At 42.9% G+C, this 288,358-nt stretch overlaps 1 protein-coding gene across 2 annotated transcripts; it reads left to right on the plus strand.

Annotated features, from left to right (window-relative positions):
- Positions 1-74,979: 74,979 nt before the first annotated feature.
- Positions 74,980-196,303, plus strand: LOC126161289 (uncharacterized). 2 transcript variants are annotated; one of them, XM_049917031.1, is made up of 7 exons: positions 74,980-75,036; positions 123,577-123,798; positions 143,782-143,868; positions 158,673-158,850; positions 176,734-176,894; positions 191,337-191,537; positions 195,152-196,303. In XM_049917031.1, the coding sequence occupies exons 1-7, from the start codon at positions 74,998-75,000 to the stop codon at positions 195,419-195,421; spliced, it is 1,158 nt and encodes a 385-aa protein (XP_049772988.1). In that variant the 5' UTR covers positions 74,980-74,997; the 3' UTR covers positions 195,422-196,303. The 2 variants fall into 2 exon arrangements, with proteins under 2 accessions (XP_049772988.1, XP_049772997.1); XM_049917040.1 differs by lacking the exon at positions 74,980-75,036 and adding an exon at positions 75,050-75,161.
- The last annotated feature ends 92,055 nt before the right edge of the window (positions 196,304-288,358 follow it).

Raw genomic sequence — 288,358 nt, forward strand, 5'->3', positions numbered from 1 at the left:
GGATAGCCCAAAGCAATCACACGATCATCGAAATATTCATTCAGGAAATTAAAGACGTCGGCCGTGTGATGTGGCCGGGCACCATCTTGCATAAACCACGAGGTGTTCGCAGTGTCGTCTAAGGCAGTTTGTACCGCCACAAATTCACGAAGAATGTCCAGATAGCGTGATGCAGTAATCGTTTCGTATCTGAAAAATGGGCCAATGATTCCTTTGGAAGAAATGGCGGCCCAGACCAGTACTTTTTGAGGATGCAGGGACGACGGGACAGCAAAACATGGGGCTTTTCGGTTCCCCATATGCGCCAGTTCTGTTTATTGACGAAGCCGTCCAGGTAAAAGTAAGCTTCGTCAGTAAACCAAATGCTGCCCACATGCATATCGCCGTCATCAATCCTGTGCACTATATCGTTAGCGAATGTCTCTCGTGCAGCAATGGTAGCGGCGCTGAGGGGTTGCCGCGTTTGAATTTTGAATGGATAGAGGTGTAAACTCTGGCGCATGAGACGATACGTGGACGTTGGCGTCATTTGGACCGCAGCTGCAACACGGCGAACGGAAACCCGAGGCCGCTGTTGGATCACCTGCTGCACTAGCTGCGCGTTGCCCTCTGTGGTTGCCGTACGCGGTCGCCCTACCTTTCCAGCACGTTCATCCGTCACGTTCCCAGTCCGTTGAAATTTTTCAAACAGATCCTTTATTGTATCGCTTTTCGGTCCTTTGGTTACATTAAACCTCCGTTGAAAACTTCGTCTTGTTGCAACAACACTGTGTTCTAGGCGGTGGAATTCCAACACCAGAAAAATCCTCTGTTCTAAGGAACAAAACCATGTTGTCTACAGCACACTTGCACGTTGTGAACAGCACACGCTTACAGCAGAAAGACGACGTACAGAATGGCGCACCCACAGACTGCGTTGTCTTCTATATCTTTCACATAACTTGCAGCGCCATCTGTTGTTGAAAATTGTAACTACTGTAATTTCGAAAGTTTGTCCGCCTGAAAATGTACTGTTGTCTCAAGCATATTGCAACAAACGGTGTATTGCTATCGCTGCTCGTTTAGTTTTTATTGCCGTTTCAAATATAACAGTCATTTTTGAAACACCCTGTAGAATGCAACGCTGATGAGGGCAACAGCCGGTGGTGAGGGTGATCACAATGTAGCGGATGCGTGTGCGGGCCTCCGCGTTTGACGATCCCACGGCCCACGGTGGGGCGCGGACACGCGCGGACAGGTGCGGCCGGGCTCGGCTGCGGCTGCGGCTGCGGCCGCGGCAGATTGCGAGCCGCGCTCCAGTTTCAGCTGCTTCCCGCGCCAGCATCCGCTTCCGCCGCGCGCCGCGCGACACGTCACCATTTTTAACGGGCTTCCGCCGCCCGCAGCAGGTGGACTGCCGGAGCGCGCCATCTGCGGCGCTGGCCGCGGGGCGCCGCGAGCCGCCCTCAGGGGTCCACACACGGTCCACCCAGTAATTCGCGTGCTCTGACGAGGAATGCATTGCACAAGGTGCAGCTCGTAGTAAAGTGCTGTGAGTCGGACCCAATCAGAAACACAGATTAAGGTATAATTAGCAACAGTGTGTTGTAGAAATAATTACAAGGAAGCATTTCGAATTTTTTCTACACGAATTTAAATAAGGTCAGTTTGTTTAGAACTGTGCCATTTTTCAAACAGCTAATAGCCAAGGGCGGAAATGAAGCTGTGAGGACGGTTCGTGAGTCGTACTTGCGTAGCTCCAGCAGAGAGAGGGAAAAAAAAGGTTCAAATGGCTCTGAGCACTATGGGACTTAACTTCCGAGGCCATCAGTCCCCTAGAACTTAAAACTACTTAAACCTAACTGACCTAAGGACATCACACACAACCATGCCCGAGGCAGGATTCGAACCTGCGACCGTAGCGGTCACGCGGTTCCAGACTGAAGCGCCTAGAACCGCACGGCCACACCAGCCCCCCCGCCCCCCCCAACCTGTACAGGGGTGTCGCGTTACCGTGATAATCTCAGGGACTGTCACAACATAATTCTTGAGAAAAGACAGGGACACAGCAAATATAAATGCCTTACGAATGAAGTAAATAGGAAGTACATGGCAGGCAGGCGAACTCGCTACAGCAAAAATGTGAAGAAATCGAAAAACAAATGATACTCGGGAGGTCTCACTTGGCATATAGCAATGTAAAAACAATTTTCGGTGAAATAAAAAGCAGGGTGGTAACCTTAAGAGTGCAGTTTTGGACTTGACCAGTAACGTGACGGAAGAATAAGTAGGAGTCGACATGGATAACTTAGGCGATCCAGAATTAGAGACAAAATTTGAAAGAAATCTGGAAGAATTGAAGCAACGCGGAAGGAATAAATAACGTTCCATCGGAATTTCTAAAATCATTGTGGTGACTAGGAGCCGAACGACTATTCACATTTGTGTTAGAATCTATGAAGCTGCCGACGTACGATCAGGCTTTGGGGAAAATGTCATCCACACAATTTCGAAAATAGCAAGGGCGGAGAAGTGCGTAAACCATCGCACAATCAGCTTAACAGCTAATGCATCCAGGTTGCAAACAAGAATAATCTACAGTACAGTAAAAAAGAAAATTTAGGTTCTGTTGGCCCGCATCTCGTGGTCGTGCGGTAGCGTTCTCGCTTCCCACGCCCGGGTTCCCGGGTTCGATTCCCGGCGGGGTCAGGGATTTTCTCTGCCTCGTGATGGCTGGGTGTTGTGTGCTGTCCTTAGGTTAGTTAGGTTTAAGTAGTTCTAAGTTCTAGGGGACTAATAACCACAGCAGTTGAGTCCCATAGTGCTCAGAGCCATTTTTTGACGTTCTGTTAGACGACGATCCGCTTGGCTTTAGGGAAGGTAAAGGCACCAGAGAGACAGTTCTCATGCTGCGCTTGATATTGGAAGCAGGCTGAAGAAAATGAAGTCACGTTCACAGGATCTATCGACCTACAAAAAAAATTCGATATCGTAAAATGGTACATGGCGTTCGAAATTCTGAGAAGAGGAGAAGTAAGCTGTAGGGAAAGACGGGTAATACTCAAGACCAAAAACGAAGTGTACCGATTAGAAAGTGTGTGAGACAGAGATGCAGTCTTTCGTTCTACAGTTCAATCTACACATCGAAGAAACAATGACGAAAATAACAGGAATGTGCAGAGCGAAAAGATGTCAATGATAATATTCGATAATGACATTGCTATTCTCAGTGAAAGTGAAGAAGAATTACAGGATCTGCTGCGTAGAACGAACAGTCTAATGAATACAGAGTATCGACTAAGAAGAAACCAAAGAAAGACGAAAGTAATGAAAAGTCGCAGAAATGAGAACAGCGAAAAACTTAACATCAGAATTGGGGTTCACCAAATAGAGGCAGTTAAATATCTTGCTTTCTAGACAGAAAAATAACCCATGATGGACGGGGCAAAGACACTTGTTAATGTGCAGCATTGAAATCTGCAGCAATTTGCGGAAGGATTGCACTTCTGTTACGCTGAACGATTTTCTTCAGTCATCATTGGTGCCGTTCTTGTAGGCTCTTTTTCCGGCTGCAGCGATGTCGGAGATCTGATTTTTTTACCAGATTCCTGGTATTCACGGTATACTCGTGAAACGGTCGTACGGGAAAATCCCCACATCATCGCTACATCGGAAATGCTGAGTGCCACCGCTCGTGCACCGGCTACAACACCACGTTGAAACTCACTTAAATCTTGATAACCTGCAATTGTAGCAGCAGTTACCGATCTAACAACTGCGCTAGACCCTTGTCGTCTTATATAGGCGTTGCCGATCACAGCGCCGTCTTCTGCCTGTTTACATATCTCTGAATTTGAATACGTATGACTATACCAGTTTCTTTGGTGATTCAGTGTACTAGCGGTGTGAATTTTCGAGTCCAGTGGCTAACATCGGAAAGCTTTCGAAAGCAGACTGGCACATAGCAGTAATTACTGATTTTGTAGTATTAAAGCAGTATCCGAAGATTGTTCTGAATACCACAGGTCATTACTAGCAAGGCCCTGTTGGAGGTGGTATGCCGTCCCCTTCCTCTGACTTACCCAGCAAGTTATAGGAGATCCTACAGTTTAACGTGGATTCCGAAGCACGATGTAACTCGGTGTTTTTACATCAACTAACACTGCGAGAAGTAAAAGAAGTGATAAGTGACAGGTAACAATCCTTTGAATAACCATGGATCGAACCCGAGACGTTAGGATTTGTAGCTGCTTTCTCCTTATTTTTCGTCTATCCACCGAGTTATAGTTGTGACAACTTCAGCACTATGTCGACGGTAAAAATGAAGCTGGCGACTCTTAGACAAATTTTTAATAGAGTAACATTGCGAGGAATCAATCAAGGTTCGTCCATAGCTTTCCAATCGGTATTTCACAGATACTTCTCCAGTTCTTGAATTCCGTGTTCATTTATTACCTCTGTAGTTTTCGAGTTGTTTTCATTTGTCATGCACACTCATATTAAACGTCAGGACCATGACCTGAGAGTTAACTACAGCATTTGCACTACGATTACGCACTCTCGATGAATCTATAAAAATATTATCAGCAGCAGTGCATCTTCCCAAAACTCGTGTTTGCAGATTGTATGAGGGCAGTTAGATTACATGAAATGGCAAGGGGCTCAAGTACAGCTCTAGGATGGGTGTACTATAGATAAAGTAAATTAAAATCTTCACTTAGTGTTAACTCGATTTTGTTTGGAAGCTAAAATGTTTAACAGTGCATCAAGTTGTTTTATGAATAAGTAATAATTGCCACTTGAACCCTATATATTCCAATTTGAATAACTTCTTACAAAGTTCCCCGCCCATCTCGCAGCCGTATTAATCAAAATGACGAGCGATTTTACCAATCCGTTCTGGATATGTAAATAAGTAACGAGGGAATAGAGCGTTAATGTACGATTTTCATGTCCAGCGTACGCAACGCGATGGTGCAAAATCTGCTATTGTACTATTACTTGGGATCAAATAAAAGCACCAGTTGCTCTTATGTTTCTATTTTTGATTACCAAGACCGATTAGGGCCACTAAATCCGTTTTCCAGTGGTTTTAGGTCTATCATCGCGGCATTACACAGACGTGGCCTTATGGCCAAAACCGGTCTTGGTAATCAAAAAGGTAATGTAAGTGCAAATTTTTATGTCATCTTATCCCAAAAACTTTCTCAGATTGCTGTTGTTAGACAATGGAATGGACACCTACACTATTTGTAAGTTCCCGTTCCTTATGTTTGTCACTAGATGTGTACAACTGAATGAAATATTATGAGGTGATGTACACTCCTGGAAATTGAAATAAGAACACCGTGAATTCATTGTCCCAGGAAGGGGAAACTTTATTGACACATTCCTGGGGTCAGATACATCACATGATCACACTGACAGAACCACAGGCACATAGACACAGGCAACAGAGCATGCACAATGTCGGCACTAGTACAGTGTATATCCACCTTTCGCAGCAATGCAGGCTGCTATTCTCCCATGGAGACTATCGTAGAGATGCTGGATGTAGTCCTGTGGAACGGCTTGCCATGCCATTTCCACCTGGCGCCTCAGTTGGACCAGCGTTCGTACTGGACGTGCAGACCGCGTGAGACGACGCTTCATCCAGTCCCAAACATGCTCAATGGGGGACAGATCCGGAGATCTTGCTGGCCAGGATAGTTGACTTACACCTTCTGGAGCACGTTGGGTGGCACGGGATACATGCGGACGTGCATTGTCCTGTTGGAACAGCAAGTTCCCTTGCCGGTCTAGGAATGGTAGAACGATGGGTTCGATGACGGTTTGGATGTACCGTGCACTATTCAGTGTCCCCTCGACGATCACCAGTGGTGTACGGCCAGTGTAGGAGATCGCTCCCCACACCATGATGCCGGGTGTTGGCCCTGTGTGCCTCGGTCGTATGCAGTTCTGATTGTGGCGCTCACCTGCACGGCGCCAAACACGCATACGACCATCATTGGCACCAAGGCAGAAGCGACTCTCATCGCTGAAGACGACACGTCTCCATTCGTCCCTCCATTCACGCCTGTCGCGACACCACTGGAGGCGGGCTGCACGATGTTGGGGCATGAGCGGAAGATGGCCTAACGGTGTGCGGGACCGTACCCCAGCTTCATGGAGACGGTTGCGAATGGTCCTCGCCGATACCCCAGGAGCAACAGTGTCCCTAATTTGCTGGGAAGTGGCGGTGCGGTCCCCTACGGCACTGCGTAGGATCCTACGGTCTTGGCGTGCATCCGTGCATCGCTGCGGTCCGGTCCCAGGTCGACGGGCACGTGCACCTTCCGCCACAACATCGATCTACTGTGGAGACCTCACGCCCCACGTGTTGAGCAATTCGGTGGTACGTCCACCCGGCCTCCCGCATGCCCACTATACGCCCTCGCTCAAAGTCCGTCAACTGCACATACGGTTCACGTCCACGCTGTCGCGGCATGCTACCAGTGTTAAAGACTGCGATGGAGCTCCGTATGCCACGGCAAACTGGCTGACACTGACGGCGGCGGTGCACAAATGCTGCGCAGCTAGCGCCATTAGACGGCCAACACCGCGGTTCCTGGTGTGTCCGCTGTGCCGTGCGTGTGATCATTGCTTGTACAGCCCTCTCGCAGTGTCCGGAGCAAGTATGGTGGGTCTGACACACCGGTGTCAATGTGTTCTTTTTTCCATTTCTAGGAGTGTAGATCTCAATATATATTTTCCTTCAAATTATCAGCCTCTTTAATACAATGGTTCCGTAGAGTAATGCAATGGTTACAGAATAGATAAATCTCAATTTCACCGCATGTAGCCTCGATTGAAAACACGACGACATTCTGTGGTCGCGATAAATATTCGTCTCATGCTGTCACGTTGCCGTCTTACACCGATGTACCATAACACTACGACCACCTGATTAATGGCTTGTTTTGCGTCTTTGGAACGAAAAATATCACTGATTCTTTGTATAGGCGATCCAACTGCTTGTTAGTGGATTTGTGGAGGTATGTGGCATAAGATGTCTACGCCCAAGGCATGTAATACAGGTACGTAACTAGCCACTGATTTGCATAAGCAGTGATGGTGCGCGATAGCGCCCCAGACGGGTTCCACAGAATTTACATCAGGTAAATTTGTTCACCGAGACATCAACGTGAGTTCACCACAATGCTCCTCAAACCACTGTAGCGTGCTTCTGGCTCCGAGATACGGACAATTATACTGCTGAAAGATGACATAAAGTGAGGGGATGCAGGTGATTCAGATATCGGAGTGTTTTCAATTATTACCAAAGGTCCCGTGCAAGCGCAGAAGAATGTTTCCCCTAGCATAGTGCTGCTCCCACCAGCCTGCGTCAGTGGCGCGCTGCACATTTCGAGCCGCCGTTCACTTCGATGACTGCGTTTGTGGAGACGGCGAAAATGGGTCTTCGCCCGAAGAGCCGATACGTTTCCGTTTATCGATTGTCCAGTCACGATCGTCCCGTGTCTACTGCAGTCGTAACTGACAACATGTCAACACATAGGGATCGTCTACTGCGGACCACCATGTTCAACTATGCACTCCATGCATTGTGCTCCGAAACACTCGTGTGTGCACCTGCATTATGCTCTTTCGGAAGAGACGCCACAGGTCATCATCTATCCTACTTTACAGATCAGACAAGCCTCCGACCCCTATGTTCCGTGAAGAGTAGTGGACGTCTAACCATTTAGCACCTATTGGTAGTTTCACTGCCCTCCTACCTCTTTCCGTAGATGCTCAGGACAGTAGCACGTGAACATTCGACCAGCTTCGCCGTTTTCGAGATGCAAGTTCACAGGCTCTACATAACAATAATCTGACTTTAGCCAAAGTCGCTTATCTCGGTGGATTTCCCCATTTGCAACCCATATCTTCGCCAGGTGATTCACCCATCCGTGTCTGCTCCACTTACATACTTTGTTCTCGCATTACTTGCCGCAGCACTACCAGGCGGCATCCAACGTCGCAATGGGCAGTGGCCATTTTTGTTCTGACTGGTCCGTTCATGTCTGTATTAACATTGTTTTCTGTATTGCATGTCCGCAGCTCGTCGTCGTGCGGTAGCGTTCTCGCTTCCCACGCCCGGGTTCCCGGGTTCGATTCCCGGCGGGGCCAGGGCTTTTCTCTGCCTCGTGATGACTGGGTGTTGTGTGCTGTCCTTAGGTTAGTTAGGTTTAAGTAGATCTAAGTTCTAGGGGACTGATGACCATAGATGTTAAGTCCCATAGTTCTCAGAGATATTTGAACCATCCATGTATTGCCCTCCAAAGACGCCTGCAAATGGTTGATTTACGTTTTGACAGTGGCTGGCCGTTGCCTGCCCGAACGGCCTGTTACGTAATCACTTTACGCGTTTCTTTATATTATTTCCTTTTCGACGCCGCCCAAGCTTTCGTTTTACTCGGCATTGGACTTCTTTTGCTTTTTTTATTGCTCTCAACGAGAGCTTTCATGTGAATTTAGATTTCTATAATTCGGAGCACACTTCCGACTCATATGAGACGACAACTTTGATTTTTTGGTAATTTTCAGTTTAATAGCTATTTTCATATCTATTTGGGAAATATTTTAACCATCTCTTTTAGGGTCCTAGTAGAGCTCCGTACGTTCTTCACAGTGAGACGCGGACAAATGTCCTAAGTGCGTGTCCATGCTACACCGGTACGCATGAGACTAAACGTGTACGATGCCGTCGCAGGAAAAACAAATACTGTGCGGCAAACACATACAGACATGATCTGTCCATTGTGGGATCAAGCACTGTTTACGCATTGTCTGCTTCACTGTTAAGTGGTATTCAAAACTGACATTGCCGGCCGGAGTGGCCGAGCGGTTCTTGGCGCTACAGTCTGATACTGCGTACCGCTACGGTCGCAGGTTCGAATCCTGCCTCGGGCATGGATGTGTGTGATGTTCTTAGGTTAGCTAGGTTTAAGTAGTTCTAAGTTCTAGGGGACTGATGACCTCAGAAGTCCCATAGCGCTCAGAGACATTTTTTGTAAACTGACATTATTTTGTCACACAAGGAAGTTCGACCGATTACCACAGTAACTGGCGAATAGAAGTTTTAATGTCAAGAACAAAACAGAATATACAAGAAGCATGTGTTTCGAATTTTTCGGTAGACTGGTGCGATGTACGGGGTTCTGCGTGTTGGTGAGTTGCGTGTATAGGGTTCCGGTGCACATGCCGCCAGGCCCCGCCTCCATGCCCGGAACTGTGACGGCGGCATCGGACGCAGCAGGTGAGCTGCCGTGGGACGCTGTAGGGTGGTGGGTGCCCAGAGCCTCGGACGCTGTTCCCACGGCGACCGCCATGCGGGCACTCGCTGCAGTTTCCGGACAGGCTGCACTTGCCGGGGATCGGTGTGCAGCCAGCGAATCCGCCGTGCGTTGCTGCCCCAATCGTTCCGCACTTCTGCTCTACCTGCAGCTGAAACCGTCTCGCCGTGGCCATTAGACTGGGCCACTGAAACACGACAGTGCTAAACTCAACGAGGTCTCTTTTGTTTCCTGTTACCAACACACCGGATCTAATTGATAGTCTGCAACAGCTACTCTTCTTCCAAGAGCAGTCTATCGTACCACGCTAGAGCGTCGACGGATACTATATACAGGGTGATTCAAAAAGAATACCACAACTTTAGGAGCTAAGCACTATCTGTCGGCGAATTAAGGGAGCTATAAAGTTTCATTTAGTTGTACATCTGTTCGCTTGAGACGCTGTTGACTAGGCGTCAGCGTCAGTTGATGCTAAGATGGCGACCGCTCAACAGAAAGCTTTTTGTGTTATTGAGTACGGCAGAAGTGAATCGACGACAGTTGTTCAGCGTGCATTTCGAACGAAGTATGGTGTTAAACCTCCTGATAGGTGGTGTATTAAACGTTGGTATAAACAGTTTACAGAGAATGGGTGTTTGTGCAAAGGGAAAAGTTCTGGACGGCCGAGAACGAGTGATGAAAATGTAGCACGCATCCAGCAAGCATTTGTTCGCAGCCCAGCAAAATCGACTCGCAGAGCTAGCAGAGGGCTGCAAATTCCACAATCAACTGTATGGAGAGTCCTACGAAAAAGCTTAGTTATGAAACCTTATCGTCTGAAATTGGTTCAAGCAACTACCCGACGCGATGGATCGGCCGCCAGGCAGCCCGTGACAGAGCACTTCATCACTGGCCTCCAAGAAGCCCTGATCTTACCCCCTGCGATTTTTTCTTATGGGGGTATGTTAAGGATATGGTGTTTCGGCCACCTCTCCCAGCCACCATTGATGATTTGAAACGAGAGATAACAGCAGCTATCCAAACTGTTACGCCTGATATGCTACAGAGAGTGTGGAACGAGTTGGAGTATCGGGTTGATATTGCTCGAGTGTCTGGAGGGGGCCATATTGAACATCTCTGAACTTGTTTTTGAGTGAAAAGAAACCTTTTTAAATACTCTTTGTAATGATGTATAACAGAAGGTTATATTATGTTTCTTTCATTAAATACACATTTTTAAAGTTGTGGTATTCTTTTTGAATCACCCTGTATATTGGCCACGACATCTTGGTAGATGATTGTTGCAGTCTCTGTGTGTTTATGGGTTGCATTTTTTCATATGACTTGTCGCCACTCTGGTCTCATGCTAGCTCGTGCCTCCCACCTGTTTGTGTCGATTCCAAAGGTCTCCATATCTCGTTTACAGGAGTCCTTGAACCTCAATACAGGACGTCCTACAGGTCTTTTGGCTGTAGAGATCTCTCCGAGCATCACCTCACGTGGTAATCTGTCAGGATCCATACGGTGGACGTGTCCCAGCCAGCGGAGTCGTCTCTGCTTCAAGATAGCTGAAATACTAAGCGGTAGGGAAAAAGCGCAAGTCGTACCTATTATTGAGATGGATCGTCGGACAGATGTACATAATTATAGACCTATATTGCTGACGTCTATTTGTAGCAGAATTGTAGAATTTGTATAATACTCATGCATTATACCGTCTCTGGACAACTCTGTTCGTCCACAAGATCCAGTGCACCTCTATAGTGCTTTTTCTAAATAAACTATTTTTATCATTAGCAAAAGACGCAAAATAATCTACACTGCCCTTGGTCTGCGACCGTGGAAAGACATCTGTACTCTTCACCAATATTAGCCATGCAAATGAACAATACTCCACCTGAAGACGACGGTGTGAATCGCCGAAAGGGGTAATGGCATGCCGGCCGAAGTGGCCGTGCGGTTAAAGGCGCTGCAGTCTGGAACCGCAAGACCGCTACGGTCGCAGGTTCGAATCCTGCCTCGGGCATGGAAGTTTGTGATGTCCTTAGGTTAGTTAGGTTTAACTAGTTCTAAGTTCTAGGGGACTAATGACTTCAGAAGTTGAGTCCCATAGTGCTCAGCGCCATTTGAACCATTTGGTAATGGCATGATAAACAAGTGACTGACGCAGGAACTCTTTTATTTGTGAAACACACACTTCACACTTAGGGCTCATTTACATAAATAGTAGAAAGCAAAAATCCCGTTTTACTGTAGCTTTGCGTTTCATGTGCTACCTTCCAAGAAATGGTGCATCAGCATATAAAACAAGGAAAACTATGTGTTTATCAGCCAACACAAAAAATTGGTTTAAATGGCTCTGAGCACTATGGGACTTAGCTTCTGAGGTCATCAGTCCCCTAGAACTTAGAACTACTTAATCCTGACTAACCTAAGGACATCACACACATCCATGCGCGAGGCAGGATTCGAATCTGCGACCGTAGCTGTCGCGCAGTTCCAGACTATAGCGCTTAGAACCGCTCGGCCATCTCGGCCGGCTCAGCCAACACATCTGCACCCGTTATTTTGATGAGAACTCCTACGAATGAAAATTATTGGCAGTGTAACAGTTTCAAAACAATTTTTTCATTGTTTCAAGCCGCACGGAGTGGCCGCGTGGTTAGAGGCGCCTTGTCACGGATTGCGCGGTCCCTCCCGCAGGAGGTTTGAATCCTCCCTCGGGCATGGGTGTGTGTGTGGTGTTCTTACCATAGGTTAGTTTAAGTCATGTGTAAGTCCAGGGTCTGATGACCTTAGCAGTTTGGTCCCTACGAACGCACACACATTTTATCATTTTAACATTGCTTCAAGGAATTCTTGAAATTACATCCTGTATTTCTAAATATAGTAGCAGTGTGCAAAAATAGGAATTTTTCGGGGTATCTTCGATTTACATCTTCGCTTTTGCTGGTTGCGTTGAGCAACAACAGACTGCTTTCAGTGAGATTATTTTTTGAGCCTTGTGTCGACTCCGATGAGAGTAACGGAAGCAACTGCAGATTCATGAGGATGCAAGAGGCGTAACGACACCTTTAGTTTGAAGTTCTTCAGTACACGATAAAAACATTACATATATTTGCAAATAGTGAAGGTGGCTCAGTCTTTTTTTTTGTTTTCAGCACGGCCACGAAATACTGCATCTATAGCTGAAACTAATACACTGCCATGAATATCCATGTATCCGATCACTTTGTGTCAGAGCGCCAGTGACAACTCAAACAACGTCAGGAGGCTTAGAAGCTGCAACAGGACATTTTCTACGATGTGTTAAGAATTCGACATAAATAAGGGCACTGCGATTTTCAATGTATTCTTGAACAGTGGAGAAAATCTTAGTCACCAGTTTACCACTTCTGAAAAACATTTTGAAAATAAGTTTTGGCTGTTAATTTCTGTAAGTTCTCTATATGTATATCGATATCCCAGTAGATTAGCCAACTTTTGTACAAAAGCCTTACACAGTTAACATTCTCCTGTACCAGGACGGTGTGAAATAATACTGCACAATCGACTTAATTATTTCGATGTCTGCTCCACTGTCAGAGAATAGTAAAGTTGTTTCCAGAAACTTCAGTAATTTTCCGGAGAGATTTACGGGTGAAATCTCGAGAGCCTACGTTCCGAGTCGAACAAAATATTACTTCCTCTCATATGTTTCGCGAAATGATCATTACGAGAAAGTTAGAGCAATGAGAGTTCGTACTGAAGTTTACCGACACTCGTTCTCCTCACTGGCGTATGGAACAGAAATGGAGGGAGTGACAGCGCTACCAAAAGTGTCTCCAGCCACACGTCGTCAGGTGGCTTACCGGGGTTCTGATCTGGAGTGTTTTTTGCACAGACAGACCCACATCCCATGACAAAAAAGTCATTTAGTTGTTTCTTACACTACATAGTATATCACAAATATTTAATGTCAACATTATGTAGATGGTTGAGCTTCCTAAACTGGTCCGAGATAAGCAACCAGCGGTAGAAAAAATATTTCATGCAACCCGGGATCTCCAACGCGTAACGCAAGTGAGGCACGTATTGATAAACTGTTGGTGACTGATGGTACATCACTGCCTGGCGCATCGCGGTTAGTTGAACTGCTGTGGAAAACCAGTACACACTCGTCTGTGATGTTGAAAGGTCTCTGTTGGATTCCTTTCATGTTAATTTCTTATATCTGTTGTCATTTATGGCATAAATTCCTCTTCAAAATTTACTGTGGCGTTTCTATCTGGGAGGAGACTGAGTAGTGGAACTTGTTACTTTTACACATAAACAAGAACGATCTGTCACACTACTACACTTTAAAACACAGTTTATATGTAATTCATGTCACACAGTCTCATACGGAACCTACATCCGCTTTCTTTCATATACTGTATATGATAACATACTGTCATCCCCCTTCCCTTCTGTGTGAGAGGATGAATGAGCAAATGTTGCATGCTTGAGGGTAGCAGACAAGCCTGTCTGCTAGAGAACAGTAGGACCAACGTCGGAAAAGGTAGCTACGCTTTCTAAAAGCAAAGAGGTTTCTATCCTTAGTATGGTCCTGTCCGTCCCTTGTCATGTTGGTATAGGAAGCTGTCCCTCTGGCCACTTCCGTTTGTATTTGTGAACCACCCTCAGGAAGGGACCAGGGCAGTCTGTCCGCGGCGAGCGTCTGAAGTGGTAAGATCTCCGGCTAAGCGCGTGTCTGCTAAGTCCGTAGGACAATGGATTTCTTAAGTTCAGCCTAACTGAAAATTTAATCACCTTTATTTCAGGTTTAGCTCTAAAATATCTAATGTTATCTTAAATTGCAACGCAGTGTAATTCGCGTGTGAAGTTCAGAATATCTTCCGGTAGTTGCTTTGTCACTACTTTGTTAGTAAAGTGGAACCACGTGTTGATCAGTAACTCTAACTAAGATCATCAATCTTAAATGCGAAAGTGCGTGAGATTATAACGTCCCGTCTTGACAATATTTTTCAATATAGCAACTTTTCTTTATGTTCAACCCACGTGGAGTGTACTTTGTGAGACCAGTACCACGCGCTTACAGTTGTTTGACCCATCAGGTTAATAGTAAGGCGATAGTAACCAGTTCGAGGTTTTTCTTTAGTAAATTGCGTTTCGATGTAATATATTTTAGTTATCAAAATTATTGTGGAGTTACACTCTTTGTGTAAACCAAGTTGACCACGTGATGCATGTGGTGTAATCATCAAAATAGCCCTCAGCTATTCTTTTCGGGAAGATTTCACAGAGAGTTAGTATGAATTTAGTATACCAGTGTGTGGTAATTACATGACGGACAGGATTGTGCTACGAACGTAACTTCTTTGGGTGAAAATTGAATCGGTTGGTTGTGGTTAATTTCCTCTTGCATATGTTTCAACGTTCTTCGTGTGTTATTTTATGAATGCAGTGTTGTATGCAGTCTCCCAATCTTGGCTCCATATTTGATGTGTTCCGTAAGATTACAATCTCACATTTTCACAATCCTAAATAAGACACCAGTTTAGTTATGAATCAAGTTTGATATGCTGAAATTTCAATGATCAATGTTAAAATAAATTTCCAAATATAAACTGATTTATTTATTTTTACTTAAATTTTCTTTTATATACATACATATACATATATATATATATATATATATATATATATATATATATATATATATATATCACCGGTGGTCGTATGACTATTAAAAGATTATAATTAATGTTAGTCTGGTTGGGAATTTGGTAAGCTAGACTGGATACCTGGTGAAACAGTTGCTCAGTAATGCAAGGTTAACTTCCCCAGATAGCTCACAGCTTTTAACCCGCTTTTATTGTCTATCAGCACCGCTTTCATAGCAAATTAAATCAACAACGTTACAATGTGTCCACCGTGGAGTTCACCACTGTTTGCACTTCAGGAATAGTTGTCGGACACGGAGCATTATTCGTAACAGAAACTTGTCAATGTTTAGATGGAGATGGTACACACTTAACTGTTGTACGTGAATTATGTTTCAAAACCTAGAGTTCTCGTTTATTGCTGTGTATGTTTTTTTTCTAGCCACGCTATTAATCGGTTCCTTACAGATTTCTGACGTGACCAGTTTGTTCAGCTATGAGACGTTATCTGTTTCTTTTGGCTGTCATGCAGCATCCAGCTGTCTAGAAGCAAGAGGGAGACGAAAGCAGCAGCTGGTTCGAGCAAACAGGCCAGCCAGCTTCCTGCGATACGCCGGACAAGACACAGCGCCTCACTGTCGGCGCGCACCGCGCAGACGCTCTGCAAACAGGCTCCCGTACGACGCTTCGCTAGAATCCCGATCAGGGCTCTGATTCGCTGCTGTTTCAAGGACACCGGCCACATTTCCGCAGCTCTTACGTAATCGAAAAGCGCTCTCGAGCGAATTGGGTAGAATGGCTTCCTAGAGTGACTGAAGATGTTTCAAATGGCTCTGAGCACTATGGGACTTAAAATCTGAGGTCATCAGTCCCCTAGAACTTAGAACTACTTAAACTAACCTAAGGACATCACACACATCCATGACCGAGGCAGGATTCGAACCTGCGACCGTAGCGGTCGAGCGGATCCAGACTGAAGGGCCTAGAACCGCTCAGCCACACAGGCCGGCAGTGACTGAAGAGTTCATACTTCAGGGACACCTGATACAATCTCTTTAACAGCTAAGTGAGACAGGCGGCAGACAGCCTCTACTGCATAAGGTGGTTCGATACGCCGTGAACGTTAGTACGAGGAAGGGCAGGATGGTTCTTGGTACAGGAAGTCGTTTTGTTGCAGGTACGAAACCGTCACAAAGTAATTAATTACTTTGGTGTATGTATTGTTACCTGTGTTAATATTAACGCACAACTCTTACGTTCAGTCTCGGAAATCAAATGAGCCAAGAAAGAAATTAACAGCTGGTTTTATAAAGGGGATGTTTTCCGGACTCCATACTGGATTTAATAGGACTATTATACTGACTTGACCAATGGCCTTGCCGCACTGGTAACACCGGTTCCCGTCAGATGACCGAAGTTAAGCGCTGTCAGGTTGGGCTAATACTTGGATGGGTGAACATCCGGTCAGCCGGGCGCTGTTGGCAAGCGGGGTGCACTCAGCCCCTGTGAAGCGAACTGAGGAGCTCCTGAAACTTCCTGGCAGATTAAAACTGTGTGCCCGACCGAGACTCGAACTCGGGACCTTTGCCTTTCGCGGGCAAGTGCTCTGCCATCTGAGCTACCGAAGCACTCACAGCTTTACTTCTGCCAGTATCTCGTCTCCCACCTTCCAAACTTTACAGAAGCTCTCCTGCGAACCTTGCAGAACTAGCACTCCTGAAAGAAAGGATATTGCGGAGACATGGCTTAGCCACAGCCTGGGGGATGTTTCCAGAATGAGATTTTCACTCTGCAGTGGAGTGTGCGCTGATATGAAACACCTTACGCCATTTCACATTGTCGAACGCTGTTACTAGGTCGCGATTCCAATGACCGTGTCTTGATTTTGTTTCTGTCTTGCTTCCATTATCAAGCGCAGCGTGAGAACTGTCTTTGTGGTGCCTTTAACTTTCCTAAAGCCAAAATGATCGTCATGAAAAGATACTCAGTTTTCTTTTGCATTCTTCTGCATATTGTTCTCGTCATCAGCTTTGATGCATGATCTGTTTAAGCCTATTTTGCGGTAGTTCTCGCACGTGTCCGCTCTTGGAGTCTTCGATATTGTGATGATATTTTTCTGAAAGTCTTATGGTAAGTCGTCAGTCTCACAGTTTCTACACAGCAGGCTGTGTAGTCGTTTGGATGTCACTTCCCCCAATTTTAGAAATTCCGATGGAATTTTATCCTTATTCGATCTTAAGTATTCCAAAACTCTTTCAAATTATGATACTAATACTGGGTCCCCCAACTCTTCTATATCGACTTCTCTTTCTTCTCCTATCACGTCATCACTCATAGAGGCCTTCTCTGTACTCTTTCCACTCGTTCCTCTGCATTTAACAGTGGAATTGGCATTGCCTTCTTAACGTTACCATCCTTGCTTTCAGTTTCATGGAAGGTTGTTTTGACCTCCCTATACTCTGAATCAATCTTTTAGACAATCATTTCTTTTCCGATTTCTTCACATATTTCATGCAGCCATTTTTCCGTAACTACCATGCGCTTTCTGTTTATTTCATTCCTAAATGACTTGTATTTCTGTATTCCTGAATTTCCCTGAACACTTTTTGACTTCCTTCTTTCATGGATCAACTGAAGAACTTCTTCTGCTACCCAAGGTTTCTTCGCAGTTCTGTTCCTTGCAACTATATTTGTCTGTTCAACATCTGTGATTGCCCTTTTCAGACATGTCCACTCCTTTTCCAGTGAACTACGTTCCCTGGTATTCCTTATTGCAGTATCCACAACCAAACCGAATTTTAACGTCTGTCATCATTCCTCAGTACTTCAGCATCCCACGTCCCTCCACAGTGATTCTTCCTTACGATTATCTTCAACTTATTTCTGCTCCTTATCATTACTGACTTGTGATCTGAGCCTGTATCTGCATCTGGGTACGCTTAACAATCCAGATTTCGGGATCTCGGTGTGAACATGATATAATCCAGCAGGAATCTTCCCGTGTCTATCGGGTCCTTTCGAAGTAAACCTCCTTCTCTTGTGATGCTTGAACATGGAATTCGCTATTACCCTCTGAAATTTGTTGGAGAACTCAATTAGTCCTACTCCTTTCTCGTTCCTACTATTAAGTCCATATTCTCGGGTTTCTTCGTTCCTCTACAACCGCATTCCAATCACTCTTGCAATAATCTCTTAGTTTCTCTATCTCTCCATTTTCTGCTTGCGACTTTGGCTTGCATAAGTTATCGTTTCGGCCTTTGTGTGCTATCGAATCTGACTTTCCCATTCATGACGAATCCTACTACCATTATACAGTTTTCCGCTGTTGTTGGTATTACCCTATATTTGTCTGAACAGAAAGCCTTCTCTACTTTCTATTTTTCTCTCAGATGTACTACCACTCCTGAAAACGGCCGTTCTACATTTACATCGATAGTCTGCAAACCACCTTCGTGTACCAATGTCACTTCTCTGTCTCATGTTCCAGTCGCTAACTGTCACCGGGAAAACCGATTGACTGTAAGTCCCCGTGTAGGATCGAATCTCTCAGATTTTACCTTCACGGTCTTTCCGCGAGATATACGTAAGAGGAAGTAACACAACTGATACCTCTTCTAGGAACGTACGCTCTCGAAACTTTAACAGTAAACCACAGCGTGACGCAGTACGTCTCCGCTGCAGCGTCTGCCATCAGAGTTGGCTGATAACCTCTGTGACACTTTTGTGGTCATTAAATGAACCTGTAACAAAAGCGCTACTCTTCTTTGGACCTTCTCCATTTCCTCTGTAAGTCCTGTCTGGTATGGATCCGATAGTGAAGAGCAGTTTTCAAGTACTGGTCGAACGAGAGGTTTGTAAGTTATCTCCTTTGTTACTGGACTACATTTCCTGAGGATTCTTCCGAGGTGTCTCAGTCTGGCATCTGCCTTTACAGCGATTAGTATTGTGTGGTCGTTCCAATTTAAATCGCTCCTACTCATACTCCTAGATATTTTATGGAATTAAAATTTCCAGTGATTGTTCAGCAATAGTGTAATAATGTAATAAAGGGTCTTTCTGTCTATTTATCTGCAGTATGTTACATCGTCCACGCTAAGGGTAAATTCTCAGTTCCCGTACCAAGCGTCGATGCACTGCTTGTCTTCCTGGATTTCGCTACTGTTTTCTAGCGTTCCGACTTCTCTGTATATATCATCCGCAGAAAAGTGTATTGGAACTTCCCATTCTGTTTATTAAGTCATTTGTGCACCGAAGCGCCAGATAAACTGGTATAGGCATGCGTATTCCAATACAGAGATATGTAAACAGGTAGAAGACGGCGCTGCGGTCGGCAACGCCTATATAAGACAACAAGTGTCTGGCGCAGTTGTTAGATCGGCTACTGCTGCTACAATGGCAGGTTACTGAGATTTAAGTCAGTTTGAACATGGTGATATATTTACCCGTACGACCGTACCCTGAATATCAGGAATCCGGTAAAACGTCAAATCTCCGACATCGCTGCGACCGGAAAAAGATCTTGCAAGAACGGGACCAACGACGCTGAAGAGAATCGTTCAACGTGACAGATGTGCAGCGCTGCCGCAAATTATTGCGGATTTGAATGCTAGACATCAACAACTGTCAGCGTGTGAATCATTCAACGAAACATCATCGATATGGGCTTTTGGAGCCGAAGGCCCATTATGTACCCTTGATGACTGCACGACACAAAGCTTTACGTCTCGCCTGGGCACGTCAACAATGACATTGGACTGTTGGTGACTGGTAACATGTTGCCTGGTCGGACGATTCTCGTTTCAAACTTTATCTAGGGGGTGGACGTGTACGGGCATGGAGAAAACCTCATGAATCCATCGACCTGGGATGTCAGCAAGGGACAGTTCAAGCTGATGGATGCTCTGTGATAGTGTGGGGCATGTGCAGTTGGACTGACATGGGACCCGTTATACGTCTAGGTACGACTCTGACAGGTGACACGTACGAAAGAATCCTGTCTGATCACCTGCATCCATTCATGTCGATTGTGCATTCCGACGAACTTGTGGAATTCCAGCAGGCAATGTGACACCCCACATATCCAGAATTGCTACAAAGTGGCTCGAGGAACACTCTTCTGAGTTTAAACACTTCCGCTGGCCACCAAACTCCCCAGATATGAACATTATTGAACGTATCTGGAATGGCTTGAGACGTGCTGTCCAGAACAGATCTCCATCCTGTCGCACTCTTATGGATGTATGGACAGGCCTGCACGACTCACGGTGTCAGTTCCCTCCAGCACTACTTCAGACACTAGTCGAGTCCATGCCACTTCGTGTTGCGGCACTTCTGCGTGCTCGCGGGGGCCCTAAATGGTATTAGGTAGGTGTAGCAGTTTCTTTGGTCCTCCAGTGTATTTATTGTTGAAAGCAATGAGCTTATAACACTGCCTTTGGGTACCCCAGAAATCGGTTGTACGTCTGAAGACTTCTCTCCATTGAGAGTGACATGCCGTGTACTGTTTCCTGGAAACTCTTGAATCCAGCCACACTGTTGGTCTGATATTCCGTACGCTCATATTTTGTTCATAAGGCGGCAGTGCGGAAGTGTATCGATTGCGTTATGGATGTTGTGAGTATGTTGTCCTGTATGTCACACACAGATTCCTTATAAATTTGTTCAGCCTGTCCTGTCTTGTGCCAAAATAGTACAAACAATGGTCAAAAACTCAATTAATCACATTTTCTCTATATTTGACTATTGTTCTCGAACGTTTCGACTCTGTGTGGTACAAAACAACTCGAAATACTTTTCTCAATCATTTTTTTATCAGCATCCACGACATATTTAGGTTCTCTCCCTCACATTTATGTGGATTCCCTTAATGTTTGTATGATTAATGCAGTCAGTTGTTGGCGTTTTCTTTCTTCTTTGTATTGACGCTTCAAAGATTTGTACTATATGGGACAACTATACGCAATGAGTAGATAGGAGTGGTCGGTTGTAAGAAATTTTATCACTGTTTATAACTCACTATACAATTTGACTACCATGTCGTTTCTGAATAAAGTGAGACGCACAATAACTACGTTACTGCAAAAAATTTAAATAGCAGACGGCTCGCAGCACTGTATTTCACAGAAACGTTGATAGCATCGTAACTCCTATCATCATCAAACACTTACTAACGCCCTTTCTGTCCCTTGCCATCTGTATTGTTTGGCTGTAGTTGCTGCAGTTCATTCCACTGATAATAATTAGTAATATAGATGTTTTAAGCCTGCCTCATAATTTTTTCCCCCATGATTTCACCTTCAAGATGCTTTTATGGTGCTACTGTGTCGAATTGGGCATCCAATTAATTATGTTTTTCTCCGTATCATGTTAATCAATGTTCTTCTTTCTTGAATTCTTTTTCAGTATTTTCCTTCAGTACAAGACGTTTTAGTGGTTCCTCTCCAAGTCTATGTCTCTAATGCTTCTATTTTTTGTTTTGTTTTCCCAGTCCACACTTCACAGCCGTTGGTTACAGTGCTTTTGTCTCTGTATTCAGGCGGTTTTTTGTTAGTAAATTAGTATTATTTATGGAGGCTTATATAGACATTCAAATTATTCTTTTAGTATCTATTATACTTCTGTTGTCACCTCTTATTATACTTGCCAAGTAGCAAAATTCGTTTACTTGCATTGGTATTTCATATTCCACCTTTATGTTCGTCCTTACTTGTCTAATAGAGTTAGTTATCTGCCACCGTTACTCTCCTCCTGTTTGTGTTTATTTTCAGCTTGTGGTTGTACAAGGCATCAGAAAATTTTTTTGACTTGCGGTTCATGTCCTTTGCAGAATCTGCTGACACTATTATACACTCCTGGAAATGGAAAAAAGAACACATTGACACCGGTGTGTCAGACCCACCATACTTGCTCCGGACACTGCGAGAGGGCTGTACAAGCAATGATCACACGCACGCCACAGCGGACACGCCAGGAACCGCGGTGTTGGCCGTCGAATGGCGCTAGCTGCGCAGCATTTGTGCATCGCCGCCGTCAGTGTCAGCCAGTTTGCCGTGGCATACGGAGCTCCATCGCAGTCTTTAACACTGGTAGCATGCCGCGACAGCGTGGACGTGAACCGTATGTGCAGTTGACGGGCTTTGAGCGAGGGCGTATAGTGGGCATGCTTGAGGCCGGGTGGACGTACCGCCGAATTGCTCAACACGTGGGGCGTGAGGTCTCCACAGTACATCGATGTTGTCGCCAGTGGTCGGCGGAAGGTGCACGTGCCCGTCGACCTGGGACCGGACCGCAGCGACGCACGGATGCACGCCAAGACCGTAGGATCCTACGCAGTGCCGTAGGGGACCGCACCGCCACTTCCCAGCAAATTAGGGACACTGTTGCTCCTGGGGAATCGGCGAGGACCATTCGCAACCGTCTCCATGAAGCTGGGCTACGGTCCCGCACACCGTTAGGCCGTCTTCCGCTCACGCCCCAACATCGTGCAGCCCGCCTCCAGTGGTGTCGCGACAGGCGTGAATGGAGGGACGAATGGAGACGTGTCGTCTTCAGCGATGAGAGTCGCTTCTGCCTTGGTGCCAATGATGGTCGTATGCGTGTTTGGCGCCGTGCAGGTGAGCGCCACAATCAGGATTGCATACGACCGAGGCACACAGGGTCAACACCCGGCATCATGGTGTGTGGAGCGATCTTCTACACTGGCCGTACACCACTGGTGATCGTCGAGGGGACACTGAATAGTGCACGGTACATCCAAACCGTCATCGAACCCATCGTTCTACCATTCCTAGACCGGCAAGGGAACTTGCTGTTCCAACAGGACAATGCACGTCCGCATGTATCCCGTGCCACCCAACGTGCTCTAGAAGGTGTAAGTCAACTACCCTGGCCAGCAAGATCTCCGGATCTGTCCCCCATTGAGCATGTTTGGGACTGAATGAAGCGTCGTCTCACGCGGTCTGCACGTCCAGCACGAACACTGGTCCAACTGAGGCGCCAGGTGGAAATGGCATGGCAAGCCGTTCCACAGGACTACATCCAGCATCTCTACGATCGTCTCCATGGGAGAATAGCAGCCTGCATTGCTGCGAAAGGTGGATATACACTGTACTAGTGCCGACATTGTGCATGCTCTGTTGCCTGTGTCTATGTGCCTGTGGTTCTGTCAGTGTGATCATGTGATGTATCTGACCCCAGGAATGTGTCAATAAAGTTTCCCCTTCCTGGGACAATGAATTAACGGTGTTCTTATTTCAATTTCCAGGAGTGTATTTTCATAAGAAAGGAAAGGAACACAACCATCATTTGCAATACCATTGGTTGTTTATTATTCCTGTACATTCAGATTTCGGCTATTTATGGCTGAAATCTGGATATGCAATAACAATGAAAAGCCATTGGGACTGCGACTTGCGACTGATGGCCGCGTTATTGCCCTCCCTGGTAGGAGCCTACAGTCACTGTGCACAACGATACCTAATGGGATCAAAGTTGGTTATCACATTATAAACAGATCGAATAAACTGTATTTTTACCACTAGTTTTGAATACCTTTTTGCCGATTATCGAACTTGCAATTTCTATAAATAAATATGGAGAGAGAACAGCTTTGTCAGATACAACTACTTACTCTACACTCTTTCTTAAAAGGTACAGTCACAGCGAACACAGCTTATTTTCGAGGTCAACACGCAAGTGTCACTTACAGAGAGCATGTGGCAGCACTAGCAGTGGAGGGTGTGTAAAGCATCTCTGAGTACCCAGAAAACATTGCAGTCGTTGTCGTAATATGAGAACAGAGTGATTTATCTGACGCCCAGAGGGCATCCTCACTGCCTTTCGGGCCACGGGTAGAAACAGAAGGCGTGTCGCCGTAGTTAAAGTATTAAAGTATACCATGGATAGCGAAATGGCATCGGCACCAATGAAAATGAGGTGCACCGCCGACCATAGATGACAGGTGTAGATGACGGTTGCGGAGATGTGTAATGGCGAATAGACGTTGAACTCTGCAGTGACTGACAGCCCACACAAACCAAGGGGCTACCCACACTGCCCTCTCAACGAACGTTGAGCGAATGTTGCTACGTGTGGGGCTCCACAGCAGGCACCTGATTCATGCATCCATATTGCCTACTGTTAATTCAACGAAAGCTCGAACTTCCATGCCATTACCGCAACTGGACGCCCACTGAATATCGACATGTGTCATTTCCAGGAGAATCTCGTTTTATTCCCCAGCGAACTGAAAGGAAACACCCTACAACACCTATCGGAAGGGTCCAGGCTGGAGGACACTCCCTGGGTGGTCTTGACATTCTGCAAGGCACAGTGAATCAACACAAATTTACATCTATCATTGGGCATCACGTCCACACCTACATGCATTTTGTTTTTCCTCGGCACGATGCAATATACCACCAGGACAATACAACGCGACTCACATCTAGAGTATATGCGCGTGGTTCGAAGAACGATAGGGTGAGTCTACCGTACATCCCTGGCAAACCAAATTCTCTGGATTGAAACACAATCGAGATTCTGTGGGACCACCTCTATCGGACTGTTCGTGCCATGGAGCCTCAACCGAGAAACGTAGCGCATCTGTTCATGGCACTCGAGTCGGCACGGCTCCACATCCCTGTCGGTACCTTCTAGAACCTCACTGACTCTCCTGCTGCACGTCTTGCATCGGTCCGTCCAGCCAAAGATGGTTATTCAGTCCACTGATAAGTGCTCACATTAATGTGACTGGACGGTGTAGTGCCAATGACATATATGTGCTCTGATTTGTGTATAGACTGAAAAATCAATCTTACATCTGTCTCTTGTATACCAGTTCTTTAAATTTTCCAAACGGTATCTTCCATTCCACTGCAACTGCGTAGAATATTATGTCGACATACGTAACAAATGCCTCTGAGCACTATGGGACTCAACTGCTGTGGTTATAAGTCCCCTAGAACTTAGAACTACTTAAACCTAACTAACCTAAGGACAGCACACAACACCCAGCCATCACGAGGCAGAGAAAATCCCTGACCCCGCCGGGAATCGAACCCAGGAACCCGGGCGTGGGAAGCGAGAACGCTACCGCACGACCACGAGATGCGGGCATACGTAACATGTAAACACGTGACCTAATACAGCCTCCAGGTAGCTTTGTACCACCTGTTATGTGCATGAGTGCCCTCCGTTACAACACAGGAATAATTTCGAGCAAGACAACTGCTGATACGACGGAAATAGGACGTGCGTGTTATTATTCTAAAATAGATAAAAAAAAGGACATGTTGTCGTCTTCAGCTGTTCCAGGCACCAACCGAAGCATCTACCCTCTTCACTACAGTGAGATTTTAAGCCAATATTGAAGAACTCGTTCCCAAGTGGGTAATAATACTGACAGTTATTATTCGCATGTAAAGGAAGAATAGAAGAGAGTATTATTGGTAATGAGCTCTAACTTCTAATGAGAAAGTAATTATTTTTGCGGATATCTGCAAATACCCTCGCACATGTCCGCTCTGGGACAGAATTTTATCCGAAAAGTTAATATTACTGCTGATACCGGCATCGCTCAGGCAAACTTCAGGCAGGCCTTGCAGTCATTCTCATTTGGGAAAACTTTAGATGAGGTTGATTTCACTAATGTATATAAAAAGTAGCTTTGGAAAGTACAGTGCTGCCAATTGCATTCGTTTGTTTGACTGCAGAATTACAATTATAACGACTGTTAATCATTCTGTCGCACTCTAGTCTTAGAAATATTTGGAACTTTCACGAACGACTGACTTCTTAGTTGCCCTCAAAGCTGTCCAACATCAATACTATAGGAGAAACGTTGATTGCCTATGAGTGAGTTGTGTGTGTCTCGAACGTATTTCTGACCAATCTCTGTGAATTGTAGGGGCAGGATAAGACGGGCTCCACCGTGCTACATCCTACACACAAATTACACTACTGGCCATTAAAATTGCTGCACCAAGAAGAAATGCAGATGATAAACGGGTATTCATTGCACAAATATATTATACTAGAACCGACATGTGATTAATTTTCATGCAATTTGGGTGCATAGATCCTGAGAAATCAGTACCCAGAACAAACACCTCTGGCCGCAATAACGGTCTTGATACGCCTGGGCACTGAGTCAAACAGAGCTTGGATGGCGTGTACACGTACAGCTGCCTATGCAGCTTCAACACGATACATTTCATCAAGAGTAGTGACTGGCGTATTGTGACGAGCCGGTTGCTCGGCCACCATTGACCAGACGTTTTCAATTGGTGAGAGATCTGGATAATGTGCTGGCCAGGGAAGCAGTCGAACATTTTCTGTATCAAGAAAGGCCCGTACAGGACCTGCAAATTGCGGTCATGCATTATCCTGCTGAAATGTATGGTTTCGCAGACATCGAATGAAGGGTAGAGCCATGGGGCGTAACACATCTGAAATGTAACGTCCACTGTTCAGAGAGTCGTCATTGCGAACAAGAGGTGACTGAGACGTGTAACCAATGGCACCCCATACCATCACGCCTGGTGATACGCCAGTATTGCGATGACGAATACACGCTTCCACTGTGCGTTCACCGCGATGTCACCAAACACGAATGCGACCATCATGACGCTGTAAACAGAACCTGGATTCATCCGAAAAAATGACGTTTTGCCATTCGTGCACCCAGGTTCATCGTTGAGGACACCATCGCAGGCACTCCTGTCTGTGATGCAGCGTCAAGGGTAACCGCAGCCATGGTCTCCGAGCTGATGGTCCATGCTGCTGCAAACTTCGTTGAACTGTTCGTGCAGATGGTTGTTGTCTTACAAACGTCCCCATCTGTTGACTCAGAGATCGAGACATGGCTGCACGATCCGTTACAGCCAAGCGGATAAGATGCCTGTCATATCGACTGCTAGTGATACGAGGCCGTTGCGATACAGCACAGCATTCCGTATTACCCTCTTGAACCTGCCGATTCCATATTCTGCTAACAGTCATTGGATCTCGACCAACACGAGCAGCAATATCGCGATACGATAAACCGCAATCGCGATATGCTACAATCCGACCTTTATCAAAGTCGGAAACGTGATGGTACGCATTTCTCCTCCTTACACGAGGCATCACAACAACATTTCACCAGGCAACGCCAGGTATCGCCACAGTCGGCAACATTGTGTGAATTCTCTGAAAAGCTAATCATTTGCGTATCACAGCATCCTCCTCCTTTCGCTTAAGTTTCGCGTCTGTAGCACGTCATCTTCGTGGTGTAGCTATTTTAATGGCCAGTAGTGTATACAAAATCAATCACGACCCTTAATTATTCTTTATTCGTCAGGACGAATTATTGTGTTGACGATCATTCTGCGGTGCTGGAACTGTAGGAAAAAAAAAAAAGCTAAGCAGCTCGATAATCTCGGATAAATACACACTGCGCCGGCCGCGGTGGTCTAGCGGTTCTGGCGCTGCTGTCCGGAACCGCGGGACTGCTACGGTCGCAGGTTCGAATCCTGCCTTGGGCATGGGTGTGTGTGATGTCCTTAGGTTAGTTAGGTTTAAGTAGTTCTAAGTTCTAGGGGACTTATGACCTAAGATGTTGAATCCCATAGTGCTCAGAGCCAAATACACACTGCAAACACATTTCAGATTTTTCTGCATGTGCTTAGGTTCTGAATATATTTTTACGACGTATAGACGAGGTACAAACTGACCTAACACTATGTTGTTTTGTACAGTGTGTACTTCAATGTAATGCACTTTTTTGGTTGAAATGGCTCTAAGCACTATGGGACTTAACATCTGAGGTCATCAGTCCCCTAGACTTAGAACTACTTAAGCCTAACTAACCTAACGACTTCACAGACATCCATGCCCGAGGCAGGATTCGAACCTGCGACCGTAGCAGCCGCATGGTTCCGGCCTGAAACGCCTAGAACCGCTCGGCCACGGCGGCCGGCGCACTTTTTTGGCTTTGACAAAAACTCTGCACCCACTGCTGACATTCAGAAGAAACCGACACTGCGCTTTTGAGGATTTGATGCCAGTGATGAATAAAGACAGTTGTCATATCCACCTACAAGACACTAACCTGAAAATATTCTCTGACTTGGCAGTCTTCTAATTACAGTGAAACATAACTGAATGGTTTAACCTGCAACTGAGTTACAGCACAGGGTAAGATAGGATACGGCCGACCTCCTAATCGCTTTAGCGTGCTGTATCACCGCTGTTACGACGAAACTTAATTCGCACTGCAATTGGCCATAACGTGACTTTTGCTGATTTTCCATTCCAGACAAATATAGATGTGGGAATGAGGAATGTTTTCGAAAAGATTGTTCTTACTCCCCTCTCCTTCCACTGTGGAATGCATATACATACCAACACTAGGCTTAGACGTCCGATGTGACCGAGCGGTTCTAGGCGCTTCAGTTCGGAACCGCGCTGCTGCTACGGTCGCAGGTTCGAATCCTGCCTCGGGTATGAATGTGTGCGATGTCCTTAGGTTAGTTAGGTTTAAGTAGTTCTAAGTCTAGGGGACTGACGACCTCAGATGTTATGTCCCATAGTGCTCAGAGCCATGTGAACCATCTGAACTAGGCTTAGTATACACCATATAATCTTACGCACTACTCACTTAAAGACTTTGCTTATCACACAGTGATCTGAGACAGGTAACGGCAAATCACCTTCAGCGGATCATTGCTAAATCGGCTGTGGAATGCTCCGGCATGCTCAGCACATTCAGTACTAAGTGTGGGTGCCTCGTGTTATTACAGCATTTAGCAGTGGTGAACGTCAAACAAGAGTTCTACGCCATTCCCTTTTTGTCGCAAAATCAATAAAAGAATCTGCTAAAACGGACTATATTTCTTTCTGTAGGTGTCATTCCGACTTTTAATAATTCGTTATGTCGCAATAAAAGCACGTATGCACCTCCGCTGCTAAGTGGTCGTCGCGGCTTACTTCCATGCTAGGGTGCCGGGTTCGCTTCCCTGTCCTCTTACGAATTTTCCTTTCGTGGGAAAATCGGTGCAGGGTCCACTCACCCTCGTGAGTACAACTGAGGAGCTACGCGGCGGATTAGTAGTGGCTCCAAGATGAAGAAACCGACTGAGAGTGTCCGTAGTGGATTGGAAAGAGTCTTGCTATTGGCCCACGATATATCGCTCGCCGCGAAGTGGCCAGCCTGCAGCGGCGAAGCTTAAAGGAGGAAACTGCGGACTGGCGGAGACGGTTATGGGCGGGTAAGTGAAGGTGGCGGTTTACCGCCGAACCGATCGCAGTGCTTTGTCGATGCTGAGTTCAGGTGGGCACGTGGTGGTGTGTTACCGGAGTACACTTTAAAACTTGTAGCGGACAGCAGTGAAAGCCGAGCAATGTTGTGACGTGTTGTTAAGCCGTCGTGTACGGGCTTGCGTGGAGAGTCGGCGCTGGGCGTGAAGGAAGTTTCTCGTTGAGTTGGCTGTTGTAAATGAACTGTTCGGCAGCATTTTGTGCTTCGCTAAAGCGGAATACGGCGAATGCTAAACGCCTTTAGTTACTGTCACGTTGGGAAGGCATTGTGCGCTGGTGGAAAAGTTATTCTATGTCGTTGAACAGAATGGAACTTTGCTTCTACATGATGTGGGTGAGCATCTGGAAGTCTGTAGAACTTGGTTCATTACCTGTGCTTTGATTATTTAGAGTATTTTGCCCTGTTTCTAACAGACGTAACTTCATTAGCCTTATGTGGATTTGGTATGTCAGTCTAATGGTTACCTTAAAAAAATAAAATAAAAATAAAAAAATAAAAAATTGTGTTAACGCCCTTTTAAAGATTTTGTGTGGTTTCAATTTTATTTAGTTTTTTTTCTTTTCTTTTTTCTTTTTTTTTAACTGGCGGTGTTTATTGAAACGCACTCTTGTTTAGTAACCTCAAATTTGTTTGCAATCATTGCCCCATTAGCTTTCCCTATTTATGAAAATATTTTATTAATTACAACCTTGAGCTCGGGGCAGGTTGTGCGCTTGTGAAATCGTTATGTTTGTTGGTACATATACGCTAGTTTCGTATTCTAGTAATTTATTGTACCAACCTGTAACATACGTCAGGAGGCCGCTGTTGCCATGGTGTGGAGCCTGGTGGCATGTCGTCCCCGTCTGTAATAGACTTCATAATTAACAATGTTTTTGGTTACAGCTATTTGTTCGATGTAAGAGATTGTACTAAAGTGTTCTGAATTTAGATTTGTAAGGACTGTGCTGCTGATCTCAGCGGAGGTTCGAGTTCTCCCTCGGGCATGGGTGTTTGTGTTTGTCCCTACGATAATTTAGGTTAACTAGTGTATAAGGTTAGAGACTGATGACCTTAGGAGTTAAGTCCCATAAGATTTCACACACATCTGAACATCATCATCATCATTTGTAACCTCTGGGCTACATTCCTATGCACTCCCGAGTTTGAAGATAATGTAGTCCTTCCTCCTGTTTTCGTGATTGTTGTCGAGCTGTAATTAATTTGTTAACGGAAGAGAGAGACAGTTCAGGACAACGAGCGGGAGAGATGTGGGCAGACCACACGCCCTTCCTCACCGCATCCGATGACGCCACTGGCGGAGGGTAACACGTCGGTCTGCCGAGCCCGATTGTCCCACCCGGGACCAGAACGCATAACTTTACCTTTTGTTCGATGAGAGCAGGCTGGTTACTGACAATTATAATTGATTTTTTGCTGTTAGAGGAACTGAGTAATTTCAAAACGAAACAGAATGCTTTCTATTTGAAGACAAACTGTAGTTTCAAATACTTAAATTTATTCCTGCAACTCAACGTAACTGTAATAGGTATGAATGTACTCCTTAAAGTGATATACGAAAATTTATACTGGTCCGGGACTCGAATCCGGTTTCCCGCTATTCGCGAGTGATCACCTTAGCGCACGCTTCCCAGAGCGATCCAGACTACCACGTCATATGTATACCTTTTTCTTCTCATAGTTTATTCGTTCATTTCCCCACAATCACACATCTCGTGAGTGCCGTCCAGGCTTTAGAATCAAGACAAAGGGAAGCTACAAACTATCGTTGTACCGTTCTCAATTTCGTCAGAGGCCGTCTTCGCCTTACATGTATTTATATTTGGTGGCGAACACTTTTTCAAATACTGAAATTTGTTCCTGAAATTCAACCGTGGTAGGTTTAGATGACGTCGGCCTCTTTGGCCGAGCGGTTATAGGCGCTTCAGGGCGGAACCGCGCTGCTGCTACGGTCGCAGTTTCGAATCCTGCCTCGGATATGGATGAATGTGATGTCCTTAAGTTAGTTAGGTTTAAGTAGTTATAATTCTAGGGGACTGATGGCCTCAGATGTTAAGTCCCATAGTGCTTAGAGCCGTTTTTTGGTTTAGACGAATTTCCAGAATAAATTTCGAAACACAATACATCAGCACAAAGCGCACCTCAATTATAGCAGTACTAAAATTATTTCTGTTGTTTACAATGTTTTTGGTGTTTTGGCTTGATTTTGCTAAAGAGAAACTTATTAGGTTTCTTATCACTCTCATCGTTTGTGAAATAACTCTAGCCTTGCATCGGCAGCGCTGTGTTTCACTGTCCTGTAACTTATTAATTCAGAATTTCACTTTATATATGATAGTTTCACTCCCCAACTAGTCATAAGAGGTTGCCACCGGCGTAGGCGAACATTAATACGAGCAAGGCGCGAATCGCCTCGGCTTCACTGAACAGCCAGTCATGAACATTTGCATCGATAAGCACGGCGACTATTCTTCTGCGACTTTCCAAAAGGGGACTGAAGCCATTAAATCGAATCGTCGGATTCGATGACTCTACAGATAACGACGTGATACCAAAACCCAAGAACTTACAACTACCGGGTGGTTCTAGCGAAAGTGCAGCTACTCACAGAGATCCGATATGGCCTGTAATTATCGTATGGCAGCGAGAGTTGGTATATGTTCAGACGCGTTAATGCGGAGCTGATTTTTGCTTGAAAAAAGTTAGTTCCAATTTCGGCCACCAAGTGCAAATTTGGGTCAGTTAACGCAAGAAAGACGTATGGATTAGGAACGGATCATGGACAGAAAAGTCAATCTGTATGCTGGCTTCAGATCATTTAGACATCGGACGTGTCCTTGGTAAACGTGTTGCTTTACATAAACCCAAAGCCGAAAGTCACATGAGTTCGGATTAGATGGTCTTGCAGGTCATGCATCTGCAAAACCTCTGTAGATAATATGTTAGTAGGAGACTGCATTAGGCAGATCTTTGACTAGCCAACGACGTGACGTGTTGCCCCTCTTGAATGAAAACTGTGATTACCACACAGTTACGCTCTTTCAAAGCTGAAATGACATGCTGTGCAAGGAGGTCTCGATATCGTGCAGACGCCACGGCAGGTCTGATAGGCCCTCTGTGTGTATTCTCTATAAAGCAGAACGGACTGAAAATTAGGTGCTTGCGAATCCACACCACACATTCAGATACGGAGAGTGAAAAGGCTCTCTGTACACAACACGCGGTTTAGCAGTACACCACATTCGGTAATCCTGTGTATTCACCCTGTAGTGTGAAATGAACCTCGTCATTCCATAGAATATTGCCCTGCCACGTGTCGTCAACTTCGATGCGTGCCAGAAACCGAAGAGCAAATCCACAACGTTGCTGCGGATCTTGAGGTTTCAGTTGCTGCAACGTCTGGATCTTGTATGGGTACTCGTGTAAAATGGGACGCGAAACTTTCTGTACTGTTTACAGTGGAATGGACAATTCCGGTGACACTACACGAACGCTAACACTACCTGGAGCACGTGCTACATAGTTTAAGCAAGAGCAACCGTGTCAGTAACTTCCACTGGGACAGGACGCATTCCTGTTTCAGCTACCACGTCGTGCTCACCAGTCTTTTCAAATTCCATCCTCTCCAAGCCATTTATTTTCATCGGGCCTCTCCTATGACCTCTCATCGGGCCTCTCCTCTTAGCCGGCGGTACTCTCTGAAGGCAGCACTGTAACTGCTGCCTTACACATAAAACAGAGCACAGCCATACTGTTCACTCACGTCATGGTGTGTCAAAACTGTGCGGCTGGTCCTGGCGGAGGTTCGAGTCCTCCCTCGGGCATGGGTGTGTGTGTTTGTCCTTAGGATAATTTAGGTTAAGTAGTGTGTAAGCTTAGGGACTGATGACCTTAGCAGTTAAGTCCCATAAGGTTTCACACACAATTGAATTGATGTGTCAAGTGACAACATGGATGTCATACCATCATATAATGTGCAGCGCCAGATTTGTAGCTGCTGGTCACAATTGGAACTAATGTTTTGTCTAGCATAAATCTGTCCTTATGAACGCTTTAGCATATCTACCAAGTTTTGCTGGCATGCGATAATTACAACCCACACTGGACCTCTGTCAGTAGCTTCACTTCAATTATAACCGCTGCTTCTAAGGCCTACGTTGTTATGTTTACATTTCTTCCTCTCGTGTCCCAAGTCTGACAACCGCTATCTCACAACTGCGAAAACAGACAGTTTTAAAATGTCCTAACTTTATACAAGGTGCGTGCATTTTTAGGAGCGAGAGGAACATGTCTCCAGAAGCCACTCACGCTGCCTTATCTGCCACAAAGTCTGGCGGCAGATGCCTTTCACAGTAAACAGAATAGAGCAGCGGCGCAGGCTTTATGCTCCAGATGAGCCTCTTTGTAGCGGAGGGAGCGCTGAAGCCGGAATTCTTCAACAGATGGCATTATCGACCGCGACAGTGACGGCGCGGCGGTGAATCCCCAGCGCGGGGACGCCGACGCCGCACCGGCGAGTGCGCCTCAATGTTCGCCTAACGACGTCATTAGCGCCACGCTGCGGCTGCGGCAGCGGCAGCGGCCAACGTGCAACAAGTCCCGCCGGGAAACGAGCGCAACTCTCAATAGTGGCCTAACGGTCCGCCTCCAGCACAGCAGACCGGGAGCCGGAGGCGGATGTTCAGGTGCGCCTTGCTATCTCACACGCGCCATGTGCAGCTTTTGCAGAAACGCCAGTCCCCTATTTGAAAGCTGTCTGTTATTATTGTCAACTACCAAGTATTAATATTTACGCGTCTGTTATTACCTAGCAGCCTTCTTCTGTAATACCTGCGGGCACCAATCGCGTATTTGTGTAATCATTACTGCTACGCTGGTTTATCTGAACTATGCTCTCTGAGGCAAGCGGGTACAGCCAATGAAATTGTAATCTGGCTGTAGAGACGGCATGGCCTGCAAATTTGGAACACATAGTCCTTTCCTCGAGTATTCCTCATGCTTCTGTTCCGCGGTATGATACGAAATGAAACTGCCACGAAACGTATGAGGCCGGCGGTGGCCGTGCGGTTCTAGGCGCTGCAGTCCGGAACCGTGAGACTGCTACGGTTGCAGGTTCGAATCCTGCCTCGGGCGTGGATGTATGTGATGTCCTTAGGTTAGTTAGGTTTAAGTAGTTCTAAGTTCTAGGGGACTGATGACCTAAGATGTTAAGTCCTATAGTGCTCAGAGCCATTTGAACCATTTTTTGAAACGTATTCAGAAGCAAATAGATTGATGAGTAACTGTGGCCAGGGTTTGTGTCAGTGATAATAATAACAGAACTGTGAACCACGTTTGCTCTGCAAACGAGCAGTGTAAATTTAGATATTACCGCAATCTATGTTTAAAACATGTTCTAGTTCGAATCGAGCCATTGTGACTTACTGTGAGGAACTTTTCGATCCACGTGGGCCGGTCTCGCGAATTTCCTAAACCGTGCATGGATTTGTAAACGACATGCGCTCAAAAGTCCCCATTCAGCGGGTATTTTCCTGCGTTTTGATGGTTTCAAGAATAATTTGCAAACAAAGTCTTAGTGGCGTATGTATCCTGTGTCGAGAAGGAGCGCCTGGTCCCCAGCACGAATCCGCCCGGCCTATGGATGGTTTTCAGCGGTTTTCCATCTGCCTCGGCGAATGCGGACTGGTTCCCCTTATTTCGCCTCAGTTACACTATGTCGGCGATTGCTGCGCAAACAAGTTCTCCACGTACGCGTACACTACCATTACTCTACCACGAAAACATAGGGGTTACACTCGTCTGGTGTGAGACGTTCCCTGGGGGGTCCACCGGGGGCCGAACCGCACAATAACCCTGGGGCGGCGGAAGGGTGAAGTGGACTGCGGTAGTCGTCGTGGGGTATTGGACCACTGCGGCTGCGGCGGGGACGAAGCCTCTCCGTCGTTTCTAGGTTCCCGGTTAACATACAATACAATACAATCCTGTGGTAATCAAAGACTACTTCTGAAGCACTGCGTAACCAACTGCTTCACTTCAGAAACTATACCAAATCTTCAGTCTTGGTTCATTAATTTGTACCTGGGGACCTTGACAAATCCTACATCACTGTGTCATGGACCCTGGATTAATAAATAAATAAATAAACACATTAAATGAAATTATACAACCAATGATGCCGTGCCTAGCTGTAATAAGAGATATTAGCCTTCTGCTTTCAGTACGACAGTTACTCCGATGAGAGCCATTTCTCATATTGTACAAACAGTTACGGAAGAACCGAATCATTTAATTATTCATTGTTTTCAGGTTCCAGAAGATAAGTTTACCTCTAAAAGTTTGGATCAATAATTGTTATCCTGTGTGTTCATACTAAGTTCTATGGATATCCTGTATTATCAATTTTTTACAGCAAATTATCTGGATTTGTAGTTGATAGCTCAGATATCAGGTTTCACTTATAGCATGCTCGTGGAATCAAATGTTAGATTCATTGGTGTGAAGTTCTCCCGTCAAACACTAATAAATTATTTCAGATGCCAAAATATGTATGTCGTGCTTAGTTTGTAAGTCTTGATTAGGTTATTCCAGAAGAGCGGTCAGATGATATTCTTTTTTGGTCACTGTTCACGCGATACAGTGGGCAGCTTTCCATCAGGGAAATGTAATGTTGTTGCCAAAATTTCCTTCCTCTTCCGAGGTCTTTTATTACTACGTGGCCTATGTGATAAAACTCCTTTTGACATCCCCCCTTCTTGCTTTATGTCCAGAAGTGGAAGCAATCTTCGTCTATTTTCGTTCATCCCATGTTCTGTTTCAAAAATATCAAGTTCCGTTCAAACACTGTCCCTTTTAAATCTATCCAGTCTATCGTAGCCTTTTCAGAATCTTAGAAATCTAATTTCTGTGGCTTGTGTCTTACCAAGATATTTAATATTTGCCACCTGTGTTCTTAGTAAAATTTCATTCGTCTTTTTATTATCATTTTCCTAAATAATTTTGTTCCGATTGTTCGACATATGGCCTGGTAGTATACGGTCGATATCATTACTTTTGTGTCATAAGCTGTGCACCGCCAAGGTATTGGAGTGAGACACTTGTTCGACAGATCTATTACCTAGTCTCACACCGGGTCCGTTAGCCTGGCGGTAAACAGCAGTGTCTGTTAATCGAGATGCCGCAAGATTGAATCTCTGTGGAACTACAGAAATTTTCTGTTTACTTTTAAGCTGACCTTCACCTCTCAATCATGTGAAGAGCCACCAAGGACGGTACGTGCATGGGATTCCAATTCAAGTTGTAGGTTCACTTCCTCCGGTTTGACAACTGGAGCAGATCAGGAATACGCAAGGTGCCAAAGTGGTGTCTGTTTAGCAGACCTTCACTCGGCCACTGAGCCACAAGCAATTATTACTATGGGAGTGATGCACCTAACCTACATGGGCTCTAAAAAAGTTTCGAAACCGTCGTCCACTGGTTTAACATACACGAAACCAAACGTAATTTTCCAGCAGTTTGGCAGCTAGCTAACGTGTCTACACTTTATTAAAGATAGGAGATTATCTACCAAACAGCTAGCTTAGGAAAAACCTGTTTGATACACTAATAGAATAATACCTTCGTCACCATCAGTTTTTGTACCAGCTGACGAAGCTGTATGTGAATTAAAGAAAAAAACGATTAAGTAGAAAAGATATAAATAATAGATTTCAAATGAAGCTAAGAAACAAACAGAATGTGAAAAATCTAACAGGAAAGCACAAAAATAGAAAAGTATAAAAGTACGATGGGAACCAACTCTAAGAAGGCAAGCCATAAAATTGCATCAAAATCACATACACATATGCTCGCTTGACCTAGCAGCAAGATCCAATGCAGGAATACCACTGTTGAGCACTTACGTTCAGTGAAAATTTTCTCGGCTGATCCCGGCGGAGGTTCGACGGCTGGTCCCGGCGGAGGTTCGAGTCCTCCCTCGGGCATGGGTGTGTGTGTTTGTCCTTAGGATAATTTAGATTGTGTGTAAGCTTAGGGACTGATGACCTTAGCAGTTAAGTCCCATAAGATTTCACACATATGTGAACATTTTTTTTGAAAATTTTCATATAAAAAGTTCGAGCCTGAAAGTACTGACAGAAGACCCAATAGACATTCGTAAAATGTGCGCCAAGTAAGTTAAATGTATCAGTGGATAGATAGTTCCTCTGTTGGTGCTTTTTTTCATCATTGTGCATATTTTATTTGTGGCCCCTTAAAATAGTATGCATATTGTTTCTTCTGTCGTTTTGTCCTGCTGTATTATATTCAAGAGCGGTCGTCGTTTCTCTGTCTGTTGTTCAACTCATGTGATATTTGTGCTTTCACTCTTCTGTGATCTTATATTCTTTGTGGCAGCCATTATAATATATTTAGATTTTGATGTACTACCATTATTTCATGTACCTTGAACTATTGTATTTCTTCTTCTTTTCTTTTATTAGTTTTTTGCCGATTACACCACTTGTTTCAAAAATTATTTAATTCCTTGTTTTTAAGATGTTTCATATTTTTATCTTTTCGTATTTTTGTATGCGTTTCCCACTGTGCCGGTGCAATATCTGGTACTGTATCTGGTACTGTATCTACGTAGCCCTTTTGTCCCCTTCTATTTGTACGTTTTTTTTCATGTTCTTGTGTAATTCGTGCACTATATTCCTGTTGCATCAGTTAATTAATGCTGTAGTGATGATCAATCTTAGCTCTTTAATTGAAGGTGTTATGCATAATCTGCATGCCATGAGTCTGATGGCAGCCATCGTTTGAGGAAATGGGTGGTTTTACCTCATGTGTATTATCAAGTCTGTAGCGGTTTCGTTTCTGAGTATATCAAGGTTGTGGATTTATGTGTCCATTATGAACTGTTCATTGGGTGTACACTATTTATCTGCATGTTAATTTTTAATGTGATTCATCTATGATATCATCTACTTATCAATACCAGTGTATGCATATACTTTTATGCTTCTATCATTTCTACAAAAATTCTATTTTCACTGTAGGTTTTAAAATATTTAAACCAGTACTTATTAAATAGCATTTCCCTCTGGCTTGCCTTTCTTCTGAACATAAAATAAACCATTAAATTCAAAATGTGTTAGCTTTGTGAGTTGTTATATCAGTACCGTGGTGGTGTTTGCAATTTCTGAATCAGATGTTTCTCCATCATTTTGTTATGTCCGTGAGTGGAATTGAAGTATATGTTTCCTTTATAGTGGAGGAGGCAACGTAAGTTTTTGAGCACATAGGATTATCTCTTATTTTTGGATTTAAGTAATGAGTTTTTTTTAAACTTTTGTCAACTGTCCTGTAATGTTCAGCTAGCTGCTACATCGTGAACTTCGCCAATTGGTGTGTGGAAGCATTCAGGTTTATAACTAGTAATATGGGATGATTATCGTAATGTATTTTTATGGCTTGCCTTCTTAGAGTTGACTCCACCGGTACTTTTACACTTATCTATTTTTGTGTTTTCCAGGTAGATTTTTCACATTCTGGTTGTTTTCCAGTTTCATTTGGAACCTATTACTTGTGTCTTTTCTACTTATTTGCTTTTTTATTGTTTATTTTTTGAATGGTGCTCCATGACTTATTATGATCTGAAGATTACAGAGTATTCTCTATTGAGGCAAATACCTCGCTTGCTTGAAATATCTATCTAAATATTTAAAAAACAAGCAGGTGTCCTACTTTGGATAACATACATAGAATTCATCAGTGAGACAATGTTTTTTCATAGATAAATTTGTCCCTGTATAATTTGCCTATGATTACTTTAAAGAACAATTTATCTTGATCACTCGGTTGTGAAATATCATCTTGTCATTCTGCAGGCAGAACTGGTATCACTCTAACTCAAACAGTCGACCTTTTTCATATTCTGTCTGATATCTGTTGGCTTTGCTCTTCGACAATGACAACTCTTTGGGGGCTGCTTCGGGTCAGTTGCTAATAACACTCTGTATGTTTGTTTATTTCATACTGTTATTCTGGTGCACAGTTAGACAGTTGATGTGAAGCTGTTAAATTGTTCTTAGGGGGTTCTGCATTTGGAGAGCGGTTTTTTGTGCGATAATGAGAGTTAGTTTCCTGGATATCCTTGTATTGCCTTTTATCTCCTTCATCACATTAAATTGTACACTCTCCGGTGGTAGCTATCCCTGGAACTTGATGGAAATTCACTTGTTATTTCTGAATAGTCTTGTTAACGTATCTCAATTCGTAAGTGTGCTAAACTTAATTGAGTTATGTTAGCATCTACTTTGTTTACGTTTTGATTTTTTGCTACCAGAGATTATACAATCTAGTCGATATTCTTATTGGCTGCACTAAAAACGTTGCGTCACAATGCTATTCCATAGATGCAATATTGCTTATTGTCGTTACAAGAGGATTGTATAAGATAGGTGCGGTATAGGTATTACCAAAACCAGCCGCAACTGGAGCAGTGGCCTGTGACGACGATTTCATACTGCCTTCAATACTGGCAGTTGTCATACAAATGGAAAAGTAGAAGGAGAGCATATATTTGTGTGTAAACTCTCACACAGCTTCTGGAAGACATCTGTCATTCTTCGTTCCATACTTCCCTTGCTGATTTCAGATTGTTCGGCGAAGATCGGTAGGGGTGAATTGTGTAAGTAGTTTTTCCGTAGTCAGTGGCTTCCTTAGTCAAAACATGGAGCATTTTGTGTCCTTTCACTACGTGGTACACCTTCATCCACACGAGTGTGAGTTGCTGTTTAAGATTTTGGAGTAAAGTGAATGGTTGCTGTATGTTATATGCAGCAGGATGACTACTTATTAGGAAGGGTGAATGCCTCAAGACAATAAGAGCTGGTCTGGAATATTATATTATTATGATCGGTTCTTCGAATTGATAAGAATTACACATATTCCGTAGGTTGGCTGCCGATTTTGCTGTTAAAATTGTAACACTGCTAGCCAGGTCCTGCAGGTCACTGATTGATGAGTGCATAACTGACGCGGACTGCTGCAAGCGGCGGTGTTACTACAGTTCGGAACGGCACGTCAGATTTATGAAAAGGGACAACTGGCAAAGGGCATCGCGTCGGAGATCGCTGTATTTCCGATTTTTTCCAAATTTGTTATTTATCATTTAACACTTTCACGCTATAGCGTCACAAAAATATATATATATATATATAACACAAACTCATTTTGTAAATTATTGTGAGCTCTACAACAGATTCACATTTCTGTATCAAGTGCGGAAATTTGTGAGAAATTGTCCAGTGACTTATTTCTTAGGTGACACTTTTGTAGAATCGTTTTGTACGTACGGTTTTATGTCAAAATATTTTCATGGGCTTTACATTATGGAATCTTGAGAAAATTCGAGTATTTAATTATTTGTTATGGATGACGCGTTACTTTTTCATGTTCATCTCATAAGTATGTCATGCAATGTAAGTTAATTAAAGTCTTAAAGTTGTATGAATTTTTTGCGCCATGATGCACGTTGTTGCGTTTCGCTGTGGTTTGTTAAACAGGTTCCATTGGTATCATGCCGTTAAGGGTTTCTGTATTGAACGTGGCAGGGAAACTACAAAATCTGAAAAGGGAAATGCAAAGGCTCAATCTAGATACAGTGGGGATCGGTGACGTGAAATGGAAAGAAGATAAGGATTTCTGGTCATATGAGTGTAGGGTAATACCAACAACAGCAGAAAATGGTATAACGGGACCGGGATACATTGTGAATAGGGAGGTAGGGGAGAGAGTGCTTTACTGTGAACAGTTCAGTGATAGGGTTGTTCTTATCAGAATCGGTACCAAACCAGCACCGACAACGATAGTTCAGGTATACATGCCGACGTCGCAAGTTGAAGATTAAGATACAGAGAAACTATATGAGGATATTGGAAGGGTAGTACGTACGTAAATGGAGATGAAAATTTAATAGTCTTGAGGGACAGGAATCAGTTGTAGGGGAAGGAGTAGAAGAAAAGGTTGCAGGAGAATATGGGCTTGGGACAAGTTATGAGAGAGGAGAAAGACTAATTGAGCTTTGTAATAAACTTCAGCTAGTAATAGCGATTATTTTGTTTATTCTGTTCAAGAATCACAAAAGGAGGAGGTGTACTTGGAAAAGGCTGGGTGATAGAGAAAGACTTGAGTTAGATTACCCATGGTCAGAGAGAGATTCCGAAATCAGATACTGGATTGTAAGGCGTATCCAGGAGCAGTTATAGACTGAGATCACAATATAGTAGTGATGAAGAGTAGGCTGAAGTTTGATAGATCAATACTCAAATAAGTGGGATACCGAAGTACTAAAGAATGACGAGATACGCTTGATGTTCACTAAAGCTGTAGCTACAGCAATAAGGAATAGAGCAGAAGGTAGTACAGGTGAACAGGACTGGACGTCTTGAAAAACGGCAATCACGAAAGTTGGGAAGAAAAACATAGTGCAAAGAAGAACCCATGGGTAACAGAAGAAATACATCAGATGACCGATGAAGGATGGAAGTACTAAAATGTTCAGGGAAATTGAGGACTACAGAAATACGAGTCGCTTAGGAATGAAAGAAACAGGAGGTGCAGGAAAGCTAAGACGAAATGGCTGCATGAAAAAGGTCAAGAAATGGAGAAAGAAATTATTGTCGGAAGGACTGACTCGACATATAGAAAAGTCAAAACAATCTTCGATGAAATTAAAAAAAAAGAGTGGCAACAATAATAGTGCAACGGGAATTCCCCTGTGAAATGCAAAGGAGAGACCGGAAAGATGGAAAGAGTAAATCGAAGGCCTCTATGAGAGGGAAGATATGTCTGATGTGATAGAAGAAGAAACAAGAGTCGATTTAGGAGACGTATGGGAACCAGTATTAGAAACAGAATTTAAGAGAGCTATGGAGGAATTAAGATCAAATAACGCAGAAGGGATGGATAACATTCCATCAGAATTTCTAAACTCATTGGGGGAAGTCGCAACAAAACGACTTTTCACGTTGGTGTTTAGAGTGCATGAGTCTGGCGACTTACCATCTGACTTTCAGAAAATTATCATCCACACAATTCCAAAGACTGCAAGAACTGACAAGTGTGAGAATTCTCGCACATTTAGCTTAGCAGCTCATACATCCAAGTTAGTGACAAGATTAATATACAAAAGAATGGAAAGAAAAATTGAGGATATGTTAGATGACGATCAGTTTGCCTCTAGGAAAGGTAAATGCACCAGAGAGGCACTTCTGATATTGTGGTTGACAATGGAAGCAAGACCAAAGAAAAATAAATACACGTTCATAGGCTCTGTAAAATGCATTCCACAATGTAAAATTGTGCAAAATGTTCGAAATACTGATAAAAATAGGGGTAAGCTATAGGGACAGACGAGTAATATACAATATGTATAAGATCCAAGAGGGAATAAGAAGAGTGGATGACTAAGAAAGAAGTGCTCAGATTAAAAGTGGTGTAAGACAGGGATGTTCCGCCCATACTGTTCAATCTCTACATCGAAGAAGCAATGATGGAAATAAAAGAAAGGTTCAGGAGTGGAATTAAAAGTCAAGGTGAAAGAATATCAATGATACGAATCGCAGATGACATTGGTATCCTGAGTTAAAGTGAAGACGAATTACATGATCTGCTGAATGGAATGAACGATATAATGAGTACACAATATGGATTGAGAGTTAATCGAAGAAAGACGAAAGTAATGAGAAGTAGTAGAAATGAGAACAGAGAGAAACTTATCATGAAGACTGATAGTCACAGAGTAATTGAAGGAATTCTAATACCTAGGCAGGAAGATAACCAAAGGACGGAGCAAAGAGGACATCAGAAGCAGACTTGCAGATAGGCCTTAATCTGAGGAAGAAATTTCTGAGAATGTGCGTTTGCAGCACAACATTGTATAATAGTGTAACATGGACTGTTGGAAAATCGGAACAGAAGAAAATCGAAACATTTGAGATGTGATGCTACAAACGGATGTTGAAAATTAGGTGGACTGCTAAGTAAGGAATAAGGATGTTCACCGCAGACTGTGTTGGAAAAGGCTGATGAGGAGAAGGGACAGGATGATAGGATATCTGCTAAGACATCAGGGAATGACTTCCATGGTATTAGAGGGTGGTGTAGGGCAGAAACTGTAAAGAAAAAGAGAGATTGGAATACATCCAGCAAATAATTGAGGACATAGGCTGGAAGTGCTACTCTGAAATGAAGAGGTTGGTACAGGAGAGGAATTTGTGGTGAGTCGCATCAAATCAATCAAAAATCTGATGACTCAAAAAAAATGGCGTATGTCCGTTCTATTGATCTGTCGATTCATGTCCCTTGCTGTGTCCCACATAGGGCCGACGTTTTTAATTCGGTTGGAGTAAAGCTTGGAGCTGATCGCTACCAAGTCGATCTGACGCCTTCTTGTGTCATTTCCATCCCTATATTTTCCCACGCGACTTTCCAGTTGTGCTGCGGTGGCTGCAATTTTAATTGATGGTTCAAATGGCTCTGAGCACTATGGGACTCAACTACTGAGGTCATTAGTCCCCTAGAACTTAGAACTAGTTAAACCTAACTAACCTAAGGACATCACAAACATCCATGCCCGAGGCTGGATTCGAACCTGCGACCGTAGCGGTCTTGCGGTTCCAGACTGCAGCGCCTTTAACCGCACGGCCACTTCGGCCGGCCTTTAATTGATCATGAATTGGAATTGCTTTGAGAGGTATGGCCATTTTACGAACTACTTCTTCTTTTAGGACGTTCATTGGTAGTTTCTATTGAGATAACAGTTTTGACGGAAGTTTAATGAGAGTGGGATACTGGCAACATTAACCGCCGCTGGTTCTACTATCGAGCAACATTTGAAAAACAGTACATCAGTTGGTGAATGTGGTTCTTTTTTCGTTACACGCTTTGTTATGTTGTCGAGTAGTGCGGAATATTTTGCGCGCAAATTCGTTAGATCCATTCCACCCTCGTTTAAGCTGAGGGTGCAAGTATGCAGAGAAACCTTATAGATTTAGCCCCTCTATAGAAATCAATGTATCGCTTGCTGCATAGCCCTCTCTTTTTTCTTGGGGGGGGGAGGGGGGGGGACGATCTGAGATAAGCATCACGCTTTTGCAAATATTTATATTTTGGTTAGGTTGACCTTTTCTGTCATAGCAAAATTTCTACCCACGTGGATCTTTACTACCGCTCTTGTGTTAGTAATGTCGTGGACCAGCTGCGAGCCTCCGTTGTTTGATGATTATTTGTCACAGTGACCCCTAACACTTGGTGTTGATCTTTGAGGGAAATTGCCCTGGGGTCCGAGGAAACGTCGGCACTCGATCAGTGTCCGTTGGCGCAACCATCAGCGTCAGCCAGCATCAATCAACACGACCTCTTGTCGAACGATCCCGCATTTGGCAGTAATAGGCTTGGCGGTCGAACTGCAGCCCTAATAGCCGTTTAACGAGTGCCGTCACCTGACTCCACCAGCCAGACGTCGCGGGCCGAAGATGGTTCCCTGGACACCACTTTTGCTGCAAGCCGCTGCCGGGCTAGTTAGCGACACCTTTCATCCGCCGTGTGGCTGCGAAGCACGGCTGCGTCAGCTGCTGGCTGCTCAACTCTGTGCCGCGCTGCGCCGGGGATGTTCAAAGGGCACCGATGCCGAGGACTACCTCTATCTGGACTTGGATCATCCCTGTACCACAAACAGGTCTAATAAGTGTGTATGGTTCCAACAAAAGCATTGCTAAAATTTTCTCCTGCTTCTCACTGACGGACCCGATGCTCTTGGTGAGGAGGTCAGAGCGACCATCCTCCTAGTCCTGCGCTTCCTCCAACACGTCACCTGGGCTGCACCGCTGCACACTACTTAAATCTGCCGAATCCGTTACAGAATGATGGTGTCCGAGGGAAGCATACGCTTATTATTTTCTTATTCCACTAGAATCCCAATATCTGTTCATCATCATCTGATGCTTCTCCATCAAGAGTGTTGGTTTCCGAGAAGGCCTCTGTCTGTATAGCGGGTCTTCCCATGAAAGATATCGCACTTGTAGCCAGCATTGTAGCAATGTAATTTCTGAACCGTCCTGCTGCTAACTGCAAACTTCGTCAGGTGTGGACGCTTCTTCAGATAATATTTTGAATTAAAATACGTTAGTTAAGACTCGAATCTCCAGTAAAAGGTTATCTTCTACAAACTGTTTTCGCCGCGACGTCGTATATGTATCAAGACTTGTTGACGTCGTATTTGGAGCAAGACTCCGTTGATCTGTAACAATAGGTTGTCGCTTGGCATGGATCCTATAATACCAAAGCAAACTCCCAGTGGTTTATATTAGCACTTGTAAAGTCGGCGTTTGATTAGACACTAAGCCAAATCAATGCACAGACACGCACAATTGAAATGGGTCGCATTTAAGCTTGGTATAGCCTTAGTATGGACTATTTGGACTGCTCCCTAGATGAATCGCATTATGGAATGTTGTATACTTATTTACTTTTCGCAAATTCAGTAAATTGTAATACACTGGTGTCCAAAATTAAAGCAGCAAACCGAACTTTTTGTAGGTTGTGTTTATTTTGCCGCAGAACAGTATAATCAGATAATAATATAGTAGAAGCAATATTACAGAACGTAAACAACAGCAACATGCATAAAGTTGGACAAAAACGTTCTTAGTTTTTCCCAACTTAACGGTTGTACACACTCTTTCCGACTTCTGAATAATGAGCTCGGTGTGGAATCTGACTACCTCTGACAGCAATACAGGCCTGACAAGCGACGGTACATGCTATGAATGATGCCATCAATCTCGTGTTGAGACAATAACTCCCATTATTCCTGCAGCGCTGTTCACAAGTTTTGCAGAGTGGTTGGTGGATGCTGATGTGATGAAACTGGAGTCTCTAGTGCATCCCAGACGTGCTATATGGGTCTCAGATAGGGAGAGCGAGCAGACCACGCCATGCGTGCAGTATCTTACGTTTCCAAGAAAACATTAACTGCGCGTGCTCTATGAGGTCTATCGTCCAGCAATAGGAAGTCTGGGCTCACAGCACATCGAAACAACCGCTCATAAGCTCCTAAGATCTCGTTCAGGTATCTGACAACAGTTAAACCTTACCGATTTAACAAAAAATGGTTCAAATGGCTCTGAGCACTATGGGACTTAACTGCTCAGGTCATCAGTCCCCTAGAACTTCGAACTACTTAAACCTAACTAACCTAAGGACATCACACACATCCATGCCCGAGGCAGGATTCGAACCTGCGACCGTAGCGGTCGCGCGGCTCCAGACTGTAGCGCCTAGAACCGCTTTGCCACTCCTGCCGGCGCCGATTTAACAGTACACTTTCATGAAGAGGTGTTCGAGTGGTCAAAATAGTCCCTGCCCACACCATTAGGGATCATCCTCGATATCAGTCTCTTTCCACAATGGTTGGGTCCCGAAATCGTGTTCCACATTTCCTCCAGATGCGAATCCGTCGAGAACCACTGTCCAGACCAAACAGAGACTCGTCTGTGAAAAGAACATTGGCCCACTGTTCGAACGTCCAGGTGACTTCTTGGCAGTACCTTTCTAGACGTTCCCTTCTGTGAAGACGCGTCAGAAGTACATTACAGCAGGTCTCTGACAATAAAGGCCACTCTGCCGAAGCCTTTTGTACGTTGTTTGCCTCGCTACAACACGTCCAGTGGATGGTGCGAGTTCAGATACCAGTTGCCGGCCCCGCCCTAGTCTTCAGGATACAGTTCCGATGTCCTCTAGAACATGTCGCCATATCCGGAAACAACAGAGCGATTCACATTAAGCCATCGGGCCACACCAATTTGCGACTGTCCTGCTTCCATTCTTCCCATGGACCTCCACCGCAGAGAGCCTGGTAGGCGTCTTCTCTGTGCCATACTGCGCCGTCTGAGACAGTGTACACAGCGATAGTGGGTGTGATACTACCCGGCAAACACTTTTACATTTGAGAGGTGCCCTGACGTCATTGCTGGCGTGGTTGTCCATTGACGAGAATGCCACCTTCCGTACAGGACACGATCGTACGGACGTCTGTTGATAGTTCGTATGATTACATCGTGAATTAGACACAGGACGGGTAAATATTGGTTTGTTGCTTTAGTTTTGGTCACCAGTGTATGTGCTAACTCCACCGAAGAATCTTTGTGACGAAAAGACTGGGCCTGTAAGTAATGTGGTCCTATAATTAAAAAACCCGATTTTGGCTGCTGCTGACAGTAAATATAACCGTCGAAAATTGTACATCAGGATTCGTAGTCACTATGCTATGTGGTCCTAGAATAATTTACCTATTACAAGATATGTTTATATAAACCATCCACCAGAGTTTCGTTCTTCGTTACAATACCGACATCATGAGTATGGTTCAAATGGCTGTGAGCACTATGGGACTCAACTGCTGTGGTCATAAGTCCCCTAGAACTTAGAACTACTTAAACCTAACTAACCTAAGGACAGCACACAACACCCAGCCATCACGAGGCAGAGAAAACATCATGAGTATGTCGTTGAACATTTGGACTTAGTGTAGGTGGATTCTAATTGTCTTAAGCAGGTATGATGGTAAGAATGAGTGCTGTGGAAACATTTACTTACTCTCCAGACGTCTGCTTGATTACTTTGGGTTTGTTATGATCGGTGTTCTACTAGAGAATACTTATACCATGTTGTTCACAAAGCCGACTCTAGTATGGCGCCTTAAGGAAATGAAAATCATTACGTTGCAAAACTTGTTTCTGTAAATTTTCCTTGTCTCTGTTTATAGATTCCACTTGGCTATAAATGAATCCTAATTCAATATGATTGAGAATTTTTGAAATGGATGAATAGCAATTCAAACCATTTACCACGATATCGAGTGACCACGTTCTCCTCCCCCCAACAGAAGGATCCAGGTCGCTGAAAGTGTTTGAACGCAATACCGCGCTCTCCTTGTTAGTCGGACACTACGCGGTCCGTATACCGCAGTGATTCACGCACCAAGCCATTTCGTTCGGTCAGGCAACATTATAACTTTGTTCCAAACACAGCAGATTTCCGTATTAAAGTTTCTCACGGTTGTGTTCCTCTAGCCATTTCTGCTGTGACACCAGATTGCTTTGGGATAAACATTGTACCGGTACTTTTATTGTCCTGGAGAAATGGTAAAGAAATTGTTTCCCGGTGTTCAGCTACAATCGCATGTTCTCGTTTGTCCTGGACTTTACTTCCTTCTTACAAAACATCGTTACTCTAGTGGACACTCGCCGTCGGATAGTAAACTCTAATGAGAATGGTGAAATGAAGCAGAAGGGTTTAGTGGATTGCCGTTAAAGCTGCTACGTGGGAAGCTCCGGAGCGTGCGGCACAATTGCCGCTACTCCGCTCTTTAGGACACACAATCTGCCCTGAGTGCACTTTCCACCCAAAGTCGATGTCCTCCACCCTTATAAATATTAAAAGGGCTGTGATGGTCTCTTGGAGGAAAGGAAGTTTCAAATTCCATGGCTGTTGTAACTAGTGCGCTCCAGATCTGAAACACAGTTGCACTGCGCCCACAATTTCGGCACAGGCTGTAAGGTAGGATTCGTTTCTTCATGCACAGAGTAATTATAAACTACTGGAATATAACCATACTAACTAGTTTGTTTGAGAGGCCAACCTCCGCATCAAGCATAGAAACATTTGTTTTGTAAATAAAACAGCCATTTGTTGCTGCACTGTAATTTGTTTCTCCCAGACGCGTTTCACCTTTTCTTTTTTGCTTTAAGGCATCTGCAGTGGGATAGTTTCTGGGCATCTGCATTTTCTCTCATCTGGTCTATAGGTCACACTATCACTTCATTTCCGAAACATTATCACATTTTTATATTCCGAATTTTTTCTTCACTCTGTTCACCGTGTTTACCTTTCTTTTGTGGTGCACTATTACGCTTCTGCCACTAGATACTGATATTTGTTCTAAAACTGCGGTGAACAGAGTGAAGAAAAAGTCTGGAATATAATCATGAGCTTATGTTTCGGAAATGAAGTGGTAGTGCGGCCTCCAGACCAGATGAGGGAAAACGCAGATGCCAACAAAATTTCCCACTGAAGATGCCTTAGAGTAAAAGGAAAAAAAAAAATGGCGAAACGCTTCTGGGAGAAATAAATTACAGTGCACAGTGCAGCAAGAAAACAAGTGTAACCATACTAATTTATTCCACATTCGGCAGGATTTACAACGAAATGTCTTAGCAGACACAAACGTACAGATTCTCCCATCATACGACACAAAGCAATGGTAGAAGTAAATTAAAGTTGCCACTTCGATGATCTTATGTATTACCTCAAAGAGACAAATTACAGAACCAAGATGCAGTGGAAAAATGAGGGGAGGAAAGCATTACTGTACTAAAAGTACAGAATGCATCATGACAGGTCTTTAAAAATGTAAACATCCGAAACATGGTAGTAGTAATGTAGTCAAAGGGTAATATTTAATATAACAGCAGTACTTTCAATTAATATGTTGGGCGTGGTAGATATGTAGAGAGGAAACGGTTACCCCTGACGAAGCTGTAAACAATAAGAAGAATGTAAAGTAAACATTATTCAACCCCATGGAACCTACGCGATTTAAAGTTCTTCTGGTATTGATAAACGCCAAGAAGTATTTTTAAATAAGGCATAGAGGGAATTCTTTGTCTCCTTTTCGAGTATCTGGAGCCATTCTTCGACTGTATTTACTTCAATGGCAGATGAGAAACATATTGTTAAAAAACTTAGAGCTAAAGATATAATGTGTGTCCGTCCAGTACTTTAACCTGATACTCTCCCACAGTCAGATACACTCCTGGAAATTGAAATAAGAACACCGTGAATTCATTGTCCCAGGAAGGGGAAACTTTATTGACACATTCCTGGGGTCAGATACATCACATGATCACACTGACAGAACCACAGGCACATAGACACAGGCAACAGAGCATGCACAATGTCGGCACTAGTACAGTGTATATCCACCTTTCGCAGCAATGCAGGCTGCTATTCTCCCATGGAGACGATCGTAGAGATGCTGGATGTAGTCCTGTGGAACGGCTTGCCATGCCATTTCCACCTGGCGCCTCAGTTGGACCAGCGTTCGTGCTGGACGTGCAGACCGCGTGAGACGACGCTTCATCCAGTCCCAAACATGCTCAATGGGGGACAGATCCGGAGATCTTGCTGGCCAGGGTAGTTGACTTACACCTTCTAGAGCACGTTGGGTGGCACGGGATACATGCGGACATGCATTGTCCTGTTGGAACAGCAAGTTCCCTTGCCGGTCTAGGAATGGTAGAACGATGGGTTCGATGACGGTTTGGATGTACCGTGCACTATTCAGTGTCCCCTCGACGATCACCAGTGGTGTACGGCCAGTGTAGGAGATCGCTCCCCACACCATGATGCCGGGTGTTGGCCCTGTGTGCCTCGGTCGTATGCAGTCCTGATTGTGGCGCTCACCTGCACGGCGCCAAACACGCATACGACCATCATTGGCACCAAGGCAGAAGCGACTCTCATCGCTGAAGACGACACGTCTCCATTCGTCCCTCCATTCACGCCTGTCGCGACACCACTGGAGGCGGGCTGCACGATGTTGGGGCGTGAGCGGAAGACGGCCTAACGGTGTGCGGGACCGTAGCCCAGCTTCATGGAGACGGTTGCGAATGGTCGTCGCCGATACCCCAGGAGCAACAGTGTCCCTAATTTGCTGGGAAGTGGCGGTGCGGTCCCCTACGGCACTGCGTAGGATCCTACGGTCTTGGCGTGCATCCGTGCGTCGCTGCGGTCCGGTCCCAGGTCGACGGGCACGTGCACCTTGCGCCGACCACTGGCGACAACATTGATGTACTGTGGAGACCTCACGCCCCACGTGTTGAGCAATTCGGCGGTACGTCCACCCGGCCTCCCGCATGCCCACTATACGCCCTCGCTCAAAGTCCGTCAACTGCACATACGGTTCACGTCCACGCTGTCGCGGCATGCTACCAGTGTTAAAGACTGCGATGGAGCTCCGTATGCCACGGCAAACTGGCTGACACTGACGGCGGCGGTGCACAAATGCTGCGCAGCTAGCGCCATTCGACGGCCAACACCGCGGTTCCTCCCTTCCTGTCCGCCGCTCGTGGTCTCGCGGTAGCGTTCTCGCTTCCCGAGCCCGGGGTCCCGGGTTCGATTCCCGGCGGGGTCAGGGATTTTCACCTGCCTCGAGATGACTGGGTGTTTGTGTTGTCGTCATCATTTCATCATCATCCAGGAAAGTGGCGAAATTGGACTGAGCAAAGATTGGATAATTGTACGGGCGCTGATAACCACGCAGTTGAGCGCTCCACAAACCAAACATCATCTCATCATCACCGCGGTTCCTGGTGTGTCCGCTGTGCCGTGCGTGTGATCATTGCTTGTACAGCCCTCTCGCAGTGTCCGGAGCAAGTATGGTGGGTCTGACACACCGGTGTCAATGTGTTCTTTTTTCCATTTCCAGGAGTGTATGATAGTTTTATTTGTTTGAATCTGCATTTCCCATTTGTTCTTAGTTTTTGATTAACTTAATACAGGAATATTAATTACCAGTATTCCAGAGAATACCGGTATCAGGTGTACTATATTGCAGCTACCTCATGCAGTAGAGTAAATCTTGTGCTTTCTAATTTCTTTTGGATGGTGTTAATTTTTGCGTTCATGGCTGAAGTCATGTACTACAAAGAAATTCTTCCATTAGAAGTTTCTGGATTACTTTTAAAAAGCAGTATAAACAATAGGACCTTCCGAACCAGATTATTATCAACGTCAATATCATTTCCACGCTCCAGAAATTCTGGTGTTGTTCTTCACGAATTTCTATCTCCATAATACTGTGCAGTTGTTGTTCACAAATTTGGCGACTCTGAATGTCTTCACTATGTAGGCACTTGAAGATCTGGCTCTCTCATTCATCATGAAACTTCCTCTTAGTCACTTATAAGCGAACATTTCAATCAAACTTTACTCGAGAATGGACGTGGAGGCTTATTATTTTCAACTGACCGTACCACCATTATGATATTCCTCAACCATGTCCAACACACTACTTTCCATCTTAGTTATTATCTTAATTCCTTATTTTACCCTTTTTTGTATTTAGCAAACAAATTCTGTTGCTAGGATCCAACTCTTACCTAGTCCAGTATTTATTGTTGCTTGCAGTCCATATTCTAAGGTAGGAGCAAGCTGCATTATACATAAAGATGCACCTGGTATACTGCCTGGAATAATTTCTAAACTATGAGAATTTTGCTAGCGATCTCTCGATCTTAAAAGTAATTAAGGAAAAAATAAATAAAGGTAAACCATAATCATGCAATATTTTTAGCTTAAAGGTTGCTTTATGTGATAAGGGAAGAAGAAGAACTGCAACTTGAGGGAACCGAGCTCGTGGGGAAAAATCTAGTTGGAAGACCCTCCCTGTCTGCAGTTGCCTGGTTTCTCTGCTTCGAACAAAGCACGTAGCACTTACTTGTAGCTGCTCTTGCGTTACACTTACAGACATGTGTCGACGGTAGGATACAAGAACTTATCAATCTTTTATTATCACATACAGTTCTTTATACTTTTGGTAACATTATTACTGCACATAATATAAATAAGTAACCACACTGAACGCAACTGAAAAATTCGTCTCTGCCATATCGCTTTCGTTATCTGTACTGCTGGCTATTAAACATGCAACACCAGAAAGATGGAATGATATTAGGACAAACACATAATTTAGGTAGGAGTAACGTCATACACATTTTGCATATCAGGAAAGATTATGCAGAGGGTCTCTCATTCATAAGATGTATTTCAATGTTTTTGTCTGTGAGGATATCGTGTTATTCCTCGTGTAATAATAGAAACCAGCAGCCTGTGTCGGAAACTGTTAACAGATTCGGGACTTACCGAGAATGTGGTTGGCCATCCCGCCATATTTCTGCTCTTGTAGATAGGGGTCCCACGGCTGACATGAGAATATGGAATCAACGGATGCAAGAGGGCACCATGTGCTCCCAAGCAACTACGCAAGTAGAGCCCAAATGACAGATATTGTTACTGGGCCGTGTAGGGTGGTACAGCTACATCATGTGCCTTGAACGAGAAGTGAGATTGTTTGCATCAAGATCTGTATTCACATAGACAGTGCGAAGAACTTTGGATCACGAGGCTTGGCAGCAAGGCTATAGTGGCCTTCATGAAAATAAGCACCTAAAGGGCATCTCATCGTATTACAGAAAAAACAGTTTGTGATAATTTCAGATGTTACTAAAAATTCCGAAAAAGTATTAGAGATATTTATTTTTAATTTAGAATATGTTGCAGTACTTTTCAAAAACAAGTTTTTGACAACTGCAACAACTGCTAACGTGGTCTTGTAAGCCGAAAACCGGTTTACACAATAAAATTAATGCTGTAGAACAAAAGCAATACAGTACTTTTCATTTATTATTGCCACTGTAAAAACTAAAAACTGATGTTATAAGAAATTTTGAAAAAAAAACTTTTTATTTCAACCTGTTGATAAAACAAACCACCGACATACAGGGTTATTACAAATGATTGAAGCGATTTCACCGCTCTACGATAACCTTATTATTTGAGATATTTTCACAATGCTTTGCACACACATACAAAAACTCAAAAAGTTTTTTTAGGCATTCACAAACGTTCGATATGTGCCCCTTTAGTGATTCGGCAGACATCAAGCCGATAATCAAGTTCCTCTCACACTCGGCGCAGCATGTCCCCATCAATGAGTTCGAAAGCATTGTTGATGCGAGCTCGCAGTTCTGGCACGTTTGTTGGTAGAGGTTTAAACACTGAATCTTTCACATCACTATGCGTGAAACTTGCCCGCACGCGTTCAACCGTTTCTTCGCTCACTGCAGGCCGACCCGTTGATTTCCCCTTACAGAGGCACCCAGAAGCTTTAAACTGCGCATACCATCGCCGAATGGAGTTAGCAGTTGGTGGATCTTTGTTGAACTTCGTCCTGAAGTATCGTTCCACTGTTATGACTGACTGATGTGAGTGCTTTTCAAGCACGACATACGCTTTCTCGGCTCCTGTCGCCATTTTGTCTCACTGCGCTCTCGAGCGCTCTGGCGGCAGAAACCTGACGTGCGGCTTCAGCCGAACAAAACTTTATGAGTCTTTCTACGTATCTGTAGTGTGTCGTGACCATATGCCAATGAATGGAGCTACAGTGAATGTATGAAATCGCTTCAATCATTTGTAATAGCCCTGTATTTGGATTGAAAAAAATGTATGAACATTCTGGAAGTTTTTAGTTGCATGTGATACGTATTTTATCGTGAAATCATGAACAAATTCCATGATAAAAAATAAAATACCGTAAGGGTTGTGAAACTGTTCCCCCTCTGAAACGAAAAATGTTATCGCTGATGAATTTGCGTTCTGTTGGTGCCTGTAGAAACTTGCAGCGAGGAAGTTGTTAAGAAAACTAAAAAAATAAATTTGGTAACATCTGAGACGTCATTATTGTAAGGTGTCACCTATGAATACATTTTGTTCGCGAGAGATTCCGTGCACTGCAGTGCGCGAGTACTTGTGTGCCGTCGCCAGCACTTTTATTAGGACGGCTCTCCTTAATCCGAACAAGAATATCCCATAACTGGAACATGTTTTATTTGCAGTTCTTACTGACCGTTCGCCACTGCACTCATCACCCAAATCGGCGATATAGACGATAGAAATGTAACTGCAGGTTTTTTCAGGCCACTACTTCCATTAAAGTCGAGCAAAATGTATTTGTACACATGGTTCTGTCTAACCCAACTTTTATCGACGTATATTATAAGACTGTTTTCCTCACCAAGCAATCAGTGTATTGTACACAAAACTTCGTTCTTGCAGCTGCATTTTCTCCGAATTCCTTTAACAATTTTTGTCCACCATTACCCGTCCTGAGGCTAAAACGAAGTGAGTGGAGCACACAAGAACAAAGGTCTCTCAGCCAAAATAATCTTTTTTTTTCACCGCTATCACCATCCATTATTATAGCCGTCAGATACTCTCATTGATCACAGCATCCAAGCACAGATCATGCACTAACATTTTGTTGAAATCATCAGATTCTGTAGATTTCCGTTTTCATTTATATCGCTCTCTTCGCGAATCAAATTGCATGCTCAAATCTAGAGATTCTGCCAATTAACCGCACTCTTAATACGGAATATACTCGATTCTGAAACATCATAAGTTTTTGTTGTCATTTTATGCACTTGTGGCAAATTAATATATTCCTGGTTTCTTCACTATTAGCCAGATCAGTAAAATACTACAGTACATTCGATGGGACTGTTTTAAATTGTTTTCAAATGACTTTTCACCCTCTATGCAGGGCATTGCTTCTGCATTTCTCTGACTACCATGCATATGTCATTGCACCATCCCACACAAGACCGAAACCACATGTAAACACACGATATCAGATGGAAACACTGAACATTCAGCTCTCCTTGCCTTACTGTACTGCCAAAAGTGCGGTAACAAAGATAAGAGGTGGGTGAACCACAGTGCCGCGAGCATGTGGGGCGCAGGCAGCGGGTGTGACCTTGAGGTGTCTTCCTTCCTAACGACCATTCTTTTATTAGCGTGGCTACCCTTGATGCGGCAGCGAAGGGTACTGCACAGACAGTGGTGTGCCCAGTGGCAATACTGGGCACAGGAATAGGGATCGTCCTTTCAGGCGAGTGTTGATTCTGCGTGCGGCAGCATGATGGACAAGTCACTGTGTGGTGGCTCCAAGGAGAATAAACGTTACCAGATCGCATCTGTCGCAGTCAATCGCCTCAGCACTCATATGGGGTGCCAAGGTTACAATCACGAATGATTTGCATAGCCAGCCGTCACAAGTCTGTCATAGCTGTACTCTATCTTCGAGGTTTCCACGATTTTATGCTTCTAGAAGATAGCTGACGACTGCTTGTTGCCGGTGTTGTCCTGTCAGATACCCATTTCAATTCCACTCTTCACTATTGTCGAAATATACTCGAAGAAAACGAAAAAAGAAAACGCATCAAGAAATTTTCCGAATGGGATTGATATCGGTAAATATGACGTACATGTACAGGGAAACAAATGATGACAGTTTCAGAGAAACTGGGTGATGTATTCAGAGAAAGAGCTTCGCAAATTGAGTAAGTCAATAACGTGTTGATCCTCCTCTGGCCACTATGCAAGCGGTTATTCGGCTTGGCATTGATTGACAGATTTATTACATATTATTCTGGGGGATATCCTGCCAAAACTGCGTCCAACTAGAACGTTAGATCGAGATGATTGGAGGGTCCTGCCCATAATGCTCGAAACGTTTTCAATTGGGGAGAGACCCGGCTATCTTGTTGGCCAAGGTAGGATTTGCCAATCTCGAAGACAAGCAGTAGAAACTCTCGCCATGTGTGTGGACGTGCATTATCTTGTTAAAATATAAGCCCAGAATGGCTTTCCGTGAGGGGAAACAAAACGGGGCGTAGAAGATCGTCGATGTACTGCTGTGCTGTAAGTGTGCTGCAGATGACAACGAAAGGGGTTCTGCTATGAAAATCAATGGCACACCAGGTTTTGGGCCATTTATGTCGAACGACTGTCACGTTGGTATCCCAGCGGAGTCCATTGCTTCCCCAGACAGGCCTGGTCATGATTCTCATGGACTGGAGTAGAATTGTCTTCACAGATGAGTCCCGCTTCGAACTGAGCCCCGATGACCAGCGAAAACGAGTCATGAGAAGCTCTGGTCAGCGATGGGAACAGCCTGACCAAGAATGAAGGGACAGGATGACAGGAAATCTGTTGAGACAATAGCGAAAAACTTCCATGGTATTGGAGGGAACAACAGAGCGTAAAAACTGTAGAGGAATACTGAGATTGGGATACATATAGCAAATAATTGAGGACGTAGGTCGCAAGTACTATTCTGAGATGAAAAGGTTGATATGAGAGAGGAACTCGTGGCGGACCGCATCAAGCCAGTCAGAAGACTGATGACTAGAAGTAAATAAATAAAATATGCGACGACGATATTTTACGCTCCATTTTGTCGCCCTTCATGGCAAGCCATCCTGGGCTATTATGCCCACACAGAGGGAGAATTTCTACTCCGTGTCATCGTGTTTGCCTAACCATACCTTGGCCATGAAGGTCGCCGGATTTTTTCCCAATTGAGAAAACCTGGAGCATTATAGTTAGGAACCTCAAAACCCCTCAGGATTTTGTCAATATAACGGACCAATTGGAGAACATCCAAAAACGCTGTCAAACAATACCAAGCCAAATAACTACTTGCATAAAGACAAAAGGTAAACCAACGAGTTACTGACATGATCAATTTATGGAGCTTTTTCTCTTAAAAAAATCATCCGATTTTCCTGAAATCGTAATCGTTTGTTCGTCTCTTCAGGTACATCACACCTATTGATCGCTGTGCCATTCAGATAATTTCTTCGTGGTGCGTCACTTTTTTTGTCGTAGGTATACAATTTTCATCCTACTTAGCGTCATTCAGAAATATTCCCTATGAGAATCAGCAAAACTCTGATGGTACATAGGAAAATTGCTAAATATTACATTTGCATATCATTGTCAACTTTAGTCACTTGAACCAATTTAAACTCGACAATATTTCCTTAACAGCAACCTACAACCATAATTTCCTCTGTATTACTACTTAATACTCCTCGACCCATCGCGTTTATCTGGCTCAACAATAGTCTACCTTGATTTCTCTTTTCATATTAATTAATATTCCATGTAACATCGTGCATCAGAACTGACTACCAACACTAGTCTTCAGCGACCAGGAGGGAAAAATCCTATGAAGTATGTGCAGAAATGCATCGTTGCCATCGTAGTGAATGATAGTTCCTCCGACCACGTGCCGTGTGTCCGTTGTGTGCTGCAGGCTGCGTGATTGACGCAGAGTACTGTACGCAAAGAATGGTCCGGCATTCGTGTCGCGAACAAACCGAGATGGTGTTTGTGTAATTCCAAACGGACGGAAACGGTAGAGAGGCAGAAGGCAAGACAGCTATGCCGAAACAAGTACCCTCACAGACACCAACCACATCACACAACATTTCAAGCTCTTTTTGGGTGTCTGTGTGATCATGGGTCCTTTCAGACAGACGAACGTGATGGGAGGTTCGGAGGACCGCATTCTACGGGATATTGAGACGAACCCTGGTACCAGGCAACTGGTCCGCCAGCATGGTGTAAGTCAAAGTACGACCATGTGTATCCTGCATGACAATCACAACTATCCTTATCACGTGCAACGAGTGCAAGAATTATCAGGAACAGGTTTCCCCTCTACGGGAAGGATTTTGTAGGTGACTTTTGCACCATCCCATCACAATTGTGGGATTTCTGTTACCATTCCTCTTTACCGACGAATCAACCTTCACCAGAACTGGCATCATCAATCTGCTTAATCGTCTTCTGTGGGCTATAGACAATCCTCAGGGAATGGTTGAGGCGTGTCATTAGCACCGGTTCAGCATCAGTATGTGGGCAGAGATTCTTGGCGACAATCTCGGTTTGTTCACGGCATGAATACCAGACCATGCTGCTGCTTACAGTACGCTGCGTGTGAGTCACTCAGCCTGCAACACGCAAGGAATACAAGGCATGTGGTCAGAGGAACTTCCGTTCGTCAGTGCCATCTACTGTGACAACGATGCATTTCGGGACTCATCTTCATCGGACCGTCTTTCCTCTACTTCCAGTGAGGAAACCGTTCCTGCGGTTTGTTTTATTACTATTCACCCTGTAAATTTTGTTATTTGCTACTCTTCCTGGTGTTGCAGCTCTAATGACAAACAGCGTATTTTCCTTAAAAATTAAGGATACCTAAGTCCTACCATACACCTTAACAGTTACGTACATCTCACTTTTATTCCTCTTCGAAAGTTTCTGAATAAAACCAAACTGGAGTTATACGCAATGAAACGGTCAAGCATGCGAGGATGCGGGAGTCATAGGGGAGTATAGGCATTCTTAATAGAAAACGGTTCCGCAACTTTATTTAACGCAAACAGTTTAGTAAATGACACTCTAGTAAATTGAACACACTAGATTATTCAGTTAAGGGAATGTAAATGGTAATTAAACTGTGTGAAATACATCAAAAACTATTAAAATGAAAAGGGCGCCAAAATGTATGATTGTCTAACACCCAAACAAATATCAAAAGCCCCAGTATTTAAAGTATCAGGTTAACATGAGACTTTATTTAAAACACCAACAATTTAAACATACAATTTAACATCAAAATTATTTAAAAGGGTGCCAATAATTAAATCAGAACACCGAAGATCTAATTAAACAACCTAACATCAAAAATTTATTTCAAAGGCAACAATAATAAAACAGTCTAGCATCAAAAACCTCTAAATCTCCGCAGACCAAATTAAACAATGTAACATGAAAGTTTATTTTACGGGCGTCAATAATTAGAACAAACACTGTACCGGTCCATGGATTTAAACATAATACAACCGCTACTTCCAATGACACATGTTAAATTACAACTCAGATTTTATGCCGACTAAGAACACCTAGTCTCGACCTCAAAACTTTGCCTAGAAGGTCACATTAACATTCGATATCGCTTGCAAAGGTCGTCCCACTAGTTTTATTTTAGTTTCTCGTTGTGCACAGTGTTAGCCATATTGTGTAACTCCGATATGTGCTCGTACACTGTAATACAATAACTGATCTATAAGACCAGGAATATGTTTTTTTTACAACGACATGTCACAGACAGGTCAGACATATTTTAACATTTCAGCATGCACTGTAGAATGGCAACAAAACCGAGATCATGACTGCGTAAAATAAGTGAACAATTAACAGTCAATTGGCGGAAATTCCTTTCAAAAAATTCTATGCGACTTTGGTCCCAGACGAAAGAAAGATTACTGAGTTGTATTAGGCAGTATTATGGTCGGTATTGTTGGCAACGGTAAATTTACAGGGATATGAGGTTGGTACAAATTAAGACAGGCAGGAACACAGAGCAAAACAGCACTGAATGGCTGCAAAAGCTGGAATGGTGCCTACAATATGCATTCGTTCATATATTAAGTGTATTCCTGTACAGAGGAGATATTTTTTGAAAGGCGCTTGCCTGGTGTCGGCGGATAAATACGTTATTGTAGTGACTGTGTTGTTCAGAATACAATGCAGGCTTGCCTGAAGGAACATTACATCACACTTCTGAATAAAACATTAGATCCGTCCAAACACTACTTTTTGCCAGCTTGACTATTAGATGTGCTTTACGCATGACGAATAATTACGAGTTTTAAGTTTTCATCATAAATGCGACGAATCCCTAAGATTGTTGATGAACTTCGGACGTTACCACTCTGTGGTGAAAACTAAATTTTACTTTTTGAGCATTATGATAGTCACTACCTAAATGATAGTCAAGAATCCGAGACTATTTATTGTTACCTGTTATACAATAATTTCCATTAAAGTCGCGAAATCTAAGACACGATCTGAACGAGAAGGAGATGAACCGCATTCGCGCTTCTGTCAAGCAACCGCTTACTACAGTATTTTTTTTTTTCAATCGTGTTTGTAGCCAGCGGAACGCTACGTAACAGTGAGTTCATCAGGAGAGCGCAGAACTCGGCCGGTGCTGATGTCGGCGGCGTTCCCTGTGAGTCACTGTGCCGGCGACGCCTACCAGGCTGTTTCCTTTGGCCAGTCTGGCAACAATGGTTTTACGTGCCAGCCCACAAGCACATTTCCGCAACTGACCACTGGCCTTACGCAGCTGGCAAATTGCTACCACACGCTAAATCAGTCTCAGTGGCTCATGTCCCACCTCGGAGAAGCTACCCACACGTCACAGTGCCAATTTCCGATGAAGATCCACGTATCCGAGAAGTAAAATTGAGAAAATTTCATCTGAAGTGGACTGAAAGTTAATGGTAAGTAATGGCCGTCGACACTAGTGCTTCAGTTTGACACTTTAGCTAATTTCTTATCTGCATAGTGTGAAAGTTTGTATATAAAACATTAAGCTTTATTTTGTCTACTTTGGAATATTATTTGATGTTTAAATAAAAATATTTTATGCTAGGATGGAAAGAAACTATTAAAATATACTGTTGTTGCAAGTTCTCTGATCGTAGCCACTTATTTAAAGAAGTTTTCATTATTTACAAGTGAACCTGTTTCGCTTTTATAGCGGCTTTTGTGCTTCAGAATAACGACGTGACTTCAGCTGTTTACGTACATAAGCTAAATTTTCATACTAGTAAACCAGATTCTGAAATGATAGTTTCACGCTGTACCTTGAAGTCAACCAACGAATATTGTTAACTAAAGCATTTCACACAAAGAAATGATAACTCCTTATCATCTACTGTAATGAAACTGAATGGTGACGTTTCCGATAACTTAAATGATACGAGTGATAAGATAGTTTGTGATATTATCAAAAGAGCAACACTTCAATAACATTCTGACTTCAACAAAGTATCCAACACGTTAAGATAACAACTGTGGTACTTCGCACCTTTCTAACTAGCATTATTTACGGATGAAGCATAGGCTATTTGATTTGAATTACTGAGCTGAGATTTCACGAACAGAGAGACAGCTAAAGATAGGCTACATACCAGATGCGTTAAAATTACAACTACAATGATATAATTGTTTTGTTCAGTATTTGCTTTATATACTGTGATCAGCCAGAAAATTGTGACCATTCACCTAATAGCCGATATGTCTGCTTTCGCATTATGTCTACTTTTGGCACGGAAAACAGCGGGGACGCGACGCGGCATGGAAACAGTGACGCCTTGGTAGGTCGCTTTAGTGAGCTGGCGCCACATCTGCACACACATCTCATTTAATTCCCGTGAATTCCGAGGCAGGGGCGATGGGCTCTGACGCCACGTTAAGTCACATCCCAGATGTGTTTGATCGGGTTTATATCTGGCGAGTTGGGGGCCAGCACATCAACTAGAACTCGCCACTGCGTTTCTCGAACCACTCCATCACACTCTGGGCCTTGCGTCATGGCGCATTATCTTGCTGAAAAATGCCATCAGGGGCGGGAAACATGATCGTCATGAAAGGGTGTACATGGTCTGCAACCAATGTAAGATATTCCTTGGCCGTCACGGTGCCTTGCCCAAGTTCCACTGAGCCCTTGGATGGCCATGTGTATGTTCTTCAGAGCATAATGGAGCCACCACCAGCTTGTCTCCCTCCCACAGTAAATGTGTCAAGGAGCAATTACCTTGGAAGACGACGGATTCGCATTCTCCCATCGGCATGATGAATAAGGTATCGGGATTTATCACTCCATGCGATCCTCTGCCACTGCGGCAATGTCCAGTGCCGATGGTTGCATGTCCAGTTCAGTCGTCGAAATTGTGGTGTTAAGAAACTTTACAGAAGTTCTGCAAGGTTCGCAGGAGAGCTTCTGTAAAGTTTGGAAGGTAAAAGACGAGATACTGGCAGAAGTAGAGCTGTGACGACGGGCCGTGAGTCGTGCTTGGGTAGCTCAGATGGTAGAGCTCTTGCCCGCGAAAGGCAAAGGTCTCGAGTTCGAGTCTCGGTCCGGCATACAGTTTTAATCTACCAGGAAGTTTCATATCAGCGTACACTCCGCTGCTCATTCTCGTGGTGTTAACATTGGCACATGCATGGCTCGTCAGCTGCGGAGGCGCGTGTTCGCTGCACTGTGTGTTGAGACACACTTGTACTCTGCCCAGCATTAAAATTCACGGCCTGTCCTGTTTTACCAGTATGTCCAGACTACGACGTCCGACATTCGTAATGAGGGTGGCCGTCCAACCGCACGATATCTGGACGCGGTTTCACCCTGAAGACACTCGCCACACCACTCCTCCAACATCTGCCAAGTCGTGCAGAGCCTCCCAGCCATCATAATATGCCGTCGGTAAAACTCACACAGACCGCGTGCGTTCCTCATTCTACAGACAGACAGCAGTCCCACTGATACTACGTGCACCGTTCTTGTGCCCGACTAGCAGTCATTCCTCGCCAGGTTACGCTGTTATAGGCTACACGGGTTTATATCGATAGCAGATCGGTGATCATAATGTTCTGGCTTATCAGTGTATGTATAAAGTGGTTGCACTGAATTATCGATCTGAGTTTCAGGATATAAATAACATTTTCGCTTACTTCGAAACTATGCTTTGTTTACACACTAAGGACATACGTAGATAATTCATAAGGAAGTTGTATGTAGTAGAGGCATTTTCTGGTTTTCTCACAACGGAATAAAATTTGGGAATTTTCTCTTGCTCTGTATTTTACGAGGGGGAGTTGAAAAATAAGTTTACCCTATCGGCTGTGGGACATAGCAGGAGAACGCGCACGTGCAAGACACCGATAGACCATCGGGTAGAGGTCGACCGCAATCAAGCAGATGGCGCTGTCGCAGTGCCTGCGCAAATCGGACGCCAGCCGCTCAGTCTTTTCCCGGAGCTATAGAGAGAAAATGCGTTTTGGAGTCGTGGTCACAGGCGGAACCGCCAGCTGTTATCCGCTATGAACGGGCACGTGGAGTATCAGGTACAGAAAGAGGTGTATGGGTCAGGTGTGATGTCGAGGCAAATGGTGCGGAGATGGTGCCAGCATTTCAGTGATGGGACGTCAGCAAGTGCAGGACATACCGAGACCTGGAAGGATGCGCACGGCCACTACAGATGCAAATGTCAGGAAGGTGGATGACATGATTAAAGCGAACCGGCGTATCGCCATCGATGGATTAGCGGCAGAAATTGGAATCGGACATCAGCGAGCTCACAAGATCATCCACGACATTCTTGGACACAGGAAAGTGTCAGCAAGATGGGTGCCCCACCAACTGACCCCTACACACATGGAACAACGCATGGCGTTCAGCCTGGAACAGCTCGAGCGTTACCATGAAACTGGCAATGACCTTTGTTTCGGATTGTGACGGGGGTTGAAATGTGGGTCCACCATTACGCGCCCGAATCGAAGGCCGCATCCATGGAGTCGAAACATCCGTCATCACCTGTCCGTAAGAAGTTCAAAAGCACTCCGTCTGCAGGTAAAGTGCTACGCACCGTTTTTTGGGACGCCAAAGGAGATTTGCTGCTAGACTTTCTGGAGGAGGCAACAATCAATGCTGCGCGCTCTGCTGTTGGATGACAATGCGAGACCACACACGGCGACGGCAATGCAAAACCATATTGCAACTCTTGGTTGGGAGCGCCTACACCATTCGCCTTACAGTCCGGATCTTCGCACCAAGTGATTTTCACCTGTTTCTTGCTTTGAAGAAGACTCTCGGCGGAAGGCGCTTTGACAGCAATGCTGACGTCAAACAAGCCGTTCAACGCTTCTTCCGTATGCAACGCCCTGATTTTTTCATGGAAGGCTTTTTGAAGTTTATGAAGCGGTATGACAAATATCTCAATCTACTTGGCAATTATGTAGAAAAATAAAGATATGTCTTAGTCTCATTCTCTTTTTTTCTTTTAACACCCAACTTTGACTACAGTCGACAGGGGAAACTTATTTTCCAACTCCCCTTCGTAATTTTCTTGGTACTAGAGTTCTTAACGCCACCGATCTAACATACATATGGTTGCAGTAATTTCTGAAAACCTTTATACATATGTACCTTACAATGTAATTATGTCTGTATATGTAATTATTATTAGAACATAGATTTCAATTACAATGGCGAGACGATGTTGAAAATGTAAAGTTCGAAATACAGACAGATTTCAGTTAGAATTTCGAGTCGATATTAGAACTGCAAATATCGAACGACCGTTAATACAGCGTACAGTGTTTTGCATCTGCGACACAGAGTGGATCGTAAAAACGGATGTATACATTTAGCTCTGGGTTGACATTACTGTAATTGATATTGGTTAAATTAGGACGTCTTTGAGTACAAACTTCGCGACTGAAAGAAACTGTAGTCAACAGAGTGTAAATTACGTGTCGACTATTACTTCCGAAGTGCAGCATTAATGTTGCACTTCATGTTTTTAAACTTCATTCCCAGCGTGACGCTGCCGTCAAGAGTCCAGAGGTAGCGTTAAATTATCTGCAGATTCATCGGAAAAAATAAAGGTCCCATCGAATTAACAGAAAAACTGGCAAGAATACGCTCATTTATTTAGTGACATTTACCTAGAGTCCAGTAACTTCTTCTTTCCCTCTGATGTCAGTAGCTGTTCATCACAGCGCTGGCTCCATGTACACCGCTAACGTTGGCAGCCGAAATGATGCATGATAGCTCTACCACCCACTACCTCTCTAGAATGTTGGTCAAAGCCAGGCGCTAATCCAGGGTTCGATTTGGAAGAGCAATCATTATTATTCTCTTCTTCCGCTCAAATACAGGGTGATTCAAAAAGAATACCACAACTTTAGGAATTTAAAATTCTGCAACGACAAAAGGCAGAGTTAAGCACTATCTGTCGGCGAATTAAGGGAGCTATAAAGTTTCATTTAGTTGTACATTTGTTCGCTTGAGGCGCTGTTGACTAGGCGTCAGCGTCAGTTGATGCTAAGATGGCGACGGCTCAACAGAAAGATTTTTGTGTTATTGAGTACGGCAGAAGTGAATCGACGATAGTTGTTCAGCGTGCATTTCGAACGAAGTATGGTGTTAAACCTCCTGATAGGTGGTGTATTAAACGTTGGAATAAACAGTTTACAGAGAATGCGTGTTTGTGCAAAGGGAAAATTTCTGGACGGCCGAGAACGAGTGATGAAAATGTAGCACGCATCCAGCAAGCATTTGTTCGCAGAGCTAGAAGAGAGCTGCAAATTCCACAATCAACTGTATGGAGAGTCCTACGAAAAAGGTTAGTTATGTACGTCAACTACCCGAGGCGATGGATCGGCCACCAGGCAGCCCGTGACAGAGCACTTCATCACTGGCCTCCAAGAAGCCCTGATCTTACCCCCTGCGATTTTTTCTTATGGGGGTACGTTAAGGATATGGTGTTTCGGCCACCTCTCCCAGCCACCATTGATGATTTGAAACGAGAAATAACAGCAGCTATCCAAACTGTTACGTCTGATATGCTACAGAGAGTGTGGAACGAGTTGGAGTATCGGGTTCATATTGCTCGAGTGTCTGCAGGGGGCCATATTGAACATCTCTGAACTTGTTTTTGAGTGAAAAAAAACCTTTTTAAATACTCTTTGTAATGATGTACAACAGAAGGTTATATTATGTTTCTTTCATTAAATACACATTTTTAAAGTTGTGGTATTCTTTTTGAATCACCCTGTATAACTTCCTGTCACGGTTAACTGGAACATGCCTGTAATTTTTGTAACAACAACATTAAAATGTATAAAACATTTTAATATAATAGTAATAATTTGTTTACATCAGTGCTTAGTACATCGCTTTAGTATAACGTCCAATAAACTGAAACACATAGAAACCTTGCATGTTAAAAGCATACGTCAGAAAATTTGAGAAGTAGATGTATCCCACAGTTATTTTAAGAACTACGATAACAACGTCTCAGAAATCAATATAATATTGAAGTCTTCAAATAACTTATGGGTTTGCTGCCAGCTGACGTCCTCGACCACCGCCGATATTTCGACAGGAGCACACACTGCCATTCTCAAGGCACAACTGAAAGGAGGAAGCAGCGTGCAAGGGAATTTAATACACTTCTTCTGTGTGTCGTATCTTCCTTGTTTCTCGTCTGTGAACCGAGATATTAAATTCTCTTGCACACTGCTTCCTCCTTGCAGTTGTACCTTGAGATTGGCAGGGTGTGCTCCTGTCGAAATATCGGCGGTTGTCGACGACGTCACCCGGCAGCAAACCCGTAAGTTTTTTAAACATTCAGTTCACCGGGAAAAGTTAAGGTTTCACATAATATTGAAGTGTTTACCCAGAGTCATTAGGATTTTACTAACCACAACGACTGAAGTCTCTACACCATCTATTAGGCCCCAGAATAGTATCCCCAGCAGACACTAAAAATCGTCCAAGTTTACCTTCGTGGCTCCCAGAAGCCCAACTGCCTGTGTCAGTGGCCAGTAGACTGCCAGCTAGGGGGAAATGATGAGCTAGTTTCGGCAAAGATGGAAGCTACCGCTGTACGGGGAACAACCGAGTGCCCAAGTCTGCGAGGAAGCAAAATGTCGTCGTGGAAGCCAAGAGATACCGTCATACTCGTGACAAAGCAGGATTTCGAAGAAAGGCTACGTACAACGCAATTTTATTCAGGTGTCGAGCCAGCAAAACAAAAACAAAAAAAAAAAGAAAATGGTTCAAATGGCTCTGAGCACTATGGGACTTAACATCTGAGGTCATCAGTCCCTTAGAACTTAGAACTACTTAAACCTAACTAACCTGAAGACATCACTCACATCCATGCCCGAGGCAGGATTCGAACCTGCTACTGTAGCAGTCGCGCAGCTCCGGACTGAAGCGCCTAGAACCGCTCGGCCACCGGTTGAGCCAGCAGAAGATAACATTTGAAAGATGAAGTTGCGGAAGTCTGAAGTCACTAGGAGAGTTTACAGCGAAGGAAAAACCGGGACACATGATGCGATAGCCGTCACCACCGCCACAGAGCGCACAGGAAGCGCGGGACTGTTCGCGGGAACAGTTTGGAGATCGATTCGTAGAGCTAGAGGCTGCTGGTTCCGTGTTGCTGCGTCGGCCGAATTGCTGCGTGTCGGGCGCATGCCGACCTTCCTTCACTGACGAGGCACTGTTCCACCAGTCTGACTACGGCGCAGCACTTCGGAAGACAATTCTCTATTACTTACTAATACATGCGTTTTGTCAGTGAAGTTTCTTTGGCAGTGTTAAGCACAGTCAGGACCTTACCACTGCATCCCGCCCGGTTCTCTCCTGCCGACTGTAGGAACCTGGCACTGGATCTCTATACATCGCTAAGTGAGGGTGTAAATGAGGGGAATGTTATTTATTTCTGTCGATCCCGCCTAAAATCTGTAAAGTCACTCATATTTTACTTTTATTGGTGGGGGATCTTTTCCTTTCTCTCTTCTCTTACTCATCTTCCTGTGGTTGCCTGTTTTCACATACCGTATCGGATTTATTGTTGTATGCCTTCAGCCGGCTTTATCACTGGCGGTCAAAAATAGTTCAAATGGCTCTAAGCACTATGGGACTTAACATCTGAGGTCATCAGTCCCCTAGACTTAGAACTACTTAAACCTAAGTAACACATCCAAGGCCGAGGCAGGATTCAAGCCTGCGATCGCAGCAGCAGCAGCGCGGTTCCAGACTGAAGCGCCTAGAACCGCTCGACCACAGCGGCCGGCCTGGCGGTCAGGTCGCAAACTTTCATGTAAGGAAATGAAGAGTATTCTGCGTTAAAGGCAGTTCGTAGTTTTCCAGAATCTCTGAGTATTTTAGAGCCTTTGATGCTATTTTATTCTCCAGAATCAATAACTTTCAAGGAAACATCACCAACTTGTCTGCATATTTTAAGAAGCGCAATAGTAAGATATCAGCCTCAGGAATCGATTTCAAGCGAAAATTTGGACCATAACTTTGAATTCACGCGGTAATGACCTTCTAAAAGTGCAGTTTTTAAAACTTCTCCTGCACAAGGTGTTGGTCACTCGCTCCATCCCTCTGCAGAAAGTTGGATTTTAGAAAATCGAATTAGATTTTAGACAATCGAATTTGACAATTGTGTGCCTGCAAATGCCAACGGCCTTGCCGCAGTGGTAACACCGGTTCCTGTCAGATCACCGAAATTAAGCGCTGTCGGGCTGGGCTAGCACTTGGATGAGTGACCATTCGATCTGCCGGGCGCTGTTGGCAAACGGAGTGCATTCAGCTATTGTGAGGCAAACTGAGGAGCTACTTGATTGAGAAGTAGCGGCTCCGGAAACTGACGTACGGCCGGGAGAGCGATGTGCTGACCACATGCCCCTCCATATCCGCATCCAGTGACATGGGCTGAGGATGACACGGCGGCCGGTCGGTACCGTTGGGCATTCATGGCCTGTTCGGGAGGAGTTTAGTTTAGTTTTACGCCTGCAAATACTGTACACTTTTTAGCGGTCCTAATACTGAAGGAGGCCGCAGCCGAGCGAGTTTCAAAAATGGTAAGTCTCTGAACCGAATCTCACTGCCAGTAGCTATTTATCATTCCCATGTAATTCTAACAACAGATTTATATGACCATTCAGAGTATCAACATTTAAGCATTTATTTGGTATTTTCCTAATTTTTAACACGAGAAAAGGAATCTGGAATATAGAAAAAGGACACACGAGTCATTTCAATCAAATCATTAAAGTCATTTTGTTGGTATTATTGTATCTACATTTGTGACAAATGTAATGTGTAACCCATGCATCACTGCACGAATCATGATGATTCTGAGCGTAGAAAGGTGGGAAACAATAATTATTGCGCCATGCAGCGGATCTAATGAATACTGGATTCTAGTGTAGCCATATCTTTTTCAATGTGTCGATGGCAAAACAAACTTGGTTTACATTCAGGAACGGTTCTAAGTCGTTGTACAATTCGCGACGTACCACACTTATTGACGCATAGCACAAAATATTGGTGTAGATGACTCACAAAAGGAAACAGTGCTCGCAGCAAAAGTCGACCCATAGCCCTTCTACTTAGGTAACTAAACGCTTACTCGCCCGCCTGTAGACTTTGAGTATTAGCAATCACACGAAGTATGTGAGCATCACTAAAATTTTCAAACTTGATTTTCTCGAAAACGGTGGATAATTTCGTTTTCCTTTTTACATCTATTGAATTCCTAGTCGTGCCTTACAAACGTTGTTAATATGGATCAAGTTGTTGAGGGTATAGTATCACTTCATAACCTGAATTATCGCTGTCGCCTGCGAATGCGCAGCATTGTATATAATATCATTGGCTTGTTAGCGTTCCTTGATGTTTAACACCCTTGTGAATTCCGTGACTTTACTAATGATTTCTTTTTCTGATAGTAGATTTGTCTACGGAAGTACGTATTTTAAGAGGAGGTGTACTTCTATTGTTAAAAAAAAAGAAGGCCGTCATTGCTTCGAGATATAATAAAATATTAATTTTTCTCAGAATACGATCTGGTAAGAAGCTGAATATATAATAGTTTAATAGCTGAGCACTGAGAAGAACGTTTTTATGAAATAATACGTAATTGTTATCTTAAAAGGTAAAATTTTTCTTATTTCTGAAGTGAATATTATGCTCATCTTTCCTCTCCTAGTAATTACGATACAAAGTGAAAGGAAGCAGAAGATTTAGTATTTTGAATGCTAGGTAGTACTGTGCGATCCCTGTTAAACAACACGTATGTTGGAATGAACAAATTCTCCTTTGTGAAAAGTGAAAATTTGTGGAATTTGTTACCTACCGACACAGACTATCGTAGTTGCTCAGAATCTTGCTCTTCAATAGCAGCGTCAAGAAGTTTTCAGAGCTACATTACGACGCAGATCTATAAAAACTGCTTCTTACGCTGGATGCTAAGAAGAACTTAAACCTTGGACTCCGGAGACACCACGCATTACTGTAAAACTAATACACACACCAATAAAAGTCTTACATCGCCCCGGTTCCAAGAACTTCTGAAGATAGATGTTGACTGTGGATATTTTATCACAAACACAGTCCCTTTGACTGTTCAGAGATGTCACTAAACCCGCAGTTCGGTGGCGTCCGCATTGTGCCAGGAAGGGTTCTCAACAAGGGAAGTGTCCAATTGTCTCGGAGTGAACAAAAGCGATGTTGTTCGGACATGGAGGAGATACAGAGAGCCGGGAACTGCCGATGATTTGTCTCGCTCAGGCCGCCCATGGGTTACTACTGCAGTGGATGACCGCTACCTATGGATTACGGCTCGGAAGAACCCTGACAGCAACGCCACCATGTTGAATAATGCTTTTCTTGCAGCCACAGGACGTCGTGTTGCGACTTAAAGTGTGCATAATAGGCTGCACAATGCGCAGCTTCACTTCCAACGTCCATGGCGAGGTCCATCTTTCCAACCACGACATCATGCAGCGCGGTACAGATGGGCCCAATAGCGTGCCGAATGGATTGGCATCACGTTTTCTTCACCTATGAGTGTCGCATATGCCTTCAACCAGACAATCTTCTGGTGCAGCAAAGTGGAGGTTCCCTACAGTTTTGGGGTGGCATTATGTGGGGTCGATGTACGCCGTGGTGGTCATGGAAAGCGCCTTAATGACTGCACGACACGTGAATTCCATCTTTTGACCGATGGTGCAACCATATCGGCAGCATATTGGCGAGGCATTCGTCTTCATGGACGATAATTCGCGGCCCCATCCTGCACATATTGTGACTGACTTCCTTCTGGATAACAACATCGCTCGACTAGAGTGGCCAGCATGTTCTCCAGAATCCTATCGAACATGCCTGGGATAGATTGAAAAGGGCTGTTTATGGACGACGTGACCCACCAACCACTCTGGGGGATCTACGCCGAATCGCCGTTGAGGAGTGGAACATTCTGGACCAACATTGCCTTTATGAACTTGAGGGTAGTATGTCACGACGAAAACAGGCTTGCATCAATGCAAAAGGACATGCTACTGGGTATCAGAGGTACCGCTGTGTACAGCAATGTGGACCACCACTTCTGAAGGTCTCGCTGTATGGTGGTACAACATGCAATGTGTGGATTTCATGAGCAATGAAAAGGGCGGAAATGATGTTTATGATGATCTCTATTCCAGTTTTCTGTACAGGTCCCGGAACTCTCGGAACTGAGATGATGCAAAACTTTTTGTTGTGTGTAATTTACTGTTTTTCGGCCAAGAAGGCAGTAATTAAGTTGCACAGCACTAAATAACGGGTGATCAAAAAGTCAGTATAAATTTGAAAACTGAATAAATCACGGAATAATGTAGGTAGAGAGGTACAAATTGACACACATGCTTGGAATGACATGGGGTTTTATTAGAACCAAAAAAATACAAACGTTAAAAAAATGTCCGACAGATGGCGTTTCATCTGATCAGAACAGCAATAATTAGCATAACAAAGTAAGGCAAAGCAAAGATGATGTTCTTTACAGGAAATGCTCAATATGTCCACCATCATTCCTCAACAATAGCTGTAGTCGAGGAATAATGTGAACAGCACTGTAAAGCATGTCCGGAGTCATGGTGAGGCATTGGCGTCGGATGTTGTCTTTCAGTATCCCTAAAGATGTCGGTCGATCACGATACACTTGCGACTTCAGGTAACCCCAAAGCCGATAATCGCACGGACCGAGGTCTGGGGACCTGGGAGGCCAAGCATGACGAACGTGGCGGTTGAGCACACGATCATCACCAAACGACGCGCGCAAGAGATCTTTCACGCGTCTAGCAATACTTTGTTGTCGTTTTTTTTTGTTCTAAAAAAACCCCATGTCTTCCAAGCATGTGTGTCAATTTCTTCCTCTCTATCTACATTATTCCGTGGTTTATTAAGTTTTCAAATATATACTTACTTTTTGATCACCCGGTATTTTATTTCTGATGAATAGGTCAGTTTCAGTTTTCATATTCAAAGGTAACACCAAAGGACAGATTTGTTTGAATCATTTAACGCTAGGAAGGAAATAGGACCTTTTAAGAGTAGGGTACAATAGTTACAATTAATTTTGCAGCGGAAAGTTGCGAGGCTGCCTGTCTGTTTCTTCTTTTTCCTCTTATCAGCAATAATAATTTTTCTAGTGGTCAAGGGAAGGTCATTAGAGGGGGAAGTTCGTTCGGTCGCCTTGTGAGCGCAAAGTACTGTACAGCGGAGTGACAAGCAGAGCCCTCTTACTCTCGAGTTATTCAGGGGGAGGGAAAAGGTGCGGGACGTGGAAACATCTGCCCAACATGTTTTAAAAATCTTATTCGAGAACACATGTTACTCTACGTGATAAATAGTAAGTAATATGAGTACATACGCTACTGGCCATTAAAATTGCTGCGCCAAGAAGAAATGCAGATGATAAACGGGTATTCATTGGACAAATATATTATACTAGAACTGACATGTTATAACATTTTCACGCAATTTGTGTGGATAGATCCTGCGAAATCAGTACCCAGAACAAACACGTCTGACCGTTATAACGGCCTTTATACGCCTGGGCATTGAGTCAAACAGAACTTCGATGGCGTGCACAGGTACAGCTGCCCATGCAGCTTCAACACGATACCACAGTTCATCAAGAGTAGTGACTGGCGTATTGTGACGAGCCAGTTGCTCGGCCACCATTGACCAGACGTCTTCAGTTGGTGAGAAATCTGGAGAATGTGCTGGCCAGGGTAGCAGTCGAACATTTTCTGTATCCAGAAAGGCCCGTACAGGACCTGAAACATGCGGTCGTGCATTACCCCGCTGAAATGTGGGGTTTCGCAGGGATGGGATGAAGGGTAGAGCCACGGGTCTTAACACATCTGAAATGTAACGTCCACTGTTCAAAGTTTCGTCAGTGCGAACAAGAGGTGACGGGGACGTGTAACCAATGGCACCCCATACCATCACTCCGGGTGATACGCCAGTATGGCGATGACGAATACACGCTTCTAATGTGCATTCACTGTGATGTCGCCAAACACGGATGCGACCATCATGACGCTGTAAACAGAATCAGGATTCATCCGAAAAAATTAAAAATTACGCTTTGCCATTCGTGCACCCAGATTCGTCGTTGACTACACCATCGCAGGCGCTCCTGTCTGTGATGGAGCGTCAAGGGTAACCGCAGTCATGGTCTCCGAGCTGATAGTCCATGCTGCTGCAAACGTCGTCGAACTGTTCGTGTAGATGGTTGTTCTCTTGCAAACTTTCCCATCTGTTGTCTCAGGGATCGAGACGTGGCTGCACGATCCGTTACAGCCATGCGGATAAGATGCCCGTCTTCGAGACTGCTAGTGACACGAGGACGTTGGGATCCAGCACGGCGTTCCGTATTGCCCTCCTGAAGCCACCGATTCCATATTCTACCAACTGTCATTGGATCTCGACCAACGCGAGCAGCAATGTCGCGATACGATAAACCGCAGTCGCGATAGGCTCCAATCCGATCTTTATCAAAGTAAGAAACGTGATGGTACGCATTTCTCCTCCTTGCACGAGGGATCATAACAACGTTTCACCAGGCAACGCCGGTCAACTGCTTTTTGTGTAAGAGAAATCGGTTGGAAACTTTCCTCATGTCAGGACATTGTAGGTGTCGCCACCGGCGCCAACCTTGTGTGAATGCTCTGAAAAGCAAATCATTTGCATATCACAGCATCTTCTTCCTGTAGGTTAAATTTCGCGTCTGTAGCACTTCATCTTCGTGGTGTAGCAATTTTATTGGCCAGTAGTGTATATTCTCGCTGCACGAACTTCTCCACCTGAACTGATCGATGTGATTAAACGTTGTATGTCAACCCATATATACGTTCAGTATTATTTTAAAGTTTTTAGCAGATTAGAATGAAAGACCTTACGCGATCTTGTGTAGGAGTCAGTGGATATAGCGAATGCCGCTGCATATATTGTAAAAAAGCCCCTTATTGTGTGACTGCATTTTATCGATGCGCGAACGAGTGAAAAAATGTTTGTTTTGGGTGACAGGATGAGCGATATCTGTAGCAAGTAGGTCGCGAGGCAGATAAGGGAGTGAGCGGGTGAGGCGGCGTTTCACACGGCATGCGTCGCCCACGGGATTCGGACATGGCCCGCTCTCACGTGAGTACCCGCCGCCTCTTATCCGCCGCCCGCCGGCCACGTCACACAGCTAGCAGCGCGCCGCGACGTCTATTCGGAGAAGAGCTGCGACCAGCGCCGCGCTCATCTCCGACGTCCATCATAACGTACGGGTGAAGTTCAAAAAGTAAGTTTTAGTCAATTATTTACTGAGCGTGGAACATCTATTGATCAAGGCGTTGTACAGTACATCACAAAACGGTAACGTAACAGTTTCTCTATGGCTCTGAGCACTATGGGACTTAACATCTGAGGCCATCAATCCCCTAGAACTTAGAACTACTTAAACCTAACTAACCTAAGGACATCACACACATCCATGCCCGAGGCAGGATTCGAAACTGTAACCGTAGCGGTCGCGCGGTTCAGTACTATAGCGCCTAGAACCCCTCGGCCACTGCTGCCGGCACTGTTTCTCTGCGTGGACATTAAAATCTCATCTGAATGTCCCGCTGATCTTACAGATGCATGACTATAATTATCCTGCACCTTTCAATAAACAACGTTTGCAGATCTTCGTCGTCTTTTTCCACAACTGTCTTTGTGAAACGAATTTCGTTTTCCCAAAGCCGAATATTTTACTTCGTTTTGTTAGCTTGACAGTGTGTCAGCATCAACGTACGATATTCTGCGGACATCCACATACTTATGAAAATTTGTATTTGATATGTTTTATGAACGTTGATTTCTCAGGACAAAGCTGTCCGTTGAGTGCTTATTTTTCTTGTTAATGCATATCTTCCTGTGTCTCAGGAAATTCTTATCACGGAGAGCGGCATTTCAGACTGACTATAAGGCCTACTGCATTTTGTCTTCAGTCTATTCATCTCTTTGTCTCCCTCGATTTTTACACTCCACGCTGCTCTCCAATACTAAATTGGTGATCCCTTGATGCCTCAGAATATGCCCTGCCAACCGATCCCTAGTCAAGTTGTGCCACAAATTTCTCTTCTCTCCAATTCTATCAATACCTCCTCATTAGTTATGCGATTTACCCATCCAATCTTCAGCATTCTTCTGTAGCACGACATTTCTAAAGCTTCTATTCTCTATTTATCGTCCACGTTTCACTTCCATACATGGCTACACTCCATACAAATACTTTCAGAAACGACTTCCTGACACTTAAATCTATACTCGATGTTAACAAATTTCTCTTCTTCAGAAACGCTGTCTCCGTTATAGCGCTAGAATAGTCGATTATCATTCCTCTAAAAGAAATGATGCTTTCGAATTTATTATGTTGTTAAAACTTCCTATTGCAGATATATGCTTTCATAATAATAACAATAAGGAAGGAAAAACTGTAGGACGGAAACAGTATGCTTAAAGAAGTGCCGCCGTGAGTTAAGTTTTTTATGAATACATGCAAATAAGTAATAGCAACGAAATACATATAAAGAAAATAATATCTGGAAATATACGGAATGTACCCAGTACTTTCAGATCTAAATACGTATATGTCCTCAGAATGTGTGTGTGTGTGTGTGTGTGTGTGTGTATCTGTAGATCTTATGAAGGGACTTATGAGGGGATACGGTAATGGGATACGATAACTGTGTTAATTTGTTTCACATCGTTATGCAGGGCCTTGATCGAGAGATGTTTCGTCTAATGATTGACTATAACTTACTCTATTAATTTATGTCTAGCTGCTTAGTCATAGGGCTATCTGCGTACTGTGACGGCAATTTGCACGTTCACAGGATTACATATGACCAAGATGGACTGCCTTCGTGTGAGACATGTCTCAGAAACAAAGAATAAAGCTTGCTCCCAGCATTAGATAGTGAACATGAACACTAGACGTATTTTACGATCCCCTACTTACTCTATACTTGTTTTCAACGGCTATGAGACGTGTTCTTCAAATTGCAAATAATGAATGTAGTAGAATACAATATCGGATATCCAATTAGATAACTTTTTCTGTGTTTGAAGCACAGTCAGCACAATATGATTGTGTTGTACTATACGTACTATAGTACGTTTTGTATGTAGATATTTCTTACTCATAATGTGATAACTTTAATTTCGACACCAGTTTAGTTGTGTTACTAGGATAGCTGTCGTTTCTCTTCGGTATGGAATGCACGCAATATTTAGAATTTCCTTTAGCATTAAATCTTTTCTGGTTACAATGTAAGATGCGCAGTTCAGACTACATGCATGTTTTTTTCATATTTTTTTATATATACGAGGTATTTAATGATAATCTGTCAGTGGTTCAACATCAGGGGAGAATGATGAAGGTGTTACTTGATGATCCTCATATTCTAGTGAGTATTTAACGATACAAGCCTCCCGGGTACGTAGTGTCGCATGTTGCTGTTAAATGTTAATTAAGCGTGTAAACAACGTAGATTCAGAGTGTTGTGTCGCTGTGCGCTGGACAAGGCGGGAGTCGTGAGGAAGCAGTACAACGTAGACATCAAAGCTCTCACACATGCTCTTGGTAGGTTCGAAGTCTATCTGAGGGGGTGAGAGACCAGGGTTTTACCGCCGATGGACATCAGCGTGCGGCAAGAATCCTATCGGTGCTCCCGAGGATGACTATCCGCAACTGCACGCCAAATACTTAAAAGTAAAAGAATAGCCGCCTTGTGATTAGTTGGCCCTTGTAAGGGATCCACGGTCCCTTACTCAAAGATGAACGTATTTTACTCGCGCCTATGGAGGACAGGCCAAGAATCGATAGTTCGACGCCTGTGGCCAGCGAGTGTTATAGTTGTCAGATGGAGTTAGGCAGTAAATGTCGTGGTAATGACGAAACTGGAGGAGGAATAGCGTACCGACTGAATGTGTATCCCAAATCAAGGTCATTTAAATAAACCGCTTAGTCTGTCACATTACTCGACTACTAACGATGCCATAAATTTAATCGGGAGTGTTTCTCCCTTCTTCGGAAGTGCTTGCGTAACAGGCCCTGTTATCTGCCCACAATTCGGGTAAAGAATAGGTAAAGCACACTTCACATATAGGAATTGTTTCATTCTCTTCATTCACTTTGTGGGCTGCAGATAAGACACAGACAAAGTGGTATGCTGGTAGTGCTGTAAGAGCGCGTTCCTGCCTGCAAAGTTTTCTACTTCATGTAGGGAAGAGAAATGTTTGTGCACAGACTTTCTGTTCAGCATAAGGGTTATGACGAACAACGTCTAACCGTGCTGAAGCTTATGATACTGTGATAGCGTTGTGCTAAAAGTATTATCACCGATTGACAAAAATAAACTAATGTAATGAATCACACGTTTAATCTGAGTGTTCAGTCCTGAAGACCAGGTCATAATACTAATATAGTTCTTCCGTCTTCAGACAACATCCTCTCTTGCGTGTTGGCTGTTGAGTATTACCGTAAGAATCAAGAGTCAGGGAACCTTTGAGAACGATCAAGTTAAACTATCAAGCTACTGAAATTTTAGTTCTGAAATTTTTATAGTTAGGTTTGTCAGTACATCGAGTAAAGTGAAGTCCCGGGCGGGAGGCGTGCCGGCCGCTGGCACGAATCCGTTCGGCGGATTAGTGTCGAGGCCCGGTGTGCCGGGCAATCAATGAATGGTTTTTAGGCGGATTTCCATCTGCCTCGGCGAATGCGGGATGGTTCCCCTTATTCCGCCTCAGTTAGGCTATGTTGGCGATTGCTGCGCAAACAACTGTCTCCACGTACGCGTGCACCATAATTATTCTACCATGCAAACATTTGGCGTTACACTCGTCTCGTATGAGACGTTCCCAGAGGAGGGGAACGCACAATAACCCTGGGTTCGGTGTAGAGTGGCAGTGGGGTGAGTTGACTGCTGTAGCCTATTGTGGGGTTGTGAACCACTGAGGGCTACGTCGAGTACCAAGCCTCTCCGTCGTTTCTAGGTCCCCAGTTCAATACAGTACAATACAAAGTGAAGCCGAAAGTACTGAATCTAAAAAGTAGAAATAAACAATTACCGCACAACATCGACTTTCCTGTGATATTAAAATTTAGAAGTAGAAAAAAATTTCGAGGATGGCGTCAGGGTTTGTGTTTCCTGATTCCACTGAATTAATCTGTGACTGCTGTAGCAAGCGTAGGAGGACACCGATATGTTTGGTTAACTATCTAGACTTGGAATGGATTTTTCATTGAAAACTCTGTAGGCACTGAAAACTCTGTAGGATCGTATACGTGGAACGAACTGTTGCTAGACAGGTACGAAGCCAAGTAATCCCACTAGACATCCTTTATAACCATTTATTTCTTGTTATCAGAAAAGACTTATAATCGACACTTAACACCAGCTTTATCAGAGACCTTGTGAGCGTATGTTATCTGTTTGACAATACTTCAGAACAAAAATTCGGGAGGTTTATGTAGAGAGCAACGATGTAGCGAAACGTCAGTCGTTCACCTAACTGAATGGCACGAAGAAAAATGTGGTTGTTCGGGATTTTGGCAGGCGACCAAACCAATGTGACTAGATAGCGTTTCAGTGGCACCTTGCCATGGTTGGTATAATTCTTAAGAATTTCAATGAATTTTCACACTTCCTAAATATGCCTTCATCCGTACAGTGGCGGTGACATTAATGAATTGTGTAGGATTTGTGTACTTTGTATTGAGATTTCTTATACAGCTGCTACCAATCTGTCTACTCCCTGCTTTTCAGGAATGTGGCACATATACTTGCGGTTTGCATCTCCGAACACTTACATGGAAACTCTGCCCTTAGTAGGTGGTACAGCATACACCTATCCATATTTTCGAGTCATTTTAATTCGGTTTAGCCGCTCGTGCTAGGGTACTCCTCTTGTTAATACTGAGCCTGCTTGCTCTCTTTCTTCTGGTGTACTGTGGTAAGGGGATAGTCGGGACGGCGCAGCGTAGAGACTCCTCTGTCAGTGGGTTTGTCAACTCCACTACTTTTGAAGGCATTACTTCTGCAGTGGTCATTGCTCCTCAGTGAGAGCTATAGGGACTGGGATCAGGTTGGGCCTCAGGTGAAGTAAATACAAAGTAAATACAATTCTCCCACGTGTTTCAACAGTAGAAGCGTCCCACATCTTAATATTGACATTCACATGAACATTAAACATTGGTAGGTGATAGTTCCTAACGCCGCAGTAGTAAGCAAAGCCAGCCCCCACTAACGTTAGCGAGCTACAGTATCTGCGGACACTGTGACGTATATTGATCATGTGAGTTCTCAACTTTCTTCTCCATAGCAGCGCAGCTCTGTGTTAGATACACTGTGTTTGTAACTGTTCAAGTTACTTTTCTGTCCCTCTAAATACTTTTTCAACAATTCACAGTACGTTTTCCACATTTCAAAACATCACAGCGAATTTCATGCTTTCTACACAGTTATACATACATACTTTCATCGTTCACTCTTTACTCATTTACTGCTGTCCATAAGCAAATTTCCTCTCAATGCTTCTTTTCATACGTCTGTGGAGACAGTCGCAAGTAACTTCCAGACGTACCAGATCTACATATCACCATCCAGTTTCTTTTATACAATGACCAAAATTTGTCTCGAAGCAACCATATATTTTAGAGCACTCAGCCTCTTGGATACATATGCTTTCTTGATGTCCATAATTCACTACCACACAACACTATGCCCCAAACGCTTCTCCTCAGCAATATCTTTACGACCTCGTTTCATCCGTCATGGAGTATCTTGCTTCCAAGGTACCAGAATTCCTTAATTTAGTCGATTTCGTGATCACAAATTTAGATATTAATCTCCTCGCTATTCTCATTTCTGCTACATTCATTACTTTTATCTTTTCTCGCTTTACTCTCAGTCCCATTAGATAAATCCATTCAACAGATAATGTAATTCTTCTTCACGTTGACTGATGATAGCAAAGTCATCAGTGAATGTTAACCACTCGTATCCTTTCACTCTGAATTTTAATCCCATGAATCTTCTCCTTCCAACGTAGTCATAGAAGATTGTCTCCTTTATCGTCATTAACACCTTGAGCCTTTACATTTCTTAGGTGTTGTAACAGGGATGTGTCATGTTTGTGTTGCGCAGTTCTTCATTTTATTCATCATAAAGACATGATAGCATTTTAATGGGCACTTGAGGTGTGAGTATTGATCTCAGGATTCAACTGGCCTGGTCGCAGTGATTTTCTTCACTGCGCAATGGTCAGTGAGACGGAATGGCTTCACTTGAGGTGTCTACGTTCTACAGATGGGTCCATTACCAGAGGCGACAGTACGGCGCCCATTTGCGAAGTTCTGCTGAGAATTTGTCCCTGCACGTTGGTGAATAAAGGCAAGTTTTCATCGTACTCATTATGGAGAACTAAAACCAGATCTGCGACAGCTGTAAACCCTGCACTTGGGAATCGGCGGTTGCACAGTATCATGATAGTTGTTCAATAAACTAACACTGTTTACTTATGATGCAGCAGCTATCAGTCGATGCTAAGAAGGTAAGTAATTTTGGAAAATAATTTAAAAATTGTCAGGAACACAGTTTTTACAGTGGGATGTGGGATATAAGTGCGAAAGCTATCACACAATCAGCTTAACATATCATGCGTCAAAGCTGCTGTCAAAAATAATATACAGAAGAATGGAAAAGAAAATTGATGGTCTATCCGATAGCTTTAGGAAAGATAAAGGCATCGGAAGAAGTTCTGACGTTGCATTTGATAATGGATGCAAGGCCGAAGAAACGTGAAGATACACTCATAGAATTTGTCGACCTAGAAAAATCGTACGGTAACGTAAAATGGTGGTACAGGTGCGAAATTCTGAACAAAATCGGGTTAAGCTACAGGGAAATGTACGAGAAGCAAGAGGGACAGTAAGAGTGGGAGACCAAGAATGAAGCGCTCGGATTAAAGAGTAAGGGATGCAGTCTTTCGAGGAATACATCGAAGAAGCTGCGACGGAAACAAAATAAACGTTCAAGAGTGGGATTAAAATTGAGGGTAAAATCATATCAATGATAAGAGTCGCTGATAGCACTGCGTACTCAGTGAGATGAAGAAGAGTTCCAGAATCTATTGATCGAACTGTTCTAATGGGTGCAGAGTATGGACTCAGAGTAAACAGGAAAAAGACGAAAGTAATGAATGTAGCAAAAATGAGAACATCGAGAAGCTTAATATCAAAACTGATGATCACGATGTAGACCAAGTTAAGTAGTACTGCTGGCTTGGAAGCAAGATAACCTATGACAGCCTAAGGAAGGAGAACGTAAAACTCAGGCTAGCACAAGCAAAGGCGGCATTTACGGCCAAAAGAAGTCTCCTGGTATCAAACAATCGCCTTAATTTGAGGAATAAATTTCTGAGAATGTGCGTTTGGAGCACAGCATTGTGTCACACTGAATCATGGACAGTGAGAAACCGGAACAAAGGACAATCGAAGCTTTTCAGATGTGATGCCACACAAGAATGTTGACAATTAGGTGGACTGATAAGATAAGGAATGATGAGTTTCTAAGCAGAACAGGAAATGGAAGGAACACACTGAAAACAACGACAAAGAGAAGTGACAGTATGATAGGTCATGTTTTCAGACAACTGGGAATAACCTCCATGTTACTAGAGGGTAAGAACTTTGGGGGAGGACAGATCTTGGAATACATGCAGCATATAATTGATGTCGTAAGGTGCAAGGGCTATTCTGAGGTGAAGAGGTTAGCGCAGGAGTATCAAACCAGTCACAGAAGGGCGGAAGCTACATACATTATATTTTCCTTGTACAAACGAACTGCTGGTGCTTTCTGGAGGAGAAATGAAAAATTATACCAATCTATTGTACACTCAAGCTGCTGTATAGCACCTTACCGTTTTAGACACTATTCTCACATGCCACAATACGTAAGAATCTGTGGTGCAAGCCAGTGATCGACGGATTGGCCTGAATGAAGGAGAGCACACAGAGGTGGGGGAGGGTGGCGGGCCTATTACCCGGCCGTCCTGTAGCCCCGGGAATGATCTCCGGTACTCATTTGATAGAAGCCTGATGACGAGTGAACCTGGGGTCGTCCTCGAGGAAATAGAACGATGAACAATCCCCACCCTTACCGGGAATTGAACGCGGAACCTCCAGAGTCAAAGTCCAGTGCTCATCCGTTATACCAGCACGGCATCTGATATAATATACTTTGAGAAAAAATGACAGATGTTGTGTTAGGAGTTTCCTTAAGGGATGGGTAGTAGATATGGCGTTCATTTGCTTGTTCGTGTGCTGTTACTGACTTTGTAAGCGAGATAATAGTCTGTCTTTCTTTTGTGCTCAGAATGTGTTTTGCCCTGTTACTAATGTGGACACTTATAATGATTCATAATTATATAAAGGCACTGAAATACGTTTTACGACAAGTGGATGCAAACAAACACATGTTGAAATGTATGCAGAGTTAGTGATTTTTTCAGTGATGATTACAGCAAAATTCGAGAGGTATTTGAGTAAGTCGGTCTACATCAAAATATCATTTCCTTTGGCTGCCCAGTTTCGGAAATCATAGGCTATTTTCAGATCTGGATACCAGAAAACTCGTTGCAACAACTGTTGATTACGCGCAACAAATTCTGCGGCGGATTTTTCATGTATCCATATCTGAAGATGGCCTGTACTTGCTGAAACCGGTCGTCCAGAATAAACGCGTGCTGAGTGCGGAACACTTGGAACTACAGAACTATTCCTCTTGAGAATTAAGAAAGTGAGGTGAAATAGGAAACACACAAGTGCATATAAGGAAAAGCAGGTTGAAAGAAGAAGAACAACCTTGAAAAGTGAATGTGCTACATGATTTGCTTCGATCTCAGCCTTCACTGAGAACGAAGAAAAATTCGGTAGACTTTAGAATATGTAAAAAAGATTTAAAAACACCAGTTAACTGTACGCCAATGTTATAAAGGAAGAGTGTATTTAACTGATAAATATCAACATGTAAAAACATTAATGTATATCATATTTCCAGGATGGACCACAGAGATACTTTACAAAAGCGGAACTTGTCTGCTGAAATATATTCTGTAACCGCGGATAAGGTGAAAAAACCAATACTAATTGATAGCAAATTAAAAGAATTGTGATCTGAACCGTATTAATCAAAAAATTTGAATATACAGATCACTGTACTGTCTCCTCGATAGTCTAACGGCGTCTTTTAGTGGAGAAGTCGACACCTGAGGAAAGAAAAGGGGTGTAAGTGATATCACTGTGCTTAGTGATATAGTTTATAAATAAGGGCAAGCTGTCTGCTGACCATCTGCTCGACACTGTGCATTTCCGATCTTGCTGTAATATATTGGAATTGTAACGGAGATGAAACTGTATGTTCAGTTTCACTTCTACCACGTTTAGTCTACATTTATGTGAACATTTTCTCGATTAACTTCACTATTTATGGTATTATTTTTCAACACTAAGTCCACAGAGCTAGACCGAAACAGAAAATGTGCACACAATTAATGAATGTCAGAAGGAAATGAAATTCATGCTACGTGTGAGTAATGGTGATGTTAGTAAGTGATAGAATTTTCTGATCCATCGGATGACATTACTCACAAAGGGTCCATACGTTTTTGAAGTTACAGTGAGCGAAACAGGGGTTTCTGTACATTATGCTATTGTACCAAAGAGTAAAAATACTTCTGGAGTAAGCATTCAGATGCGCAGAATTGATTTTGTGTTGACAACATACATTGCCAAAGTGGTCAAGTGACATTCGAACGGCATAAGTTTTTCTGTAATGCCACTTATAAAATTTGAATGTCATTATATCGTTAGTACAGATTCACATCGTAGAAGCTATGGATTTAGTGTACGCATTTTGTAGACGTCATAACAATCTGAATTTGATGCTTGGATTAAACTGGGCTCTTGGCTACGACGAACAAAATGAACGGGTACCACGTCACGCCACCATTATGTCAGCGTGTATTTACACGTGCAGGAATATTAGCCCATGACAATGACCCACCAATGGTAGTCACAAGAATTTTAAGTAATGCTCCCACTTGTCCAGCACAAACGCGGAAAATTCCCGTCTATAAGAGAACGCGACACTAGTCTCTGACAGTGTTCTAGCAACAGTGGACACAGGAAGATCCTGAAGAAGATCGCAGCAGAGGCGCCGAAGCGTCGATTATTTTAGAGGAAACATGACACGGCCCAACCACCCAGAAGATTTTACCTTTAGTGTATTTATACTGCTCGCCATGTCACGTCACGTCAATCCGCTTAGCCCAGTACCGAAAAGCGAAAGCGAGGCTATGAATCAACTACCTCGATGCATAAGGTTGGAGTATAGTGTCGGAATAGAGAACTAACAACGGCAAAGTTTATTACTTGCCAAAGCTAACTCCATAATCCTTCCCCATGAACCATGGACCTTGCCGTTGGTGGGGAGGCTTGCGTGCCTCAGCGATACAGATGGCCGTATCGTAGGCGCAATCACAACGGAGGGGTATCTGTTGAGAGGCCAGACAAACGTATGGTTCCTGAAGAGGGGCAGCAGCCTTTTCAGTAGTTGCATGGGCAACAGTCAGGATGATTGACTGACCTGGCCTTGCAACATTAACCAAAACGGCCTTGCTGTGCTGGTACTGCGAACGGCTGAAAGCAAGGGGAAACTACGGCCGTAATTTTTCCCGAGGGCATGCAGCTTTACTCTACGGATAAATGATGATGGCGTCCTCTTGGGTAAAATATTCAGGAGGTAAAATAGTTCCCCATTCGGATCTCCGGGCGGGGACTACTCAAGAGGACGTCGTTATCAGGAGAAACAAAACTGGCGTTCTACGGATCGGAGCCTGGAATGTCAGATCCCTTAACCAGGCAGGTAGATTAGAAAATTTGAAAAAGGAAATGGATAGGTTAAAGTTACATATAGTGGGAATTAGTGAAGTTCGGTGGCAGGAGGAACAAGACTTTTGGTCAGGTGAATACAGGGTTATAAATACAAAATCAAATAGGGGTAATGCAGGAGTAGGTTTAATAATGAATAAAAAAATAGGAGTGCGGGTAAGCTACTACAAACAGCATAGTGAACGCATTATTGTGGCCAAGATAGACACGAAGCCCATGCCTACTACAGTAGTACAGGTTTATATGCCAACTAGCTCTGCAGATGATGAAGAAATTGATGAAATGTATGATGAGATAAAAGAAATTATTCAGGTAGTGAAGGGAGACGAAAATTTAATAGTCATGGGTGACTGGAATTCGAGAGTAGGAAAAGGGAGAGAAGGAAACATAGTAGGTGAATATGGATTGGGGCTAAGAAATGAAAGACGAAGCCGCCTGGTAGAATTTTGCACAGAGCATAACTTGATCATAGCTAACACTTGGTTCAAGAATCATGAAAGAAGGTTGTATACATGGAACAATTCTGGAGATACTAGAAGCTATCAGATAGATTATATAATGGTGAGACAGAGATTTAGGAACCAGATTTTAAATTGTAAGACATTTCCAGGGGCAGATGTGGACACTGACCACAATCTGTTGGTTATGAACTGTAGATTTAAACTGAAGAAACTGCAAAAAGGTGGGAATTTAAGGAGATGGGACCTGGATATACTGAAAGAACCAGGGGTTGTACAGAGTTTCAGGGAGAGCATAAGGCCCGCATCTCGTGGTCGTGCGGTAGCGTTCTCGCTTCCCACGCACGGGTTCCCGGGTTAGATTCCCGGCGGGGTCAGGGATTTTCTCTGCCTCGTGATGGCTGGGTGTTGTGTGCTGTCCTTAGGTTAGTTAAGTTTACGTAGTTCTAAGTTCTAGGGGACTTATGACCACAGCAGTTGAGTCCCATAGTGCTCAGAGCCATTTGAACCATTTTTGAGAGCATAAGGAAACAATTGACAGGAATGGGGGAAAGAAGTACAGTAGAAGAAGAATGGGTAGCTCTGAGGGATGAAGTAGTGAAGGCAGCAAAGGGTCAAGTAGGTAAAGAGATGAGGGCTAGTAGAACGCCTTGGGTTACAGAAGAAATATTGAATTTAATTGAGGAAAGGAGAAAATATAAAAATGCAGTAAATGAAGCGGGCAAAATGGAATACAGATGTCTCAAAAATGAGATCGACAGGAAGTGCAAAATGGCTAAGCAGGGATGGCTAGAGGAGAAATTTAAGGATGTACAGGCTAATCTCACTAGGGGTAAGATAGACACTGCCTACAGGAAAATTAAAGAAACCTTTGGAGAAAAGAGAACCACTTCTATCAATATCAAGAGCTCAGATGGAAAACCAAATGGTTCAAATTGCTCTGAGCACTATGGGACTTAACATCTATGGTCCCCTAGTCCCCTAGAACTTAGAACTACTTAAAGCTAACTAACATAAGGACATCACACAACACCCGGGAATCACGAGGCAGAGAAAATCCCTGACCCCGCCGGGAATCGAACCCGGGAACCCGGGCGCGGGAAGCGGGAACGCTACCGCACGACCACGAGCTGAGGACAGATGGAAAACCAGTTCTAAGCAAAGAAGGGAAAGCAGAAAGGTGGAAGGAGTATATAGAGGGTCTATACAAGGGCGATGTACTTGAGGACAATATTATGGAAATGGAAGAGGATGTAGATGAAGATGAAATGGGAGATACGATACTGCGTGAAGAGTTTGACAGAGCACTGAAAGACCTGAGTCGAAACAAGGCCCCGGGACTAGACAAATTCCATTAGAACTACTGATGGCCTTGGGAGAGCCAGTCCTGACATAACTCTACCATCTGGTGAGCAAGATGTATGAGACAGGCGAAATACCCTCTGACTTCAAGAAGGATATGATAATTCCAATCCCAAAGAAAGCAGGTGTTGACAGATGTGAAAATTACCGAACTATCAGTTTAATAAGTCACAGCTGCAAAATACTAACGCAAATTTATACAGACGAATGGAAAAACTGGTAGAATCCGACCTAGGGGAAGATCAATTTGGATTCCGTAGAAATGTTGGAACACATGAGCAATACTGACCTTACGCCTTATCTTAGAAGAAAGATTAAGGAAAGGCAAACCTACGTTTATAGCATTTGTAGACTTAGAGAAAGCTTTTGACAATGTTGACTGGAATACTCTCTTTCAAATTCTAAAGGTGGCAGGAGTAAAATACAGGGAGCGAAAGGCTATTTACAATTTGTACAGAAACCAGATGGCAGTTATAAGAGTCGAGGGGCATGAAAGGGAAGCAGTAGTTGGGAAGGGAGTGAGACAGGGTTGTAGTCTCTCCCCGATGTTATTCAATCTGTATATTGAGCAAGCAGTAAAGGAAACAAAAGAAAAATTCGGAGTAGGTATTAAAATCCATGGAGAAGAAATAAAAACTTTGAGGTTCGCCGATGGCATTGTAATTGTATCAGAGATAGCAAAGGACGGAAGAACAGTTGAACGGAATGGACAGTGTCTTGAAAGGAGGATATAAGATGAACATCAACAAAAGCAAAACGAAGACAATGGAATGTAGTCGAATTAAGTCGGGTGATGCTGAGGGTATTAGATTAGGAAATGAGACACTTAAAGTAGTAAAGGAGTTTTGCTATTTGGGGAGCAAAATAACTGATGATGGTCGAAGTAGAGAAGATATAAAATGTAGACTGGCAATGGCAAGGAAAGCGTTTCTGAAGAAGAGAAATTTGTTAACATCGAGTATAGATTTAAGTGTCAGGAAGTCGTTTCTGAAACTATTTGTATGGACTGTAGCCATCTATAGAAGTGAAACATGGAGGATAAATAGTTTGGACAAGATGAGAATAGAAGCTTTCGAAATGTAGATGGGTAGATCACATAACTAATGATGAAGTGTTGAATAGAATTGGGGAGAAGAGGAGAATGTGGCACAACTTGACAAAAAGAAGGGACCGTTTAGTAGGACATGTTCTGAGGCATCAAGGGATCACAAATTTAGCATTGGAGGGCAGCGTGGAGGGTAAAAATCGTAGAGGGAGACCAAGAGATGTATACACTAAGCAGATTCAGAAGGATGTGGGCTGGGAGATGAAGAAGCTTGCACTGGATAGGGTAGCATACAGAGCTCCATCAAACCACTCTCAGGACTGAAGACAACAACAACAACTTCATAATGTATATTCTTGCTCAGTAATGTTTAGTAAAGTACTGAGAACTGAAACAACATTTTAAAACATCGACATTAATTTGCTAGGGAACATATATAAACACAAAAATCTCAAACAATATCTGTAAAGAAATAAATGGAGACTGTTTAGCTTATCGATTACGTTTTTTCCTCGCTTGACTAATAACGTCATAAACATCTGTATGTTTCTCGTTTGTTAAAGGATTTAAAGGAGTTAACACGTTATTCAATGAAAATTTCTTCATCAATTTGTTTCATATTTACATACATTGTGGGCGTCAGCTCTGTTCTGTTATTGTTAAACCCAAATAATTATCGCTTTCGGATATCTGACCTCGCTTGTGTAAGAACATTCAACGGGAAAAATATCCAAGTCGTCATGAAACATTTGCAATTTGCTACGAAAACAAAGTACAATAATAACACAGAGATCACTAATACAAAAAAAGTCCCACAAAACCCATTACTATAACAAGAATGAGTCCGATGAAAATATGCTAACTTAAGATGTTAGCAGAGGACACTATCGACAAACCTTGATCTTCCGTGGCGTGACGTGACGATCTGTTGACGACCTATGTGAATATTGGATCTGAAATGCATTCTGGAATGTTTTGATATCACGTGACATGATGTTGACATCCAATGTGAACTGGTCTTAAGCAAACAGCGTCATCCCGAGATCAGATGACAATTTCAGCTTAATGTTGACAAATACGCATAACGCAATGCTCATTTGAGAGATATTTCTGCTCTATGCTTTGTATCAGTGATGCAACTGATGAGTTCTTCGGGTTATGCGTCGCGAATCGACAGTTCTACAGTAGCGAATACTCGACAGTGTAATGTTTACTTGCTAAGTGTTTGTAACTCATTTGTTTACTGTCGCTGATTTGTCTCCGCGTGGCACCCAGGTATACTGGACATCTTTGACACTCTGTGTTAGGTCGCGTAGTGTTGGAATTTGGTGTCAGTAATGAGCTGCAGGATGGATTACTCTCTGTTATAACTGTTACCTGCAACAGGCTCAGTTTGTAGCAGTCGATCACACACCAGTATTATAACGTGTCTGTTGTTTATGTAGTACAATCTCCAAATCGGAGAAACTGTCTTGCTTTATGTTGGTTTAAAATGAAGCCTATATAATCATGAGGTGATCACTGTGATGAATTAATTGCAGGAGTGACTGCTTGCTGCAGGCAATATCATTAGTCTACGCTAGCACAGTGGTGTCCATACGACAAGGAGGGTGACTCGGCAATACACAGCAGCATGGGGCAGCGTGCAACGTGAGCCGCCAGTGAACTGCGTATTTTTGCTGTATTTGTGTGCAGTGTGCACCAAAGGGAGCGAGTTGAAAAATTAGCGATGATCTTTCCTTGTTATACTGTGACGGTCATATTTCCATTTCTGCTTTCATTATGAATTATATGAAGCAAACGTGACATTTCTCGAAAGATTGAGAAGAACAAGTAATGTTCCCATATAGCAGCATTGGCAATAGACTGGAGACAAAACAGATGGAGCCCGTGACTTGGAGCAGAGATAGAGAACGCTCTGGCGGTGTCACATGGTATTCTCCGTCTCTTTCTGTTCATATCACAAAACAGCCACACTCGTACGCATAAACTAGTCTAAAACCCGAGAGCTGCAGAATTCGTAATTACAGCCTTCTTTTGTACCCTTCCCTCAGCATGCTGCTAGCTGATACATGACAACACTCATTAAACTGTTGTCAAAACTGTGCACTTCTTCTTCACGACACAACATATTTCACTTGTTCCATGGCCTGTCGCTGGCAGAGTATATCACTAATCAGATGTACTGTATGATATGGATGAACAGGGGCTGGACCTACGAATATGAGGCACTAACAGAACCAGCACGATAGTTAACACTCATCATCAGGTAAATTACCTCCGATATTACGTTTTTTACGTAAAAACCTTATAAAAATCTGACATCACGAAATAACCGTTTTGCACACTAAAGTAGTTCATCTTTCACAGAATCAATCTTTCATTGTGTGCACTGTGTCTGTATTTTCCTCGCAGATTAAAAGTGTGTGCCGGACCGGAACGCGAACCTGGAACCACACCTCCTGCGGGCAGTCATTTTACCTGCTGAGATACTCAGCACGGCTTACAAGTCCATCTCACAGCTTCATTTCCGCTTGTACCTCTCCGCTACCTTTCAAACTTAGTTCTCATACAGACCTTGCGCGACTAACATTTCTAGGAGAAAAGATATTGTAGAGAAACTGCGTAGCCACAACCTGGGAAATACTTTCCAGAAAGTGTCTTTCACTCTGCAGTGGAGTGAGGGCTATTTATGAACGTTCTAGTTAAATTGCTCTCATGAGACAAGGCCATGGTACAAAGCATATTTTGGACCCTGATGTCTCGTTGCGTGAGAAACCCTCAGAGTGAATGGAGACGTAGGTAGTTGATCCACCAACGTACGCTGCTGTGAAGTGAATCGATGTGCTCTGTACCTCTTCAACTACGTGAAACTGCGAACTGCCCACTGGTGCCAACGCAACGGCTGAGTTATCCAACGTTCTGTGCGGTACAGCTGAATAAATGCTGTGTGCAGTGGTTGGCTTTGTAGTCTAGTGTACGATGGAGAGTCCCTCCTCTCGTAAGATATTGGAAAACCGATGTCACCAAAGATGTAAAATTCATCCTCGAAATTCTCCTTTGTAAAATGAAAGTAGTTCCATTAGTCATAAACTTCAGTTTTAAGAAAAACTCTCCATGATCTCCCGCGGTGCTTCTGCATTAAAACTCGGCGTTTCGAGCATGATGCCAGTAGCCTTCCTTACGGCTACAATTTGCTAAACTCTCGAAGGTGAGGATGTAGGTAGTCTTCGAAGCTTTGTGTTATACATCACAACTGATACCGCTATAAGAAAGCGATTCTTTTTCACAATAATAACGGCGCCAAAATTTTCGTGTATATTTATTTTTGTCTTCATTGCTCAAGTACGGTATTAAGTAATTGCTTTTTGATGATACATTTTTTGCTCAGGAGTATATTTTCAGAAGAAGAAAACTCTTACCTGTTTTCTTCATGGGATGTTGTTTAATGTAATTTTCTTGATTTAAGTTGCTAAGCAACAGTCATGCAATAATTTTTAAATGAACACACAATCATTTGACTGTCTTGTTGTTTATTTTATTATGACCCAGATTTCCGCCTTTTAGGCCAGGACATCAAGCTTAATATATGTTCATGACATAGACTCAGTCACTTGAAAAATGGCATAAAAGGCCGAAACCTGGGTCGTAATTAAATAAACGACAGTACAGTCAAATGGATGTACTAATTTAAAAATTAATTTATCGCATTTGGATTGTTTCAAAATGTTATCCAGCATTCTTTTTTCTAATACATAGATTGCTGTTATCCAAGAAAAACCATTTTGAAAAACTTCACTTTCAATGTAATGTTAATATTAAGTCAAGTATACAGCCACTTTATCGATGAATTGACAAAGAATTCTTTTCCAGTATTTTTTTTCCGCCAGTACATCGGCCTTGCTTATCTCTGGACACACACACGCATGTGGCCACAGCAAACATTTTTATCCTCTGATAGTAACAGAAGACGTGACATCTGCGGCTTGAAGACGTGATGTAACACACGTCTAACTTCTCGCTGATATGGCATCGGCATTTATCTCATTTTGTACGAACTGTGTTAACGAAAAATATTACGGAAAATTAGGATTTCGTGCATCACTAGTTTGTTTGGTGGCAGTGTACCTGATACAAGGACGTTGAACAGCTGATCAGTGAGCTGTAGCGCAAGGGCATCGTGTGCGACGATCCAGGGTTCGATGTTCCGTCGGGTGGACATCTCAGTTTTCACCATTGACTCACCTGCTGCATGCAGCTGGATAGCACAGGTAACGGTGTCCGGCGAAACCTGATAAAGGAGCACACAAAAAACCCAATCGAGTCTAAACAAAATTCTGTTGGCTCTACAGAAACAATTGATGTTGGAGTAGAGTGAGAAGCTACAGACTTTTTCGAAAGGTCAGAAAAAAATTCAAAGGAGAAGTTTAACTGAAACTTTGTTTAGCGTCTACAGTAACTTCGAGTTACAGTGCTACATTTTACAATTCGCCACTGTTGGGACGTGTCCACGACCACACCGTGAACGAAGCTGCCTGATTTGCTGTTACATAAACACGATGTCCAGCGTGTTCACAAGGAAAGATGTACCGTTCTCTGTCATGTAACAAAGGGTAAGCGCAGTGGTCGTAAGAACATCCTAACCGACAGGGACTGGAAAAAGAAAGTGTCCGTTTGCCAATGAAAATCAGTTTCAAACCCGACGTGCATTAATAAAGGTCGACCCGAGTTAGTTTCCGAGCAACACTGTGAAGGGACTTTCACTCACTGGACATTTGAAATCGAATACCTCGCAAAGCGTCATTTCTAACAGCAGCATAAGAAAACGAGCGCGTTCAGTGCGACCAAAACGATATGGAAACTCTACAGTAGCCGACTGGAGGCGTGTGTTGTGGTGTGCTTTATTCCAAATGGTGCAACGTGTTGAGCGCACCGTTGGCCCATTGTGTATGGAGTGCAGTTCAGGCCGGAGGAATTTAGGTCATATTTTTGAGGCGTTTTTCGTCTCGGACACACTCACTCTGTTGCCGTGTGCATGAACCAGGACGTTTATCACAACACTATCAGTGATCAAGCGTTGCCCTTTCTTGTACATCTTCATGATGAATGTCTTGTGGACACTTTCGTCTTCCGAGAGGCCAACAGCCATAATCACAGGACTGCTAGCATAGGTTCCTGGTTTGTAGACCACTCAGGCAACCTGTGACACCTCAATTAGCCTGCTAAATCAGCCACTGAAAATGAACTTCTTTGCAATTGAGGGTGAAATTTACAGCAACTGAAAATGTTTGAACTTGTTTGGAATTGAGGGTGAAATATACAAGGGGGACTCCAATAAGTGATAGAGTATGTCTTCTGCCGACCAATTTAGACTGAAAAAACGCGGAATTTATTACGGGACCTCGTGGAATATTCTCGCTTCAGCCCCTATTGTTTCATGAACTTCCTACAGTTGGCGGCGTTATGCGTAGCCTTCAAAGTGGTGTCTGTAACGGAGATACGTTCCAAGCAGAGCGCTGTCACTGAGTTACCAGAGCGTCGCAGATATTTATAAGCTTGCAGTATGTCTACGGAGACCTGGCAGTGAACAAAAGCTCGGTGAGTCGTTGGGCGAGACGTTTGATATCATAGCAACTAGATCGAGCAAACCTGTTCGATCTCCCGCATGTCGGACGGCCACATATAGGTATGATTTCTGCAGAACTGGAACGTGCAGACATTCTCATTCGACTTCATCGATGGATCACAGACACACCTCGCTACTCAATCGAATGTCTCTGTTGGTGGTGCTGAGACACTCGGCCACCAGTTGAGGTACTGACAAGGGTGTGGCCGATTGTTTCCTCGCCGCCTGACAGAAGACCACAAAGAGCATAGGAGGGCCATTCCAATGAAGGATGAACTCCACGGCGGCAGTACGTGGATGAAGGAGAGGTTACTGGTGCAGCAAGACGTAACTTCTGACGTCGACCAGCAGAATGGTACCATGGGGTATACAGGACCTCCCAGAAAGGTTGCGTAAGGCCGTCGTACTGAACGGAGGCTATGTTGAAAAATAGGGTTTTGTAGCCAAAAGAGTGGGGAATAGTATGGCGTATTAGAATCATGATGTAAACTAACAAAAAATGTCTTGCATTACTTACTGAACACCCTAAAGGCAGTCAACATCCGCGCTAGTTCGTAGCTCTACGCGATCTAATCGTCAATAAGTATCATCTAACATACCTGAAGAAACTTATGAGCTCCCTTCCTAGCTGAATAGAGGCCAATATCGCGGCTAGAGGTTATGTTGCACGACCGTGTATTAACAATGGTATTCATTTGACTGAAAGTACGTTTGTACACGCCTTTTAATCAATGTGTTGAGAAATCAGTTCACAGACTATGTTGGAATCAAGCTAACATTTCTTTAGCAGCACTTAGGTGGGAGGCAGGTGAAACAACTATTGTTCACTGTCCTCGAAAAATGTGTTAGCGTTTCTCTTATCCGTTAGAATAACCTGCATGAAAGCTGAAGTTTCAAGTGGGATGGTACATGTGTCGGAGGGACAGGCTGTATGGGATCAGCAACTTGAAACCCATCGATTTAGCAGTAGATAACCCAAAAACGCGAGGCATTTTTTTCTACCAATGAATCAGTTGTTCGTTCTGAGAACGGTCAGAAGATAACAAAAGCTGCTGCGGAATTTTTACTTCCACGTGTGAGACTGCGGCCCCGCAGAAAGGGTTTGTTCACTACGTTTCCACTTTATAGCCATGCAAAGCCTAGAGAAAGCCTAAAGACCATCCGCAATGCAAGGTGAAGACGAATACCATTTAATAAGAAGAGTTGTATTATGTTTCTTCGCCTATATTTCTCGTGGCACTTTCGGACTATAAATACACGAAAGCGATCGGAAAAGACCGAAAGCCACGGTCAGCAATAACAAGAATAAGAGAATAGTTTAATTTCCGTAGCGTCTGCCACTGGACTTTGGAACATCCTATCAATTGTATGGTCGTACCTGGTGACCTAGAAACCTAGGGGTTTCCTTGGTTGACAATACTGCAAGAATTCCGTGAGAAAACGTTAAGCTGCTAAATGAACTTAAAAAAAAGAAGATGATTTTTTCGTATAATTTCTGCGCGTTTGACTGTCTGATGTACGGTTCTGAACTCGGCGCTACACTTATCTCTAGCAATATTTGCAAGGTGAAACGTTTAATGCGCCGAAAGTTTATCAGTCGCACATAAATGCAACTTGTATCTTATCAGCAACGTTCCTTCATATACGTAAGATTGTAATAAATATAAGATTTGTAGCTCTATGTTTATCTATTTAATGACGTCCGAGAATACAGCTGACACTAAATCATTTCTGACTGGATCTAAACAAAAGTTAAGAAAGTCACTGTTATTTCCGAACGACTCATACATTGTTCTGTATCTTCGTTTTTATGGGTATACAAGACACTTTCAGAACTGCTGTGTAGTTCCATCGGCTTCACTTTTCTGAAAGTGAATTGTACCCTTTTTATCACCACCGTTTAAGAAATACATCACTGTTCCCAAGGCTTTAATCGTCTTACACAGGCATGGTCGAATCATACGAAAGTTCTTTTGAAAATTTAACAACTATTTCACTCATTTTATAATCCTTACTTGTGATTCATTTCAATGACTTCAGCTAGCGTCTGATGTATCTCTCCACAACAAATAATACACATAAGTTTTCTTACAAACTGCCGTCGAGGTGGATAATATTAAGAATATATTCGGAAGTCTAAGTTCAGAGTTGCAATAATTTTTAGTAATGCTAAATATTAAAAGAAAGAAAGTGGTAAACAAACTTCATGTTCGTTACCAGTGACGATAATGAAATTTTCGCACTTTTTCGATCACGTTTTCACATTTATTCAAACGACAGCTAAAGATATCCACCTATTTCTTTCGCTCATCACGCTGTTACACAAGGATGTTAATGAATTATTTGGGAAGCTCCCAGTGTTTCTCGGCAGTTTAAATGTGCAATGTTAACTGACAGGATGTTTAGTATTTGTGATGAAAAATTTCGGCACGTCAAATCATTCCATTGACGATTGCGGAACGTCAAATCACTCCCTTGACAGAGCGTAAAGACTTCCAAAATAAGTATTATCACTATAGTAGATACTTAAAAGCGTTACTCATATGAAGGTTCTCCCAGTTTCTCCATGCAAGTATTCTGAATTTTGAGTGCAGCATTAGTATGTACTGCCCGTTTTCTAAGACATTTCGTAAGGTATTCGTCACAATATCGCATTGTCACCTGATAACGACGAAAGAATCATATACCTTATCTTCCCAAGTAAGCAGTTAGTTTGATTTCTCAGCGTGTAGGACCTAATATCGCAAAGATGATGCTTGATATGCGTCCATGACAGTGGCGAAGCGTGGCATTTTTTCTAGGGTAGGCCTAGAATTACGAATTTCGGTAAAAGAAAAAAATCGTAAAACACAAACTCGTAAAACGAAACACTGCAAAAGTAACTTAGTTACATATTTCTACCAAGACTCGAACTACTACAGAAATTGTTATAAATAAATCCATGAAAATATTAAACGGCTACACATTAATAAAAATATAGCACTCAGAAACTCACCTTTACATCTTTTTATGAATTACTTACATCCTCTTGTCATTTTTTTCTGTGCATAAACAACAGTAACAAAATATGAAGTCCTGTCATTTGGTTGAACATTTCACAGTTCCCTTCTCTGCAGCCAAAATCGTCAAGTTTGACAGAGTGTCATTTGTCATTGTGTTTCGAAGGCAGATTTTAACGCATTTTAATGTACTCATACTTCTTTCACAAGACGTCGTGGTTGCTGAAATTGCAAGAACCAACGACAGTAATTTCACATATTCGGATAACACGCTTTTTAATCCACTGTTTATAATGGATTTAAGGAGATCCTGAGGCTGTAGACGTTTATCATCACTGCTGTGAATAAACGTAAGTTCTCCTTTCAGTTTTTCACTGTCAAAGAAAGGATGTATTTCAAGTAGATTTTCAGCTTCATATATTGGGAAATATCTAATTTACAGGTTCTGTAAAGTATGTTTCAAAAAATGGCTCTGAGCACTATGGGACTTAACATCTGAGGTCATCAGTCCCCTAGAACTTAGAACTACTTAAACCTAACTAACCTAAGGACATCACACACATCCATGCCCGAGGCAGGATTCGAACCTGCGACAGCAGCGGTCACGCGGTTCCAGACTGAAGCGCCTAGAACCGCACGGCCACACAGGTCGGAGAAAATATGTTTCATTAAAGTCCTGGAACCTAGTTTCCATGTTTACTACTACTGTGTCAGTTATTTCAAATGCTAGTTTCTGTTTCGTTAAAATTAATTTCAAATACTTCTGCTGAGTTTATAAGACCTCCAAAATGCGTTTCAGAGTAATTTCCTCGCGTCTTAGTTTCAAAGAGCCTTAATGCAGTTTTCAATTTCGACCTTACAGCGTCTTATGCCCACGGGCTTTCTTTGCAGCATCTCAAACAAGATACTTGTATGCAGTAAAACAGAATTACAAAGCTACAGTAGAAGAAGAAAAGTTTGATTATCCAGTATACTATTTAGCCCAGTTACTTGATGTAAAAATTATAATCCTACACTTCATTGCTTATCACATCATTAACTAAAATGGTTCAAATGGTTCTGAGCAGTATGGGACTCAACTGCTGAGGTCATTAGTCCCCTAGAACTTAGAACTAGTTAAACCTAACTAACCTAAGGACATCACAAACAGCCATGCCCGAGGCAGGATTCGAACCTGCGACCGTAGCGGTCTTGCGGTTCCAGACTGCAGCGCCTTTAACCGCACGGCCACTTCGGCCGGCACATCATTAACTGCTGCTCTCAGGCTTGTATAGTGAAGAATAATGGTTTGTACAGCGCATGAATGAAACAAGGACTTGGTGAAACTTCACATATCAGCGCACCCTCCGCTACAGAGTGAAAATTTCATTCAAGGACTTGGTGGCTTCAATCCCGTTTCCCTCAGATGTTCGTCTTTTACTGGTACGTCTAAAAAGGCGTGAAATTCTGATAAATTTCTCACAACATATTTTACTTACGTAATTTTTTACAAGCCTAGAGGAAGGTTAGGTTCAGTTGATGTGCGTAGCAGTGGATAACGAAAGCACGAGGATACGCTTGTTTCACAGTAGAATGGAGAGCATAATTTTACCTAACATTACACTGCAGCTGTCATTTGTTAGCGATGCTAATTTGTTTTTATCAATATTCCAAGTGTTTAACACTTGCAACAAAACAGTGGCTATGCCTTGAACACATCTTGAAACGCTACGAATGTCTCTTGCATTTCCTCTGATTCGTTATTTGCAAAACGAAAGATTACACGTATTTGGCTTCTAGTTGAGGCATTCGTTGTTTCGTCGGCTTGTACCGATATAAAAGGGCTATTTTTAGCTTCACTTTAAATTTGTTATTTAACAACATCCGTAATACATGATATTAATTATTCCGTGTGTCAGAGGAAGGACCTTTAAATACTTCGTCGGATGCTAAATAATCTTTCATGTATGGTTCTTCTTCTGCCAAAAAATTAAAAAGTCAAAATAATTTCCTTTATTTAATGACACCTCAGATTCATCATAATCTCAAAGAGCTAAATTTGCCGTGCTAAAAAGCAGATAGTCGAAATGTCTCTCTGTTTCGATCAATCTTCTGGACATGTTCCAAAGCTTCCAGGAATGTTGCTTCTGAAAGTGGATGGTCAATTCTTACTGTTCCTAGCTGATTGTATGTAACAGCTGCTGGGATATGTGAAATGGAACATTCACTCTTTCTAGGTTTCGAAAGAAAATTTTGTAGACTCTCTTCGCTTATTCCTCACTTACGCCATTAAAAACCGTCATTATCCATTCCATACAGTGCACGGTAGAAGCAAACAAGTTTGTTATTTACAACGCTGACACGGGTTTGTCTGGAAACGTCTTACAAATTTTCCGCAAGATTTTTTAATAGACAGACTTCTCATCAGCTTTTGTTCTTTCACCAGGAGTTTATCTTCCAAAGCAAGGCGAGAGAAGTATGCAGCGTTTTCAGTTAAGAAATTCAGTGGCTCTTGTGATGAAATAAACGCGTCTATGGTAGTTTGAGCTAGTCAGCAATACAATGCATTACAAGATAATGATTTGAATATTATTCCACTCACAGTTTTCTTTTCGACAATACAATGACAAGACAAATTGACGATTACACCTCAAACGTGACAGGGCACACCGAAATATAGATCACATATGTGTTAAACGCGCCTGTTATATCCTACATTTTAAATTCAAAATTTGTATTCCAGGTTCACTGTAAGCACCTTTAGTACTGTTAATATGAAAACCTGCAGACACGCTACGGAACTACCAACGTTAGAAATAAATAAGGCTACTTAATTCTAATCCAAAGAACAACGAAAATATATAGCCTATTTCCCATCATCTTAGAACAACCTCCAATAATGCATTCACATATATTTTCTATAAATTACGGATCTCTTCTTGTTCTTTGTGTTTTAAATAAACACTTAAATTGAGAGTTAGTGGTTTTTCATTCTGCCCGGCTTGCTGCTAACATGGCAGACGATGCGAAGTAGCGCTATCTGTTAGGAAACTACCGAATGATCGTTTATCCACCTGATGGTGAGCAGTAGAAGCAAATTAAACGCCAGCTTTTAAAAACCGTATCCACGCTGTAAAACCCCAGCCCGCCGCATGAAAGCAATGGGCTTACTGCGCATGCTCGTAAGAAGCACGGAATTCCGAGTTGCTACTGGTTGCAAAGCTAGAGGACTGATGCATTATACTTGTGGGTGCATCTATGAAGTTGAAAAGTAAGATATTTGAAAACATTTACGAGGGTTTGTGATCAGATCGTTTTAAATTCAGTTTGGACGAACTATTTTGGAATTTTTTTGGTAGCTCAGCCTTAGAGTCTTAACGGACGCTTCGCCACTGCTCAGTGATGATATAAGAAAGTAACAATAATAATATGTGAAAAACGGAAAATTTTGTTCTACAATTCGAGTTTAGATATTTAAGTAGTTTTTCTGCGAAACAAGTTAAAGATTGTGGATGGCATAACTAAAGAATCAAATATTTCTCTCGCTGAAGAAAGGTATTATCCATGGCGTATTAAGCCAGGCTATTCGACATATGTTCAATACTAGACATGGCATTCTGTCCTGAGGAAGTAGTGAAAGTGAAATAGAGTTCTTCAAATAGATGAACCATCTAAACAACAGGAACAGGGGGAACAGACGAAGAGATGCAGGACAGTAGAAGAGCGTGAGATAACGTGACTGGCAAGTAAAACAGTTCTCAAAACATTTATATTGGACTAGGACTGCACTAAACGACTTGTTTATAATACGTACATAAGCCATACATACATAACCCTTTTGGTGAATCAGTCTGTCTACGAGTAACAACCGTATCAAAGTCCCTACAGTAGTTCCTGAGATTAGCCTTCACACACAGACAGAAAAACGCGACGTGACCTTAATTCATTACGTGAAGTGAGACACTGGTATGCTAATCTTAAGGACGAAAGGAACTTTCGCATGAAGTGTCACTGCCAAGTAAAATAGCGCGATAAAACATGAACCTTGCATTTGAACTGCTGCGGTATAATACAAAAGGCAACTGAAAGAAACACGCAACGAACAGAAAGGAACTTTTACGAGGGTGAGTCAAATGAAAACCTTAAATATTTTTAAAAATGTTATTTATTGTGCAGAAGTGGTTCAAAGCTGTATCACTTTTCAACAAAATCTCCCCCATGCTCAATGCAAGTCCTGCAGCGCTTACAAAGTGCATAAATTCCTTTAGTAAAAAATTCCTTTGGTAGTCCGCGCAACCACTCATGCATCGCGTGGCGTACCTCTTCATCAGAACGGATTTTCTTTCCTCCCATTGCGTCTTCGAGTGGTCCAAACATATGGAAATCACTTGGGACAAGATCTGGTGAGTTCGGTGGATGAGGAAGACACTCAAAATGTAGGTCTGTGATTGTTGCAACTGTTGTACGGGCAGTGTGGGGCCTTGCATTGTCATGTTGCAAAAGGACACCTGCTGAGAGCAATCCACGTCGCTTTGATTTGATTGCAGGCCGCTGATGATTTTTTAGGAGATCTGTGTATGATGTACTGGTGACAGTGGTCCCTCTAAGCATGTAATGCTACAAAATGACGCCTTTTTCGTCCCAAAAGAGAGTTAGTATAACCTTCGTTGCTGGTGGTTCTGTTCGAAACTTCTCTGGTTTTGGTGATGAGGAAAGGCGCAATTCCTTGCTCGCTCTTTTCTTTTCCGGTTGGAAGTGTAAATGAACCGACGTTTCGTCCCCAGAAAACGATTCTTGCAAGGAAGCCATCACCTTCTCGTTAAAAGCGCCGAAGAAGTTCTTCAAGCATCAACACGTCGTTCTCTCATTTCAGGAGTCAGCTGCCGTGGCACCCATCTTGGAGACACTTTGTGAAACTGGAGCACATCATGCACAATGTGGTGTGCCGACCCATGACTCATCTATAAACATGCTGCAATGTCATTCAGTGCCACTCGGCGGTTTTCCTTCACAATGGCTTCAACTGCTGCAGTGTTCTGCGGAGTCACGACTCGTTGTGCCTGACCTGGACGAGGAGCATCTTCCACCGAAGCCACACCATTTGCGAACTTCCTAATCAATTCGTAGACTTGCTGCTGTGACAAACATGCATCACCGTACTGAACCTTCATTCGTCGATGAATTTTAATAGGTTTCACACATTCACTACGCAAAAACCAAACAACAGAACGCTGTTCTTCTCTGGTGCAAGTCGCATGTGGGGCGACCATCTTTATACAGATACTGCGACGGTATGTGTACATCTGTACTATGCTGCCACCTTCAGGCCATTTTGCACGCTGTTTGTAGCACGCTTACCAACTTACAGGATAACGGCTAGAAATTTCGATTTGTTATTACAAATTTAAGTTTTTCATTTGACTCATCCTCGCATTTACAGGCAATAATTACGCTGCAGTGACTGAGATTTACGTTGGTTCCCTGGACGTTTCAGAAGCGGGAACGTGGCTGGTAATAAAGTGTGTAATCGTCAAGGAAGATAATGCATGCTTTACATCGTGCTCCCGTGCTGAAAACCACGTTCGTGAGGAATTCTTAAGACAGGGGGTTCCATTCCTCCACCAGCGCGGATGACGACTGCTGCGTGCTTGCTGGTGCCTGTGGACGGACTGAAATGCGTCTCCCTAACTGACCCCACTCGTTCTTGATGGGGTTTAAGTAGAGAGGACGGACACTCCTGTCCATTCGCCGAATATATTCTCGCTGCACGAACTTCTCCACCTGAACTGTGCGATGCCATCAAACATTGTCACTCCTTTAAAAGAAAGTCAGGACCGAATGCATCCCTGAAAAGACGCACATGGGAAAGGAGTACGGTGTCGCAATAACGTTGACCGGTGACTTCAGAGTGTTCAGAGACTTGGAGGTCAGTAGGACCGTGCAACATTATGACTCCTCAAGTAACCTCAGTCTTTCTGTGCACCACACGGAAAGCTCTGCCGTGCTTTCGCTTTTCTTGGGGCTCAGTTCGAAGCGAGACTCATCCTGAAGACTCCAGTCAGTGAGCTTGCAGGCTGAAGACGTGTCTGGAGACAACTCGGATAGTGGTGGGATACCAACCTGCTTGTCGCTAGCTGTCGGCCTGACACTCAGGAATGTTGGTCTGGGGGCCATTCCTTTTCATACGCGGACCCCTTTAGTTGTCATCTGCGGCACTCTTACAGCACAGCGTTACATCGACGACACTCTGCACACCATTTTGTTGCCCTTCATGACAAGCCATCCTGAGCATACATTTCAGCAAAATATTGTCCATCCGCACACGGCGGGAGATTCTATTGTTGTCTTCGTGGTTGCCAACGAGCTCGGGTTTTGGCCATATAGCGCGCCATTTAGAATTTCGCGCGATATCGCTCAAGAGGACATCCAACGCCATTATCAATCAATACCACGTCGAATAACTGAATAATTGACAATCCAATTTTTTAAAATTGTAATCATTTATTCGTCTATGCATGTACATAACGTGTGAGTGCAGGCTTTCTCGGCGAATTTCGCGGGTTGTCAGTCAAGTAGCGTAGTCGTCTCGCAGCAACTTTTCGATGGAATGCGTCTTCATCATCTTCGCCCCCATCCTCTATCCCCCGGTGTCTTACAGTGTATACAAGTTGTGCTCAAGTAAAGAAGAGGCTACAGTTATATGCTAATAATGTTTAATAACAATATTATAATACATTTCGTGTTTAACAGTAGAATTGTACAAACTGTCATTGACCCTGACACACAGATCCCAGGGGGTGGATGACTTCTGTGTAGAAACGCCTGGGTTCCTGCCTGACAGGTCCTGTTTTGCACAGTGTTCCGCACTTACTTTTAATGAAATTCTGATCTTTCAGAGATTCTTTTGAGGAGTTAAGGCTACGCGAGTTACTTGGGGAGATATTGGGACTGGAAGCAGAATGTTTCAGGATATCCCATAGAAATATTTGAAGGAGCAAGAGAGTCTTCTGTCCTGAAGAAGCACTATTCCATTCGATAGGAAGCCCCTGAGTTTGTTCTTGGTGGCCTCTATGAGCGTCAGCAGCATGTTGTGATACTGTCCAGCGTTAACTGTTGCACCCCGCAGTGGACAGTCGGCGAGCAGTGGCCCTTGTCCGTGGAAAGAGAAACTGTCTCTTTTCCCGCCTTGGGGACAGGGTGGACCCTTTTTGGACGAGGGTGCCGGGATCCCGTAACTCCATAGTCATCCATTTGGAAGCAGTGTCAGAGTGGTTGCACCTTGTTCCATCATTTGCCATAATCTGAGCAATGAAATCTCAACAGATGAGTCAGGCAAACACCTTCTCTCTCCGTCTTCTGCTCTGAGAGAAGCTTGGGCACGAACTGTTCACAAAGTTTGCCATAATGAAGGTTTTCATGCATTATGTGACAGACATCTACTATGCCTATCGACAGTTCAACATCAATCTCGTGGATGGCGATTCGACGATTCGTTCGTATAAGCTCCTCCACAGCCGAAATCGTGACACTGTTGTTGATAACGTGTGTCTGTTAAGTCTTTGTCTTGTCCTTAATAATTACACGTGCCTCCTCGTAGCGCTGACACCAAGAGGGTGTTGTCCATCGTGGAAGACACTGCTCTCTGTGTACCTCTTTCATCCTGCGATAAATTTGTGAAGCATGCTCCCTTCTAAGCGAAAAAATTGGACAACCGCTCTTTGTGCTGATCGGGATGTATTCTACCAGGCAACGAACTTCGTAAACAACTCTCCAGAAACAGGGAAAATGCTGCAAAGCTGTTTCCCATGATGTATCTTATGGTACTACAGCGCAATCCCTCAACAAACACAATCACCCACAGGGATTACATACAACGTTACAGCAAAGGTCTCCTTTTCAGTTGCGCATATATCATGTTACTTTCTCTATTTCAATCTTAAGTTTGGAGTGTAGTGTACGTAAGCCCCAAATGTACTATCTTATTGGGACGCACGAAGTAAATGGATGAATATAATGTTTCAGCGATACGAGAGAGCAGATCTCAGTGCCCGCAAATACTAAGTATCTATTGTTACAATCACAGGCTCCCGCAGGGGATTTGGAGGGGGGGGGGGTGAGGTGGAGAGTATCCCTCCTGGAATATGGAGCACACATTTTTCAGTCATAACACATGTGTCCTGAATTTCTAGCGATGATTGTCTGAGACTTCTAACAACCCTACCACAACAAAGGTCAAAAATTAATTAAGATTGTAGTGTTGCTCACGCTGCTAAATATTGCATTTTCGGGCAACAACAAAGTTATATTATGTGGCAGGTGTCATTAGAGCACAGTTAATAAAGTCATTTCATGAAATAGTGGATAAACTAGGCACTCATCTTTTCGTGTTTCCCACTCATGGCTCAATCGTCGAAAATCTAGGTGGTGATGATTCCAAGCTCGGATGCAAAGAGGCCTAGGTGTTATTCTGCGGTATTCAAAAGTTTTATAGATGTGTTTCATAAACCATTCTTGAAGATTAAACTTTTGCAAGTTAGCACAATGGTGACGTAAAAAAGTAATCAGCACTCCGAATTTATTGCAATATCACGTAACTCACAAAACATCACTTCACAATATAAAACATACTTGAAAATATCTTCCTGACTGTTAAAGCTCACATTTTATAAACTGACTACAATTTGCGTCTTTTCAACATGACGACCAAACCTTGACTCTCTCTAATAACCGCTTACACGCCCAAGAAATCAGAGTTACAAGTACGTCAAAGATCATAGTGACAAAGAAAGAATTCATATAAGGATAATATCATTGCAACATAAACATATCGATGTATCAAAGTACCTCTACATTAATGAAATAAAATCTGAATGTTGTCTCAGAAATATGTTAACTACTTTACAGAAACACAGTAGAATATTGCTGGTATCGAGAGGTTGAGGTGAGGCGCCGTAATGGTTACGTAATTCAAGTACAATTACAGACTCCAGTTAACTGCACTTTTAACATTCCCAAACGCGGCCGAAAATATTGTGACTTTAGTAATCACCACATGTCTTGAGTTGTTTGGTTGTCAAACTGTTCCCAGGAAATTTTGTCGATTGCTTCATACAGTGGCTGTTCCGTGTCGCCATAGTGTCCTAACTCTTTCGTCTGTCTCTTACTATGAGAAAAGGAAAACACTGTTAAATTTCTAGATCGGAAAGATGTCGAAACTCCTTCTCAGGCTTGACAGCGTACAACACAGCGCCACATGCAGTCGCAGAACTATGAATTCTGGCGTGGCTGCGCAATAATGTAACGAAGAGACGAGGGCAGGCCAATCTGAGGGTGACTTTGGGAGACGTCCTACATGCCCAGTGTTACGCCTGATCCAATTAGCCCAAAACGTGTAGCTTAGAAAGCACACTTTCTCCAGCTTTAGAAATGCTAGTCATGAAAATAATGCAATCCGTGAACCTGATTGGCTGTAAAATTCTGTAGGCAAATAACGTCACGTCAAAGCTGAATAAGCATTTCTTTAAGTTTATTTCTCGTTTCTCTACTTCGAGGAGGATTAACGTGGCATTTTTTTGTTATTTTAGTTGATATTCAACAGCAACTTCCCAGTCTTTTTGACTTATATAAATTATAGGAAAAATTAATTCTCAATGTACCAGGGCTATGTGACTGGCGAGTGGGGTGCTGGATTTATTTATTTATTTTATTTTTTTTTTGTAGCGAAGTAGATTGCGCAAAAACTCTCTGTTCAGAGCTTCGATTCCAAATTTCATAAGCACGCTATTTCCGATTTTCGCCCCTACTCGTCCACAGGGTGAACACGCTAGGAGACGCCAGAACTTGACCGAGTTCGAACAGCGCGGCGTCGGTATCAGCGACGGCAGGACCACCGCAATTACTGATGGTGCAAAAAAAAATGGTTCAAATGGCTCTGAGCACTATGGGACTTAACTACTGAGGTTATCAGTCCCCTAGAACTTAGAAATACTTAAACCTAACTAACCTAAGGACATCACACACATCCATGCCCGAGGCAGGATTCGAACCTGCGACCGTAGTGGTCACGCGGTTCCAAACTGACACGCTTAGAACCGCACGGCCACACCGGCCGGCGATGGTGCAAGATAAATGGAGGAAACAAGCGATTTTGTTATGAAACAGAGTTCTCAGAAACTAAAGTACTCTCTGGGGCAGGTTGTACCTAATTGTCACTTCGATCAACACACAAATGGCTGGGAATATTGACATTTAAAACAAGTAAATAAGTCATCCAATTAGGCAACAATTTAAATATTTTATCAGCAACACAATAATTTACCAGCATCCATCGAACATTTTGAGAAAATAAAATTCTGACGTCAATGAAGGCAAATAACTCATTTCAGATCGATATCGTATAGTCGGTAATTCGTCCCGCATGATAAGCATAAGCCGCTTCACATACAAAACACACACACACACACACACACACACACACATACACACATACACACACAGATATCCACTAAATGGGATAGATAAACGCAGAGGTTCAATGGTCACCACAATTTATTAATGACAGACCACATTCGTAGCAAAGTTAGTTACCTAAAAATGGTTCAAATGGCTCTGAGCACTATGGGACTTAACTTCTGAGGTCATCAGTCCTCTAGAACTTAGAACTACTTAAACCTAACTAACCTAAGGACATCACACACACCCATGCCCGAGGCAGGATTCGAACCTGCAACCGTAGCGGTCGCGCGGTTCCAGACTGTAGCGCCTAGAACCGCTCGGCCACACCGGTCGGCTTAGTTACCTAGATAACACGGTTTTACCATGTGTCGAGTTAGTACCAAGTGTTACTACGAATTAATAGACACCTTATCGGCCGCTCACTCAGGTACTCTGGCACTTAACATAGAGCGCTCGTTCGATGTTCATTAACTTTAATGACAACACCGTTACTAATGACTGAGGCAGCAGACATTTGTTGCAGGGTATCGTTTACACTTATACTGAACGGCACTGGCCGCAGCCTAATCTAGGTTTCCGATTTAGACCGATGAGTTACCTCCTTTATAAATAGGCGGGCATTAGCCTGATCAACACTGACAGTAAAACACTAGCATAGTGCAAAGGCCTTTCTAGTGGTCAGTGCACTAATACTGATTTATCACTGGGAGAATGAGAACAGCTCTCGCTCTGCGATTTTGTTAAGCGCTAAGGATACCAAACCGGAAAACCTCGATAATCGAACTCTCGTTGTTCCTTACAAACAGATGGCAGTAACGAACACAAGCCAGACACTGACCAAAAGACACCATCAACTTTAATTAGACACACAGATGTGTGTCCAATCAAAATCCATTAAGAAAATTTTTAAAGAACACGGCCAGATAAATTAATAAAATTTTATAAGTACAGCTCTTTTGGACACGTCCTCGGACCCATCCAAACACGGAGACACCTGAGCAAGTGACAATTCAAACAACGGTGGTGCAGCAAGTCTAAGTTATGACAACCACATAAACTACAGATGCTTGAGATTCCGCACAGTATGCAAGGGAGACTTAGTGAGCGTTTTCTCCTGAATGACGTGCAGAATTCATTCTTCATCAATAAACTTACTAAGCGAATCGTGCAATCACTGGCACAGGCAAATAGTACAAGATGTCGATGAAATTCCACAACCTGAAAAATTTCCATACACGACTGGTAGTAATCAACAGTAGGCCGATAAACCATCTGTCACTGTTCCCCACTCGGTTTGTATGCTTGAAAAAAAAACAAAAAGTAAACGTCGTTGCAGAATATTCGCAAAGCGAGCCATAACCAGTTTAATAAGACGTGATACTATAGTCGACCACGAGAACACACTCTTACCGAACTCATCGCTGAACTACTCAGAGGTCAACTTCTTTGTACCTGCAGCAAGAACGATACATAATACTACAATTGGTAGAATATTAGCCGGTGCTTCCATAACCAGTGAGTGAGTTACCAATGCATCTGACAACTAAAAGAAACAACTCTAAATAGTTCCTCTTCAGGAGAATGCTGAATACTATTTAACTCTACTCTCATACAACCGACCGCCCGATGGGAACCTTTCACATCAGCATTTACCTGCACCAGTTCTCGCCTCAGTGCTTCAAGAAGGAAAACGTCTGCCATAACAACAGTTACAGGAAGGCCATATTGTTATCGAGTTCCGCTCCACGGAATGTCACGAGAGGAAAGATCACGTCTCAGACAGCTGCAAGTCTCAGTTTTGCGAAAACAGCCACCACTTAGCGCCACCTACAGAAAGAGACAGCACAGCAAATGGTAATCAGTGCGATTTTAAAACCCTCTAAACTTGGCTCAACAGAGTTTTTCGAAGATTTCCTAGGTATATTTTTAATTCGCTCGACATCATGAATTTAATTATATGACACTTTAACAAGTTAATATCGTTATATCAAAAAGGCAGCTTCCATATTCATACTAAAATCTAAATCTAAATGGGCTAGTGAAATATGATTACTATTTAGGTATCAAAGTAATCCATCTGAAAAGTACAAAGTGGTCACTATCAATCCTGTCAATACCAATTCTTCTGGCAAAACACGTCTTTCGACCTATTCGATTGATCTGTATAAAAAAGGTGGCAATTTTAGAATCTTGCTCACTCTTGGGAAAATTGCTGCAGACGCCCTTTGTTAGAACGGATCAAGGTCCCAAGATAACCAAACTTATCGCAAAAAGCTTGAACTGTCTATAATATGCGATGAAGACTCTTTGCTAAAAAACAGAACAAAATTGAATATGTAGTTACTTTGGATATGTTAAGCTAGTATGTACAAAAGTAAAACGACTAGAATTACTAAATCGGGTGTCTTAACTATATAATCGGTTCAACAAGAAACGCAGGACTGGGTAAATCTGCAGTGAATGGCTCATACGATAAAAACTCGGCACTGAAATTAGCAAATTGGCAAGCAGCAGTCTGAAGAATGTGTGCTTTCAATTGAAGCAGGAATGCCGACATCAGATTCAGTAATATATTCAGGATATATATCGATGTTCATCTGACGAAAGAGAGCGGACGCAGTTGAAACTTCGTGTTGCAGATGGTTACTAAGAATTAATTGAAAAGACAGAACATGAAATATACTGGAAAGTGCACCGTAATGACCAGACATATCAATAATACACGCAGTTTCACACGTCTGGATTTGTAAGATTGTACGAGCTTGTGATCGTCCACATATACCCGCAAACGCTGCATATAAGTATTCGTTTTCATCTTACGGTAAATAAAATAAATAAATACATTTTCGCACTAAAGATGTCCAAAAATGTTACATAAATTGACGTCCAGCCATACAAATTAAGTAAAGAGGTCTATAGTACCACTAGACAAAACCGAAATACGTTTTCGCACTAAAGATGTCCAAAAATGTTACATAAATTGACGTTCAGCCATACAAATTAAGTAAAGAGGTCTATAGTATCGCTAGACAAAACCGTTCATTTGAGTTTGACGAGTGAGATGTAAATGAGGAAAAAAATTCTAAGAGCTGACTGCTGCTTTCTCTTTCCTCAGTTCAGGGTTAAAAAAAAATGAAAAAAGGTGGTCATTTAAGCTAATGCTCGAGATCCATGACTATGATAGAGCTCCCTCTCAGTTCGGCCACACAGGAAAGCTTTACGTTGACAGCTGCTTCCGCCGAAAGTGAAAATGGATTGTAAACGAAAAAAAAATTACCAAAAGTACCATGTGTTTAAAGTCCCGATGGCTCATCTTCAGGTATATAGGTATCAGTTTGTATTATTCTTTGAAAACATAATATACCATTAATGTCTTTTCAGCAGCTGTTTTACTGTTCCCATGTTTTCTGACTATAATGCAGTCTGATGCATAACCAGAGCAAGATGATACCTCAGGACTCGAAATCCATCGTGGTTTTGGAATAAATATCACAGTGACTGAATGCGAGTTATATGTGATCTGAGGCTTTCCCGGCGAATGTGCTCCACCTGATGATGGCGGAACGGTTATTCGCCGAAATATCGTGGAACTTTGACGATCGGATCCGGCTGGACACCCGAGAACCTTGGATACTGAATGCGAGTTTTTTTTTTTCGAAAGTACAAAGTCACAGCAACAATACAGTCAACAATGGACAAAATTATTAAGAAAATAAATTGGACGCGGAGACCATATAGCATGGCCATCTACACTGCGCAAAACGAAGCATCACGTATACGAAAGGCTGAACTTGTCTCCCACTGCGAAGCGTAAGTTTGAATTTGACCTGAAAGGTGCCTGCAACATTCCTCTGTAATGATGCAGACGTGTGGCGCGCAGGACCTCGCCCTCGGAGTCGGCGAAGCCTCAGAGAGCTACGTGTCGACAAATCTGAAGGAAAATCCAGAGCTCAGAAGTTCATGTGATGTGTAAGATGGATTAATGGTCTCATACTGGCCCCAAATTTCACCATAATTCTTCCCACCGCCACCGTGGACATGCCACACGAGGTCGTCACATCTCCTCTTACCTACAGTTCACCTCCTCTGCGAAGGAAGCCAGAACCGCGACGCCCAGCGTTGAAACAATGCCGTTTTCTTATGGGTGGTCGAGGAAAACAGTTCAGGTTCACCGCCGCTCATAATACGCTCGCAAGGGCCTCAAACGGTGGCATAAAAGACATCAGAAAAACTATCCCCTTTCATTGGAGCCTTGACTCCCACACATTTTGCGGACGAAATCGGCATTTCACAATTGATATGAGCAACTGTACGACTTTCTTGACAACCGTTGACACTTCTGACACCTACTGGGTTGTTCAGTCCTCCCTTAGCGACATGATGGGACAGCAGTCCTGAGAGACAATCTTCACTCCTTCCAAATTAATAACATAAGTGTAGACTACATGTCGCTTGAATTCAAAGAAATCGTATCTGCAGCAATGGAGAGATTTATACCAAATAAATTAACAAACGACGGAACTGATCCTCTTTGGTACACAAAACGGGTCAGAACACTGTTGCAGAAACAACGAAACAAACATGCCAAATTTAAACAGACTGATTATCCCCAAGATTGACGATCTTTCACAGAAGCTCGAAATTTAGCGCGGACTTCAATGCGAGGTGCTTATAATAGATTCCACAACGAAACTTCATCTCGAAACCCGGCAGAAAATCCAAAGAGATTCTGGTCGTATGTGAACTACGCTAGCGGGAAGACACGATCAATACCATCTCTGCGCGACAGTAATGGAGATACTGTCGAAGACAGTACTACCAAAGCAGAGTTACTAAACACGGCCTATCGAAGTGCCTTCACAAAAGAAGACGCAGTTAATATTCCAGAATTCGAATCAAGAACAGCTGCCAACGTAAGTACCGTAGAAGTAAATATCCTCGGAGTAGTGAAGCAACTTAAATCAATTAATAAAAGCAAGTCTTCTGGTTCAGACTGTATACCAATTAGGTTTCCTTCAGTATATGCTCACGCATTAGCTCCATACTAAACAATCATATACAACCGTTCACTCGATTAAGAGGCCGTACCCAAAGGCTGGAAAGTTGCACAGGTCACACCAGTATTCAAGAAAGGTAGTAGGAGTAATCAACTAAATTAAAGGCCCATACCATTAACTTCGATATGCAGCAGGATTTTGGAACATATATTGTGTTCGAACATTATGAATTACCTCGAAGAAATCGGTCTATTGACCACAGTCAACATAGATTTAGAAAACATCGTTCTTATGAAACACATCTAGCTCTTTATTCGCACGAAGCGTTGAGTGCTGTCGACAAGGGATTTCAAATTTGTTCCATATTTCTGGATTTCCGCAAATCTTTTGACACTGTTCCACACATGCGGCTTGTAGTGAAATTACATGCTTATGGAATATCGTGTCAGTTATGTGACTGGGCTTGTGATTTCCTGTCAGAGAGCTCACAGTTCGTAGTAATTAATGGAAAGTCATCAGAAGATCAAAACAAATTGCAAAATGATTTAGAAAAGATATCTGAATGGTGCGAAAATTGGCGGTTGACCCTAAATAGCGAAAAGTGTGAGTTCATAAATCTAAATGCCGTAAATTCAACTAAATACCTACGAATTAGAATTACGAACAGCTTACATGGGGAGGAACACATAGAAAATGTTGTGGGGAAGACTAACCAAAGACTGCGTTTTATTGTCAGGACACTTAGAAATCCGATCTACTAAGGAGTCTGCCTACGCTACACTCCTTTTTTAGAATTTTTAGAATAATGCTGCGCGGAGAGGGATTCTTACCAGATAGGATTGACGGAGTACATCGAAAAAGTTCAAAGAAGGGCAGGAAGTTTTGTTTTATCGCGAAATATGGGAGAGAGTGTCACTGAAATGATACAGGATTAGGGCTGGACATCATTAAACCAAATACGTTTTTCGTTGCGTCGGAATGTTCTCACGAAATTCCAATCACCAAATTTCTCCTCCGAATGCTAAAATCCTTTGTTGACACCAACCTACATAGGGATAAATGATCACATCAAAATAAGGGAAATCTAGGCTCGTACGGAAAGATAAGGATGTTCGTTTTTTCGCGCGCTATACGAGATTGGAATAATAGAGAATTGTGACGGTGGTTCGATTAACCCTCTGCCAGGCACTTAAATGTCATTTGCAGAATATCCAAGTAGAGGTAGATGTAGATGTAGTACGACTGTAGTGTTTGCTCTAGTATAAAGTGTGGAACAGCTGAGGACAGTCCAAAATCATTTGACGAAATTTGAACGTGATCCGAAGCAGCGAAGGGTGCTTTTGCTTTTTCAGCTCCCCGCGTGTGATGTGATCACAGGAAGGGTCCGGCATTAACATATGCGTGAATAAAAAGGCAAAGAATCCCAATAATACTACCAAGCTCGTTATCATCCCCGGTTCCACCAGGCCTCGTTTGTTGATCACTTTAAAAATCTAGCTGTATAGAGACAAGCTGTGGCGGACTCTTGGAATACTGCTGTTCTAGCCTCTGATAAAGAGCTGGAGTAATCTGAGGGGTGTTGGTGGTTCCTCGCTTGCAGGCACTTAGGTTCAAATGGCTCTGAGCACTATGCGACTTAACTTCTGAGGTCATCAGTCGCCTAGAACTTAGAACTAATTAAACCTGACTAACCTGAGGACATCATACACATCCATGCCCAAAGCAGGATTCGAACCTACGACCGTAGCGGTCGCTCGGTTCCAGACTGTAGCGCCTAGAACCGCACCGCCACTCCGGCCGGCGCAGGCACTTAAGAATCTGTCACGGTTTGTCAAGGTACAGGTGGAATTTTGAAGTGGGCAGCAATGGATGGCGGGTGGCGCGGATGGTGATGCCAAACACGGTGGTTTCAGAGCAAAGCTTTGCCGTTTTATTCACGCAAGAGCCAATGTACCACCCGTCTTGTGAAAAAGCGACAGAGGGAGAGAAACAGAAGGGCTGAAAAAGCGTAAGCACACTGCTTCGAGTCATGTTCAAAGATTGTCGAATAGTTTTTAATGGTCCCTAGTGGTTCCACCGTGTCCACCAGAGAAAAAAACTGCTGTCGGCCTGCACTCCAAAGGAGTCGAGGGGTACGATCACGTTCATTGGTGTGTGTCGCTGGCCCACGACTTCCGTCGAGTAGGGTTGAATCGCCTGTAGGAGTCAGCAGTGTCAAAGCTTGTCAAGAAAGTCGTTGTGTTACTCATCGCAACTGCAAATTGACGTTTTCGACCACTTAATTGTGGGAATAAACGCTCTAAGGAAAGGGCTAGTTCATTGATGCCCTTTATACCAACGTCTGAGGCATTTTCGTGTGGATTGTGAGAGGCGACTTTTTTGAAATGTTTTCCTCTCCCACCTATAAGAAAACCACATGATTTCAACACTGGGCGTCGAGTTTATGACCTCCTTCGCAGAGGGGTCGAAAGAAGTGGTGAAATGGTGATGTGACTTCCCATCATGTGACACGTCCACAGTAGCGATGGCCAGAATTTTGGTGAATTTGGTGCCAATGCGACGTCATCAACCCACTTTACACCACACATGAACTACTGATCTCTGGACCTTTTTTCCCTTATGTCGACACGTCGCTGTTTAAAGCGTCGTTGAGTCCGTGGTTGACATCGCAGTGTGCCTCGATTTTGCGTAATTATAGAGGAATGTTGAAGGCACCTTTTGTCGAATTTGAAACTTATACGTCCCAATGAGAGACCGTTACGGGGTTTCGAAAAAGTGATCCTTTAATTGTACTGTGCAGTGAAAATCGAAATGCCTTAATAAACTTTATTTCTGTTGATAGGGCCGTCTGAAAATTTTACATATGAGCTGTCTAACATTACCAAAGTATGTGACGTTGATGTACACGTGGATGACGAATCTTCTACAACTATGGTTTGTACATATGCTCGTCTCTTGCCGCAGACACCACAGCCGTCAAATCAAACAGCCCGTGCCAACTGCTTGTGCTGCCAGCGAATCTATTTTGAATTTTCACGTATATGTTCCTTTCGTTTGGTTTAACCGTTACAAACCCTCGTGTTACAATTGTGTATATTAACTTTTACTGAGTCTTAGCTACATCACAACTTTTCTCACCCAATGGAAACCTGAGGTACACATTTGTAAATGTTCAATCTTTGTATCATGAGCAAGTGATGCCAACTGTTGGGCATCACTATGAAAATATCAGCAAGTCAATGTAGCAGTGCAGAGCAGCTCGTGACCACCAAAATACACATATGTCGTTTGTTCACTATATTCCAGTGTATAATTGAGTATTGTTACTGTTATATTGCTTGTTAACTGTTGAATCATCATTTTACTATTTATTACAATAGAGGACATTTTTGTTATTTTACTCCATAAAATGAAGCCAACATTACAAACTATGTTTTGAAACTGGGTACACTTTCTTGTATAAATCTTACACCTAAAATCAATAAAAAAAATCACCTAAGAGCATTACTACATGAGGAAAAACTTTCCTTTCTTCAGAAGAAGTTCAGGTCTGAAAAGGTTAACCAATAAAATTTTATATTGCATAGATTTTCTGTACCTGTTCTTCGACAGAAGTTCTTCTCCCCAAGTCAACTAGCTTTGATGTTCACTTTCCTTGTAACAAAAGGCTTCTCCCGTCGCCTTATCCTACACATTATAATCTTTGGCAGTGGACTCTAAATTGAGTATTAGAACTGCAGTTTTGCCGCTGTTACCCTTGGATTCAAAACCTTTGTTTACAGTTCATTTTATGAACACTGGATTCTCATTCGGGAGGACAACGGTTCTCATCCCCGTCCAATTTTGCAGATTTACGTTCCTTATGATTTCCCTAAATCGTTACAGGCAAATGCTGAGATGGTTGCTCTGGAAACAAAAGGGTCTGTTTTCTTCCGCATCCTTTCGTAATCCAAGCTTGTACACCGTCTCTAACTTCGGCGCTGTCTCCAGGACCTTGAACTCTAATCTTACTTTTTCCTTCATTCTATTTTAAGAAATTCTCTTGCTTTGCTACTTCATTTCAGTGGATAAATGAAAGAAAAAACAGTTTTGTGTTTGTGGGTCAGTGTGAGACACCATGCACGAAATTCTTATCCTCCTTTATGATTCACTCTGTATATCTTAATAGTGCGATACAGTTTAGCTAAAACGCGTGATACCAGTTTGTGGTTTGTTCAGTGGGACGAGGGAGAAAGTGTGCGGTGCTTGGCGTCGTGTGAATAAAGTTTACGTGAAGTCTATTAGATCAATGCTATATGACAATACTAGGTACCTCTAACGCAGAAACTGACCAAAGTTGAATAAATAAACTATTTTTTAGCACGTATATAGTTCTGGCGAAAATAATGTCATTCTAACAGTGTATAGCGACAATGTAAGGAAACCCGAAAAAACAAAATTTCCAGGGCAACACTAAGCAGTACATTGAAGCAGCATTCCTGTCGTATGTCCTTCTGAAGTAGCAGTTCATAAATTCATCAATTGGTGAAAGGTGTTTCCCTATAATATTTAATGTTTGTAGTCATAGCTACAGAATTTAATAAATTCAGGGATATTCCTTTAACAGACTGAAATATATTGAAATATGTTATTCCTAAGCTTGGAGACCATCTGCAGCTATGCATGGTCTTTATGTTCCCAAACAACAACGGAATTTTTGTGGGTGACAGTGCACAATATCACCGGGCCACAATTGTACACGATTGGTTTGAACAACTATCTGGACATTTCGGGCGAATGGTTTGGAAACCCAGATCGCCAACATGAATCCCATCGAACATTTACAGAACAGAATCGAGAAATCAATTTGTGCACAAAATCCTGCACCGGCAAGACATCCGCAATTACCGGAGACTATAGAGGCAGCATGGCTCGTATCTCTTCTGGGAACTTCCAACGATTTGTTGAGTCCAGACCATGTCAAATTTCTGCACTACGCCGCGAAAAATGAGGTCCGACACGATACCTAGAGGTGTCACATGACTTTTGTGAGATCAGTGTATTCTCTTCTGTCCACGCGGATGGCACGTAACAACCGTAGTGTTAATCTAAAGACACCAACACACATGGAAACTAAGTCAAAAAATGTTCAGATGTGTGTGATTTCCTAAGGGACCAAACTGCTGAGGTCATCACTCCCTAGACTTACACACTAGTTAAACCAACCTAAGCTAAACTATGCTAAGGGCAACACACACACACACATCCATAATCGATGGAGGACTCGAACCGCCGGCAGGAGAGGCCGCGAAATCCGTGACATAGCATCTGAAACAACGCGGCCACTCCGCGCGGCTGTAAGTCATAGCTTCTATAAAGAAAAAGATTGAAAAGGAGGTGAGCAGGTAGTGTAGCCTTTCTTAAGCCACTCTGTAATTCTAAAGTAACAGCTTTTCATACTGTTAGCGGTTTCTGACAAACCAGTAGTTGCATTCTCTTACCGGAAAAAATAGTCAGCGCCCGATATTTTCAGGGGAAGGTATATCACAGGTTTGATTGAATTTATAGCCTTTCAAGCGAAGTTTATAGATGTAATGGAGACTTGAATACTGAGGAGTGGCTGCAGAAAGAAATAAAAAAGTTTTTTTCTTCATTTGAGATGAGAGATGAATACGACGAACACATCGATCAGCAGCGAAGAATTTCACTCTTTGCAAGAGTCAGTTACGTAGACTATTACGTAAGTAAGGAACGATCAGTCTCGTGGTAGAAACCGTAGTGAGAAAGAAAGCTGTCTTATTTGTAGCAGATAGCTACACCTTCCAGCTACTTCGCTGCAAAGTCTCCGCTCCGACTTTGACATCTATTGTAGTGTTGTACCAATTTTGCAGTATCTTCGTCACAGAAGGCAGCCCCTGTGCTTTGAGAAAATTTTCTACGCTGAGCAGAAACTCGTTGTCTCATCCTAAATGTGGTTTTCGAAGTCAGCGATCCAATTGAGCAAAGCAGAAAATGAGAGGGAGCCAAGACCGCGCTGCATGGCGAGTGGTCAAACACTTCCCATCGAAAATGCGGCAGGAGTATTCTCATGACCCCTGCAGTGTGCGGCCGAGAACTGTATTGAAGAAAAGAATGCGAAACATTTACGTTGTGTGGGGCTGCGTAAAATAAGGCGAAATATCTCGGCAGCCACCCATAGTGGGTCGGAGGCACTAATTTCCAGGCATCTTTACGCGCTCGCTGTGCTCTCAGAATCGAGAAGAGCGACGTGACGCTATCTAAGGTCATACTACAGATAATGCCCAGCACACATGTGCAAAGCTTCATCGGGTTTTCTCTGTGACTTCCATTTCGGGTCCGATCATTCATTACTTTCCGAACAGCCCTCGTATTTGTTTGGAAGTGAAGTTGTGAAGCACGTCCTTTCGAGCTAGATCCGTAGAAAGTGTTTGGGATCATTTGCAACAGCGGGTGAAACATACCCACTGTTTGGTAGCTTTATGGGGCCTAATCATTAATGAGTAGCTATAGCCGGCTGTGGGATACCATAAAAGACTTGTGCATTCTTCTTCAGCGGATGGAGACTATTATCAAGACTGGAGATCGTGTTACGTGGTATTTCCTTGATGCCTTTTGCGGGTCAAAAATGTTTTTCAGCTGTGCTAACTGAAAGCATTGTTTTCCTATTTTGTTGTACTCTTCGCCACCAGCACATTAACCGCAGAGCTAAAGGGTGAGAGTTATTAAACTATATGAAAGACAACGTAAATTAGTTACAAACAACAGCATGTACATACTTCATTCAACATGTAAACGTCACTACAGATATTCGGATTTAGGTTGTGAGATGTTCGATGTACCTGCCGTCATTGGCGATGATGTGGCGCAGACGAATATCAAAATTTTGCATGACGTTCTGCGGCGTTGGAACACTGATGGCGTCGATGGCCTCCTGAATGACTGTTTGCCGCTCAGCAATGGTTTTGAGGTTATTGCTGTATACCTTGTCTTTAATATATCCCCACGAAAAGGAGTCGCAAGTGTTGGGATCCGAAGAATATGGCGGCCAATCGAGACCCATGCCAGTTGTTTCTGGGTATCCGAGAGCCACAATGCTGTGCCCAAAGTGAATCGATGGGTATCGAGGTCCGTTTTGCAGGAACCACATCTTGTCGATATCGGGGTCAATTTGGATAATGGAGATGAAATCATCTTCCAAATCCTTCACACGTACTGTTCGATAGTCACCGTGCCATCAAGGATTATCGCACCGATTATTCCCTGAGTGGACATTGCACAATGCATAGTCACCCACTGAGGGTGACGAGACTTTTCGTCCGCGAAATGCGGCTTCTTAGTCCCCCAAACGCGAGAAATGAAAGTGGGCTCCGTCGCTTTACCAAACCAAACGCATGCGCATACTAATTCCCATCATGCCCCGCGGCCAACCGGACAGTTTGAACGACCTAACGCAAATCTTTCTACATCTACATCTACATTTATACTCCGCAAGCCACCCAACGGTGTGTGGCGGAGGGCACTTTACGTGCCACTGTCATTACCTCCCTTTCCTGTTCCAGTCGTGTATGGTTCGCGGGAAGAACGACTGCCGGAAAGCCTCAGTGCGCGCTCGAATCTCTCTAATTTTACACTCGTGATCTCCTCGGGAGGTATAAGTAGGGGGAAGCAATATATTTGATACCTCATTCAGAAACGCACCCTCTCGAAATGTGGACAGCAAGCTACACCGCGATGCAGAGCGCCTCTCTTGCAGAGTCTGCCACTTGAGTTTGCTAAACATCTCCGTAACGCTATTACGCTTACCAAATAACCATGTGACGAAACGCGCCGCTCTTCTTTGCATTTTCTCTATCTCCTCCGTCAACCCGACCTGGTACGGATCCCACACTGATGAGCAATACTCAAGTATAGGTCGAAAGAGTGTTTTGTAAGCCACCTCCTTTGTTGACGGACTACATTTTCTCAGGACTTTCCCAATGAATCTCAACCTGGTACCCGCCTTGCCAACAATTAATTTTATATGATCATTCCACTTCAAATCGTTCCGCACGCATACTCCCAGATATTTTACAGAAGTAACTGCTACCAGTGTTTGTTCCGCTATCATATAATCATACAATAAAGGATCCTTCTTTCTATGTATTCGCAATACATTACATTTGTCTATGTTAGAGGTCAGTTGCCACTCCCTGCACCATGTGCCTATCCGCTGTAGATCTTCCTGCATTTCTCTGCAATTTTCTAATGCTGCAACTTCTCTGTATAGTACAGCATCATCCGAGAAAGGCCGCATGGGAATTCGGGCACTATCTACTGGGTCATTTATATATATTGTGGAGAGCAATGGCCCCATAACACTCCCCTGTGGCACGCCAGAGGTTACTTTAACGTCTGTAGAGGTCTCTCCATTGAGAACAACATGCTGTGTTCTGTTTGCTGAAAACTCTTCAATCCAGCCACAAAGCTGGTCTGATATTCCGTAGGCTCTTACTTTGTTTATCAGGCGACAGTGCGGAACTGTATAGAACGCCTTCCGGAAGTCAAGGAAATAGCATCTACCTGGGAGCCTGTATATAATATTTTCTGGGTCTCATGAACAAATAAAGAGAGTTGGGACTCACACGATCGCTGTTTCCGGAATCCATGTTGATTCCTACAGAGTAGATTCTGGGTTTCGAGAAACGACATGATACGCGAGCAAAAAACATGTTCTAAAATTCTACAACAGATCGACATCAGAGATATAGGTCTATAGTTTAGCGCATCTGCTCGAAGACCCTTCTCGAAGACTGGGACTACCTGTGCTCTTTTCCAATCATTTGGAACCTTCCGTTCCTCTAGAGACTTGCGGTACACGGCTGTTAGAAGGGAGGCAAGTTCTTTCGCGTACTCTGTGTAGAATCGAATCAGTATCCCGTCAGGTCCAGTGGACTTTCCTCTGTTGAGTGACTTCAGTTGCTTTTCTATTCCTTGGACACTTATTTCGATGTCAGCCGTTTTTTCGTTTGTGCGAGGATGTAGAGTAGGAACTGCGGTGCGGTCTTCCTCTGTGAAACAGCTTTGGAAAAGGTGTTTAGTATTTCAGATTTACGCGTGTCATCCTCTGTTTCAATGCCATCATCATCCCGGAGTGCCTGGATATGCTGTTTCGAGCCACTTACTGATTTAGAACTTCCTAGGATTTTCTGTCAAGTCGGTACATAGAATTTTACTTTCGAATTCAATGAACGCTTCACGCATAGCCCTCCTTACGCTAACTTTGACATCGTTTAGCTTCTGTTTGAGAGGTGTTGGCTGCGTTTAAACTTGCAGTGAAGCTCTCTTTGCTTTCGCAGTAGTTTCCTAACTTTGCTGTTGAATCACGGTGGGTTTTTCCCGTCCTTCACAGTTTTACTCGTCACGTACCTGTCGAAAACGCGTTTTACGATTGCCTTGAACTTTTCTCCATAAACACTCAACATTCACCAGGGGGAGCATTATTGATACTCATGGGGCTGTGATCCCTTGGTGTAAAAATCAGGGAGCAGGCCGCATGGTACTGGGTAAAAAAGGGGCAAATTGAAAAAACTAGGGATATTATGGGGGTCAGAGTGAGGGACAAAATATCAATTAAAAGAAGGGTAATGGAACTCTGGCAAGAAATCTGGGATGGGGATGAGACAGGAGGAAGGACTCACCAACTCTTACCAAACGTTCACGAAAGATTGAGAGTGAAGCATTTTCAGCCAAGCAAGGGACTGCTGCACTTCCTCACTGGGCATGGCCCGTACCCGGCACATCTTTGCCGTTTCGGGAAAAGAGCGCCACCATCGTGTGACTGTGGTGCCGAAATGGGTACACCGGATCACGTGGTCTATGAGTGTCCCCTTTACGATGACGTTGCCGCTGACTTAAGAAATTCATTGCCAAACACAGACACCTTTCACCTTATTAGGGACTCAATCACCTTCACCATCATTGATAAACTGGCCAGCGAGGTATCCGCCAAGGTCCTATGGGAATACCGTAGAGAGATTGAGTAGTTAGAGAACCAATATGTGACATCACGCAACATCCCATTCCGCCGGGGTGGGTACTGGCCTACCGCCATGGCGATCGGGATCCGACGCATCCAGGACTAGGGGGAGGGTGCGAACACACCGATTAGAGACTACAGCACACCAATTACGACCCAAAAAATAGAATTACCTGTAGGAAATAGATAGCAGGATACTTTCTTAAGACCTGCAGTGATTTGCGTTAAGGCCAGCCCAGTGCCAGGTTCACGTCCACTGGGATTAGCTCGGTGGGCACGGCCATGAAATAGTAGGTTTATATCTTTTACTGGCACACCTGTAACGCTGCAGGATGTAGTTGTTAGTAGAGTAGGTCTGAGTAGATAGCATGGTAGACTAACAGTAGATCATTTAGATACCCATAGAACTAACTTCCTGTAGCTGATACTAATAATAGAAATTGAATTTTTGGTAAATGCTGCAAAAATGTAACATTGTATGTAATTTCGACCCACTAATGATTTTAGGTGTGGGTTATGTTGTATAATATTGGTTTTTGATGAATAAAGATTAAAAAAAACATTGTCAGTATCGGAACAGGAATTTTCGTTTTGATCTTTTAGGACAGTTAGGTAGTCTGAAATCCGCCTTCTATTACTTTACCGTTTAGCGGTCATAGTGATTTTATTTCATATGGTTCATTAAGTGTCACCCCATAGTTGGAGCTTGCGCGGTACAATAAGTGGGTACGCGGGTGCTGTGAGTGTTGCGTGTGCCGCAGGTGATGCTGTGGACGGGCGCGCTGGTGGCTGCCTGGCTGGCAGCCGGCGCGGCGGCCAACTGTGCCAGTGGCTGCACCCAAACGACGTTCCGCGCCTACACCGGCTGCCTGCAGACCTGCGGCGCCGACGTCGCCGTCACCAATTGCGACTGCTCCGCCACGGCCTGCACCCGCTGCCCCGGCGACAACACCTGCTGCCAGACCTGCTGCAACACACAGAAGGTACTCGAGCCTCTTGTCTGCTACAGCTTTCCGGAGAAAAGACTTGCCCGATCCCTACCTTTTCGTGCTACAATACATCTTGTTCCTTCCAGCAAAGCCCATGTTATTGTGAGCGTGCACTTTCGGTTTTCATTTGTCTGTATTCTGGTTTTCTTGATGCTCTCCGCCACGATATCCTCTTCTGCTCCACACACTCACCCATGCCCGCATCTCGTGGTCGTGTGGTAGCGTTCTCGCTTCCCACGCCCGGGTTCCCGGGTTCGATTCCCGGCGGGGTCAGGGATTTTCTCTGCCTCGTGATGGCTGGGTGTTGTGTGCTGTCCTTAGGTTAGGTTTAAGTAGTTCTAAGTTCTAGGGGACTTATGACCACAGCAGTTGAGTCCCATAGTGCTCAGAGCCATTTTGAACACTCACCCAAATAGTGACATATGGTTTGCTGCTTTGGTGTCAGCATAAATAGCTGTCAGATAGGAGGGCTAGACCACTACAAGTTACTGGATATAATATTTCATACAGTATTCACAACGAAATATTAAAGTTCAATAAACCTTTATTTTAATGGTTTCTATACTACTGGCCATTAAAATTGCTACTCCAAGAAGAAATGCAAATGATAAACGGGTATTCATTGGTCAAATATATTATACTAGAACTGATATGTGATTACATTTTCACGCAGTTTGGGTGCATAGATCCTGAGAAATCAGTACCCAGAACAAACACCTCTGGCCGTAATAACGGCCTTGATACGCCTGGGCATTGAGTCAAACAGAGCTTGGATGGCGTGTACAGGTACAGCTGCCCATGCAGCTTCAACACGATACCACAGTTCATCAAGAGTAGTGACTAGCGTATTGTGACGAGCCAGTTGCTCGGCCACCACAGACCATACGTTTTCAGTTGGTGAGAGATCTGGAGAATGTGCTGGCCAGGGCAGCAGTCGAAAATTTTCTGCATCCAGAAAGGCCCTTACAGGACCTGCAACATGCGCTCGTGCATTATCCTGCTGAAATGTAGAGTTTCGCAGGGATCGAACGAAGGGTAGAGCCACGGGTCGTAACACATCTGAAATGTAACGTCCACTGTTCAAAGTGCCGTCAATGCGAACAAGAGGTGACCGAGACGTGTAAGCAATGGCACCCCATACCATAACGCTGATCACGCTGGGTGATACGCCACTGTGGCAATGACGAATACACGCTTGCAATGTGCATTCACCGCGATGTCGCCAAATACGGATGCGACCATCATGATGCTGTAAACAGAACCTGGATTCATCGGAGAAAATGACGTTTTGCCATTCGTGCATCCAGGTTCGTCGTTGAGTACACCATCGCAGGCGCTCTTGTCAGTGATGCAGCGTCAAGGGTAACCGCAGCCATGGTCTCCGAGCTGATAGTCCATGCTGCTGCAAACGTCGTCGAACTGTTCGTGCAGATGGTTGTTGTTTTGCAAACGTCCCCATCTGTTGACTCAGGGATCGAGACGTGGTTGCACGATCCGTTACAGCCATGCGGATAAGATGCCTGTCTTCTCGACTGATAGTGATACGAGGCCATTGGGATCCAGCTCGGCGTTCCGTATTACCCTCCTGAACCCACCGATTCCATATTCTGCTAACAGTCATTGGATCTCGGCCAACGCGAGCAGAAATGTCGCGATACGATAAACCGCAATCGCGATAGGCTACAATCCGACCTTTATCACAGTCGGAAACGTGATGGTACGCATTTCTCCTCCTTACACGCGGCATCACAACAACGTTTCACCAGGCAGCGCCGGTCAACTGCTGTTTGTGTATGGGAACTTTCCTCATGTCAGCACCTTGTAGGTGTCGCCACCGGTGCCAAACTTGTGTGAATGCTCTGAAAAGTTTATCATTTGCATATCACAGTATCTTCTTCCTGTCTGCGGCACGTCATCTTCGCGGTGTAGCAATTTTAATGGCTAGTAGTATATTTATTGTTATTTACTTATTTATTTATTGTTTTTATTGTTATTTATATTCAAATCTTGGTTGTAAAGCTTTTCCAAAAAATATAAAATCAAATTTTCACCAAGAAATTTTATATACTTATCAGTTGTGTCAGTCAAAACCGGACGGGCCCAGTCGCAGTAACAGGATCACCCATAAGTACTGACAGACATAGGTAGAAGACGCACAGGCAGAAGGGCAGTTACAATCGCATCACTACAACAAACTAAAAATTAAAATTACAATTGAAATATAAACAGAGCTCCAATAAACACGTTTTCTGAACCAGTAGAAATATTGAGTTTAAAACCTACAGACGAGATCGCAATAATACTTCTTTTTTTAATTTAACAGTTTCGGCTTATGTTAAAGTCACCTCAGAATATTTGGCCCCCTACAGATGGTGCTGGCGTGTCCTCCCTTTCCACCCTCAAGCATGGAAGTGTGTGTTGTTCTTAGCATAGGTTAGTTTAAGCAGTGTGTAAGTCTAGGGACCGATGACCACAGCAATTTGGTCCCTTAGGAATTCACACACATTTGAACATTTGGTCCTCGGTTTTATACTGATACCACGATCGCACACTGTCACGAGAAAACTGAGGAGTCGCCAGCACCAGCCAGAGGGAGCCACCAAATTCCCAGATGGCTTTAACATAAGCCAATACTGGTAAAAAAAAGACAATATACATACATCAAAAGAAGTTTTCCTTCACCTGGTTCCCAGAAGTCCTGAAGATTGACTGTGGATATTGTATCACACACACAGTCCCTTTGACTGTTCAGAGATATCACTAAACCTACCCAGAGATGTAAACAACCACGAATAAGCAGCACCTATTAGACAGACGGGAGTAGGGATACAAGGCAGGCATGAGCGCATTTTGTTAGTGTGGGTTGCTTACATGAGGGGCAGGTATGCAGTCAGGGGCAAACCTATTGTTCTCCTTTGATTGACAGGTACTTACCCTTCTGTTCTGCCAAAACGATCCTTCCTTTTGATTGACAAGCACTTAAGCTATTGTTCCACCTTCCTCCACTCACTTCCCCACTCGCTACTACAGGTACACTTTCAAGTCTGAGTTATTGGAATAGCTCCTCTCACTCTTATCAGTTCAATTGACTACTTAATTAAATTGATCAGTTAATTAACCTCTGACCCACTGGTAAATCCCCTCACATCCCCCTCCCCTAACCTCCCCCCAGAAAATGGCAGGAAGTTAAAATTCCATCAGGACAATGCAACATACCACAGCTACCTCCACTAACCTAAGAAAATGGCAATGAAAAAGGGCACTTGGACTGCCTCCACTAACCTAAGTCATCCGACTGCCATCTCTTCCTAGGTGTCCCAACTCTGGGAACGATGCTGCAAATAGAGAGCTCTGCTTACACCAGCGGTATTCACCAAATCCGCCAGCCGCCTGTACGAACTCCTCAGAACCCAAGCGACAGGCATCATTGGTGCCGACTTGAGCAACTACTTCCAGACGTCTGCAAAAAATGGTTCAAATGGCTCTGAGCACTATGGAACTTAACTACTGAGTTCATCAGTCCTCTAGAACTTAGAACTACTTAAACCTAACTAACCTAAGGACATCATACACATCCATGCCCGAGGCAGGATTCGAACCAGCGACCGTAGTGGTCACGCAGTTCCAAACTGACGCGCTTAGAACCGCACGGCCACACCGGCCGGCCGCAGACGACTGCACCCCGTACGCTCGACAGCCGCAGGCAAGGCCGCCTCCACATCTTGGATGAGACCCCCCCGGCAGACAAACCGAGTGCACGTTGGAATTCTTTCCATCCCTGTATGCTATTTCCCTGAGGGGCTCCATCACCCCCCTAAGGGTGGAGCTCGCAATAACCGGCAAGCCTTAGCCCCCGTGTGCCTGCTCGGGCCCTGCTGAAGGAGCGGCCACCTGCCCACTGACAGGATGAACGGGCGAGGCCAGCTGGCCAGCCTCCACATTGACCCTCCGCCTCGAGCGACGCGAACGTGTTGCAGTCCGCCACTCACCCTGAGGTGAGGGCGGTCCAACGCGCCGAGTATACTAGAAGCTGCCTCGGCGGCTGAGTCAGCGGACGCAGCAAGCGACACCTGAGGTGTCTCAAGCGACGCGCCACCCTCCGCCGTCGCCACCTCGAGGCAGCAGCCTGAAGGCGGCTGACCGTGGTCAACAGCAAGCTCAGCTGCTCGCGAACCGCGGCCGGTTCCTCCTGCGCCCGCACACAGCACGCACACACGCTATCCATCCTACTGCTAATATCTGGACGTATAGCGTCGGGACAAATAAAACAGCAATATGCGACTGCACAGTTGCGTCACCAGCGCCAGATTGAGCTGCGATATATGAACAATTACTTACGAACTAAGCAATCAAATGACCACGACTACGCCACTATACAGATATTACAATACGATCCTACCCCTGTCCTAGTACAAATGACAACCGCTTACGCGATGTTACACTCTACCGTTATTAAAATTGGATACTACCCCGTTCTAATTCGAAAATACGCAAAGATCCGAAAAATTTCACCACGCAAGGACACAAACTCACAAAGTAATTTGAATTAAACCTGCGGAACTAATACGAAAAACTGAATATACGAATACTTTCTGCTACTGCTGCTCGCACACGTCACTCTGCAAGCACAGATGAAACTGCACTGGCGTCTGTCTGCTGCTGACTGACTCTACGAAATAAATAGAAAGCACTGGCTGTACAAAACAAACAACTGACCAACGACTCCGCAAATTTATACTTTACAGTTATCAATAAGCAATATAACTCCTCTCAAATACGAGAATACGCAAGGATTTTATGTAATTAAATATGCAAGAGCACAAACAATCGAAAAGAAATTAAGAATCGAACTAAAAAACAAATATGAAAGCTAAATATGCGATCCCTACTGCACTGGTGCTGCACTACTACTGCACTGATACTTCACCAGCGGCTGCTCAAGGCTCACTGCCGATGCAATATGGTGATGTGTACAAAATAGTTTTTGCCACTGAAAGTGTCACCTGCAGAAAACAATGGCTGATGGTGTTCCCACACTGGCAGCAGCAGTAGTTTGATGGGTAAATTCAGTGACAGATTTTTTGTCCCGTTAGGACTGCAAGGAAGAATGCACCCTGTGCTATTCTGGGAAGCATTGGAACTTCTCTCTCAGCACTGGACCCACATCACGGCTATGTGTCATCGCGTCAGCAACAGTACCTATGTGAACATATATTTCGACAAGAATGTCTTGGGTGTCATGCATGGAAGAGATGCCACCGCCTCATGCTTGCGGGACGCGAACAAACACCTGTGCGGAGTCGGCGTTGGCGTATGCGTCAGGTGTTGAGTGACATGATGTGTTTTTTACTAGCACCCTTTTGGTTAAACTATTTTCCATCGATTTGACCGACGAATAGGATGCTGCGAATTAAAAAAAAACTATTCCATACACGTGAAGAATATGGAATTATTTAATTTGCATAAATTTTATATATCAATGTAGTGTTAGTGGTACAATAGTTAAGGGGAAGGTGTGCATGAGTGGCTGACATGGGGCAGAACAGCAAGTTAAGTGCAGAACACTAGGTTAATTTGCATAATTTTTATGTAAAATGCAGTACAGTTTTAAAGTGAGTGGGTGACAAAGAAGAATGCGCCAGAAATGGCGTTCAAAAGCATGTGTAATTCGAAAAGTATACCAGAAAATGGTGGGAGGACATAACTAATTACTAAATTTGGTATCAAAGACGTTACAATAGTTTAAGGAGATGGGGGTGACATGGAAAACCACTTAATAGAACTATAGGTTAATTGCCGAAAAAGGGCCAAACATAAGACACCCAGAGTACAGAACTGAACATTAGGTTTTGCAACATGTTTGCCCCATGTAATTACTTCTTGTTTCCGAACAGCAGAGAATGATGAACAAGAGAAATCCTTTGGTTTGAAGCCGATTGCAGGGTCTCAACCAGAGGCTTCGTCTACTCTGTGACGGTCTTGGCTGCAGATTTCTAGACTTGCGCTATTGGCTGGGGAATTATAGGACGCCCCTTGATAGGTCATGGATGCACTACACAAAGGAAGCGGCTACTCGGGTAGCAGAGTACTTGCAGCGTACACATGATGGATTTTTAAGCTAGGCAGTAGTGTGAGGTGTCCTGATGAACACTCACCAGTCGACGTGCAGGCAGGGAAATCAGGACGCGCTCAGTGTAAAGACACTTCAGCTATCAAGATATTAGCAGTAAATTTTCAGTGTTCGGAATAAAGTTCCTGAATTTACTGCTCTCCAGGAAGCGTGCGGCGCGCAAATTATTCTCGGGACTGAGACCTGGCTGAACCCTGAGATAGGAAGTTCTGAAATATTTAGTGAGGGTTGGAACGTGTATCGGAAAGACAGTTTAGACACCGTAGAAGGTGGTGACTTCATTGCAGTTGACAAAAATATTGTGTCTACTGAGGTAGAAGTAGAATGTGATTGTGAAGCTATCTGGACACGTTTTACAGGGCTAGGAGAATTAAAGTTAATTGTTGGGTGTTTTTACCAGCCACCAGGTTCCACCGTGACAGTTCTAGAATCATTCAAAGGGAGTCTACACTCTGTATCGCAGAAGTACCCGGATCATGTTACATTAGTCGCAGGCGACTTCAATCTACCTAGTATAGTCTGTGATGCCTATGGATTCATTACAGCTGGTACAGAAAAGCCGTCGTGTGTATTACTTTTGAACACATTATCCGAAAACTGTCTAGAGCAGCTAAATCGACAGCTAACGCCTAATGGAAATATTTTAGATCTGGTAGCCACGAACAGACCAGACCTCATCGACGGTGTCAGTGTTGAGACAGGGATTAATGATCATGATATTGTCATTACGACTATGGTTACGAAAGTTAAAAAGTCGGTCAAGAAGGCTAGGAGAGTATTCTTACTAGAAAGAGCAGATAAGCAGTTTTAGCATCCCACTTAGTAAATGAATCGACTTCATTTACTTCCGGTACGATGGACGTGGAAGAATTATGGGCAAATTTTAAACACATTGTAAATCACGCATTGGAGAATTATGTGCCGAAAAAGTGGGTTACGGACGGAAAAGACCCACCGTGGTTTAACAGCGCAATTCGGAGAAGGAAGCAAAGACTGGTACAAGAAAGATCAGGAGAATGAGGACAGGCAAAAGTTAGTAGAGACTCGTGCTGCTGTAAAAAGAGCGTTGCGCGAAGCATTCAACCACTACCACCGTCATACCTTAGCAAAAGATCTTGCTGAAAACCCAAGGAAATTCTGGTATTACGTAAAATCGGTAAGCGGGTCGAAGGCTTCCATCCAGTCACTCACTGATCAGTCTGGCCTGGCAACGGAAGACAGCAAAACGAAAGCTGACATTTTAAATTTAGCATTTGAGAAATCTTTCACGCAGGAGGATCGTACAAACACACCGCCGTTTGAGTCTCGTACAGATTCCCGTATGGAGGACATAGTGATAGACATCCCTTGGGTTGTGAACCAGCTGAATGGGTTGAAAATAAATAAATCGCCAGGTCTTGAAGGGATTCCAATTCGGTTTTACAGAGAGTACTCTACTGCATTGGCTCCTTACTTAGCTTGCATTTATCGCGAATCTCTTGCCCAACGTAAAGTCCCTAGCGACTGGAAAAAAGCACAGGTGACGCCTGTATATAAGAAGGGTAGAAGGACGGATCCTCAAAATTACAGACCAATATCCTTAACATCGATTTGTTGCAGGATTCTCGAAAGTATTCTCCGAATATAATGAATTTCCTTGAGACAAAGAAGCTGCTGTCCATGCATCAGCACGGTTTAGAAAGCGTCGCTCCTGCGAAACGCAACTCGCCCTTATTTCACATGATATCTAGCGAACCATGGATGAAGGGTATCAGACGGATGCCATATTCCTTGACTTCCGGAAAGCGCTTGACTCGGTGCCCCAATGCAGACTCTTAACAAGGTACGAACATATGGGATTGGTTCCCAAATATGTGAGTGGCTCGAAGACTTCTTAAGTGATAGAACGCAGTACGTTGTCCTCGATGGTGAGTGTTCATCGGAGGTGAGGGTATCATCTCGAGTTCCCCAGTGAAGTGTGGTATGTCCGCTGTTGTTTTCTATCTACATAAATGATCTTTTGGATAGGGTGGATAGCAATGTGCGGCTGTTTGCTGATGATGCTGGGGTGTACGGGAAGGTGTCGTTGTTGAGTGACTGTAGGCGGATACAAGATGACTTGGACAAGATTTTTGATTGGTATAAAGAATGGCAGCTAACTCTAAATATAGATAAATGTAAATTAATGCAGATGAATAGGAAAAAGAATCCCGTAATGTTTGAATTCTCCATTAGTAGTGTAGCGCTTGACACATTTAAATATTTGGACGTAACGTTGCAGAGCGATATGAATTGGGACAGGCATGTAATGGCAGTTGTGGGGAAGGCGGATAGTCGTCTTCGGTTCATTGGTAGAATTTTGGGAAGATGTGATTTATCTGTAAAGGAGACCGCTTATAAAACTCTAATACGACCTATTCTTGAGTACTGCTCGAGCGTTTGGGATCCTTATCAGATCGGATTGAGGGAGGACATAGAAACAATTCAGAGACGGGCTGCTAGACTGGTTACTGGTAGGTTTGATCATCACGCGAGTGTTACGGAAATGCTTCAGGAACTCGGGTGGGAGTCTCTGGAGGAAAGGAGGCGTTTTTTTCGTGAATCGCTACTGAGGAAATTTAGAGAACCAGCATTTGAGGCTGACTGAAGTACAATTTTACTGCCGCCAACTTATATTTCGCGGAAAGACCACAAAGATAAGACAAGAGAGATTAGGGCTCGTACAGAGGCATATAGGCATTCGTTTTTCCCTCGTTCTGTTTGGGAGTGGAACAGGGAGAGAAGATGCTAGTTGCGGTACGAGGTACCCTCCGCCACGCAACGTATGGTGGATTGCGGAGTATGTATGTAGATGTAGATGTAGTTGAAACCATGCAAAAGTTGTCAACAGCTCACGAAATACGAACAAGACACACAAGAATTTTGGGAACAAAGAACATATTTACCAGTGTAACTACAATTAAAAATTGCGATTGCTGCTGCAGTCAGACACCGATCAATGTACAAGTAATGTCTCCTCGTGACGGCTGTGGTTATGGAACGAATTTCAGTATCTATAGCGCACATAATTTTCCACGTAAAAGTCTCTCTCATCCCCTCGCAGTTATCGATGCGCTGAATCTATGCATTCCTCATGATAGGACACACACTCATTTTCTCCGCTCATTCCACAACATTAGCCACAATAACATTACACTGTAATACATACGCAGTTTATAGAAATACTGCCCTTATCTTTTATATCTGTACAGCTCCCAAAAAAGTTATGGTAAACCTACACTCACACTAGCTATACTCAGTCCTAGGAAATTATCTGACAAAGTCTTCGAATGAGAGCTTCAGGAAGCTGCTGCATCCTGTCAAGATTCTCTCAAACAAATGTTACGAAGGACAGGCGTCCGGAACTATGTGATAATGGATACCGCACACGCGGACATAATGCTTCGAAACACATAACCGAAGTGGGTTGGTGTACTGTAATCAACATCACTATCAATAGAGCAACAACGGAAATGCGAGGGTATGCTTAGGGGTACCGATGAGGGGACATATTATTACAACCATATTGCCCGTCCTGTTTGTATACTATAGCAGGTCCAGTTGAACATTTGCATTGCTATATTGTGCAGCTGTTTTTACATCATTCGTATAGCTATTGGCTGTCAGACACTTGTACATATACCGCGAAGATAGACAGCATATGCGCCATATGCACCATAGGTATACTCCTAACTGCACTAGACATTTCCCACGAGGTCGGGTGGTTATCCACTCCCGACGCATGACTAGAGTGCCCTCAATGGACTGAAATCACTCTCAGAACTGTTGTCCAAAGGCTGGGTCGGTTTCCTTCGACACAAAGACGTTACTGTTTCTGGTCCTGACCTGCTTGCTTGCTTTTCTGTGCCTATCTCCAGACTCTGAAGATTACAGGAACACATGTATTTTCACATGGTTTGCCAGAATATTATACCATTCATGCCATACTTCTAGATATCACGCACATATCAGTATCCTAACAGATCGCTCGTGCAACATGATTCTGAAAACATAGACTGTGAATTACTGCTCTACAAACCCGAAACTTTAGGAAGGTGGAGCGTGCCGTAAACCACTGAGTAACTAGAAACTTACCCCGTCTGTGAAGACCTTTACGTGAAAAAAATTGAAAAAGGGAAATAGAGCGATATATCCACTCATGAGTACCGATGTCGGTGATGTAAAAGATTGCAAATCATCCCTATAAGAGACAAAGTCAACTGAGGTGTTCTGATGTCTAGAGAACTAGCAAACGTGTCTTCCACCTGCTAGATCCACACACCACAATCAATGTTCTCTCAACTAAATAAAGGCGCCAAATGTACAGAAGCCGTCAACTGAACAATTTACATGGGAGGGAGTAACGGTCCAGCGCAAGAACACGTCCATATTGAATCTTCTCAAATTTCCATGCGATCACGAAAGCTCTCCAACATATACTAAGTTTTAGTTCGCTATTCGGCCGTCTAGAGAACAACAAAGTTAAGTCAGCTACATTCCTACACCCCAACAGGCCTATCAATTCAGACAGCTCCTACCATTAGCTGGAAATGTGAATTATTCATGCCACAGGTCACTGGCGCTGCACACCAAGCACGCATAGACAGAGTTGTAAGAAAAAAAAAGGAAAAACGGCCTCATATATATTTTTTTACTGTACATACAACTAAATGTTACGATTTCGGTGTCAGTTGAACGACATTCGACAAAGAGCAAAGTATCAGAAAAACACCCTGCTGACGGCTGTCACTATGGAACTAGAAACATCGGTACCATTCTTATGACTTGACATACTCTTCTCTTTGCTACAGGTATCACACTACTCCACGTGAAATCCATACCTTTATTACGACTGGACATAGTCATTTTCTTTGCGCATGTCGGAACACAAACATATAGTTTATAAAACTCTTTCTCAAGGCGAACCTATCGCATACCCCATACTACTAAGTACACTCCTGGAAATGGAAAAAAGAACACATTGACACCGGTGTGTCAGACCCACCATACTTGCTCCGGACACTGCGAGAGGGCTGTACAAGCAATGATCACACGCACGGCACAGCGGACACACCAGGAACCGCGGTGTTGGCCGTCGAATGGCGCTAGCTGCGCAGCATTTGTGCACCGCCGCCGTCAGTGTCAGCCAGTTTGCCGTGGCATACGGAGCTCCATCGCAGTCTTTAACACTGGTAGCATGCCGCGACAGCTTGGACGTGAACCGTATTGCAGTTGACGGACTTTGAGCGAGGGCGTATAGTGGGCATGCGGGAGGCCGGGTGGACGTACCGCCGAATCGCTCAACACGTGGGGCATGAGGTCTCCACAGTACATCGATGTTGTCGCCAGTGGTCGGCGGAAGGTGCACGTGCCCGTCGGCCTGGGACCGGACCGCAGCGACGCACGGATGCACGACAAGACCGTAGGATCCTACGCAGTGCCGTAGGGGACCGCACCGCCACTTCCCAGCAAATTAGGGACACTGTTGCTCCTGGGGTATCGGCGAGGACCATTCGCAACCGTCTCCATGAAGCTGGGCTACGGTCCCGCACACCGTTAGGCCGTCTTCCGCTCACGCCCCAACATCGTGCAACCCGCCTCCAGTGGTGTCGCGACAGGCGTGAATGGAGGGACGAATGGAGTCGTGTCGTCTTCAGCGATGAGAGTCGCTTCTGCCTTGGTGCCAATGATGGTCGTATGCGTGTTTGGCGCCGTGCAGGTGAGCGCCACAATCAGGACTGCATACGACCGAGGCACACAGGGCCAACACCCGGCATCATGGTGTGGGGAGCGATCTCCTACACTGGCCGTACGCCACTGGTGATCGTCGAGGGGACACTGAATAGTGCACGGTACATCCAAACCGTCATCGAACCCATCGTTCTACCATTCCTAGACCGGCAAGGGAACTTGCTGTTCCAACAGGACAATGCACGTCCGCATGTATCCCGTGCCACCCAACGTGCTCTAGAAGGTGTAAGTCAACTACCCTGGCCAGCAAGATCTCCGGATCTGTCCCCAATTGAGCATGTTTGGGACTGGATGAAGCGTCGTCTCACGCGGTCTGCACGTCCAGCACGAACGCTGGTGCAACTGAGGCGCCAGGTGGAAATGGCATGGCAAGCCGTTCCACAGGACTACATCCAGCATCTCCATGGGAGAATAGCAGCCTGCATTGCTGCGAAAGGTGGATATACACTGTACTAGTGCCGACATTGTGCATGCTCTGTTGCCTGTGTCTATGTGCCTGTGGTTCTGTCAGTGTGATCATGTGATGTATCTGACCCCAGGAATGTGTCAATAAAGTTTCCCCTTCCTGGGACAATGAATTCACGGTGTTCTTATTTCAATTTCCAGGAGTGTATAATACTTCATCAATAAAGGTTTGCTGGCTATACGAAATTATGCTGACCTAAAACCAGCGATAGGTGGACATATCTCTTAAGTTTTTCATGCGAGTGCTACCACCACGTCTTAGAGAGGCGTAATCATCTTACAGACCACTACATGTTATTAAAAAATACTACCATATTACCATCACAAGCGGTGTTGGTTCTATAGGTGCACTCAAGTATCCATGTTAAAAGCTAGATCAGCTTTATGAATCTACATATGACATTACCTACGAATGAAAGTTGTTTTTCCAGCCAAATACCGTGACACTGAATATAGACGGTGATCGCCGGAGTGTATGTTGTCACACCAGCAGTGCGGTTGCACGTCGCCGACGGTGCACCCTCGTAACAAAATTACCTGTAGGAGAATGATCGTATCTTGCGAACTATACTGTAAGTCGCAGGAGACGCTCTCTGTGTTCCTGTCTCATTGTTTGAACCATTATTTTTTTCTGCTCTAACACGCTTTCTACACTGACAAACATTTTACTTTTTCGCCACGACTTCGAGGTCTGTGTCAGGTTCTATGCTGGCATTAACATGCTCTGATCCATGGCCATCCGACAGTGTAAATCATGTCGCTACTGCTGCTATCATAACAAATCACACACAATGGACGATTTTAAATAAAAGTCAATTACAACGTAAGGAAATTGGAAGAGTTTTGCAGCATTGTGGAGAGTTTACAAACCACAGTCCCACGGTGATACACGAGCTCTACGTTTAAACTCATCTGTCACAGTGACGGAATAGCTGTTGGCTCTGCATTCCATTTCGACTGATTCCTCATACTGCTGCCATGTACGCGATCACTGTTTCGGTGCTAGCCATCCTCAGAAGGTGTTGCCCCTCCACAAAACTCTTTCTCCAACTTAAATAAGCGTTGTCAGTCAATCATTATGTGGTAACCAACAGCGCGCCAGTGGACGGATGGGATGGAAAAGACACCGCCGATGTACTGAAATAATAAGCATCACAGTTGATAGTGTGAACAATGTTAGCAATTTTACAGTAATTTCAACATCGACCAATGATGTGACAGCATGTTTCCCAATTTCAGTATCATAGCAAAACCATCCTTTCTCCACTTTGCGAGTATCATTGCGAATGTGGATAGATGACTGTGCAGTACGTCTATTCATTGTTAATTCTCGAACACATACATCATCAAACTACATCAGACAGCGCTCCACATATTTCTAACACCTCGAGCATAGTGCTTAATTCACGATCTATGCTGATGGGAGTCACAGAGCATTCTCATAGTCTTGGGAAAAAATTAGAGGCTAAAAGACCCCCCCCCCTCAAACGGTCATTGACCTACATTCCCAGCAGCACCGTTACCGATTTAATCTGCAACCGATCAGAAGCAGACCGCTACATTCCACGTCTCGTGAATGAATGGAGCTAGCTGAGTCCTCGCCCATCCAAGTGCACAAGATTTCTCGAGATGCGCCCATCTGCAGGAGGTTAGTAGTCCTTATCGATGTACAGTAACAGATTTGAAAGTGTTGTGATGTAATAGCAGACGGTTAAGAAGAACAAAGAGAGGGTGACTTTTATGTGCCGTGGAGCTCCAGACGGATGGAGTTCGAAGCATTTTTCCGTGATTCTACAAAGCTATCAATTTTAAAGTCTTATTCCAGAGTCTAGGATCAGTACCAGGAACGTATTGGTAAGAGAGAACATTAGCACACGCACTCCTAGGGCCAGAACGTTCCGCACTTAAAATGGGCTATAATGTTAATCGCTCGAGTTTCAGACCTATCAGTCGTATGGAAGGTAGCGCTGCTAATATTCAAATGTAACAAATGTATTTCAAGCCCATTACGTACACCCTTCTCTACGATAAACTATGTTATCGAACCGTAAAACGAAAAAACTACTTCCTTAAAACATCGGCTCTGTGTGATACTAGCACAATAGAGCTTTCCAGAGATGTATAGTGACCACTGTTCAGATCCCATCACGGTTCAGAATTTATAGCATGTGCCAGACGCTATATCCATTAGAAGCCTATCCCCTTATCACAATCGAAAGAAAAATGGATAAACACTGGAGATATCTCTATTTTTCACTGAACATACGCGGTCCAGTCACATTGACTAGGCCACCGTCTATCTTAGACGGCTGATTTGTAAACTGTGAGTTATCCGCTTTTTTCACTGAGGTCTTCAATTGCTTTAGCGACGGCACTGCTTGCAGTTGTGCTTAGGCCACTCAGTACTTCTCCCTAAGTAATGTTCATAAAGCTTTTTCATTAAGTGACACTATACTGCAGCCCATAAATTGGGTGCCCAACACATCCAAAAAGGCTTACTGCTTACACTGTCATCACGTCGTCAACGTAACACTTCTTTAAGTGAACGTTTCTTGCAATCACTTGGCGCCCAACCTATGTTACAGTCTACTTCAGTCTTTCTACTCATTTTCTCTTTCGCCACAGTTTTCTATTAATACTCAGACTACTTGTCTGAATTTACGTAATGCAAGGTACATTACGTTGCCTGGGTGTCTACTCGCAACACGTATAAAACCGTTTTTAGTCATTACAATAAAGTTATTTCGTAATATTACAACTGATCGTCATTCACAAAAAATAAATGGAGATATTTACGTTCTTTATTAGAGAACGACCTTCAAAAATATGAAAGAGATAATCGTAGAGTGATATTCTGTGTTGCAGTGTTATACTGTCATCTATATAATCTTCTTGTCAGTGTTTTCCATTTAATGGTTTCTCTGCCGATTTTGCTGTTGACCAGTTCCCTTTTAATCATCAGTACAGTCCACTCCACTTCAACATACTTCTGTAACAGGTCATTTCTACTGCTCCTGTTCTTTCCACTCTCCGTGACACATTTCCATCAATTCTGTGCACCTGACGTGTATTCTCAGAAACTTTGTTTTAAAATTAAGACGTAAGTTTGACCAGTGGAAATATGCTCCTACCTGAGCACAAAAAATTGCGAATATCTTCCTGTTTATTTAAGAGGCTGACTGGGAAGTAGTGTACCAGCTGCCTCGTTCTACGTTCCTCAAGATCTTTGAAATGTTTCCCCAAAATTTTGGCATGTGAACGTATTCAAAAAAGCGCCTTTTTTAACGTGCAGCTCACATCAAACTGGCACTAGGTCCCCTAAGCGTAACTCACTCACACCCATTGATCCATTGCTGTGAGTCGCTAATGTCCAATCCCAACTGCCCTTTCTCGCTCACTTATTCAGCCCAACTCTTTGTCCTTATCTCTTTGGTTTTCCTGTCATTCTCTCTTGTGCACAGCCACAGGCCCCCTCATCCTATTCTACGGCCACAGTCTCTTCTCACTGTAATTAGCTTCATGGGGTAGCCGCGCGTTCTGAGGCGCGGTCCATGTGGCTCCGAGTCCTCCCTCGGGCATGAGTGTGTGTGTTGTCCATAGCGTAAGTTAGTTTAAGGTAGATTAAGTAGTGTGTAAGCTTAGGGATCGATGATATAATCAGTTTGGTCCCATAAGATCTTCCCACAAATTTTTTTCTCTGTCATTGTTTTCCTCTTGCTCTCTCTTAATGCTAATATCTCATTCCTTCCTTCCTACTGTTGCTGTCTCTTCTCACTATCTCTATCTTCCCTGTCATATACTCTGTCGCTCATTATCACTGGCACTTCCACTTCTACTTTCTTCCCCCGCCTCCCATCCCCCCCCCCCCCCACTCCCGCAATTACACTGTCTCCTTCACTCTTTTCCTTTTACTGTTCTGTCACTGTCAACTATATTTCAGTGCCACTGTGACCCTCTCTTTCTCCCATACTGCCATTGTGTCCCTCACTGCTTCTATAACAACTTAACCACTGTCTGCTGTGCCACGCAGAGTGGACGCGCTATTAGAGGCGCCTTGTCACTAATTGTGCGGCTTCTCCCGCCGGATATTCGAGTCCTCCCTCGGGAATGGGTGTGTGTGTTGTTCTTAGCATAAGCTAGTTTAAGTAGTGTGTAAGTCTAGGGACCGATGACCTCAGCAGTTTGGTCCCTTAGGAATTCACACACATTTCAACTGTCTGCTGTCTTCCAGTATGCTGTCTTCCGTCTATTTGCCATGCAACTGTCTTTTTCTCTCTCAGCACAAAAAGGAGGGAATATGTGTGCATTCTAAAATCTATGGAAAAATGTTTAAAGGTGATGAGGAGGGTAGAATGACGCAGCTGGTACTCCACTTTTCAGTCAGAGCTGCTTTTAAATAAACAAGAACGTATTCGCATTTTTTGCGCTCCAGTAGGAAAATTTTTCACTGGTTCCTTTCTTTTCCGTGCTGCAGCAGGTCATGCAACTATATGAAAAGAAATGTATTGGTCAGTAAAATTTAGATAGCTTACTTACGTGATGATGATGATGATGTTTGGTTTGTGGGGCGCTCAACTGCGCGGTTATCAGCGCCCGTACAATTTCCCAACCTTTGCTCAGTCCAATTTCGCCACTTTCCTGGATGATGATGAAATGATGAGGACAACACAAACACCCAGTCATCTCGAGGCAGGTTAAAATCCCTGACCCCGCCGGGAATCGAACCCGGGACCCCGTGCTCGGGAAGCGAGAACGCTACCGCGAGACCACGAGCGGCGGACAGCTTACTGACGTGAAACTAAAATAACGGAAAACTAATTTTACACCTGTGACCGGATTTCAGATGCAAAAACACTTTGCGTGTGCTTCAGTATTTTAACATTGTGTTCTCCCATAACAAAGAAGACACTTTATAGCATATTTCTTCGTCCTACAGCACTTTATGAACTACATTTTCACCTCGTTGGAGGAGGGGGGGGGGGGGGGTTGGGGTTGTTTGAGGAAGGAGACTAGACAGCGAGGTCATCGAGGAAGGAAGTCGGCCGTGCCCTTTCAGAGGAACCATCCCGGAATTTGCTGGCGTGATTTAGGGAAATCACGGAAAACCTAAATCAGGATAGCCGGACGCGGGATTGAACCGTCGCCCTCCCGAATGCGAGTCCAGTGTGCTAACCACTACGCCACCTCGCTCGGTCTCACCTCGTGGAATTTTACGAGAGTATTTCATGTGTACTATTAGGATACCTATGAACGACTGTATGGCGAAAACGGATAAAGATAGGAGGAAAATTTTCACGATTGTTTGAGATATATGCTACGAATACACTGTATATTTTTCCAAAATTAAATTCTCTACAACTTCTGTTGAAAATCTTGTGCCATTGTCTGGAATTTAAAAACAAATTGGGCCAAGCAGTTAATAAATTAAAAATTTTACGAAATTATTTCTTTGCTTCTCTGGATGTTCTGGAAAACTACTGAAAGCTTCAGCCATCTGCTGTGCATAGCTGTCTTGGAATCTTAGGCTGCGTTTTAGTCCGATGGTGACAACGAAAATATAATACGAATCCCTTTTTTCGATTAATCGCCCATGAGCTAATGGTGCATCCATAAGTCCCATGAAACCTACCGTAGATCACATCAAATACAAAAAGAACTAATCGATTTGCATCGTTTGCCTAAGCACGAGGAAATGTGTAACGTTCATACCTTTACTGTGTACTGTAGGATAGTGACATTAAGACGATCCTTCTGCTGCGTATACAAATAATCCATAACTAAAGGGCTGTCCAAAACACGTGACAATACCTTTTTATCACTAGTAGAAACCGAGACCTGTGTTTCGAAAAAAACTTTTCTATGCGCGGCGTTTTGGAATATTGTACGAATGCTGTCGCGTGCACACCTATCACAGTAGCTTATTTTTTAGCAAGAAATGTTTCTTATATCAGTCTTTATCACGTGTTGCTTCTCTTCGTCTACTTTGTGGTCCCCATTTTTGATGTCAAGATTACGACTGATTTCATTCCTTATGATCCTTATTTTGTTATCATTGTCGTATTGTCGTACTTAGTCTGTGTTTATTATGCCATTCCTTTCATTAAGTTCATAACCTTTCCCCTAAATTTCGCTCCGACTCCTGTACCTTTCTTTTATTCCCGACAGTGCTTCTTCGATCCACAGATTGAGTAATAGAGTGGAGAGGCCACCTTAATCCGATTTTAATACAAACAATGGTTACTTGGTCTTCCATTCTTATGTTTCCTCTCTCGGTTGTATTAATTTCAAACGTCTTCCATTATTTTAAGTTGTCGAATGCTTTTTTGAGGACGACAAATTGCGTGAAGGTCTCTTGATTTTTTTGTTTAGCTTTTGTTAGCGCCCACAGTGCTGGAACTGGCACTATGGTGCCTCTATCTTCCGTAATCCAAACTAATCACCTCGCCTCGTAACACATTCTCAACTTTCTTTTTTTTAGGTGATTTTAGCCCGTTGAACACCTCACGTTTTATCCCTACACCTTTATTACCACGACGTCTTTAGATTACGTCCCCTCAGCCCCCCCCCCCCCCATGCTAACTATTGGCTTTGGGAATAGTTTTTAAGAGTTCCTCCTGTTGTCATAGGTAGCTTCATGAATGTTTCTTTCCTAGCATAAGCAACCGTGTGCGGTTATTTTTAAGCTTCATCTCCTATTTAGCTCGTCACTTATTCTATCCATTCTATTTTTTGATATACGTTGATCCACGGTTGGGAATATAAGGGCTATTTAGCCACGACCCATGTATAAACTTTCACGTATTCGCATGCGCATGCGCATTCAAGTAACTTCCCTTGTCTTGCGCATGTGCATAGGTAGCGGGTCGGGCGTGTAAGTGAGCGATCATTTGTAGCTACAGTTTATGGCGGGTCATGGCCCATCGAACATAGGCCGGTGTGAGGTGGAGGTTACACCATTAAGTGACGGTTTAGACATTGTACATATGTACTGTTTGTGTTTCCCTTTTTTTCGTTTATAAATGTATATCTATGGTGTTCTTTTAATCATTGACAAAGGTCTTCTTAGGCACTTTTGAGTTTTATTGTTCTGAAGAAGGTGTAGTTATCTACGCCGAAATCTAGGTTAACACTAGGTACTTTTTTCGCAATCGAGGCGGGTTTCTAGTGTTTTAATATATTAACCAACGATTGCTGACGCGCTGCGATGTTGAAGGTTCTTTATTTCATCACCCCTTTATAGTTTTAACAACATTACAATAGAAGCTGAACTCCATCTCAGAATATTGCTTACCAATTAAAGATCCGTATTCAGGCATGTAACATGTGAAAGAAACAGTATCATTCTAAATCAATTACCAGAGTCGGAAGTATGTGAACGAACTTTTGGGCAACCTGTAGCAGCTCGGACGGCCTTTCGTAATCTAGTGGCGCAAGAATGCGTTGAGATGCATTGAATGTCTCCAGAAGGATTCATGGCTCACGTTAGGTCATATACATGTGGTTAGTAGAATGAAGACCATTTCTTCAGTCAAGTGAACTAGGCAACATTGTTAACAACAGTAACGTTTCAGACTATTGAGCGGTGATTCTGATGCGTAGCTCGTCTGTTGCAGTGTGTCTGCTCTAATGTGAACTGCCAACAGCCCTGCAACAACGCATGCTGTTCGATGTGCTGTCGGCCGCCGGTGGAACAATCTCAGGTACGTCCATCGAACCAATGGATACATTCCAAAATTAAACTATGTTTCTTCTTACGTATGTAGTTAATAACAGTGTGGGCACATATAGTACGCACTATTCACCTCATTCAAATTAAGTTCCAGGTAGGTACTAAGTAGAGTATTACATTGTTCCTTACCTTCCTTACCTCAGGATAGTGACATGTTGTGACCTGGACTCCACGAGAAGCCGAAAGTACTTACAAGGGAACCTCCCCATCGCACTCCCCCTCAGATTTAGTTATAAGTTGGCACAGTGGATAGGCCTCGAAAAATTGAACGCAGATCAATCGAGAAAACAGGATGAAGTTGTATGGAACTATGAAAAAAATAAGCAAACTATACAAACTGAGTAGTCTATGCTCAAGATAGGCAACATCAAGGACACTGCGAGCTTAGGAGCGCCGCGGTCCCGTGGTTAGCGTGAGCAGCTGCGGAACGAGAGGTCCTTGGTTAAAGTCTACCCTCGAGTGAAAATTTTACTTTCTTTATTTTCGCAAAGTTATTATCTGTCCGTTCGTTCATTGATGTCTCTGTTCACTGCAATAAGTTTAGTGTCTGTGTTTTGCGACTGCACCGCAAAACCGTGCGATTAGTAGACGAAAGGACGTGCCTGTCCAATGGGAACCGAAAACATTTGATCACAAGGTCATAGGTCAACCGATTCCTCCACAGGAAAACACGTCTGATATATTCAATACGACACTGGTGACGGCGTGTGCGTTACATGACAGGAATGTGTTGTCGACCCACCTAACTTGTACATTTGGCGAATGGGTAAAAAGATTTTTCTACCTTGCCCGATTTAGGTTTCCTTGTGGATGTGATAATCACTCCCAAAAAAGTGATGAAAACATAAGAGTTTGTCACATAAACTGCAACAAATGAATGCAACAGTTTCACAGTCGCACAGTTTTCCCTGTGCTCTGTCAAAACATATGTTTTTAACGTTTTCAAATTTTTCCGTGTGTAGACCGTTAAATCCTGCATATGTCCAAGCAAATCTGAACATGTCCTGGAATTTTGGTGAGCGAAGTTGATTATGTGTGAATGCCTGAACTTTGATAACTGTCTGAAAACAAAAAATTGAACTTTTCACTCGAGGGAAGACTTGGACCAAGGACCTCTCGTTCCGCAGCTACCCACGCTAACCACGGGACCACGGCGCTTCTGAGCTTGCACTATCCTTGATGTTATCTATCTTGCGCAGGGACTACTCAGTTTGTATATTTTGCTTATTTTTTCATAGTTCCACACAACTTCTTCCTGTTTTCTCGATTGATCTGTGTTCAGTTTTTCGAGGCCTATCCACTGTGCCAACTTATAACTAAATCTGAGGGGGGTGCGATGGGGAGGTTCCCTTGTCAGGAGTCATTGCGATCCACGACCGCAAGACGCTCAACCGTCGTCCACTGCTCACGGAGATTTGGTATGACTCGATATCTTGGTCGATAACATCACAAATACTAACGAATCTGGAAAATGCTGTACCATGAGGTAACAGTCCAAAATGTATAAAATTTTGTTAACTGTTCCTAACAGACATTAAATGATTAAACTTTTATTCCATTGGAACTCAATATCTGTTTGAGGTGTGACCCTCACAGACACGATACTCTTGTATTCGTTGAGGCATGGAAATAACCAGCCTCTATGTCTAATCTCTAAAAATTTTTTGCAATACCTGAAACACAGGCTGTGTCCATTCAAGGAAATTGCTGGATAGAGACTGACATGAAGAGCTACGTCTTCTCACAACATCCCAGACATGCTCTATGACTGACAAATCACATTACCAATCAGTCTAGTCAATGATCTGTAAATTACTAACGTTATTTGTAGTATGCACTGCAGTGTGGTCTTTGTTTTATCCATTTTTATTTTTTAAGTCATCATCCTCCTGAATGGTATGTTGCGTTCCGCCACGAATTCCTCTCCTGCGCCAACGTCTTCATCTCAGTGCAGCACCTGCAAACTACAGCCTCAAATATTTAGTGTATATATCCCAACCCCTGTCTTCGCTGCAGCTTTTACCCTCTACAGCTCCCTCTAGTAATACGGAACTTATTCTCTGACGTCTTAACAGATGTTTTACCGTCCTACCTCTTCTTCTCGTCAGTTTTTTCTTCACTTTACGTTATCAGGCGACATTATTTTCAACATTATTTTGTAGCGCCACATCTCAAATGCTTCCATTCTCTTCTATTCCGATTTCCCCTCAGTCCTTGCTACACTACCACACAATGTTGCGCTTCAAACGTACATTCTCTGAAATTTCTTATCAAATAAATACCTATGTTTGATACTAGCAGACCTCTCCTGACCAGGAATGCCCTTTATGTACGCCTTGATCTCATGGGTTATTTTGCTGCCTAGATAGCATAACTGCTCAGCATTATCTACTTCGTGATCAACAATTCTGATGTTCAGTTTCTCGCTGTTCTCATTTCCACTGCTTCTCATTACATTCGTCTTTCTTCGACTTACTTTCAGTCCATATGTTGTGCTCATTCGGCAGTTCATTCCATTCAGCAGCTCCTGTAATTCAGCCTCACTTTCACTAAGAATAGAAGTGTCATCAGCGGATCTTACCATTGACATCCTTTCATCTTGAATAATAATGCCACTCTTGGACCTTTCTTTTGTTTCCGTCATTTCGTGTTGGATATATAGATTGAACAGTAGGGCAGAAAACCACCTTTTTTAATCCGAATACTTTGTTCTTGGTCTCCCACTGTTAGTGTTCTCTGTTGGTTCTTGTACATATTCCATATCACACGTTTTTACCCTTAGCTTATCCCTGTTTTTCCCAGAAATTCACCATTTGACATGATCGAATGCTTTTTCCAGGTCGACAATTCCTATGAAGGTGTCTTGATTTTTTTAGCCTTGTTTCCGTTATCAATCGCAACGTGAGAACTGTCTCTCTGTTGCCTTTAGCTTGCCGAAAGACAAACTTATCGTCATCCAACAGATATTCAATTCTGTATTCTATTCTTCTGTATATTATTATTGTTATCAACTTGGATGCATGAGGTGTTAAGCTGACTGTGCAATAATTCCCGCATTTGTCGGTTCTTGCAGTCTTGGGGATTTTGTGGATAATGTTTATCCGAAAGTCTAACGGTACATCGATAGTCTCATACATTCTACGCAGCAATGTGAATAGTTGTCTTGTGCCACTTCCCCCAGTGATTTTGGAAATTCCAGTGGAATGTTATCAATTATCAATCCCTTCTGCTTTATTTGATTTTAAATCTTCCAAAGCTCCTCTATATTATGAGTCTAATGCTGGTTTATCTTCTTCTTCCCTGTCGACTGCTGTTTCTCTTCCATCACGCCATTAAATAAGTCCTCTCCCTCATAGAGACCCTCAGCGTACTCTTTTCACCTATCGAGTTTCTCCTCTGCATTTATCAGTGGAATTCCCATTCCACTTTCGATGTTCCCATCCTTGTTTTTGATTCGCATAAAGTTTTTTTGACTCTTCTATATGGTGAGTTACTCCTTCCGACATTCATTTCTTCTTCGATTGTTTTCACATTTCCCATATAGGCATTTCGCCTTAGCTTTCCTGCATATCCTAGTTATTTCGTTCTTAAGTGACATTTATTTGTGAATTTCTAAATTTCCCCGCAAATTTTTGTATGTCCTTCTTGCGTTGACCAGCTGAAATGTTTCTTGTGTTGCCCACGGTTTCTGCGCAGTTACCTTTCTTGTATTGTACTTACGTGTTTCTCTCCTTGATTGCTGTTTCTAGAAGTGTCCACTCCTCATTCCCTGAACTACCTACTGTGCTATTCATTATCGCAGTATGTATAGCCTCAGAGAACTTCAAGCGTATCCCTTCATTTCTTGGTACTTTCGTATTCCACATTTTGTGCATTGATACTATCTGACTAGTCCCTTGAACTCCAGCCTACTCTTGATCATTATCAAACGGTGATCTGAGAGATAGGGAACCGAATTTACCATTCTCGCCACATGTCGGTGAGTTTCCAGGGCCCCTTCAACATTTAGCAGATGTCCTGTTGCAACATCCAGTAACTCCTTATACCACGATTCCAGGAGGGTTATGTGCTCCGAGAACAGCTTCATGCCGGCACTTTTCGCAGACCGTATACAGACACGTTGACATCGATCTGCCTGTGAAAGAAAGAATATTTTGTGAATAAAACCTTCTAAGTCGGCAAATAAATTTGTTTATTTATTTTTGCTCTTGTCTAACAAGCTGTTACTTGAACCCTATTAAGTATATGTTTTAATATTGACATTAAACATTGTTTTAAAGTTCAAAGTATGTTTGATATGTGATGATGACAATAACCGAATCGGCCAAGTAAATATATAAATTCATTTAGCGATCTGTGCTATGGTGCCAGTGGCAACTCGAGATCTCAACCCAGTTTCCAGTCATCCGTTGCCGATTGTTCGTGATGGCCTGTAACCTCTTTCCAGGTTTAACCTTTCGTCATCCGAATGTTCATTAGAGCCACTATGCTACGATCTTCTTGTGTTGTACTCCTACACCCACCTCGTCACAATTCATTCTGCACTCAGTGCAGCACAGAAAACGGTCGGTGCGATCTGGCGCTACGGTGCTCCCACGTCCCCCATGCCAATGATCCAACTTTTCTCGAAGAACGATGGATGCTGATAAGGAGCATCTTCACGTCCTTTGAGACTGTGAGAATACTGTGTCGCAGTTCCCAGCTGAAAAGTGTTACTAACATAAGAAGCATCTACTCACTTTATACCTCATTTGTGGGACTAGCTTCTTTCGGTCCTGAAAATACTGATAGTAGGCTTGATGGAATTTTAATCAACATATCCCGCAAGGAAGGTAACTGCAGTGTAAGCAGTAGCATTCGTCGGCTTATCATCTGACGTCGGATGACTCGAGCGATGCATAACGCACTGTTTTGTCCTTGGAGTGTCTCTCATCCGATGCTGACACAGTTCCGGTGCAATGAGATGGTACTATGTCGTACTCAGTATCGTTAGGGACTGCCTGAGACGCCATTTCATCCCAAGAAAGTACCTCCCATGCGAAGGGTTGGAAACTCTACGGGCTAGTGCTAATGCGGAATGTCCGTAAAATGATATTGGGAGCAATAGACTGAAGGAACTCAAGCAATGACTTCAGAGCAGGATGCATGCCCAAGGTATTTTGGCGACCGCACCTTGCTTCAGAAGGTTTTGGTGAATAAACAATGACATGGGCCCTAAAAACACAACTTCTTCTAATACATCTTATTTAGTGACAATAAATTGCAGACTATCAAGATTTAGTCGAAGATCTGTAGAGTTTATATGGTTATCTGAAGTGCGGAGAAACAATAAATGTCAAATAACTTTAAGTAAGGCTATTTGTTTTATTAATATGGAACAGAGCAATAAAAATTCAGGGTCGGTCCTTATGGAAACAAGAAAATTAAAAACAGAGTTTAGATATTGTTGAAAACATAGACAGAATAACAATAGTTGTTTCAAAAACAAACAAAAATATCCAGTGAAAATCACTGAAATATATACATCAACGTTCTCACATTCCGATGTGCGGGTAGAAGGAATTACGTAAATATATAGGAGAGCAGGGCCCACTACAACATGTTAATGTGGATATTCAATTATAAAGTTTCTCAGAAATAAATGATCTTGCTGTGGGTATTTTTGCGTCTGTATATATGGACACATATCATAAATTAGTAGAATTTATTGACGAAAACGACATATTCATTATTAATGCGTTCTTCCACAAGAATACACACAGAAACTTGATTTGAGAAGGATGAAAGAGACCAAATAATTTCATTACTATACTGTCTTATCAAACACTGGAGAAATTATTCAGTATGTGACGTACCTCAACAACTATAAAATTTCAAATGTGCTGGACAGTCAGAAGCAAACAAATTCGCCAGACAGAAATCAGAAACCAGAGATATAAAGCGTCATCAAAGAATAAAGAGGTATCCCAGCTGAAATTAAATACGACATTTTCTAAAATGGATATTATTCAGACGCAGATTAAAGGGGCAGTTATTTGACAAAAGTATGACATATAAAGGGGATCATGATAAATGCTTATGAGTCGTTAGGCCATGTCGTATTCTTCTTCAGACTTATTCAATGATCAACGTTTCGATCCCTTTACTGGCATACTCTTGAGTGTTTAGCTACCTAGGGATGGCGGTGTACTTCTTCTGAAAATTTCAGCAAAGGGATAGATACGTTGATAGTCGAAAAAGTTTGAAAAGGAATATAACGCTGACGGCCACGAAAGCCGTATATATAAACTGTGTGTGTGTCTGTCATGTAGGTATTAAAAGACTGAAAGAAACGAAATGTCAAGAAAATATCAATGAACAGGGGAATTACGAAACAGAAGGCGAATATTTCAAGCAAATGATAGTACTAACCTGATGGACATACAAAAAAATGTCGGAAAAACCTTCGTGAGCATGTCAAAATGTACACCGAGAATTTGCGAGAGAAGTAAGAGAAAAAAATAAAGGAAAGAAATCAAATCGAAAAAGTATATTTAGATAGCGCCACATTTCATCCATTTCATCGTTAAGATGACATGTGACGCTCTAGCTTGCAACGGAATGAAAATCGTACAAGAATTCGAAGACTGGGACAAATGTCTGTATGTCTCACGAGATAACTCATACACAGAATTATTAATGATCATAATGGTATTATGTAAGAAAATTTTATGATTAGATAAAGCTTTTCAACGTCACAAATACATAGCATGCTCCGAACATCTATGAACAGAACAATACTCCTGTGCTCACACGGCGGACAGATTACAATCTTCGTACCCTGTACGGTACCTCGCGAAGGTAATGCACGTGGTGGGTCGTTTGGAATACCTACACAGAAACCTCTCGAAGCCGACGACATGCATTCTGAGGAGACACGTGTGACCGAGATACTGTCGTGTTTAGCTGCTGTGTTGGTTGTAATTTTTCGGTTACTGAAGACATCAATCCTAGTGCTGTTTTGCAGCTGTGAAATAAAAATGTGGTTGACATTCGAGATGTTTTAGGTAAGCAAACCAGACAAAAGAGTATTCATTCCAAGGGGCTAACATGCTAATACCGGCAAAGTCGCCTCTGGCATTGATAATGACCTCGATTCAAGGCAATCGTAAAATGCGTTTTATACAGCTACGTGCCGAATAAAACTGTGAGGGACGGGAAAAACCCACCGTGGTTCAACAACAAAGTTTGGAAACTACTGCGAAAGCAAAGAGAGCTTCACTCCAAGTTTAAACGCAGCCAAAACCTCTCAGACAAACAGAAGCTAAACGATGTCAAAGTAAGCGTAAGGAGGGCTATGCGTGAAGCGTTCAGTGAATTCGAAAGTAAAATTCTATGTACCGACTTGACAGAAAATCCTAGGAAGTTCTGGTCTTACGTTAAATCAGTAAGTGGCTCGAAACAGCATGTCCAGACACTCCGGGATGATGATGGCATTGAAACAGAGGATGACACGCGTAAAGCTGAAATACTAAACACCTTTTTCCAAAGCTGTTTCACAGAGGAAGACCGCACTGCAGTTCCTTCTATAAATCCTCGCACAAACGAAAAAATGGCTGACATCGAAATAAGTGTCCAAGGAATAGAGATGCAACTGGAATCACTCAACAGAGGAAAGTCCACTGGACCTGACGGGATACCAATTCGATTCTACAAAGAGTACGCGAAAGAACTTGTCCCCCTTCTAACAGCCGCGTACCGCAAGTCTCTAGAGGAACGGAAGGTTCCAAATAATTGGAAAAGAGCACAGATAGTCCCAGTCTTCAAGAAGGGTCTTCGAACAGATGCGCAAAACTATAGACCTATATCTCTGACGTCGATCTGTTGTAGAATTTTAGAACATGTTTTTTGCTCGAGTATCATGTCGTTTTTGGAAACCCAGAGACTACTCTGTAGGAATCAACATGGATTCCGGAAACAGCTATCGTGTGAGACCCAACTCGCTTCATTTGTTCATGAGACTCAGAAAATATTAGATACAGGCTCCCAAGTAGATGCTCTTTTCCTTGACTTCCGGAAGGCATTCGATACAGTTCCGCACTGTTGCCTGATAAACAAAGTAAGCGCCTACGGAATATCAGACCAGCTGCGTGGATGGATTTTTAGGAAACAGAACACAGCATGTTGTTATCAATGGAGATACGTCTACAGACGTTAAAGTAACCTCTGGCGTGCTACAGGGGAGTGTTATGGGACCGTTTCTTTTCACAATAAATATAAATGACCTAGTAGATAGTGTCGGAAGTTGCATGCGGCTTTTCGCTGATGATGCTGTAGTATACAGAGAAGTTGCAGCATTAGAAAATTGCAGCGAAATGCAGGAAGATCTGCAGCGGATAGGCACTTGGTGCAGGGAGTGGCAACTGACCCTTAACATAAACAATAATGTATTGAGAATACATAGAAAGAAGGATCCTTTATTGTATGATTATATGATAGTGGAACAAACACTGGTAGCAGTTACTTCTGTAAAATATCTGGGAGTATGCGTGCGGAACGATTTGAAGTGGAATGATCATATGAAATTAATTGTTGGTAAGGCGAGTACCAGGTTGAGATTCATTGGGAGAGTCCTTAGAAAATGTAGTCCATCAACAAAGGAGGTAGCTTACAAAACACTCGTTCGACCTATACTTGAGTATTGCTCATCAGTGTGGGATCCGTACCAGATCGGGTTGACAGAGGAGATAGAGAAGATCCAAAGAAGAGCGGCGCGTTTCGTCACAGGGTTATTTGGTTAGCCTGATAGCGTTACGGAGATGTTTAACAAACTCAAGTGGCAGACTCTGCAAGAGAGGTGCTCTGCATCGCGGTGTCGCTTGCTCGCCAGGTTTCGAGAGGGTGCGTTTCTGGATGAGGTATCGAATATATTGCTTCCCCCGACTTATACCTCCCGAGGAGATCACGAATGTAAAATTAGAGAGATTCTAGCGCGCACAGAGGCTTCCAGACAGTCGTTCTTCCCACGAACCATACGCGACTGGAACAGAAAAGGGAGGTAATGACAGTGGCACGTAATGTGCCCTCCGCCACACACCGCTGGGTGGCTTGCGGAGTGTAAATGTAGATGTAGATGTAGATTCGTCGAAGGTGAGAGTCCAAAGTTTCTTCAGGCATGCCTTATCTAGCTGAAGGCACTCTTTGATGATAAGCTTCTGCAGAACTGCCAAATTTCGTGGCTATTTATTGCTAAACTTGACCCGCTCTTCCAAATATTTCCATTGTCGATGCGTCCACGACATTAGTTCGAAGAGACTGAGATGAACCTGCATTCACCGGATGTAGAAATTCCTGTCCGGCGTGAAACCGATTGTCACTGATTAGTAGAGGCACTCGTCTCCAGACAGAGTAGGTTAGGATCTTTTTGCAACCACTGTTCCTACCGCGTGGTACATGCTCACGAATGGATATCATTCTATGTAAGCACTTTGAATAGTCCGCGTCGATGCATCAATAACTCAGGCAAATTCATTCACGTTGTGGTCATGGGAACGTCTAAACGCTGTAGTTCCTTTCTGACAGCCCGTCTTCTTGTCGGCCTATCAGACAGAAGTGATTCGATACAACCAATTGGCATATACACACCACCCTGCCTCCATGACTTATCAGCTGTGGACTGTACCTGTTCTCCACCATCTACAGTGCTCTGAAGTCAGCGTGCAATCTTTCAGTGGGATGGTTAATATTTTAATATTTTGTCCGGTGAGCTTATCTACGCTGCATATCTGCCTGGAATATTGTCTTCCAGACGCACAGAACATGCAATCAGAATCTCTTCGTAAGAGCTATGACTACGTACACTAGTACATGTCTGCTTTAGGGTCCCTCACTGACGTACCATTCATGTTACAGATTTCGACGTTGCCAGATCACAGTTTAGTGCTCACAGACTTACGCTCAGCTATCAAAAACTATGTCTAGCCTTTGCGTAGTGAACTGATATGAAGTGGGAAGAAAGTGTAAAATTATTTGTACAGATTGCAAGTGGGAAACTACAGTGCCACTATGAAGGAGATGGATCGATCGGAGCAGAACATCGAAGTAATTTATAAGCGTACTGTGTGATCCTAAATCATCCGGGGCATCGAAAATGAATTTAAAAAATTAAATAACTATAAATCTGTCTGTAAAATGAAGATGCTGGCTGGATGAAATATTTTGCAGAAGTAGGGAAACATAGCGACAGTCTCTTCGCTTCATTCGCGGCTACAGCCGGAATGAATAACAACATCAGGATACAAGGGAGTATGGCAAACTGTGCATCAGTCAGACATTGTGTGATACTAATCTCTGTAGTGTTCCTGTAGTTTGTTCCCTGCTATTACGTTTTCGCACGGTCACGGCAATGCTCTGGCTGGTATGCAGTTGACTGAACGATAGTAGTCTAAGGAATGAAAAGGAGTATCTGCAGATTCACTGTATCTGTCAGATAAGAGTAAGTTACACTCAGATACTGTTTTACTACGAAGCACTTGAATACAGGAGTATTTCTCTGTTGAGTGATTATATTCCTATACAGATATATTTTTCTTACGAAGTTATTGCCTTCCATGTGTGCTTTATCCAACTTCAGAATTTGTAATTTCTCGTACTTATGCTTCTGGTATTTGTTAATAGTGTGCCATTATATGGATATTCAAGTATCGCAGTAAGTTTCAGGGGTTATCATTGTTGGAAGTAAAATTTTTCAGGTTTTATAGAAACTGAAATATTGATGATAAAACCTCCTCGGATTGATAGCCGAGTCAATGCGTCGTACTCCGGCAACGATTCAGCAATATTATTTTATTTTATTTCATTTACAGTCTAGTTCTGTAGGGACATTTTGAGGAGCAAATCTCCAAGGTTATGGAACGTGTCAGTACATAAATTACAACATACAAGTAATAACAGATAAAAAGAAAATTTTTATGAACCCAAAAATGTCAAGCCATAAGTTTAACAAAACACAATCAACAATATAATATAAGAATCAACTTACATTTTCAAGAAACTCTTCAACAGAATGGAAGGAGTGACCCATGAGGAAACTCTTCAGTTTCGATTTGAAAGCCCGTGGATTACTGTTAATATTTTTGAAATTTTATGGTAGCATATTCAAAATGGTTGCAGCAATATACTGTACACCCTTCTGCACAGGTGTTAAGGAAGTCCAATCCCAATGCTGGTTGGATTTCAGCCGAGTATTAAGTGAGTGAAAGCTACTTGTTCTTGGGAATAAGCTGACATTGTAAACAAGGAACAACAGTGAAGAAAGTATATATTGAGAGGCCAATGTCAAAATACCCAGACTAGTAGACAGGGGTCGACAAGAGGTCCGCGAAGTTACACCACTTGTTGCCCGAACCGCCCGTTTCTGAGCCAAAAATATCCTTTTAGAATGGGAAGAGCTACCCCAAAATATAATATCATACGACATAAGCGAATGAAAATAAGCAAAGTACACTACTTTTCGTGTCGAACGATCACTTACTTCTGCTATCGTTCGAGTAGTAAAAATGGCAGCATTCAGTCCCTGAACAAGATTTCGAACGTGGGCTTTCCTCGATAGTTTACTATTCATCTGAAAACCTAAAAATTTGAACTGTTCAGTTTCACTAATCACATGCCCATTCTGTGACATTAAAACGTCGAGTTTTGTTGAAATGTGTGGCAGAAACTGTAAAAACTGGGTCTTACTGTGATTTACGGTTAGTTTATTTTCTACAAGCCATGAACTTACGCCATGAACTGCACTATTTGAAAGCAAGCCAGTGTTGCACACAACATCCTTTGTTACCAAGCTAGTGTCATCAGCAAACAGAAATATTTTAGAGATACCCATAATACTAGAGGGCATTTCATTTACGTAAATAAAGAACAGGAGTGGCTCCAACACTGGTCCATGGGGATCAGCAGACATGACTGTCATTCAGAAAATCAGATATCCGCAAAACCTGTGAAAATCGAAAAATTGCTAAATACGTATGAGTACAAAAGCTGAGGAACAGATTCATGAAGTTTCGGGACTACAGCCGGATGATGCTGACATCGTGGCCGGTATAGCGAGGTCAGGTGTCGACATCATCCGTCTGCAGTCCCGAAACTTCATGGATCTCTCACCACGCCGGGGAAACTTGAACAGTCGGGATGTGCTGTGAGAAAGATACTATGACTTGCCAGTCATGAACGTCTACATTGCGCGAGAATCTCTCAGTTTTGATTCATCTGTGCGGCACTATCAGGTATGACTAGTAATTGCTGTAAATAATTAACTAGGTTGCTCTATATACAGTGCAGCGCAGTGAATTGTCCCATTTTTTCCGGAGTTTCCGTTATCGCCACTTAATTCTGTACTATGTGATTTTGTCTGTTTGCTGTGAAGCAGGGTCGTTAGACCATGGAGCAACAAATTAGCGTGATTGGAAGAGATGGCGTAGGACCACGCACAGGGAAACATTAATAGATATTGAACATGGCGCAGATTATATAAAGATTGTAATAAATGCAACTAACAGCATTTGCCGTATTATAAAAGACAGCAATTCGTATTTTAGGTGTAAAGAAATCTACTATTTACTTGAAGAAACGGGAATAAACCCACCTTCGGCGATGATATGGGTTGTATGCTTCCCACATATTTGATCGGTAGTTTAATTTTGTATTTTTACTTTTAAAACCGCAAGATATATGCACCGGCGACTTGACTGGTGTTTAATACAGTTGCAATAATTGGAAGTTCTTAATGGAAATTTTGTCATATCAGCTAGAGGGGTCACTGCATTTTACATTGTGTGATTGTGGTTACTTTACTGTACCACAAAGGCGTGCATTTCTAGTGCACGAGTTTTTAACCCCACTTTGGAAAAAGTTCTGTTATAACCCTATTCTCCTACTAGCCATGTTTTAATGATAGCGAGGCACCAGGCTATTGGATGTAAACGAACAGTGGCCAAATTTATGTAATTACGAAAAATTATATGAATGAAAACCGACTAGTAATGAATCTCATTCATTAAAACAAAATAGAGTTGTTATTAAATTTTTCTTTCCGTGAGAAGAAAAACTGGAAAAGTTTGGGTGGTACATCCCAGAATGCTTTGCCTGGACTAAAAATTAGTTATACATTAACGAATCCATATAAGCTCCTAAACCTAGTTACGTGTATAATGTGTTCGTTGGGCAGCTCAGTGGTAAGATATGGCGCCTTCATTGCAAAGCGAGAAAACCTCCTAAGTGGTGACGGCAGGTAGCATTCACTATCCACTTTGACACATTCAGAAGCCGGTTGCACGCTCATCGAGATATAAACGTGTGACAGCCGGTTATGGGCTCATCGTGTTATAAAGGTATCAAAAATTATGACAACCACATACAAAAACAGATACACAGCTGACGCTTCATAATAGTGTGGAGGTTTAGGTTATTTGCACGGGTCTGGACTTCTGCCTAATATCTTATTACAATGTAGTTCCCTCCAAGGACTGGCTGTAATCCGGGGCTGGTCCCACCACTAGGGTGTTTTGTATTGTTTAGTTTGTTGGGTACACGCAGTGACGTCGGCGCCATTGGCTTTTTCAATTGCGATGGCGGTTATAATTGAAGCAACCGGTTTTAGGTTATATCGGTTTTCTTCCACACCAGCTTAACTTCACCGCTGAGGCAGTTCAAAATAACCGAATTTTGGAGTAACCGATTTTCGGTTTTTATTCCTACTATTTCCTGTAATAAACGTAGAAATCTAACAAAGATTGAAAAATTTTCACTCTCTCGAATTCAAGATAAGTAGAATAGAAATATTACATCAAATAACGATTAAAAGAAAACTTAATCCGTCCACCATTCACTGCATTTCTCGGAAAGTGATAAGTGGGTGAATACTACAAAAAATTAGCAGTGTTCTTCTATTGATTCTAATTTTTAAAATTCTGTTGAAAAATAATGTTGCAATTGGGCATCGTACCACTATTTGGGATTTACGAATAGTAAGTGATGAAGGGTGAAAACTGAGAGGGAAGAACTGTATTTTTCGTATTAATTTATCCGTTTCAAAGGGCTGCAAGCAGGTAAAGGGAGACACAGGCAGTGGATCAACAACTTTCTATTTTTAATGTATGCTATGAATGAAGACCATAATTTTTTTAATTTATTATTGTTATCACAATTTCCTTCCTCTTTAATTACTTCATAGAAATGGCAGACAAATCCTTAATCTTTTAAAGCAAAGGACTTCGTTGCTACATCACTTCATAAAAATATTTCCAGATAGTTGTTGGTGCCGTTCCAAAATACGACAGATGTCCAGCGACGACAGCAAGAAACTACCATATAGAACAAGTGGCGGCAAGTCTTGCACAGTGCACGTACAGACGTGCCATAAGATATGACACACGGCAATAGTGTCGTTATTGTCTCAGCAATGCTGTACGAGTTCTTATGCTATGTGTTTGTTGTTCGTTTCTGTCGGCATTGTTATTAAAATAGCACTGCTCGCTTTCCCCATTTTACATAATAAGGAAAGCTTTTACGAATAAATATTAGTCCTCTTTTTTTTTTAAAAAAATGTTTATTTATAAACGAAACACTTTAGCACTGCTGTTATGACTAATAGATACTTCCGTTTCTTTACTCAGTAATTAGTAAAGAAAACCATCTGTTATAACCTAGATCAAAGAAATTCCCAAAAACACCGGTTACTCAGAAGTGAAATTACGATATCGGTTTTAACCGGTCGGTTATTCCATTCGTATGTTGCAGTGCGGAAACTGTGCTGCTAGTTGCCAACAACAGGGGTCGGGCTGCGCGCCTTGCTGCCAGCCGCAGCAGCCGCAGCAGCTGCCGCAGACGACGACGACGACGACGACGACGACGACGACGTCGCGGCCGCCGCAACCTACAAATTCGCCGAACCCAGATCCGAACCCTCCGCCACAACGTAAGCTTGTAGTGCCCAGTGGAGCCTTTGTTAACTTATTACTTTCTCTGTACGGGAGCGTTATCTTGTTACCGAAAGCGCATCTAATTTACAAAACTGTTATTACACAGTGTGTCTGAACGGGTTACTGAGTAGTGCAATATCTACTAAGTGCCCGGGAATTTCCAGTAGCCTTCTTGACTCTGTATAAGGGGCAGTCAAATGAAAACGAGACAGATACAAAATAAAATTGTGCCGGAGCGATTAGTACTCACGTTCTGAAGTTTCTGTATAAACTTAATTATGTACAGGGTGACAATTATTCAACTATATGGAAAAAAGACGTAAATTAGTTACAAACTACGGCGTGTACTAACTTTATTCAACTTGTAAACGTCACTACAGATATTTGGATTTGAGTCATGACGTTCGATATTCCTGTCATCATTGGTGATGATGTGACGCAGACGAATAGCGAAATTCTGCATGACCCGCTGAAGCGTCGGGACATCGGTGCTGTCGATGACCTCCCTAATGGCTGTTTCCAGTTCATCTATGGTTTTGGGGGTTGTTGTTTTACACCTTTTCTTTAATATAGCCCGACAAAAACGAGTCGCATGTGTTCAGATCCGGACAATACGGCGGTCAATCGAGGCCTATGCCAGTGGCCACTGGGTACACGAGAGCCAGAATGTGGTCCCCAAAGTCCTTCTCCAAGAGATCAAGCACTCTCCTGCTTCGATGGGGTCGAGCCCTGTCTTGCATGAACCAGGTCTTGTCGAAATCGGGGTCACTTTGGATAATGGGGATGAAATCATCTTGCAAGACCTTCACGTACCGTTCGGTAGTCACAGTGCCATCAAGGAATATCGCACCGTTTGTTCCGTGACTGTACATTGCACACCACACAACTGTTGAGGGTGAAGAGACCGCTCGATAGTTGTGGCCGAGCGGTTCTAGGCGCTTCAGTCTTTAACCGCGCGACCGCTACGGTCGCAGGTTCGAATCCTGCCTCGGGCATGGATGTGTGTGATGTCCTAAGGTTAGTTAGGTTTAAGTAGTTCTGAGTTCTAGGGGACTGATGACCTTAGATGTTAGGTCCCATAGTTCTCAGAGCCATTTGAACCAGACGTCTCGATAATGAAAAGCGGATTATGAGTCCCCGTTATGCTCCAGCTTTGCTTATTGACGATCCCATCACAATGAAATTAGGCTTCGTCTCTAAACCAAGCCATAGAGCGCGTACTAATTCCACGGCCAACCGTGCGGTTTGAACGTCCTAAAGCAAACCGTTCAGAAGTTATGACGATTTTATTTCATACATCAACAATTGTCACCCTGTATGTAAACGGTTCGACCGTTCCGGCAGTCGAGATTTTGATCATTTTTGCCTGTTATCGACGGTGATATTGGCAAGATTTTCGAGAATTTTTTATTTCAATGATATAAATGTGACATGCAGTCATGCAGGAGGCAGGCGACCATTATTATAATTATCAGTAGTTCTCCATTTAGCCTGAATGGTTCGCAGTGGTAAAAGTCAAACTTCAGGCAAGGAATGACTTTATTGTTCATATGACGAGTTTCGGAATTAATGCATCATGACGGACTAGTCTGCAAATGTTTGTTTCACATTAAACTTGAAACGCCACATCTACATGCAGTAATCGCTCCTGGATATTTGGCGAAGAATAAATTCGGAAACGCGTCATATGAACAATAACGTCATTTCTTGCCTGATGTTCGACGAGTATCATTTCGATCCCTCACTTTCGACGCAGAACTACTGACTGTTATAATTTCAAGTATGACGTCGGATAACAAACAGAAAAAGAAATATTGTTCGCGTGTGATATAATAACAAATTAACAATTTTAGGATTTATTTCCTTTGCTTGTACTGTGAAACCTTAGTGCTTGCTCAGTTCCAGCATTGTATACCAAAAGCGAGTATCCTACAGGGTTTTGTTGAGTGTATCTGAATAACAGTACCTTTTGACTGAGTTGACTTACAAGCTAACGTTATTTATACCACAAAAAGACAATAGACGTTACTATGAGACATAAATTTTAACTTGACATGTCTGTCCGTCCCCGAGGACAAGACAGGGAGTAAGACAAGTTACGAAAAAAAAAATCGTGTGATTTAATTACAAATTTACAAATTTTTGGAGTTTTCTTTGGTTTTACTGCCTTTCTGCCAAATTTCATGATTGTAGCCCAACGGGAAAAACCTTATAAATTTTGATGAGTGCCTTCGTGAGTATCAAAATGTGTGATATAAACGCCGTATCTTTTGAATGCACTGAATTAGGAGTTTCAGTTTTTTACACAGCCAAGGAACTACACTACTGGCCATTAAAATTGCTACACCACGTAGATGACGTGCCACAGACCCGAAATTAAACCGACAGGAAGAAGATGCTGTGATATGCAAATGATTAGCTTTTCAGAGCATTTACACAAGGTTGGCGCCGGTGGCGACACCTACAACGTGCTGACACGAGGAAAGTTTCCAACCGAATTCTCATACACAAACAGCAGGTAACCGGCGTTGCCTGGTGAAACGTTGTTGTGATGCCTCGTGTAAGGAGGAGAAATGCGTACCATCACTTTTCCGACTTTGATAAAGGTCGGATTGTAGCCTGTCGCGATTGCGGTTTATCGTATCACGACATTGCTGCTCGCGTCGGTCGAGAGCCAATAACTGTTAGCAGAATATGGAATCGGTGGGTTCAGGGGGGTAATACGGAACGCCGTGCTGGATCCCAACGGCCTGGTATCACCAGTAGTCGAGATGACAGGCATCTTATCCGCATGGCTGTAACGGATCGTGCAGCCACGTCTCGATTCCTGAGTCAACAGATGGGGACGTTTGCAAAACAACAACCATCTGCACGAACAGTTCGACGACGTTTGCAGCAGCATGGACCATCAGCTCGGAGACCATGGCTGCGGTTACCCTTGACGCTGCATCACAGGCAGGAGCCCTTGCCATGGTGTACTCTACGACGAACCTGGGTGCACGAATGGCAAAACGTCACTTTTTCGGATGAATCCAGGTTCTGTTTACAGCACCATGATGGTCGCATCCGTGTATGTGCGACATCGCGGTGAACGCACGTTGGAAGCGTGTATTCGTCATCGTCATACTGGCGTATCACCCGGCGTGATAGTATGGGGTTCCATTGGTTACACGTCTCGGTCACCTCTTGTTCGCAGTGCCGGCACTTTGAACAGTGGACGTCACATTTCAGATGTGTTACGACCCATGGCTCTACCCTTCATTCGATCCCTGCGAAACCTTACATTTCAGCAGGATAATGCACAACGGCATGTTGCCTTTCTAGATACAGAAAATGTTTGACTGCTGCCCTGGCCAGCACATTCTCCAGATCTCTCACCAATTGGAAACGTCTGGTCAATGGTGGCCGGGCAGCTGGCTCGTCACAATACGCCAGTCACTACTCTTGATGATCTGTGCTATGGTGTTGAAGCTGCATGGGCATCTGTATCTGTACACATCATCCAAGCTCTGTTTGACTCAATGCGCAGACGTATCAAGGCCGTTATTACGGCCAGAGGTTGTGGTTCTGGGTACTGATTTCTCAGGATCTATGCACCGAAATTGCGTGAAAAGGTAATCATATGTCAGTTCTAGTATAATATATTTGTCCAATGAAGAACCGTTTATCATCTGCATTTCTTCTTGGTGTATCAATTGTAATGGCCAGTAGTGTATAAACCTCAATACGTGACTTAAATTTGAACGTAATACGTCCACCCATTTCTGAGAAAAATGGTTTTCAACAGTCGGAAAGACAGACAGACATCAGAACCATCCATTTGGTAAATTTTTAACGATTGAGGCAAGGAACACTTAAAAGTAAGTAAACTGTTTATTATTTTATAATACTTCAAAACTAATAGCCCATAACTGATAATACATTTATGCCACTGTCAGACGAGACAGTGAGTACCTTCATGCAAAAATGTTTGCGGTTGCCTACGGTACCGTGACTGTACGCAGGTCTGCCGTTATTTGTCCGAAGCAAATCGACGGCCGCGAATGACTTTCTCCATGAGTCCAAATACATGGGACTGCATGGAGCACGTGTAAGCGCTTCCTGGTTTTAGATTAGATTAGATTAGATTTACTTTCATTCCAATTGATCCGTAGTGAGGAGGTCCTCCAGGATGTGGAACATGTCAGAAAAACAACAATACATGACAAATATTTACAACTAAAACAAATAAGCTAATGTACCATTCCACAGGTCCCAAGTGGAATGATCGTCATTTTTTAATGAACACTAAGAGTCATTTTACAAATACTAATGCACTGAATTTAAAATAAAGTTTTTTATTTATTTATAAGGTAATAAACATGTAATACAACTACTGTAATACTTATTTACAATGAACACATTACTGCACTGAAATGGTGCAGAAGTTAGATTATACTTACACACACACACATACACACACACACACACACACACACACACACACACACACAAATTTTCAATGAACACATTACTGCACTGAAATTGTGCAGAAGTTATGTTGTACTTATATACAAATCAGTTGGTTTTACTAAGAAATTCATCAATGGAGTAGAAGGAGTTGGCCACCAATAAATCCTTTAGGCTTCTCTTAAACTGAATTTCATTGGTTGTTAAGCTTTTTATGGCTGCTGGCAAGTTATTGAAAATGTGTGTTCCTGAATAATGCACACCTTTTTGTACAAGACTAAGTGACTTTAAATCCTTGTGAAGATTATTCTTATTTCTAGTATTGATTCCATGAATTGAGCTGTTGGTTTGAAAAAGTGGTATATTTTTAATGACAAATTTCATTAAGGAATAAATATATTGGGAAGCTGTAGTTAGTATCCCTAGTTCCCTAAACAGGCTTCTGCAGGATGTTCTTGAGTGGTGAAACTTCTGCACCGCAGTCGGAACTATTTTGGCAACATGCTGTAGGGCATTATCTTGAAACAGAATGATGCCTTAGGTCAACATTCCTGAGCTATTGAACTTGATGGTGCACTTTAATTTTTGCAAAGTGTCAACGCTGTGAGTTAATTGCGGCTTTGTGTTGCAGAAAGTCAGTCAGCAGCGGTCTCTTGCAAGCAAAGAAAAATGTCATCATGAATTTCACAGTGATGGCGTGCCTATTGTTTCGAGCACACTGCAGAAGTTTCGCTGCGAAGTCTTACCATCCCCCATACAGTCCTGATCTCTCGCTAGGCGATTTCCAAATTTTTTGAGCCCATCATTTTTCCGTGAAGGAATTCACCGTCTTGTCTCACAGTGGGATAAATGTATTAAGAGCTACGGCGATTACTTTTGAAATAATAAACAGTTTACTTACGTTTCTGCCATCTGACTTGTATTCATTTCAATGCCCCTTATACATTTAGGGTGAGAAATAGTAAAATTTTGAACAAAATAATTTCGGGTGCTACGCCACATCGTTATAAAACACTACAGCAACTAAATTCACGACGTTTTGACCGACTTTCCGCAGTGCTATTTAGACTTCTTGCTAACTTCTAGTTTTGTTGATATCCCTGCCTTGAAGCCGATAAAGGTGTTTGTTGTCAGTATTGATTTGTTATATCTGTATTAAAGACATGGTTGATGTGAGCGAACACAATCACACCGTTGATGGGACTGGGTGCACAATCGTCTACGGACAGGGAATCTCTTCAAAACAGTTTTGGCGACCAGAAAAAACTGCAAATCATTACACAATAAACACTTCACGTAAATGTTTAAATAAAACCGTGTTTCGTCAAGTACCAAAAAATTAATTATTGTCATATTCAGAAAATATATACTACTCTATTCATGTTTCCATGCTGTGAAAAACATACGGGAATTTTTAAAAATGGTTAAAATGGCTCTGAGCACTATGGGACTTAACTTCTGAGGTCATCAGTCCCTCAGAACTCAGAACTAGTTAAACCTAACTAACCTAAGCACATCACACACATCCATGCCCGAGGCAGGATTCAAACCTGCGGCCGCAGCGGTCGCGCGGTTCCAGACTGCAGCGCCTAGAACCGTTCGGCCACTCCGGCCGGCTATGGGAATTTACATGTTGCTTCATACACAGCTTATATTACACAATATTTTCCTTTGGATGATAAGATGTGTCAATATTTTTAATACTTTCCTTTCATATGATTAGTTCATACCTATTTTTTACTGTATGATTATTAAGAAACTATGTTTTGTCTGCTTTAAACATTCATGAAGTTCATCATGAAAAACTTAACACTCAGTACACTATACAAACTATCCATCACTGCCCCTTCAGTATTCTAGGCAGGCCCCCTTCATTTTCAACTTCAACACTTGTCTGCGTATAGATATATCTGGCAGTCCTCCTTTATTCTCAGCTTCAACACTTGTCCGCAAAGTGACTTATTTGGTAGTCCTCCTGATTATGCTGCAAGTATTCTATCAATGTAGTCATTACGTAGGTTTTAGCCTGGAATTTACATATAATTTGTATATCCAATTATATTACTCAGAATCGGAAACTTACAGACATGTATCTGTAGTCTCATAACAGAAAAGTTTTTCAACATAACAACACTTGGTAGCACAACATCAGGAACAAGAATATACAGAGTAAAATACTATTTGATTAATTCCATATACACTTTTTCCATACACACTTATTACTCATTTCTGTGGATGTAAAGTTTTAAATCTAGTGTTTCGAACACCTAATGGCTTTTTGACTTAGAGTAAACAAGATAATATGCGTTAATGTGCAGAATTCCTTGCACTTCAAGGGGACTCTTATAAATATATTTGAACTTAGAAATTTCTTGGTTTATTTTACTTGATTTTTCGTGGGATTTTACAAGAACAAAATTCCCAAATTTTAATTTGATCACTTTAAAGCCCTTATCATGCCTTCCGCTTTTTGTTTCATTATTTTTTTTATTAAGACTTTATTCTCTCTCAGATGTAGTTCTACACAGGGTGGAAATTGGAAGGTTTCTTCAATTACACTTTTGCTCGTGTATATTTTCCTCAAGTATGAATCCTGTAGTTTCATGGTGGAGGGTATTCATTATAATTTCAAAGCCTGCAATAACCCTAAAAGTGCTTGCAATTTATTACTGTAAATTTTTACTGGGATGGTAGTTTGTTTGACCGTCCTATTTTCTGAATTTTCTTGTCCCTCCCACAACAAATCTTGTTAGACAGTTAGATCGCTCCAAGATATGTTAATTACTGACAAATAACATATGTCTGGGAGCTTCTTCGGTATTCTGATTTCGACGCCTTCACGACTCTAATCATTTCTCACCCTGGTATTGTGTCGTCTGGTGGCTTTTTTTTCGGTTCGGTATTTACTGCCAGATTTAGTTTGCATAAGACTTCATATTGCTTTTCAGAGACATCTTCCGTTTGTTCCCGTTCCTCTATTCCTACATATTCCTCACCTGATCTACCATTTATTAAGTCTTCACTGTCTGATTCTAGCATGAACGTTATTCTTAGACAACGATCAAGCCCCTCTTTTGATCCTTCGTCAATTTCCGTAATCTCTAAATTTTAACTCTTTACTAAAATTTCAATTTCATTTGCAATCACAGGTGGTTCTTCTTCTAAACTACTTTCAATATCACTTCTCATGACGTCAACCTTCATATTTAGTATAATTGTCATCGATTTTAGTGGTTTGTATGTACTCATCTGAATCTGTGTACTCTTGATCATCAACAACAGCCAGGATAGCGTCACCTACACTATCAAGGATTCCATCCTCCTCCAGATTCCTATTTATACCGACCATTTTTCTGTTTCTAGCACTAATTTCTTTAACATCGGCAGCTCATGTGCTCTCCCTCACCAACCACTTCATCTGAAATCACTGCTTGTGCACCTTGCACAACGCTAACTTCAAATGTGTGTGAAATCTTATGGGACTTAACTGCTAAGGTCATCGGTCCCTAAGCTTACGCACTACTTAACCTAAATTATCCTAAGGACAAAGACACACACATCCATGTCCGTGGGAGGACTCGAACCTCCGCCGGGACCAGCCGCACAGTCCATGACTGCAGCGTCTTAGACCGCTCAGCTAACAGCGCTAACTACTTTCGTCTCCTCTTCATTTTTGGACCACACCCTCTTTTCCACATTTCTACTTTCGTTTCTTCCTTTTATTACTTCCCTGGCTGTATAACCCTTTTTAAAATCATCCCACTCATATTGCTTTAAACAGGAAAACAAATCATCATGCCCTTCCGCAGTCCCTGAAGACTCCTTTTCGCTCAAACTGTCTGTCTTTACTTGGTTGTCGATGCTTGCGCTTTTACAACATGTCCGATTCGTTTCTCATTTCGGTGATATTTCCCACCGACACAGGTCCACTGAATTCCCTTGTGACGTCATCTCTCCCTGCAGCTGTTACTGCAGCCGCGTTACGGACAGCTGATTGCTCCGCCAAGTTCACTGCACGCAGCTGCTCAGTTTGCACACTCACCTATGCAGCACAGCCAGTCGCCTGTGGCTCACTTATGCATGCACCTTTTGTTGAGCGTGCACAGTCCTGTGGTGCTGTGCTGCCGCGTACTTCTGTCTTAAATTCACTTTTGACTTTTGTTTTGGCCGGTATGATTTCTTTAGTTTGGGCCGGTAATATCTGTCCACGCAAATCTGGCCCTTAAAACACGTGGGCCATAATTTTCTGCATCATTTGGGTTTTGATAGTTTCACGGTGCAAATCCTCTACCGCAAAATGACATGTTACTGCGACCTCTGCCTCTACCTCTTTGCATCATATTTATGTGGTAACGTTCGCCTCATTGGGTTCATTATTCTCGTGATTATCCCGATTCCGATTGTTAGTATTTTGATGATAATCACGGTTCCCTCTCCAGTGGTCCTCGTTTCGACCCTTTGCAAAAATGACGAAAATCGTTTGTGATTACTTCCCACATAACATTTTGAATCTTCTGGGAGCTTTTTCCATAGTTCCCACTCTATTTCGGATTCCGTTCTTCTGTTTCCCACATGTGTCAGTTTCTGATACCACATTTCGCAAAACTGTTTCATTGAGTTTCTGCCTCTGTTGTCATACAACTTGACGTGATGAATTCCAGCCATAGGCAGTCCTATTTTTGCTCCAACCAATGTTCCTCTATGAATTTCTGCTTAAATTCACCAAATGACATTTGTTCTGTATCCACATTTAGGACCCATCTTTGTGCATCGCCAGCTAATGCGCTGATGACCACATTCATCTTTTCCTGGTCCACCACATAATCAGGAAAATTCACAGTTTTTCAAAAATCTAAAGGGCGCGATCCATTATGCCTTTTTAACGGATCGAATCTTTCTTCGATCTCTAGCAATTTGCTACACGTTATTCTGTCAGTGACATTAATTGGTTTTTCTCTTATTTGCCATCCAAGGTTGCTCACTTTACCTTGGATTTGGGAAATGTTCTGTTTACACTTCTTTTTGCATGTTGTCACTTGTTTACTCAGCTCCTTTTCCGATTCATTCACCGTTTGTCTCAACTAAGAAATTTCGGTTTTACATTTTTTACTGTTTCGGTTTTGAGGCCGAAAAAAATTTCATCAACATTTGTTACAACCAGAGGTTCTTCTACATTGTCTTGAATCTTCATTACTTTGGTATCGAACCTATCATTGATGTCATTAATCTGTCCCTGCATAGTGGCGACATTGCTATTGATAGTATCTATTTCAGTTTTTAAGTCCTTCATTGCATCTCTCACAACACCTACTTTTGATTTCACTTTTTCGATCTGTTAACTGATTTTAACACGTTGTGTTTTAAGCTGATTGTTAATATTACTACCTTGTGCTGCTATTTGTGCAGGCAACACTTTTAACGAATCATTCATGCTCTCTTTTTTTCTTGTTTCTTTATTGGATTTCAATATTCTTTCCTCCCACCATTCATTCAAATACAATTTTCAGTAACTACGAACCATGTAAAACATGCCTAAACCTTCTATCTCCTCAATTCATTATGATATATATGTTTGAGTTTGAACTTTTTTTTCCGGGGCCACTTCATACCTTCCTAGGTCAGTCCATCTGGTCTTCAGTAGTTTTTGCATGACCATACATCAGAGACTTCCACTCGTTTCTTTGCGGTTCCCAACTGTTCCTGTTTCATGTCCTTACATGAACCGTCAATGGTAGCTTTTGACGGTTCTTTTCCTGACCTTGTGGTCTGCGTACGGGAGCTATTTTTTTTTATGTATATTACTTCTTCATGCTTCGGTCAGTTGCGAAATTAAAGCAACAGTGAAAATCGAATGCAGTTTTGCATGTATGTGTGCTGTAGAGTCATTAGCATGCCCCATCGATCGTATCACATAACACTTTTCGGTTCAGAGCGCACAGTGAGTACGTAAAGCTGATTAGAACAACAGTCTCCCACCAAGTGTGAAGTGTCTGCTGTCGGGGTTCTGCCTGGTCTCATGCAACCCATATAGCGCAACTGTCATGCATTTCCTTCTTCATGACAATGCAGGTGCAACAATGACGCTCCTGCTGCATTTTCTATGGGAAATGTTTGATCAGCCACCATTCAGTCAGGATTTGGTTCCCTCTAATATTCACTTCTTTGACCACATGAACCGTTGTCTATGAGAACAGCATTTTTGCACAGGCAAATAGCTGCAGACCAGCCTAAGTAATTGGCATGCTATCCCAAGTGAAAGTGAAGAAGAATCTAGAATGTGCTGAATGAGTGCAGAATATGGAGTTAGAGTAAATTGAAGAAAGTAATGAGAAGTAGCAAAAGTGAGAACAGAAAGAAACTTAACATTAGAGGTGGAGATGGCAAAGTAGACGAAGTTAAGGAATTCTGATACCTACGCAGCAAAATAACTCATGACGGACGGAGCAAGGAGGGCAACAAATGCAAACTAGCACACGCAAACTGGCATTACTGGCCAACAGAAGAATAACAGTATCAAACATAGGCTTTAATTTGACGAGCATGTTTCTGAGACTGTATGTACAGAGCACAGCATTGTTTGGTAGTGAAACAGAAGAGAATCGATGCATTTGAAATGTAGTGCTACTGAAGAATGTTGAAAGTTGGTGTACTGATAAAGTAAGGAATTAGAAAGTTCTCCACAGAATTGGCGAGGAAAGGAATGTATGGAAAATACTGACGACAAGAAGGGACAGGATGATAGGACGTCTGTTAAGAGACCACGCAATAACTTCCCCGGTTCTAGAGGGAGCTATAGAGGGCAAAAACTATAGAGGAAGACAGAGAGTGGAATACATCCAGCAGGTAATTGAGGACATAGGCTGTAAGTGCTCCTCAGAGATGAAAATGTCGGCACAGAAGAGGAATTCATGGCGGCCAGCATGAAACCAGTGAAAAGGATATTGACTAGATGGGAAAAAACTTAAGCGAGGTCCATTGTCGACGGAAAGAGTCGGTCTATGTTATTCTTTGACATTATCAATGAGGAGAGATATGCGATCTGTTGATTTAAAACGTATGTAGACAAAAAATCCTACGTAAAGATCGCTATTTTTCTTTAGCAATTACCGGTTTGGGCGCATCACTGGGACATCTTCGGATCAGTCTAAACTGTTTCTCAGTTTATTACACTTACTACACATCGTTGTATTTATTAGAGCCAAGTCGTCCTAAAGTGAAAATCTTTGATGTCAGTTTGCATAACAAACTAAAATTTTCAGTCTACGTGGACCTAGCTCCAAGAAATACGACGATGTGTAATGAGTCACACTGAGCCACATTTGAGACTGATGAGCCGAAACTGATAATCAGTAAAGCGAACTGATGATGTTGACGTAGGCTTTTTATCCACACATGTTTTAAGTGTTTGACTGTTTCCCGTTACGAACCAAATCATCTTTGAAGCGGAAATTTAGGTGCCCATTCGGTAATGCCGTCTAAATGCACTACAGTGCCATTTTCGTCCTATTGGCATGAACAGTGAGAGTAAAACAGCAATAATAACCAGTACTGCTGTAGCTGCAGTTCATTAGCTGTCTAAACATATGCTGTACTTACCACTTACACAGTTTCAGAAGCAAAGTAAGTTTAAAGGCTACGTGCATTAGCTGATCAGAAGTATCCGGACACCCCTGTGTATTTTGGAAGGACCACTAAATCTCATGCGATCACTGACCCTGCATGATAAAACGGGGCGAACAGAGTACTGTGATATCAGGAGAGAAGCAGTAACTGCAAAGTGGATAATTCAGGAGAAATCGGTGACTTCGAAGGTGGACTATTCATCGGACATCACCTGAATAACAGTCCATTAGGGAAATTTCAAATACCTTCTAGACACTCCCAAGTCGGCCATTGGTTAAGTGATTGTGATGTGGAAAAGTGAAGAAACTACCACAGCTAAAGCGAGACCAGGCAGACCTCATGTAATGGCGGACAGGGACTGTCGAGTGTGGTTCTAAAAGTCGGACGAAAGTATCGGAATGAATCACTCGTGAGTTTCAAAGTGCTACATTCTGTCCAGCCGGCACAGATTCTATGCTTATAGGTTTAAAGAGAAAGGAGCATAGTGGTCGAGCAACGCACTGAACAATGCTTGACTGGTAACTACTCACTTGAAGTGACGAATAAAGCTGTAATCAGATGGAATAATTTTGGTTTGTCGAATGCCTTGAGAACGTTACCTGCCATTATGTGTTATATCAACAGTAAAATAAGGATATGGTGTTACAGTAAGGTGGTGTTTACTGTGGTCACTTGAATACGCTTAAGAAAACGCTGATTCCAAAAGTATATGGATGCATTTTACAGCACCATGTACTGTTTACAATAGAGGGATCAGTTGAGACGGTAATTATATCAGCACGACAGTGCACGCTGTCAGAAAGCAGCATACAGGATGCAATGGTATTTGGACAACAGGATTTGTTGTAATGGACTGGGATGCATAGAGTCCTCGTATGAATCCAATAAAACACAATTGGGACGAGATGGCGTGGACGTCGCTTCAGAAACTCCTCGTCCGGATTCACTACCTTGTCTGGTTTCTGCCACTCACGAAAGATAGTCTGCCATTCCTCCTCACTGAATTGAAACCGTCTGCAGGAGCAGACAAACTCCATATTAATGTTAACTAATATATCTTCAAATACTGTTGCTTAGACAGTAGAATAGTCTGCCAGTCCTCCAAAGACATTCACACACATCACTAACAGTGTCCCCAGTGGAGCTGAAGCTGTCATCAAGGGAAAGAGTGGACACACCCCACATTAAAACCAACTACTATCTTTTCAAATACAGTTGATTAGATAGTAGAATAGCCTGACATTCCTCCACAGACTTCACACCCCTCACTGAAAGTGTCCCCAGCAGAGCTCAAGCCTTCATTAAGGCGAAGAATGGAGACACTCGATATTAATAAAAAAATACGTGGCCAAATACACTTGATTAGATTGTAGAATAGGCTGCCATTCCTCCACATACTTCGCACTCCTCACTGAAAGTCCCCCCAGCACACTTGAAGCCATCACGAAGGCGAAGAGCAGACACACCCCATATTAATGACGACTAATATATGTCAGAGGTTTGTGGTCAGATAGTGGAATAGCCTGCCAGTCCTCCACAGACATTCACACCCCTCACTGAAAGTGTTTCCAGCAGAGCTGATCGCGTCATAAAGGGAGGACTGAATGCACCCCATATTAGTGTCAACTAATATGTGTCCAAATATAGGCGATTAGATAGTAGAGTAACCAGCCATTCCTCCACAGACATTCACACTCCTCGCTGAAAGCGTCCCCAGCAGAGCGAAAGCCGTCATGAAGACGAAGAGTGGACACACCACGTATTAATGTCGAGTAATATGTGTTCCAATACTGTTGATTAAATAGCTTTGTCTCCAATGGAACATTGGCGTATGTTTAACAAAAATGAACATGGCAGTCTTTCTCACTCCTCTTGTCATATGTTCGTAGAAATCCTCGGATGTCACAATAGGTATTGAATCAATTGATGAGAGGGGAACATATAAAAATGCAGCAAATGAAGCAGGTAAAAAAAGAATACACATTTTATAAAAAATTAGACTGATGGGAAAGTACAAAGCTGCTATGCAGGAATGGTTAGATGACAAATCCAAATGTGTAGAAGCAGATATAACTAGGGGAGCTGCTTTTAGAAATATTAAAGAATGTCTTTGGAGAAATGAGAATCAGCCGTATGGATATCAAGAGCTCAAATCTAAAATCAGTTCCAAGCAAAGAAGACCAACCTTAAAGGTGGAAGAAGCAGTTAGAATGACTATAGAAGTGAAATCAACTCGAAGGCAATATTATAGAAAGGAATGAGGACATTGATGATGAGATAACTTAGGTGATACTGCGGGATGAATTTGACAGAGCACTGAAAGACCTAAGCGAAAACAAGGCCCTGGAGAAGACGATAATTCCTCAGAACTAATATATTCTTGGGAGATCCAGTCATGATGAAACTGCTCCACCTGGTGTGTAAGGTGTGTGAGAGAGGCGAAACATCCCAGACATCTATAATTATGTTATAATTCCAATTCCAAATAAACCACGTTCTGACAGGTATGAGTATTACTGAACTACTAATTTAATAAGTTGCTGATGATTAATACTGGCACAATTATTTGTAGAAGAAAATGGAAAAACTGGTACAAGCCGACCTTGGAGAAGAGCAGCTTTGGTTTAGTAGAAATGTAGCCAAGCGAGGCATTATAGGTTAGCACTCCGTCTTCAGGCCACGAGTGGCCTACCGGGACCATCCGACCGCCGTGTCATCCTCAGAGGAGGATGTGGATAGGAGGGGCGTGGGGTCAGCACACCGCTCTCCCGGTCGTTATGATGGTATTCTTGACCGAAGTCGCTACTATTCGGTCGAGTAGCTCATCAATTGGCATCACGAGGCTGAGTGCACCCCGAAAAATGGCAACAGCGCATGGCGGCTGGATGGTCACCCATCCATTTGCCGACGACGCTCAACAGCGCTTAACTTCGGTGAGCTCACGGGAACCGGTGTATCCACTGCGGCAAGGCCGTTGCAGCATTATAGGTTAGGGAAAGGAAAACGTATCTTCATAGTATTTGTATACTTGGGGAAGCTTTTGACAAGACACTCTTTGAAACCCTGAAGGTAGTAGGGATAAGGTACAGGGAGCAAGAAGTTATCTACAACTTGTACGGAAATCAGACGGCTGTTACTCGAAAGTCATAAAGAGAAGCAGTGGTTGAGAAGGGAGTGAGACAGGGTTGTAGCCTATCCCTGATGTTATTCAATCTGTACATTGAGCAAGCAGTACAGAAAAGTAAAGAAAAATTTGGACAGGAATTAAAGTTAATGGAGAACAAATAAAAACTTTGCGGTTTGTCGTCGACATTGTAATTCTGTCAAAGACAGCAGAGCAGTGTTTGAAAGAATATAAGATGAACAGCAAGGAAAGCAAAACAAAGGTAATGGAATGTTGTCGTATTAAATCAGGCGATGCTTCAGGAATTACATTAGAAAATAAAAACCTAAAAGTAGTGGATGAGTTGTGCTGTTTAAGCGGTAAAATAACTGACGATGACCGAAAAAGAGAGGATTTAAAATGAAGAAAAGAATTTTTGGAGAACAGATTTTTTTTAACGTCGAGTATAAATCTAAGTTTAGGATAATTTTTCTGAAGGTATTTGTCTGAAGTGTAGCCGTGTATGGCAGTGAAACCTGGACGATAAGCAGTTTAGACAAGAAGAGATAGGGGCTTTTGACATCTGGTGCAACAGACGAATGTCAGAGTTTAGATTGGTAGATGGCGTAACTAATGAGGAGCTACGAACAGAATTGGGGACAAAACACGTTTAGCCAAAAGTTGACTAACAGAAGAGGGACATCAACAACTCATTTGTTTAGTATTGGAGGGAAGTGTGGTTTGTAAAATTTCTACGAAAAACCTAGAGACGAATACAGTAAGAAGGTTCAAACGGGAGTAGGTTGCAGTAGTTATTTTGAGATGAACAGCTTGCACAGAATAGAGTAGCATGGAGAGCTGCATCAAACGAGTCCTTGTACTAAAGACCACAACAACATATGCAAAAAAGGATCAGTGGGGGACTTCTATTTCGTGACACGTCAGAATCATTCCATTACCCTTGGACAGCGGAAAACTATTTCTTATTCAGTTACTCATGAGAATGCTTTAAGTGGATGCATGGGTCTACATATCTTAAGATACGCAACTGTGTCTTCACTGATATGTAGGAGCGGCGTTCTTGATGCTTTTGTATCTACATCTCCATGACTACATTGCAAATCAAACTTAGCTGCCTGGCGGGGGGTTCACCGAGCCAACTTATGCTGGTACATTGGTAGATGGTTTTATCTTACAAGTCGTAAACGCTCCATCACATGCTCTTCCTCTGGACGAATATTTCCAACAGCAAAACAATACAGGATTTGGAATGTCCAACTCACATGGAGGATATCTGGCATCATACCGCTATTAGAAGTCGTCTTCTTGAAGCCTTTGTCTCCTTGAAACAAATAATGCAAATATTGTTTATTTATTTTATACGTTTACACATTTATTTCAAGTGGCCAGATTAGGACCTTCAAGCCCTCTCTTACATCTAACTAGACATTCTTAGCGAGTGTACAAGTTGTATACTACACGAGGAATATGTAGTAAGAATAACTGTAATTATAGGTGTAATAATGAATAAGTGGTGTTCAAAAAATGTCAAACATAAAGCATTTCTCTCATAGCGTTCTCCTCGAAAGTGAAGAGTAACGTTTAACAGAAACGCATGGCAACAGTACAGAAATAATCAGTGTGGGGAAGGAGTTGACTAATCAGAGAAAGAGCTACAACTCAGAGGGTAATAATAGCAGATGAGGTAGAAGGAAGGAAGGAAGGGCTGAGAAAAGCATAGTTTATATTGTGACAGGGCTATTGGTTTCCTGCTTGACAGAAAGACACCTGGGATGTGCCGAGAGGGAATCATAATAGACAAATATTTAGCCTCCTCTTGAATGCAGAACGGTTTTGGATAAGAAGGATGTTAGAAAGGATGATAATTTGTTCCACAGCTGTAAGTCAGCAGTTGAGAAGGATGGTGGCGGTGGTTAGTGTTTAACGTCCCGTCGACAACGAGGTCATTAGAGACGGAGCGCAAGCTCGGGTTAGGGAAGGATTGGGAAGGAAATCGGCCGTGCCCTTTCAAAGTAACCATCCCGGCATTTGCCTGAAACGATTTAGGGAAATCACGGAAAACCTAAATCAGGATGGCCGGAGACGGGATTGAACCGTCGTCCTCCCGAATGCGAGTCCAAGTTGAGAAGGAGATTGAGAAAGCGTTAATAAAGAGTACTGTGTCAAATGACTTCTGTTAAGACACTGGCGCTCCAGCGAAGTACCAGTATCAACAATGAAATCATTTGACACGACACTGTGCTTACGTTATTTTATCTGAGTTGATGTTACTAGTACTACTACGTAATGAAAAATCAGCTTTCTATGTTCCAATTTAAGGTCGACGGTGAAATCTTCCTCTGTAGTTTTGTATTCACGTACTATTTTTCTGCGTTATAGACTTTAGCTCAATTCCAATGTTTCGACACACAACATTTCACGGCGTCATTTCAATGGTTTGTGATTTATGCAAAGCAGTGTACAATGTCACCTTGAAATTTTTGTGTGGGATATTCTTTTCGTAATACAGATTTGCGTGTTTTTGCCTGTAGCAGTAGCATTCGTTCTGTACTGTCCCCTTGTTTTGCAAGTAGATTCTTGGAAAAGCCATAATTTTTGTGATTTTAGAAAAAGAATTAGCGTAGTTCTTAAACTTGTCGTAACACATGAAATAAGTTAAACACGCATGTTGGATATGCACTAGCACCAGGGCAACCGTGCGTGAACGTGTCGGTACTACCGGCCGTCATGAACGTCTCGCTGGGAAACATCACCGTGAACCCAGCAAACATCACTGTGCTGCCCGCCAACATCAGCTTCACGCCGCACATCACTGTCGTCGTGAACACGTCGCCCGTCTCACAGGTGAGCAGTCTGACACTCTTCTTGCTTTGCTTGTTAGCTGCGCCTCATAAATGCCTCTCTGGATCTCTGCTTTAACCGATACGTCTTGGTTCTGGGACTACCCAAGACGACCAGCAACCCTAGTCCCTCTTCTGGTGGGCACTGGCGCGCTGATGCTCGATAAGGAAGTAGTCAGTCTGAATGCCGTTGATGGAGGACATTTTCATCAACCCCTCCCCTCCAACTCCCCCCTACCCCTCCGACTGGGCCAGGAATTGGGTAGAGTTTCTTACTTACTAATTTAGATTATGACCTCGCTCAAGATTTCGCACATTTCATACATGTCCATATAACACAAACAACCACAAAACTATCCAAACATTCACCCCAGTGCTCCGCACGACAAAGATTTATAAATGATTACACTGAGTAAAGAAAACAAATCCTGATGGTCAGATCTTCTGAGTTATTCCTCATTAAATTTCTTCAACACTAGACAACCTTCAGAATTTCACTGAGGTCTAGGGAAATCTAGAAGACCTCAGGAGAAGGGTCGAGAAACCAACGCCGAAGAAATCTGAAGAGTGGTAGGACGTCGCCAAAAGACTGGACCACCCGTAGTAAAGGCCACTACAGTCTGATAACTCATATAAGACGAATCCTACCTCGCATTTCAACATTCTCTCGTAACATATTTGAAAATGGGCCACAGATTTTGTATTTGACGAAGATTTTCAGCGGTCGACCCATATGAAATAAATATTTAAGGGGCATGTAATATTTAACTTTCACTGTTCACTAAAGTAACACCCATACGTGAACATCGGTATGTAATATTAAAGAAATGAATAAAACTATTGACGATGACGATAATTGACTGAGACATATATCTGTTTAAAATTTTAAAGAACGTAACAACCAGTCGCGGAAACATAATTTATTTATCTTGTTGCAAATCGATGTCGACTGATTCAGTCATCATCGGTGCTAAAACAAATGGAAGAGACAGGGCATAAACAACAACCGCACTAAAAAACGAAAAAAATGGCAATGACAGATAGTTACATCAATTACAACATATACAGATGTCTGAAATTAAAATTCAGATTCACAACATACCATTTTTCTAGCCGATACACGCCATAAGTAGAAGTACTGTCCTTGGCAGATTTGTATCATGAAGTGACACATCATAGATCAACACTACAACAAGACAACATGAGGTGGCGCCACGTTGAAATAAGCGCCCTCTATGTAAAATACAAAAGTAATGTAAAATACATAACGTTACAAAAAAATTATACAGTGATGGTAATTGATAATACCAATTTAAGTAATTACAACAAGTGAAAATGTCTAAACGTTGTTTGTCAGAAGATAATAATACATTAAATACATACGTCAAAACTACGATCGTCAAAATTCTGAGAAGAGATAAACTCGCTAAAAATATGATTCCATTCACACAAATTTAGGAAATGAAACTCATTTGTCACAATGACGAAACCGAATAGCGGTATCAATGGCCATCTGCCGTTCTACATACGAACTACAAGTGCATCAAAAGGCACATTTATGTTACTTCCAGTAGATGACGCTATGTTACTGAATGCATAAATCCAAAGTTGACAGAGTTCAGGTAAAAATTACGATACGAGAAAAACAATCGTATGACTTGAGTAATGCGATTAACAAAGTGTTGCGCATATAAAGAACCGTATATGTGGATAACGACTTTAGATCTACTATGCTAACTGTAGCCTCATGAACCATTACCTTTTTATTTTACATGGAGGGCATTTACTGCAACGTGCCGCCACCTCATGTCGTCTTGTTGTAGTGTTGACCTATGACGTGTCACTTCATGAGAGAAATCTGCCAAGGACAGTAGTTCTATTTATGGCACGTATTAGTTAGAAAAATGGTATGCTATGACTCTGAATTTTAATTTCAGACATCTGTATATGTTGTAATTGATGTAACTATGTTTTATTGTTAATTTTTTCGTTTGTTAGTGCAGATGTTGTTTATACCCTGTCTCCTGTATTTGTTTTAGCACCGATGATGACTGATATCACTAGAAATCGATTTGCAACAAGATAAATAAATTATGTTTCCGCGACTGGTTGCTGCATTCTTTATAACTTTATATTCCACGGTCGCTGCATAGAAACGGAACCCTATGGAGCCCAACATTCAAAAATATATGTGTTTCTTCAAGGCAGACCCCGGTACCCATAGTAACAGCGTTGAAAGCAAACGTGGACAAAAAGTGAGCTCCAGTGTCAAGATGAAAGATTAGGTTGCTACGCCCCGCCAAGTTTCTTTGGGTAGCCTACGACCCAATACGTATCTGATTTTGGATCTATGCCTAATCATGATTGAATTCAATCGAATCCTCCGTGGCTCCCGGTCTTTTCCAAATATATTTTCTCGTCTTGTAATTTCTGAATAGTGTACTCGCTGTTCCAACTGAATTAGTCTTTCTCGTCTTTCATTCCTACTTCCTAGCACATATTCTCCCGTAATTACGTTCTACTCCTTCCGTTACTACAGCTTTACCATCACCAGATTTTTTAAGCAATCCAGTAAATAGGACATCAACAGCTAAAATAATTATACATACTGAAAGGAACTCTCAAAGAAATTAAAGTATAGTGAGATGTTGAATTGCGGGTAAAATTTATTGCGAGTCCAATTTTCCGAATTTGCTGTTCATTATAGTCGCTCAGAAAGTGGTAGAACCGGTTTCGTACCGTGCAGGTACCTACTTAGGGATTTTTAAGGTCTAACGTCCCACGCTATCTAAATGGCTTAATGTGTGTTCCAAGGTATAATGAGGAACACTGACGCAACCACAACGGTAGCCAACCTTAATAAAGCCAGTTGTCACTAATAATTTACGTTCCGAGAGCACCAGATGCACATATGGTAACATGAAAACGTCTAGACTGTTGACCATGTTAAAATTGAAATGGCAGCGGTGAATACACCGGCGTCCACGTCTCCCATTTTGAAAACATATCCACATCCACAAAGGTGGTGGTCCAGAAAGTGATGCTCTCTACCTGTGGGTGCGCGCGCAATGAATGGACACTGATTCCGCGTGGTAGTAGGAATTGGCTTGCTGGATTAAAGGATGACTTAGACTCCGCGGCGAGAATGCCGAGACCAGGTAACAGTGGAACACTGAACGAGTGATCTGCTTTTTCCTGGTCTCCACATGTCCTGGATGTTCATTCTGCATACACATGTACAGTATCACTTTCTGTAACACATCTATCGTTATTGAAGATAGGCCATATATGTGTTGCTTGGTACACACTTGTGTACAGGTCTCTGAGCGACTACAGTAAAACAGATAATGCGGTAAATTTGACTCTCAATCAATTTTACCTGCATTTCAACATCTCAGCAAATTTCAGTTTGTTTAAGTGTTCCTGACAACATGTATGATTTCTTTCTACCTACCGAATACACATTCAATGTGCTCATATACTTTCTTTTCCTACTTATCTTCTGCTGTCGATATCGGCAAGTATATCTGAATATTGTCGTTGGCAGTGGGTTTCTGTCGATTTTGACAATAATACTATCTTCGATATTTTCACAGTACCTTACTCTAGAGCTACCTTCTTACACACGACGAATCCTTCTCACGTTAAACCAGACTGTTTCTTTTTTTGTTGCTGTTACTCTCTATTCGTCTGATCAGAAATCTTTATCGTGTTTCCATTTCACTTCAGCGACGTCGGAAATGTATAGACTGAATTTTTGTATTTCCCTTGTCATATTATGTGGCTTCTCTGTCACATTCATACTTCCGCCACTTCTCAATCTGAGTCGTAGAATGTTATTCTTTCGTTCGGTTTTCAATTTTTTTCCTTCGTAACCACCTTCCGGAGATACGAATGGGGAGGTAATGTGGAATCTTCTGTCCGTGGAGAGGCCGTCCCCATTTTTTTTTTGTTGCCTTGGGACAATAATTTTGTGTCATAAACCTAGTGATTTCCATTGCCTTGTCGAGCCTCACGCAACTGGTCACTGCTGATTCTTCCACCTTTTAGGAGCAATGCCCTACGCCAAGGGCAAGTGGGTCCTCTGAACCTCTAATCGCTCCTCTGCCCTCTTTGCCAAGGATATTGGTTGAATTAGGGTTACGCCTGATACAGGAAGTCTTCGTACGCCATTGCTGATGATTTTGATTGAAAATCTAAGCAGTGATGGGAATCAAACATGGAAAGGAAATCTGTTCCTCGTAAGGCAGAGACACAACCCCTGAACCACAATGATCCTTCGTTTTTGCCACAATCATATTCGCAAGCAGTCCGTACATATAGGAAGTATTGTAATTGATAGGGAAAACTGACACGCGTGATAATATACTATGAAAGAATCAAAAACATTCCAGTAAACATGGCTCCTCAAACAAGCCACGTGTTGCATGGTGTTGAAATGTGGTTACGAGCCTCCACTGACTATAATACGAAATACATTCCGAGTTTGTACAATTTCAACTGAAGTGTAACCTTATCGATTAACATCACGTTTAATTTCACTCTTATTTCGTCTAGGGTCTGTCATAGCAAGAAATACAATTGCACTTCAACAAGTTACATGTTACAATTTCTGTAATACTTGTACCTGTTAAAGAAGTCGTCCCACACGTCGACCATGATGAAATTCTGAAATTATCTCGTAAGCAACCCGTATGCGGGACCATTGTTTAGTGTAATTTTCTTGTTTTTATGATGGTCTATCCGTATCAGTTTTCTGTGATAAACCTGTACTGAAGCTTCGCTTCTTAAACAGAGCATCTAATTGGGTATACAGTAACAAGTTCTCCGGAAGGAACTTAGCCGGCAGAACCAAATAAATAATCTGGAGTCGGATGTGACGAACATTCGAATAATGTCTCAGTATGGAAATTCGACTTCGAGCTCGAAAACTCTTGCTCTTCTGCTAGAAGAAGGATAGAAGCAATACTGTTGCCAGGTCTGTTGGCCAGACTGACCTATGGATGATGAAAATAGTACATTTTTATCACAACAAAAATCAACTGGTAGAGTTAAAACTTCCATTAGATATGACGCCGCGCCCAGATCTTACTTTGCTGACCCCCTGCTTCAGAGATACCATTGTTTTGCAGTTGTACAGAAGAAGGACCCATCGTTTCACAGATACTCTAGTTGGCTTCGACGTGCAATACATCGAAAAGTTACCTAATGTACACCTTATTTTTACGTTTGGTATTAGTTAACTATTATCGGTAACGTGAGTCAAGTCAAAGAATCAATTTTCCACACTAATTTCCTCCTTATTACTCCAATTTCTGTAGCAAATTTTCTCAGCGCCATGCACATGTCCACCGCCGAATCCGAGAGGTAGTCCTAAAGGGTTAATTATCACCTCCAAAAAAAAAAAAAAATTCCTTAAATAACTATTTTGTTTAAAACTTCCATGCAAATTAAAACTATGTGCCGGACCGGGCTCGAATCCAGGGCCTTTACTTTACACGGAAAAGTGGTCTACCAGTTAAGCTACACTCCTGGAAATGGAAAAAAGAACACATTGACAACCGGTGTGTCAGACCCACCATACTTGCTCCGGACACTGCGAGAGGGCTGTACAAGCAATGATCACACGCACGGCACAGCGGACACACCAGGAACCGCGATGTTGGCCGTCGAATGGCGCTAGCTGCGCAACATTTGTGCACCGCCGCCGTCAGTGTCAGCCAGTTTGCCGTGGCATACGGAGCTCCGTCGCAGTCTTTAACACTGGTAGCATGCCGCGACAGCGTGGACGTGAACCGTATGTGCAGTTGACGGACTTTGAGCGAGGGCGTATAGTGGGCATGCGGAAGGCCGGGTGGACGTACCGCCGAATTGCTCAACACGTGGGGCGTGAGGTCTCCACAGTACATCGATGTTGTCGCCAGTGGTCGACGGAAGGTGCACGTGCCCGTCGACCTGGGACCGGACCGGAGCGACGCACGGATGCACGCCAAGACCGTAGGATCCTACGCAGTGCCGTAGGGGACCGCACCGCCACTTCCCAGCAAATTAGGGACACTGTTGCTCCTGGGGTATCGGCGAGGGCCATTCGCAACCGTCTCCATGAAGCTGGGCTACGGTCCAGCACACCGTTAGGCCGTCTTCCGTTCACGCCCCAACATCGTGCAGCCCGCCTCCAGTGGTGTCGCGACAGGCGTGAATGGAGGGACGAATGGAGACGTGTCGTCTTCAGCGATGAGAGTCGCTTCTGCCTTGGTGCCAATGATGGTCGTATGCGTGTTTGGCGCCGTGCAGGTGAGCGCCACAATCAGGACTGCATACGACCGAGGCACACAGGGCCAACACCCGGCATCATGGTGTGGGGAGCGATCTCCTACACTGGCCGTACACCACTGGTGATCGTCGAGGGGACACTGAATAGTGCACGGTACATCCAAACCGTCATCGAACCCATCGTTCTACCATTCCTAGACCGGCAAGGGAACTTGCTGTTCCAACAGGACAATGCACGTCCGCATGTATCCCGTGCCACCCAACGTGCTCTAGAAGGTGTAAGTCAACTACCCTGGCCAGCAAGATCTCCGGATCTGTCCCCCATTGAGCATGTTTGGGACTGGATGAAGCGTCGTCTCACGCGGTCTGCACGTCCAGCACGAACGCTGGTCCAACTGAGGCGCCAGGTGGAAATGGCATGGCAAGCCGTTCCACAGGACTACATCCAGCATCTCTACGATCGTCTCCATGGGAGAATAGCAGCCTGCATTGCTGCGAAAGGTGGATATACACTGTACTAGTGCCGACATTGTGCATGCTCTGTTGCCTGTGTCTATGTGCCTGTGGTTCTGTCAGTGTGATCATGTGATGTATCTGACCCCAGGAATGTGTCAATAAAGTTTCCCCTTCCTGGGACAATGAATTCACGGTGTTCTTATTTCAATTTCCAGGAGTGTATTAACGACCGGTCCCCATAGCTTTACTCCCCGCCGTACCCCACGGTCTTCAGGAAGGATGGGCAGTCGTAGTCGCGTAGCTCACTGGCTAGATTCCTTACCCAAGAAAGGCACAGGTCGTAGGTTAGAGTCCCGCTTCGAAGTATTTACCCTCGGTATGTTGGGGAAAATATATAAGTTTAATTCCGGAGGTATGCATAAAACATCATCCGAAATTGTACTACACTTATTCTCTGAAAATTATTTCGAGCAGTTAGTTCATGAGCCCACGCGAATAGTAAACGGTTGTGAAAACAAGCTTGAACGCTTAGCAACAAATAATCTTGAGTTAACAACCTGCGTCATAAAGGATACAGGGATTAGTGAACACAACACTGTCGTAGTGAGACTGAATATTGTAACCCCCCATATCCGCCAAAAATAAACGAAAAATATACCTCTTCAAAAAAGCAGATAAAAGTTCACTTGACGTCTTCCTGAGAGACAATTTCCACTCCATCCAAATTAATAATATTAGACCAGATGTGGCTTCACTTCAAAGAAATAGTATCGGCAGCAACTGAGAGATTTATACCAAATAAATTAACAAACAGCGGAGATGGTCCTCCTTTGTATACAAAACAAATTTAAACAGTCGCAAAATCCCCAAGAGTGGCGATCTTTTACAGAAGCTCGAAATTTAGCGCGGACTTTTATGCGATTTGCCTATAACAGTTTCCACAACGAAACTTTGCCTCGAAACCTGACAGAAAATCCAAAGAGATTCTGGTCGTATGTGAAGTATGTTAGCGGCAACACACAATCAATGCCTTCTCTGCGCGATAGCAATGGAGATACTATCGAAGACAGTGCTACCAATGCAGACTTACTAAACACAGCCTTCCGAAATGCCTTCACAAAAGAATGCGCAGTAAATCTTCCAGAATTCGAATCAAGAAAAGCTGCCAACATGAGTAACGTAGAAGTAAAGTCCTCGGAGTAGTGAAGCAACTTAGATCACTTGATAAAAGCAAGTCTTCTGGTCCAGACTGTATACCACTTAGGTTCCTTTCTGAGTATGCTGATGCAATAGCTCCATACTTAACAATCATATACAACCGTACGCTCGACGAAAGATCCGTACCCAAAGGCTGGAAAGTTGCACAGGTCACACCAATATTCAAGAAAGGTAGTAGGAGTAATCCACTTAATCACAGGCACATATCATTAACGTCGATATGCAGCATTCTGGAACATGTATTGTGTTCGAACATTATGAATTACCTCGAAGAAAACGGTCTATTGACACACAGTCAACATCGATTTAGAAAACATCGCTCTTTATTCGCATGAAGTGTTGAGCGCTATTGACAAGGTATTTCAGATTGATTCCGTATTTCTGGATTTCCGGAAGGCTTTTGACACTATACCACACACGCGACTTGTAGTGAAATTGCAGGCTTACGGAATATCGTCTCAGTTATGTGACTGGATTTCTGATTTCCTGTCACAGAGGTCACAGTTCGTAGTAAATGATGGAATGTCATCGAGTAAAACAGAAGTGATTTCTGGCCTTCCCCAAGGTAGCGTTATGGGCCCTTTGCTGTTCGTTATGTATATAAACGATTTGAGAGACAATCCGAGCAGCCGTCTTAGGTTGTTTGCAGATGACGCTGCTGTTTATCGATTAATAAAGCCATCAGAAGATCAAAACAAATTGCAAAACGATTTAGCAAACATATCTGAATGGTGCGAAAATTGGCAGTTGACCCTAAATAACGATAAGTGTGAGGTCATCCACATGAGTGCTACAAGGAATCCGTTAAAATTCAGTTACATGAAAAATCAGTCAAACCTAAAGGCCGTAAATTCAACTAAATACATAGGAATTACAATTACGAATAACTTACATGGGAAGGAACACATAGAAAATGTTGTTGGGAAGACTAACCAAAGACTGCGTTTTATTGGCAGGACACACAGAAAACAGATCTACTAAGGAAACTGCCTACACTAAGCTCCTCTTTTAGAATACTGCTGCTCGGTGGGGCATCCTTACTAGATAGGATTGACGGAGTTCATCAAAAAAGTTCAAAGAAGGGCAGCACGTTTTGTATTATTGCGAAATGTGGGAGAGAGTGTCACAGAAATGATACAAGTTTTGGGCTGGACATCATCAAAACAAAGGCATTTTTCGTTGCGATGGAATCTTCTCACGAAATTCCGATCACCAACTTTCTCCTCCGAATACGAAAATATTTTGTTGACGCCGACCTACATAGGGAGGAACGATAACCGCGAGAAAATAAGGGAAATCGGAGCTCGTAGGGAAAGATATATGTGTTCGTTCTTTCCGTGCGCTATACGAGAATGGAATAACAGTTAATTGTGAAGGTGGTTCGATGAACCCTCTTCCAGGCGCTTAAATGTGATTTGCAGAGTTTCCATGTAGCACTACGCAACATCTGTTATATGATCTTCTCCAGCTGCTTATCAGAACGAATAAAACCTCTAATAACAAATATAACTGGAGAACACCAAGGAGGTTTTCAAGCAGGACGATCAACCACGGACCAGATTTTTATCCTAAAACTGGTCTGTGAAGAAATGTACGAATACTGCCAAGACATACATCTCCTGTTTGTAGACTTCAAGAAGGCTTACAACAGTACACATAAACATAGACTGATTAGAATTATGACAGAGTTTGGTATGCCAAAGAAATTGGTGACTGGTAGAGGTATGCCAAAATGACACAAAACTTAAGGTTAAGGTAGGCAATAAAGTGACCGAAAGCTTCCAAATTGTAACAGTATTAAGCCAAGGAGATGGGCTATCACCTTTCCTCTTGAGAGGGTAATGAGGGATTTCAACAAAGAAAACTTCCATACCATTCAAATTGGCAATGAACACATTGCATATCTGGCCTATGCACACGATATGGCACTATTAGCATGCACACAAGAAGATCTGACAAGAAGTATCCTCACCTTGGAGTTACTGGCAGCAATGATCGGTCTTCAAATTATCTCTGAGAAGACTGAGTATATGACCATAGTAAGAAAGATCCAAGACTCTTAAGATGTAATTGTGAACCACACCTGGTATAAACTTGTGAAAAAGTTCAAATATCTTGGATCAATTTTTACTGAAGTAACATCAACTGAGGCAGGGGTAAAAGCACGACTGCAGGCGGAAAACAGATACCATTACTCTCTAGACCCAATATTAAAATATAGAACTATCAACAACCAAAACTACGATTGTATAAGACATTAATAATGCCAGTAGTACTTTATGGTTCTCAAACACGTAGCACTTGAAAAGAAGACCTTAACCGACTGCTTATATGTGAAAGGAAGGTCTTCAGGAAAATATCTGGACCATTCCGAGATCTTACTACTGGAGGATGGAGAAGACGCCATAACATAGAATTAGAAGAGCTGTACAAGGAGCCTAACATCTTGGGAGTGATGAGAAGCAAAAGACTGCAATGGGCTGGACATTTAGTTAGAATGGAGGCAACAAGGTGGCCCAAAATTGCAATGGACTGGATCCCATTAGGCAGCAGACCAGTGGGAATACCTAGAAAGAGGTGGATCGATGGAGCGAAAGAAGACTTGTTGCAGCTGGGAGTCACGGAAAACTGGAGACACATGGCAGAAGACAGAGACAGATGGAGAGCTCTAACTGTGCTGGCGCGCGGTCCCCTGGGCCTGATCGAGTGAATGATGATGAATGATGAATGCAGAGTATCCATGTAGATGTAGATGTAGATACTTCATAGTAGAAATTCATTTCGGAATTTTTTTCTTGTTTGAAGGCAGTGAATGTCTTCAATCACGGCACACAGTGAAATACTCGCACTACACTAATGTAAAAAAAAAGAAAAAAATAACGCCGTCTATAGCTGTAGCTGAATTTTCTGCGGTACTGATGACTTATTTTGCCATCTGGTCTGGCTCAGTATTTCCACTGAGGCCGAAAACCAATTGCTACTCGATAGACCACGTTATCAGCGGCCTGCATCATTTTCTCTTGTCTTCCCGAGCGGCTTCACTCGAAGGTGTTACGCAGGAATTTCAGTGTTCAGTGATACTGCAAAATTGTACATGTAACTAAACAAAAAAATTTACATTACTTAAAACTTCCAGACTATTAGGCCGTGATCGTTGTATAAAACTTTCCCCTAAAGTTTCCTCTCCGACGACGATAAAATGGAGAACGGCAACCAGAACTCTAGCGAGCACCACAGTCCATCACGTGACGTCGGCTACGACATTATCGCTACTAACGCCAACATTCCCTGCGTTGCAATGTTGACATCCAACGTTTATCTAATTTAACACCTTCCTCTTTTCTGTTAAATGTATTATGATGTTCATAAATCTCAGTAGGCTCTATATACGTAACCGCATGATAATGTGATGTTTTCGATATGACACTCGTCTCAGTGAATTTTATTTCATGATCAGCCTCTTGGTAAAAATGTTTTACTACGGCCAATTTATCAGTGTGTTCCAGGCAGCAATTCTTCTTTTGTTCAACCAGACGGGTGTTAACACTTCTTCTCGTGCTACCAATATAAATCAGTCCGCAACTACAAGGAATTTTACACACACCCGGTGTAGCCAAAGGATGTCGTATATTTTGCCAATCTTAAATATTATTTTATCTTCCTGGTGGATGAAGGTAGCGTCCACAACGTACTTGCTCAACACTTCCCCAATGCTTTCTGGAATCGTACTGATGAATGTAACCAGAACTTCCCCTTTGGGAGGCCGCCGTTCCTCATCGGTCCTGATTCTACTCATAAAGCGAAATGCTCTGTCAATCTCCTTGTTAGAATAACAGTTCTTTTTGAAAGTCGATGGTAGATGTTCAAGTTCATCTTTTAAGTAAATCGATTCACAAATTTTGTGCACCGTATCTACCAAGGTTTTAATCACCCCTCTTTTTTGTCTGGGGCGGTGGTTAAAATCATTATACAGGTAACGGTCAGTATGCGTGGCTTTTCTGTATACTCTATGGCCCAACGTCCCGTCTCGTAGCTTGATAACAACACATCCAAGAAATTCCGTCTTCACAGTTTATTATATTTTCGGAGTGAGACTGTTGAGATGTACCAGGAAGGCATCCAGTTCCTCTTCGGCCTGTATGCATACTAAAAAAAGTATCATCGACATAGAGGAAACACTTGGATGGTCTTTTCCTGCAGTCTGAAGCGCCTGCTGCTCGAAGTTCGCCATAAACAAATTGGCATCAGCCGGACTAAGAGGACTGCCCACAGCCACTCCATCAGTGTATTCATAAAAATTATTATCGTATTGAAAGTGGATCATGTTGAGGCAGTGTCAACTCCACAATAATCAAAAATATCATCTATAGATGAGATAGCTTCATTAAATGGAATCATCGTAAAAACGACGCAACATCAAATCTAACAAGGATATCACCTTCTCCCACGTGCATTTCTTTTAATTTATCAGCGAATTTCCATCAACAAAAGGTTGCAACAATGAGGCAAGGTGTTAGCTAATTCGTGGATGGGAGACTCTGTAGCACTCACAACAAGTCTCAAAAGAATCTATGGTTTGTGTACCTTAGGTAATTCATTCTAACAAGGAGATCGAGCACTTCGCCCTAGGGAGAGAATAAGGACCGATGAGAAACTACGGTAATCACTACGATTACAGATCGGACTGGGAAAGTGGTGAGCAAGTAAGGTGTGGAAACTACATTCAGATCCTCCAGGAGGATTAAAGAATGTTTCTGATCGGCAAAAGATGTACGACATCCTTCGTCTATACCGGATGTATATAAAATTCCTTGTAGTTGTGGAGTGGTCTCAACTGGAACCAGAAAAACAAGTGTTAACATCCGTCTCGTTGAATACATACTTATAAATCGATCGTACCGGAACATCTTTACCAAGAGGGTGATCGTGAAATAAAATTCACCTCGACGAGTGCCATATCGAAAACATCACATTATTATGTGCGTGTGTATAGAGACGCTACTGAGATTTATGAACAACATAATAATTTTAAAAGGAAAGAGGAATGTGTTAAGGCCGGCTGGAGTGGCCGTGCGGTTCTAGGCGCTACAGTCGCAGGTTCGAATCCTACCTCGGGCATGGATGTGTGTGATGTCCTTAGGTTAGTTAGGTTTAATTAGTTCTAAGTTCTAGGCGACTGATGACCTCAGAAGTTAAGTCGCATAGTGCTCAGAGCCATTTGAACCATTTGAATGTGTTAAGCCAGATAGAATTTTTATGTCGACATTGCAGCGTAAGAAGATCTATTACTTTTAATCGAGAATGTTGGCATTACTAGCGATAATCTCGTATCCGACATCACGTGATTGACTGTGATCTCCTCAATATTGTGCGCTCCGTCGAGTTCTAGTTGCACTTCGCCATTCTAGCTCTGAAAATCCTCCCGCAGTCGCAGAGGAAACGTCAGGAGAAAGTTTTATACATGGACCACAGCCTAACGGCCATGAAGTTTGTAAGTAGGCTGTTTAGGTTTTTACGTTGGTAACTCCACATAGCGAACTGTATGAAAATCACTGAATGTGCTGTGTGCAGTCTGTGGCTGATTTTCATTGTTGGAATACTTGTTATTGTCGTGTTGGGCAGTTGGATGTGAACAGCGCGTAGCGTTGCGCAGTTGGAGGTGAGCCGACTGCAGTGGTGGATGTGGGAAGAGAGATGGCAGAATTTTGAGAGCGGATGATCTGGACGTGTGTCCTTCAGAAAGAGTAAATTTGTAATACAGGATACCATGAACTGATATATATATATATATATATATATATATATATATATGTGTGTGTGTGTGTGATGACTTTTGAACATTATTAACGTAAATAAATTGTTGGTTCTCCATCAAAATCTTTCATTTTATAGCTATGCCTATCAGTAGTTAGTGCCTTCAGTAGTTAGGATCGTTTGTTTAGCTGGCAGTATTGGCGCTCGCTGTATTTCATTAGTTCGAGTAACGAAGATTTTTGAGAGGTGAGTGATTCATGAAAGGTATAGGTTATTGTTAGTCAGGGCCATTCTTTTGTAGGGATTATTGGAAGTCAGATTGCATTGCTCTAAAAATATTGTGTGTCAGTTTAGTGTTGATCAGAGTAAGTAAAGAGAGAAATGTCTGAGTGCGTTCAGGTTTCCTCAGATGTTTGAAAATCAAATAACGTAGAGGTTTACCAGCACAGTCATTCATAATTTTCCAAAGGGGACATTTCAAATTTCAAGTGATGTCAGTACCAGCTACGAAAGCTTACATTTATTCTCTGGTGGTGACAATTAAATCTTTATGACTACGGCTCGTCTCTTATGCTAATGGCAGTGCTATGCTGTTTTTATCTCAGCATTACTCACTATTGCTTAATAAACACTAAGCGTAACTAATGTTTTGACAAAGATCTCCAGCCTTGAAAGGATACGAGCTGTAGTGTGTGGTGCGAGTGGTGAGAGGAGGATTGACAGGTTGTGGGGTGTCTGGGCGCAGGTGTATCCATACCAGTACGCGGGCAACGTGACGCTGAACCTCGAGCAGCAGCAGCGACTGCCGGGGCTCAACTGCACGGGCGGCCGGCGCCGCTGCTGCCGCGTCGTCATGGCTCCGCCCTACCCCTGCCCGCCAGGCCCGGCCTGCCCGCCCATCGTGAGGTTTGGATGCGGCCAACAGTGCTCGTCCATCGTCCAACAGGTGCGTACTCCTCATCCACTGCTGCCACTCACGTGCTGTCTGAGGAATCCACGGCCTTGCAAATCCAACTACTTCAAAGTGTCTGACCAGTATTCCGCTCCCCTACCACGACACCGGTCTCCTTTTTCCTACTTCCGTGAGCAGTCGCCCCATCTGAGGTTACCTCCTGAACTGACCCATATTCTCACTGCCATTCAGTGATACCCCACTGAATTTATGTAATACACTACTGGCCATTAAAATTGCTACACCAAGAAGACATGCAGATGATAAACGGGTATTCATTGGACAAATATATTATACTAGAACTGATATGTAATTACATTTTCAAGCAATTTGGGTGCATAAATCCTGACAAATCAGTACCCAGAACAAACACTTCTGGCTGTAATAACGGCCTTGATACGCCTGGGCAAAGAGTAGAACAGAGCTTGGATGGCGTGTACAGGTACAGCTGCCCATGCAGCTTCAACACGATAACACAGTGCATCAAGAGTAGTGACTGGCGTAGTGTGACCAGCCAGTTGCTCGGCCACCAGACGTTATCAGTTGGTAAGTGATATGGAGAATCTGCTGGCCAGTGCAGCAGTCAAACATTTTCTGTATCCAGAAAAGCCCGTACAGGACCTGCAACATGCGGTCGTGCATTATCCTGCTGAAATATAGGGCTTCACAGGGGTGTTGTGTGATGTCCTTAGGTTATTTAGGTTTAAGTAGTTCTAAGTTCTAGGGGACTGATGACCATAGATGTTAAGTCCCATAGTGCTCAGAGCCATTTGAACCTTTTTTTTTTTTTTGTTTCACAGGGAACGAATGAGCCACTGGTCGTAACACATCTGAAATGTAACGTACACTGTTCAAAGTGCCGTCAATGCTAACAAGAGGTGACCGAGGCGTGTAGCCAATGGCACCCCGTACCATCACGCCGGGTGATACGCCAGTATGGCGATGACGAATACACGCTTCCAATGTGCGTTCACCGCGATGTCGCCAAACACGGATGCGACCATCATGATGCTGTAAACAAAACCTGGATTCATCCCAAAAAATGACGTTTTGCCATTCGTGCACCTAGGTTCGTCCTTGCGTACACCATCGCAGGCGCTCCTGTCTGTGATGCAGCGTCAAGGGTAACCGCAGCCATGGTCTCCGAGCTGATAGTCCATGCTACTGCAAACGTCGTCGAACTGTTCGTGTAGATGGTTGTTGTCTTGCAAACGTCCCCATCTGTTGACTCAGGGATCGAGACGTGGCTGCACGATCCGTTACAGCCATGCGGATAAGATGCTGGTCATCTCGACTGCTAGTGATACGAGGCCGTTGGGATCCAGCACGGCGTTCCGTGTCACCCTACTGAACCCACCGATTCCATATTGTGCTAACAGCCATTGGATCACGACAAACACGAGTAGCAATGTCGCGATACGATAAACTGCAATCGCGATAGGCTACAATCCGACCTTTATCAAAGTTGGAAACGTGATGGTACCCATTTATCCTCCTTACACGAGGCATCACAACAACGTTTCACCAGGCAACTCCGGTCAACTGCCGTTTGTGTATGAGAAATCGGTTGGAAACATTCTCATGTCAGCACTCTGTAGGTGTCGCCACCGGCGCCAATGTTGTGTGAATGTTCGGAAAAGCTAATCACAGCATCTTCTACCTGTCGGTTAAATTTCGCGTCATTAGCACGTCATCTTCGTGGTGTAGCAATTTTAATGGCCAGTAGTGTATTTTGCGTAGATGTTCCTCCATCAAATAAAAACTCCATTCCAAAAGATGGAGGCGGATGGCCCATAACCCAGAAACGATGATGCTTGTCTCAGCACCAACTTTCATAGGCCACTTTAGATGTCTTTTAACATCGTCACTACGTTCACTGATGAAATTCACAGAGTTCTCATTTTGTATCAATATAACATGATTGTTTCTCTCCATTTGTTTTGTTTTGTTATATTTATTAACAGTGTAGCCCAACAGTTTGTCATTTCGCTATACACTGAATGAATAATTATCGAATTTAAATAAAAATAAGGAAACAATCTACTATTACCGTGTCGACTCATTTCAAAAATCAATATCGATTATTATCTCACACGCGATAAAGTTGTACAGATCACTTCGACTGGAGAAATAACTAGTATTTTGCGGATCTGAACTCTTTTTCCTGTTTTTGTTCTTGTACAAGTTGTAGCAGTAGCTGTGATCTTTTTAGCTATCTTCAACAATCCTGCCGGTTTCAAAGTAACAGTGTAGCGTCACTTTCGTTCTCTGTTTCTAGACACAGTCGCTGGACAGAGAAATTGCGACCTGTCTTTTAGCTAAAGTTGCCAATAGCTGTTAACAGTGGGCATCCCTCTAGCGGTTATGAGACCGCGTGGTTCGTCGACCGAGAGCCGCTGGCGAGGAGAGACATTTGGGCACACCAGTGGAGTGGAGGTGCACCCATTGTGTGAGATTACTGGGGAGGCTGCTCATGTCCTTGTGGGTATCTCAAGGTGCTGCCTGAATGCTTTCATGGGATCTTTTGTTTCTTTCCATTTGTTGTAGCATATGTATTGCTTCCTGTTACTGTACAAATTGCTGATTCTGTTGGGTGGTTCTGAGATGTTTTCTCAGTGTGATGAGTCAGCGCTAGACGCATTGCATATCAACTAAATATTGTCGCGAGGCTTTCTTTTTTCATCTATACAGCGCAGGATATATTTTGTCTGTTTGTTCTGATGCTAGAATGCAGTGAAGTTATAAGGTTGGAATTCAAGCAACTACATTCTCCGAAATCCACGATTTTAAAACACATTTTATACATATCCGGAACGGGGAATAACTCCGCTTACCTTTACATGAGGCTGTCTGTAGAGACAGCCTTCATACTGCTGGACTGTGATGTCATGTGAGAGAGGTGCCTGTGTGTTTTAACTCATGCACTACCGGATGGCGCAACGGCTAGCATACTACTGCTGATACTACCGTCCTACTGACCAGGTACGTCTACGCACCACGTCTGCATGCCCATATGTTTCCGCCAGCACACAACCAGCAAGTGCTGTGGTTATCCTACTATTACTACTTGGTCTATTACTAACTGGCGGCCTATGTGTATGTTCCCACATGTTTTAACACGTGTACTACCAGCCAGTGCTGTGGCCAGCCTACTACGACTACTATCTAGTCTACTACTACTACTACCTGGTCGACTACATGTGTATGTGTACGTGCGTGTGTATTTCAGCTGGTGTACCACCACCTGTCACCCGAGTCGGCCTGCTACTGCTACTCGTCCACCACTATCGGCAAATGTCTTTGTATGAGTCTGTACGCTTCAGCCAGTGTCCTACCAGCCAGTGCTGCGATCAGCCTACTGCTACTGCCCTGTCTGCTGCCATGGGCCAGTTTACATGTAAATGCCTGTACTTTTCATCCTGTGTTCTACCTTCTGGCACCATACTCAGCCTGCTAGTACTGCGTGGTCTACTACAATCGGCAAGTGTATTTGTATGTGCCCGTATGTTTTAGCCACTGTTCTACCAGCGATTGCCACGACCAGCCTGCTGCTATTGCGCAGTCTACTCCAATGGGCCAGTTTACACGTAAATACATTTGTGTTTCAGAACATGTACTACCTCCAGGCGCCACGGCAGCCCTACTACTACCCGTACTACTACTACCGGCCAGTATACATGTATGTACCACAGACGCCACAGTACTTCTGCAGTTCCGGCTGTATGCCCCTACCTACCTGGCCGTTCGCCCGCTGCTTCGACACAATGCCTTATGGTGCAGGCGGAATGCCCTCTCTTCCACAGTACGGTCCTTTTCAACCGGGACCTGACGCAGCCGCTGCCGCTGCCCCTGCAGCAGCCACCAACACGCAAGGCTAGCACCTGAAAAGTACGCCGCAGTTCGGAGCTTGCTGGACGTGACCTTAGCAAGCACTCACTTCAGTTACCAGCAACAGCATGCACTTTGAAGAGAACGAAAATTTTGTGGCAGTAGCTCAGAAGTTATGCAACAGTCTCTTGTGGTTGACACACTATCATTTTCACATTGTTCTTTTAAAAGCTACTGACTTGTTAGTTTTATGAAGACGTGGAGAAAAATATTGTCATGAAAAACAGACATCTCAAGGCTATCTATCACATTTTTATTTTAGGAAGGTTATCGATTTTACGCTTCCGACTAAACATTAATAAAAACAATCAGGGGAAGAAAAAAGAATTTTGCAAGCCCCCATCTAATGAAAGCAAATATAACGCCTCCTTTCTTTATAATAATGATAAAAAAATATACAATTATTTTAAACAGTACTCGAAACAGAGGTGAACTTAATATCCATCTACGACGAACATGAACTTTATTCGTCCCGCAGGCGAAATACTACCACGACACAAAAGGAACGAATCTGAAATTATTGCTACTGATGTATCTGGCGTGGCGTAAAAATTGTGCTCGAGTAGTATTAATTTGCGATCCTATACTTGGTCTCTACGCTGGGACAATTTGTCTCAAAATCTATAGCCACTAATACTGCATCACGGAAATGACACATAGGAATGTTTTAAGGAGAATGGAATGAAGCGTGTGAATGCAAATAAATCTAACTCTGAAGTCGACTGCAAGTGAAGTGATGCATTTGGAAGGTTAACAGATTCGTAATATCAGACTCGGTCGTCATAATATTCACATTTCTTCCACAGGAGCGGAAAAGTGTAGTATACTGCTCGTCCACTGCCACTAAGCTGACAGTTTCTGATAAGACTCGTCATAGTCAAGTGGAGAAACAGAAGGCCACTAATATTCTGCAACGAACACATTTTACGATTTTTGAAGAAATTCGTCTATTCCTGTAAAAGTAATTTAGTCTTCAGTGTTGCTAAACAGTTGTTATTGTTAGACGTGTGCATAGTCTTTTTCAGTAAGTTAAACGAAACTTTCTTTTTGTAATATATTAAGGATTTAATTATGCAAAAGTGTAAAATATATTTTTTCTTCATATATGAAAGCAACACAAAGTTAAGAGGCATAAATGACGAAGATTAGACTGCATCATATGTACAGTACCACGTTTCTCTCTGGACATGTTTAATCCACTACATGATATGAGAAACGTGCTTGTCTTTGGATGGACACTGATACCAAACACCTGCAGGTGTAGAAATTAATGAAAATTACCTGAAAAAATTGGTATTTGAACAGGCGAAGAGTAGTTACAAAGAGTAACTGTCTCAAAAATTAATCATATGTTTCAACTATGAAAATATTTTTAATAAATACACACAAATAAAGTTTGGGAGTAGGAAGCTTTTTCAAGGCGGTATTCAATTCATTTATTCTCGCACATCACTGAAAGCAATATAACTACTACTGCAACTACTACTCTCTAAAAAGAACTGTTCTTCCACGTTACAAAACTTATAGTTAAAAATGTATACTAAGTCTATAGAAACTGCAAGTCAGAAATAATGATCCGAAGGAAGTCAAATTCAGAGAATGTGTATAAGAGCGTACCGGCAACAGGTGAGTACAACATTCTGAAGCGGCACATTCATGGAGGGAATTTTAGAATATAACTGACTGAATTACCTCGATGTAGCTGAAGTCATGGCAGTAAGTCATGGAGGAGCAGCCCTGCGACTATGATGTAGATCGAGACCACTTCTTTTATCATTGCTGAAAGAGTCGTTTGAAGTGAACCAACCACTTGTCGTTCAGCAAATTATATGTCACACGTGTCGGGCGTAGCCGACTTTCAGAATTTCTGCCAAACAAAATACAGAGTCATGAGAGAATAAGTGTATAGTATAATGATCACTCAGAGTAACGATCAAAAAAGTTTTACAAAAACTTTCAACAGTAAAGATCTTCATACAGAGTATAGCGTCACATATGGTCGTCCTCACCATCAATAATCAAGTAACGGGAGTTGCCGTTGCAAAATATAACTATAAAAAAATTGCCCCTAGGTGGCTTGGTCAAATGACAATAATAGCCTTAATAACATTCTCAGCGGTAAATGGACAAACTGGCACGAAAATGGTATCCGAAAGTTATAAAAAATGTTCCTTTTGTGAAAATAACTTTCTCAGACATGACATTTTGTACTTTTCAGTTCAGATATGCCACATATTTGCAGTGTATAGTGTATTTTCCTATCCACTCAATATTTTCTTTTCTCATATGATGTCTGACTTACTATGGTTTGTGTGTTTTGCTAGGTGATTTGGTAATAAAGCTGTCATGACTCCCATGCGTAAGAACCACTGAAGGGGACTGTGACGAAAAATAAGAGGTGAAAAAGTCACTCACTGCAGAACTGCATGTCGCACTCGCGAATCCAGTCAGTACCATAAAAGTTTCTTGTGATAAATATATACACCTGATGTAATGTGAACCATAATGTAAAACAGGCTATGAGAAGGGTACGTGCAAAGAAAGCATATGCAATGAAAAAACGTAAAATTATACTAACGTAAAAACTATTTAGGTCTTGTTGAGCCCACAAAATTGCGTAGCATCTAAATAATAATCTAACTGGATTGATAGGCGGAGGATGATTGAACATATTCGGATATGTCCAAAGTGTAGGAGGTATGAAGGAATCGTCTAGGATAACTTGGCCAATAACTAATCAAATATTTGGCAATGCAATATCCCACGTAAAAACAGTTAAGGTACACAACGTAGAAGCTAAACAAAATTTACAAAATTGTTTATAAAGAACTAGAATGTTATGAAAAATATTAAGATTAAAAGGCATATGTTGTAAATTACTGGCCATTAAAATTGCTACACCACGAAGATGACTTGCTACAGACGCGAAATTTAACAGACAGGAAGAAGATGCTGTGGTGTGCAGGGAGGAGAAATGCGTACCATCACGTTTCCGACTTTGATAAACGTCGGATTGTAGCCTATCACGATTGCGGTTTATCGTATCGCGACATTGCTGCTTGCGTTGGTCGACATCCAATGACTGTTAGTAGAATATGGAGTCGGTGGGTTCAAGAGGGTAATACAGAACGCCGTGCTGGATCCCAACGGCCTCGTATCGCTAGCAGTCGAGATGACAGGCATCTTATCAGCATGAATGTAACGCATCGTGCAGCCACGTCTCGGTCCCTGAGTCAACAGATGGGGACGTTTGCAACAAAACAACCATCTGCACGAACAGTTCGACGACTATCTGCTCGAAGACCATGGCTGCGGTTACCCTTGACGCTGCATCACAGACACGAGCTCCTACGATGGTCTACTCAACGACGAACCTGAGAGCACGATTGGCAAAACGTCATTTATTTGGATGAATCCACGTTCTGTTTACAGCATCACGATGGTCGCATCCGTGTTTGGTGACATCGCGGTGAACGCATATTGGAAGCGTGTATTCGTCATCGCCATACTGGCGTGTCACCCGGCGGGATGGTATGGGGTGCCATTGGTTACACGTCTCGGTCACCTCTTGTTCCCATTGACGGCACTTTGAACACTGGACGTTACATTTCAGATGTGTCACGACCCGTGGCTCTACCCCTTATTCGATCCCTGCGAAACCCTACATTTCAGCAGGAAAATGCACGACCGCATGTTCCAGGTCCTGTACGGGCCTTTCTGGATGCAGAAAATGTTCGACTGCTGCCCTGGCCAACAGATTCTCCATATCTCTCACCAATTGGAAACGTCTGGTCATCGGTGGCCGAGCAACTGGCTCGTCATAGTACTTGTTCTGGGTACTGAGTTCTCAGGATCTATGCACCCAAATTGCGTGAAAATATAATCACATGTCAGTTCTAGTATAATATATTTGTCCAATGAATACCAGTTTACCATCTACATTTCTTCGTGGTGTAGCAATTTTAATGGACAGTAGTGTAGATGTGTACAGGGAATCCAGGGGTTGGAGAAAAATTTTGACTGACCATGAGAAAAGCATACTTGAACTTAAATGCTGATGCTAGCCATGCCTGCAGGTTGCGCTGCTGAAATTAACCACGAATGGCAGCTATGCAGTGTCCTCAATATGTTGTAAGCGACGGTCGTGGTCAGAATAGTACTGTGTGTAGTTGTGAGTACATTACGTTGGAGTCAAGTGAATTCGAATGTGGACAAAACTGTTGATGCTTGTATGGTGTTAGCCAAGGTAGCCGATGTGGTGTCGTATGGAAGATTTGTACAACATACACGGAAAGCGGCGGAAGGCACCATTCGCTAAGTCACAACGTGGGCGAAAATGTGTGATGATTGACAGCGACTGGTGGTCACTGGAGGGGACTGTGACGAAAAATAAGAGATGCAAAAGTCACTCACTACAGAATTGCATGTCGCACTCGCGAATCCAGTCAGTACCAAAGATCACGAAGGGAGCTACGTAAGTTGGCATTGTCAGGGCGAACTGGAATTCCACAGCCGCTCATCAGTGATGCAAATGCCCTTGACATGAGAACGTGGTACCGATGAGATAAAACCTTGAGTGTGGAGCAATGGAAAAATCTCATTGGGTCGGATGCGTCTGTTTCACACTGTCACATCTGGCCAAGTGAAACACAGAGGAGATTCGATGATGATATGGGTAGCCACATTGTGGTGTTCCATGGGCCCCATGCCTACTCTACAAGGTCACATTACAGTCAATGACTATGTGACCATTTTGGATGATCAGGTTGCCCCGTGACACAACGTTTGTTCCACAAATTTTGATGCTGTGTTTCAAGACAACAGAGCCCCTTTTCACACAACTGTCATCGTTCAGATCTAGTTTTGTGATGACGTGAATGAACTGTCACATCTCCCCTGGCCATCACACTCACCAGATCTCAATATTATTCCGCCTTTATGGTCTTTTTTGGAGAGAAGGGTGCGTTATCGTATTCACCTAAACTTGGCACTCTTTTGCAGGAAGTATGGTATAAGTTTCTCCTGAAAACTATCCATGATCTATATTTATCCACTCTGAGACGCTGTAAACAGTTTTGAATGCCAACGTTTTTCTATGCCATAACAGGCATGGTAATGTATTGTGTTTTCGGAGTATCCATATTTTTAGTCCATTCCCTGTACCTGTACACGCCATCCAAGATCTGTTTGACTCAATGCCCAGGCCTATCAAGTACGTTATTACGGCCAGAGGTGATTGTTCTGGGTACTGAGTTCTCAGGATCTATGCACCCAAATTGCGTGAAAATGTAATCACATGCCAGTTGAAATATAATATATTTGTCCAATGAATACCCGTTTATCATCTGCATTTCTTCTTGGTGTAGCTATTTTAATGGACAGTAGTGTATTATGCCTGCGATCACTGACTGCAAATAATGATGTAGCTAAGACACATATGATCCGTGATCTCCCAATAGGAAAAATGCTCATCTTTCTTTACTCGTCTTTACGCCTTATCTTCGCTGAAACTGTTCTCTCACCTGTAGCACTAGACTTCATAAGCCTTCAGTTTGTTCTTCATCAGTTTTTGCACCGTGCATTAAGCCCTCCATACTGACTTATGCTCCAGACGTAGAGTTATAACATCTCTTTCCTCAACAGCTTTCTTATTTCTAAAATCTGGAGAACTGATTTCGTGAGAAAGACTTTCTACATTCTGCATCACTCCACTTCTACCGTTTTTCATTCAAGTCCTTCTTGTAGAATCTTTTTTCACAAATATATATGGGATCTTCCACTACTTCTGTTGTATGTGCCTGAGTTATGAGGCATAACAAGTCACCTATTCATTCACAAACGGTATCCCCCCCCCCCCCCCCCGCACCCCCTTCCTGTTCCAGCCTATAACACTTCCAGACTTCCTACTCGGCTTTATTTACAGTTTACTTATCTTTTGCGCTAAGTATGTTGCCTAATCCACTCAGTTTATTACATCTAGAATTCTTTCGGCACAATGAGGATATTGTGCGAATGAAAATTCATGTTACCGTTGTTCCTTTATCCAGATTAAACTTTCTATCACTTTCATCGTTACTTCTTTGATGAAAGAGCTAATTTACTTTTGCTGGTACCTCCATACCTCCGTTACAACGTTCTCGGCACGTTCAGGTATTCCTTGATTTTCCCTTTTATTTACCCGATTGGTATTCATAGACGCCGTTGACTAGTCATTATTAGTTATCATCATTCTTTTCAAGAATGCAAAGATCTTATTAGTTCTTACTATTCTTGAATGATTTCTTTACACCTATAAATATTACGAATACGTAGATAGGTGCGTCTACAGCTTTCAGTGAATGGTTTCATAAATTAAATAAAACAGAAAAAACGAACGGAATTCTTATGTATTCCGAAAAATTATTCTCTCTTGTCCTTAATACAAATTTCGTTAAGTCACTTAGAGCTTTTGGACACCGCCGGTAAAATTTTCCTTTGGACAATATCATAGTTCTGATCTAACATGTCTTTGCATATCCGACGAAATGTGATGCACTTTAACGCATGTAGTAATATTTAGTTCGTTTATTTGCTCTGAAGGATTAATAGAACTTTAGACTCCAACTTAAGGAATGATGAGTACGGGAAACTATGTAATTAAATTTGGAGTCATCACTAAGGCCAAGGTTATAGTTGTAAAATAATTTCATTGATGATGTAAATGAACTGATATTATGCCATCATCGCATTTTGGCCACTTTTCACTTTGATTACGGTATTACCTTACGCAGGAACACATTTATTAATTTTACAACCACAAGAAAATTCTACCGAGCGAGGTAAATATATTAAGAGGAAGTGCCACGCTGACAAAACGAAGTGTACGAAGTGCAACGAGGGATTAGCTCCTGGGAAGTTGACGCATCTCACGAGCGTGCAAGAAATCTACGGGGTTCGGATAATTTCTTTTTGAATTTCGCGAAAGTCGTATTTGTGGTTTTGGTGAGAGCATAGTAGTGTTAAGAGCAGTATTCTAGCGCATATGTCGGACGTCTGTAAATTACCATCCTCATCATATTGCGCCACTTCTCGCTTCCATATTCCGACCACTCCACGGTCCTTCGTGCAGTTCACTGCTATCCATCGCGTCCCGGACATCTCCACCGCAAATCCTCCTAGGTTGGCCACGCTTTCCTCTTTCCGGTGAGGTGTCCTGACACACTTTCTTTGGCTATCGGCTATTGTCCACTCTCTCTAGATGTCCATACAATTTTAGACGTTTCATCTCTATGTTGTCTGTTATTGATTTATCGACACACATAGCCTCTCTTATGTTGGTACTTGGCACATGGTCCAGCTTGGAGGTGGTACAACTTCACCCCCAAAAGTCCATCTCTAGCGCAAGCAACTTGTTTCTACGACGCTTCTTTACTTCCCATGTTTCTGCACCTTACGTAGAGACATTTTCAACAATTGAACGGTATATCGCCGTTAGGTCATTTTTGTTATTTTGTTATTCCAAAAGATCGAGTTCAGTTGTTGTACGGTTTTCATGCCCGCTCTATTTTATTATTTATGCCATCTTCACGTTTTCCATTTGGTTGTATCATAACCTCCAGATAAAGACTTACATCCGCTGCTCCTGCTGGCTTCAACCTCCACAGCCCCTATAGTATTGTTACCTTCTATCAGATATTCGGTTTTGTCAGGCTAATTGTGAGGTCTCCTGTATCTTATTCCTCTTTTACTTTCCGAAGCGTGTACTCGACACCATATTGGTCTCTTGCCACGGTGACCTGATCATCACCGAAGAGAAATATGCACACGATTTCGTCCTCCATAGACACTCCTATATCTTCACATGTGCTCCTGTAGGCTTTTACTGCTTCCTCCACGTGCATTCTAAATAGTGTCGATGTTATGGCAAACACTTGACGTAGCAAACCTCTTCTGTAATAGGAAACTCCAGTGACACTGAATTTCCTATTTTGATAGCACTTACACCTTATAGAGCTGTTTAACTGCGTTGATGTAAGTATTTGAGACGACACTATTCATCATATTTGTCCTCAAATTGTTTTGTGGACCGTATCATAGTTCTTCTGCACGTCCACTGAGACTAAATGTCTCTCTGTCCGTCTGGAAATTCTTTTGTCTGTCAGACTCCATAATGTGAATATTCCATAATATATGAGCGGCATGGTCTAAAACACTCCTGTTCTTAAAGTATATTAATCTCTATCTCTATCCTTTGTTTTAAGAATCTCACGTATAATTGGGCATTGCACTTATTCCCCGTCAGTTTCCACGGTCCTGCCTATTCCCCTTCTTAAAGACTAAAATAATATTTCCATTTCTTGGAAATATTTGTAATACAGTTGGGCCAAGATATTGTAGACAAATACAGGAGGTGCCTTATGTCTTTTCCACCCGAACCAGGAGAACGTCGTTATTATATGCTTCAGAATTTCACAAATTTCTTGCAGAATTATTTGTCGTGTACATGAACGTTCCCCCTCTTCCATCAAATTTACTATTCGTTATATGAATTATTTTCTCGTCTATGTGAGCAAGGCTTGGTAATATTTTACCAGCTCCTCCATGTTTATTAGAGTAATACCTGCAGTATCTTTGTTTTTGGCTGTCATCGTCTTCTTTACCTCCCACGCTCTCCTTGCTCTAGTACTATCCAATTTTTTTGTTTTTTGTTTTGTATCTTCTCCGACCTTTTGTCGCGCCTCATTTTTAGCTTTAATAATGATGGAAGCAGTTACTCCCATAAAAATTTGTTGCAGTATGCTTACGGAGCGATTTGAAGTGGAACGATCACAAAAAATTAATCACGGGTAAGACAGAAGCCAGACTGGGGTCACTGGAAGAACCCTCAGGAAATGTAATCAGTCAACAATGGAAGTAGTTTACAAAATGCTTCAAATGGCTCTGAGCACTATGAGACTTAACATCTGAGGTTATCAGTCCCCCGGACTTAGAACTACTTAGACCTAACTAACCTAAGGGCATCACACACATCCATGTCCGAAGCAGGATTCGAACCTGCGACCGCAGCAGCAGCACGGTTCCGTCCTGAAGCGCCTCGAACTACTCGGCCACAGCGGCCGGCGAAATAGTTTACAAAATACTCGCTCGACCAGTACTTGAATATTGCTCATCAGTCTGGGATACGTACCAGATAGGACTGAAAGAGGAAATGAGAAGATTCAAAGAGGAGCAGCGCGTTTTGTTACACATTCATTTAGTAAGAGTGAAAGTGTCTTGGAGTTACTCAGCCAGCTTCTGTGGCAGGCGCTGCAAAAGTGGTGCTCTACATCACAGTGTACTTTCCTGTTAAAGTTCCTTGTGCGTACGTTCCTAGAAGAATCAAAAAATATATTGCTTCCTCCTACGTATATCTCGCGAAAAGACCATGGAGATAAAATTATAGAGGTTCGAGCCTACACAGAGGCTTACCAGCAATTGTTCTTCTCGTTTACTTTACCCGACTGAAACACGAAAAGTGAGAAGAGTAAATGGTACACTAAGTACCCTCCGCCACACATCGAGTAGTCGTTTGCAGAGTGTAGCTATAGAGGTACATCTGATTCTTTTCGTTTATTTTCATACGTGTTAAGATCTCGGCCTACATTTCTGTGGTGATCTGTGCCATGATATAGGATATAGAAACATGACAAAGAAAAATGTAATCTTCTTATTGCAGAAGTTTTATTTGCCGAGATTACAATAATTACGCTTATAGAAGAATAGTTTCGGCAGTTTAAATTGCCATCTTCAGATCTGAAATTGGTGCAGAACCTTTTTAAATATTCAAACAGTCCAATAATCAATATTCATTATAACAAAACTGTTTTCTGAGCTGTATGTATTACATGACATTTACATACATCAACCACTGTGAGACTCCATGTAGCTCACCGTCATCTAGTACAAAATATATTTAAAAGCCACTGTAATATAGGTAAAAACAATCATGAAAATTCCAACGTCAAGATTATAAATAGAACATCCTAGAGACGTACCTATGTTGAAGAAGACATAGCATCGAGACGTCATATACTATAGAACTACACTTGTGGTAAACAAACACAAAAGTTACTGATAAAATACGTTTGGTTCACAGGGTATTGCTTGCTGTGTCTGTAATGAAACCTGACGGCACAATGCCAGGCAATGCTCAAACGGACGGTATATTTACTAATGGTACCACCAGATGGCACAATAACTTAGGAACATAATACATGCATATTTTCTGTGTTTGTATGACACGCACAAAGCTGATGTTAATATACAGTAAAAATTTGAAACACTTTCAATACAGTTTATTGTACTAACAGATAGGACATGGAAGTATCAATCAGTGCGAGAGGCATACATTTTACGAGCGTTGTACATACGATCAAAACTAATCACAAAATTTATCAGAACAATTAGAAAAATTTCACAAAATTCTACGATTAAAAGCAAGAAATAAGGTGGACTAAAGAAGCCTGTCAGGAGACGGTTTTCTTAATCGTTGACACAAAATTGTTTTATATTTGAGCACAAGATACGCAAAGTGTTTGTATTTACATCAACAGAGATAAAATGCGCGTAGAGTTTATGCTTTTTGAGAGTTTCTATATGTATATATGGCTCCGAGCACTTTGGGACTTAGCTGCTGAGGTCATCAGTGCCCTAGAACTTAGAACTACTTAAACTTAACTAACCTAAGGACATCACACACATCCATGCCCAAGGCAGGATTCGAACCTGCGACCGTAGCGGTCGTGCGCTTGCCGAATGTAGCGCCTAGAACCGCTCGGCCACACCGGCTGGCCTATGATCTACACCTCCGAGGGATACGGATTACATATACGAGTAACACGTCTCTGCTACTTATGATAATCAGTGACTAGTTGTCACAATCAGCAAAAATTTTATAAACGGGCCCATGTATCCTGCAAAAAGTCATTGTAATATTCTATAAGGATAGGATTGATGTTCAAATTATATTAACGGCAAGGCTTCAGTCCTCCCTAGTTCTTACTATTGGGATTGTAGAGCCCTAAAATTGCTTATAAAATCAAAAACTGGTTTTCATTCTATTATATCTGATGTTAACACGTAATATAATGTACACTGAATGTTAAAAGCTGCTTACGGATCATAATGTACGAGGGAAGATCGTTAAGTAACGTACTATGGTTTCATAAACCAAGACGTTTGATAGGTAACAAAACAAAAATTTCACAAATGAACTTCTGTCTTTTACCTACTTTTCTATGCAGTCACCATCGTTCTCCCAGCGTAGTACCAGTTTGAGTACCTCCTGTTCGTAGAAGTCCGATTGGTTGGAGTATAGCCACCTGCGGACTGCCGAATTCACTTCCGCATCCGTCGAAAAGCGTTGACCGGCCAGGAATTTCTTCATGGGAACGAACAGATGATTGTCAGGCGGTGCAAGATCCGGACTGGATCTCAACCACATTTGGTGATTTTCTCGCGAACAGAAGCAGTATCATGGGGGCGAAGAAGTTTGATACCGTCAGCATTAATTTTGTGAACAACATCGCGCACCGCACCGTAGGAAATCTGAAACGCTGCGATAAGATTCGTAGTTGCACATTCGGATCATTCAAATTTGCTGCCTGAATGGCTCCGACGTTCTGTGGGGCTGCCGCTGTTACCGGACACCCGGAGCATAGTGAATCACTAAGGTTCGCACGGCCCTCTTTGAAGAATGCATGGCACCTGGAGACATTAGCACGGTTCATACAGTTGTCCCCATACACGCGAGCCATGTCCCTGTGAATTTAACTCGGTTTATGTACCTTTGGCCAACAATGATCGAACTACGGTTCGCTGCTCTTCACAAGCTGACGACAATAAAATGTGTGCCTTGTTTGTTTCGTAGTTTCGGCTTCTCTCGCTAAAGCTGCAAACGTAAACAAAATACCTTCTGTAACGCAAACTTTAAACTACCGGGTGATCAAAAAGTCAGTATAAATTTGAAAACTGAATAAAGCACGGAATATGTAGATAGAGAGGTACAAATTGACACACATGTCTGGAATGACATGGGGTTTTATTAGAACCAAAAAATAAAAAAATAAATATACAAAAGTTCAAAAAATGTTCAACAGATGGCGCTTCATCTGATCAGAATAGCAATAATTAGAATAACAAAGTAAGACAAAGCAAAGATGATACTCTTTACAGGAAATGCTCAATAGGTCCACCATCATTCCTCAACAATAGCTGTAGTCGAGGAATAATGTTGTGAACAGCACTGTAAAGCATGTCCGGAGTTATGGTGAGGCATTGGCGTCGGATGTTGTCTTTCAGCATCCCTAGAGATGTCGGTCGATCACGATACACTTGCGACTTCAGCCAATAGTCGCAAGGACTGAGGTCTGGGGACCTGGGAGGCCAAGCATTACGAAAGCACACGATCATCACCAAACGACAAGCGCAAGAGATTTTTCACGCGTCTAGCAATATGGGGTGGTGCGCCATTCTGTATAAACATCGTACGTTCCAGCAGGTGTTTATCACCCAGGCTGGGGATGATGTGATTCTGTAACATATCGGCGTACCTCCTCACCCGTCACGGTAGCAGTTACAAAACCAGAATCACGCATTTCCTCAAAGAAAAAAGGCCCGATAACGGTAGATGTGGTAAATCCAACCCATACCGTGACTTTATCGTCGTGCAATGGAGTTTCCACGACAGCTGTAGGATTTTCGGTAGCCCAAATTCTGTAGTTGTGGGCGTTGACAGACCGTCGGAGCGTGAAATGAGCTTCGTCGGTCCACAACACGTTACTCAACCAATCGTCATCTTCCGCCATCTTTTGAAATGCTCAAACCGCAATGCCCTCCGCTTCACTAAATCGCCAGGTAACAGTTCATGATGCCGATGGATTTTGTACAGATAGCATCGGAGGTTGCGCCAAGTGCCAACCACACAGTAGTGTATGGAATTCCGGCGCAACGTGCGACTGCACGAGCGTTGACTTCCCCGTGCATAGACGAACCCGCTAGAGTCTCCATTTCTTCCTGTACTGTCTCAGCAGCATTACGCCTTGTGCTCGGTCGGCCACTACGGGGTCTGTCGTCTAAACAACCCGTGGCTTCGAACTTCGAAATTATTCTCGCCACAGCTGCATTTCTCAATGGACCTTTACCCGTTCGAATCCCCTTGCTAAGGCGATAGGATCGTAACGCTGAACTAGCACATTCCCCATTCTGATAATACAGCTTCAGTAAAAGCGTCAACATGCTGCGACTGCTGGCGCATCTGATTCTCTCTCTCGTTACAGCTCCTTTTATACACGATTGTCATGCGCAGTCACTGACGTTTTGCTGTCCAGCGCCGCCTGACGGACATTTTGTGAACTTTGTTTTTTTTTTATTTTTGGTTCTAATAAAACCCCATGTAATTCCAAGCGAGTGTGTCATTTTTTACCTCAATCTACATTATTCAGTGGTTTATTAAGTTTTCAAATTTATACTGACTTTTTGGTCACCCGGTATATCGTCGTTAAATTTCTGCATTCCAGCTGCGATACCAGGGGAAAAAAAAATTATTGTACGTTATTTTCCAATCCTTCCTGCAGTCACATAATAAGCCTCATGTCTAGATCAAGGTAAATACAGTTTTAAATGTTTGTAAAATGTAATAGTTTGCCAGCCGGAGTGGCCGAGCGGTTCTAGGCGCTGCAGTCTGGAACCGCGCGACAGCTACGGTCGCAGGATCAAATCCTGCCTCGGGCATGGATGTGTGTGATGTCCTTAGGTTAGTCAGGTTTAAGTAGTTCTACGTTCTAGGGGACTGATGACCTCATAAGTTAGGTCCCATAGTGCTCAGAGCCATTTGAACCATTTGTAACAGTTTATGTTTGGAACTGCTACCGATAATATTATACATCTGTACTCAATTGGGTATTGCGTACGTAATACAGTACATGTGTCGATATCAGAGTGGCGGCTGTGACCCACTGCGCAGCATTCCGAGTACATGGGGGGGGGGGGGGGGGGCGTATGTGGGCTGTGAGAAGCGGCGGCGTGCGGCCTTCCCAGACGCGGCTATCGCGTGTCGTCATCGCGGCGGCGCTTTGTGCGCGGCACGCCCCTCGCGAAGGAGCTGCGGGGCTTCATTAGGCGGGCTGTGTGTGCTCCAGGGCTTCTGGCGGCCGCTGAGCGCGAACAACCACCTCACACCGCCGATACGGAATGCCCGTAGGCTGCGCGCTTCTGCTCAGTCAACTACTTTGTGTCCTCCCATAATGTTCTAGTTTTGAAGTAGCCACGCAATTAGAGAGGCGTCAGTTATGGTCACCAGTACCTATTGCTGGGAATTAAAATTGCAACTTCGAGAAGAAGAGGAGAAAATGTGACAAAATTCGAAGATGATTTGTGGGGTACAAAGGGTGGGGCATTTTAGTACATCCTGCAGCAGCAACAACGGTTCTAACCTGAGTGGGAGTCGGGTCGACATGAGCTTTCGCGTCAGAGACGGGTGCGTCATTACACTCTGCTTTAAGTATGTGCCAGACTTCAAAGATCATAATGCGTGAATAGTCGTGGAGTATCAGTCTCTTGACAACCAATGACAAATTGTTTTCAGCGAGTGACACGTTTGGAGAAAACGCTGGCCAGGACAACTGTTAAATAAATATCTTCTACATCGAGGTAGATCAGGACAGTATGCTGTTACAGCGGTTGATTTTTTTTATGAACAACGTTAACATATGTAATTTAATACGATCAAAATTGCACATAACTTTGGTCACTGACGACCATACAAACAATTCTCGTTAGTATCATCCAGTAGGGAACAGACTGTTTTTCCTTTATTTTCCTGTTTTGAAAATAACCGTCATAAAACCTAAATGAAATTACGTTCTCAAGAAAAATGATTAAAAAATAAATATTTTAACACATAAAATTCAGTCTTTATGTCAGTACTGCTCTCCCTTTTGAAATTTCAATTTTGTTCACCTTGCATGAGGTAGTAATTCATTACCTCTATCCACACTGACTCACGAGGCAGAAATGAGTCTAACGTAACATAAAATAAAACCTTTGATACCATACTGCAATGCGTTTGTTGTTAAAGTGAGCGGTGCAATGTTTCTTCTGACATGCGTGCAATCGTATTCATCCGCCGATACCGGGCAGCGACATTCAATCACAATGTCGTCCCCTGTATATGGATTACATAATGTGTGCATAAGTACAGGTTGTGACTTGTAGGAATGACGACAATGGAAATTTGGGTCTGCTCGTGAGTTATGCACGGATTGCCAAAGAGGTTAAAGTGACCGCTCACGTAAAACGGAATTTCGCGTTCGGTCTCGATCCCTTACAAAGGTGATGGTTATTCGTATTAGCAGCTGTGAATACAGTTCACGTAAAACTTTTAAGATTGCAAGGAATAGCAAAATTGACAAGTTGTAATGAATAGACAGGAAATTTGTTTCACAATTTGTAAAGGAATCAACGGCAATCAGATGATATTAATCCTCACAGAATTTAAATTGGTGCGTAATCAGAAATAGAGCACAGCTTCCCTTTTAGTAACGTCTGGTTGCCTCTTGGCCGCAGATTTGTCACATAACCAGCGTCATTTATAAACAACGTGACACTAGAGAACATGAAATCGTTCCCTAAATAGTAACAGTGCACGCTTCATAATTCCCTTTTGCACAACACGCGCTTAAGCAGTCATTTAGCCCGTAAGTACATGACTGCGCAATCGACAGAACAAAAGGTTCAGCAGTATGATATCGACGCACCAAGGAATTTTGTTCCACCAAAATGATGACAACGTAATACTGCTGAGAGACAATACCGGTCGTAAACCTTCTCATCACCACAGCATCTGCATTTACATCTACATCTACATGATTACTCTGCAAATCACGTTTAAGTACCTGGCAGAGGGTTCATTGAACCACCGTCACAATTCTCTATTATTCCAATCTCGTATAGTGCGCGGAAAGAATGAACACCTATATCTTACCGTACGAACTCTGATTTCCCTTATTGTATCGTGGTGATCGTTCCGCCCTATGTAGGTCGGTGTCAACAAAATATTTTCGCATCGGAGGAGAAAGTTGGTGATTGGAATTTCGTGAGAAGATTCCGTCGCAACGAAAAACGCCATTGTTTTAATGATTTCCAGCCCACATCCTATATCATTTCTGTGACACTCTCACCCATATTTCGCGATAATACAAAACGCCCTGCCTTTCTTTAAACTTTTTCGATGTACTCCGTCAGTCCTATCTGGTAGGGATCCCACACCGCTCATCAGTATTCTAAAAGAGGACGAACAAGCGTAGTTTCTCCTTAGTAGCTCTATTACATTTTCTAAGTGTCCTGCCAATAAAACGCAGGCTTTGGTTAGCCTTCCCCACAACATTTTCAATGTGTTTTTTTCTAATTTAAGTAGTTCGTAATTCTAATACCTAGGTAAATAGTTGAATTTACGGCTTTTAGATTAGACTGATTTACGTGTAACCGAAGTTTAACGAGTTTCTTTTAGTACTCATGTGCATGACCTCACACTTTTCGTTATTTAGGGTCAACATTTCATGTATCTGGCCTCCAAAGACACATTATACGCACCGAGTACCGTGCCTCTTCGATACACCGTGCGAGAAGCTAATCTCTCTCCCCAGCGTACCAAAAAAAAAAAAAATGGTTCAAATGGCTCTGAGCACTACGGGACTTAACATCTGTGGTCATCAGTCCCCTAGAACTTAGAACTACTTAAACCTACCTAACATAAGGACATCACACACATCCATGCCCGAGGCAGGATTCGAACCTGCGACCATAGCGGTCACGCGGTTCGAGACTGCAGCGCCTAGAACCGCACTGCCACACCGGCCGGCACCAGCGTACCGTCCAGCGAAAAAACAGCAGCGCTCTAGCGTGGTGCCCCGCTTTACACAACAAGCGCTCGGTTCCTCCTGTCTTCGTCCGTCGGCACTCTCTGTCACTTACTACCACCGGCTTTCTTCTTTGCTTCCGAAACATGTTCTTCCCCCAGATAAACCACTTCCCACAGAGAAGTTTCACCTACCATGGATAGGGTAGTAGCCTCAACCTAGGTCGGCTAGTGCCAATCCAGCTCATCGTGCCGTTCACGGAACTATGCCCTATTGCGTTATTTTGTTAAAAGATAAATTCACGGAGAACTCGAAGATACGGCACATTCACTAGCCTTAACACGTCAGAAATGCAGCGCATTCTATCCAAACTATCAGCTACACGAAAGAGGGTACCGGGCCAGTATGACGATGACGAATGCGATTTGGTCATATACGTCCACCTCGGAGCCTCCACACACACAAACTTCCGCCGTGCTTCTGTACTAGGAACCGGGTCTCCGATTCCTGAAGAGCATATATCGGTGTACCCTAGAAACAAAGCGTAGTGTGTAGACGTTACTTCAAAAATGGTTCAAATGGCTCCAAGCACATATGAGGTCATCAGTCCCCTAGACTTAGAACTACTTAAACCTAACTAACCTAAGGACATCAGACACATCCATGCCCGAGGCAGGATTCGAACCTGCGACCGTAGCAACAGCGCGGTGCCGGACTGAAGCGCCTAGAACTGCTCAGCCACAACGGCTAGCAGACGTTGTTTCCCTTTAACATCTAGTCACTTTTGCTCTCTCTTTAACGATTACTCTCTCGCTCCCTCTCTCTTTCGATTTCCCTGTTTTTCTACTTACTTTAATTTCCTTAAATAGCAGAACTTTAGGTGTACTGCTATATGTGACTTCACGTACAAAATGCAGAGTGAAAATCTCATTCTGGAGACATTTAGTACAGTTTAACATCTACGGAACAGACCAAAAAAGAAACAGGAAATAAATAAATGTCGGTATGCACACTTGTCTTACTGGAGAGAAACCTATTTCATGATTCAACCTAAGTGACCTCACTATACGACAGCGAGCGAATGCTATGTCTGTCACTTCTGTCACTAATCTCGCTGGACAGCGACCTACTGCATGGCGTTGAGTTTGGCACTCCTGAATTCCATACTCGCTTGGGGGTCGTGAAATCCTGACCAGAGCGAGCAGTAAACGAAAAAGCGGCCTCAGTATACTGTCGCTAACGAATTCCGGTACCTCCTGATAGATGTTGCTTTGTTTAAACGACGTATATGCGACATATGACCTCGCTGTTTGGTCCCCTCTCCCGAATCAGTCAACTTTAAGCAATGTATATAACGATTTTCTCACAAACATTCAAATACGTTTTTTGAGTGAGAAACCAGTTTCGCAGTCCTTTATTATACAGGGAATGTGAGGTGTAAGTGCAGATACTGTTTTCATTCGTACCCGCTTTGATATGTTAGTTGTTTTTTCTCTGCTTCTATCAGTCTACCAGCAAACACGTCACATAATTTACTATCTAAGTTTTCTGCAAGATCCTAACTGAATCACTAATTGGACTGCACTCGTCAGTATAGACTAGCTGTTTTCCGTTCACGAATCCATACTTCAACACCTTACCTGCTGTCCAGTGGAAAATGAACATTAATGGCTTATTCTACTCACATATACTTGGAGGTTCTAACCGGAGGAAAAAACGTTGAAATATACCCACTACTGCTTCAGTTTAACACTATCCACAACGGATCTATTTGCGGGCCTTTGCATAAATGCCCTAAATTGAAAGCTATGTCAATTCTGGTTGGCCCAATGATCGACATTCAAACATTTAGTAAAATTATTAAAGAAAAATTTATTTTTCAACATATAATAAAATAATGAAAGGTTTGTCTATTCTTACAGAAAGAATGTTCCGACTCAAATTTGAATTTTTATAGAACAAATTGGTTTATTCATTAAGCATTTCAGATAATTATAAGAACCAAAAAAATTCACTTCTTTAATCAAATCTTAACGCGTCTGATCTTTACACAGCATGAAATTTGCATCAGATTCCACAATGTGTATTAAACGCATCTGACTTTCTTATTAACAATGTAAAATTTAACGCATCTGACTTTTTACAAATACTATGGTCTCCTACATATCTCCTACATATCTCTTATTACCACAAGTGCCCACTTTTGGATCGGAAGAAAAGGATATTCCACAACTGTATCCATTAATCAACATGTACACACAATTATTGCACCAATATATGCACAGGAGAAGCGTAAGGATCGAGCCGTTAGCAGTTCCGATATTCACCATACAGTAACTATCTCTACGCAAAATTATCCCACCGAAAACCAAAATAACTACATACATATTCCTCGCCTATTTGATAATTCACTTTAATCGCCACTATTGTACTGCTGCCAACTCCCGACACGAATTCACCCATTGAAATATGAAAACCCTTCCAAAATTACAGATACAAAACACACACACTCAAGATGAACTACTTACTTTGTTGGAGCCAAAGTTCATGGCTACGTTATCAGTTTACTGATCTCTTTCCCCGCATTGCAATTTTAATTATTCAGTAAATCTCCACACGTGACTCTACATTCCAATATACATGAATAAGCAAGTATTATCTTGACTTGGTTTGCTAAAATTCGACACAAGCTTTCACACGAGATACCAAGTGTCTTCAACAAAGGATCCACTTTACTAAATCTTTCAAGATTGCGGATATGGAATAAAATTTAAAATTTATTACAGTACTTAATTTCTCACGCATATTGCATGTAATAGCACACTTCCTACTTACATGCTATAGGTCCCTAGTACTCGTGCATCCACTAGTTATAAAATTCTTGATCAGCCTCACGTAGTGAGTGCCAGGTGAAAAACTAAATAAATTGCCACACGCACTTAAATATTTCATTTTTCCTACTGAACTTGCTTGCTCAAACAAATTAGTGTAAATTAATCACGGCGAAATTGTTATAAAACCCCAAAGTTGCAAATTACTATCACAAAGGAAAGCAACAATTTTACATCACATACTACTGCACATTACCTACCTAAGTAAATTTCGTTCTCCCAAAACATTAATATTACTTTACGTCTAGCTGCAAAAAAAGTTGTTCACCTAATGTGAAACCCTTAATCATAAATATAGCACATTTCCCAGACTTAAATCGAGCATGGCTCGACCTATCTCCAAAAAGAGTCCTCTGTCGTCCACGTCTGCAGCAGCAGTCCCTGCTCGCACCCACGCTACAGTTCTGCTCGCCTGACCGCTGATGATGGCGGCGGGTCCCAACCAATCATCAGCTCAGAAATTCCCCGGTTTAAAGTTTAACGTCAAACCTCCCTTCTACATAATGGGAAAGATCCAGCGTTTTTCTTCCCAAAGACTGAAACGTGAGTTTTTCAGACTATCCAACCTTCCCACACGTCGCTACAACCAAAGGCTGAGGTTTCAGAGCTTCCATAATCGCTGCCTATCTACTAGTTGTTCCCCACTGCACACGCACAAACGCTAAATATCGTTCGATCCTTATTCTCTCCCCAAACATTCTTCCTGCAATTGTTTTCATACATTCATTTCTTTCTCCCTCCTGCTGTGGACTCAATAGGATAAGGAAATATAGGAAACAGAGGGTTCAAATGGTTCAAATGGCTCTGAGCACTATGCGACTTAACATCTGAGGTCACCAGTCCCCTAGAACTTAGAACTACTTAAACCTAACTAACCTAAGGACATCACACACATCCATGCCCGAGGCAGGATTCGAACCTGCGACCGTAGCAGTCGCGCGGTTCCGGACTGAAGCGCCTAGAACCGCTCGGCTACCGTGGCCGGCGAAACAGTGGGCATTCTTAACTTATTCATTCGATAAAAAAAGTTCGATTCCTCTGTTCTTTTACAACTTGGTGTTGGTTTGCAGACACCGACTGTCTGTGCTTAGTAAATTAAATGATATTATTACGATAAAAGATGATATTATTTCTATCAAACTCAGGTTCACAAAAGAACGCGATGATCAATTGTATTAAGTATTGTTACATTGTTAGAAATATAAATGAGAGTTGTCACTGCCGAAGACAATGGCCACCTCTCAACATACTACTCCTAATAGCTATAATTGGAGCCTGCATTACATGCTGATGTAACGTTGTTCAGTACGCTGTTCTCAGTCACACCTACTTTGTGTTGCAACACATGAGTATATCCAATTATGTAGCACACATCATGCTGATTTGATGTGTGTTTTGTAATATACACTCCTGGAAATTGAAATAAGAACACCGTGAATTCATTGTCCCAGGAAGGGGAAACTTTATTGACACATTCCTGGGGTCAGATACATCACATGATCACACTGACAGAACCACAGGCACATAGACACAGGCAACAGAGCATGCACAATGTCGGCACTAGTACAGTGTATATCCACCTTTCGCAGCAATGCAGGCTGCTATTCTCCCATGGAGGCGGTCGTAGAGATGCTGGATGTAGTCTTGTGGAACGGCTTGCCATGCCATTTCCACCTGGCGCCTCAGTTGGACCAGCGTTCGTGCTGGACGTGCAGACCGCGTGAGACGACGCTTCATCCAGTCCCAAACATGCTCAATGGGGGACAGATCCGGAGATCTTGCTGGCCAGGGTAGTTGACTTACACCTTCTAGAGCACGTTGGGTGGCACGGGATACATGCGGACGTGCATTGTCCTGTTGGAACAGCAAGTTCCCTTGCCGGTCTAGGAATGGTAGAACGATGGGTTCGATGACGGTTTGGATGTACCGTGCACTATTCAGTGTCCCATCGACGATCACCAGTGGTGTACGGCCAGTGTAGGAGATCGCTCCCCACACCATGATGCCGGGTGTTGGCCCTGTGTGCCTCGGTCGTATGCAGTCCTGATTGTGGCGCTCACCTGCACGGCGCCAAACACGCATACGACCATCATTGGCACCAAGGCAGAAGCGACTCTCATCGCTGAAGACGACACGTCTCCATTCGTCCCTCCATTCACGCCTGTCGCGACACCACTGGAGGCGGGCTGCACGATGTTGGGGCGTGAGCGGAAGACGGCCTAACGGTGTGCGGGACCGTAGCCCAGCTTCATGGAGACGGTTGCGAATGGTCCTCGCCGATACCCCGGGAGCAACAGTGTCCCTAATTTGCTGGGAAGTGGCAGTGCGGTCCCCTACGGCACTGCGTAGGATCCTACGGTCTTGGCGTGCATCCGTGCGTCGCTGCGGTCCGGTCCCAGGTCGATGGGCACGTGCACCTTCCGCCGACCACTGGCGACAACATCGATGTTCTGTGGAGACCTCACGCCCCACGTGTTGAGCAATTCGGCGGTACGTCCACCCGGCCTCCCGCATGCCCACTATACGCCCTCGCTCAAAGTCCGTCAACTGCACATACGGTTCACGTCCACGCTGTCGCGGCATGCTACCAGTGTTAAAGACTGCGATGGAGCTCCGTATGCCACGGCAAACTGGCTGACACTGACGGCGGCGGTGCACAAATGCTGCGCAGCTAGCGCCATTCGACGGCCAAGACCGCGGTTCCTGGTGTGTCCGCTGTGCCGTGCGTGTGATCATTGCTTGTACAGCCCTCTCGCAGTGTCCGGAGCAAGTATGGTGGGTCTGACACACCGGTGTCAATGTGTTCTTTTTTCCATTTCCAGGTGTGTATTAATGTTTTCGAAATTTTAAAGGCCATCAGTGTAGTAACAGATTCACAAGATGTCTTTCGTGAAAGATGCCTTACGTAGTCATATTGAAATACATAAGCAAAGACGTCGACATTAGGATGGCTTTTATTTTTCAAATCTGACTTTATGATGCCCTTCAGCTTCGATCTACTGCACAAAAAAATGTGTGGTCCAATTTTGATTCAATAGAAAACTGGGAGGTTACATTTTAAAGAAAACAAGAAATAGGATCTCACTTAATTATTGATATTTCTGTATTAACTTTAATAACAGAATCTACGAAGTTATTGTGTAAGGAAAATATGATGGGATACCGTTTATCTTTTAAAAATCTCCTTATTTGATGATGTGTCCTATTATGCCGTAGTCTTGGGTAGTCATACTCGTTCACGCCTCAATCATTTGCATGTTGCATTTTTTATTTGGTTTCTGCACAAAAAATTACTTGGGTTGGTGAAATTCAATGGGACACCCTATTGGACCAGGAAAAAAAGAATTACTCCGGTGAAGACCCTACGATATGCACTCGTTGCCAGCTACTAGCTTCGTAGCGGACTGACTGTTCCCTGAAGCCAGCTCTCTGATGAAGCGGACTGCGGCCAGAATTGCCGCAGCTCCGAGCAGAGCACGAGAGGAGCTTTTCCGTTGTAGCTGCAGCGAGCTAACAGGATTGTGGCCACCGCGCCCCCTCACCCCGTGCCCACTCACACACGTTTCTCCTCGGCTCCTCCAATTTTCGGGCGCGAGATGCAACAAGCGGAACTGCGCGACCGCATAATGCGCGCACTTCAAAAGGGAGAATGTCCGCTCCGTGCCAGCTAGGGGTAGAGGGCGGGCGGGCGCCGGATCCCACCTGCAGCGCGGGTTGCCGGAGGCGCAGGGGCAGCGCCGTCCTCGTTAACGGGCCGCGCACAACACACGGCGGCGCTCTCGCATCCACAATAAAGCGGCCTCACCGCAGCGCACACAGCAACTACACTCCCTTTGTTTCCGAGGTGTTGCCTTCCCTACTCTCTCTGTCACATCGCATACCTTTCACGTGAGGTACAAACGTGTTCAGCCGCACTTTATTTTCGGAATGCGCTAAGAGCGATAAAGATAAAAAGAGTGTAGCGATAAAAGCAAATGGTTCTATGAAAGAAAAAGGAAAAGAGATGGAAATTATGTGTGTCGCATGAAACGACTACGAGTACTGACGCTCTCGTTTAAGCTTTATATTCATGGAAGCCCTGAAATACAGTAGAGAGCAATATGTAGCAGTGACTTACACACTGTAGTATTCCGCGGCAGAGAAATCCATGTTCACAAATTTACATGTTTTTCGTTATTACATATAGATGAGTTCAGGGAAAGTTCCTCCCAGTATGGAGTGGAAGATTTATTCAGCATCCTTTGTTGTATTAGGTTATAGTTTTCTTGTTTTTTGATACATGAGTTCGTAGATGCTATGAAGTTCGTGAACGAAGTAGTTTGCTTGTGTATACTGTTTATTTTATTTGAAATAAACGCAGCATTTCATTATTAGAAATTACCGCACTTCATCCCGTTGGGCGTTGTCACGCTACCAGGTACTAAGAATAATAATAAGAGACACAAATAAAACAAATGAAGAACGTATACGAAAATGTAAAAAATACAGATCTCACTTATTTACATCAGGCCCCCAAATGTATTAAGTCTATAGTATACCACAATCCCCTCATAAATGTGAAAAGAATATTTTTTTCACCGTATTACTGTTTCATCTCGCGTTCAGCGTTACAGACAACCAACGCTTGAGCCAACAGTTTTAAAAACGCGTATTCAAATATTAGGGCAAGTGCTTGTAAAAGGATATACTTTTCTAAAACGCATTTTTTTCAAACTATGCTAAAGCGTTGTACAAAGCACAACTGTAACCAGTTTATTATTGTTATTATTATACTGAAAAATTTATTTTATTGTTGAAATTACTAAAATCCTATGTGGCACTTAAAAAGGATGGGTAGAAATTTATGTTGTACTAAGGTGTACAGTCCCTTGACTGTGTGATACATTTAAGCTTGTCAGTCAATGCAATCAGAAGCCTGTGTCATTTATGCTACATTTCTTGGTACTTGCAAACTCACTTATCAAAACCTATGGATTGAAACATCCCCTTAGAAAAATTAATGAATTACTGTGCTGGTAAATCCCTTACGTTATCTGATTTTCAAACAGCTGAGCAGAACTGAACGTATTCAGACATTTCGCTCCTTACCTGTTCTGATCAACACTAAACTGACACACAATATTTTTTAGCGCAATGCAATCTGTCTTTCAATAATCCCTATAAGAGAATGGCCCTGACTAAATTAACCTATACGTTTCACAAGTCACTTACCTCACAAAAATCTTCGTTACTCGAACTACTGCAATACAGCGAGCGCCACTACTGCCAGCTAAATAAAAGATTCAAACTACTGAAGGCACTAACTACTGATAGGGATAGTTAGCAAATGAAAGATTTTGATAGAGAACAAACAATGTATTTACCTTAATAGTGTTCAAAAGTCATAATATATATATATAGCAGTTCATGACATCCATTCTTACAAATGTACTGTTTCTGATGGACACACGTCCAGATCATCCCCTCTCAAAAATCCACCATCTCACTTCCCCACATCCACCACTGCTGGTGGCTCACCTCCAACTGCGCAACGCTACGCGCTGTTAACCGCCAACAGCCCAACACTACAACAGCAAATATTACAACAATGCCACCCAGCCACAGACAGAACACAGCACAGCCAGTGATTTTCATAAAGAGCGCTACGTGGCGTTACCAATATAAAAACCTAAACAGCCAACTTACATAGCCCCCATGCTCCCCACAAAAAATTTTACAAATTGTTTTGGACAGTGACCAATACAAATTTAAAATTTTTTTTTCATAATTTCAATAACAAAGAAATCAAATGTGCACACTTATTGATACAATGTTGGTGAAAAGCTAAAATTTTCTCACAGTCCATAAAGACAGTTCTGATCATTCATCACAGTAAAATTGCAGTGTTTTTTTCCTCAAAATCTGAGCAGTAAAAGAGAATGCACACGGAAGTAGTGGATTTCCATGCAGTCTTGAAGAAGTAGTGTTGCCCTTCCAACGAAAAGACAGTGCTGATTCTTGACATGCAGACAGGTAATAGGCCACAACACAGCAAACCCACTGCAGAGTCAGTCGAAGTTTTGAAGAATATTGGTAGGTAGGTCATCACAAAGTAGACCCACTGTAGTCCTGGTAGAGATAATGGTATTGGTGGGCCACCACAGGTGCAGACCCACTGCAGTCCTTGTAGAAATAATGGTACTGGTGAGTCAGCAAAGGTGTAGACCCACTGTAGTCCTTGTAGAGACGGCCAGCAGCCATCTCTTGCGACTTTGCAGGTGCACAATCACCATTGAAGAGTCTTGTGGAGAATATAGCAAGTCCATAAACCACCACTTGTGCACTCACAAAGTTTTTGGAATTGTCCTTAGAACCAGCAATGCTGTTAATCAGTCCCTTACTGAATTATTAACACATTTGCGAGCGCTAACAGTTCCCTTTTTTTCACATATTGTGCATATACTATGACCAACAGAAACGTGTGCAGTGAAATGTAAATTTGAAGAACTGGTGTCTTTACAATTATAAATTGACAACATAAAAATACAATTACAAAGGTACAAAATACATCATTAAAGAACATAATAATACAGAAAACATTTGTAATAATACAGGCTTTACAAAAGAATGGAAATAGACATATACAACAGTGTTACAGGAATTATGACATAAGTAAATATATAAAATAATGAGAATAGTTTTCGAAACTTTAATTTCACACATGAGCACTGAAACAGAACGGAATTAATAATGTCTATAAACATCTTTACAAAGAAAATAACATATTATTAATGCAAATTATATTTGAGGATGACAGTATTCCTCATCATAGTGAATGTAGCTTAGTACTAGAAAAATTCTACAATATAAATATTATTAGCTAAACACATAAAGACAGGAAAAACACAAATACACAAGAGTACACAAACACATAGTAGAATACCACAGGAGGGAAGGACAGGGTTTGTTTTCAGTGTAACATTTGGTACTGCAGTCCAACCCAAAACTTCATTCCATAGATCTTTCGTGTTATTTCAACATTTGTTTCCACCCAAAAAATCCTATCCAAGCATGCTTTCTGTATTTATATGTTCACATATTTCTTATCTCATTATTTATTATACATTATCTTACCTCATCATTTATTTCCAAGAAAATCCTACCTAAACCTGTTGTCCCTAAACCCTAATTTTTGATCATATCCTCTTTCAAAATCCTTTTTTGGCCAAACCATTTTCTTATAGCTTCTCAATGCATTTCATCCAATTCATCACAAGTCGTTCTCATATATAGCCTACCCCATCTTAAGCTAACTTAAATCTACTGAGCTCAGATATATATACTAAGGGACGAGGCAATGCAGCAGTACAAAACAATTAACACAAACAGCAATGACAAAAAAATGCAGATTGGCAAAGCAAGCAGCAGTATATCTAAATTAGCAGAGCAAAGCAACATTACAATGAATATGAGCCAACGTGCAGCAACAAGAAAAATAAATCATTAGTAAAACTGGCTTAACAGAATAACACAAAGTGAAATTCAGTTGCACTATGCCTGGCACACAGCAGCAGCAGCAAATGAAATAACTTATACCTAAACATGACAAAGCTCAAGCAGAAAAAATAGTACACTAAAGACAACAATGCAGGTAGAGGGAAATGTCTATTCACATCTTAATGTCTATGTCATTAAAGTGATGCACCACAACTTATTCTACAAAATAAATTACCAAGTACTTGAAAAGAAAATTATTTATGCAATTCCTGTGAAGGGAAATGTGTTTTTGTGCTCCTTCGGTTTTTTGAAGTACATCGTAAAGTTATTATTCACTGGATCTGTTGGCATAAAATATTCATATTAGTACATCTATAAACTTTTATTTTACCCAATGCTGCAGTGGAGCTAGATAGTAGATATTAATCAAAATGAGCAATCTCTCAACTACCAAGACAATAGATGTAAAATGTTTCTCATCATTTCATTAGGCATTTTAGTAAATATCATAAATTATGAGCTCCACAGTGTTATCATATGTTTCCAAGTTTGAGCTTGTCGTATTTGCGATACTTTCTACAAAGAAATGTCAATAGCGAGGACAATGGCCTCCTTTTTTCTCCACCTGTGCCTCTGAAAGGCACACACTAATGGCTTTTTTTCCAGGCGACTGTCGCTCAGCTGGGACTCCACAGCACATTACGTCAAGGTCATCTACCTTCTTTGCTGAAATATTTACAGCAGCAGTTTCCACTACAGTGACAGTCTCATACAAAATAAAAAAATTCAAAGGTTAGAAATTTACATTAGAAGTGTGTAGAAACAAAATCTCATATATAACAGTGTCCAAAAAGTTTTGTCAGCATTGTGGTAACAAACATTCACGTATGTACACACATTTAATAACTCTTAAAGTGCGATTCTTTGTTTCTAACATCCTTTTTCACAAATCAGAGTCCCTAACCACTACTCATTATTCCTTACCTTATTACACATATACATATTCGTCGACACTTCTTCAATATTTCATCATAACAGATACGTAGCATAATCAAATTCCTCATATAGCATCAGCTTATTGATCATAAACATACCTCAACAGCATAATACACATCGTCATCGTAATAATAACATCATAACAAATCAATCACATCTCAAAATCGTCACAACTTCTTTCAATAATATCAAGACCTTCAATAAAGTCATCTACCTCAAACGTACTTTAAAAATCATGATCCCATACCAAATATACGAGGGCAGTTCAATAAGTAATGCAACACATTTTTTTTTCTTGGCCAATTTTGGTTGAAAAAACCGGAAATTTCTTGTGGAATATTTTCAAACATTCCCGCTTCGTCTCGTATAGTTTCATTGACTTCCGACAGGTGGCAGCGCTGTACGGAGCTGTTAAAATGGCGTCTGTAACGGATGTGCGTTGCAAACAACGGGCAGTGATCGAGTTTCTTTTGGTGGAAAACCAGGGCATCTCAGATATTCATAGGTGCTTGCAGAATGTCTAAGGTGATCTGGCAGTTGACAAACGCACGGTGAGTTGTTGGGCAAAGCGTGTGTCATCATCGCCGCAAGGTCAAGCAAGACTGTCTGATCTCCCACGTGTGGGCCGGCCGTGCACAGCTGTGACTCCTGCAATGGCGGAGCGTGCGAACACACTCGTTTGAGATGATCGACGGATCACCATCAAACAACTCAGTGCTCAACTTGACATCTCTGTTGGTAGTGCTGTCACAATTGTTCACCAGTTGGGATATTCAAAGGTTTGTTCCCGCTGGGTCCCTCGTTGTCTAACCGAACACCATAAAGAGCAAAGGAGAACCATCTGTGCGGAATTGCTTGCTCGTCATGTGGCTGAGGGTGACAATTTCTTGTCAAAGATTGTTACAGGCGATGAAACATGGGTTCATTACTTCGAACCTGAAACAAAACGGCAATCAATGGAGTGGCGCCACACCCACTCCCCTACCAAGAAAAAGTTTAAAGCCATACCCTCAGCCAGTAAAGTCATGGTTACAGTCTTCTGGGACGCTGAAGGGGTTATTCTGTTCGATGTCCTTCCCCATGGTCAAACGATCAACTCTGAAGTGTATTGTGCTACTCTTCATAAATTGAAAAAACGACTTCAGTGTGTTCGTAGCCACAAAAATCTGAACGAACTTCTCCTTCTTCATGACAACGCAAGACCTCACACAAGTCTTCGCACCCGAGAGGAGCTCACAAAACTTCAGTGGACTGTTCTTCGTCATGCACCCTACAGCCCCGATCTCGCACCGTCGGATTTCCATATGTTTGGCCCAATGAAGGACGCAATCCGTGGGAGGCACTACGCAGAGGATGAAGAAGTTTTTGATGCAGTACGACGTTGGCTCCGACATCGACCAGTGGAATGGTACCATGCAGGCATACAGGCCCTCATTTCAAGGTGGCGTAAGGCCGTAGCATTGAATGGAGATTAGTTGAAAAATAGTGTGGTGTAGCTAAAAGATTGGGGAATAACCTGGTGTATTTCAATGTTGAATAAAACAACCCTTGTTTCAGAAAAAAATGTGTTGCATTACTTATTGAACTGCCCTCGTATCATTCAAAGCTCTTATAGTGTCACAATGGTTCCGGAAAATATATGAACAGTTCACAAAGTACAGACAAAATACAGTTTCATAAGTGTGAAGTTATCCAACTGTGTTATTGTGTAAACAAGTGTCACTGATGTAGTATAAAAATGTTTATTTCTCTGTTAAATAATCAGGTAGCTGTGTAATTCTGTGTTGGAGAAATATGGCACCGATGTGTAAAGTTGTATAAGCAAATACCATATTAGCTAGGGCTCCTTGTGCTTGCCACACACATGGTACACAAAGTAAGCGTGTACCCCCCTGAGGATTAATGTAATTATACCCTCAGGTGTTACAGATTACAGCAATCGAATGAAATGTATCACGGAAAACTTTCTTTCCAATTCAAAAATCTTTAAAAATAAATATCTTAAGTACAAAATTAATCACTCAAATGCGTATCCTGTAGTGCTAAATGTGCATCTTGCTGTAAGATAATTCTGTGGAAGTGTAGTAGTTATCGTCCTCTGTAAGCAAAGTTCTGCTGAAGTCAATGTACTCACCTCATCATAAACAAAAGTGAAATGCTTTGCTTATAGATATCTTAGTTATTACCCGTATTACCGTGATGAAGAAAGTACTGTGCTGTAACGTATTCTTGTGCTACGAAAAAGGCTGTCTCATTGTAGCTATACCACAAAAGTTACTACTAAAACATGTTTCACTTTCCAGAATAATACATAAAAACTGTGCAGACATAAAACAGATACACCGCAAAAGAAACAATGTAAATTGTGTCACACATCAGTAGCGTCGTGATATAATCGTGTAGCTGTAGAAACCAAATACTAAGTCATCTTTAATCTCACAGAAAGTACTTCAAATAAAGAGTGTCTTTTCAACTAAACCAAAATGTTGCATTAAAATCTCATTAGCAGTATATGTTCTAAGTATGTAAGCCTTATAGTCGTTACTAAATCGTGCAATTAACAAGCAAGAATGTACACACACAATAACACCGTGTCCTCTGTTCACTATAACAAGCCTTATAGTCGTTACATAATCGTGCAATTAACAAGCAAGAATGTACACACACAATAACACCGTGTCCTCTGTTCACTATACAATGCATTCGTAATTTCTGTTTAAATAAGTTCTCTTGGTTCTTGACTGGATCTTTAACTTCAAACATTGTTGCATGTTAACAGATTCTAAGTCTGACAAAGCATACTAGTAATCCAACAAATAAACAATGTTTTCAGCCTTCAGTTGCAAGGTAATTTTACTCGTTTACCTAGGTTTCGATTCCAGTAATGGAATCTTCTTCAGAACCTATAAATTAAACCACATATGGACATATATTACTCACTAAAATGCATTATCAGTCTAATGATTGAATAATGAAGAAATTGTGATACTTACAACAATGAAATTATTTTGTGAGCCAAACACTGGTCATGTCACAGATTAAAAATTAAAACATTAAAGACACATAATCATAAGATTATGTCAGTCAAAATTAAAACCAATAGGGCGAACGTAGACGGAGCTGCGCCGGCCATAAATCAGGACCACACGTAAGCGGCTCCAAAACTAGGCGTCGTGAGCCGTTACGCGGCGCGGCTCGGCCGCGACCAAGCGCATGCGCAAGCGCAAGCGCAGGAGCGAGAGACAAACTGTCTCAAAATTACTTAGAGCAAATATACATATAAACAAAATGTAACTGAAAGCTGTCTTACAATTGACATACCTATCTATTGGTATAGCAACATTAAACAATTTACCTGAGAACAAACTACAAAGCCAAGGTATAATTTTTTTTTTTTTTAAATATTATTGTAAGAGGGGGTAGCCCCGCTACAGTAACTAACAATTAGTGTCAAAACCATGCGTGCTGAGCATAAAATGTCTTTAACATAAAAAGGCCTTAGCAACTATGTGTCATTACCAAGCATATAAGGAAATACAAAGACACACATGTACAATCACATTATAATAAAGGGACAAAGCAGATAGGGAAACAGCATCGGCCATTCGAGGCGGACTGTGGGTCAACTTCACTGAAGTAAAGGTTGAAATCCTTCGAAATAACTTCTATTTTTTAATTGCAGCTGATCATTAAGTAAGTTGTCCCTATCAATACTAAGATGTTTAAAAATTTGCAATTCTTCGAGGGTGTCTAGCCTGCATCCCTTTACTTCATTATGCAAAAGCTCTGCGTCTTTTAGAGGCTTAGGAGCATGCGCCTTTTGGACCAGATGTTCAGCAAATGTAGATCCTCGAGTTCCATCACCGCTTTTTGTCGGCAGGTGCTCTTTAAACCTAACAGACAGGGCCCTTCCTGTCTGGCCAATGTAATAAGAAGGACATTCAGCACACGTGATTTTATATACACCTGACAGCGATGATTTATCATTACCTTTATCCAGAGAATGAACTAGGTTCTTTTTGAGGTTGTTAGTGGTAGAGTATGAAACTTTACACCCTAGGTTTTTTAATAAACGACCTACCTTATAGGATATGTTACCTATAAAGGGAACTGATATGTATTTCGTTACCTGGTGTTGATTGTGAGTACCTGAACTGGAAAGGGTGGTAGTCTTCTTTCGTGTTTTTTTATTGAACAACTGTCTCACTATACTGGGATTATATCCATTATTCTGAGCGATGTTTTCGAGGACTTTTAATTCGTTTTGTAAGTTGATTGGCGAAAGCGGAATGGAAAGAGCTCGATGGATACTCGAGTGAAAAAAGGCCATTTTTTGGGCCTGAGGATGGGTGGAATCAGCTGGGATGATGATGTCGGAATAGGTTGCTTTCCGAAAATTTTTGAAATCTATTTTGTTGCCAATAATGGATAGCGTCAGATCGAGATAGTCTAAGGTCCTATCAGCTGTCTGATTTTCTTGTGTGAAACTGATTTTTTCATGTAGGTTATTGAAAGTGGTAAATAACAGTTCTAGCTCTTCATGGGAACCTTCAAACACAAACAGCAAGTCATCTACATATCTCGCATAGAATATTATATTATTTGCCAAATCTGGATAATTCCGAAAAAACATCTGCTCTATTGAGTTTATAAAAATATCTGACATGATACCAGCTAAGGGGCTGCCCATAGCTAGACCACAGGGTTGCGAATATATTTTATTATTGAAAGAGAAATAATTGTACTTGAGGGTGGTGCGTAACAGAACCATTAGTTCATCGATCTCAGGGGCCGATAATTTTTTATGGTATCGCAAATTGGTTTCTATAATGTCCATCGTCTGTTCAACAGGCACATTGGTGTATAAATTTTTAATATCAAATGATACGAGTTTTGTGATGTCAGAACAGGCTAAAGTTTTAAGTTTGTTGGCCACGTCTACCGAATTTTTGACGGAGAAATTTTTTTCAAACACAAAATTCGCTTTCAATTTACGGTGCAGGAACCTAGCTAGTTTGTGGTATGCACTTTTGGTACTGTCAACGATCGGCCGGATGGGATGGGAAATTTTATGAACCTTACTTAAACTGGCTTCTCAAAATAGGTGGTTTCGGATTCATGTTTATAAGGCATTTTTTATAAAACTCGCCGATTAACTTTTTTGTACCGCTAAGAGCCGACCTTATCTCTTTTTGGATCACGGGTGTGGGGTCCACCTCGATTGGCACGATGCCATTTTCCTCAAAAAACATTTCCGTTTTACGGATGTATTCGCTTTTGTGGGCGATAATTAGGGAATTGCCTTTATCGGCCTTAGTTGTCAGTGCTTCATGATTTTTAAGCTTAAGATTAATGCTCTTCAACGTTTTATGTACAGTAGAAACAGGATTTTGAACAGAGTAATCTTTTTGGACAATTTTACAGGCGTCATAAGCTATTCTTGTTTGCGCATTTTTTGCTATTTTAGAACAATCAAGCCCAACTTTGAGGTCGACAATTAAATTTTCTACACTTTGAGAAGTACATTTAGGTTGTACATTAAACTTGAAACCTTTACATAAAAGCTCGTTCTCAGCTTTGGAGAAACAAATATTAGTCTTATTCACTACGCGTTCGTAACATTGGGTTAGGGCGGCCGCCCCTTTACATGTGTTATGAACGCCAGAAACCTCAACATATTTTAATAATTTGGCTAGCTTTCTTTCATGTCTAACACTAATTTCGGTTTTACGGTTTGCTAACCATAAACTAATATGCATCCAAAACGAATCAATTTGAAAATTATAGGTAGTCTTAAAAATTTTTGAAAGTTCAAGATACAGTTCATAAGCTTCTTCATTCAGGCTGTCTTTCTTGGAGTACAACTCAGCACTTCTTTCATTTAAAATCTGGTGTACGAGTTTCCTTTTAAGACCAGGGGACTTATTACAAACTTTGTTATTAATATAGCCTTTTACAAAATCAGGTACTACATTTGACAGCTTGCATTGCTTAATGAAAGATATTGCCATACCTGTTTTCAGTATTTTATACACTAAGTCCATATATCTGTTAGCTGCTTTACTTGCCTCGGCAGGTACAAATTTACAAATCTTTAACATATTGCAGCGTGTCAGCAACTGTGAAATGTACAGCAAATAAACAATGTTTTCAGCCTTCAGTTGCAAGGTAATTTTACTCGTTTACCTAGGTTTCGATTCCAGTAATGGAATCTTCTTCAGAACCTATAAATTAAACCACATATGGACATATATTACTCACTAAAATGCATTATCAGTCTAATGATTGAATAATGAAGAAATTGTGATACTTACAACAATGAAATTATTTTGTGAGCCAAACACTGGTCATGTCACAGATTAAAAATTAAATCATTAAAGACGCATAATCATAAGATTATGTCAGTCAAAATTAAAACCAATAGGGCGAACGTAGACGGAGCTGCGCCGGCCATAAATCAGGACCACACGTAAGCGGCTCCAAAACTAGGCGTCGTGAGCCGTTACGCGGCGAGGCTCGGCCGCGGCCAAGCGCATGCGCAAGCGCAAGCGCAGGAGCGAGAGACAAACTGTCTCAAAATTACTTAGAGCAAATATACATATAAACAAAATGTAACTGAAAGCTGTCTTACAATTGACATACCTATCTATTGGTATAGCAACATTAAACAATTTACCTGAGAACAAACTACAAAGCCAAGGTATAATTTTTTTTTTAAAATATTATTGTAAGCTTTCAGTTACATTTTGTTTATATGTATATTTGCTCTAAGTAATTTTGAGACAGTTTGTCTCTCGCTCCTGCGCTTGCGCTTGCGCATGCGCTTGGCCGCGGCTGAGCCTCGCCGCGTAACGGCTCACGACGCCTAGTTTTGGAGCCGCTTACGTGTGGTCCTGATTTATGGCCGGCGCAGCTCCGTCTACGTTCGCCCTAATGGTTTTAATTTTGACTGACATAATCTTATGATTATGCGTCTTTAATGTTTTAATTTTTAATCTGTGACATGACCAGTGTTTGGCTCACAAAATAATTTCATTGTTGTAAGTATCACAATTTCTTCATTATTCAATCATTAGACTGATAATGCATTTTAGTGAGTAATATATGTCCATATGTGGTTTAATTTATAGGTTCTGAAGAAGATTCCATTACTGGAATCGAAACCTAGGTAAACGAGTAAAATTACCTTGCAACTGAAGGCAGAAAACATTGTTTATTTGCTGTACATTTCACAGTTGCTGACACGCTGCAATATGTTAAAGATTTGTACATACTAGTAATGTAAAGTGAACAATTTTATAGCAAAGTCTAAGTTAAAAAACAGATTATCTCTCAATAAACGATTTTACATGTGAAATGTGGTGCAATCCTTTTCTCTTCCTAGTACGAAGAGTTTCAACTTCAATGCAATTATCATGTGGTATACGTCGGTAAGGAATACTGGAATTTTTCTCAAGTTAACGTCTATGTTATTTTTCGCTGAGCCAGCCGGCGCAAGTGGCTGCCTGCGGTGTGAGTCATTGTCTGTCTCTTTGTTGGCGCTCGTCGTTATTGGGATTAGGAGACCTAACTTCTACAAATTAACCTTGTAGAGATACCCCTGCCCTGTTTGGATCTCGCCATTTCTGATGAAATTCAGGTCTGTCGTTATGATTATATCGTCTGTCGTCATGTCGGTAATTTCTGTAATTATTTGCTTGTTGGTCACGTGGTGGAGAACTTCTCCCTGAGTCGTAACAGCGCAGAGGACCGTTGTGTCTGAAGTTCTTCTGTCTCCCTTGATAATAATTATTTTGGTTCCCATATTGTCTGTTTCTCTGATTGTCTCTGTGATAGTCATTACTGCGGAGAGGTGATCTTTCCCTGTAACTATTATTATTCTGTCAGTGGTTATCATATGGGTGGTGTCTGTTTTGGTCACGATTTGTGTTGTAAGAATAGCCTTGTCATGTCCATTTATTATTTCTGTCATCACGGAATTGTGACAGATGTGACCTGTAATTGTTGTTCTTCTGTTTTCGCGTTCCGCGATTGTCAGTGTCAATTTCCAATTCTTGTAACAGTCCCTGAAAAGCTTCAATGTCATCTTTGCAACGTCCTGCCAAAATAATATGTAGTAAATGTTCAGGCAATTTCATTAAGCAAATGCGGATAAGTTCTGAGGGGCGGTGAGGGTTTGAGAGGTACTGATTCTTGAGCAACATGTCTTCAAAATATTTCACAAGACTGGAAAATTCAGATTGTTCGAAATGTTTCATCATTATGATGCTATGTTTTACTCAGTCTTGTGTGGCTTGAGACCAATATGCTGAGAGGAAGGGATGATAAAATTTTCCTTCACTGTGACAATCGTGAATGACCAATCGCATTCTTACAGATGGTTCATTCTCTAAATAGCCACACATAAATTCTAATCTGTGGTCTAATGACTAGCTGGGAGGAAAACAATGAGAGAATTAATGAAGCCACGCTTGTGGATGAATGTCGTTGCCGGATTTCTTAAATGTTTTGAATTTACGTGTAGTAATAAACAGCTTATATTCAAAATCATCATGTCGACGAGTCGCATGTCGGTCATAGTAACGTCGTTTCGGCGATTCCATCTCAAAATTCCATGTACCTTGCCAATTTCTTTCACAATTTCCGAAGTGCCCTTTGTTATTATTTTGTGGCTGTTCCATATTTCTATGTCCCTCTTCCCGTATTGGAGCGCGAGTGTCCTCTGAGATATGTAATTGTTGTATTACCTGTGTCAACTGATCTTGTACTTCCCGGATTTGTCTTTGGTGTTGCATATTAATTTGATTCTGATTTTGTTTGAATTTCCTAATTTGTTGGTACTCCTCTGTGTCAGTGAAGGCTACAGGTCTTGTGTCATTCAGATCATCATCTACCTTTGCAGATAAGTTAGTGAACTGATCCGAAAGTTCGGCTACTTTCTCCAGTAGTGACCTTATTTCCTCAGTGTGTTTTTCTGAACCAAGTTTCAGAGTGTCCATTTGTGTTGAAATCGTATTTACTGTGTCCTTTAAGTTTTCCTGAGTTTTTGCAAGTTGCGTAACCGAATCGGTAAATGCAACTGAATCAATCTTAGCTTGCAAGGTCTCATGATTTTCATGAACAATAGTTTGCAGTTCTTTTATGGCTGCTTCGTGACTCTGTAATGTATTTTCATGCTGCGAAAAAATAGGTTGGAAATGCTCTCAAATTTGTATTTTTACGTCATTACAGACTTTTTGACATTTCGATTCGATTTTATGTAACTCAGTAGTTAATTCTTCACGTGTTTGTTCAAACGTGGCGTCTAAGCTTTGAAAATTTTGTTCCATTGTGTCTACTTTTTGAAGATTTTGTTCCATTGTGTCTAACTTTTGAAGATTTTGTTCCATTGTGTCCAACTTTTGAAGATTTTGTTCCATTGTGTCTAACTTTTGAAGATTTTGTTCCATTGTGTCTAACTTTTGAAGCTTTTGCTGTGTTTGTCCCATTTGTTGTATTAATTGTAGTAACAATGCGCTGGTGTCTGAAACATGTTCCTCAGTGCTTTTCGGCAGTGAATTTGCACCGGCAACATTCACATTTTGACAAGCAGAAAATGTGTCTAGATTTATTTGAGAAAACGCTGAGGACCCAAAACCTGAATCTACAGTATTTGCGAGATTGTGTCCTGTCATTTCGGATTCCTGAGGCGAGCGGTTGCCGACCGATCGATCGATAATGCTTCCCTGTTCACTAATTGTTTCTCTGTCTACGCCATTATTTGCCGCCCGCTCCATTTCCCTATGCATAATTACCAAATTACCACTTTGAATGGCTGTTAATTCATTACACAGTGGTGCTGATAAGCTACGGTCGTCGTCACTATTATTTCTCAGTTTACTTTGGAGCCTAGTGTTACGTTCTTCACACGCCATTATTGTCACAATATTTCACACGAAAACATATAAAAGCACAATTTGAAGAGCAAAATAAGAGAACACATTAACATAGCACTGAAAATAGTATCTAGTTAATTGCAAGCGCTGCTGCGAAATACTTGGTGCAAATCTACATGCATGCCACAACTGTTTTACTGTACAAGAAGGAGAAGTACAACTACAAAGAAAATTCTCTCTATGATTACGCGCTAGCAATAAACAATAGCTACACTAATTACACAAACTACAAGAAAAAAATCAGAAGATTTCAGTGAGGTATCCTCGGCTAAGGGTCGACATATGAAACGTCCCCTTAGAAAAATTATTGAGTTACTGTGCTGGTAAATCCCTTACGTTATTTGATTTTCAAACAGCTGAGCAGAACTGAACGTACTCAGACATTTCGCTCTTTTCCTATTCTGATCAACACTAAACTGACACACAATATTTTTTAGCGCAACGCAATCTGTCTTTCAATAATCCCTATAAGAGAATGGCCCTGACTAAATTAACCTATACGTTTCACAAATCACTTACCTCACAAAAATCTTCGTTACTCGAACTACTGCAATACAGCGAGCGCCACTACTGCCAGGTAAATAAAAGATTCAAACTACTGAAGGCACTAACTACTGATAGGCATAGTTAGCAAATGAAAGATTTTGATAGAGAACAAACAATGTATTTACCTTAATAGTGTTCAAAAGTCGTAATATATGTAGCAGTTCATGACATCCATTCTTACAAATGTACTGTTTCTGATGGACACACGTTCAGATCATCCGCTGTCAAAAATCCGCCATCTCACTTCCCCACATCCTCCACTGCTGGCGGCTCTCCTCCAACTGCCCAACGTTACGCGCTGTTAACAGCCAACAGCCCAACACTACAATAGCGAATATTACAACAATGCCACCCAGACACAGACTGCACACAGCACAGCCAGTGATTTTCATACAGAGCGCTACGTGGCGTTACCAATATAAAAACCTAAACAGCCTACTTACAGGATGGTTCGTGGCCAACGTTTGCTTTTCCAGAGCGCACTTGACCCACAACTGTGCTGTTCCAATCAGCTGCGAGTGAGACAGTTGCACGCTGGAGGCTACACACATGAGAAGCTCAGGAAGACGTGTTTGCAATGCAATGCAGCTATTTCTAAGAGACAAAAAATTGCAGCATATTTTTATAAGAAGCCGTTTCTCGCATGTGTCTATTTTCAGATTTTTATTTTCTTGTCAAGGAAATTTTATTACCCAGTTCAATAAATACATTACATAGTGTTAAGACGGGGAACTACGAAAAGCCTTACATATAGACATTTAACATTACGTTGTGATATTTTCAAAGTAATACAAATTTCGATTTTAGAACACCTAATAATTCTGGATCTCTAGTTCATGATATAGTTACTAGATTGTGATCTGTTAAATCCGAATAAGAAAAAAACGTTTCACACACATTGTTGATGCAAAAACTGAAATAACTTAAGCGACGTGGCTGTGCAGCCGACAATATTGCTCTTGGTGTAACATTTCGTAAAAGACTTGCGAATTCCTGGACTGGGCAAACATGTCGTTCAGCTGGGGGCTCCGCTGTACATCCATCCCCTCAAGTCGGAAGTAATGAGGTACATTAGCAGCGGAAAGCGAAAATGATCTGAAAAATAAATCGAAATCTATCTCCAGTCGTGTAATATCTTGCAATTTATTTGAGCAATCGTTTCAATTACTCAAGCGTATTAAGTCATATCTGGTCCACAAATGTCTACCTTGCGTTATGGGAAATGTTTCAGTCATGAACTTGAAGCTCATTTTCCCACATGATCAATTTTTGTTTGATAGCATCAGTCTTGTGCGTTAAATCTGTTACCAAATGATTCTCCCCTTGCACTAAGTCACTTAAGGAACAGATAATTTGTGACGCCAACAGTAAGAGATTTAGTCACCACTCTACTTACATTTCCTTTTATTTCCTAATGGCTGCCTTCGGGTGAGCCAGTGTTCACCACCATTAGTCAGAAAACAACTGCTTTGTATGGATTTGGTGGCTGGGGTCGTAAATATTTTTCCAGCTCATTATAGTGCAGTGGCATATTAAGCTCTTTGCTTGGCTTCTATACGATACGAAAAGTAAGCAATTCCCGTTTGTCATTGAAAGAATAACTGCTTGAATACTTCTTTTCTGGACAACTGCATAGACGTGATGGTACTCCTAATGCAGAGCATAAATCTAATTTGACGTAGCTTGGCCTCTGAAAAGGTGACTTGAGACATAGCGCCGTATACCGATCCTGCTTTGGAGGCGGTTAAGTGGGAGATGTATCTCAGAGCTGGATAGTGACAGATGGTGACGTGAGACTGGACGCCCACGTAGTTTATGTATAAGCCGATAGAGGACAGTATTGGATAGGGGACTGTGATTTAGTTTCGATTGTGCCCACTAGAGTGCACTAAAGTAATAGAATGTTTTTCATAAACTGTTCTAGTATTTTCATAAAGTGTGATTATGTCTTTTTATGTATGTAAAGTGTTATAAATGTGTTTTAGCAGTATGAATGATGCGTGAGTGTGGTTTAACGTTAATATGAAAATAATTGTTTAACGAGTTATGTGGTGGGATTTAGTGTGGGAACATTTCGAAGAGGTATGGATGTGGACAAAGGGGATTTTTGTAGAATAGATTTGTAAAGTAAATTTACGATAAAGAGAAAGTTAATTCAGGTATAAATAACTTTATGCATAAACAAAACTTCAGCATGTTAGATAATTACGTCGGTAAATAGTGCAGTCGTTAGGTTTAGTATTTTGCGATTGGTTACTGATGATAGGCGCGGACTGACGCGGGAGAATGTTGTTTTGCTATTGGCTGTTGGGTAAACTGACCAATGGTAAAGCAATATTCTTTCTGCTGGTAGAGAAGACTTAGGGTATTCTAGAGAGGAGTCGGAGCCTAGCCATGAAACAGTTCGGACGTGTGTAGTAGTATTTCCGATGGAAATGAAAAGTTGCGGGATCTAGCAGTGCTTCATACATCCAAAGTGTTGACATGTGAAACAATCGGGTCTACTGCCGGATGTTTGTGTCGCTCTGCCACAATATTTCGGCCACGTAACTCGTTGCCTTCTTCAGGTGCTACCTGAGACTGCCGTGTTGGAGGATCTTGTCCAGTATTTATGCCCAGAGGGCGCTAGGTGCTCTCTTTGCCGTCCGCGCCCGCCTGGCGCTGCTTGTAATGTCTCTTCCCCGGTGTTCTCGCCGGGAAAGCCTGAAGAGTTACATCAAAAGTGTTGTAAGGTGACGGCATAATTATTTTGATGTGTGTGTAGAAATTTCGGAATTTTTAAGTGAATTTTGGGACGAGAAAAGACATAAATTCCGCGTGGCGTATTGAGCAGGTTGGTGGCTAAAAACTGTACTGCATTAGGTACCGACAAACTTAATATTTGTCGAGCATTCTCAACCAAAAACAATCCGTATTTTTGTAGCTATTACGTTTTCGGGAAATGCAACACCATAAACTTGCTAACGTGAGTGAAAGAGATTGTGAGTGACTGTGTTAAGACTAGCACGGGCTTGGATGTGATACTTGTTCACCTAAGTTTCAAAATATATTAATTAAGGACAAAATTTCCAAGCTTTCGTTTCGTGTGAAAACTTTCTCCCGAAAAGTCGAAAATGGCTCTGAGCACTATGGGACTCAACATCTTAGGTCATAAGTCCCCTAGAACTTAGAAATACTTAAACCTAACTAACCTAAGGACATCACACACACCCATGCCCGAGGCAGGATTCGAACCTGCGACCGTAGCAGTCCCGCGGTTCCGGACTGCAGCGCCAGAACCGCACGGCCAACGCGACCGGCCCGAAAAGTAGATTAGTGACTTTAATTGCAGCCTGGTTCACGTCGAAGTACAGTAGGTTTCGCTCGGCTTCCCTACTGATGATATGCTGAGACAATGTTCACAGGTAGGTGCAGGTTCGTCGTAATGGGACGGAAGGAACCGCGCCGCCGTAGGCTGTCCGCATCTAGCGGCGTCCCGCTGCAGGCTTCATTGTTCGCACTGCCCTCGCCCCGCATTCCCACTCTCCCCCGCGCTTGGAGAACTGAGCAGGAGCACGACCGAAGCGCTCGTGCTAGTGAAGCGCTGTTTGGTCACGTCTGCTGCACATGAACTACACTCCTGGAAATTGAAATAAGAACACCGTGAATCATTGTCCCAGGAAGGGGAAACTTTATTGACACATTCCTGGTGTCAGATACATCACATGATCACACTGACAGAACCACAGGCACATAGACACAGGCAACAGAGCATGCACAATGTCGGCACTAGTACAGTGTATATCCACCTTTCGCAGCAATGCAGGCTGCTATTCTCCCATGGAGGCGGTCGTAGAGATGCTGGATGTAGTCTTGTGGAACGGCTTGCCATGCCATTTCCACCTGGCGCCTCAGTTGGACCAGCGTTCGTGCTGGACGTGCAGACCGCGTGAGACGACGCTTCATCCAGTCCCAAACATGCTCAATGGGGGACAGATCCGGAGATCTTGCTGGCCAGGGTAGTTGACTTACACCTTCTAGAGCACGTTGGGTGGCACGGGATACATGCGGACGTGCATTGTCCTGTTGGAACAGCAAGTTCCCTTGCCGGTCTAGGAATGGTAGAACGATGGGTTCGATGACGGTTTGGATGTACCGTGCACTATTCAGTGTCCCATCGACGATCACCAGTGGTGTACGGCCAGTGTAGGAGATCGCTCCCCACACCATGATGCCGGGTGTTGGCCCTGTGTGCCTCGGTCGTATGCAGTCCTGATTGTGGCGCTCACCTGCACGGCGCCAAACACGCATACGACCATCATTGGCACCAAGGCAGAAGCGACTCTCATCGCTGAAGACGACACGTCTCCATTCGTCCCTCCATTCACGCCTGTCGCGACACCACTGGAGGCGGGCTGCACGATGTTGGGGCGTGAGCGGAAGACGGCCTAACGGTGTGCGGGACCGTAGCCCAGCTTCATGGAGACGGTTGCGAATGGTCCTCGCCAATACCCCAGGAGCAACAGTGTCCCTAATTTGCTGGGAAGTGGCGGTGCGGTCCCCTACGGCACTGCGTAGGATCCTACGGTCTTGGCGTGCATCCGTGCGTCGCTGCGGTCCGGTCCCAGCTCGACGGGCACGTGCACCTTCCGCCGACCACTGGCGACAACATCGATGTACTGTGGAGACCTCACGCCCCACGTGTTGAGCAATTCGGCGGTACGTCCACCCGGCCTCCCGCATGCCCACTATACGCCCTCGCTCAAAGTCCGTCAACTGCACATACGGTTCACGTCCACGCTGTCGCGGCATGCTACCAGTGTTAAAGACTGCGATGGAGCTCCGTATGCCACGGCAAACTGGCTGACACTGACGGCAGCGGTGCACAAATGCTGCGCAGCTAGCGCCATTCGACGGCCAACACCGCGGTTCCTGGTGTGTCCGCTGTGCCGTGCGTGTGATCATTGCTTGTACAGCCCTCTCGCAGTGTCCGGAGCAAGTATGGTGGGTCTGACACACCGGTGTCAATGTGTTCTTTTTTCCATTTCCAGGAGTGTATTTATGTACAAGTCAGGACTAGTAGTCCAGCGATGAAGCAGTCCAGCTTTCCCAGCCGTGCAGTGGGGACGTGCTCTGTGTGTCCACTGTCGTTCACTTCCAGCGGTAGTGGCGTAAAATGCCTGGGCATTTATAAGTTGCAGCATTTGCTCAGGATAAATGCCTTATATGTTGAGTGTGACTTACAAAAAAATTAAGCTGATATTTTGTATTAGAAAAGGTGTTTTGCAACACTGCTTCTTTAGTGGTTGGGTAACCAAGTTGAAAAAGTTGCTTGAGAGTTACGGGAGAATTATTAGAGGAAATAATCTGCACTGTAAACATAACTTTTTACGTTTTTAATGAGATCAATCATTGGAGAAGTACAAAAAGAAAACAACACTAAAGTTTAATGGCTATTTCTGAAATAAAGTATACATTATATTAAATAGCTAACGTATAGGTAACATTTTACTTATATTACACAACTACAAAAACATTAAAAATTTGCTCTTGGATAGTTTCTTGATATTTGTAGGTAGGCTGAAGAAGAATCATGAAGTTTCGACTGTGCCTCAGATATTCCTGAAACTGATTCCTCGCTGACCGCTTGATTCCTTTCCATTTTGTCCTTGCTTGGACTGTTCAGTATGGGTTTTTCTTTAGGATCAACAGGCTTAGGACGTGCTATTGCTCCGTTCATCAACTTCCATCTATAGAAGAGGCAGGTAGGTTTTATCGCACTCTGTCATGTGAATCGGTTTCTTTTTTACTGTGGATCCATTCACAATTTCTGAAGTAATACACTACTCCAGCAGATATAACTGACGCACACAGAATTTTTACGGAAACTTCTTCCAGTTCACAAGTTCCTCTTAAGGGGCTCCGGAACGCCCTATACTTGCAATGTTAAAATAACGCTTATAAATTACATCTTTCCTCACAAAGTATTTGAGGTAGGAAGTTGAACTTTTTACAGATTATTTATTGGAATATGGGCTACAACTTAACACAGGGATTTTACAAAATTTTAGTTCAGTTATTAAAGATGATTTTTTTTCAATTGTAATGAAAATTCACAACATTTTTTTGCAATTTTTTATTTATATACTCAAAAATATACAGTTTTTTGGAAAAAGGCTGTGTTAAATTATGCAGAAGGTACTGTGTAACATTTACTGATAGTTTGAAACAAATATGTTTGGAAGATCCTTAGAAAACATGTAATTAGTATGAGAAAATAAAAGTTTTGGGAATCGAGCGACAAAGATTGAATTAACTTTTTAGTGCATTCCAGGTCCATAGGATGGATTATCTTCATCCTCTGCAAACTCCTCCACCAGCTTCCTCTTGTTCCTCCTCCTGTTTACTCTTGCTTGTATTTCTAGACTCTTTACAGCCCTGTCTGCAGCCCAAAGGCGTTCCTTGTCTAAAGCAAGCATCGCTCGTACCATGTTAGAACCTATCTTCATTCCCATATTTCTAAATACCTTGCACCTTACAATGTTGCCATCATTGAAAGTCGCAACAGCATCATACACACCAAAGTGAAGTGTTTCTATTCCAACAAATACAGTCTTGGGGATTCTCGACCATATAACACTATTTACACTTTCATTGGGGTTTTGAGTTTTTCCCTGAATACACTTTTTCAACAGTTCAGATGCTGCTAAGTCTCTGAAAATAGGTTTTATCACCTCCATTATTGCATGAGGCAGACTATGCTTATGAGTGTACACTTCACCAGTTAGCAATCCTTTGTTATATTTACACCAACTGTCTTCTTCTTTGGGACACAAGCTATGTTGGGGATTTTCATCGGTTGAAGAAGTATGAAAAAAAAAAGAGCCCAAACAGACTTCTTCATTTCCTCGACACTTTGTGTATTTTGCCTAATAGCTATTCCATAATAGTTCTGTATTTTGTCAATTACACTGTCAGTTAACCTTCCCTTCCCATCCAACCCTTTACCATCACTGAGTTTTTGTTTTTTGTATGAAGCTTTCAGTCGCCGAAGTCTTGTTCCCATTCGCTTCTGTACGTGTCCAATACACTCAAATTTCTGCACTACAACATCATCACCATAGGGCTTCAGTCCTTGAACATGTTTGAAACTTTTAGAATCACCGTCACCAAGGTAATTAACATATCGCACTTTATCACATGCCTCAGAACGCTGGAATATACTGGCAACACCAGCCACTTCCATTCCTCCACTACTGCCACTATAGTTAGCTTTGCAATTATTTTCATGTGTACCTTTATATTTTTGTGGACATCTACAATACTTTGATATTACTGCTACATCTAAAACTTTCCCTGTATACATACTGGTGGCAGATACTACACCATGAAGAGATGTGTGTCCCCGTTTATGCCAGGTACCATCGAACGCTGCAGTCAAATCTCTGTTACCTTTATTTTCCATTACTGCCTCTTCCACAGCGTTCTTCATAGATTCTATACAGACATCTTCTACTTTAGACCCTATTAATTTATTATAGGTCGTAAACTTGGTTAGGGGATTTGGAAGATTCATGATGCCACAGAAAATTGCACCTGCAGTAGCACCCTTACCAACTGAACGCAAGGAATAAACAAATCTAATGTTGTGTTCGTAGGTTTTGCTACCATTTTCTTCAGTTGCAGTTACTGCAACACTGTTCCAAAAGGTGGTCATGTATGAACACTTACCACATTTCAGTTGTATTTCACTAGCAAGTCCTACGTGCTTTATTATGGAGAGTTCCAGACCAACTTCACTACAATGAATACATCTTACACAGTTTGAAAAAATTCCTTTGAGAACCGACATATCAAATATTTCATTCACATCCGATTCGCCCATAAAACATTCATAGTTTTCACTCATTGAACCAAGCTTCTTCTGTGAAGTATTTTCTTTCCCACTTTGACTGCTATGGGCAGGTGTACTTGAGAGGTTAGGTTCACTCACTTGGTTATCGTCTTTATTGTTTACAGTAATAACACATACGTTTGGCTTTCCAACATTTCTCCTTTTCTTAAAAGCCTTCAGAGGATTTCTAATAACTTTACTTTTACTCATTATTATACCTCAACAAAACAGAGACTCAAGAAACAGAATTAATTACGAATATTTTCGAGATAACGACAGAGTAAATAAACATGAAACAATCGACAATCACACCAGCGATATATATTGAACCATGACAGGTTAGCCACAACACATACTTTATCTCACATCACTAAAATGTACCTGATGAACACGGACGTTAATAATAACACCATTTGACAGCAGTTTAACAGCGCCACAGTGGGTCACGCCCATGTAGAACACATTTCAAAAAAAAATTTTAAAATAGTTGTAGTCTTCGGAATTGAATAAATTACATATCTATTAAAAGGTAATAGTCTGCAGATTCAGAAAACGCAAAAAAGTAAAAATTGAACTTTTCATGATTTTGAGCCTTTCCGGAGCCCCTTAAAACATTCTACCACAACAAAGGATTTACACGACAGTTTTTATCGTCCCGAGGGTGAGAGTCCACTCTTTCCCACATAAATTATCTGAGCCCAATTCCTTGTTTGTCCCTACAGTCAGCAAAGTTCTCTCTAAACCGAATAACATATGGTTCAGAGTTTTTTGATGTTCCACAAACAAAGTTTATTGCATCAAGCATCTCGATAGGCATCAGGTTACTCCCGTGTATTTCTGGATGAAGAATATTAAGCTGCAAGGTGGTTAGAAGACACATCGAAGACCTTCCTAGCTTGGAATTTAGATAAAAGTGACTTCTGCAGATTACAGTGGAGAGGACCGTAGTTTCTAGGTGAGAACTTCTACTACCTTATTAAACTTTGTGACTATTTTGTGAACTTGGGGCTCATTTAAACCTAAACCTATAATCAAATGAATGACTACGTTCATGAGCTCTATAATCTTCGCAACTCACACCCAGAAAATGTCATCATCCAGGACTTTCTTTTTTAATTCAGACTTTAGATATGACAGCGCCCTTTCGTTTACAATTAAGGTTTATAAGACAACTTTGTTTGACTGCAAGTTTTTAAGCCAAATAAGACGGCTCCCCATCATGTCTTTCCTGGAAACTTCAGTGAAATCCTATCTTTGAATATTTTTTCAGCTGATATTTTATCGAACACTCCTTGTAAAAGGCGGCTCTGCTTTACTGTTTTGACAACCTCTATTCCATTTGCCACGACAGTTTTGATTATTTGACGGCCTAAAACATTGGAACACAACAAGTTTAATAGATAAGGTGGGCAGCCAAGTGGGAATATGTGAGAGAAATCATCCTTCACTAGATTCATGTTCTTGGCAGAGCCTTTATGGTCCATACTTCTCCAAAACATTTGTGAGAAGGTGAGCTAGGTACACGGCATTGTCGCCTTGCTTTTAGTCATTACAAACTCAACAACAAGTGGTTCAGGTTTTGAAACTACGAAGTTGGATTCATTTTTTAGATTGCCCCAGCCATCACAGTATAGATTAAGATTTCTCGCCTCGTCTAGGTGCTTATTTATATTACCTTGCATTTCTTTGTACTGCTCACCTAAGTAAGTAGATGATAGCCGATATATTGAAGGTAACTGAAAGCAAGGTCAGATTCTTTTGAAGAAAGTGGATGTTCTACCACGAACAAGGCAGATCCACTAACGATTATGGCTTTGGCAAAGCTTTGACTCAGCATCTCCAGCTAGGTGTGAAGCTAACTAACCTAAGGACATCTCACACATCCATGCCGCAGGCAGGATTCGAACCTGCGACCGTAGCGGTCGCGCGGTTCCAGACTGAAGCGCCTAGAACCGCTCAGCCACCACGGCCGGCTCTAGTCAATAGATCTAGACAATAAAAAAATGTGTTTGGAATCCGAAAGGCCGCGGGATCGAATCTCGATCGCACCACGGATTTTTCAGTGTTCGTTTTTTTCTAACCTTCACCTCTCAGATATATGAGGCGTCGCCAGAAACAACACGTGGTTCGGATTCTGCGTTAAACTGTAGGTTCTGTTGCCTCGGTTGGATAACTGGAGTAGGTAAGGGACATACAAACCGCCAATAGAAAGACTTGTAGCACCAGGCAATTGAGCCATCTAAAATTATTGTTATTATATCGTCTACGAGCATAATTTTTCACTGCATCGTCAAAGCGCGATTTTTACTCGCACCTGTCCCGTTTTTCTAACAAGCTGTCGGAATATGATTTCCGTCCTTTCTGGCCGAGAGGAAGTGCAAGTGCAATAAGACAGGGCCAATAAAATCAAACGAAGTAATACTATGCCTCAATACTTAACGACGCAGTTAGGGCGCAAAACCGACGGTGCCGAGACACCGGGCAAGGAGGCCGTGTCGGCCCACCGTGCTGCACTCCATGCAGAACCTTCCCCGAAGAAAAAGAACAAGAAGAAGGACGCAGAGGCCGCCCCTTACATCCTCTCGCCACCAGTTTACAGGCAACACGCGCCTCCGACGCGCCAGTTTTCCGTGCTCAATGCGATTAAAGAAAATGTGCCACCCTGTGCTGGGAGGGAAGCGAGCACCAGTGCAAAACGCGAACCGCGTTCCTTAGCCGCTTCGGAGTGTTTCGCGTCGTGAAACGTCCTGCCCCCTCCCACAACCAGCTGCCATCAATATCGAGTCCTCCGGCTCCACCGCCATCCCCTGCAGCCACACTTTGCCGACGTAATAGCCGCGCCGCTTAAGAGCCTCTTCACAACTCGCATCAGTGGCGCGCGCTGTAATTATCCTGCTTGCGAAAGCTCTGCCCTCCACCCCCACGACCTCCTCCCGCCAGCTTCCGAGTAAATATTTACCCGCAGCCTTTTCGTCAGAGGCACATCTTAGCGATGTTACACTATGTGAATGGGGTTTCTTTGAAGCTGCCGGAGGAATGAATTTACGACTCCTTTTTTTCCATGGCGTACAAAGATCTATGTCTACTGAGGACACCATCACGAAACTGGCATCACAAATAATACGAGTCGAATTTCAGTACCGTCAAACAAGTTCCATTCTTCCTTTCTTTCCGCCGGTCGTGGTGACCGAGCGGTTCTAGGCGCTACAGTCTGGAACGGTGCGGTGGCTATGGTCGCAGGTTCGAAATCTGCCTCGGGCATGGATGTGTGTGATGTCCTTGGGTTAGTTAGGTTTAAGTAGTTCTAAGTTCTAGGGGACTGATGACCTCAGAAGTTAAGTCCCATAGTGCTCAGAGCCATTTTTGAACCTTTCGTTTCCCTCTCTGGTATAGCACCACCTTTTATTATGTTATTTGGCATTGAGGCCACATGTCCTTCCTGACGCCACGGTTGTCAAGATTACGTAAAGGTGGTGGGGGGAGGAGGAAGTTCTGCCCACCGTCTTGTAAAAACACATTTCATGTTGAGCACTGACCCTGACTGAACTTTATATTTTGATATTAGGTATTACCTGTGAAACGCATTTTTCATCTTTTTGTTAAACTAAAAGAACTGATCATTCCTTTCTTATTCTTCGAGTATTAGTGATGTCACGTTGTAGCATTCCTATAACTTGCATTCTGTGTTCGTGTTGTTTGAATTATTTCGTATTTATTTTTGTAGCTTAGTACGAAACCATGTGTTCTCGTGCTAAAGAAGTTTGTTACAATAATTCTTGGCTGGTAAATTAGTTGGAACTAGTCAACTTGGTGGCCCGGCTATCGCCTGCCGTAAGCGCACTGTTGTTTTCCGGTTTCTACACGTTTGTAAGTCGAACCTGCAGCCCAAGTTTTAAACGAAGTTCGACTGTGATCATTATTATTGTTTTGCAAAATTGACTCCCTACATTTACGATGTCACGGTTTCTCGTTACGAAGATAGCTACTGTTCAACGACAACAGCTTGGCCTGAAGCTAATTCTTGCTTAAGAGAGAAAGTAGACTAGCACGTGTAAAAAACATTTTATGCCGTAAGAAACGACTAACAAAGATGGCCCCTTCTTGCCAGTTTTATGATTACATGTTTTCTTTTCTTAGCGGTTACGTAATGTACCCTTCTTCCGGTAACATTTTACTTTCATGAACAAATTTAAAATAACGAAGCACATACTAGGAGAAGGAACATTGTTCTGTGTGCTGTCATATTTAAACTGTGCACCATGTTCTCTGAGGCCGAATTAGAGGACTAACACAACATTTGCCTAAACGAAGGTGGAATACCACCCGAATAAAAGACCCATATCACTAACGTCGATTTGCAGTAGGATTTTGGAACATGTACTGTATTCGAACGTTAAGAGCTACTGACAAATAGCCAACACAGGTACAGTAAATATCTTTCTTTTGAAACACAACCAACCCTTTATTCTCATGAAGTAATGAGTGCTATTGGTAGAGGACGTCAAATTGATTCCATATTTTTAGCTTTCCAGAAGGCTATTGACACCGTTCCTCACAAGCGACTTCTAATTAAATTGCGTGCCTATGGAGCAGAGTTTCAGTTGTGTGACTGGATTCGGTGATTTCCAGTCGTGGTAGAGGACGTCAAATTGATTCCATATTTTTAGCTTTCCAGAAGGCTATTGACATCGTTCCTCACAAGCGACTTCTAATTAAATTGCGTGCGTATGGAGCAGAGTCTCAGTTGTGTGACTGGATTCGGTGATTTCCAGTCGGAAATGTCATACTTCGTATAACAAGTGATTGAAAGTCATCGAGTGAAGCAGAAGTAATACCTAGCGTTCCCCAAGGAAGTGTTATAGGCCCTCTGTTGGTCCTGATTTACGTAAACGATTTAGAAGACAATATGAGCAGCCATCCGAGATTGTTTGCAGATGATGCCGTCATTTATCATCTTGTAGAGTGATCAGATAATCAAAACGAATTCCAAAATGATTCAGACAAGATATCTGTATTGTGAAATACTGGCAATTGATTGCAAATAATGAACAGTGTGACGTCATCCACATGAGTTCTGGAAGAAATCCGCTAAAGATCTAAAGGCTATAAACTCAACTAAGCACTTGGGGGTCACAATTATAAGAAATTTAAATTAAAACGATCACATAGATAATATTATGGGAAAAGAAAACCAAAGATGCCATTTATTGGAGAACATTTAGGAAATATAACGGGTCTACTAAAGAGTCTGCACACTACGCTTGTCCGCCCTCTTCTGGAGCATTGCTGTGTGGTGCGGGATCCGCATCGGATAGGACTGACGGAGGACATCGAAAAAGTTCAAGGAAGGGCAACTCGTTCTGTACTACAGGGAAATAGGGAAGAGAGTGTCACAGATGTGGTATACGAATTGTGGTGGCGTCTTTCTTTGACGCAGGACCTTCTCATGAAATTTCAATCACCAACATTTTCCTCAGAGAGTGAAAATATTTTTTTAGCACTCACCTATCTAGGGAGAAATACTTACCACAATAAAATAAGAGACATCAGGCCTCACAAGGGTTTCATTGTTCGTTTTCCCGTACGTTATTTGAGAGTGGAATAGAAAGCAAGTAGCTTAAAGGTGGTTCGATGAATCTCCTGCCAGACATAGTAATCATGTAGATGAATCCACGCTCAGGCAGGTGTGTGTACATGCCTAGGATCGTTAATCTGCTGCAAGGATTCGATCCACGCGTGGGTTACATCCCTTTCTCGCACTACGCTATACGAACAAGTCAAACTTTGGTTGAATGTTTGCGGTCTTCAGTTATCCATGATAAATATAATATGGCGCATTTCTGGGAGAGAGTGAGAGGGGTGGGGAGGGGATAGGGAGATACAGAGAGAGAGAGAGAGAGAGAGAGAGAGAGAGAGACAGAGAGGTGGGATTGACGGAGGACGTCGAAAGTTTGCAAAAAGGGCAGCTCGTTTTGTATTATCACTTAATAGGGGAGAGAGTGTGGCAGATATGATAAGCGAGTTGGGATGGAAGTCATTAAAGCAAAGACGTTTTTCGTCACGGCGAGATCTATTTACGAAATATCAGTCACCAACTTTCTCTTCCTGTCCGCAGCTCGTGGTCGTGCGGTAGCGATTTCGCTTCCCGCGCCCGGGTTCCCGGGTTCGATTCCCGGCGGGGTCAGGGATTTTCTCTGCCTCGTGATGACTGGGTGTTGTGTGATGTCCTTAGGTTAGTTAGGTTTAAGTAGTTCTAAGTTCTAGGGGACTGATGACCATAGATGTTAAGACCCATAGTGCTCAGAGCCATTTGAACAATTTGAGCTTTCTCTTCCGAATGCGAAAATATTTTGTTGAGCCCAACCTACATAGGTAGGAATGATCATCAAAATAAAATAAGGGAAATCAGAGCTCGAACAGAATGGTTTAGGTGTTCGTTTTTCCCGCGCGCTGTTCGGGAGTGTAATGGTAGAGAGATAGTATTAGTGTGGTTCGATGAACCCTCTGCCAAGCAATTAAATGTGAATTGCAGAGAAATCATGTTGATGCAGATGTAGAGAGAGAGAGGGAAAGTTTCTCTGTCATTCGCGCGACAGGTACCTTTCCAGGTGCAGAGTAGTACAACTTCAGTCTGTGTTGTTGATGATGTATCTTTTTATTTCGTCAGTGTTTATAGATGCCGAAACGACGTAGCAACGGGACGAACTACAGCTTTTTTAATCCCGTACGAGGCCAAGCAGTGCCGACTCTACTGGTAGTTTTGGTAACCGATCAGTATTGTGAAATCAATCACCAGCAGTATCAATTTGTTAGTATGTAACCACCAGTGGGCAAGTGCACAACTTTAAATATCAGTACAGGGAATCCCAGGAGAAATGACCAATATTCAGGTATATAACAGGAACCAGTATTCGATGCAAAGAAGTCTAATAAATAGGGACTCTAAAATATACACCTTATGATATGTGAGCACTTCTTCATCTTGGATAATGTGAAACAAACCTCTTCCACTGCTAACTCTTTGCTTTCCATATTTTAGGGGTGGGAGTATGGACAAAAAATGTTAAGGAAACATGGACTCTAAAATGCGTACCTAGGGAGCTATGTATACTATTTCATCTTTGTTACTGTGAAACACGACTCTTCTACTCGTAGCTCTTAAGGTATGCATTTGAGAGATCATGTTCACCAGACAATATGTGGTGCTGTTTCAGCCATATTGCCTCCTCCCAAAATATGGAAAGCAAAGATCTTTGCAGAAGAAGAGATTTGTTTCACAGTACCGAAGATAAAGAACTGATTAAAGCTCTTAAGGTTGGATCCCATGTTTACTAGACTCTTTTCCTTCGAACGATCCTTCTTGTCACATCCCTGAACATTGACCATTTCTCCTGGGACACCTAGTATGGACTGTCTGCAAATTATCGGTTCAGTTGTGCTCTCTTACTTTAATCACTTACAGAATTATTCATAAGACGTGTCTAGTAGATACCTATATAAATGAAAAAATTGTTAAATAAAGGAGATAAGGAAGGAATGATCTTTCACGTTAATGATGTAGCCTAAGCACAGAAAGGTTGCTATCATTGTATTCATATCAAACATAAGCAAGTCACTAGCCACTCAAACCTCAGTACGAACTTACCCAACCAGACACCAGTATCATAAGATCTTGAACCAGGCTCTGCTTGCCTCGTTAGCACTTCCATCACGTGACATACTATTACAGTAAGTAAGCGTCTTGGAACTAGGTCAGCATCTCAAGAGCACATGATTTAAAATTTTCAGGTATTTCAGTCATATGTGTTGTACAAGTTTAGACAATTTTCAGACACATATTACATCATTCACATTAAACATTATACAATAATGAACTGTTATTTATATTGCATATGCCACACTATGCTACCTAAAAGACAATCTTGCAAACATTAAATTATAAAAAGTCCCATTAGAGAAACATAAACAAAATGATATAACAATATAAATCATTCACGCTGATGTTAACCTACTGTGTATCTGAAGAGGGCTCTATTACCCAACTCTTAAGTAAATTATTTGTAATACTTATTGTGTCTCATCAGTTTTAAGATCGTTTTACAGCCGTGAAATACGACCTATCCAATGGTGTCATAACATACGTAGCATGTGTATAGCTTTTCTTACTTTTATTACAAACAGTTTTACATACAAACGTTAACGACTTTGTTAATGTTTACTGCATACACAGATGATTTTAATTTTACTGAATTCGTCTCTTTCTTCCGATTTTAACGTTGTCACCAGATTTTCTGTGGCATGTCTGGAAGTGGCCCTTATGATTTTAGTGAATATTTGAAACCTTTAGTTTGAACAAGTCAGACTTTGAACACGTTTGTTGGGCACTCACAAGCAAGAGGCAGCACAACTCTACCAAACCGTCACGCGAATTACAAGCTAGACCGACTCAGTGGTCCACTGTACGGTGGCCCCAAACCTCTCTGGCGGCTCGCAGTAGTGACTCGGAGCACTTACCACAATCACTCACCTACCCGATCCTGTCTTCTTACAGCAATTTGCACCTACTTGATACTCTACTAAAGCTAACGTTTTTTGAATAATTCGTGTATGATGGACATACTGCTCGTAACGTCACAAGATATCTGGCAAGTGATGACACACCTTAATATTGTTGGATTATCAAGAATGGTAACGCTTCTATCACACGAGATATTGAAGGAAGTACTTTTTTGTGCAACGGTTCTTTTCTTTTGAAGACATTCGAAAGGTGGTAAAGATGAGTGCAGTAATGCGCTTGTTTGTGACGGAGGTGATATGTTTGCAAAAGTACCTTAGAAATAAGTATAAATTGACAGGCCAAGCGCCCAGAACGCCCTACCATGGTGAAAACCGTGCCAATAACGTGAATTGGCTGTGGTAGCAACGAGTACCTTTGCCGACAGCACTACATCGCACGCAGCGCATCTTCCGGGATCGTAACCATGTCGGTTGGACCCTAGAGGAGTGGAAATCCGTGGCCTGGTCAGATGAGCCCCGATTTCAGTTGGTAAGCGCTGATGGTATTGTCAGAACCAAGTTGTCAAAATAATGGCTCTGAGCACTATGGGATTTAACAGCTGAGGTCATCAGTCTTTTAGAACTTAAACCTAACTAACCTAAGGACATCACACAAATCCATGCCCGGGGCAGAATTAGAACCTGCGACCGTAGCGGTCGCGCGGTTCCAGACTGAAGGGCCTAGAACCGCTCAACCACAGGGGCAGGCACCAAGTTGTCAACAAATCACTGTGCACACTGGTGGTGGGTCCGCAATGGTATAAGCTTGTTTACATGGAATGGACGGGGCTCTCTGGTCCAACGAAACCGATCATTGACCAGAAAGGAAATTGTTCGGATACTTGGAGACCATTTGCAGCCCTTCATGGACTATATGTTACCAAACGACGATGCCATGTCACCGAGCCACAATTATTCGAGATTGGTCTGAAGAACATTACAGACGATTCGAGCGGATGTTTTAGCCACACAGATCGCCCGACACGAATCCTATCGATCATTTATGAAACACAATAGAGAGGTCAGTTCTAGCAAAAATTATGGACCGCTATAGAGGCATCATGGCTCTACTTCTGCAAGGGATTTCGAACGACTTGCTGAGCCCTTTCCACGTCAAGCATCTTTACTACATCAGGCAAAAGGAAATCGGACACGATATTAGGAGGTGTCTCATGAGTTTTGCATCCTTAGTACATAATATAACGGTCAGCGGTGGTGGGTCCTCTGCTTTGACTTGCTGCCCGGAGCCAGGCGGCGGGGCGGCGGCTCAACAGACGAAATTGAACGGCGAACGTATAACACAGCCAGCGCCCCGCTATCCAAAAAGCAGTGTCTCAAGCGTTTAGCCACATTTAGGTCGCCAGACCTGAGCAGCTCTTCTTCACGAACGGAGTCTACAGGATGAACTGGAGCTGCATCGGTACACATTCAAAGTTTGTTTCAGCGATACTATCTGAATGTTTTGTTATCAGAAACACACGGGCTCCGGCGGCTCGTTACAGAGTTCTTGTATTTAATTTGGTTTCTTGCCTCACTTTGCTTAGTATCTTTGTTGCACTGAAAATAGCGCCCAAATGTCGACCGCATGCACTGCGTATCTAGTCTGGAAACAAACTAGTTCTACTGACTAATGGTACTTGCGCTCAAGGTACTTACTGCTGAGGTAAATAACATCCCCGCATTAGTCTTCGGTCACAAGTTTGCATTCATTAGTGCTCGGCTTTATTCATCCAGTAGCTGGAGATGTGAAAGCCAAAGACAGTCTACTAGAAGAGGTCAGTGAATGTGTCTACCTTGGCCAGATTATAAATATGAAGGGAGACATAAGGCCAGAAATCTATCGACGCATCAAGCTTGGCTGGCAAGCATTTGAGTAGAATTCAAAAGTATTGACATCAAAAATGCCAGTAAATCTGAAGAAAGCAGTATTTGATCAATGCATTCTCCCTGTGATGACGTATGGCTGCGAGACATGGACACTGAACTCGTTTACAAAAGGGAAACTTAGGACAGCACAGAGAGCCATGGAGAGATCAATGCTGGGCTATACAAGAAAGGACAGGAAAAGGGCAGATTACATCCGGTCTGTGACGAAGGTTAATGACATCTTAGAGAGAGTAGGTTCCTTGAAATGGCAGTGGGCTGGCCACGTCACAAGAAAACAGATGGACGAAGCTAGTACTGGAGTGGAGTCCGAGAGAGCACCGGAGACCTAGAGGAAGACCACCAGACAGATGGGACAAAGACATCAAGAAGATCGCTGGTAACACCTGGCAGAGAACTGCCCAAGACCGTCCCACTTGGAGAAGACTTCTGAAAGCCTACCTGAATCTACGACTCGAAGAGGCCACATCATCTAATGATTGAATTGGCTGATGATGATGATGATTAGTCATACGTTAACAGTGGTACACAGTATTTAACGATAGATCCACTCATGAAGAGGTGGCCGATGTGTACCTCGTGTGTGGGTTCACTGAATCCGTTGGAAGACCAACAATACTACGCTATGCCGAGCTGTTCCCACGTTGACGGAAACCGCACCACAGTACACTTCTGAAGGCGTTTCCACAGAAGCAAAGGGTTATTTCGCTAACAATCGAAATAAACAGTAATTGCATTATTAATCTGTATTGAGCCGTCATAGATCGTGAGTCGATTATAACAAAATACCAGAAGGTATTCGTGAACGACCTCTGAAAGTACATATATAAAATTTTTTTTGCATGAAACCAGTTCCCAGAACTCCTGAAAATAGACGTTGACTGTGGATATTGTATCACAGACACAGTCCATTTGTCTGTTCAGACACGTCACTAAACCCGCCCAAAGATGTAAAGAATCGTGCATAAGCAGCGCCTATTAGACGGAGGGGGTCCGACAGCAGATCAGTTCCAGGCATTACACCGGGTCTGTAGTTCAACCATGCATAGACGATCAATACCGCGGCTTGATGGCGTCCCAATTGTTACTTTGTGCCAGAAAGGGCTCTCAACAAGGGACGTGCCCAGGCGTCTCACTGAACCAAAGCGATATTGTTTGGACATGGAGGAGATACAGAGAGACAGGAACCGTCGATGACATGCCTCCCTCAGGCCGCCCATAGCTGCTGCTGCAGTGTATGACCGCTACCTACGGATTATGTCTCGGAGGAGCCCTGACAGTAACGCCACCATGTTGAATAATGCTTTTCGTGCAGCCACAGGACGTCGTATTACGACTCAAACTGTGCGCAATAGACTGCTTGATGCCCAACTTCACTCTCGATGTCCATGGCGAGGTCCATCATTGCAACCACGACACCATGCAGCGCGGAACAGATGGGCCCAACGACATGCCGAATGGACCTCTCAGGATTGCCATCACGTTCTCTTCATCGATGAGTGTAGCCTATACCTTCAACCAGACAATCCTCGGAGGCGTGTTTGGAGGCAACCCGGTCAGGCTGATGCTTTAGACACACTGTCCAAGGAGTGCAGCAAGATGGAGGTTCTCTCATGTTTTGGGGTAACATTATGTATGGCCGACGTACGCCGATGGTGGTCATGGAAGGTGCCGTAATGGCTGTAAGATACGTGACTGCCATCCTGCGACCGATAGCGCAACTATATCGGCAGCATATCGCGAGGCATTCGTCTTCATGGACGACAATTCGCGCCCCCATCGTGCACATCTTGTGGATGACTGTCTTCAGGATAACGACATCGCTCGACTAGAGTGGCCAGCATGTTCTCCAGACATGAACCCCATCGAACATGTCTTGGATGGTTTGAAAAGTGCTGTTTATGGACGACGTGACTCACCAACCACTCTGAGGGATCTACGCCGAATCGCCGTTGAGGAGTGGGACAATCTGGACCAACAGTGCTTTGATATAGTTTTGGATAGTATGCCACGACGAATACAGGCATGCATCAATGCAAGCAGACGTGCTACTGAGTGTTGAAGGTACCTGTGTGTACAGAATTTCTGGACCACTACCTCTGAATGTCTCACTGTATGGTGGTACAAGATGTACTGTGCGGTTTTCATGACCAATAAAAAGGGCGTAAATGATGTTTATGTTGATCTGGCTCAAATGGCTCTGAGCACTATGCGACTTAACTTCTGAGGTCATCAGTCGCCTAGAACTTAGAACGAATTAAACCTAACTAACCTAAGGACATCACACACATCCATGCCCGAGGCAGGATTCGAACCTGCGACCGTTGCGGTCACGCGGTTCCAGACTGAAGCGCCTTTAACCGCACGGCCACACCGGCCGGCTGTTGATCTCTATTACAGTTTTCTGTACAGGTTCTGGAACTCTCTGAACCGAGGTGATGCAAAACTTTTTTTGGTGTGTGTATGTCGGAGGAGTTCTGGCTCATCCTGTGCGTCGCTATTGCTGTCCTCGCTGCGTATTCCATTCTCTTCATTCCTATAAGGCTTTAACCAGGTTACACTGTGGGTGCTAGTTGTTGAATATTAAATTTTTTTATGTTTATTTTTGAACACGCGAGAGTAGGCTCTGTATGTGCGTGTATGTATGCGCATATGCTAACACATATTGTTTTTTGTTTCAGTTTTACGACCCACCAGGATAGCCGAGAGCGCTAACGCACTGCTTCCTGGACTCGGGTAGGCGCGCCGGCCCCGAATCGATTCCTCCCGGTGGATTAACGAAGCCGGCCGGTGTGCCGGCCAGCCTGGATGTGGTTTTGAGGCGGTTTTCCACATCCTACATGTGAATACCGGGCTGGTCCTCGCTTCCCGCCTCAGTTACACAACTCGCAGACATTTGAAACTCATTCACACTATTTCATGATTTACACTAGACGCAGACAGTTGGGGTACACTGATTCCATCCTGGGGGAAATCGGATGGCGGCAGGAAGGGCATTTCGCCACCCCTTAAAATTAACCGTGCCATTTCCGAACTTAACCCCGCCGACCCTGCGCACAATGCAGGATTCAGGCTGTAGCAAAAACATTGTTTTGTTGCAGTTTTACCCTTTTCGAACAGATAGCTAGTATCAACATGATATACATTTTTCCGACAAGACGAGTTGCACTGTGCTCCCTTTGCCGAAGCCATTAATAAATTCCCTTTTTGCGTTGGGTAACTACGGAAGGAATGATGTGTGCTATCCCTTGCTGCCACTGTCATTATGAAAGCCATTGTCATCAACCGACACGAACCACTCGTGCAAGTAGGTAACAAAGTTTATATCGGTTGTTTCGTGGAATAACGACATTTCGCGCAGACAGCAGGAGAAATAATAAGTACAGTCGTAGCTTGTCAGTTAATTCCATTCTCACATGTTCCCCAAAGCCGGTTTCCATTAGTCTCTCTGCCGTACCAGAGTTTTAATTACCAGTACAGCAACCAGTCGCTGTTCTGTGACTTTCTAACTGCCTTTAGGGCAATTTCGAAGATCACTCATTGGGAAAGTCATCTTTGGGTTTCGTGCTAAGTGCGAACGGAGGAAGAACGAAGGCGTCGCCGCGGCAGAGACACTGCTACTTGTTAGAGTACGTCTGCTGGGGTGCCAGTCGGCACGTGGGGCGGCAGGTGGCAGGTGGCTGTTGTGTTAATTAGAGCACACGCGCCGCCGCTCAAGGGCTGCGGCCACCCCTGCCTTTGTTTGCCCAGCTGCTGCTCCAGTCATACCTTCCCGCGACCTGGTTCTCCTGGCGAACGAAAAGGAGCCACACGCTTAACCGTTGAGCAGTCTGTTAACATTGGTGCTGAAGAACATCTATTCCGATGAGGGATCAAAGTAAAGAATACGTGATTAGAGATAAGTCCTTCATTTGATGAATCACAGTCATCTTTTAAGAAAAATTGTAGCTCTAATATGGGGACGGATCCCAGGTTAGCCGAGAGTGCTAACGCGCTGCTTGGTGGACGCGGGTAGGCGCGCCGGCCCCGGATCGAATCCGCCCGGCGGATTAACGACGAGGGCCGGTTTGCCGGCCAGCATTTATGTGGTTTTTAGGCGGTTTTCCACATCACCCTAGGTGAATACCGGGCTGATCCCCACGTTCCACCTCAGTTACACGACTCGCAGACATCTGAACACTTTCGCACTATTCCATGGATTACACTAGTCGCAGACAGTTGGGATACACTAATTCATTCTGGGGGGGTGGGGGGCTGGGATGTGGGTGGCGGCAGGAAGGGCATCCGGCCACCCCTTAAACTAACATTGCCTCATCCGATTAACCATGCTGACCCTGCATATACGCGGGAAAAAAGGCACAAGCAAAAGAAAGAAAGAATAAGGGGACCAATCGAACACGCCGTCCAAGAAGAGAGAAAGCCAGGATTAGCGAGGGGCAAAGGCCATTCAGTGGGAAGGTATTCATCCCTTCCATTAACAAGTCTTCGCGTTCTGAAAATTTTGACAAGGTACGGGGCTAAACGATCTGTACACCCATCAGGGAACAAAAAGAAATCTATGAACGTCATAAGATAAACTGTGTCCACTACCGACACCTGGAGTTACAGAATTCCGCGTATTTGTCGGCAAGCATACAGCGGTACCACAGAAAGACCCGAATAGTCAAACAGTAAAGGAACTGTCCGCTCAAGATGCTGACAAATCGGTGAGAGACCATGTTTTCTGAGATGTCAACAATGAAATAAAATTTGTGGAGACTATTTTTTTAAGCAGATACATCGCTGCACAGATATACAGAGGCTATAGACATTAAAAATTCTTACTAACAGGAAAGAAGAAGATATTAGATAAACTAAGGTGTCGAGTTTCCGTCAACAGAATGACTTATCGACTCCTGTTAAGCGAGAACGATGGCGGCAACCAAGCATAATTATGCTATCAGTATCGCGTGACGAGTGGTGGTGCCCTGTATAAAACGTCTATAAAATAGGGGATCCTCGAGTCCTTTATGCAACTGCCGTTTTTCTATGACGGGAGTCGGAGACGAAACATTAGGGAATAATTTCATGTATCGATCACAGCCTCTCGGTATTGGACTTGTAACTTACGAAATGGAAAGTGTTACACTATGAAGCTCCAGTGAAATAATTCACAAATGGTTTTTTTGTCAGTAACTGTCACCCAGAGGCAACTTTTTTTATTTCAGACAAATAACAAAATAAGAAAGTAGCTATGGGACTGTTCGTCCCGACAGTGACGGTGTAGGAAAGCGTTACACAATGAAGCACTTTGAGATGTTCGTCTACAACCAGTATTAAATGTTGAACTTAAATTTAATTCAGATCCTATTTCCATCATCGTCCGCCTCCGAAGCGCAGTTGTAGCGTTACAGCCTACCGCACCAGGCGGCCCGGTTTCGGTTCCCGAAAAGGGACTGGGTTTTGTGTGTCCTTCGTCATTATTTTCATCATCATTGACACGCAAATCGTCGAAGTGGCATCAACAAAAAAGACTTGCAACACGGCGGCCGAAACCCGAAGGGGATATCCCGGCCAATAAATGCCATACGATCCTCCATCGTCAACATCAGTATGAGACGTGACCTCCATGGGCACGAATACATTGTTGCATTTACTTTGGCATGGAAGGAAACATCTCTGAGTGCCAGTTTTAGAAGTTTCTAGGCATTTCTCAGACAAAAGTTGTGACAGTTCATGAAGATGCTCGCTGGAAGCTGACATTAAAGCGTACATCTTTCCTTCGCATCCCAAACATGCTCTATAGGTGAAAAATGATGTGCGCAAGCAGGCCAGTAAACGACCTGTACATTCCTCAAGCTGCCAGTTGTAATGCAATTTAATAAATAAATATACGTATATTAGTAATTAATAAAAATAACGAAAATAATACAGTAATATTTATTATTTGAATGTAATAGTAGTAATTCTTTCTTTGCCAGAGAGGCTAGATGTACGAGTTATCAGTTAATTATGCATTACCTTTGAAACTAGTTTTGTGATGTGAATGAGAGTTAACTCCCTAAGCCCTTTGACTTGACGAGCAGTCTAAGGCGCTACAGTCATGGACTGTGCGGCTGGTCCCGGCGGAGGTTCGAGTCCTCCCTCGGGCGTGGGTGTGTGTGTTTGTCTTTAGGATAATTTAGGTTAAGTAGTGTGTAAGCTTAGGGACTGATGACCTTAGCAGTTAAGTCCCATAAGATTTCACAAAAATTTTTTTGGCCTTTGACTTCAAACTGTGAATATGCTTTGATAACTTTTGATGAAGTGACGTCAAAACAGAAGAGAAAAAACTATGATAATATTATGATTACAGTTCCCTTAGATAATTCTGCACTGTCTCTCTCAATGATTAATAGCACAAAATTACCATTAGCCCGAAGCTGATCAACAAGCTGCAAACTAGCTCTATACTCAGGGTGGTTACGGGATTATAAATAATTGTCTCTTTCTTGAATAATCACAGATGTTCCTGAATATATACCAAAAGTGTAGTTAAGGCTCATGTGCTTATAGCATAAGATAATATTTCGTGGTTCAGTTCAACGTAAAGTAATAAAAACCGTAACTCCAAATCGTGGTTTCGTCTCGAATACCAATATAAGATAACAAGCATAATGTTTTGCAGATCTAGAAGTAGATTCCTGTGACCAGGCCTATCTGCCTGGGATGTTATCTCGTAACCTTGATAAAATCTGAAAGTGAAATATATTGAATTATTCGTTGCCGCAGCGTAGCTCATGGAATCTGAAAGTTTAGTGTCCTAAACGGCGGCCCGTCTCGAAGATGAGCTGAAAGAAACTTACTAATTATTTCCTAGTGTGGTATCGCTAGCTACGATGCCACAACGTAGGTGCGCTCTGCTAGGCTGGCACTACTACACCGACAATGACTACAGCGCCCTCTAGCTGGTGCTGTGCAGCTCTACGAGCGCCGCTCCAGATTCTACCATTTGATTCCGAGCCGACGACCAAACAACTACGTAAAAGGTTGCACCGGCAGTTGTACCTCACCGGCTCCTACTCGCTTCCTACATTCGGCCTACCCTTCAGTTTACAGGAGCAGACCCACGCGCCGCCTTCCAGAGCTAGTATGGCGCCTAACAATGGTCAATGTTCCGTTAAGGCCACGTCTGCTCAGGACAAGCAAGGTTTAGGTTTGCAAATAATTACGTACCATACACAAGTTTGAAGTCATGAACAACTATATTTTTGTTTCGTTTACAACTTACATAGACTGTTACAGCAAGATGAGCCTCAGACAATCGTTCTTTCCGCTTCGAGTCCAAGAACAGAAGAAGTCCACCAGAATAGAAAGTTCAGACACTGAATCTCGAATGTCCATGAAATATTCATCAGGACATACATTGCAGCATAATCCATTTGCTTACTCTTTGGCATACATCGCCAGCTATTCATACAATAATTATCAATATATGGCATTTATAAACTTCAAATTCACGACCACCCCAGGAGATACAGTACACTGTGAGAACTGCAGTATAGGGTCCCGCATTATCCAGCTCCAATACGCCATCTGGTACTCCGATCACGGAAGGTGTGGCAACAGCTCTTGCTATTCGAACCTTATATTGGGGAGCGTTTATGCTCCCTTCTAAAATTAAGAAATTAGTCCTGTTGTTCTATCCATTAGCTGCACGTATCGTAATTTCAAGAGTGAGATGGGGAAAGTCCTTGAGGATTGCTGCTTCCTACGATTTTTGACCTGGTCGTCTATGGGGACGCTTGCGTCGATCTGACCGCCCAAACAGAAACCACAGAGCTCCACTTAGTGCATCAACTACACCTGTTGTCACTCGTATTATGTCAGTGATCTACACATGGCAGCTCGAGATCTCAAACCAGCTTCAAATTCCAATAATCGTTAACCAAAGATTTGTGGTGCTACTTTGAACATAACCTCTGCCAGAATTTGAGCTCTTGTCTTCCGTCAGTTCGTCACACCTAGTCGAACAGTCCTACTTTCTTCCCTTAGTGCAGACACTTGAGTACTCTTCTTTCCACGCTGTTGTCCTGAGTCCACCCTGGGACGTCGTGCCCTGTAGTCCTTACACTAAAGTGAACTGTCAGTGGAAAAGTCGGTGTGATTCTCTCATGTCCCTGTAGCTAATGATTCGACTTTTTTTTCAAAGCTGGAAAGATGCCAATAGGCTGTACGAACCTGTGTTCTGGACATGATGCTCTGTCGTCTCCGCCTTAAAAATTCCAGTAACGTTAGATGCCCCCTATAATCATCATATATCAGATACCATTCATCTGTGGAAATAGCTTTTTCTGTACTGAAAATCGCACAAGGATGGTATTTTAATTAAACTGTCCAACAGGTCTGGAAATACTGGAGTATCCGTTTGATAGCGTTCGATCAAGTTCATGATGCATCGCTTTCCATTTTCATCCCCTTATTTAGTCATTTCTATTCGCAGTTTTATTGATATGATGTTATTCACGAACAAAATGAATTCTTCGACTGCGTTGATCATCGTCATGTCAGGTCCATTGTACTTTTCTATTATTAATTATTATGCTGCCTATAGTACCATGGGAGTCATTCCCTGATACCTAAACAGGCGTCCTACAATTCTGTCCCTTCACTTTGTCAGTGTTTTCCACATATTCCTTTCCTCTCCGATTCTGCACAGAATCTCCTCATTCCTTACCTTACCACTGCACATAATTCCTAAGGTATGTATGACTTCCTTAAAAACGATTTTAGTGGCAGTCTTCACACACGATTGTGTATACATTAAAAATATTACAGATGAATATGGCATAGAATAAACAGCAAGTTTTTAGAGACGTACTCACGCGGAGAGGGGGATGAACCGGTGGTCGCCCTCCTTCAGAGCTAGTATCGACGTCTGCACCGCGGCAGCGCTGTTCGGAGGCGGAGCTGTCCCCTACATCTTTCTCGGCGTGCCCGAAGACACGTTTATCAGTTCGCCGGCATCCAGGCTCCGAGACTCCAGGCGAAAATAATTTATTTGCGCTGCCTCCCCACGCCGCCGGCGTGCCGCGGAAGAAAGCGCTGTCAGCCGCTGACAGATGCCGCCCGCCGCCACAGGCAGGGTGGTTCTGCCCTTCTGTCCCCAGACCCAGTCCTGGGCGGCAAGGGCGGCCCGAGATCGCAGGTATGTCGAATATCGCCACTGAAAGATCCGAACCGTTGTTGCTGCGAGACCACCAAGGGCAGATTATGTGGGGTTACAGAACATTTTCATTCCCCAGAAAAACAGAACTGAGACAATGGTGATCAATGGCGGACTTCTTAAAAAGGTAAAAATAAAGTTTTGTGTGTCGAAATACAAGAGTTTTAATGCCTCAACTATCACAATAATACATGACAGAAAATCATAATCTATTTCACTGAAGAGGAACTAATGGTCGAAAATTGATATTTAGTTTTGTATTGACATAGACAACTTACGGCATGTAGCGACATATTACACTCACAGTAATAATTCAAAATGATGATCACCAATGTCAGTGCTGGATAACCCCTGCTTGCGCATGCACCGGGTGATCAAAAAGTCAGTATAAATTTGAAACCTTAATAAACCACGGAATAATTTAGATAGAGAGGTAAAAATTGACACACATGCTTGGAATGACATGGGGTTTTATTAGAACAAAAAAAAAAAACACCTCATATTGCTAGACGCGTGAAAGATCTCTTGCGCGCGTCGTTTGGTGATGAACGTGTGCTCAGCCGCCACTTTCGTCATGCTTGGCCTCCCAGGTCCCCAGACCTCAGTCCGTACGATTATTGGCTTTGGGGTTACCTGAAGTCGCAAGTGTATCGTGATCGACCGACATCTCTAGGGATGCTGAAAGACAACATCCGACGCCAATGCCTCACAATAACTCCGGACATGCTTTACAGTGCTGTTCACAACATTATTCCTCGACTACAGCTATTGTTGAGGAATGATGGTGGACATATTGAGCATTTCCTGTAAAGAACACCATCTTTGTTTTGTCTTACTTTGTTATGCTAATTATTGCTATTCTGATCAAATGGAGCGCCATCTGTCGGACATTTTTTAACGTTTGTATTTTTTTTTGTTCTAATAAAACCCCATGTCATTCCAAGCATGTGTGTCAATTTGTATCTCTTTATCTACGTTATTCCGTGATTTATTCAGTTTTCAAATGTATACTGACTTTTTGATCACCCGGTAGTTACGATGTTTGTGCTCCTCCATTAGTAGCACGTATTCGTCGAACCTTGCCTTCCACAACCAGCAGGGACTTACTGTGGAAACCTCTGCCACGGGATCCAACACCGTCTCTTGAAATGCTACTGTGCGAACTTTTCCTTTTCGAGAGCATTGGGCATCTCACTGTCTCTTGAACGAAGTATTTTAGTGAAGGTGGTGTCATCGCACCTTGAGAGACATAACTTTGCTAAATACGTCACCCATTATGTCTACATATACCTTTCATTTGGCAGCTCTGTTGAATAGGTGGGTGGTATTTCCTTCTTTCAAAGCGTTCTTTCCAACACTCCACATAAAAAAGTCATTAACTCATTACTAGACTCTTCAGTTGCTCATTGGAGTCCAGTTTGTCCTTAAAGGTTTTACAGGAATCACTGGTGTGCACAGCCGAAAACTCCTGGTGCAAGCACAGAGATCTGAGGAATTTTACGGACAACACGCTGTTTGTAAGCTGGGGTAAAATTTGTAGATCGGTTCTTGTATCTATATTGGGTCATGGGATCAAGAATCACGTATACACTGGCTACGTAAATTCTGCTTTGCCTGTCTCGAAATGTTAAATAGTTGAATTATGAATACCTCTACAGTGAGCGCGTGAGATGATCCCATACTGTGGAACAATGAGAACCATGTTCACTTCCGAACATCACGGTTTAGGTATTACGTGGCTTCCTTAAACCGCTAAGGAGAATACCTGCTTGATTCTTTTGAAAAGTTTGCGGTCGAGTCCTCATTAATCATTTTAACCCAGGCCCATCTACACGTCATCGAAAACTAGACGTAAGATTTTTAACCTTCTGGCTTGCCGCAAACGATTGTACTCTCTTTTGCTTAATTCGTCTGAAGTTTTGGAAAATCCATCTATATTTCACTTTCACACCAGAGAATTCATGTCGTGAGATCTGCAGCAATGACGTAAGTGATTCTCATTGCAAGAATGTGGGTCTCAAGTGACACGTTGGACCATTTCAGGTAAACAGTTTCAAATTCTTTCGTCTCCTATGCTATCTACCTCATTGCTTAATAGGATGTATTCATGTAACGTTCACAACCCCAACGATGATCATTTGTTTATGTTTCCGACTGAACATTCATAGAAGGTAGATCCAAACAGCTTACTGTCCCGTATTCGTCATTGTGTACGGTGTTGTGCTTGGCTGAGCGTTTGACTGTGGTGGTAACTGACACGGTGCTGTATGCACAATGTCAACGAAAGCGACGTCCCAGCGAGTCGCACGGACAGGGCCGCCTGGAGCGCTGGTACCCACTGCCGATATCGCTGCCAAATCGGCTGAAAAATTTTCAATCTCGCTGTTTCATCTGGCAAGGGGCGCACCGCGCCTCACGGGCCCAAATTTCGTTGAGTTGATACCGGAACAGTTTAGTATTAGCTATGCCTCACTGCACGCTGGCGCCTATTTCATCTACGCCGACGGCAGAACTGCAGTGTTTGCCACGATACATTACAATGAGCTAGTATTTTCACTTTTTCGACAAAAAAAAAGAACATTAGGTACGCAGATCCATTACGTATAACATTTTCCGATTCTCCTTTCCATCGTGGCTCTACTTCACCCATGCGTTACTTTAGAAAGAATGGTGATGACCATAATCCCTGCAACTGAAATGGATTTCCCGTATGAAATATTATTTCGGAGCAAGCACGGAGATATTTGTAGATGGGGAGCCCTTTGCTCATCCATAACATAAACGTGACTTGGTATTTGTTAAAGTGTTTTATCAATCACTACAGTAACGTGAAACTCTATGACCATATCACAATGCACCGAAAACACCAATGCACACAGTAAATCCTAAATCTCCAGATAATTTAAAATAATACTGCAAGGGACATTAAAGAACGCCAGTACCTCACTTCTGAGGATAATTTATTGGAATAACAAAAACGGAAGATCGACATGACATGCAGGGATGTTTAACGAGAGACTGACCAGAGGAATAATACATAAATTGTGACCGCTTCTCAGTTTTGGTTACTGATAACTTGATACCAGTGTCTGAGTTTGATTTGTGCACCACAGCACTGAAGATGATGTGATTGCAAATCGATTTTGCTGTCAATAAAACATCAATATTACGGTCAAATCGGACCTTCCTTTTAATTTTTCATAAAGGACTTCACGTACACGGTTGCCTTTCTACATTCAAATGTGTTGGACGTTATGGCATTCATCGAAGCTCTGTATCATCAGTAACGGTACCTTTACGGTACAGATTCTCTGTAGTCACTAAATTTCGGGAATACTTTGGTGGTTGATGCAAATATAACTGGTTGAAATTCTTGTGATATAAGAAATTTGAATTTATCAGCAAAGTGGATATTCGCTGAAGAACACGATATCCAAAAATCTCAGGTGAAATGCCGACGTGGCAAGCATAAGATGAAGAGATAGAGCAACTATATGAAGAGATAGAGAAATTATATATTGAACGGGCAATTCTGCACGAAATGGAAGATGGAATGCGGTTGTAGGCGAAGGAGGAGAAGGTAAAGGAAAAATGTGTGATTGGTAGTAGGAATGAGAGAGGAGGAAGACTAATAAACTTCTGCACAAAATTGCAACTAGTAATAGCGAACACTTGCTTAAGAATCACAAGGGAATGCCTGGTACCAGTTCTGCTCCGTTTACAGCACTAACAGGAACAAGTGTGCACATTACAGTGGCAGACGTTACGAGTGGAACAGGGAACGGGGGAATCAGTTATCAGTTACAGTTACCAATAGTACCCTCCGCCGCACACAGTTAGGGGGCTTGCAAAGAATGGTGGAGTTGAAAGAGTACAACAGTGAAAAACACTATGATGTTACAGCTAGCTCCTATGGTACGGCAATCTGCATCGCTGAGGCGCGCAAGTCATCCCACTGCTGCAAAAAATCCAGGGTAAGTGGGGGCGGTTGGGTTAAGAATGGCACTGAAATTACTGTGCGGCCGGCGGCGGCGTAACAGGCGGCGGCGGCACCCGGGGGGGGGGGGGCGGAGGCAGGGGTCGCGGCAGCACTTGCTGCGGGGGCGGGAGGAGGAGCAACAGAGGCCTGTAGCTGCGGGCCAGCTGACGCGGCAGCGCGGGCCTGCTCCCTGGCCGGCCGCCGCCCGCGGAGCAACAGAGTGGCGCGGGTTCGAGCCCCGGCGCTGACGCGGCGCTTCTTACCCGGCGGCCTCCATTGGCAGCGGCACGCGCCGGCGCTCCGTCATTAGCCGCGCCCGGCTGACTAAGCAGCAGCCTCCGCCTCTTTTGTGCAGCCTGCGCCCTCGGCCGGAGGGCGGCCGGCGCGTCATTAGGACTCGCCATCCGCCGGCGCTGCTCGAGCGGCGGCCGCAGCGCCACGTCCGGAGCCTCTCCGTGGCCCCTCGTCCCGGCTGCCTCTTTACGTCGAGGGCAGAGCGCGAGTCAACAAGCTGCCTCCGGTCGTGTGGAGAGCTGGCCCAACTGACATCGTACTCGTCTCTGGCTGAGGTTTGAGCTGGATCATCTAGTTAGCCTCCAGTGCAGTTTTTCAGCATGACGTTCAAGCCAGTACTAGGTCTCTGGATCTATCTTTGGCGATGATCACACGATTGTAGTATTTTACATCATATCGCATTTACATCTACATCTACATACATACTCCGTAATCCCCCATATGGTGCGTGGCGGAGGATATCTCGTACCACAACCAACATCTTCTCTCCCTGTTCCACTCCCAAAAAGAACGAGGGAAAAATGACTGCCTGTATGCCTCTGTACGAGCCCTAATCTCTCTTATCTTATCTTTGTGGTCTTTCCGCGAAATGTAAGTTGCCGGCAGTAAAATTGTACTGCAGTCAGCCTCAAATGCTGGTTCTCTAAATTTCCTCAGTAGAGATTCACGAAAAGAACGCCTCCTTTCCTCTAGAGACTCCCACCCGAGTTCCTGAAGCATTTCCGTAACACTCGCGTGATGATCAAACCTACCAGTAACAAATCTAGCAGCCCGCCTCTGAATTGCTTCTATGTCCTCTCTCAACCGGACCTGATAGGGATCCCAAACGCTCGAGCAGTACTCAGGAATAGGTATTATTTACACAAGCAGAATTTAAAGAGAGCGACACAGATTTGATGAACACTTTAATATATTCAGAAATTTATGCGCGGCTGCAGTAAAGTAAGTGAAATAGCTGGTGATCTGTCCGTGAAGATCAAAGTCCGGTAGAGCCCAAAACATCCAAGAATTCAAAGCGAAGTCATTCTGCAGACATATAAAAGTATTGTGTTTATTTATATATAACTTTTCTGCAACCATTTAAGATCTTATTTTAATTGTATTTTGCACGATGACTGTCGGGAAATGAGTCGCATTTTCAAGTGCGTTTGTCTCTTCTCCATTTCTACGTAACGATTTTGATGTGTATGGTTATGCTTTCTCCTGTTGACGTTACTTCAACGTATAAAAAACCGCATCATTTAGTTGGTTATCGATCTTTATATGTAATGGCGAAATTTGAAAGAACTCGCACTTAGAGTTTTCTAATGGTCCATTACCATACCGCAACTAAAATACCTGTGAACAAAGAAAAGTCGGCCGGTGTGGCCGAGTGGATCTAGGCGCTTCAGTCTGGAACCGCGCGACCGCTACGGCTGCGGGTTCGAATCCTGCCTCGGGCATGGATATGTGTGATGTCCTTATGCTAGTTTGGTTTAAGTAGTTCTAAGTTCTAGGGGACTGATGACCTCAGATGTTAAGTCCCATACTGCTCAGAGCCATTTGAACCATTTTTGAACAAAGAAAACGTGCAACAAGTAATAAACATAGTGAAACAGATTGTGGCTGCCAATGATTACGCTACTGCCATGGTTGACACAGTCAGGACCCAGACACAAACTGCGTCACAGATGAAAAAGTCAAATAAAACTGTACATGTAGCATCCCACACATTGGCATTATATCACAGAGGATTGCAAATATTTGCAAAAACCACAAAGCAAATATTGGGTTTTATATATCTAATAAACGACAACAAAAACTAATACATAATACAAAGTGTAATAGTGATCCATAATCAGACTTCGGAATATACAAAGTAACATGCTAGGAGTGCTCCATGTCTAAAGAGGACAAACAGGCTGAAATTTCAACACAGATACAAAGAGGTCGTTGAAGTCTACACACAAACAGACAGACGTCAGCAATACTCACACACGTACGTAATGCAAGACACCCACTTGTAAAAGTAAAGCAAGATGTCAGTGCACTCCACAGACTAAAGGAAGTGTATAATGGATCTGTTAAAAGAACTGCACATACATTCACATTACAGAAAATATGATGATAAAATATAACACGAGAAACCAGAATGTGAATCACAGAATTTATTCAGGTACTTCTACAGTACACTTAAATAAAATCAGTAAGGCATAGAAATAACATATTGTAAACTAGATATAAGTAAAATTATGATCCAGAGTGTTAAGAGCAAGCCGTCCGGAGTGGCCCAGCGGTTCTAGGGGCTAAGTCTGCAACCGCGCGACCGCTACGGTCGCAGGTTCGAATCCCTGCTTCGGGCATGGATGTGTGTGATGTCCTTAGGTTAGTTAGGTTTAAGTAGTTCTACGTTCTAGGGGACTGATGACCTCAGAAGTTAAGTCGCATAGTGCTCAGAGCCATTTGAACCATTTGTTAAGAGTAATACTCTCTATACAAAAGCATATCATTCTGTGCGGAAGTCCTGTAACATAATCTATGTCGTATACACCTAAGAAAATCTTTGTAACTATTTGTTTGTGTAAATTATTCTCGATGAATACTGTGCACAGAAAATTGATGATGATATTTAACGTGTCTGAGACACTGTAAAAATGAGCCACTTCCAGATTTCCCGACTAAATACGTACAAAGATCGATAACCAACCATTTAAGTCAATAGAGCAAAGCAGGACCTCGCACGTGAAAAATATTAAGTAAAAATGGCGTAGTACACAGAGAAAAACGCACTGGAAAATGGAAATCATTTCCCTAAATGCGTCGTGTAAAATATGAATAAAGGGAAATCGAGACTAGTAGTATAAATGTTATTTATAAACAAATTATTTATAAACAAACCAATTGTTTTCACAGTCACATGATTTCACAAACCATCTACAACTACAATAATAAGATTATCAAAATACTCCAAAGTAACAATCCGACAAGAATTCAAAGACTGCAGCAGGTTTCGCGATTAGTCAGTCGGTGTCACAAGATGCTACACGACTTGAAGTGACAGAGCCAGTGCTGGCCCCTAAATACTCCGCAACGGCGCCTGAGTCAGAGCCCAATCTGCCCTCAGCCTCGGATACAAGACTCTTGTATAAATGAGGCGCATATGTAAATTATAACGATACCTGATGTCGAACATCATCAAAGTAATCGATGATAATTTTCAAACGAATAAAAATAGGTTCTTAAAAATTAGCCAAAGAAAGCAAAGTTACTGACGATGGCCGTGTTAGAAAGAATACAGCGTGCAGACTTGCAACTGCAATAAAAACCCTCCTGAAAAGTGTAATTTGAAAACTTCGAATGTAAACTTAAGTGTTAAGAAGTCTATTCTGGAAGCATTTGTCTTGGTTGTAGCCTGAAATGTAACTGCCTTAGCCAAATTATAAAGAAATATCGAATACCACAAATTAATTTCTCACCTGATACTTGCGTATTTCTCGAGCTTATAGCGTGTCTTTGGAGGTCTTTGGCATTAAAACAATGTTATGAGTAGCCTCTTGAAGCTTTTCGTTACTTATACGTCGAGTATTCTTTTCTCTATAGTTAAATGAATTGGCACAATTAGCAATGTCTGGTAAAAACAAAATATGTGGAAGTAAATTGCTTATCTTATGTTGATTGTTACTCTGAAAGAATTTAAAAAAATTTAAATTGCTTTATGCACGTGGACGAATGTTGAAGCCATATATTTACGGAATAATGAAAATGAGAACTAATTTAATAATCTTAAAATTTAGCAATATTAGTACTGTTTTGTCACAAAACATGAATCATCCAAGAAAAACGAGACATGTGACTAACAATTCTGTAACTCCGGTTCGCATAAAGTATCATCCGAAATTGTGCTAACGCATTCTCTGGAAACTATTCACGTGGATGTGACACCTGGCTGAACATGACTTAAAACTTCGTGGCGCCCTCCGTCGGTAATACTGGAATTCAATATGGTTTGGCCCACCCTTAGCTTTAATGACACCTTCCACTCTCGCAGTTATACTTTCATTTAGGTGCTGGAAGGCTCTTTGGGGAATGGCAGCCCATTCTCCACGCAGTGCAGCCCTGAGAAGAGGTATCGATGTCGGTCGGAGAGGCCTGCCACGAAGTCGGAGTTCCAAAACATCTCAAATGTGTTCTATACCATTCAGGTCAGGACTCCGAGCAGCCCAGTTACAGGGATATTATTGTCATGTAACCACTCCGCTACAGGCCGTGCATTATGGACAGGTGCTCGATCGTATTAAAAGATGCAAACGCCATCCCCGAATTGCTCTTCAACAGTGGGAAGCAAGAATGTGCTTAATACATCAACGTAGGTCTGTGCTGTGTTAGTGCCACGCAAAACAACAAAGGGTGCAAGCCCTCTCCATGAGAAACACGACCACACCATAACACGACTAGCCGGCCGGAGTAGCCGTGCAGTTCTAGGCGCTACAGTCTGGAACCGAGCGACCGCTACGGTCGCAGGTTCGAATCCTGCCTCGGGCATGGATGTGTGTGTTGTCCTTAGGTTAGTTAGGTTTCATTAGTTCTAAGTTCTCGGCGACTGATGACCTCAGAAGTTAAGTCGCATAGTGCTCAGAGCCATAACACGACTGCCTCCGAATTTTACTGTTGGCAGATGACGTTCACAGGGCATTCGGCATACCCACATCCTGGCATCGGACAGCCACATTGTGTACCGTGTTTCGTCAGTCCACACAACGTTTTTACAATGTTCAATCGTCCTATGTTGACGCTCCTTACACCAAGCGAGGCGTCGTTTGGCATTTACCGGCGTGATGGTTGGCTTACGAGCAGCCGCGCGACCATGAAATGCTAGTTTTCTCACCTCCCACCTAACTGTCAAAGTAATTGCAGTGTATCCTGATGCGGTTTGGAATTCCTGTCTGATGGTCTGGATAGATGTCTGCCTATTACACATTACGACCCTCTTCAACAGTCGGCGGTCTCTTTTAGTCAACAAACGAGGTCGGCCTATATGCTTTTGTGCTGTACGTGTCCCTTCACGTTTCCACTTCACTATAATTTCGGAAACAGTGGATCTACTGAACTTAGGAGTGTGGAAATCTCGAGTGCATACGTATGAGACAAGTGACACCCAGTCACCTGACTACGTTCGAAGAGCGTGAGTTCCGCGGAGCGCCTCATTCTGCTCTCTCACGATGTCTAATGACTGCTGAGGTCGCTGATATGGAGTATTAGGTGGCAGCAAAATGCACCTGCTATGAAAATCGTATGTTTTTGCGGGTGTCCGAATAGTTTCGATCGATTAGGGTATTTCGAGCAGTCAGTTCATGGGCCCACGCGATAAGTAATTAGTTGTGAAAACACAATTGACCTTCTAGCAACAAACAATCCTGAGTTAATAACGAGTATCAAAACGGATGCAGGGATTAGTGAACACAAGATTGTCGTAGTGTGACCGAATATTGTAACCACGAAACGCTCCAAAAATAAACGAAAAATATACCTATTCAAAACGGCAGAGAAAAATTCACTTGACGCCTTCCTGACAGGCAATCATCACTCTCTCCAAATCAACGATGTAAATGCAGGCAAGATGTGGCTGAAACCGAAGAAATACACTCCTGGAAATGGAAAAAAGAACACATTGACACCGGTGTGTCAGACCCACAATTCTTGCTCCGGACACTGCGAGAGGGCTGTACAAGCAATGATCACACGCACGACACAGCGGACACACCAGGAACCGCGGTGTTGGCCGTCGAATGGCGCTAGCTGCGCAGCATTTGTGCACCGCCGCCGTCAGTGTCAGCCAGTTTGCCGTGGCATACGGAGCTCCATCACAGTCTTTAACACTGGTAGCATGCCGCGACAGCGTGAACGTGAACCGTATGTGCAGTTGACGGACTTTGAGCGAGGGCGTATAGTGGGCATGCGGGAGGCCGGGTGGACGTACCGCCGAATTGCTCATCACGTGGGGCATGAGGTCTCCACAGTACATCGATGTTGTCGCCAGTGGTCGGCGGAAGGTGCACGTGCCCGTCGACCTGGGACCGGACCGCAGCGACGCACGGGTGCACGCCAAGACCGTAGGATCCTACGCAGTGCCGTAGGGGACCGCACCGCCACTTCCCAGCAAATTAGGGACACTGTTGCTCCTGGGGTATAGGCGAGGACCATTCGCAACCGTCTCCATGAAGCTGGGCTACGGTCCCGCACACCGTTAGGCCGTCTTCCGCTCACGCCCCAACATCGTGCAGCCCGCCTCCAGTGGTGTCGCGACAGGCGTGAATGGAGGGACGAATGGAGACGTGTCGCCTTCAGCGATAAGAGTCGCTTCTGCCTTGGTGCCAATGATGGTCGTATGCGTGTTTGGCGCCGTGCAGGTGAGCGCCACAATCAGGACTGCATACGACCGAGGCACACAGGGCCAACACCCGGCATCATGGTGTGGGGAGCGATCTCCTACACTGGCCGTACACCACTGGTGATCGTCGAGGGGACACTGAATAGTGCACGGTACATCCAAACCGTCATCGAACCCATCGTTCTACCATTCCTAGACCGGCAAGGGAACTTGCTGTTCCAACAGGACAATGCACGTCCGCATGTATCCCGTGCCACCCAACGTGCTCTAGAAGGTGTAAGTCAACTACCCTGGCCAGCAAGGTCTCCGGATCTGTCCCCCATTGAGCATGTTTGGGACTGGATGAAGCGTCGTCTCACGCGGTCTGCACGTCCAGCACGAACGCTGGTCCAACTGAGGCGCCAGGTGGAAATGGCATGGCAAGCCGTTCCACAGGACTACATCCAGCATCTCTACGATCGTCTCCATGGGAGAATAGCAGCCTGCATTGCTGCGAAAGGTGGATATACACTGTACTAGTGCCGACATTGTGCATGCTCTGTTGCCTGTGTCTATGTGCCTGTGGTTCTGTCAGTGTGATCATGTGATGTATCTGACCCCAGGAATGTGTCAATAAAGTTTCCCCTTCCTGGGACAATGAATTCACGGTGTTCTTATTTCAATTTCCAGGAGTGTAGTATCGATATCATTTCAGAGGTTTATACCAAATAAATTAACAAACGACGGAGCTGATCCTCCTTGGTACACAAAACGGGTCAGAACACTGTCGCAGAAACAAAGAATAAAACATGCCAAATTTAAATAGCGTTAAAATCTCCAAGATTGGTGATACTTTACAGAAGCTCGAAATGTTGCGTGGACTTCAGTGCGAGATGCTTGTAGTAGTGTCCACAATGAAACTTGGTTTCGAAACTTGGCAGAAAATAGAAAGAGATTCTGGTCGTATATGAACTAGGCTAGCGGGAAGATACAATCAATGCCATCTCTGAGCGATAGTAATGGAGATACTGTAGAAGACAGTGCTACCAAAGCAGAGTTACTAAACAGAGTCTCCCGAAATACCTTCACATTCGAATCAACAACAACTGCCAACATGACTAATATAAAAGCAGATATTTTCGGAGTAGTGAAGCAACTCAAATCAATAAAAGCAAGTCCTCTCGTTGAGACTGTATACCATTTAAGTTCCTTTCACAGTATGCTGATACCGTAGCTTCATACTTAACAGTCATATACAACCGTTCACTCGACGAAAGATCCGTACACAAAGACTGGAAAGCTGCACAGGTCACAGCAATATTCAGGAAAGATAGTAGGAGTAATCCACTAAATTACAGGTCCATATCGTTAACGTCGATGTACAGTAGGATTTTGCAACATATATTGTGTTCTAACATTATGAATTATCTCGAAGGAAACCGTCTATTGACACACACTCAACACGGATTTAGAAAACATCGTTCTTGTGAAGCACAACTAGCTCTTTACTCGCATGAAGTGTTGAGTGCTATTGTCAAGGGATATCTAATGGATTCGGTATTTCTGGATTTCCGGAAGGCTTTTTACACTTACCACACAAGCGACTTGTAGTGAAATTGCGTGCCAATGGAATATTGTCTCAATTATGTGATTGGATTCGTGATTTCCTGTCAGAGAGGTCACAGTTTGAAGTAATTGACGGAAAGTCATCGAGTATATCAGAAGTGATTTCTGGCGTTCCCCAAGGTAGTGTTATAGGCCTTCTTAGGTTGTTTGCAGACGACGCTGTCGTTTATCGACTAGTAAAGTGATCTGAAGTTCAAAATAAATTGGAATACGATTTAGAAAAGATATATGTATGGCGGGAAAATTGGCAATTCACCCTAAATAACGAAGAGTGTGAGGTCATCCACATGAGTGTTAAAAGGAGTCCGTTAACTTCGGTCACACGGTAAATCAGTCAAATCTAAAGGTCGTAAATTAATCTAAATACCTAGGAACTAGAATTACGAAGAACTTAAATCGGAAGGAACACTCAGAAAATGTTGTGGGGAAGACTAACCAAGGACTGTGTTTTATTGGCAGGACACTTAGGAAATGCAACAGATCTACTAAGGAGACTGCCTCCACTATGCTTGCCCAACTTCTTTTAGAATACTGCTGTGCGGTGTGGGGTCCTTAGGAGTCAGGATTGACGGAGTACATCGAAAAAGTTTAACGAAGGGCACGATTTGTATTATCGGGAAATAGGGGAGAGAGTGTCACTGAAATAATGCAGGATTTGGGATGGACATCATTAAAACAAAGGTGTTTTCGTGCCGGAGGAATATTCTCCTCCGAATGCGAAAATAGTTTGTTGACGCCGACCTACATAGGGAGAAACGATCATCATGATATAATAATGGAAATCAGAGCTCGTACGGAAACATATAGGTGTTCGTCCTTTCCGAACGCTATACGAGATTGGAATAATAGAGAATTGTGAAGGTGGTTCGATGAACCCTCTGCCCGGCACTTAAATGTGATTTTCACAGTATCATTGTAGATGTAGATGTAGCTGTAGGTGTAGTAGACCTAAAATGTTGTAAAAATTAGGAATCAATCATAATCAATTGAAACAGTATGTTATAACCATCTGATACAGTAAAGTGACGGAACTCTCTGGGACTCCATCGGTGTCCGTGGTGATGACTCTGTGTCTTTGCCTGTGATCTCCATGTATTTTGCACATGAAGAAAAAAAAAATAAAAAAAATTGAAGCAGATGTCGCGTTCCTTGAAACCGAAAAAAAGCAGCGCCTGACAATCCTGCACTAAAAATGAATATTTATAGTGAATGTGTAATATTATTATCATTTCTCTAATATTACCTGCTTCATCATTGCCAGATAGTAATGTATTTGGTTTATTTGGCTATTAAAATCAGCAGGCTAAATAATTTTCAGAAAAGTGTCGTCGTAACTGCCGTCTGCTTCACGTCTGCTGTGCAGCGAGCTACCTTAATTTAAGTATTAACTGTATTTTTCTTACTTGTCACTTCTTCTTCGTGTGTATTTGCTTTTAGGAAGCTTTAATTGTCGGGTGCTATTAATTGTGTTCCATAGATTTCGTGTTTGTTTTGAATACAGTCAGAGAGAGTCCCTTTAGTCAGCCATAGTCAGTGTCATTGTCGTCGTAACTGCCGTCTGCTTCACGTCTGCTGTGCAGCGAGCTACCTTAATTTAAGTATTAACTGTATTTTTCTTACTTGTCACTTCTTCTTCCGTGTGTATTTGCTTTTAGGAAGCTTTAATTGTCGGGTGCTATTAATTGTGTTCCATAGATTTCGTGTTTGTTTTGAATACAGTCAGAGAGAGTCCCTTTAGTCAACCATAGTGCCAGTAGTGCTAGTGTTTGTTTTCAATACAGTCCAGAGACAGGTAGTGCTATTTTCATTGTTTTCTGCAAGAAGTGGCTAGCAACCACAGTTTAGTGAATAAACAGCCGCCTTTAGTAAATTAGCAGTCTAATTAAAGGTTGATTAACTCTCTTCAGTAAATTGATTCCTTAGGATGGATAGGATGTGTGACTGCTGTGTACGGACGCAGGAGGAGCTGGCCACTGTTCGAGAACAGCTGAGCGTGTTGATGGCCGCGGAGTGTAGCGGCAGTGTGGAGTCTGGTGCGTCGCAAGGTACACCCCAGGTGTTACATGCTTCCCCCACTGTCCCTGCTGTCGAGACATCTTCGCGGGTACCGGGCGTGGTTGGGCCACCCTCTCCCCAAGGGGAGTGGCGGGTTCAGCGGCGTTCGCGGCGCACGAGGTGGAGGGTCAATGTGGAGGCTGGCCGTGTGGCATCGCCCGCTCTGCCTGTGAGTGGACATGTGGCTGCTCCTTCAGCAAGGTCCGAGCAGGCACACGGGAGGAGGGGTTTATTAGTTATTGGGAGATCCAACGTTAGGCGGGTGATGGAGCCCCTTAGGGAAATAGCGGGAAGGTCGGGGAAGAAGGCCAGTGTTCACTCTGTCTGCTTGCCGGGTGGTCTCATCCGAGATGTGGAGGAGGCCCTACCGGCGGCGATAGAGAGCACTGGGTGCACCCGACTGCAAATTGTTGCTCATGTCGGCACCAATGATTCCTGCCGTCTGGGTTCAGAGGTCATCCTCAGTTCGTACAGGCGGTTGGCGGAAATGGTGAAGGCGGAAAGCCTCGCTCGCGGGGTGGAATCAGAGCTAACTATTTGCAGTATCGTTCCCAGAACCGATCGCGGTCCTCTTGTTTGGAGCCGAGTGGAAGGCTTAAAATAGAGGCTCAGACGATTCTGCGGAGATCTGGGGTGCAAATTTCTCGACCTCCGCTATCGGGTGGAAAAATGTAGGGTCCCCCTGAATAGGTCAGGCGTGCACTACACGCCGGAAGCGGCTACAAGGGTAGCGGAGTACGTGTGAAGTGCACATGGTTTATTTTTAGGTTAGAGCATCCCCTCCCTAGGCTCGACAAGACGCCTCCTGAGACGCGGCAAGGTAGGAGTAGGCAAAATGCAACAGGGAATAACAATATTAATGTACTAATAGTAAACTGCAGGAGCGTCTATAGAAAGGTCCCAGAACTGCTCTCATTAATAAACGGTCACAACGCCCATATAGTACTAGGGACAGAAAGTTGGCTGAAACCAGACGCAAACAGTAATGAAATCCTAAACTCAGATTGGAATGTATACCGCAGAGACAGGCTAGACAGTGAAGGGGGAGGCGTGTTTATAGCGGTAAGAAGTGCAATAGTATCGAAGGAAATTGACGGAGATCCGAAATGTGAAATGATTTGGGTGAAGGTCACGGTTAAAGCAGGCTCAGACATGGTAATTGGAAGTCTCTATAGGCCCCCTGGCTCAGCAGCTGTTGTGGCAGAGCTCCTGAAGGAAAATTTGGAAAATATTTCGAGTAGATTTCCCCACCATGTTATAGTTCTGGGTGGAGATTTTAATTTGCCGGATATAGACTGGGAGACTCAAACGTTCATAACGGGTGGCAGGGACAAAGAATCCAGTGAAATTTTTTTAAGTGCTTTATCTGAAAACTACCTTGAGCAGTTAAACAGAGAACCGACTCGTGGCGATAATATATTAGACCTTCTGGTGACAAACAGACCCGAATTATTTGAAAAAGTTAACGCAGAACAGGGAATCAGCGATCATAAAGCGGTTACGGCATCGATGATTTCAGCCGTAAATATGAGTATTAAAAAGGGTAGGAAGATTTTTCTGTTTAGAAAGAGTGACAAAAAGCAGATTTCAGAGTACCTGTTGGCTCAACACAAAAGTTTTGTCTCAAGTACAGATAGTGTTGAAGATCAGTGGACAAAGTTCAAAACCATCATACATTATGCGTTAGATGAGTATGTGCCAAGCAAGATCGTAAGAGATGGAAAAGAGCCACCGTGGTACAACAACCGAGTTAGAAAACTGCTGCGGAAGCAAAGGGAACTTCACAGCAAACATAAACATAGTCAAAGCCTTGCAGACAAACAAAAATTACGCGAAGCGAAATGTAGTGCGAGGAGGGCTATGCGAGAGGCGTTCAATGAATTCGAAAGTAAAGTTCTATGTACTGACTTGGCAGAAAATCCTTAGAAATTTTGGTCTTATGTCAAAGCGGTAGGTGGATCAAAACAAAATGTCCAGACACTCTGTGACCAAAATGGCACTGAAACAGAGGATGACAGACTAAAGGCCGAAATACTAAATGTCTTTTTCCAAAGTTGTTTCACAGAGGAAGACTGCACTGTAGTTCCTTCTCTACATTGTCGCACAGATGACAAAATGGTAGATATCGAAATAGACGACAGAGGGATAGAGAAACAATTAAAATCGCTCAAAAGAGGAAAGGCCTCTGGACCTGATGGGATACCAGTTCAATTTTACACAGAGTACGCGAAGGAACTTGCCCCCCTTCTTGCAGCGGTGTACCGTAGGTCTCTAGAAGAGCGTAGCGTTCCAAAGGATTGGAAAAGGGCACAGGTCATCCCCGTTTTCAAGAAGGGACGTCGAACAGATGTGCAGAACTATAGAGCTATATCTCTAACGTCGATCAGTTGTAGAATTTTAGAACACGTATTATGTTCGAGTATAATGACTTTTCTGGAGACTAGAAATCTACTCTGTAGGAATCAGCATGGGTTTCGAAAAAGACGGTCATGTGAAACCCAGCTCGCGCTATTCGTCCACGAGACTCAGAGGGCCATAGACACGGGTTCACAGGTAGATGCCGTGTTTCTTGACTTCCGCAAGGCGTTCGATACAGTTCCCCACAGTCGTTTAATGAACAAAGTAAGAGCATATGGACTATCAGAACAATTGTGTGATTGGATTGAGGAGTTCCTAGATAACAGGACGCAGCATGTTATTCTCAATGGAGAGAAGTCTTCCGAAGTAAGAGTGATTTCAGGTGTGCCGCAGGGGAGTGTCATAGGACCGTTGCTATTCACAATATACATAAATGACCTGGTGGATGACATCGGAAGTTCACTGAGGCTTTTTGCAGATGATGCTGTGGTGTATCGAGAGGTTGTAACAATGGAAAATTGTACTGAAATGCAGGAGGATCTGCAGCGAATTGACGCATGGTGCAGGGAATGGCAATTGAATCTCAATGTAGACAAGTGTAATGTGCTGCGAATACACAGAAAGATAGATCCTTTATCATTTAGCTACAAAATAGCAGGTCAGCAACTGGAAGCAGTTAATACCATAAATTATCTGGGAGTACGCATTAGGAGTGATTTAAAATGGAATGATCATATAATGTTGATCGTCGGTAAAGCAGATGCCAGACTGAGATTCATTGGAAGAATCCTAAGGAAATGCAATCCGAAAACAAAGGAAGTAGGGTACAGTACGCTTGTTCGCCCACTGCTTGAATACTGCTCAGCAGTGTGGGATCCGTACCAGATAGGGTTGATACAAGACATAGAGAAGATCCAACGGAGAGCAGCTCGCTTCGTTACAGGATCATTTAGTAATCGCGAAAGCGTTACGGAGATGATAGATAAACTCCAGTGGAAGACTCTGCAGGAGAGACGCTCAGTAGCTCGGTACGGGCTTTTGTCAAAGTTTCGAGAACATACCTTCACCGAAGAGTCAAGCAGTATATTGCTCCCTCCTACGTATATCTCGCGAAGAGACCATGAGGATAAAATCAGAGAGATTAGAGCCCACACAGAGGCATACTGACAATCCTTCTTTCCACGAACAATACGAGACTGGAATAGAAGGGAGAACCGATAGAGGTACTGAAGGTACCCTCCGCCACACACCGTCAGGTGGCTTGCGGAGTATGGATGTAGATGCAGATGTAGATGTTTAGATGGGGTGACAGTGTTAGAAGTATGGTATGGAAGTTAAGTGTGGACGATAAACAGTTATAGAAGGAGAGTACAGATGCTTTTGAAACGTGATGGAGAATGCTGAAATTGGATGAGGCGGTAGTGAATCGAATTAACAAGAATAGAATCATATGGTACATCTTGATTAAAAGAAGTTGTCGTTGAGCGTACACATCCGGGACATTCGCCAGATTGTTAAAACGAGGAAGTGAGTGGGGGAGGGACAATAATTGTAGAGTGAGACTATAAGAAGTAGATTCAAATTCCATTTGCAGTGATGTAGATTTCAAGAGGATTGGGCATCAGTAACTAAAGTATAGTTTCTAAGAGTGATGAAACTTCGCAGTTCTTAGGGTGGTGCTTTTGGTGCCCTGAAAACAATTTTCTACATACCTGAGCTGCAAGACAAATCCGTTACCATAGTTGACGAGGATATGTGACGACTGATTGATACCTCACACTTAGACTCTGCCATCCTCTTTCCGTTAATTTCCCAGGCTTTCTTGATAGGTGACTGAATTTAGTACTTCTCTTAGAGGTTCATTTCTCAATAAAAGAGCCCAAAGAATAACTTGACCAGAAGAAACTTATGCGAAATCTGTCAGCAGGAATCACTGAACTTGCAGACTCTTCCCGACGAGGTCAAATTCTTTCCGTTGTCTCATTGGCTCAAATGGCTCTGAGCACTATGCGAGTTAACTTCTGAGGTCATCAATCGCCTAGAACTTAGAACTAATTATACCTAACTAACCTAAGGACATCACACACATCCATGCCCGAGGCAGGATTCGAACTTGCGACCGTAGCGGTCGCTCAGCTCCAGACTGTAGCGCCTAGAACCGCACGGCCACTTCGGCCGGCCGTTGTCTCATTCTGGAAGAAAGCACTTGTACGTATGGAATAACTGTACCTGTATTCACATAACTTAAGTGTATTGCTTGACATTATACATACAGCAACTACTGCACTGGCAGTGTCAAATTACTCTATATTTCTTTAAACAGCTGACAAACAACCCAGCATGTTACCCACTGCATAATAAGGTTGTAGCAAAATGGATGTTTAGGAAAATGCCCAGAGTAGAAGGGATCGTTTGTATGTAGCTGAATGACTCAGTCTACGTCTTCATGATATTGGAAAATACATTGCAAGTAAATAATAATAATAATAATGTTTTAGAATATCTGTAGAAAAAACAAAATTTATGACAAATACAAAAAAAGGTCCGGAATCCCAAGCAACAGATATTGGCCAAATAAAGAGGGTAAATAAATTTAAATATTTGGGAGAAATTATCCAAGAAAATGGCTTAGAAAAATTCGTTATAGAAGAAAGAGTACATAAAATGAAGAGAGCTTATGAAATAACTAGCAATATCTACAACATTTGGTGTCTGTCTAAAAATTTGACGATACAGCACTACAACACAGTAGCAAAACCAGAATATATTCATGCAAGTGAATGTTTAGTGCTGAACCACAAATTACACAAACTTGAAGTTCTAGAAAGAAAAATCATTCAAAAAATACTTGTACCACAAAAAAATACAGAGGTATGGAATTTAAGAAGAAATGAAAAATTTTATCGCAACATAAAAAACATTAATGAAACACTACGAAAGAGTCGACTCCTATTTTTTGGACACTTATACAGAATGAACAGCAACAGGTTAACCAAACAGATTTTTAAGTCTCTTTGGGACAAGAAGTCAACAATAGCCTGGATTCAAGAAGTCAAGAAAGATTTCGAAAGAAACAACATAAGCGAAAAAAATGCAACAGAAAGAGACAGTTTCAAGAGGAAAGTGTTAAAAATGGAAGGATTCCAAGGCAAGAGGGAGAAGAAGACAGGGTCAAAATGGTCCGAGGAGAGAAAAAGGATACATAGTGAAAAGATGAAAGAATACTGGAGGAAAAAGAAAGAACAACAAAGAAGAAAGGATTGAAATTTGTGCGTGGTCCTTAGATGACCCAAACGAAGAAAGAAAGAAAGAATAATAATGTTACGGGCAGACGCTCTTATCACTAAGGACCAGAGAATGCTACCTTACGAACTCTGCGATTTTTAAATAGACTACCGCATAATAGCGCTATTATTAAGCTGTGTTTAGTAGCTGTGCAGTGCCAGAGGAACGACTTACGTCGTTTTGTAACTGCTTATTGGCGAAGTGTATTCTAAGAACGAACGAAGTTTGCGAGTGAAGCATGCCGTAAACCTCTGAATCGCCTCAGCGTTATGTCATGGCGCTATAACACGAACCGCCTGGATGGATTCTGAACGACGCTTAACAACAACGGGGAATTCTTGTTCTTATTAATATTCAGTGCATTCAGTACAAAATGATACACTCCGAGTGTAAAGCATCAAACGTCTTTATTTAGCAAAATGCGTGCTACGAAACTGTGCCATAACGGAACAGCACGTCAAATTACCTGACGTTATGCTAAATAATAGCTTCATTTGGCGCTCGTATTCTGTGTGAATATATTTCCGCTGTAAAGTTCTTTTACACCAGACCCTAAGTATTCAAATATAACGTTGCAGTTCTTGTAACTCATTTCATCGTCTACTTTATTGACACTAAATTCCGTTGCCTCTCTATACACTGCTAAAGGATTTCTTTTTTCACTCGTTTTGGTTGCAGGTCGAAATGGTAACTACCAGTCTATGGACTTGAATATTTTATACAAAGCTATATCATTATCTTGGTCATCCTTCGTAGCTGGATAATTAGCGTAGGTGACTGCCGTCTGGAGGAACCAAATTTGATTCCCAGTACTGCCGGAGATTTCTCCTCTATGGGAGGATTGCAAAGTGGTGCACTCGGGCTCATGACGACAGCTGAGGGGCTGCTTCACTGAGAACTAGTGGCTCCATGGTCAGAAAGTAGGGAGGCGGACTCCAACCGCCTCAGTACCCCATGCAATGACGTCATTGATGTCGGATGAGACACAGTTTGGTCGGTACCGATGAATCTGCCAGGATATGTGGACGTAGTTGAACTATTTATGTATTATTCAGGAAGAAACGTCTGCGAAGTATCGGTGATTAAATGTTTTATGCTAATTATACACACTAATTTTTCAACTTATAGTTTCTTAAGGTCTTGGAGAGGTACTTCATTTACTTCCTTTTTTTTTTTTTTTTTTTTTTTTTTTTACGGAGGGCTCATGTCATCTGCGGAGCTTTGCGATTGTATCCTGCTCCCCCTGAACTGTTAATCGTTTTCTGAAATTATCATTCACTTTTTTCATTGCTTTTTCGACGTCTAAATTAAGCATTATTGATGATGACCCGCACCCCACATTACATCCTTCACACTCTTCTCGTTCGATCTTGATTTTCCGCTTTTCTCCATCCGCTTGGTGTCTTTCTTTGCACTTCAGCACCAGTCGTCTGAGGACTGACAACATCATATTATACCGCCGCAATCTACAAATGCTATTAAGGTATTATCGTGAATTTCCTATACTCTTTTTCCCACTGATAAAAGTAAAGTCAGAATGGATTCACTTGAAACCAAACTGACTCCCGTGTCATACCTCTTCAACGTTTCAATTCTTTCACTTCTTCTGGTTTAAAACCTCTTCTACCAGTTAGACTGATTGTTGCATAGTTTCGCAAATGATTTGGCAACATAATGATGGCCCTTTCACAGAAATCTGATGGCAAGTCATCTGTTTCGCATATTACAGTCTCCAGTCCTCGTAATCTAAAGGCTCCACATTTTGCTGTAGCTCCGAAGTTATGTTCTCGCCTTTTTTTTAGCTCAGATATATACTGTGCTCTAAGGTTCTGTCTACACTATGGGGCCTTCTGTTCCTTTCACTTTAGTATCCTTGCAGGTTCTAGCGTGCTACAAGAGAGTTTTATTTGAGACTTACAGTGACTCCTTCCTTAAACCAATATTTTCTTCTGCGCTTAAGACAGATATGTGATATGCGCTCCATAGCTTAACACTTGTAGTTTTGTATGATACGTTTAATACTGGATGATCAAAATAAACTGATCTGGGAAATATATCATTCACCGTAAGACAGGAATTCCAACTCAGAATATCCGATCTGGGTGTGGAAGATGTAAGTTGATTTGCCTATCTTAAGATGGTGGAAACATTTTCTGGACAAGTTTCGTTTTGCCTATCCTGTGTATCTATAGTCTTGTAGTGTTTAAAATTGTATAACCAATAAACGTCGTCTTTTTCTGTCTGAGCGATGTCAGGTAAGCTGAAGTTATTTATTTTTAAACATCATGTGGTGTTGTGAATGTTGAATTAAACATTGTGTCTCTTTCTACACTACTGGCCATTAAAATTGCTACACCATGAAGATGATGTGCTACAGACGCGAAATTTAACCGACAGAAAGAGGATGATGTGATATACAAATGATTAGCTTTTCAGAGCGTTCCCACAAGGTTGGCGCCGGTGGCGACACCTACAACGTGCTGACATGAGGAAAGTTTCCAACCGATTTCTCATACACAAACAGCAGTTGACCGGCGTTGCCTGGTGAAACGTTGTTGTGATGCCTAGTGTAAGGAGTAGAAATGCGTATCATCACGTTTACGACTTTGATAAAGGTCGGATTGTAGCCTATCGCGATTGCGGTTTATCGTATCGCGACATTGCTGCTCGCGTTGGTCGAGATCCAACGACTGTTAGCAGAATATGGAATCGGTGGGTTCAGGAGGGTAATACGGAACGCCGTGCTGGATCCCAACGGCCTCGTATCACTAGCAGTCGAGATGACAGGCATCTTTTCCGCATGGCTGTAACGGATCGTACAGCCGCGTCTCGATCCCAGAGTCAGAAGATAGGGACGTTCAGAAGACAGTAACCACCTACACGAACAGTTCGTCGACGTTTGCAGCAGCATGGACTATCAGCTCGGAGACCATGACTGCGGTTACCCTTGACGCTGTATCACAGACAGGAGGCCCTGCGATGGTGTACTCAACGACGAACCTGGGTGCACTAATGACAAAACGTCATTTTTTCGGATGAATCCAGGTTATGTTTACAGCATCATGATGGTCGCATCTGTGTTTGGCGACATCGCGGGGAACGCACACTGGAAGCGTGCATTCGTTATCGCCGTACTGGCGTATCACTCGGGGTGGTGGTATGGGGTGCCATTTGTTACAAGTATCGGTCACCTCTTGTACGCATTGACGGCATTTTGAACAGTGGACGTTACATTTAAGATGTGTTACGACCCCTAGCTCTACCCTTCATTAAATCCCAACGAAATCCTACATTTCAGCAAGATAATGCACGACCGCATGTTGCAGGTCCTGTACGGGCCTTTCTGGATACAGAAAATGTTCCACTGCTGCCCTGGCCAGCACATTCTCGAGATCTCTCACCAATTGAAAACGTCTGGTCAATGGTGGCCGAGCAACTGGCTCGTCACAATACGCCAGTCACTACTCTTGATGAACTGTAGTATCGTGTTGAAGCTGCATGGGCAGCTGTACCTGTACATGCCATCCAGGATCTGTTGCACTCAATGCCCAGGCGTATCATGGCCGTTATTACGGCCAGAGGTGGTTGTTCTTGGTACTGATTTCTCAGGATCTATGCACTCAAATTGCGTGAAAATGTAATCACATGTGAGTTCTAGTATAATATATTTGTCTATGAGTACCCGATTATCAACTGCATTTCTTTTTGGTGTAGCAATTTTAATGGCCAGTAGTGTATCTGTTGCACATACGATGCATGAGTTACTGGCAAGACAGTCCAGGCACCAATTACAGACCAGTGTAGGTACGAGGTCAGCCAACGGCCAGTACCAGAAGACATAGGGGAAAACATTGTCATGGTTCTGTGAAGTAGTACTGTAAAATAAAACTAACCGAAGGAATATTGTTTTCCTTACCATTCTATTCTGTATGTCGTTGAGTGTCCTTTATAGATATTTGAAGCTCATATGGTGTCATCTACGTTATTTCTCATACAGGGTGATTTTTTCTACCGTGTACAAAATCTAGGGATTGATCGATGTGAGAATATGGAACAAAAAAGGTCTAATGAGCCTACGTCCGAAAATGCATGGTTTCCATGCTTGAGACAATTTATTCAGTCATACTTTGTTACAGAGACTGCGGTCTTATACGTTGCTGCTGTACCATGCAGCCACACTTACAGTACGCATGGTTTCCTCCTAGAGGGTGATACTGTTCCTCATACGTAATGCCCTAGAGCCCTCTCCTGCCGCAATAATTGGTAATGTTGTGTTCGATTCCCTTGTCTTCCTGACTCACGTTGTAGAGGATGTTATACATCTTTGTACACGGTGGTTTCTATTCGAATCGGGAGCTTGCCTACTTAGTGTTTACTTACGGAAAGGCAAATGGCAACAGGCGGGGGGCAATAACGTTTATCAGGAACCCATTCCGACGACGACAACCACAGCATTGAAAGTTTGCAACAACGTTTCGCTCTTTATCTGAGACGGGGTCGTTTCAGGATGCAAGAAATCACGAAGGACGTTCCCGAAGTGTCCGGACACCAGATTTGAAGAAAAATCTGATTAACGCAGTGGAAGGTGACCGCCGTGTCAGTATCAGGCAGTCGGATGTCAGTACATGGTAATCCAGAAGACAGTGTGGAACATTCTCCATGACAATTGTTAGTACCCTTAACACTTAAGACATGTGCAGGACATACTAGCGACATATTTTCCACAACGGGAGCAGTTTTTTCACTGTTTTCTTCACCAGGCAACCACGACTCCGGGATTTGTGTCCTCTATCCTATTCACAAATGAGGCCACCTTTACGCGGAGCGGTACCTTCAGCTTTCAAACTGTCATCTGTGGGATAGTATGCAGAACCCCCATGGTACAATGACAGCGAATTATCAGCATCGATGGAGCCGGAATGTGTGGGCCGGGATACTTTGCCACAGTATTTTGTGACCAGTATTCCTTACCAGTATTCTTTCCACCTAGCCTAAAAGGCCGGAACTATCGGCGTTTCTTGTTGGTGACTTCGCTTCCTCTGCTGGAAGAAGTGCTATTGATGATTCGAAGGGTTATGTGGCTGCTACATGATGGTGCTCCGATCCACTTCACCACGTTTCAATCGTGCGTTTCCTGGTCGATGAACAGGACGAGGGGGTCCAGTTGCAAGGGCATGCTTGTTCACCGGATCTCAAACCGTGTGATTCCTCATTATGGGGCCATCTCAAAACTATCGTGTATGCAGAGTCCATTCCAGATGTGGAGACAGTTGAGCGGCGTATTCTTGCTGCCTTTGTTGAGATGCAGCCTGGCCGATGTGAACGTGTGAGACATACCATGCTACGGCTCGTACACGCTTGCGTTGAGGCACATGGAAACCATTTTCAACACATAGTGGTAATAGTGGCTGCATGGTTCAGTCCGTATTAGTCCGCAGTCTAAGTGTACAGTTGGTTAAATGGTCTCTTGTATAGAAACCACGCATTTCTGGACCTAAATTCGTTAGAAATTATTTCATCCGTATCCTCACATTGATCAATCCGTTGAGTTTGTACACGGTGAAAAAAATTACCCTGTGTGTGAATGATATCAGCGTATACAGATATGGAGTTTAAATTTCATAAGAAACGACCTATTTGTTCAAAAGTGGCAGTTTATGGAAGTCTTGCGAAACGCCCGCATGTGGAAAGTTAACCTAACCAATTGATTGTAAATAGGATAACGCCTTTAAGACCTTAGTTATGAATTTAATGCGCACAGTTTAAATGTACAATGCTAATTTTTAACCGCCCAAGCTGTAGCTTCCAAAGTTGGGATTTACACAAAGAATCAGTAATTTAAAGGGTAGGGTCTAACGCTAAAAAATGCCCTTTAAACACGAAGCTTTATACACTAAAATATCAATCATACACAAGAATTGTGATAGTGTATGCAGTGATTTACTAACATATATTCTAGAAATCTAATTATTGGCGTTAACTGACAAGCAGCGTTACATGACTGTATGAAAAAGTAGCCCCTGCTGACGATAATATCGACCAAAAAGTTATTCGCAAAGCTTGTGAATTCTACACGAAAACCTGTGACTGTAGACCAAGTGACAAATGGCAAAATGGACACATTCAACACACCAAGGTTGAATGAGACAGGTTCGTGTACAGAAATGCAGGTGTGGTCTCGGAATGCCCTTACAAGCTGTTGGTGCTATCTGTGCCCACCGCAATGATCTGCGAGCGCCTTGATGTACGCTAACTGAAAATGAGGGTGCGTTGCTACTTGCACAACTCTGCTCCTAGGTCGTTTGCTAAGACACACTGATCTCCGTCTCCCATGTTCCATCATACCCAGGAGTATCCGAACGACCTGAAATACGGAAATCCGTTTTTCCTGATTTGCATGCAGCCCACATAACGTAGCTGTCTTGCAGATCCACTAATGTCTTTGCAGTACAGCTGTTTGACTATGGAAAATGGGTACCGCAAGAGATCATAAGAGAATATAACGTCCCCTTAGAAAAATTATACATGACTGTGCTTAAACTGACACACAATATTTTTAGCGCAACGCAATCTGACTTTCAAAAATCCCTACAAAAGAATGGCCCTGACTAACATTAACCTATACCTTTCACAAAGCACTTACCTCACCAAAAATCTTAGTTACTCGAACTACTGCAATACAGCGAGCGCCACTACTGCCAACTAAATTAAAGACTCAAACTACTGAAGGCACTAACCACTAATAGGCATAGTTAGCAAATGAAAGATT

Source organism: Schistocerca cancellata, chromosome 1 (assembly GCF_023864275.1).
Source record: "Schistocerca cancellata isolate TAMUIC-IGC-003103 chromosome 1, iqSchCanc2.1, whole genome shotgun sequence".
Classification (NCBI taxonomy): Eukaryota; Metazoa; Arthropoda; class Insecta; order Orthoptera; family Acrididae; genus Schistocerca; species Schistocerca cancellata.

Excerpts from the sequence above, each read along its gene's own strand:
- LOC126161289 (XM_049917031.1), top strand. The coding sequence starts at position 74,998 with ATGCGTCGCCCACGGGATTCGGACATGGCCCGCTCTCAC. Across the intron at positions 75,037-123,576 it reads CGGACATGGCCCGCTCTCAC|GTGATGCTGTGGACGGGCGC; the intron begins GTGAGTACCCGC and ends CGTGTGCCGCAG. Across the intron at positions 176,895-191,336 it reads ACACGTCGCCCGTCTCACAG|GTGTATCCATACCAGTACGC; the intron begins GTGAGCAGTCTG and ends GTCTGGGCGCAG.